The 222048-nt window shown below is 38.7% G+C and overlaps 2 protein-coding genes and 3 long non-coding RNA genes across 58 annotated transcripts; 2 read left to right on the top strand and 3 right to left on the bottom strand.

Moving 5' to 3' along the window:
• The first annotated feature begins 35203 nt into the window (after window positions 1-35203).
• Window positions 35204-36016, top strand: LOC129922408 (uncharacterized). The gene is made up of 2 exons (XR_008774422.1): window positions 35204-35278; window positions 35434-36016. It is a non-coding gene; the product is annotated as an uncharacterized LOC129922408 (long non-coding RNA).
• Window positions 36017-36708: 692 nt separating this feature from the next.
• On the bottom strand, window positions 36709-68651 carry LOC106058195 (Y+L amino acid transporter 2-like). 4 transcript variants are annotated; one of them, XM_056008362.1, is made up of 10 exons: window positions 68263-68651; window positions 65164-66030; window positions 54995-55120; window positions 53916-54060; window positions 53021-53144; window positions 40798-40901; window positions 40252-40348; window positions 39634-39783; window positions 38653-38830; window positions 36709-37520 (listed from the first exon to the last, which is right to left on the bottom strand). In XM_056008362.1, the coding sequence occupies exons 2-10, from the start codon at window positions 65858-65860 to the stop codon at window positions 37465-37467; spliced, it is 1677 nt and encodes a 558-aa protein (XP_055864337.1). In that variant the 5' UTR covers window positions 65861-66030; window positions 68263-68651; the 3' UTR covers window positions 36709-37464. The 4 variants fall into 4 exon arrangements, with proteins under 4 accessions (XP_055864337.1, XP_055864333.1, XP_055864334.1 ...); XM_056008358.1 differs by having other exon boundaries at window positions 68270-68651; XM_056008359.1 differs by lacking the exon at window positions 68263-68651 and adding an exon at window positions 66545-66676.
• An 11273-nt stretch (window positions 68652-79924) lies between these two features.
• LOC129922262 (uncharacterized) lies at window positions 79925-159472 on the top strand. The gene is made up of 2 exons (XR_008774234.1): window positions 79925-80097; window positions 158932-159472. It is a non-coding gene; the product is annotated as an uncharacterized LOC129922262 (long non-coding RNA).
• On the bottom strand, window positions 111429-154504 carry LOC129922261 (trichohyalin-like). Of its 50 annotated transcripts, XM_056007424.1 has the most exons (3): window positions 150069-154504; window positions 113477-146647; window positions 111429-112599 (listed from the first exon to the last, which is right to left on the bottom strand). In XM_056007424.1, exon 2 carries the CDS (start codon window positions 114784-114786, stop codon window positions 113512-113514), a length of 1275 nt encoding a protein of 424 aa, XP_055863399.1. In that variant the 5' UTR covers window positions 114787-146647; window positions 150069-154504; the 3' UTR covers window positions 111429-112599; window positions 113477-113511. The 50 variants fall into 50 exon arrangements, 11 of the variants coding, with proteins under 11 accessions (XP_055863399.1, XP_055863389.1, XP_055863400.1 ...); XR_008774206.1 differs by having other exon boundaries at window positions 111429-111657; window positions 111765-154504; XR_008774195.1 differs by having other exon boundaries at window positions 113477-154504.
• A 25226-nt stretch (window positions 159473-184698) lies between the features above and the next one.
• On the bottom strand, window positions 184699-189028 carry LOC129922520 (uncharacterized). 2 transcript variants are annotated; one of them, XR_008774534.1, is made up of 5 exons: window positions 188368-189028; window positions 187563-187798; window positions 186238-186344; window positions 185818-185886; window positions 184699-185477 (listed from the first exon to the last, which is right to left on the bottom strand). It is a non-coding gene; the product is annotated as an uncharacterized LOC129922520 (long non-coding RNA). The 2 variants fall into 2 exon arrangements; XR_008774533.1 differs by lacking the exon at window positions 188368-189028 and adding an exon at window positions 188112-188184.
• Window positions 189029-222048: the final 33020 nt, after the last annotated feature.

The following is a 222048-nucleotide window of genomic DNA, read 5'->3' as shown; positions in this document are numbered from 1 at the left end:
GTTCGTAAGTGAAAGCAGACCAATTTGAAACAATTAACAGGACAGGGTTCGAACCCAGAGCAATTGTTATGACAGCCAGAGGCCTAAATTTTCAACCAAATCATTAAGTAAAATGAATCATATTGGACTTACTTTAAGGTGAGAACTCTTCTACGAAAAAAAAAAAAAAGAGCATGAGTCTGAAAATTAAACATCACGTCTGTCCATAAATCAATGAAAAGTAATAGCGCATCAACGATTCCCGCCATAAAATTTGCAAACAAGGAATTAGGATAAAAAAAAAAAAGAATTTAACGAAACACCACGCGCTTTAAATATTTGCAGTAAAATGCAACCGAACGATTTTTCTCTTCTAGGCATTATACAAACATGGAATTAGGTTAGCAGAAGTGGAATTTGACGATCCAATGAAACAGGTACACGTAATTTACTCCGGTACTGTTATAGTAAAGACATTTTTTTTAAAAAAAGGGAGGTTTGTAATGTGTATTTCTACTAGACCTATGTATTAAAGTTTAGAGGGAAAAAGAGCGGGAGGGGGGGGTGTGAAGGTGTATTAAAACATTATTATGGGGGAAAAAAAAGTCTTCGCCTGTCATTGATTTAGCAGATGCTTTGAAAGCAGCCCAGTAAACACTCCAGTATTCTCTGTTCAGTGCATAAAACAGTCCGTGTCGCTCAAGTTCACGCAGCGGCCGTGTCTACCCCCGACGTGTGAACGCCATATCTAGAAAGGCAATTGTACCAGGACGAAAGAGACTTCTACACACTTCCCCCCACCCCACCACGCACACACACAGACACTCCCCACACACGCACATACCCAGAATGGCGTACAAAAGGTGAGCAAATGGGGGCTGAATACAGCAGGTAAAGTCCGACTATTATTAACATATATTGTTAGCTCCCACGATAAGAGCCTTAATAGAAGAGTTTGAAGAGACTCCCCCCCCCCTACCGCCCCCCCCCTCTAAACGACCCTGCTCTTATTGTATCTCCAACATTCTCTTGAACCGGAATTGAAAAAGAAACTGAGGGGACTTAAATAGGGGATTTCAAAATTACATTAATTTTTTTTTAAAGCTTCTTTAGCATATAGAATCTACTATCTTTTCAGAGGGTTGAAAAGCGTTAAGAATTCAGTTAAAGGGGCGCCTGGTTAAGCGAGGGTGTCTGGGAAGAGGGTGTTGTAAAGACATGATGTGTATGACAGTGAACAAGGGAGTCTTTTAGTTATTCTGTTATAGAAAGAGGGACGTTAAGTTTTTTTTTCTTTTAGGAGACACATGTGTAGTGTGCAATCTGGGAAACTTTTTTTAAATGGTAGTAATTTGTCTGTCTGGGTGGATTATTTTCAATGTCTTTTATCCAATTTTCCATTGTCGGATCAAGTTAGAATTTCGCTCAATTATTCATAGTCGAAGACAATACACGAAAAGTCACGAATCGATAACAAAAAAAAGTTAGTCAATGAATGATACTTAATTATTTTGTTTCATATAGAAAAAGAGATATATCTTGTAGTATCAAAATATGGCAATGGTTGTGCGGTGCTTTCCTCTACGTAAGCTTTTTTTTTTAAAGTATTCTTTTCAAGTATTTCGCTTGCTTTATCTCTTTTTAATTCACTCTTGTCGTGTGGTATGCGCCCTGGGCTACCGTCTCGATAGTTCCGAGATCAAACCCTGCCCTTTTCTTTGTTTTTCTCTCTCTCTCTTTCTCTCTTTCTTTTTCTTTCTCTCTTTCTCTTTCTTTCTCTCTCTCTCTGTCTAGAGAAAGAAACAAGGTGGACAGAGAGAGAGAGAGAGAGAGAGAGACAACAGTGGCGTAGCTAGGGTGGGTGGAGGAGAGGGAGAATTTGAAAATCATCCCGAGCCCCTACTTGGGAAGGGACACCTTATGAGTGGGTTTTTTTTTTTACATTAAAAATTAAATATTTCGCAAAAATGCAGGGGCCCCCAAAGAGGTTAAGCCCTCCGATGGAAAATTCCTAGCTAAGAGAGAAACGGATAGTATGTGTGATGGTGGACTGAAAGAGTGAGAGAGAGAGAGAGAGAGAAAGAGAGAGAGAAACAGAGTGAATGTGAGGGTGGATTTAGTAAAAGAGAACGAAAGCAGAAAGGAAGAATGGGCTAAGAAAGAGGAAGTGATGCAGATAGAGAGACAGAAAGAGGAGGAGGGAGGGGAAACTAGAGTGACCGGCTGAGATTTTTCCTTCTGTAGCTTTATAAAAATAAACCTTAGTTTAAAAAAATGTATAGTATGGAGCCAGTCTCGCAATGTTATGTTCGTTGCAGGTAGAAACAGATATACAGCGCCATTTTCTGAACGAATTTTTCAAATAATTATTGATTAGTGACATTACTTTGCTGTTAAGCAATACATTGGGCGCAAAAGTTCTAAAAATGGACACTGAAACTTGTTTATTTTTAGGTTACCTTATTTATGCATAATTAATTTGACATCCTCCGCTTGCCCCTTAACCCCCATCCTCTTTCTGTATCTATTTAATCTTAGGTGAGATCTTGTACTAAAGAGACAATCGAGTAAAGATTGACGGATTTTATCTGGAACATAGTCCGACATTTTGTTTACCCATATTTTTTTTTGTGTTTTCCTTGACACCAACGTCTGTCACTGGGGTAATGGCCCTTGTTTCTAGTGGCAACGGTAAGCAATCGGCCCGATTCATTTCCGGCATCGGCAGCTAGGAAAGCTCGATACATTGGCTGAATTTTTCGGGACATTGGGTTAGAAAAGCTCTCAATTCTTTCCATCTCCTTACTTTTTTTTTAGGCTTTTGCTTTAAATTTTTCAAAATTAGTTTTGTTTCATGGAGAGTTTTAGGGCTTATAATAATAATAATTACAACAATAATAATTACAAATAGAGACTCAAAGTATCAGTAAAGGGCAAATTTACTGTCACTTATTATTTTCACTTTCTTTTCTCTTTACTTCATCATATTTTCTCTCTCTGTCTCTTTGTCTCTGTCTCTGTCTGTTTGTCTCTCTATCTCTCTCTCTCTTTCTCTCTCTCTCTCTCTCTCTTTTTCTCTCTCTTTCTCTCTCTCTCTGGTGCGCTTTGCATTATTTACACCATACTAAACTACTATTTGTTCAACTTATACCACCACATCTGTCCACTACAATTTATTTCCTTTATTCGATAGCAAACAAAATAATTAATTTATTGATTCTTGCGTTGTTAGTTAAAAGAAACAATTGTGCATATTTTCAGCTTGATCCGATATTGGGTGTGGCAACGTGTACAAACATTTTACCAGACAGACAGACAGATTTGTAAATATCATTAATCACACATATTTATTGGTGTTGGTCTAGACTTATTTCACATTTAAGTACAAGTCTGATCCAAACTAATTGATACAATTACACTTTGTTTTGCTTTTAGCGGCCCCCGAAAGGGGAAAAGACGCTATTAGTTTTGTGTGAAATATCTGTCAGTCCGTCTGTCCGTCCGTCCCGTGTAGATCTCGTAGACTAGAAAAGTTATTGGAAATCCGACATCATAATATTTTAGCTCTTTCAAAGTTCTGATGCAACGGCTACTTTTTTCTTTTCTAAAAGCGAAAAATCTAATTTTTTAAATCACTTATGCAAGTTTTTTTTTTCATAAAAAATTAAAAATACACCACTTTTACAACTATTCACTATTAATAGTAACATACACAGGAGGCTCTTTAGAAGGGGAAATGACAATTAGCCACATTTTTAACTTTTTTATGCAAATAGTTTTAGATTTTTTGTCCAAAAAATATTTTTTTTACATTTGCATTGCTACTTTATGTAAGTTCTGTCATACTAACTACAACATTTACCCAAAAATAATGTTTTCTTTTTTTTTAAAGAAAAAATCTATTTAGTATACATATAAGTTGGACATAATTTAAAACAAGAATTAATATGTAGTTTTTCATATTATCGCGTGAACTGCATCGATACCCATAATGCATGAAACACTTAGCTAAAGGAATGTTCTTTTTTTAACTAAATGTTTTTATTAATAGGATTTGAATAAGAGATTGGCCCTATACAAAACAATTAGATCAATTAGATATTCATTATAAGACATCAGTTAGGCCAGGTTCATATTTAACTTCACATTCACTTTCACCTATCCTTTTTGTCTGCTGGACCGCTGGGGCACCACACAAGATCTGTCAACCTTCTTCTCCATTCTTCTCTATCATTTGTCTTTGATGTAATTTAATTCTGATGTTCTTTCTGAAAATATTGATACCTGTCTTTTTACCTGCCTGTGTGGACCACTTCGGGGGCCGATTTTGAGTTTGTGTTTCCACACAAACTGTCTTTGTAGCCTTGTTTTTTAAAGTATTTCTTTCTTGTTTATTTCTTTTATTTTCCATTTTCTTTATTTTCTTCCTTTCTTTGTTTCTTTCTCTCATTCTTTCTTACTTCGTAACTTGTTTTCTTTCTTACTCTCTTTCTTTTCTTTCTTAATATCTTGGAAAATATTTAGCTCTAAATTGTGTTCGCTTCTTTCTGTTTATATAGTGTGCGAGTATTTTTTTTTTCAACACAATGATCTACAGAATACTTAAAAGCGTCGAATATCAATAGTAGTTAAACATGCATCACTTGCCGAAACAGAATCAAACGAGCCAGCACAAGTTCTAGAAGAAAAGGTAAAACTATTGACATACCCGGATGTGCAAAGAACGACATCCGGTTTCCAAGGGCTCTAGTACAAATACCGATGTTTGTGTTTCTAGCGAGTCATTGGCAACGATGTCCATTGTTTCTGGAATGTTTTGGATGCGTTTCAATTGAAACGGAGTTGTTGAAAAAAGTACAACAGAAAATGGATGGGTGGGTTTGGTCTTTGAACTTTGGAAACAAAGGTTGCGAAATGTATTGATGAGTAGGAGGGTTGTGAGCCTAGGGTCATTTTATTTTATAGGTACCTATTCCCGTTGAGATCTGGAAACTCGGGAACTCTTTTTTTTTTTAATTGAAAGAAAGAGAAAAGGGTGAGAAGGAGATATCTTATCTTCTTATATTATTAAATATAGACGTTAGTTCAACAAAGAAGATGATAACGTCCTAGGTCAATCTAGTCAATGACCGGGCTAATATTATTTTATTTAGCACATGTTGGTTTTATACCTAATATACAAAGCACAAAGTAAGGAGTATGTATGTGTATATACTATATAGGCTATGTAGCTTATAGAAATCGAAACCGTCTGACCAATCTTGATAATATTTGGCATGAATGTTCCCTAGAACACGCGCAGACAGTAGTGTATGTTTAATGTCCCTCTCACGGCATGTAAAATGAGGGTATGTAATAATAATAGCAATTATCTATTGAAGTACAAAACATTATATTAAAACATTTTCATAGTATTTTATATTGGTTTGATATAGGTCGGCTAAACGGGTAAATCCTATTTTCATAGTCACTTTTCCTGTAATAATTCAAAAGTGTTAAATGGAACATCTCATTATGTTTGTCATAGATCTAAATCCAATAAATCAAATGCACTACATTAATGATAAACAAATATTAAAGTAAGGTTCCCTTTTCAGACTTTGTGGTCAGTCAATAGGGCAGATGATGTAAAGGTCATCTGATTCTGTGGCCTACGGTTAACGAGGGTATCATGTGGCCAGAACAACGACCAACCGCCTTTACTTTTCCCCAACTTATGCCATGTTCCCATTAGAGCTGGGTGGCTCAAAGGCGCCCAAGGATCCCGAAAATAAAAATCCAAGTCTTCACCAGGATTCGAACCCGGGACACCCGGTTCAGAAGCCAAGCGCTTTACCGCTCAGCCACCGCGCCTCCTATATATATAGGGTACATATAAGAAGAATACATGGAGAATAACTTAAGCAACAATAACAAAAAAAAAAGTACAGACTTACTTTCATCAACAAATGTCTGAGAAATATCTTAAAAATACACTGGTATGACAAAAATAGAAAACACCAAACTGTAGGAGATGGACGGACTGAGAAATATAGAAGTGCAGATACTAGAGAGAAAGTGGAGATGGATTGGTCACACCAAATGAAAAGATATCAACAACAGAGCTAGACAGGCCTTAGGGTGGACCCCTTAAGGGTACAGGACGCAGAGGAAGACCAAAAAGAACGTGGATTGTGGCGGGTTTTTACTGAGACCCTATGTTCTACGAGGAAACGCAAAGGAAACATGAGATGTTACGGTCCTTACAAAATCGTAGCGTGCATTTAAAGACTATCGACGCCTATTTATAGCTACCAAAAATGCACGGGAGGTAACTCTTACCTTAAAAAGTTGAATGGAAATCAAATAATTTTTTTTTTCAAACTCCTTCTAATGATGATCTAACTGCCAATAGACACATCATGGTTAGATTTGGTAGTCACATTGTCTCGACTAAGTCTGTGAAGTAACAAAACGGTCAAACTTTACCCGTATTTTAAAAAGTCCAATTTATTTCTTTGCATTTGTAAACAGAAACAGGTTTAATTACTCATTTTTACAATTTATCTATCCTGAACCACACAATGGCCAGGTCACGCAACTCAGTAAACTTGGTTTGTTGATGTGCTCCTTAATATAGACAATAGGATTCCCAGTTCTCAGATTCTGTGAAACATGAACTACACATGCTTACATGTATTTGAGTCCCCCGTGAAATGGGGGCGGCGGTGATGAGCGGAAGTCGGGATTTATTTGAGTAATTATATAAGTGTTGATGGAATATAACACGTTGTATTGGGGTGGGGAAAGGGTGTGGGCCGGAGAAAAAGGGGGAAACTAGGGGTGTGGGGATCATCTGCCAATGATAAATAGATATAAATATTATGTTGATTATAAACTTTATCACCGCAAGTGTTCAATCAATATTTAGGAGGAGGAGCATCATGGGAAGAGAACTGGGCGTGAATTTCTCAACTCAGGCGCGTGCACAAAGGAAGGTTTGTCGTCTGCTAAGCGAACCGTGTCGTCTGCTGAGCTAGTTGATGTCAGCTATCTTGTGCCCTTTTTTCTTATAATGTCGGAAGCGTGGTCGAGAGGCTAAGTGCGCTTGAACTTGGCTACCTATGAAGGGGGTTCGAGGTTCGACACCCGACTCTGGCAGACTTGTGTTAACGACAAACCTTCTCCCAGATACCCCCACCCCCACAGGTCTACAAATGGGAATAGACAATAGCGCTCTGAGCATGAAAGTAGCGCTATATAAAAGCTATAAATATTAATGTGTGTTTGTGTTTTATTTTTTTTAAATTTACGATAATTAATGAATTAAGAACGGTAACTCGATAAAATATTTTTTGTTTATTTTTCACTAATACTATACAATAAAATATAAAAAATAATTTTTAAAACTTATATTAAGCATAGTTGTATAGTTGTAGTTATAATTGATTTAGACTAACAATAAAAAAGTATTTATAAAAATTTAAAAAAAAAAGGGGAACGACCCGAATTCGAACTCATGGCTCAAGACTTCTCAGCTTATGAACAAGGAAGATGAAGTACTATTTCTAGTTTTATCCTATTTTCCATGATCTTTCTACAGTAAGACTTAGACGACGGCTTTAAACGGAACTAATTCAGCTTTTACCACCACTTCAGTCAAGTACAATTTCTTTCCTTTGTTTGAAATACCAAACAAAATAACTAATTACCCATAGATAATTAACTGGTAAATTGGTATGTCTGAGACCTTTAACCACCTATACCAAAAAAGCTGAGAGTTTCGTTTGCGTAGTTTCGTAAATTGTAATGGAAATGAAAAACAAACAACAACACAACACCAAAATTAAAACAGACAAATAAACACTAAAAGCAATTAATTTGTTAAAGGCCACAGTCCCCGGAAACGAGACATTCAGAAAACAATGGGCATTAGTCACTATTGGAAATTTTCAAGTCAAGGACTCTAAATTAAACTTCCCTGTTGCCAACTAAATCAAAACCATTCGAACTATAATTATAACAATATCCCAAAAGCGTAGCAAATGATCTTCGTATCAAATCTCCTATATTGTCACTTATATATATATAATTGTCTATGCGCTAGTTAGTTGCCAATTTGGTTTTAAAGAAATTTGAAGTCACAGAATGAAAATTCATTTCTTCCATTATATTATAATTAATGTATGTCATACACGGAAGAGGCTGGTAAATTTTAATTCTGCACTGCTAAAAAGGGCAAAACAAATTATCAACAACCTTTAAAATACTTAGTTTATCAACATCTCCCCCCCCCTTTTTTTTTTTTACATCGTATCACCCAAACAAACGTATAGTTCATCCGTTATGCATGAGTAACTCCGATTAGAACGAATAATTTAATTAACATAGTTCAGATGCAACTTGCTAATTTGTAGTTCAGATTTAGACTTTGTATAATTTGGCTGGGATGTTCTAAAACTAAGCAAAGGATTACGCTCCCATCTCCCTGGAGGTGGTAATTAGTGAGTAAATAAGAGACTTGCATGACGTAGATAAGTAGTAAGTGACACATTGATACCAGGACTGTGTCATTAGCAGCTTATTAGACAGTCCATTCCATTGATTTGGTTGAGTAGAAGAGTAATTAAAGAACAGAATAAATATGAGTGAAATGAAGAAATTAGAAAGAGATTAAAAAAAAAAGTAATATAAAAACAATCCATTCCTACCTTATGTTTAAATAATAAAGTAAACTAAACGGGGAAAAAATATGTCACACCTTTGTATGGGGGCGACCATATGCTAATGGGATATAACTGATTGACAGTACAACACAATTTAAATGTAAGTTTCCAACTAGTCTCATAGAAGAAACAACGATATATACAAAAATACTTTTTTTTAAACAAAGCTTATTTGAGGAAAAGAACAGCTAATTACTGCCATTTATCTCAAAATTATAGGGTTTAGATCCTTTTCTACTGAATAAAAACGATTAATTAGTACTAAATGATTTACTAATTGGCTTTTTTTTTTATTGATTCGTATATTGTTATCGACTATGAATAACTAGTCAAAATTTAAACTTGATCCAAGAATGGGAAGTGGGAGAAAAAAACGTGCCAAAACGTCATAAGAGGATTAAATCTACATATACATCCACAGGAGCTGGCGACCCTAAGGCAGTTTGCAGCACCCAGTGCTACACCCTGGCAAAACCTTCGACGCCGCTGAGTCCAAACTGTATTGGCACTTGCCGTTCCTTTGGATACATAAGCTGCGTGGAGAGGGGGGAACTGATGTGTGGGCGACATCGTTCCGACCACAGCTAATGCCCAAGACTTTATCATATTTCCATGTGATGATCCATAGTCACTTTGCGTCTGAAGGAGGCCATAGATATACCCACATCTCTCATTAAGTAGCATTTATTCACTTTATTTGAAAAATCAAACAAAATAATTAATCACCAATATTTAATTAACTAAATGTCAAATTTTTTTTGATTGATCTTTTGTCTTGTCAAGTTCAATGAATAATTGTTCAAAGTTTTTATTTGATCCAACAATCGAAAATAGGTGGAAAAAAATGTTTCAATTTTTTTACCACACAGACAGACAGACAGACAGAGTGAGTTGCTATAAGCTATGTTTTAAAAATATATGTTTTTATTAATTCAATGCACGACCAGTTCATTTGCAAAATTTCCGCTCCATACAATCATGAATTTTTTTTTTTCATTTTTTTGTTACCCTTGTAAAAAATGTTTAGTTGTAAAATGTTTACTTCCTAGTCCAAACCTCCCGCAGGACGACGGGGGATGAGAGCGGGCAGGATTTGAACCCTCCCTGCGGGAGGTTTGGACTAGGAAGTAAACTATCTTCAACTCTGAAGGAACATGTAAAACATTTTACAAACATTTTTTTACAAACATTTTCCCAAAGATATACATAAACTATCAAATTTGTAAGAAAATCGTTACAGCCGTTTTCGTGTACCGTGAACCCACGCAGGTTTTTGTTTTTACCTATTAAGAATTTTTAAGCTCAATCAGAAAAAAAGTATAGAATGCAGCGCATAACAACGGCGTTTTCTGTTTAACATAATAGTAACCAACAAAACAATAAATCAATTTAGTCTTGTATTTCTTTCCACTAACATATATTTCAATATTTAGTTTTGTACTACACCCCCCCCCTCCCCCATTTTGTCTTCTTTCTTTAAAAAATTTTCAAAGCAAAGTTTAAGTCTACAAACCGGTTGGGTGTTTGTAAGGGCGGTTGGAAGGGGGGCGTTTTTTAATTTAACCATACTCTTCCCTCCCTCTATTTAAGATGACGTTATTGGTGAACACGCTTGCCGCCTCGTGGAGTGATGGCCGCGGGCTAGTCGTGTACAAAGTAGTTGTTGTACAGGCATGTGTAACCTTTAACCTCTTGCCTCCAAACACTCCACTTCCACCCCCCCCCAACCATTAGCAACGACGCCGCTATTGTCCTAGCACCTTGTCACCCTATAGGCTTTACGCGTTTCTCCCCCTCCCCCCCCTCCCTTAACCCTCGCCTTTACTCACAACGACCTGGCAACCTTATCGACTCGTCGATCTCCCTGAGCGCTATCGATCTCCCCAACTCTCTCGGTTCACCTGCAAAAAGTTCTGAGCCCTCGGGGTATAGCAGTTGTTGTTTTTTTTTCTTTTCAGCGGCAACCATGAAAGGAAGAGAAGTGATTGGCGTTGAAGGGGAGGATGCTGCAGTGGTGGAAGGCACAATTTAGCACCTTTATTCTTTACGCACCATTTAACTATTACCAGAAGAACATTTTTATTCATATCTCAAGTCGATACTTCTAAATGCCAGCGTTAGTGTTCGTCATACATAATGGCAATGTCTTCGATTCCGAAGATCAAGTTTTTTGCTTGACTATGCAAACCCAGTAGCGACTATCATATTTTTCAATATCTTTGACCTACACAAAGCCGTTGTCCGCCGGGGGTCTTCTTGAGTTTTCTATAACTCTTCCGCGACAGTCTTCTACAAGAATTGTTCTTTGGGTCTCAAATTTAGGTCCCAACTGTCAGCATACATAAGCGTTACGTAGAAAGGTCATACAAAATAGTTGAACGTACCACTTTTCTAGACTTTATCACTGTATAATACTAAGTTTTATGATGATGATTTAATTGTGCTAAAAGTACAGCTAATTCGTTTTAAAATACATAACACTTCCTATTTTTAGCTATTCACCATGCATAAAAATCTCCCATGTCTTGTTGTCGATTTCCTAGATATTTATTTTATGGACATTTTTGCAGAGGAGTTAATACACGAGATATAAGTCACTCTCAAAAGCTTCATCAGAGAACGCAGTATCGACTTGATACCAAAAGATATAAAGACACTCTCAAGAGCCCAATCGAAGAATACAGTATCGACTTGATACCAAGAGATATAAAGACACTCTCAAGAGCCCAATCGAAGAATACAGTATCGACTTGATACCAAGAGATATGAAGGCACTCTCAAGAGTTCCATAGAAGAACGCAGTATCGACTCGATACCCATGATTGGGAAAAAAAACTAGGCTTTAATCGCTTTAACCGTCAGCACTGACGTCTTACAAGCCTCAGACATGCTAAAAAGCTTGGAACAAAAGAATACAATACTCATTCAGTACTGTAACCCCTTACCCATGCCTGAGTATCCATGCGAAGGTAGGGCTTTATAGGAAACGAGATTGTACTCAGACAGATTAAGAGAATCTTATGATTTCAGACTCTCAACACAGATAGCTCAAAAAGACTTTAACATTGCCAAAGTAAAAAAAAAAAAATTGACAATGAAGATTGAAGCTTTAAAGTCTCAATCACATCCCAATAGTACTGTATCTAACTTTCATTGTAACTTGGTACTCTAGGTCTGGCCTTAAATAAACTTATTGAACATTTCCATCTATGGCGGATAATTAAAAGTAGGTAGCTATTTTAATGTTTCTTGTGTCATTGTTTCTTTCAAATGGGTACTGTGCAGTTCAACAAGGATGTGTCCTGGCCCCAACTTTCTTTGGAATACTATTTTCACTGCTAATCCACCACGCGTTTTACAAATCCACACGAAGGCAACTATCTTGTTAGGCGCTTCCGCGGTGTCTAATGCAGATAGACCAAACAGAGGTAATACTCAACGAAATTCAATAACACCAGCAAAAGGCCGAACAAACAATACAAGCAAGTCGACGCTGATACTGAATGTCGAACAAGAAGTTTAATAGCGACGAAAGGAGCCGTCGAATGTCAGCTAACTCTCTAAGTTCATAACAAGCTTCCTATCTCTAAGGCGTCCTAAAGTAGTCAGTTTACATCGATTGATATTTCGCTCTGCCTAAATCCTATTCTTGTTTTAACCAGTCACGTCATTGCCTCTAAGTCAAAACTTCCCCTATTTCCGAAATAACTAATTCCTAATCGTACCATAACAACCTCTATTCCAGATTCAATGGCAAACTTTTGAATATTACCAGACTGAGGGTCAAAAGAAAATCATAACCAGCCATGTAAGAGTTATGCTAATCACGGATGACGCAGCGGTAGTGGCACACACACACAGCAGGAGCTTCTCTCAGGCCTGCAAAGAGTATGGGCTTTTAGCACGAAGAAAACAAAGCGTTGCTGTGGGCTAATATCAACAGATTTCACTTCTTACTAATTATTACTTCTCATTAGCCTCAGAACATTACAAAATATAAATATACTTAATAACTAGTTTCACTTGTATACAATGGCACTATATTTATCACTGGGAAATCCGTCAAGTCTACCTAAAACGTTGCTATCTCAAAATACTATTTAAAAAAACAGCCTACTTCTATATTAACGCCATGTTGGTCTCTTGTTCGCCTAAGTCTGTCTTACTACGTCACTACTTTTACCGTCGCTAACAACAGTACACGATATATTTGTCTCACAAAACTAACATACTCTCTAATCTAGTACATTGCAGTGTCATGAAGCCACCTGAAATAACACCACCTTCCATCATCATTGATAAACAAAAACTAGAAGCCTTACATGAAGCCTTCAGGACAGAAGACTCAAAGGTAAAGTAGCGATTATAAATAACACACTGAACCATAATCTTCAAATACAAAAACAAAAACAAAATTTAATAAAATAAAGGCACATTCCTCATCCCATATGCTAGGGCAAATTTGTACAAATACTCCTTCCTTTCTAGTGCTATTAGAGCATGGAATGGGTTGCTTGAGCTAGTCTGGAAAACCAGTGACTTGGCTGAATTTAAGTCATTGGTTAATATGCATGACTGAATGCATGAAGTAACGTCTGTATAATATAAGATAAGATAAGATAAGAATTCTGCTACCTGAGATCCACAATTCAAGACGATGTACAGTAGCGTGCTCAGAACGCTTGCTTTGTAGACGTCCATTTTGATCATTGTAGTAAGCTTCCGATTTTCCCAAACTCTAGAGGAGCTTGACTCCGCTTCCAGGGACAGGTCGTATTGTATCGTGGATACTTTAACCTCCATCCGGTGGACATGACCGAGCCAGCGCAGTCGGCGTTGTCTGAGGATTGTAAAGATGCCGGAAAGACCCGTTCGAGCATTTATCTCAGTTGTACACACTCTCTGTGGCCATGTGATTTTCAAATTCCTCCAAAGGCGCGCAAGGGAAATTACTTTAAATTTCTCTCTTGCTTTGCTTAGTTAGTCCGCCGGATGGAGGTTAATCTTATCCAGAAAGTCATCCTTTATGGTCAGCTTGCGACTGGTTCAAGAAAAACTGGTCGTCCTCACCTCCAATATGTGGATGTAATCAAACTGGACCTCAAAGCAGTAGACCACACTATGTGAAGAGAGATGGTGACCAAGAAAGCTATGGATAGAGAAAAAGCATTGATCTCAACTCTGGAAGAAAAGCGTCCCAAAAATGAAAAAAAAAAGCTGGTCTCTAACCTTATCCTGCGATACATGGGAATGTCTCTCAAGAATAGGGCTACACACTACTATAATATATAATATGTAAAAGTGCACTACGAGATGACCAATAGTCGTTCTACAACTGATGGAGGCCAACATAACATAAGATTAATCTTTTAAAGGAATAAAATCATTTTTGTTTTAAATTTTGAAACTCTTTCATTTGTCATTCTAAGCCATTTTGTATTATATAGTCCTGAACAGTACTTAGTAAGTCTTTCTTTCAACATCTCCCCCCCCCCCTAACTTCCTCTTGATTTTATTACGTCTTTCTTTTGGGTACCTTACATGGCCACCATATTTCTCATTATCTCTCTTTTTGTTTTCCTATATGACGTATTCCCTTGATAAAATAATGTTAACCAGATGTTTATAAATGTATGCAAAGGTGAGATTGATCTGTTTACAATATTGTTAAAAGCACCAATAGATCTATCGTGCCCTCTAACTTGGCATCAGATGCTCAACTGTGGCTTACCGTCCAAAGAGTTATTTTTATTTTAGCATTGCAACTTTCACTGACGTTCGTGTATCCCAAACCAAACAATTGACTTTTGTCCGTAGATAAAGGTATTTACCTTTTACCTTTACCTTTACCTATCCCTTAGTCTGTTGGACCGTTGGGGCACCAGGCAAGATTTGTCGACCGTCTTTCTCCATTCCTCCCTTTTTTTTTGCCTTGTTTAGAACCTCTCTCAATGGCAGGCCTGTCCATTCTTTAATGTTGTCCTCCCATCGCTTTTTCTGTCTTCCTCTTCTTCTTTTCCCTGGCACTGTTCCCTGAAGGAAGGTCTTTGCAAGCCCCGTAGATCTTGTATTGTGGTCAAAGGTTTTAAGCTTTCTTCTTTTCACAATAGTTAGCAGGTCGTCATGGGCTCCGATCGCTACAGTAACCCTGTCTCTGATTTCTTGGTTTGTGATGCGGTCTTTGAATGTGATGCCTAGGATCCTTCTGAGATGAGATAAAGGTATAAGGGTGTCATTTGGCCATTACAAGGTCCTACATTTTTTTATGCCTACTTTTCAGGACATACTTCAAGTACGTATTAACATTAGAATTGAGTTGAAATAGGTGGATCTGATTTAAAAATGAACAATAGAAGTTGTAAAGTTGTTAAGAAGTTGTGTAAAGAGTCACATTATCATTTAACCACATGCATTGACCGTTGTTGACATTACAGTGTCCACACATTGATACATCTATGTCCATATTATTTTACTTAACAAGAAAGGAAAGAAAAAAAAAAGCAACCAAACTAAAACAATTCTATTATTGGAATCGCCCCCCTCCCCCCGGAGGACATTTAAATCAGTGAGCGTGAATGACCTTGTTAGTTATGCATACCCTTGAAGACCTGATTGGAAATACTAGAGAAAGCGAGATAGGGAAAGGGGGGGGGGATCGAATCTAATAATAAAGTCCTGGGTTCGTGAGAACAATGTATGAGGCTGGGGAGGGGTTGGGGCAGACTAGAAAGGGATAGCAACACAACCGTAACCCTGGAAACGATATAAACAAATGGGGACAGCACTCTGGGGGAGCAGGGAAGATAAAAAAAAACAACAACTGGAGATAGTGAGGATCTAGAAAAGTAAAATTTAAATTTAAACAATGGTTAAACTTTATTTTAAAAGAGGTGTTATTTTTCTATATAACGGATTTTGGAATTTGGTTACTTAAACAGTCACATCACACCTACGACAGAAATCAAAGACTGATGATGATGGTGATTATGGTCATGAGATACTGACTGGGCGGTGCAAGTTGGAGGAAAATGAACAACGACCAGCGATTTCGACTGGGCGTACGAGTGAGGTGTGATAGGGTACCATAGTTGATACTTTTAGCTCTTGGCGTAATTGACAGAGTAAAGAAGGCAATACAATCTGGTTCGTTTAACTTAGATGCTGGACTAAAATGAAAGAGGGAGACAACTTTAAGCGGGCAAATAGAGAGAATTGTGAAACTGCCGGGCAATTATCCTCATAGAATTGGAACGGAAGAGAGAAAGAAAGAGAGAGAGAGAGACGCTAAATGAGGTGGAAGACAAAGAAAACAAAGAGAGAGAGAGAGAGGGAGTAATAGAGTGCTAATGAAAGAGAGCGTGAAATTGTGTGTGTGAAAGAAAGAATGAATGAAAGAGAGCGAGAAATTAAAAGAGAGTAAGGGAGAGAAAGAGAGTGAAAGAGAATAAGGGAGAGAGTGAAAGAGAATAAGGAAGAGAGTGAAAGAGAATAAGAGAGAGAAAGAGAGTGAAAGAGAATAAGGGAGAGAGTGAAAGAGAGTAAAGTAGAGAAAGAAAGTGAAAGAGAATAAGGGAGAGAAAGAGAAGGAAAGAGAAAAAGGGAGAGAAAGAGAGTGAAAGAGAATACAGAAGAGAAAAAGAGTGAAAGAGAGCAAAGGCTACTACTAGAAAAGAGAGAGAGAGAGAGAGAGAGAGAGAGAGAGAAAGAACAAATATGAAAGTACAAAAAAAAAGCGTACAGAATAGAGACTGAGCAAGAGAAACGATATAAAATGAGACATTGAGTATAATTAGAGTGTAATGGATCTGTGTGTCTATCCAGCTAGCTGAGTAATCTGCAAACTCCATCTTGCAGTAGAACAAATTATCTCGCATGGATTGCCCACTCTCAACCATCCCCCCCCCCCCCCGCCCCATCTTGATTTGATTCCAATCGATCAGGACATTATCTGAGAGCTGCAGTGGTATTGATCCCTATCGTACTCAGTCACCGAGACATTAAAGGACAATTTACTCAGCAACTCCCCCCCCCCCACCCCACCCACCTGTGCATTCTTTTCTCTCCGTCTCCCCCCCCCCCCCCACCCCACCTCGTGACTTGCAAGATTCTGTCACGCCTTGTCTTGTTAGCTCACTCGCCTGTCCTCCCACCACCCCCGCCCTCTTTCTCTCGTTCACTTCCATCTTGTCTTCTTCTAGCCGCCCTCTTTGATCAACTAACTAGACAGGGTTCGATGATCAGGAGAGCGGTGAGGTCATGAGGTTAAAGTTGATGCAAGACTGCCGTAATAGACGAGTCTCTTAAGTCCCCTCTTCATTGGCCTGGAATAGTCGAGTCTCTTAAGTCCCCTCTTCATTGGCCTGGAATAGTCGAGTCTCTTAAGTCCCCTCTTCATTGGCCTGGAATAGTCGAGTCTCTTAAGTCATCTCTTCATTGGCCTGGAATAGTCGAGTCTCTTAAGTCATCTCTTCATTGGCCTGGAATAGTCGAGTCTCTTAAGTCCCCTCTTCATTGGCCTGGAATAGTCGAGTCTCTTAAGTCCCCTCTTCATTGGCCTGGAATAGTCGAGTCTCTTAAGTCCCCTCTTCATTGGCCCGGAATAGTCGAGTCTCTTAAGTCTCCTCTTCATTGGCCTGGAATAGTCGAGTCTCTTAAGTCATCTCTTCATTGGCTTGGAATAGTCGAGTCTCTTAAGTCTCCTCTTCATTGGCCTGGAATAGTCGAGTCTCTTAAGTCATCTCTTCATTGGCCTGGAATAGTCGAGTCTCTTAAGTCATCTCTTCATTGGCCTGGAATAGTCGAGTCTCTTAAGTCCCCTCTTCATTGGCTTGGAATAGTCGAGTCTCTTAAGTCCCCTCTTCATTGGCCTGGAATAGTCGAGTCTCTTAAGTCCCCTCTTCATTGGCCTGGAATAGTCGAGTCTCTTAAGTCATCTCTTCATTGGCTTGGAATAGTCGAGTCTCTTAAGTCATCTCTTCATTGGCCTGGAATAGTCGAGTCTCTTAAGTCCCCTCTTCATTGGCTTGGAATAATCGAGTCTCTTAAGTCCCCTCTTCATTGGCTTGGAATAGTCGAGTCTCTTAAGTCATCTCTTCATTGGCTTGGAATAGTCGAGTCTCTTAAGTCCCCTCTTCATTGGCCTGGAATAGTCGAGTCTCTTAAGTCATCTCTTCATTGGCTTGGAATAGTCGAGTCTCTTAAGTCATCTCTTCATTGGCCTGGAATAGTCGAGTCTCTTAAGTCATCTCTTCATTGGCTTGGAATAGTCGAGTCTCTTAAGTCATCTCTTCATTGGCCTGGAATAGTCGAGTCTCTTAAGTCATCTCTTCATTGGCCTGGAATAGTCGAGTCTCCTAAGTCATCTCTTCATTGGCCTGGAATAGTCGAGTCTCTTAAGTCCCCTCTTCATTGGCCTGGAATAGTCGAGTCTCTTAAGTCCCCTCTTCATTGGCCCGGAAAGCATTCTCTCTGTCTATGAGATTGTTCCAAAAAGATTCAAATGTTACTTGGAACTGGAAAGAGAATCCTGAAGACCATCTACTTCGTTCTTTTAGCCATTAGTAATTTTGCCGAGCGTTATTGAGAAGACGCTCCCCTTGGAGAACGATTTGGTGGGTAGTAATAAAATTGTTGAGGCTTTGTATATTTTCGTTTTCATCAATCGCTGTTAACTGGGTTCTATATTTTCATTGGGCATTGCATTCTTCTTGGTGGACTAAATGTATTTCCATTGGGCATTGCTTTCTTCTTGGTGGACTAAATGTATTTCCATTGGGCATTGCTTTCTTCTTGGTGGACTAAATGTATTTCCATTGGGCATTGCATTCTTCTTGGTGGACTAAATGTATTTCCATTGGGCATTGCTTTCTTCTTGGTGGACTAAATGTATTTCCATTGGGCATTGCATTCTTCTTGGTGGACTAAATGTATTTCCATTGGGCATTGCATTCTTCTTGGTGGACTAAATGTATTTCCATTGGGCATTGCTTTCTTCTTGGTGGACTAAATGTATTTCCATTGGGCATTGCATTCTTCTTGGTGGACTAAATGTATTTCCATTGGGCATTGCTTTCTTCTTGGTGGACTAAATGTATTTCCATTGGGCATTGCATTCTTCTTGGTGGACTAAATATATTTCCATTGGGCATTGCTTTCTTCTTGGTGGACTAAATGTATTTCCATTGGGCATTGCTTTCTTCTTGGTGGACTAAATGTATTTCCATTGGGCATTGCATTCTTCTTGGTGGACTAAATGTATTTCCATTGGGCATTGCTTTCTTCTTGGTGGACTAAATGTATTTCCATTGGGCATTGCTTTCTTCTTGGTGGACTAAATGTATTTCCATTGGGCATTGCTTTCTTCTTGGTGGACTAAATGTATTTCCATTGGGCATTGCATTCTTCTTGGTGGACTAAATGTATTTCCATTGGGCATTGCTTTCTTCTTGGTGGACTAAATGTATTTCCATTGGGCATTGCATTCTTCTTGGTGGACTAAATGTATTTCCATTGGGCATTGCATTCTTCTTGGTGGACTAAATGTATTTCCATTGGGCATTGCATTCTTCTTGGTGGACTAAATGTATTTCCATTGGGCATTGCTTTCTTCTTGGTGGACTAAATGTATTTCCATTGGGCATTGCTTTCTTCTTGGTGGACTAAATGTATTTCCATTGGGCATTGCATTCTTCTTGGTGGACTAAATGTATTTCCATCTCCAACCGTTTCAAACGTTTCCACGCAGACGCCAGTATGAGGCTGCTAGTCGTGTGCAGAGGTTCAAGTAGTTATGTTTGTTATTGCGTCAGGGCCGGCCCTGACAATCGCGGGGCCCTATGCGAAACGGATTGCGCTGGGCCCAATCTGGGTAGTATAATGTCAGAAGATTTTGTATTAGAAAATACATTCGTATTTACAATAATTTTTATTAAATGAAAGCTTATAGTACCGTTTATTTTAGCTAGAGTTGGATTTGCACCCCAAAATAACAATTTTGTCTATTTTTCAGGAGATTTTTAATTTCAGGAGATTTCCAGGACTTTTTCGTATATATTTTGCAATTACAGGAGATTTCCAGGAGGCCCTGGAAAATCAGGAGACCGAGTAAACCTTGTAATTATATATAAGTTATAATATTTTAATTTAATAATTTACACCTAGAATTAGCAGTGGGCCTATGAAAGTGCGAAGCCCACTGCTAACGCATAGGTTGCAGTGGGCTAAGTCCGGCCCTGCTTTTGATTTTCGACTTGACCTCTCTAGCACCCTCAGACTTACTGTCTTTGAAATGGACTTAATGTCTTAGTGTCTGATAGACTTCTGAGGCAGCATAAATAATCTGCTGACCAGCTCCCTTCAATCCTCTGTGTTCTGCCCAATTGGGTGTTTCAATTGGCGTATATAACAGACTCATCCACTCCTTGGCCCTGACCAAATTCTTCTATGCTTGCGAATCTTAGAGAACTAGAACTGCAGAACTCGAGAGGAGGGTCCTGTTAAACTAGGAACGCTACACTTAATAAACAACGCCAACACTATAGCTAACGCCCGATTCATAAGTGAATCTATTTACACACTTTCGTAACACACATGGCACATAACATTATAACATTCACTCCCTTAGTCAAGGGGAATCATTCAAGCTACTCATATAAACAATGTCAACAGATCCTAGCAAAGGAATGATGATGCTATAGAAGGATTTTAGGTATCACATACAAATACCGCAATATAAATGAAGATATAAGAAAGAATCCAAAGGCGTCTGGGCCCCACGATAATCTACCAACTAATGTCAAAAAACAAAACAAAAGAAAAACGCTAAGTAAAACTTTATGGCCATATCACAAGGTCCTCAGGGCTCGCAAAGACCTTCCTTTAGGGAACAGTACCAGGAAAAAAGAAGAAGAGGAAAAGAAAGAATGAGAAGACAACATAGATGAATGGACTGGCCCACCATTGAGAGAGAATGTTTCCAAAGGCCAAAGACAGAGAGGAATGGAGACTGCTCAACAAATTAAGGAATAGATTTTGGTCCGTGAATTAGAACGTCCTGCTTATATCGACCTCCCAAAACACTTACATCTGGCCTGAGATTTCTATTATCATTTTCTCACCCGCCACCGTCAACAGCCCCCCAAAATAAACACTTCCACATACAATCATTGACTTTTCTTCTGCTTCTCAACTCAACATTATAGCATTTCATAAGCTCTAAGCTGCTTTTTGGTCGGAATTGTTTTCTTTATCTGGCATCGAAACACTCTTTCTCTCGCCCAAGAATTCTATTATCTTTTATTTTACCTCCATCACATAAAACATTATAATTATACCAACGTTTCATTTTGTTTTGATACATTTTTCCCTCAAAAACACAAATTAAATCGATGTCTGTTTTATATGACCAAAAAAAAATTATTGTTTTTATTCAACGACTACAAAAGCAAGATTCACGCCAGACAAAAAAGAGTTTCAATAGGGCTTAAAAAGGAGGAAAGAATAATTTTGTACTTTTTTTTCTATGTCGTCTATTAAAAAAATATTGGGTTGACATTGAAAATAAAAATCCTTTTTGATAAATTTAACCGCTGTGGTTTCGATTGTGACAATGGCTCAGTTGTTCTAGGCGCTATGAAAAGTAATAAAAGGTTAAATTTTCGAATTCTTTTTCGTCCACCACAAGTGGGAGAGTTAGTGATAGGTGAGTGGATAAGTTAGGGCCCTTGCCTATATATTATAGATTAATCTGTGATTCTGCTATGTGACAATTAGCCATCGATCTTATTCTAATCAACACTGACCTAGATCTGTTAGAAAAAACATGTTGACGAATTGAACACTTTGACGAAGAGAACACACAGAGAGAGAGAGAGAGAGAGAGAGAGAGAGAGAGAGAGAGAGAGAGGGAGGGAGGGAGAGTTATGCTCATTAATTCGACTCGAACGTGCAATCCGAATGAATATTTGCTCGTCTTTTTACGCATGCTCACTAGCGTCGCATTGCAAGTTTAATTAGCATTGGGTAGTGTGAGTGTGTGCGTCGATGTGCGTTTGTATCACTTGTGTGTGTGTGTGTGTGTGTGTGTGTGTGTGAAGAGACAGATAGGGTGTCTTAGTTATGTCAGCGTGAAAATAAGTCTGGAGTTAACTCTTTCCTCATCATGATATTGGCATTCAAAAAGAATTTCTATATATATATATATATATATATATATATATATATATATATATATATATATATATATATATATTATGGCTTTTATATAGAGCTACTTTCAAGCTTATAGCATGCTCAGAGCGCTTTGGACCAATCTCAGTTGTGGACCAGTGGGGGGGCGGGGGTAGAGGGTATCTAGGAGAAGGTTTTTCCGTGCTGCCTTTAGGCGCTCAGTAAACACAACTCTGCCCGAGTCGGGTGTCGAACCTCGAGCCCCCTTTATAGGTAACCAAGCTAAGCCAAGTTCAGGCGCACTTAGCCTCTCGATTTATTGTATTTAATATTTCTAAAAGTATATTTTGTAACGTGTAGTTTTGAGAGGCCCGTGTTGAAGAAAAACTTCTATATGTTTTATGCAGTTTGTCTGTCCAAGTGTACGTCATGATCTCGAAAGCTGAATGCACTTTTGAAAAGCAGAGTTTACCATCCTTTGCCCAAACATACATTGTCAGTATTGATGTTTATTGATATGAGGTACCACACCGAGACCAATATATGCATCAAAAGACAGAGTGGAGTCAAAGAAAAAGTCAATTTTACGGACTCTATCAACAAAAGAAAACTGGCTGATTGTTGCGACAAGAAGGTCTGAACTCTCTTCTTTCTTGATTATACCACATCGTCCTAGACCAGGGGTTCTCAACCTGTGTGTCGCGACCCCCTTGGGGGTCGATTGACGATTTGCCAGGGGTCACCTAAGACTATCAAAAATATGAATTGTTATTGTCTACTCCTCTATTGCTGTATGTGTGAGTGTGGGGAGGGGGGTCGCGGCAGAGTGGGGGACTGTAAAAAAGGGTCGGCGAGCATAAAATGTTGAGAACCGCTGATTTAGACTATCATGCATTTTACCGTTTTGTATTTTAATGTCACGTATTCTACCATCTTGTATTTTACTATCATGCATTCTACTATCGTGTATTCTGCTATTATGTATACGACCATCTTGCATTCTAATATTTTGCATTCTACTATCATGCATTCTACCAGTTTTATTCAACAATAACAAATTCTACAATCTCGTTTTCTACTAATCTGTATTCTACTGGCTAGTTTGGTACCATCTGCATAATATACTATAATGTTTTATACGATCTTGTATTGAATTGTATTTCATTCACTTCTAATTAAAATATTCGTCAAACATTTCTCAATCATTTTGACGCGTCCACACACACACACGTTCTCACACCTATTCACACATATACTTTGACACAAGCTCACACACACATTCATGTTGTCACCACACCCACACACAGAAAAAGAGAGAGAGAGAGAGAAACAATTAAATATAAATTTATTCCATCGACTAAAAATGACATTTAAAAAAAAACAACATATTTCCGAGACTATTGCTCTCAGTACATTGCTCTCATGAAAAAAATAGGAAGAATAAACCGCTCTGGCACCGGGTGAACCGGCACACTGTTTGCCAACCAGTTAGCTCCAGGTTTTGTCTTGCTTTTACCACTGTTTGCTTGTCAATACACTCTTCTGAGTGTAAAGTGTGTCCTCTGCAAACACTACATCCCCTCTTTAAAGTCTTCAGACGAGGCTCCAGCATCTACTGGCAGACGTGAGCTTCACCGGCCGTACTGTATCAACACTTGCACGAATAGATGAAACAGAAATTCATAAAGTGCCAATGACGTCAGACAAAGAAAGCCGCCTAGGCCATGGCAGGCACTGAGCGTATAATAAATTTGTTCTTTCTAAGAAGGTTCCAGAAATTCTATTGATATGCTCTTTTTGGTTGATGCTACAATGTTTAAATTTCTTTTTCTCTCTTCTACAATGTGGCATAGGCGGCTTAAGGAGGCTCAAAGCAAGCAAGAAAATGAAGCAAATAAAATGGTTTGAAATGCTATGAATAAAAGTCTGTAGATCTGTTTAAAATGGAATTAAGTTGAGAAGAAATAAGGTCTGTACACATTACTCTTTGATCTTTCAAGTTCTTTAAGCTTGCATAGTTTTAGAATTACCAGGAGCGGTTTGCAATCGTGCGTCACCTAGAATGTCGCAATCTTGCTGGTTTTACACTCTAAATTCCCTTGTCCGTCCGATCTATCTTGTTTGGTTTCAAATAAGTATGAGAGATTCTACAAAGCATGAATAGAACCAAAACTATAAAAAAAAGACTGATGCACACCACGATTTAACACTTTATTCATTTCAAAAACTAGGCCAACTAATTTTTACAAAGTTTTTATCCCTTCTGTCTAGTATAAAGTCTTAACATGTAATTTCTACATAAACCATTCTGGGATGAAGTTGAAACTTTGGTCAGTTATTCATTGGCGTAGACAATACATGAATCAATTTAAAACAATTAACCATTTAGTCAATTAATTACTGTAATTATTTTTTTATTACACCACCAAGGGAAATTCATCCCTCAGTGTCACATTTATGTGGCTAAATATATGGGGGTTTTGTCCCCATAGATAATTGTACGTGTTACTTTTTCCACTCCCGTTGTCAGATCAAATAAAAACTTTAAGAATTTTTTTAATGTGTCAAAAATTGATCAATAAAAATTAAGCAATTATAAATTATTTAAGGGTATAATGCTTCAATATAGCAATTTCTAGTTACTTAAACATATATGTCTATTATACATGCTGTGCTCAGAGTAAAAAATGGGAGAATGACTAAAATATTTTAAAAACAGTTTTTCAACGACTTTTGAGTTCATGAATAAAATAAAAATAGTTGTTCTTGCTGGAGAAGAAGGTGGCGGGCTGGGTGGGTAGTGGGGGTTAGAGGTTACCATTTTTTATTTAAAGCTTCATAAACTATGCCGTTTGAGTGGAATCGATGAAGAACAGGTATTGATTGGATCCAGCTCAAGCCGATCCCTGTTCACGGTTGAGTGGAGGCTGGAAGTCGAGGAAATCGCTGATTGGTAGGATGGAAGCTGGAGTTGTGACGGGTGGCCTGTTACCGGGTTGATAAGGGGGAGATAATACATTCTTTTTAAAATCTGGTTAATTGGACTATTACGAAATGTCAGTGGAGTAGGAGGAGTAAACGTATGTTCGCGCTTATAAGTATTAAATGACTGTGATTGTGTCCCACATATATATATATTATTACTATTAGATTATTCTGTTTTTTTTTTGCTAGTTGTTTCTAGCTTTTCTTAATATGAATAATGAAACTGCAATGCTTGACAAAATGATTTGCTCGACCAGACAGCGGGAATGAGAGATAAAAGTAGAAAATCAGAGAGTACTTGATTGAAAGTAAAAAGGGCACATTCCTTGTTCCTTATGCTAAGACAAATGTTTACAAATGCTCCTTCTTTCTTAGTGCTATTAGAACATGGAATGGGTTGCCTGAGTCAGTGGTAAAATTTGTCTTACATTTTGTGCCTCACACCAAACAAAACATACGTATAGAAAATGTCAACATCTTGCTGACTAACAACAATAATAATAATAATAATAATAATGATAATAATATATCGCTTAAATATAGCGCTACTTTCATTATTATAGCATGTTCAGAGCACTTTGGTCCAATCTCATTTGTGCACCAGTCTGTCTGTCTGTCTGTCTGTCTGTCTGTCTGTCTGGTAAAAAGTATGAACTCGTTATTTCTTCCCAACCCGTTTTCGGATCAAGTTGAAACTTTATTCATTGGGGATAACAATACATGAATCTATTAAAAAAAGAACCACCCATTAGTCAAATAGTTACTGCTATTTATATATTTTGTTTGATACCAACAATGGAGATTAATCCTCAAGTATTGACAGATATGGCCAATTATGTAGGGTTTAGACTAATTGTAAACGTTATTTCTCCCATTCTGGGATCCTGTTGAAACGTTGACCAGTCATTTATTGTAGCTATGAAAACATGAATCAATTTAAAAATTAACCGTTTTGTTAATTAATTATTGGTAATTAACTTTTTCTGTTTGATGTCGAATAATGGAAATAACTTCTACATTATTGAAAGATGTAGTTGTAAGTGCATAGTTCTTCTCCTTAGAAAAGCTTTTTTTTCTTTTTTTAAAGTTTTTTTGTAATGTTCTGCTTGTTAAATTATTTGTCTTGGTACATTTTAAAGGTTAATTATTTTCTCCTGAAAGGTTATTTGATCAGATAGAAGTAACCAGAGTCCGTTCGTTCAACTAGATATACCTTGCTGAATACGTACAGACAGGTATGGGTTAAACTGAAACCTTTATTTGCAGATTATTTTTATTTTAGTCCAAGGGAAGTAACATCAAATAAAATTCACAAGAGCTGTTTTAGTTGTTACTTACCTTTACTTGTTTCTCTTTTACTACTTTCTATTTCACTTTAAATTGAGATTTATAGAAAAATGTTAATCCAAGGGACAATACTCAATTATAATTTTGTAGACTTTATTTTTCTTTCTTATGTACCTTGTTTTGAATTCCAGAAACTTAATTTCATTTACACGCACATCTTGCACTTGTAAAATGATCAATGGTTTGCGAAAATGGATTACAAATGAATTAGAAATACATAAATGCATATCTTTTTAAATTCTAGAATTCCCAATCGTTTTTTTTTTACCTTTACCTATCTCTTAGTCTGATGAACCGTTGGGGCGCCACACATGATCCTTTAACCATCTTTCACTATGAAATGAGTCTCTAGTAATGTCACACCCTACATTCTTCAATTATATTCTTCTCATCGCTCTCTCCGTCTCCCTTTTCTTCTTTTTTTCCTGGTACTGTTCCCTTAAGGAAGAACTTTGCAAGCCCCGAGGAACTTGTCATATGGCCATACAGATTGAGTTTTTCGTTTTTGCTTGTGATCAGGTTTTCCTTTTTTTTTCCTGGTACTGTTCCCTTAAGGAAGAACTTTGCAAGCCTCGAGGAACTTGTCATATGGCAATACAGCTTGAGTTTTTCGTTTTTTGCTTGTGATCAGGTTTTCCTTTTTTTTTCCTGGTACTGTTCCCTTAAGGAAGAACTTTGCAAGCCCCGAGGAACTTGTCATATGGCCATACAGCTTGAGTTTTTCGTTTTTTGCTTGTGATCAGCAGGTCAGTTTGGTGGTCAGCAGGTCCGTTTGGTGGTCAGCAGGTCCGCTTGGTGGTCAGCAGGTCCGCTTGGTGGTCAGTAGGTCCGCTTGGTGGTCTTGGAAGAGGAAATAAAATGTAATTTTTGTTATGCCCAGCTCAAAACACATTTATTCGGCAAAAGCTTATTCTTGCTTAAGCGAAGTCCTCCCTAGAACTAGTTTAGAGTGTCTTTCATATTAACAGTTTCAGTAAGTAAAATGCATGGAGCTTCATTCAATGCTGTAGTTCTTAGTCGACCCCCTAAACCAGTGTTTCCCAAAGTGGGGTACGCGTACCCCCCAGGGGTTGCACCTCATTAGCTATGCTGATTTTTTGTTTACGAAATAGTCATTTATTATGTTCATTCTTCTCATAGACGCAAGGCGAGGGTTGGGGTGGGGGGGGGGGGTCCTCAGTGTTTAAAAAAAAATTATAAAAGTGCACACTTTAGTCAAAAGTTTGGGAATCACTGCCCTAAACTGTTGATAGCTGATGCTGTTCCACAACTCCTGCACAGCCGTTGGTACGCCACTGCATTTAGATCAGATCGTGGTGTCCAACAGTTATACGGTGTGTGTGTGTGTGTGTGTGTGTTTCTATGGTGACGGTGAGAATTGGTTGGAGGCTATTCAGTGTGAATGATGCAAGATAAGCGGCACTGTCGTAAGCTGTGTTCACAAAGACACAGAGCTTTTGTAATGACCGCCTTTGTAGCATTTGTACTTTGAGGCAAGCCCCCCCCCCCCTAAGAAAAAAAAGTTAAATTGTTAAATTTTTAAATTATAGTGAGTTAGATTCTGTAGAAAATACCATTTTATATCATTACTTAAGTCTACTGTATTTATTTCATTTCATCTCAAGTTGAATGTATCTATATTGTAATAAAGTTCATATTTACTTTTTGCCCACAAAGAAGTTATTCAAGTTGTTTCAAATAGTATATGTTGAAATATAATATGCCTACTGAGTTTTAGTTTCTTACCAGCAGTCCATCCATCCATCCCAGTGGCGCTACAGCCCATGGAGGGCTCTGGCCTGCTTTAACACATCCTTCCATTCAGATCTCTCCTGGGTCTTTCGTCTTCACGCCCTAACCCCAAGCTGCTTCAGATCTGCTTCCACGTCATCTATCCATCGCATTCGGGGTCTGCCTTTGGGTCGCCTGCCTTTTGGTTTTTGCCTGTATACGATTTTCGCCCCTCTGTTATCTGACATTCTTTCAAGGTGACCTGCCCAACGTAGTCTGTTCTTTTATTTCGTTCACTATTGGTGGGTCTTCATATAATTGATATAACTCATGGTTAGTGCATGTCCTCCACCCTGTTTCATCCTGTATGGCACCATAGATTTTCCTAAGAATTTTTCTTTCCCAAGTGTTAAGTAAATTTTCAGATGTCTTTGTCAGTGTCCAGGTCTCACTTCCATACATTGCTGCTGGTCTTATTATGGTTTTGCATATTATTTTCTTGGTTTTCCTTGAAATCGTTTTGCTCTTAAGTAAATGGTGGGTGCTATAAAATGCCCTGTTGCCTGCTGCTATTCTTTCCTTTATTTCTGTTAGTAGGTCATTTTTGAAATTAATAGTACTTCCTAGATATTTGAAAGTTTGGACGTTTTCAAATTCGTGGTCTTTGATTTTGATATTTTGTCCCTCTGTTTGATTGTCTCTTGTCATTGTGATGTACTTGGTTTTACTGTCATTGACCTCAAGTCCCGCTGGTCGAGATGCTTCTTCTAGTTGTATGAAGGCTCTAGCGATGTCAGAGGTTTCTTTACCCAATAAGGCAATGTCATCGGCATAAGCAAGGTTACAAGTCAACGACCACCCACGACAAACAATGAAATATACTGAGAGATTGTTGAAAGTGAATCACTATACACACAAAACACACACACACACACATACACACACGACGCATTTTGTTGTTTATAATTTCAAACACGGACGGACTTGGTGTCAAAAGTGGCCATGGCATTATCACACTATCTGGCCTAGAATGTGTTTCATCCATTGGTTCTTGTCCTCAAAATCATTCAATAAAGTTTGATAATGTCACTTTATTTCATTAATTGAACACATACATGTGTAATTACGTAAAGTAGGCCATATTTAAACAAATAGTTAGGCTGGTTAGTTCATAAATGATATAGTCATTATTTTGAAATGATCGGGTACCGGCCAACTGGGCAATATACCGAATGCCCATATAGCCAGTACGCCCCTGATCTCAAAGGTACCATGTATATAGTTCGTCCATCGTGGTTCGATAATGACCACTTTGTCATCCAAGGGGCTGAGGGCTTTGCACTGGGGTTTTCTGCCTCCTCATGTGGCTGGTGAGACCTTATTTGAGTCCGGAATGTTCGGCTGCACACTTGGCAGGTTATTCCAGCTGGAGCTAGTGTCGTGGGCCTTGCTTTTCTTTTCTGGCGTTTTTCTTTTGCCAGCGTGGTTCTGTTTTCCTCAGCAACCTGTGCGCCAGTTTTCACGGCGCTACGCCATGATGCTCTGTCATGTGTTGGCGTGGTGGCAATACGTTTCAGTCCCAATGTTAACTCTTTCTCTCCGTAATTATTGATCATATTCTGGTGCAATCAACGATGGTATCGTCAGTTAGGAGAGAAAGAGTTAATGAGAAAAATGGTCCGACACTACACTCAATAATCATCTAATGATCATCTAAATAATGAACAGTGCAAAAATATAAAAATAATAATAAAATAATAATAAAAAGATGACATATCAGTGATTTTCCACGAATTATAGCATAGCCCTCGACACCAAAATCAGACTGATACGCTCCCTGGTCATGGACAACATTCTTATATGTTTGTGAGTCTTGGACGTTGGCTGCAGCGCTAGAGAGGAGGATCCAAGCAATGGAATTGACGTTTTATAGAAAAAACAAAAAAAATATCTAAAATTCCTCTAAGCACGACATAGATTTTTTTAAAGAATCAACTTATGGACCTCATTCACCAATCGTAAACAAACAACATTTAGCCACGTGATAATATTGATAAAACAATGAAAAAAAAAACTGTCACGTGCCAGCCTGTGTGTATAACGTAATTTGCATAGAAGAGATAGAGAACCACGTGGCTAAATGTTGTTTGTTAAAACAACAACAACAACAACATATATAGCGGTATTATGAACAAATATGGTTTGAGACGCAAATAAAACATTGCTAAACTACGCCTAGAGATTTGACTTGGAGGATAGCTGAAAATATTTACAAAAAAAAAGAGACAAGACAATGAGTCGGTGATAAAACTAGCTACAATGTTGCTCACATTTTTAGTAAAAAAAAAGAAGCCACTTTCTGATGTGTAAATTAAGATAAACTTCCAATGTCTCATTAATGAATGTAAGTTTCTAATCAAATAGTTTCAGGTTTAGTTCGTTTCGTTTTTCTACCATTCCGGTCTTGTGGCCCGTCACGCGAGGGCTGGAAATTAAAATGGCCCGCAGGTCGAATTTGGTTAGGCATCACTGGTTTAGTCCATAACATTGAGTTTACAGATTAACAGGTGACCACCTTAAGTTAGGACGAACGTATTGTCAGCATGTTTACAAGAGAAGGTCATATTCTTAGACTTGTAGACTAAAAATAAAATCTACAATTTTTTGAATAATAATAAAAAAAGCCTAAGTGTGTATATATACACATGTATATGCACATTTAAAAAAACAGATAATATAAAGAATTAGTTTAATTGGAGCAATAATTACAATGGAAAAACCCTAAGCAATGGAGACAAATTGACAAAAACAAATGTGACTAAGATGTTAAAATGTTTCAATATCATTTATTTTACACCGTGTATTATTTGATTGTTCTATTCAATTATCTATTGTTAACATTTTCACTGTATATATCCCAAGTACTTTACATTCAAACATTAATTTGTCCTATTATATATAAATAATAAATATAATATATTTATACAACCGCAGCATGAATAACCTGTCCAATTTTCAGAATTCAAGAGGCACTATTAAAGGTAAACATCCTCAAAGGATTAATTGTTCAAATAATTTATCTTTGTTTTGATCTTCTCTTTGTTTAAGCTACGTTTGTTGTTTTACTCAAATCAATTCTACTTAAAGTAATATCATGTATAGTGCAACTAAGAACGAAAAATTGCTATGTCAACCTGAGTGCAATCTCATTCATTCGCATGTTTGAACACATTGTAATTATATAATTTTAAATTGTTACTATTTAAATTGTACCTTTTTAATATATATATATATATATATATATATATATATATATATATATATATATATATATATATATATATATATATATATTTAAGCCCAATAAAGAGGCCAATAGACCCCCAAAATAGGTAGACCCCCCCTTCCCCCCCCCCCCCCCAAAAAAAAAAAAAGAAGCAAAGAAAAGAGGCCCAAAGTTTCTTAGGATGTAAATAGCTCAACGTCAAAAGCTAAATAAAAAAGCTTAGGCAACCTTAAAAAAAAAGAGAGAAAAAAGAAAAAAGACAAAAAAAGAAAAACCTGAAGCTGTGGTGAGGCTTGTGTTCTGCGCCATTATGGAGGTTAGTGTTAATACGATCATCAGCCTAAGAGCTAGGCAGTGGGCCCAATGTTATCCCAAGTCTGCCTGGCAGATCAATCCTTTTTTTTTTTTAAATAGTTAATTCCATCACTTTGAAACTAATTGAATGAAATTTTTCTCATAATTCTGATAGAATCAAAACATATTCAATACATACCTGGACGATAAAAATAATATTCCCCTTTCGGATATTGAGATCTATCGGGCAATTGATGTAAAGGTCATCAGTTCCAGTCGCCCACGAGAGTACCATGTGGCCAGTACAACGAACAACCGGTTTCGCTTTTCCCCAACTTATGTCAGATACCCATTAGATCTGGGAGGACTCAGAGGGGCCTCGAAATAGTAAATCCCATTCTTTAACAGTATTCGAACTCGGAACTTCTTGTTTGAAAGTCAAGCGCTTGACCACTCTGCCACAGCGCCTCCTAATGCCTCGATGAGTTATTCAAAATAGGGTTCAGAATCACAAATCTACTTTTTGACTTATTTAGGTCAATGCAAATAAAAAAAAAAGCAAAGAAGACCGGGAAAAACTGGGACACCATCAAAAAGCTAGCAAGAGACCGTGGAGAGTGGCGTGTTTTTGTCGAGGCCCTATGTTCCATGAGGAACTCAAAGGAGTGATGATGATGATGAAATAAAAAAAAACAAACACTTCCTTCTTTAAATAGAATACTAAAACATGTTTCTCAATATTAAAAAAAATTGTAGCGTTACTATAAAAAAAAAAATCAGAATGGACCTCATTCACCAATCGTAAATAAACAGCATTTAGCCACGTGATAGTATTGATAAAACAAAGATAAAAACGTATCACGTGACAGCCTATGTGTACTACGTAATTTGTATAGAAGAGATAGAGAATCACGTGGTTAAATGTTGTTTGTTTACGATTGGTGAATGAGGTCCATTACAATAGTAACTAAAGAAAGAAAAAAAAAAGAAGAAGAAAGATCTAGAACAGCGATTCTCAACCTTTTAAGCTCGGAGACCCACTTTTACAATCCCCCACTCTGACTCGACCCCCCCCCCCCTCACACACGTAGAGCAATAGAAGAATAGACAATAACAATCCTTTTTTTTTTTGATGGTCTTAGGCGACCCCTGGTAAATCGTCAATCAACCCACAAGGGGTGTCGCGACCCACAGGTTGAGAACCCCTGATCTAGAACGATTAACAAAAAAAAAAATAGGCCTGAGAAGAAAAAAAAAATAGAAACAAGATTCTGTCGGCTTTTGATAAAAATGTATTCTGAAATGGTATGGATTCGCCCATCACTAACAGAACAAATTAAATCAAGAGACATAGCTCCAGACACTTCTTAATTTGGAGACATTCAAACTCAAGTGGACGCCATTGCTGTTACCGGAAGTTAACGTTTGAGCGGGTGAAAAAAAAAGTAACCCAGAGAAAATTAAAAACAAGTCCAGACAACTCACTTGAACTTTACTATAACGAAAAATTGGGCCAGTTAAAAAAAAAACAAAAAAAAATTGGATTTAAACGTCCATGCGTCTGGATCCAGCTTAGAGTGAGGAATAGAATGGATGCATTGTTTTGATAGCTTATTGGTTGTAGAATCAGAGCCGGCCTTAGGCCGATTTGACTGATTTCTCCAAACTGGGCCGCGCTCCTAGCAGGATCCCCGCAATTTATATCAAGCATATTACTATCAGGCATGGCCCTTGTCACAAGCATTTAGAGATGTATGACTTAAAGGTTTAACATATTTAGTGCATCCTACGACGTAACCTTAATTAACCCTTTGACGTCTATTGCTTCCTATGCATGTTGCATAATAAATTTTGATATAATGATCTAACAAATAGTAATAGTTGTTATTGTAGGGAACTCGCAAGTATACATCAAATTGGGCCTCGCAATACGTAAGACCGGCCCTGTGCAGAACCATGCACTTGTCATTTCGCTAGATCGTCATTAAGGTGATTCAGATAAATCATGAAGGTCATCTAGTAAATCATGAAGGTCACCTAGTAAATTATCAAGGCCATGTAATAAATCATCAAGGTCGTATAGTAGAGCATCTATGTCATCTAATAAAATCACCAAGGTCATCTAGTAAATCCTCAGGGTCATCTAGTAATCATCAAAGTTCTCGAGACTAATCATCAACATCTTCATGTTAATTCGTCGAATTTGATTAATATGAAAAAAAAGTAATCCATTGATCTTTGTACTGATTGATTAGAAGCGATGTTGAGATGTCAATCATAATTATTAATATTTTACAGGAAGTAAACAAAATATACGAATGCATTGGCTTCGATTCTTAAGACTTATCTTATCTTATATAATACAGACGTTACTTCAAAAAAGAAGATGATTACGTCCTACGCGTCATGCATTCAGTCATTCATATTAACCAATGACTTAAATTCTGCCAAGTCTAACTAACTTACTTTGACTTAGGTCCTCCCGCGCCGTTCGGCGCATTGGGCGGCAAACTGTCTCCACAAAGATCTGTCACTGGAAATGTCTGAAGCCTCCTCATACCTGGTGTCTACTGTTCTGAGGTCCTTCATGAACGCAAGTTATACGAGGACGTCCCTGTTTGCGCTTTCGTCGTATTGGCCTCCATGTCATCGCAAGTCTTGGTATGCGTAATTCATTTGTCGGAGAACATGTCCCGCAAACCTCATGCGACGCTCTGTCACAACCTCACTAAGTGTAAGACTCCCAGTTCGGCATAGGATTTCATTGTTTGAGACCCGATCACTGTAACTGACTCCCAAAATCCGTCTCAGCCATTTTTGTTGAGCCACATTTAGTCTTTTCTCAATTTGGACAGATGACTTCCACGTCTCACATGCATATGTTGCTGTTCGGATGACGATACTGTTAAGAAGGTGTATTTTTATCTCAAGTCCAAATAGGCTGCAGATCACTGAAAATTTTCTTTCGGGCGAAGTGCTATTTCCCAGAATGCTCAACAACCGTTGTGTTGTGTTTTTTAATTTATGTTATATTTATATTATGTCTTTCAACGTAACTAGCATCGAAAATCTAAATAAACGTATCTACCGTTCTCTATATTTCTACGTCTTCGATCTAGATCTAGTTCTTTCGGCTGAGCAGTACCAACAAGAACAACATTTGAAAAAATACTTAAATAAAAAACAACAAAACTTATATTAACTAGTAGTTGTATGAATACATTTGGATGAATCATGTATTTGAATTTGTAATACATCTAGACTAACAACAATAATTTTTACCAATTGTTTTTGTTTAGAAAAATTTTATGCTTTTAGCTTTCTCGATACGCTATGATCCTATCACTGGTCTGGGGCAGTTGGAAAGGAGTGAGGTGGGGGAAAAGGCGTATCTGGGTGATCACTTTTTAAATGCATTTTAATAGATAGATAGATAGATAGATAGATAGATAGATAGATAGATAGATAGATAGATAGATAGATAAAATTGATAAGATATAGAACAAGTTATTTCAAAATTATTAATAATTATTTTATTGCATTAACAGGGTGAAATCAATCGAAATATTAACATCAACATTAGAATTAAACTACACATGCATTCTGAATAAAATTATCACTAGTTTCCTCAGCCATTTTTTTCTTATATCCGAAGGGATCTTCATACTAAATATACCTCTTTCTAAGGCGATGGTTGACTAAGAAGTCTTGTCGTTAGCTCAACAACCTAGCAAGGTTTAGTTCAATTGCTTAATAGCAGTCTTTAGCTCAGTTAAACTCTAAGGTTTAAGTCTATAGCTCAGTTAAACTCTAAGGTTTAAGTCTTCAGCTCAGTAAAACTCTAAGGTTTAAGTCTTCAGCTCAGTTAAACTCTAAGTTTTAAGTCTTCAGCTCAGTTAAACTCTAAGGTTTAAGTCTTCAGCTCAGTTAAACTCTAAGGTTTAAGTCTTCAGCTGAAGTGACGAGAGAAAAAATACAGTGTCACAATTAAGAATCAAACCCGTGAGCTTCGGGTTGGTGGTCAAGCGTTGAACCATCTTTGGCCGCTTTAATAAATTAATTATCTTATAATCTAGAACACAATTATGTTTTGTAGAATTGCGCCGACACTGGAAATGTACATTTAACAACCGATACTATATTCTCTCTCAGGCTTATTGTACAGACCAGTGGTTCTCAATAAATATTCTTACCATCCGCATTAATGCACATTTTTAAGATCAGTGGTTCTCAATAAACATTCATACCGGCTGCATTTTATATATTAGTGGTTCTCAATAAACATTCTTACAAGCAACATTTTATATATCAGTGGTTCTCAATTTACATTCTTACAAGCTACATTTTTTAGATCAGTGGTCCTCAATAAACATTCTTAGCAACATTTTACAGATTTTACAGTTCTTAAAAAAACATTTTTAATGATCAGTGGTTCTCAATAAACATTCTAACCAGCAGGATTTATGCAAATTTTACACATCAGTACACATCATAAATATAAAATAGACAAAAAAAAGACACATACAAACTTACATATTAATATACATCAAACGCGAATTAATTCGTTTTATCTGATGATATGAACACCTTAGATTCTCAATCATATAACCACAACCAATAGTTGGGTTTAAATAACAAGGAGATTTCAAACCAGTTCCAGATTCACACTGACATATCAAACTAAAAGCAAATGAAAATGCAATGTACATTTAATCATATCTTTTACCAAGTTATATAATGAGAAACAAGTATAGAAAGTGCTATCTCTACACATCTCAAATGTTATCTCATTCTTTTATTTATGCAATTTGAAATCAACGATAAATTCAGCTATAGAAGATTGTTAAGTGGATAAGGACTTGAACGATATAAGAATAATATTTTAGGTCCGTACGAGAAAAGTTATGAAAACTCGTTTTAGAACAAAGATTTATTTCTTCTTCTAGACTCACTCTCTCCACAGATGCCCATATCACCGTTCTCTTCTGCGTTTTAATCTCTTTCTCCCTCTTCTGTGTTTGCATCTCTCTTTCTCTTTTCTATGTTTCAATCTCTCTTTCTCTTTTCTGTATTTCAATCTCTCTTTCTCTTTTCTGTGTTTCAATCTCTCTTTCTCTTTTCTATGTTTCAATCTCTCTTTCTCTTTTCTATGTTTCAATCTCTCTTTCTCTTTTCTGTGTTTCAATCTCTCTTTCTCTTTTCTATGTTTCAATCTCTCTTTCTCTCTTCTGTATTTCAATCTCTCTTTCTCTTTTCTATGTTTCAATCTCTCTTTCTCTTTTCTATGTTTCAATCTCTCTTTCTCTTTTCTATGTTTCAATCACTCTCTTCATTTCTCTCTCTCTCTTTCTCTCAATCTCGTCAATCCTAATAATACAACAACATAACATGTATATAAGGTTCACTTTAAAAAATTGCCATCTAAAACCCTCAAATTGGTTCCCTTCACACAGAAATATCTATGACGATTTATTTATAACAGTTTGTTTCAAAGCGACAAACGTTACTAGTATAGAGGACGAATTAACATATTGTTAAAAAAATCAACCTATATGAATATATGGAGGCAATGGCGTCACAAGAGGTGTGTACCGCACCAAGTGATACTGACTCTAGCGACGCCTCTGTGTGGCCTTATAAAACATGTTTTAACTTATTAATGACTATAGTATATACACAGTATCACAGCTTGTCAATAGGTCTTGGTAATCAGTATACAAGACTTTCAGTATATCGATATAACTATACACAGTTGATTTATTCTTGAAGATATATATGTCATGTCCAGTCACAGTGTCCAGTCACAGAGTCCATGATAAGGAAATATTGTTATTTCTAAAGCCTGGTACACAAGAGCAGACGTTATGTCTTTTAAAGACTCAATATCGTTCTTTAGTGTTAAAGCGATAATGACAGTAATGCTCGTTCGCTGAGATCTTTCATATTAATGATGACTATGGACAGCGTTGACTATTTCTTGACTTTGGTCAGTTGAAAAAGTTTTTGAGCGAAAGCCGTCAGTCCATCTGCAAAGAGAAAAAAAATGATGTGTACATCAAATATCTAGTACATTAAATATTTAGTACATCAAATATCTAGTACATCAAATATCTAGTACATCAAATATCTAGTACATCAAATATCTAGTACATCAAGTATCTAGTACATCAAATATCTAGAACATCAAATATCTAGTAAAGCTTAAATTATTTTAAGCCTAAAAATCGTCCTCTTATTCAGTGGCGTAGCTAGGAATTTGTCATCATTTGGGGGCCCGGGAGGGGGGTTGAACTCCTTGAGGGCCCTTGCATTTTGCGTAATATTCAATATTAAATGTAAAAAAACAATTTCAAACACTCACTTGGGGCCCCCCCTCAAGTGTGAGCCCGGGTGGGATTTTCAAATTGTTTTCCTCCCCCACCCTAGCTACGCCACTGCTATTCTTCATGATTTTAACATTGAACAGAAACATAATCACAAATAAGATATACTATGACTAACAGTTTGAATACATTAAAACGAGTAGCTTTCAAGGAATTCTGTCCTATTTGGGATAATCTTTGAGTATGATATTATTCGCTATCTATCGGCACACAGTCCGTATGCAGTCTCTATTGCTATGGCCTTAGCCGAGACCAACCGTTATAGAAGGCCTATAGCTAACCTTCAACGTCAGACCTGGAACTTGGTTTAACCCACAATAAACTTATGCATTCTCTTGTCTTGTCAAGTGTAAAAAAAACAACAAATAAAACAAATTCTAACAAAAAAAGCTTATCTAAGGTGAATTACTCCGCACATACAACTATATCTTTCAATAATGTAGAATCTATTTCCCTTATTCAATATCAAGCTTATTATTAATTAATTATAATTAATTAATCGGTCTGATAATTTTTAAAACACGTACATATTTTGTTAGGTACAATAAATTATTCTATAAATTTTCCAGTTTATCCGAGAATGGGTGTGGGAGAAATAGCAAGTGCAATTATCTAAGGAGACCAGACCCTGCATATTTAGCCATATATGTGAATACTGTAGGATTAATTTCCCTTCTTGGTATCAAACAGACTATAGAAGTAAAAATGTTTGGCAGTTTTTTACCAGACAGAGTGAGTTGATATAAAATGTGTAAAAAAAAAACAAAGCACTTACCGACAATGTCCGTGAACTCTTTGGGTTTGTTCTTCCACAGAACCCCAAACCAATACACCGGTATACCAGCAAACAGAATGGCCAGCCCAATGCCCATTTTGTTGGGTTTTTGGTAAATGGCCAAAACCAGGACGGCTACATTCACGATCAGCTCGAGTATTGGGATGAACAGCATTGTCTGTGGAGATCAACAGATACAAATAACAATTGTAAAAAATAAATTATTATAAAGGGAAAACGCCTCTCAACTACTCAATACTGCAAGATTTTTTCCCCTTGTTTACAGAACAAATTAATTTATCAATTGGTTTATATATGTGGGCGACATTGTTCCGACCATAGCTAGTGCCAAGTCATCAAGGCATTCTATTCATTTCTATGCATCGTAACTGACGAAGGCTATAGCGTCTCTTATAGATTTTAACTAATCTTAGAAGAAAAAAAAACAATTTGCACTGTAAGGTAATAATAGCTACGAGCTATTTATAAGGCTAGTCTTCGAGTCCGCTATTTAGTGAGAAGATTACTTGTTCTCTCTCTCCCCCTCCCCCCCTTTTTTTTTCTAAGCCGCGCTGTCTGTCACCGCGAAAGTTACGTGGGATAACTCTAGTCCCACATGCAGAAATAAAAGAGTTATCTTTCCATGACTTTTTCATCGAGGGTTAAAGAGTCGGCGTGGTGTCCCGCATGGTTGGGCGATTATTTTAACTGGAAAATGCCACTTAATTACTCAATACTGCAAGATTTTTTCCCCTTGATTTTGTTCCCTTCATTCTCAATTCTCAACCAATATGGCCGTTCTCCCTAGTAAGGGAAGGGTAGTGGATTAAGGTGGCGGAGTTGTCTTTCTTGTAGTGTCAAGTAGTGTGGGAGACAGATACAGGCAAAAGTTTGGTATTAGGAGTATAAGCAGACTAAGCAGAGTAGGTTCATAATTGCAAGAAGAGGATGCCTTTTACAGATAGATGTCGCATTACTCACCTTATAGGGTCGACTTTCTTCCGGTTGTTTCCACCGGAGGTAGAGAAGGGCAGCGATGACCACGATGCCCATGATGGTCGAGAAGAGGGCTATGAAGTCCATCATGTCCGTCACACCCCCTGTGAAGAGCATGACCAGACCCCAGGCAAGCTAAAAATAGACATGAATCATTTTCACTTTAAGAGGTAAAGCCTCTTCTATTTCAAGCATCTTACTCATTCTTTCTCTATTTTTTTCTCCCTCTCTCTTTTCTCTCTTCCTTTGTCTCTCTCTTTCTTTCTCTCCTTTTTTCTCCCTTTTACTCTCTCTCTCTATTTCTATCCCTCTCTCTCTTTCTTTCTCCCTTTCTTTCTCTCCTCTCCTTTTATTTCTCTACCTCTCTTTCTTTTTCTCCCTCTTTCTTACTTTCTTTATCCCCCCCTCTTTCTTTCTATCTCCCGCCGCTTTACAACACGCTACACAGAGGTATATAAAGAGAAATACAGATTGAGACAGAGAGGTAAAGATATACATCAAATAAATAGATAAAAAAAAACAACATAGTGATAAAGATATAAATGATACTTAAAATAAAGATAAAGATAGCATACTACAACATATATGAACGGAAGTACCTACATAAACGAATATAGATGGCCATGGTGTCAAATACTTTGCATGTACCATGCCCAAGATCTGTGGCATATGACCATTTCTTGCTCCAGCGAACAGCAATCTACCAAGTCAAACAACAAGATGCAATAATATAGCCATCATTGAATTATTTATTAATTTCAAAACCCAAAAATGTTGACATTCTATCACCTCTTAGGGCAGGTAATCTGACAAATAAACTAAGCTTAATTGGCGCAAAAAGTGGAATGTTCTTGTAGCCATGATTAATTTTTTTACATTTAAACAAAACTTTTATTTTCTTTAGTTTGTCAGAAAGTGGGTTATTTAGAGAATACTAATTTCTTATCCATTTTCTAGCACGTGACAAAGCTACTTAAAAATAAGTAAAAGTACAACATAAAGTACTTTTTTGGCGTATATGTAACCCCCAGATATAATTCCGGTGTAATTGTAAAATAATAAGCCACTTATACATTAGTAACAGTCCCCACTGGGGTGTTTGTGACTTTAGAAATTCAAAACGTATCACTTAGAAAGTAAAATAATTACCTTGAGTGCCCCATGATAGAGGCGTTGAGGGCGCCAATGGATGTCAGCGCCACGAAAACAGAAACTAGAGGTACCAGGGGACTGTACATCCTGTTGATGAAATCCTGTAGAACAAAAATGTCGATTATGTCCCTTGGTGCTATTGTCTTTGTCTTATTTAAATATGCATAAACTGAACTAAATTGTGCCATAGTAAAAGCCAGGTATCACATATCTCTCGATTATCTGTTGATATTTACCTACGAATACATAATTGTCTTTGAATCTAGCTCAATGGTAACTGTATTCATTCTCAAAGTAGTATTGTTATTATAGCTTTTATATAGCGCTACGTTCATGCATATAGCATGCTGAGAGCGCTTTGGTCCAATCTCATTTGTGGACCTGTGTGTGTGTGTGTGTGGGGGGGTATCTAGGAGTTGGTTTTCCGTGCTGCCTTTAGGCGCTCTGCCCGAGTCGGGTGTCGAACCTCGAGCCCCCTTCTTGTATATATATATATATATATATAATATACTTTGATCTACGCCATTTTATATAATATATATATTCTGAACATGGCTATGCATAACGAGAAACCCTTGAAGTGTCCAGAGGGGCATGCCCCCATTTATATTCATTGACCTAAGAGAATGGCATTTACCCAGAAGACAGGAATGAAGAATCGGATCTTCTCCGATCTTCTGTTTGGAATGGTCCCATAAACTAGACAGGGTTTCTCAACCTGTGGGTCGCGACCCACTTGGGGGTCGATTGACGATTTGCCAGGGGTCGCCTAAGACCATCAAAATTAAGGATTGTTATTGTCTATTCTTCTATTGCTGTATGTGTGTGTATGGGGGGGATGGTCGCGGCAGAGTGGGATATTGTAAAAAGGGGTCGCTGAGCTTAAAAGGTTGAGAACCGCTGAACTAGAGGATCCTTTAATCACATCCGTTTAATGAGACACGGCTCCACTGGGTCTCCTCCCCTACATCCCAGTGAGGCCGGAGGCCGAGAGTACATATTTTAAGGCTATAAATATCACCTTTCTCTTTACATAAATGTTAGTCTATTTGACCTAATATGGGGCACCACACAAGATAAATATAGGAGACACAAAAACACAAACTGGAAGACATTCGACTGAAGTATAATGTTGAAGTTAAAAGCATGAAATTGAGCTCAACAAAAATAATTGGTAAAAATACTTCTAAATGCAGAGTTTTATTATCGTTAGTCACGATCTATTACAAATGTAATCACATGACTGATCCAATCTCGCTGGTACACCTAATATAAGCTTTGTTTTTTAAAAGTATTTTTTTTTCACTTGTTTTGTCTCTTTTCCCTTTCCTTTCTCTCTCTCTCTATTCCTCTCTTTCTTTCCTTCTCTCTCGACCAATTTCCATTTCTCTCTTTCTCACTGCTTTCCTTTTCCTTCTCTTCATTTTTCTCCTTTTCACTCTCTCTCTCTCTCTCTCTCTTTTAGTCTTCTATTTCTTTCTTTGTCAGGACAAGAACAGATCTGAGGGATTTCATTACACTGTGTCTGCTTGCAAACCCAAGCTCAAACCTCTAGAACAGAGGTTCTCAATCTTTTAAGCTCGGCGACCCCTTTTGACAATCCCCCATTCTGCCGCGACCCCCCCCCCCCATACACAAGTACAGTATTGTAGGGTAGACAATAACAATCCATATTTTCTTAGGCGACCCCTGGCAAATGGTCAATCGACCCCCAAAGGGGTCGCGACCCACAGTTGAGAACCCCTGCTCTAGAACGAGTTAATAAAAAGCTTTAAAATTTAAATAAAATCGCTACATACAATAGCAAAGAAAACATGCTGGCACTAACATGACACCGTCTCAAGACTTACAACACTCTACGTTCTTGCGTAAGCTCACTTGTCTATATAAGCTTTCGTAAGCTCAATTGTCATATAACATCTCCTATCATCACTTGTCTATACAATCTCAGCAACCGCCCACTTTTGCAGACCGGAAGTCACGTTTACCTAGAGCTTCGTCGGCCAGTGACGTTTTTACTGACATTCGATACACTGTATTCGAATAATATACGCTTGCGTTTGGCTATTTCCAGGTCAAGGCCAATGGCTAATATGTGAATTATGCATAAGAGATATAAGTTTCTTTCCTAGTAGAAAATCTTGAATTCACTTTTAGTGTAGCTGAAAACGCCACGTGTAAAGTAAAGATTCCGAAAATAGAGTCGAAGTCTTTTTGGACCCTGTACAAAAGGAGAAGATATTTCCCAGCGATGAAGAAAAAGAAGATCAACACTTGAAAGAACTCTCTGTCTGAAGAGCTCCTATTAATAGGAAGCTCATTCAATCACAATAGTTTCCTAGACCCGACTGTTTAAGCCGAACGCCAAGCATCTCGAAGGCAGGGGAATTCATTTTCTTACTATGTACTGCCACTATCCATGTTAAGTAGACATTAAACAATATTATTAGTGCTATTAAAAAAGACATTATTTTTTTTAATAGGCAGCTGCCACCTTGTTCAAATAAAGAAAAAAAGCACTAACGCCCCCCCCCCCCCCCCACCTTTGATCGAATCACTTGCATGTAGCGCTAGTGCATTCAAATATTTACTTTTTATCAGATTTTGTTTTTTTTTTGTACTTTTACAAATATGTAAACTTTTTGAAGTGCAAATAGACAACTATGGGATCCATTGCCATCAAAGATAATCTCAGCTCAACCCATTGATCCTCTATAGTCTATACAAACGAACGTTGTTACAATTACGAATCCTTTTTGTGGACCAAACTGCCACCAGAAATAGCAGCGCTTGATAGGGAATTCCCCAAAGCCCCCCAGGTCAATAATGCAGCTCTAATGTGGGGGCCTGTTGTAATGGTGTGATTGCTATTAAGATCTAATTGTCAATGTCATGTGTGGACAACGTTTTTAGCAGGTGGAAGAAATAAGGGAACATTTAGTTTGGCTTAAAGTGCACTATGTCACTGGTCACAATGATTAAATAATCGGAAGTGATTTCTCATTCTATCTATCTATCTATCTATCTATCTATCTATCTATCTATCTATCTATCTATCTATCTATCTATCTATCTATCTATCTATCTGTCTGTCTGTCTGTCTGTCTGTCTCGGTGTCTGTCCGTCCGTCCGTCCATCCGTCCATCCATCCATTCGTTCGTCCGTCCGTTCGTCTGTCAGTCTGTGTGTGTGTGTGTCTGTCTATCTATCTATCTATCTATCTATCTATCTATCTATCTATCTATCTATCTATCTATCTATCTATCTATCTATCTATCTATCTATCTATCTATCTATCTATCTATCTATCTATTGTCTGTTTATCTACCTAGCTATCTACCTACATACATATTACCTACCTACCTACCTATTTTCTATTTTTATCTATAAATCAGTCTGTCCACACATGTTGTCAACAGTGAGGAATTAATATGGGATAGGGGTGGTAGCTAATTGCTGATTTAATGTTTAAAATTGAAAAGTATAATTTTAGTTGGCATGCTTTGTGGGTGAATGTTTTCATTGAATCGAAGTAAGGTTTGTCACTTGCAAAATAAACTTGTTTTAGCGAGCATCATTTTGATTGCAAACATTCCAATAGTTTGCAGTACAACAACCAAGCCAGTGTTTAGATCCATTGATTAGAACTAGTATTTCGAACAGTGTTTAAAAACAGTGATTATGACCAGGGGGTAGCTAGGAATTTTTCATCTTTTGGGGGCTCGAGGGGGCTTGACCTCTTTTGGGGCCCCTGCATTTTGCGTAATATTTAATTTCTAATGTAAAAAAAATCCCATTTGGCCCCGCCTCGAGTGATGGCCCGGGGAGATTTTCAAATTCTCCCCCTCATCCCCCCACCCTAGCTACGCCACTGATTAGAACCAGTGTTGAGAGTTCTACAATAGGACGATGTACCTTAAGCTGACAGACAAGAGTTCAAAGACTTCTAAAATAAAAATAATCTCAGCTAATATTAACGAGCAATAAAAAACAAATATCAAACTCAAATATCAAAAGCTCATATCATGTAGACAATTTATAGTGCGTCACTGGCCTATGTATTATTTACTTTACGCTTGATATTGTTTACACGTCGCCATAGAAACGGAATCGCTATCATATTCCATTAAAAAAAAACATTTCAAGAGAAATGAAAAGTTGTATTTCTTTATTCGCGTGTTATTAATAGCATATTAAACATTGAATACCTAAAAAACTGTGCGAGATAAAAGTAAGGGAGGGGGGATGGGAGGGGTTGTCTGGAACAATACAAAAAAGGGGGAGGGAGGCGAATGAAGAAACTTTGAAGCAAATTATATTTATATTTTCGTTTGTTAATAAAACCAGACCAACGTCCTTGTACAGTAGAAATGATTAAAATAGAAAACAAAATCTTTTATTTTTAAAACATTTCACTACGTTAGTCGATAGTTTATGTAAGTACAAATTAAAAATACTATTCAAAACAAAAAAGACACGATTATCCCAATCAGCAAAATTTTTTTTTATTTCCGGGTTATACCGAGACCAATCGTTACAGAAGGCCTCAACACTGACCTGCAACGTCACAACCTGTGGGCAGTTTAAACCATCAGCTCCTTGCCATATCGTACAGACCTGTGACGTGGCGACGAGCTGTTGGTCTAAGCCTCCCCACAGGCTGTGACGTTGTAGGTCAGTGTTCAGACCTTACATAAACCATTGGTCTCGGTTACATAGCCTCTTCGCGAGCGCCCAGTTTAAAGGTTTATTATTTGGCAAAACAAAAAAAAGCGGCCGGTCGTTGTGCCGGCAACATGACAGCTTGAAGGTAATGAAAGAAACGCAAATGTTTCCTATTCAAGATTTTCATACATGTTGGCAAATCCATAAATAGCAAGCTTTTTTTGGGGTGTATCCGGTGTAAAGAATAAAGGAAGCGTAGATTTGTCTTTTTTTGTGTATGCGCACTTTCAAGCAGTACAGAATCAAATACTCTCTAAACTAGACTTTTCCGTTTGTAACTTTAATTTAGTTGGCAACAGTGAAGATCTGTTCAGCGTCCTTGACATTGATAAGTGACCCTGAAAATCTCCCACTAAGCTTAGTGTTATGAGGCCGTTTAGTGACCAGGTCGATAACCGACTCTCTAAGTTTATGTTTCGATTGAAAGGATATGGACACGGTGTATTGACCTCTGGTCACGTGGGCGAATTTCAGAGTCGGACCTGATTTATAACAAAAAAAGCCTCCTCTCTCCCTCCGCTGCTGAAATATCAACACTTCACCTCCCCTACACCCCCCACTTTTTTTGTTCTGATTCAATGTAGTGGCAGGTTTTATGGACCGTATTATATGTGTGCCAGGACATCGATAGTTAATTACTTGTCAAACTAAACTCATTAGTATGATTAGATGAGAAGAGAGAGAGAGAGAGAGAGAGAGAGACAGTGAAAGAGAAAAAGAATAAGCGAAAAAGACAGAAAGCCAAAGAGAGAAAGAGAGAGAGAAAGAAAAGAGCGGAAAAGAGAGAGGATAAAAAGAGAAACTAAGCACGAGCGATCGAGACAGAAAGAGACAGAGAGAGACAGAGAGAGACAGAGAGACAGAGAGAATGAAAGAAGGGGAGAGAAAGAACGAGAAAAAATGTGAAAGAAAAGGACTGAAAGAGTTAAAAAGAGAGAAAAGGTGTGTGAGAGAGAGTCAATGAATGAGAGATAGAAAGAGAGAGAGAGAGACAGAAAAGAGTGTGAAAGAAAGCAGGCGAGAGAGTGAAAAAAAGAGAGATATAGTGAAAAAGAGAGAGAGAATGTGTGAAAGAAAGAGTGTTGTAGAGAATTTAAAAAGACCGAGGCAAAGATGGGAAGTGAATAAAAAGAGAGAAAGAAAAAAGACAAAGCGCATAAAGGAAAAAGTAGATAGTTAAAAAGAGAATGAGTGAAACAAAGAGAGAGAGGTAGATATATATATATATATATATAGAGAGAGAGAGAGAGACAGAAAGATTGAGAAAAAGAGAACGTGAGCCTACGAAAGAAAGAGAGAAAATAGAGAGTGAGAGAGTAGGCGAAAGTAGGAGGATGGATACATGCAGCAATTGAAAGAGAGAAAGAGTAAGAGAGAGAGAGAGGGAGGGAGAGTAAGAGAGAGAGAGAGTCGTGTAATGATGTTTGCCCATTAATCGCCAGGCCTCTTTCATCTCCACTAATCCGGGTGCCATTGATAAAGTGTTAATTACGCCTGGCGCTAATGTCAACGCGGATGGGGCGCAGGGCACCCAGTCAGTTAGTGAAGATTTGTGTTCCCAAGAGCGCCCTGCCCTAAATAAAACAAGGAGTATAAAGACCAGATCCACACAGTAGTGATGTCTCTAATTTACATCGATACTAAGTGAACTCTTGCAAGTGATAGTAGATTTAGACCAGTGCTTCTCAAATTCATTCTCTAGAGCAGTGCCGAGTCAGATTAGATGCATAAAATGTGCAAAAGCTATACAAAAGAGCGACTTTTGATAAAGAAACCCCACAAAAACCAAGAAAAAACTTAACACGAAGGAAAAAGGAGCTAGAAAAATATGAACCGATTCTAGTTTGTTTTTTTTTAAACTCAAAAAGACATTTTACAAAACTGCTATAAATTGACTCAGCTGGTACATCTATCTGTCTAATAGGTTGTTTTAAACAAGTTTTTTTCAATTAACTACTAGTAATTAATTATTTTGTTTGATACGAAGAAGGGAAACTAATCCTTCAGTATTCATAAATAAATAAATATATGTATGGCTAAATTTGTTGGGTTTATTCCCCTTAAATAATTGATAATGCCATTTCTCCCCTCATGTGTTCTTGACTTGGTTGATACTTTAAACAATTATTTACTGTAGTTTAATAAAAAATAAAAATTAGAGTTATGGTCCCCGTTTAGTCAATTAATTATTGGTAATTTATTATTTTGTTTGATATCATGATATAGTTTTATGGGCGGAGTTCTTTCCCTTTAGACAAGCTTTGTTTGTTATTTTAAAAAGGATTTTTTATACTTTGCTTGTTAGATATTCAGCTTTCATTCAATGTTGTATGTTTCTATTCCAACAACTGAACGTGTTTCATAGGGCTTTGACTCTTAAATGTCATGTCATTTAGATGACATTTTACAATACACATGAATGTTTTATTTGTGCTTTTACAGTGATCCAGGGTCTCTAGTTTTCTATTTGAATTTAGATCACTTCGAATTCTGGCTTCGTAACTTGTAATATGATTTTCAAAACAAAACTAGAGACCCTGTCAGATGTGTGTCATAATGTATTAACTCTCCCTCACCCGATCGACAAACATCGACTCTATATAACTGGTAACACTGTCGCAAAGCAACCAACTGATATTAAATTGTATTTATAAGCTACAAGCCTTTAATGTAAACTCTACAATCTACATCGATATGTTTCTAATACAATAGACACATGGCTAATACAGGTTATTATAATAATGGAATTGAATGAGATTTCAACCTCTTGCACTGCCAGGGCTAACCTCCGTTAAAAGTAATAAAAAAAAATTCATTGTAGCGCCCCCCCTCCCCTCCTTTAAGAATAATTATTATTGATGATATGTGATATAATGTTGTGTGAGAGTTTGTTGCCTTAGCGGAAGTGTGTGATATGTTCGTTATCTAATTGGGTTGAGTACAGTTTCTGTGCACTTTGTAAATCGATTTGTCGTTTATCTATTTATACTCGTATTTAAGAATATATTAACATGGTGGCAGTGGTGAGGCTTAAGAGTTTATTAACAATTATTATTATTATTATTATTAATGATTCAAATCTAAACAACCAGACACCTTAACAAATAATGCTGATTAGTCATCCAGTCTGTTTAAAGTCTGCAATCTAAACCATTTAAAGAAATGTAGAGTACCCTTTTCAGACTTAGCGATCTACGGGTCACATGATGTAAAGGTCATAGTCATGTAAACAAATGTGTAAGACATGTTGACTATTTCAGTGCATATGAATGGATACGATCAGATAAGCGCAGGAAGTACCGAGCATATTAAATGAACTAGAAAGAGATGATGTAGCTGAACATTATATGCACTCTACACTGCGGCCAGTGATGCATTCAACAACTGTCTCCTGGAGGGAAGTCCTGGAGGTTTAACTCTATAATCAGTGACGTCTCGCTTCATTAGTCACAGAGTCTCAAATAAAAGTGCAACTCTAACATGTTTAAGTAAACAATCCCCCCCCCCCCCCCAGCCTTTCCCAGACACATGTACTGCTTTTTTAAAATCCCAGAAACAAAACAGATAATTTAAAAAAAAAAAAAAGGAGAAAGAAAGAACTGAACTAAGATATAAATAGATGGGCAGTGGCGTTGCTAGAAAGGGGGAGAGGGGAGATAATTTGAAAAATCCCCCAAATGAGTGTTCGATTTATTTTGTTTTTACATTTAATATTAAATATTATTTAAAAGGCGAGCGGCTGGCCAATGGGCTTCGGGCGAGAGGGGCTCGTTGGCCATGGCTGGCTACCCATCTGGGAGAAGGAGGGCTCTAGGTTCAGATCTCTGCTGCCTTGCAGCTGTGCCCGATCATGGGAAAGCAGGAGCTGGCGACCCTAAGGCAGTTTGCAGTACCCAGTGCTACACCCTGGCAGAGCCTGCGACGCCACTGACCCCAAACTGTATCGGCACTGTCGTTCCTTTGGATACATCAGCTGTGTGGAGAGGGGGGAACTGATGTGTGGGCGACATCGTTCCACCACAGCTAATGCCCAGGCATTCATCTCATTTCCATGAAATGATCCATAGTCGCTAAATGGTCAAGCCCCCTTTGCCCCAAAATGATAGCAACTTCCTAGCTACGCTGTTTTTTTTCTGTATCCTCTATCATCAGCCTGAACAAAGGAATAATTTTTTTTTAAATACCACCAAGAGATATTAATCGATTTTGAAGAATGTACCTGGTGATGAAATACAATTAACAAGGGAAATAAAAATGAACATTTAGAACTCTTATCGCCATGTAAAGGTTAACTCCCTTGGCAATACATCCCTTAAGAAAGTACCGCAGTAGAGTTCTCTATACATGGGGAAAGTAAAAGCGGTTGGTGGTTGTGTTAGCTATATTACACTCTCGTTAACAATAGGCCAAAGAAACACGTGACCTCCGTATCATATACGCCACGGATCGCTGGGTAGGAAAAGGAGGTGAAATCTTGTTGCAGTTTGTGTGTGGGAGAGGCACACTTTAACTCTTTCTCTCCGTAATTATTTACAACATTCTGATGGCATCAACGTTTGTATCGTCGGTTAGGAGAGAAAGAGTTAAAAACATACCATATGCTATCCATGTCTAGATGACGATGGGCTGGACATGTAGTCCAGATCGTCTGATAATCTATTTCCTAAACGACCTTCCTGCGGAGGGCTTTGCGCTTGAAGGTGTTCTCAAGAAGGTCAACATAAGAAATACAAGGATACTCCCAAGAGCTCCATAAAGGAGTTTGGAACCAACACCCAAGACTTAGATCATTTGCATTTGATCTTTCTCCGTTGTGCTGACCGTGACTATCAGTTCTTTTAGCCAAGAGGCAAAGAGGATGGCCAGGAGGCAAAGAGGATGGCCAGGAGGCAAAGAGGATGGCCAGGAGGCAAAGAGGATGGCAAAGAGTCAAAGACCATCATCAAGAGGCAAAGAGGATTGCCAAGAGGCAAAGAGGATGGCCAAGAGTCAAAGACCATCATCAAGAGGCAAAGAGGATTGCCAAGAGGCAAAGAGGATGGCCAAGAGGCAAAGACCGTCATCAAGAGGCAAAGAGGATTGCCAAGAGGCAAAGAGGATTGCCAAGAGGCAAAGACCGTCATCAAGAGGCAAAGAGGATTGCCAAGAGGCAAAGAGGATAGTCGACAGCTAAAAAAAATAATAAAGTTCAGCAAAAAATTAATTAGAGCGGGTAAGACTGTAGTAAACTCAATCAACGCTTGTCTAGTGTGTCATCGCCTTCGAAATGAAAATCGCCTTTCACAGTCATCTTCAAGTTCATGGGAGATTAGATTGTGTTCATCTTCAAGTTCATGGGAGATTAGATTGTGTTCATCTTCAAGTTCATGGGAAATTAGATTGTGTTCATCTTCAAGTTCATGGGAGATTAGATTGTGTTCATCTTCAAGTTCATGGGAAATTAGATTGTGTTCATCTTCAAGTTCATGGGAGATTAGATTGTGTTCATCTTCAAGTTCATGGGAAATTAGATTGTGTTCATCTTCAAGTTCATGGGAAATTAGATTGTGTTCATCTTCAAGTTCATGGGAAATTAGATTGTGTTCATCTTCAAGTTCATGGGAAATTAGATTGTGTTCATCTTCAAGTTCATGGGAAATTAGATTGTGTTCATCTTCAAGTTCATGGGAGATTAGATTGTGTTCATCTTCAAGTTCATGGGAAATTAGATCGTGTTCATCTTCAAGTTCATGGGAAATTAGATTGTGTTCATCTTCAAGTTCATGGGAGATTAGATTGTGTTCATCTTCAAGTTCATGGGAAATTAGATTGTGTTCATCTTCAAGTTCATGGGAAATTAGATCGTGTTCATCTTCAAGTTCATGGGAAATTAAATTGTGTTCATCTTCAAGTTCATGGGAAATTAGATCGTGTTCATCTTCAAGTTCATGGGAAATTAGATCGTGTTCATCTTCAAGTTCATGGGAAATTAGATTGTGTTCATCTTCAAGTTCATGGGAGATTAGATTGTGTTCATCTTCAAGTTCATGGGAAATTAGATCGTGTTCATCTTCAACTATGAACGAGATGCTAATTCTTACAGTTTGTCACTACGGACAGATCTATGTTAGATTATAATCCTTTTTAAATTAAAAATGTCAACTTTTTTTGTGGTGTCAAAGATTCAACATATAGCCGTAAAAAAAAATATTGAAAGGTAAGAAATTGAAGAATTCTGATTGAGAAGCACTGTTACAAAGGATTTGAGGGGGTTTTGTTAAGTTGATGTTATACAAGCAGACGAGAAACTAGAGAATACAAGAAGAAATATCAACAAGTCTAGATGTCAAATCTAGACGTCATGTCCAGTCCATTACGCCTTTATATTCTTATAACAAGGAGTGTATTGATTCCCATTGTTATATAAAAAAAATTATATTGAAATATCGAATATCAGTAAGATCTTTAATACATTTCACCTTGACTTGTCCTGAATAGGTTAGCCTCAGGGGATCTGGCAACAATTCTCCAATTTCTTGTGTCTCGCCCTAGTAAGTATCAAAGTAAAGTTTCCCTTTCAGATCTTCTGAGCTATAGGGCTTTGGCCAACGGTTAACGACCATGGTGTCATGTGGCCAGCACATTGACTTTCCCCAACTGAAGTCAGGTACCCGTTCGAATTGGAAGGACCCTTAAAATCACGAAATTCAAAATCCCAGTCTTCTTCGAGATTCGAACCCGGGACAACAGGTTTGAAAGCCGAGCGCTTAACCGCTCAGCCACCGCGCCCTCAGAAACTATCTAAAAATATTTAAATTCTTATTCAGAACTTTGGACGGCTAAAAAGCCCCCAAACTGTGTTTTTATGGTTACGCCAGTGTGAGAGAATCGTAAGTTTCCAACTTTCGTTTTCCATTCCTCTCCGGGGCTTTTCCTTATAGAGAGTTCATGGGAAATGTTTAATTGTATCATTGCGTCTACCACGCTTCTTTAGGTCTGAGTTTATATATACATGTCAGGACGCTTCCTTCGGCTAGCCAAAAAGCCACAAATACGCATGCAATGTGTGATTGGATTAGATCAGTCTGGAGTTACATCCCAGCACAGACTTAACTCTTTCTCTCCTAAATGACGATACCAGCGTTGATTCCAACAGAATGTAGTAAATAATTACGGAGAGAAAGAGTTAACATTCAGCTCCTACAACTTGAAACATCCCAGGACAGACTTAACTCTTTCTCTCCTAAATGACGATACCAGCGTTGATTCCAACAGAATGTGGTAAATAATTACGGAGTGAAAGAGTTAACATTCAGCTCCTACAACTTGAAACATCCCAGGACAGACTTAACTCTTTCTCTCCTAAATGACGATACCAGCGTTGATTCCAACAGAATGTGGTAAATAATCACGGAGTGAAAGAGTTAACATTCACCTCCTACAACTTTCAAAACATGTTACTGTAAACATCTTGAGACAATCTGAAAATACAAAAAAAAAACAACCTTTGACTTACCGAGGCTACTGCTGTCGAGGCAATGACTTCTGCAGGGGTCATTAAGGTCACGTAGGCGACGTTGGCCATGATGTACTTAGAGATGACGATAACGAAAGAGATGTACACTGATCTGGGAGGATCTCTGAGGATCAGACGATGATAATTTTTCAAAACACTGGATTTCCGCCTTCTCATTAGACTAGACTGACCAACATATTTAAAGAAAAAAATTAATTACTTAATAGACCTTGATCTTTATTGGACACTTAATTTATGGGCGAAAGAAAATCACGGTGTCGCGCGTGCTTCGCAATGACCAAATGGTAGGTAATCATTTTGTTGATTGGCGGGCTTTAATGCGTGTAACAAAGGCCCTCCTTGCCGGAAACGCAGATCATGAATCATCTTACCTATAGAGACATAGAGGACTACATGTGACCCCAAAAGGCTTCTGGAAGAGACAGCTGGAGAGCGTGTAAAAAGGCCGCAGAACAAACATTTAAAACTTTAAAGAAATATACCGCCAAAAATAAGAGAGAAAGATGATTTAAATGGACTAAGCAGACAACAACTTTGTCTGCGTTTCTTGTGGAAAAATATGTAGGTCACGGCTGGTTCTGTTTAGCCTAATTAGATGCTTTCCTCTTCCTTAGTCATTGGATTTAAAGAAATGAAATTAAAATGCTTAATGATTTGAATAAAAGAACAAAAAAATGTTCGATCCTTGAACTCACTGTCATCACATCCTGACTAGGCTCTACTTCCGTATAACAAACCAAAACAACGTATAGAATGGAATGACGTCTGCTAAATGTCGTCTGCTGACATAAACAACTTCATAATGACTTGATACCACTCAAATTGAATGTAAGGGCGCAGGGCAGGAACTAGAAAGCTAAGTAATAACATTTACCTTGAAGGATCCTTGACCTCTTCCAACAAGGTGGTCATGACCTGCCAACCACCATACGAGAAGATGGAGTAAAAAATGGCCACGGCAAATTTCCCAGGTTCTGTTGTCGTGTTCTCAAAAGGGGCGTCAAAGTTTTCCGTTTTTCCTAGAAACAACACAAAACGAAAGTAAATAGACTTTTTGTTAAATGAACTCATGGAAACAAATACATTTTCTAAGAAACGAGTCAAATTAGGGGTCTTGTGTTGAAGATTTCAGATAACATTATCTTTCTCTAACCATATATTTGGTCACTAACAAAAGTCATTATTCACGGTACAGTGGATGGAGCACAAAGAAATACTGCATTCCTCACTGATCTTTCGGGCTCGAAGACAAGCCTTAATAGAGATACAAAAAAAGGGGTCGTCTGAAGATAAACTGGATGGACATCGTAAAAGAATGGACCGGCCTCTCTCGTTATGTCCAGCTAAGAACAGCTGCTGACCAAGAAAAGTGGAACGATTTAGTTACGAGAACTGTTACATCACCCTTAAAACGAAATTCAAGTGACAGATGATGAAGATGATGGTGATACGCTGAGACCCACTTAAGTGACTTTTTAAGTCAAGTTTGTACATAGGCATATACTTTACAGACTCACCTATGTTCAGGCTATCAATATTCATATATATTAAATATAGTCTAAAGCCAAGTTAAAAATATTTATTAATAAATTAAAGACAGAGACTCATCATGGCTACTCTATAAATGATGTTATATAAAATACAAACATACATATAAAATACATATAAAATACAAACATACATATAAAATACATATAAATACAAACATACATATAAAATACATATAAAATACAAACATACTTATAAAATACATATAAAATACAAACATACGTTTTCATAGCCAGATAATAAATATTCACATATCAATCACAAGCAGACATACCAATGACCAGGCTACACCCATTTAATTTACAGATAGATACATATATCAGCAAGTTATAAATCATCATTTATAGGTAGACTCACATAAGACCAGGTTTTAAGTAGCTATTTTCACCTGACAGGTAGACTCACCTATAGCCAGATTATAGATACCGGACACAATTATAATCAACAACACCAAGATTTTCGAAGCTGAGAGCAGAGTCTGGACTTTGGTGACATACTTCATGTAGACACAGTTTAGAACGACCAGCGTGACTAGGGAACAAATACAAGCAAAATGTTTTTAAAAATCCTTAAAAAAAAACAACAAAGCATATCTAAAGGGGAAGAACCCAGTCCTTAAAACGATATCTACCAATAATGTACAAGTTATTTCTCGTATTCGATTTCCAACAAAACAATTTAGTACCAATAATTAATTTACTAATTGAGTATTTTTTGTTTACTAATTCATGTTTTTTTTAGGTAAGATAAATAATTGTTGAAATAATCAACTTGATCGGAGAATGCGCGAGGGAGAAATAGCGTTAGCAATTATTTAAAAGAACTAAACCCAACAAATTTAGCCAAATCTGTGGATTATGAAGTTTTAATTTCCCTTGTTGCTATTTAACAAAATAATGAATTACCAGTAATTAATTGTCTGACTGGTTACTTTTTTTATTGATTCATGTCTTTTCTATGTCAAAGAATAATTGTGCAAAGTTTTAGCTTGATCAGAGAATGGGTGTGGGAGAAATAACGTGTACACACTTTTTACCACACAGACAAAGTTGATATAAGCTTTGTAAACAAAGAAAAAACTGAGACCTGCAACACGTGACATTGCGTTCAGTCCGACTAAAAACGGTAAAGGAATGTTTGGTAACCGAGAGGTAAGCTGCTATCATTCTTGTCAAGCCAACGAGCACTGAAGAAGTTGTAATGGGTTTTGTGAGCGAATTTCTGATGTAATTCTGAGAAAAGGGGAGCGGATGTCTTAGGTTGTGTAGGCTGGAGCGTTTCTGATGAAACCACGAGAGGGTCTGTCGTAATGAATAAAGACTGGTGTGAAAGTTGAAGTTGAAAGACTAGCAGGAGATGTTTGACATAAAGACGTGTTTTTGGTGAGTTGTATTCTGTTAAATTTTTCATTTCATTTGTGTTTCTACATATATTTAAGTTGGACCTGTGTCTGTGTAAATTTTAAAGTAAAAGTTGTATTAAGGTTTGTTTTTTCAAGTTCACTTCATAAAGAAATTCATACGCCTACGTCAGTTAGTTGTATTTGCTGTTTGGAGCTACGAACCAACATCAGCTTTGGTGACTATGACATTGAATTTTGTTGAGGTATGAGTAAGATTTATGTCACTAGGTTTTACTAGTCATAATGGCCCCATTTGTTAAATAAAATTTTGCTTCTAGAACAAAAATATTACTTAAGCAGAATACGCAAATCAAAATATACCTAAATCTAGTGAAATATATATAGCGTTAGAATACCTGCTGACAAAGCCCCCCCCCCCCCCCAAAAAAAAAAAAGGAACAAAAAAAAATAATAATAAAATAAACCACGTAAAAAATATTAAATTATAATTTGATGGATATCAAACAATCCTTAAAAGGTATTGAAAATAAGTCGTGTAAATTTCCACCCAAAAACACACACACACTCACACACGGAGTACATAAAGTCTTTTAATGTAATTTTAAAATGTATTCACACACGCACACAATCAATTATGAAATGACCGTTCTGAGACTAACTTTGTCCAACCCCAGTGTGGCCGGGTTACTGCTAGTGGGTCAAAAGTAATACATTGATGGTGTCTTTCATCTTTTCACCAGATGAAGAGTGGGAGTGCGGAGGGAAAGAATACAAAGAATAAAAAATGTAAACAGACAAATTTGGGTAGAAGAAAGATGTGAAGACAGAAAAGAGACTAAGACAAGAGAGAGAGAGAGACGGGAGAGAGGAAAGAAGATAAGAAAGAAAGAAAATGGAGAGGAAAAAGAAGAAGAAGAAGAGAGAGAGAATTCGTTGAATGTATAAAGAGAAGAAAGAAATAGAGAAATAGAAAAGAGAAGAAAGAAATAGAGAAACAGAAAAGTGAAAAAAGAAATAGAGAGAAAAGAAAAGAGAAAAGAGAAGAAAGAAATAGAGAGAAAAGAAAAGAAAAGAAAGAAATAGAGAGAAAAGAAAAATAGAAAAGAGAAGAAAGAAATAGAGAGAAAAGAAACAAGAAAAAAAGAAAGAAAGAAAAAAAAAAGAAAAGAGAAAAAAGAAAAAAGAAAAAGAGAGAAAAGAAACGAGAAAATAGAAGAAAGAAATAGAGAGAAGAGAAAAGAGAAGAAAGAAATAGAGAGAAAAGAATGGGGGAGGGAGACGTAATCCAATGAAAATGATATTGAGAGAGACAAAGAGAGAAAGAAGAATGAGAGTGTAAAGGAGATAGCAAACAAAATGAGTGGTAGCTGTAAAACTTGTCTTAGCTTCAAGTAGCAAAGTGGGAATACACACACGCACACAAAGCCAAGTAGCAAAAAGAACAAAACATTATGATAAATGACTTCAAAAGGAATTTTTTGTTTTTAAATTCATCTATTTGAAACACAAACATTGCTTCTGACGTCACGCTATGAGCATAGTTCAAGTTAACAAAACTCAGATGGCATGATAACGTTACAGGGGCAATGTCCTTTGAAGCACAATCCTACAGAGCAGAATACCAGGAAGAAAAAGTCACGGAAAACATCAGATACAATTGGTGGATACCATCAAAAAATGCTAAGGACAATCTGTTAGTCTACTCACTGAGAGTATAGTCATAAAAGGGCGAAGATTGGGATTTTTAATTCCGGGATCTTTAGGGTGCCTCAGAGTCCGCCCAGCTCTAATGGGTACCTGACATTAGTTGGGGAAAATTAAAGGCAGTTGGTCGTTGTGCTGGCCACATGGCACCCTCTTTAACCATGGGCTAAAAAAAACATGATCTTTACTTCTTCTGGCCTTTAGATCGCATGGTCTGAATGGGGAACTTATTTACAAATAAATCTCCAGAATATTTTTACGTAAAGTACGATCTCTGATTGATCCTTTCCCAGACGACCCTCTGAATTAAAAAAAAAGTCAGTCTTCCTTCTAGTAATCTCTAGTTCAATTTTTTAGTTCTAATAAAATCAATATAAGTTTCTAAATTATTCGCAAGTGTATCATTATCCACGACATACACACAATTATGCGTTATCGATTCGTTAAAAGTAGATCTCAATAATCACAGAGAAAGATTTGATCAGATCAACCGACCCTCAAAGCTAGTTATATAACTAACATTCATGAATAAATAATACAAATCAAGTGAATTGCCTTCCCCTGAAGTCAATGTCGCAAAGTTGTCGCTAAGAGATGCATGTTAGATGATACTCTGTTCTATCACAGCGTCGTAAACAAATGCGACATTGAGACCGTGCTGTGGCCTGGGGAAACGGGAGAGGGGAGGGGGCGGGGCAAGACAAGACAGCAATACCCACAAGACCCGCGATTAAAAAATGTGGAGGGATGATTCTTACGGACAGAAATCATGTCGCCCGGGGCGACCCGCTTGCGAAAGTAATATTGAATTTGTATGAGTAATGAGTATTTAGAGTTCAGATATTTTATTTTATTGCTGTTTAGTGCAATCTCAGGGGGCGGGCGGGGAGGGGGAGGGGGATACAATTTTAACGAGATTTCTGTGATTTCACTTGGAAGAGGTAGATGACCGAATGATGGACCAAGTGACCAGGATATGAAAGATAGATTGACCGAGGAGTATCTTAAGAATGAAAGAACAAAAATTTGGAATGGAAAACTAAAAAAAAAGTTGAAAGAGAGATGAATAGAAAAAAAAAGAATATAAAGAGAAAGAGAGAAGAACATGTATAGAGAGAGAGGTGAAAGAGAGAAAGAGAACTATTTTAAATGCGAAAATTGAAGCAATGGAGAAGGAGTATGATTAGAATAAAAAAGAGAGAAAGAAAGAGAGAGAGAGAGAGGGAGGAAGAACTTAAAATAATGAGAGAGAGAGGGAGGAAGAACTTTAAATAAAGAGAAAGAGAGGAGGAAGAACTTTAAAGAAAGAGAAAGAGAGGGAGGAAGAACTTTAAATAAAGAGAAAAAGAGGGAGAAATACCTTGAAAGAAAAAGAGAGAGAGAGAGAGAGAGAGAGAGAGGTTAAGAAAAAGATAGAGAGGAAAAGAGAGTGAACCAAGTTGAAACTTCAAACAATTATCTAACAAAACATGAATCAATATAAAAATTAGCAAATTAGGTAATTAATTATTTGTTTTGGTATCGAATAAGGGAAATAAATGCTACTAATTTAGAAATGTGCCGGTATATATATGGCGTTAGTCCCCTTATTACGTATTATATACATGTTTTCTCCCATTATCATATAAAGTTGAATACACGAATCAATAAAAAATTAACTAATCAGTTAGTCAATTTGAGGTAACTTCTTAATTTTGTTTTATATAGGAAAAAAAGAAGCTTATTCCTGCAGTACTGAGATATATAGCAGTGATTATGAGGTTCCTCCCCTAATATATATATTTTTTTTCAAAAGAAGATTATCTTTTGCTTGTTTAATGTTCATCGACTTCCCACTTCTGACTCTACCCACTTCTGACTCTACCCACTTTTGACTCTACCCACTTCTGACTCTACCCACTTCTGACTCTCTTTCAAAGACATGTCTTCATCGATGCCGCATCATAAGTTAACCCAAACTTCAGGAAATGTGTATATGTGATAAAGTCTTTGTGGGAGTGTTTGACTGTATAGGTTGGTCACGGTAGTCGCTTCATACTGAAATTAGTCCTAAACGAACCTTATAATTCATAAGATATCACGGAACTCGGTGAGTCAGGAGTCAGTCAGGACATACCAGAAAGTTATGGCCGAGTCACCATGACTTAGCAATTTATCCTCTGTCCTTCCATTAATTTAAGCCATTTGGACCAACGCCTAGGGACAAGATTACAAATAGATTATGAGGAGCTAATTAACATTAGAAGGGATCATTGACCTGCACACTTAAATCTTTAGTAGCAAAATAAAAGCATAGATTTAATTGGGATCAACGGCCTTAGTGACATCATTGTTTTGTGACACTGACATTTTAGTAATTAAATTTTGCTCTAGTTTATATTATTTTTTCACAGATGTTTTTCCCCAGATCAGCTTAATTATTTTTCTGACGACAAAAGTCAATAATTATTAATATTTTATTGTCCTGTAATTAGGAGCCATTAATATTACATGTTTACAATAATATTTCATTAAAAGATGGAAAGTCGAAACGCTCTAATAGTTTTTAGATATCCGATTTTTGGCGTTTATTCCTTTAACAAGATTTAAGGCAGATGAAACAAACCAACGTTTTATTAGCCGACATCGCCGTGGTCTTAATACGGTGCATGGGAAAACCCAAACTCATTAGAGTTTTGTTTTTTTTAAATGGTGTCAGAAGTGAACATAAAGTAGATTAAGAGGCGTATCTAGACTTTAGCCACCTAGGCTCATATGGTGCTCACGATTGGCGTACATACATACAGATAAATTATATTATTAAAACAAACTATTTAGTATGTTTGTAAAATGTTTTACATGTTTCGGATATTCCTTCAGAGTTGAAAATAATTTACTCCCTAGTCCAAACCTCCCGACGGAGGATGCCAGCGGGCAGGGTATGAACCCGGGAACATCTAGAAGTCCGAGCTGTTGACATTGTGTTTATGTGTATGTGTTTGTTATTAGTATGTAGAGTTATTCCCCTTGCTAAGAAACTTCATATGAGAGTGTTGTGTACTGTGAGAGTGTGTAAATAAATAGACTCTTGAATCTGGCGTTATAGTGTTGGCGTTGTTTAAAGTTATTAAGTGTTTAGTTTAACAAGCGACAGTCCAGCGCGCATACCACACGCTCAGGCAGCCATCGTATGTGTATGTGTGTGCATGTGAGTCGAGAAGATTTCTAAAAACACTTGATATGCAAACTATGTCAAGACTGAGGAGGTGTCCATTGTGTATTGTGAACCAGGAAGTATGACTCACTAAGCTACTCACTCATTTAAACTCACAGTCAAGTGTGCACTAATGAGAACAGATGACACTATCCTCGTGGATTTATTTCACTCGACAGGTTGAGAGGTATTTGTGAATGTCTGATTGCAAATATGTTTAAATATGTATATATGAATAGCTTTAAATGTGTGTGCAAATGTTTGTAGACAAATGCGTGCAAATGTGCGTTTAAATGTGTATACATGTGAATAAATTTGTATGTGAATAGATGTGCAAACGTGTGTAAATGTGAGTGCATATGTGTGTGTGTTGTGTACATGTATGTAAATATGATAAATTACTTGTGAATCGGAGTGTAAATGTGTGAGCAATTGTTTGTATACAAGTGTGTGTGTGTGTGTGTGTGAATAACAGTGTATAAATGGCGTTGATATGTGAATGTTTTTTGTGTGTGTGTGTGTGTGAAAGTGTTTGTTGATGACTAGGTCTGTCAGTGTGTTGTTGTGTGAATGTGTGTAAACCTGTGTACGCGTACGTTACGGTACTCGGATGTATATGATCTTGTTTCTATGTTTTCAAAGTGACATATTAACAAATATCTGTAAAAAGCATTCGATCTATTTTAAAACAATATCTTAGAATAAAAAAAAGGATCCATTTTTGGGGGGGTTTTGCAACTTTTAAAAAGAGTCCTTAAATTTTCATAAGACCTTTAATGCTAAAATGTTATGTTAAAATAATGTGTTAAACTTTAAAATTGACACAGCTGGGTATAAGAGGCACTGGATAGATCCACATAGATTGCAAGCATAAAGGGAAGGGTTCTGGCTTGCAAATGGCGTACACAATGAAGTAGATAGAAGGCTGACAATGCAACAGTGCCTGGTACGAAGTAGATAGACGGCTGACAGTGCAACAGTGCTTGGTACGAAGTAGATAGACGGCTGACAGTGCAACAGTGCCTGGTACGAAGTAGATAGACGGCTGACAGTGCAACAGTGCCTGGTACGAAGTAGATAGACGGCTGACAGTGCAACAGTGCCTGGTACGAAGTAGATAGAAGGCTGACAGTGCAACAGTGCCTGGTACGAAGTAAATAGACGGCTGACAGTGCAACAGTGCTTGGTACGAAGTAGATAGACGGCTGACAGTGCAACAGTGCTTGGTACGAAGTAGATAGACGGCTGACAGTGCAACAGTGCCTGGTACGAAGTAGATAGACGGCTGACAGTGCAACAGTGCCTGGTACGAAGTAGATAGACGGCTGACAGTGCAACAGTGCTTGGTACGAAGTAGATAGACGGCTGACAGTGCAACAGTGCCTGGTGATTACAGATACCACAGCTTTGTTGGTCTCTTCAGCCACACGAGAAGTTGCAAAGGGTAATGATCGTCTCTCGGAACATAAAATGCCACAGAAAGAGAGAGATAAAGAGAGCGAGATAAAGAGAGGGAGTAAGATAAAGAGAGAGGGGTAAAGAGAGTGGAAGAGAAATAAGTAGAGAGGGACAGAGATAAAGAGAGATAAATAGAAGGGAGGGATAAAGAGAGAGAGAGAGAAGTAAATAAATAGAGTGGTATAGAGATAAAGAAAGAGAGATAAAGAGAGATATCGAACTAAATAAAGAGAGAAAGAGAGATAAAGAGAGAGAGAGAGATAGAGAGAGGGAGGGAGAGTAGGATAAAAGAGAGGGAGAGACAGAGACTATATATACGGTATCAATCATGTCATATTTTTAAGTCTGCCAAAACAAATAGAGAAATAGAAGTCATAATCTTCAGTGTGTTATGTTTGAAATGCTGGATTAGTTTCGTCCTTTAACACGGATGGATTGCTACCCCCAGACCAGGATGAGGTGCCCAGTAGAAATATAGAAAAACAAACTGAGCAGTATGAAGGTTGGAAATTCTAGCCTGCGTCAGTCGTTCATGGTCTCGGAAAGGTGGGCCAGGTAAGGTTCTGATAGCAAGAAACTGTGCTATATTTAGAAAGCGAGGAATCCCGGATGTAGATTACTGTGACGTGGGGGTAAACAGTAGGATAAGGGGAATCCCCCGCAAGGTTGGATGTATAGGTGAACTGTAACACGGACATAGAGGTACGCCTGAAGGCAGGTGTAAGCGTCACTTAATCCATAGTGAAACAATTATAAGAAAACAATGACTTGCAGATAAGTGTCATGTGTGTGTGTGTGAGTGTGCAGGTGTAAATATGTGCAGCTGTGTGTAATACATGTAAGTGTGTGTGTTGAGTCTTGATTTGTTACATTAGATGTTTAACTACTGTATATTATATGATTGATTATTGGCGATCACGACTGATTAAAGTAACAACAACTGAAGGGAGTACAAAAAAAAAACATTCCATGGCAACACTTCCGTTAAGTGGAATGCTGGGCGGGCTGTAGGAGTATGGGTAGAGACCTAGTTGGCAAGACATTAGTTAATTTATGGAGGGTTTTTTCGTTCCTTTTGTTTTCATTATCATATCTCATAAATTACAGAGAAGATAATTAATGCCCTACGCGTATCCTAGAGTCAATCTAGTCATGCATGTTAATCAGTGCCTTAACCTCAGCTAAGTCGTTGGTTGGGTCTGTTTCATTCAATTAATTTGTAAACGATCTAGAGTAAGAGTAATGAATCTTTGCCATTAGAGCAATTATTACCAATTGCTTTTGTTTAGCTGCGCTACGGTCTAAGTCTAATCACTCGGAGGGGTATTTAGGGCAAGGTTTCCGTGATGGCTTTTTAAAAGCATTTATATAACAAACAAAAGAAAAAAGGAATACTTGAAAAAAGCAAAAACAACAACAAACTAATCTATAGAAAAGAACCGCTCAAGCTTGCAGGTTTTAGCTCTCTTTCTGCTATATAAAACCAAATTAATTCATTTCTGATATTAGAGTAATTAATTGTTAATTTTTGAATTGATTCGTTTATTTTCATTGAATATGAAAAATTATGCCAAAACTTCAACTTGATCGGAAAATGGCAAGTGGGAGGAAACAAAAAAGTGACAAAAAGTAATAAGGGGTATAAATCCATATATACACCCACATCACATTAAGTAGCATTTATTCCCCTTAATTCGATATCAAACAATATAACTATTTACAAACAATTAATAAATAAATAGGTTTATTTTTTTGATTGATTTATGTTTTGTCAGGTACAATGAATAATTGAGCAAAGTTTTAACGTGATCTGAGAATGGAAAGTGGTAGAAATAACGTGTACAAGATTCCAGACAGAGTTGATAAAAGCTTTGTGAGTGGCTATGTGAGCGAACCAACTAACATCGTCCGTAAAATTCCGGACGCTCAAAATCCCAGTCCCCACCAGGTTTTAAAATCGAGACTGTTGGTTAGGACGCTAAGAGCCTCGCTACTCGACCACCATGTCCCTCTAAAGTAAACAACCAGCCAACATGTTATTTCCATGTCAAATATCAATCATTCTTATTGCTTTACGGAGTCGATTCATTTTAATTTAGCATGTCTATCAAGTCCCGACTCCAACTTTGATGTAAATTTATTGTTCTATTTTTTTGTGAGTTGAAGAATAATTTATCACCTATGACTTGTTTTTAAATTTCCAAACACGTTTTAAAAATTTAACCCGTTCGTGAATGGGATTAGGCTTATTACTAGTGGGTATTTGAACTAAGAAAACAAAAATTAATTTTTGGGAAATGCTTTAGCGTCAAGACAGTATTAATGTTTGTGGATTTCATTGTTAATTAATTTTTCTTATTATAGAGGTCTAATAAAGAGAGTCGTAGGTAGTATCGCCTGTTCTATGAGACAGAGAAAATGGGATAGACTATTCTGTATGGTTTTAATATTTTATGTTTTCATTGGATTTATGTTAGATAAAGTAAGGATACTAGATTTTAATTGCAACATTAACAAGAATGTACATTATGGCGTTGTTTAAAGCTGAAAAGTGTCGGGATATATCTTTAATAATTCATTTCTGAAGTTGTTTTTTTGTTGTTGTTTTTTTCTTGTCATTTATCGATTATTCCAGTAGTTCACGGAAAACCGATTAAGGCCACGCGGAACACTAGGGTTCCGCGGAACAGTTTGGGAAATCTAGAGATATAGAAATTCATTTTGTTAATAATTTCTTTTTTTTCTTGTCATTTTAAGTAAAAACTAAAGCCTTTAAAGAATAATTTTTTGTTTTAAAAATTAACCCGGGGAACGCCGGGTCAGTTGGTTAGTAAAGACAAAAATATAACAACTTACTCATGATCCAGCCAGCTAAAAGATTCACCGCTGTCTTAATATCTTCAGTCTGGCAATTGGGGAAGGCCGGTTTTACTATATACAAAGCCGCTGTGTTTGCCAGAAAGGCCCAAAAGGGCCCGGCAATCAGGACTGTGTAACCCCACATGATCAGAAATCCCATCAGAGGTCCGAAGCTTTTCATGGTGTACGAATACGGGCCACCGGCCTTAGGGTACATGGTACCCAGCTCGGCGAAGCAAAGGGCAGTGCCTACGTTGATGAGACCTCCGATTAACCAGACGATCAGAGCCGAGCCAATGGAGCCAGTCTGACCCATGATAGAAGAAGGCGAGACAAATATGGAAGAATGTCCGGTGACGGCCACCATGATGGCCGTGCAGTGCAAGAGGTTGATAGATCGCTTCATCTCCACCGTGGAAATCTGCTTTTGAACCGCTGGAGCTCCCCCATTAGGCGTCGACGATGCGTCTCCGGCCGGATGTATGCCGGATTCCGAGAAAACATCCCCGTTCTTTCCTGCCCCACCGGGCTGAAGGACATAGTCTGAGAGGACAGAGATGCCGTTGCCGACCTTGTCGCTACCATTCACGTCGTTGACGTATCCAGCATTGTCGTTTCCAGCGAAGGAAGTCAGAGAAACATTTGTGGGCTGAGACTTTTGGTCTCCAAACAAACCGTTCTTACGCCTGGACATTCTCAGTGTTTAGTTTAATGTAGACCACAAGTTTAAAAACAAAAAAGACAGCGAGCCTGAGGTGGTAGTCAATGTAGTCAAAGTGTAGCAATACTTTAGACTTCTATGAGTCAAACTTCAACCCTTTTCTTGGGAAATATCGCTCTATCTTGAATTCTAAATCTATTGCACTGAAATATAAACATAAATAATACATAAAAATATATAATTTGAAAAAAAAATGTAATTGCATATAGTAAATTCTAAATGTTATTTTATTGTATAAATTTATTTTATATAATTATAATATGATACTTTATCTATCTATGAAGTATGCATGTATGTATGTGTGTGTGTATGTATGTGTGTGTGTATGTATGTATGTATATATGTATGTATGTATGTATGTATGTATGTATGTATCCATCCATCCATCCATCCATCCATCCATCCATCCATCCATCCATCCATCTATCTATCTATCTATCTATCTATCTATCTATCTATCTATCTATCTATCTATCTATCTATCTATCTATCTATCTATCTATCTATTTCAACATGCTTACCTACCAACTCTCTCTTTTTACAAATATATATATCACATGAAAAAGAACTAATTGCATATAGGCCTACTTACAATCGCTGAATTGGATTTCATGCGAAATGTAAGAACTAAAACTAGGAGATAGACTGTACACTTACATCTTCCTTTGTATCACAACGCCTTGCATCCAGGTCATACAGTCACACACTCTATGCCAACGTTTAACGGATACAGCGCTACTTAAGGATTATCTCACAAACCGGACACGAAATTTGAAATTCGCAAAGTTGTATAGATAAAAGCTGTACCCTCCCCTTCCCCACCACCCTACCCCCCCTTTCTTCTATCCGGCTCCTTGTATAGTCCAGGTAGATAGTGCTTAAGTACAATGTAGGCTTTAGGTCAGACACACCCATTGTATTTTTTTTTCTTTTAAACTCCGGCATCTACTATGTTCTAGATGTGTCTTCGTGCTTCTTTCGTTGACCTCATCGCAAATTAACTGTATTAACTCTTTCTCTCCTAACTGACGATACCAGCGATGAATCCACCAGAATGTTGTAAATAATTACGGAGAGAAAGAGTTAATAATAGCCATTATAGTTTCTAGATCTTCATGTTTCTGGCACATTACTCATTCATGTATTAACAACCAGGCGGTCCAATAGATGAACCTATCTACAGGTCCATTAGTACAGCCAGTCAGCTCCCATCAGGCCACTATTGTCAGACGTCAGAGAGTAAATATATCCGTGTATGTATTATATTTTTTTCCCAAGATAATAACAATGCATCTTATACTCTAACATTCAATAGGCGCAGCAAGATTTAGAAAATGCTTAAAAAGGTGCCAAAATTTAAATCGCTCTACCCTCTCCCTACTTCGCAATCAAGGTACCCCCCCTCCCATATCCTGTTCAGAACTAGTTGACCTAAAGGTCATTATCTTGATACACATTTGAGACCAAAAGAAAATTCGAGGACAGAGGCAGACGGCGAAAAGAAAATCTTAATCGACCACCGGCAGACAATGTTTAAGCTTGCCCTGGATGTGGCAAAATATGTAGGTCACAGCTGGGGCTGCCTAGCCACGGGAAGTACTGCGTTCCTCACTAATCTTCGGACTCGAAGACAAGCCTTATTGTTTGTAAAGTAAAGTTCCCCTTTCAGACCTTGCGATCTATGGGGCAGAGGATGTAATGTCACGTGCCCATTAGAGCTGGCTGGCCAAAGATCACGAAACTAAAAATCACAGTCTTCACCAGGATTCGAACCCAGGACCCCAGCTCGGAAACAAAGCGATTTATCGCTCAGTCACCTCGTCCCCAGGTATATTTGTCGAACCTCTTAATTTTTTGTTCCCTTGCAGAAATAATTACATTTGGTTGAAATAAATACATTTATCAAATCATTTTTTCAAATACCTTTATTAAAGTCAGAACTTAATGGAACCTGGATCCACAAACCTGATCTCATAAACGGTTCTAACGATTTTCCAAGAAATTTAACAGTTGATGTATATCGCTGAGAAATGAATTACTGGCTCGTCGGACACACGGGGAAAACTTTAGTTTGACCTTTATAATAAGAAGATAAATAAATAAATAATTTTGCTTGAGACTATATCTAGGTGTAAAGCCAACATTGCGTAGTCAGCCATATTACCGTAATTATGCCATAGATGATTAATTTATATATTTATTTACTAATTTAAAGACGAATGCACATTTTGTTTCGCTATTTTTGGATCATAAAAAATAAACATTCAACTTTTTCTTTTCTAAAATAATCATAAACATTTAGATTTACATTTAGATTAACTTTTATAATAAAAAAACTTTTATAGAGATCAAAACTTTAAAAAAAATGTGCTTACAACTTACCCCACTGTCAATTTCAACAAAATGGTTGTCTTGGTTAAGCTTAGGTAGGCACTAAATCTTCGTATTGTTTCGTGAGTAGAAATCTGTTTCGTTTTTGTTTTTTTTAAATCTTCGTATTGTTTCGTGAGTAGAATTCTGTTTCTTCTTTTTATTTATCTGTCGAGGGTCTTCCAAAAAAAAGAGACTCTTATTTTAAGAGTTAACAAATAAAGAGTACAGTCTATTAGAGATATGGCTGCCAATAACTAATCTTATTGACTTATGGTGTGTATACTCTGTCATACATTTTAGTTGAACGAATGACGTGCAGGCCTAAAAGCTGAGATCATTAAAAATCCCGCTGGGCGTTTAAAAAAAAAATCTAGCCCTGACACAGATTATGTCCAGAATTGTGTGGTGTCATGGGAGATCCAGGATGTAGCCATACAAGTGGTATTACCAGAAAAGACCCACTCCCATTGAGACACCGCTTTCTATTTTTAGATATGACTCTCCGTACTGGCATTACCTATAGCAGGGGATCTCAAATTTGTATTTTTAGACCTTATTGAGTTCCACGGGTAACTGGTAGTCCGAAATAATCTTTATGTCTGGGTCTTGGATAATTTTGGATATAGTTAAGATGTTTATTCTGGGTTGGTTTGGCAAATTAAAAAAGGGGAGATCACTCAGCGTTAACTCTCAGCAGACGTAAATGGTTGTCTCATAATAAACAGGGTTTGGGTAGCAAATTGATCGATCACTAGAGCTATTGTTATTTGTCAGTTATGTGTACGCAGCTTAGTTGTGATCGTTCATAATAATAATAATAACAATAATAATAATAATAATAACCTTTATTATCTCCGAGGAAATTTGTCTTAAACTTGTGAATAAAAAAAAAACGCACAGCGACAATAGAAATGAAATATACACTTACGCTGGTTCCAACTACCAATCAGACATTATATTTTAAGTATTTACATAATGACTTAGCAGAGTATAACCCTGTAATTAACATGTATGACTGGTCAGCGGCCTTAACTATTCAGTGGTCATTCGTCGAAGGACTTGGAACTTTGTGATAAAAACTGAACTCGTTATGTTAGCTTTAATATGCACCTAGTGACCGGATTAAAGGATGTGGAAGCCTCGGGGCAGAGTTTTTTGGAGTCCCCTACACTTTTTTTTGAAAGCTTCAAACAAAATCCACATTTTAATTAAAAAAAATAATAATATCTAAAAGCATGCCAAATTATAAAAAAGAGAGTACTTGTACATGAAATTAGATTCTCTTCATTTTTATAATAATTATTTTATATGCTTTTTATAGTAACAAAATATGCAAATTTTAAGGGTCTACATAATGTAGTAAATCCGGAGTATATTGTGAACTCACTATAAGCGGACACATTCCCACATCAACAGTGATGCCAACTGTGAGGTTTTAAGCATCGTCGGTAAGAACGCGAAAAAATAACACATTTAACTCTTTTTCTCCTAACTGACGAAACCAACGTTGATTCCACTAGAATGTGGTAAATAATTATGGAGAGAAAGAGTTAAAAAAAACGTAAAGTTGCTGACACGTCGAAATATGTAATTTTTTTTTCTTTTGTGGGGGCCCTTCTTGCTTGTGGAGGCTCCCTGAGCAGTAGTCCCGCCTGCCCTCACCTAAATTTGGCCCTGCATGCACCTGTATCTCGATGACAGATGTATACTTCACGAAGAGCGTCGGCTGTACACCTGGTCGTGCGGTTTGCGCGCTGGACTTTCGTTCGGACTTATCGATGGTCCCGTGTTCAAACCCTGCCTACTCCCATCCCCCGTCGTCCTGCGGGAGGTTTGGACTAGGAAATAGATTGTCTTTAACATTGAAGGAAAATCCGAAACATGTCAAACATTTTACAAACATAACGAAGAAACTTAAAGAAAATGAACAATATAATATTTATCGATAATGTTAACTGCTCGGCCGTATTGTACAGTCTGGACGCGGATCCGCTAACATGTCCGTCGTGTAGATTATTGTAATTGAAATAGAAACTGAATTTAATAAAAAGAAAACGTGATTTAGTAGAGGCAAGTTCTAACCAGGACACGAACAGTGTTAACTATGGTATGAATGTATATTTATTTATTTCTATATTTAACATAAAATTTATTTGGCTATTTAGTAGCAATAGTCAACACAACAAAACATTTTTCCAGATTCCTTTATGGAGCTACGGTGTCCATTACTTCATCCTAGCTGTCTTACCGTCCTTTTCAGGTCACACATTTTTGAAGTCCAAGCGAGACTAATCGTCTTTGAAGGTCTGAACACTGGCCTGCGACGTCACAACCTGTGGGCAGTGTGGACCAATAGCTAGTTGCCACGTCAATTGGTCTGCACGACTAAATTCTTTGTATTTCCTTTATCAGTGTCCACTGAAGAATTTTCTGGTGATGTGGCGGGTCTGCAGCAGTACCGCCCTCTGACTTTTTTCTCAGTTTTTTTTTATATTATTATTATTATTATTACTATTATTAACATCATTTGCCTAATAGACCGCAGGTCTAAAAGGGAAACTTTACTTTTTCTTTTTAACTGTTCAGTGAAAACCTACTATTCGCAGACCAGTGAATGTAATAATACTTTTGTAACACAATGCCTTCCTCGTAGATGCTGTGTCCCAAACTCTAATCCTAACTTTGAACAGGATACAGACTCACTTAACACTGATGACAAAGCAAACATTAAAAAAACAGTTCAGACACAACCAAACGCATTGCCTCCCCCTTCCTTAACTTTTTTCCCATAGAGAAAAAAAATCCGAACAAATGTAGATCTGAATTCGCCATTTCCCTCTCTAGTGCTTACATTGACCCGACAGTTCCAAGAACACCGTTTAGAAAGTGATGTTTCGTTTCGGATTAGTCACGACCTGCAGTGTCTACTTTTCTTTCCCAATCTCTCGCTATAGAACGTAAGACTCATTGAATGGAATAAACAGTCCCGATGACCTACATAAACAATTAAAAAGTGGGATCACTTAAAGTTTAAGGAAACAATTAAACAGATTTATTTGGCGTTGTTGTCATTATGTGGAAGGAGTTATTTCTTTATAAATACAGGAGTCAGACATCAAGTGCTGAATCCAAGAGTTCTATTGGTGTGAATATTAATTTCGATTCTTTGTCGCTCTTGCCTTACATAGAACACACAGTACAACAAATGGATCATATGGATGTATCCACTCTCCTGGTGGGGTGGGGGGGGGGTGTTGGAGGAGGAAAGGGCGTGGTTGCAGCGTTTTAGAGCGTTTGACTTTCAAATCTAGGGGTTTCGGGTTCAAATCTCTGTAAAGAATGTGATTAAGAATTTCGCGATTTCAGAGCGCCTCTAGGGCCACCCAATTCTAATTAGTACATGTCATTATTTGGGAATGTAAAGGCTGTTAGTCCCTGTGCTATCCACTCTACATCCTCGTTAGCCGTTGGCCATAGCAACGGATGACCTTTACATAAACTGCGCTATGGGTCGCAAGGTCTGAAAAGGGTACTTTTTTGTTACTAGCCTTCCAGCCTTAACTTTTGCAATACTTCTAGAAGTCTCAGGCCTCAGGCCTCACATATTCAAGAACCTCTTACTGAATTGAAGGATTGATTTGATTTTGATTTGATTTTTTGATTTGAGGCACATCGGCACAATTTAGGCCATGTCGTGCCTGCAGTCCCTTAAGGACTACTCTCTCTCTAAACAACAAGGGCCAGATTCTATACAGTCATATAATTAAAATCAAGGTTTATTCACAGTTAAAATAGTAAAGGTAGTAAAAATTTAAATATTTGGTAAAAATCTAATGTAAATAGTGCATGTTCACAAATTCAGAAATCACATCTTCGTAGATAGCCCCACTTCCCGAATAAAGCCCAGTACCTTCCCAGGGTCGACATTATTAAATAGTGTTTTTAGATTAGTGGCTCTAAAATATTTCGCCCTGACATCCTGGTATCTGGGGCAATCAACGAGGATATGTTCCACGGTGAGGCGAGAGTCACAGTACTCGCAAAGTGGGGGCTCCTCTCTCTTCAGTACAAAAGAGTGCGTGATGTAGGTGTGGCCAATCCTAAGTCTGGACATGGTTGTGCTACCACGCCTTGTCAGACCCTTAGATGTGGGCCGCCACCTGACATCCGCCACAATCTGCCTGAGTTTACTGTGAGTCTCAGCCTCCCATCGGTTCTGCCACTCTCGATAGGTGGCAGAGGCAATACTTTGTCTCAGGTCCGAGTAGGGAATTTGGGTTCCTGACACCGCATGATTTAGGGCTCTCTTTGCTTCTCTGTCTGCGGCTTCGTTTCCCTCAATGCCAACATGGGAGGGGACCCAGATGAAGGTGACATCCCTACGGTCGGCTGTTATTAGGTCCAACAGCTTCAGGCTCTTATGTACCAATGGGATGTCAGTCTTCATCCGCCCCAAAGCTTGCAATGCAGATTTGGAGTCGGAGCAGATTATAAATTTACTCCTTTCTGATGCTTTTACGGCCATAAGTGCAAGCAATATTGCGTGCAATTCGGCCGTAAAGATGGAGCAGCCATCGGGGAGTCTACGGGAGATTGTTTTGTTCCGAAAGGAGCAGGCACACGCGACCTTTCCCTCCATTTTGGATCCGTCTGTGTAGATGGTGCCACAATCTCCGTAGCTCTCCTGCAGTTCCCTAAAGTGGACTTGTAGTATGCTTGGGTCTGTATTTTCTTTTTTGAAATTAAGGAGGGATAAATTTAATTTGGGTTTATTCATTAGCCAAGGAGGATTCTGAGGGGTTTCTATTTTAGAGATTTGGTCAATGGATGGGGTTAAATTTTGGATGGGTTCTCTCATTCGAAGGCCCAACGGCTGTATGACGTTAGGCCTTCGATTGTATAATTCTACCTCTGTGGGGTTAAATATGGAGTCAAAAGCAGGGTTCGTGGGGTTGGATTTTAGCTTGACTATATACTGCATTGCAAGCTTTTTCATTCTTATATCCATGGGGAGTTCTCCAGCCTCCACATGGAGACTTGGGATAGGTGATGTACGAAACGCGCCGAGACAGAGACGCAGGGCAGCATTTTGTATTGGTACTGAATTGAAGGAACCAATTGAAGTATCCACTCCCACCGATAGTGTCACATGAGCAAGCGGGGTGCTTTGGCTATAACTTTGTTCACTTGCCCATAGTTTATGACAGATGATGGAAGTGATGACTATATACTTGCGCCTGATGGTAGTAGGTGAAGGGCTACGTTTCTGTATGCAAGATTTCAAGATACCAGTGTAGCTTCAGCATACAAAGTCACTTTGTTTTATAACAGAATGTAAAAAAAAATAATATTATTAATATTAAAGCTTATTTAATGGAAAGAAACCGCAAACAATCACTACCATTCATCTCAACAATAAAGGAAAAGCTTCCTTTTACATTTAAAACAAAATTAATTTATAAACACTAATTGTTTAACAAATTGATTAATTTTTTAATTGATTTATGTATTGTCATCTACTATTTATAATTATGCCAAATTTCAAATTGATTCCTAAAATAAAAAGTGGGATTGAAAACGTGCACAAAATGTAAAAATGGGAATAAATCCACCTTATACTGCCATATATCTCAATATTTAGCATCTATTTCCCTTTTTTGATACCAAACAAAATGATTAATTACAATAATTATTGAAATAATGGATTGATTCCTTCTATTGATTCATGTTTTGTTACGGACAGCGTGTAATTGTGTAAATTCAGCTTGTTTCGAAAATGCGTGTAGGAGAAATAACGTGTACAAAGAAATGTACCAGACAGACAGAGAAATAACGTGTACAGAGAAATGTACCAGACAGACATAGAAATAACGTGTACAGAGAAATGTACCAGACAGACAGAGAAATAACGTGTACAGAGAAATGTACAAGACAGACAGAGAAATAACGTGTACAAAGAAATGTACCAGACAGACAGACAGATAAAATGAGTTGGTCTAAGCTTTGTAACATTTCATCACTTTAAGTTTCAACCCTTGAAGGAATTCAATCACCTCTCGCACCCCACTAGCAACGCCCACTGCCAGACACTTATTTAAACCGAGTGCTAACAAAACAAAACATATTTCAACACAGAACATGTTCGTTTTATTGCACCTGGTGGTTAATGGGGCCAGATCGCGTACTTATGTGGTCTGATATCTCTATAATCTATATGAACCCGGAGGTAAAAATAGCACTCTTTTTTCATTTGGATACATTGCTAAATCATGCTAGAGACCTTATTCCAGGAAGTGATCGGGAATATCCGTTGGTCTCACCACTTGACTGCCACTTGTAGACTACTTAGAATGATCCTGCTTATAGATCCTTTCATATAGACGTATAGAATACTATTTAATTCATTGCTATGGGGTTCTGTGCAGTCTACGAGCTAAAAGGTTATGACGGGGCTTGAACAATTTACAGCGTCTGGAAGGTTGAAGACGGATAAGCCTGTCCTCTGGGAACTTTGTCAAAAAAAAAAGTGTGTTGCAAAGTGTAGATCAATCGGAGGATACTACAATAAATTATAGGTTGTCATTGTAATAAAAAACCAACCTAAAAATAATACATTATTTTAAAAAGCCAATATGAAAAATATAAAAAAAAAATAATTAAAAATTCTTCTTGCTCGAGCGGGTATTGAACTCGTACTTTTGTCCCGTCTGTTGAAAGTACCAACGACGTTACCCGTTGGGCCAGAGGACATTGTGTCATTGTTTAATTATTCTTTGGTACTTTCGACAATCTTCCGACCACAGCTAATGCCCAGGCAGGAAATGAGATGATCCATAGTCACCTCGCGACTGAAGGAGGCCATATTGGTACTTTTATTATAGACATCTAGTACTGCATCAAGAGCTAAAACTATATTCCAGAATTCTTAAGATCTAGTCTAGACATAGGTCTGCTCCTCGATCTAGAATCTAGATGTAATCTATATTAGATTTACGTACAATTATAGGACAGTGTTGCATCTTATCTCCCTTCCTCTTCCTCCTAGCCATAAACTACATAATGAGGAGAGCAATGAACCAGACTACCTTTGGTATTCCATGGCGTGAACAAAACCGAATGACGGACTTGGACTTTGCCGATGACGTTGCACTACTCGGGGCTACAAATAAAGGCATACAAGAAATGACGGAGAGCCTAGATAGAGAGGCACCCTAAATTGGCCTCCCATAAACTTGGATAAGACTAAAATTTAGCGAGTGGTATTTAAGGCAAAGGGTGCCCCAGTCAGACTTGGCGAGTCAAAGCTTGAAGAGCTGGACAAGTTCACATACCTTGGCAGCATCATAACAAATGATGGGCATGCCTACCATAATGTAGCGGGCCGAATAGGAAAGGCAGGGAGCATTTTCCAAAGACTGCAGCCTATTTGGACAAGCCAAGCCATTGGACTGGAGACAAAAATACACCTTCTCAACACAATCGTCATACCAACAGCAACATATGCATGTGAGACGTGGAAGTCGTCTGTCCAAATTTAGAAAAGACTTAAATGTGGCTTAACAAAAATGGCTGAGAAGGATTTTGGAAATCAGTTACACAGATCAGGTCTCAAACAAGAAAATCCTTTGCCGATCTGGGAGTCGAACACTTAATTATGTTGTGACAGAGCGTGGCATGAACTACGCACCAAGAATTTCGATGACATGGACGCCATTACAAGGAAAGCGGAAACAGGTACCTCCTCGTATTACTTGACAGACATAATTTTATGGAGGACCTTAGAACAGAGGACACCAGGTGGGAAGAGGCTTCTGACATTGCCAGTTACAGATCTTTGTGGAGACAGCTAGCCGCCCAATGCGCCGAACGGCGCGGTAGGACTTAAGTCTAAGTAAGTAAGTAAAGTTATAAGCAAAGCTTAAATAATCTTTCAATAAACTGAAAGCAACTTTAAATTTAATAAACAACTCATTTATCGGTACACTATGCCATGTTTTTTTTATTGCCAAATTTAAATTTATTTCATTTTTACTTTAAAAAATTCTAATGGTCAAACTAGAGTTTTCCCCGTCTCTTTTTGTTGTCAGCAGCATATATCAATTATTATATATCTAGAAAATCGTTCGAGCCGTTTTTAAGATCCGTGTCCACGTTCGACACACCTGCCTCCTAGCTACTAATTCCATGAAGTTCTCCTTTGAATAGAGGTATTGTAAAAAGGACCAAAAGTGTAAAAGAGGGTGTTAATTAATTAGTTAATTTTCTGACTGGTTCGTGTTTATTAGGGACAATGAATAATTTAGTAAATTTTTAACTGGATCCAAGAATAGGAAGTGGGAGAAACAAAGTGTACGACATAAACGGACAGACAGACAGACAGACAGGCAGAGTGAGATGATATAAGCCTTGTAAAACGACGCTTTCTCAACTAAGCTTAAAACAAGACTGAAATTGTTGTTTGCTAAAAATTCCATACAGTTTGAACATCAATAACAAAAGTTAAAGTTCTGGACATTTCATCAATATTTTAAGATGATGTTTCAGTAAGTTTTTTTTCTTTTTCTTTTTTCTTTGATTTAACAAATGTCAACAAAATATCAATAACAACATTATATCTTGTAAGATTATCTCAATGTCTGTAGGTGAGTCGCAATCAAAATGTTATGGACTCCTATCGTCTGCTTCAAGTGGATTAACATTTCCAGCAGACGATTCTATTTCACTTTTATCAAAGTCTAGGTTTTTTCATTTTAAATTAAGTTTTGTTTTCTCCTTTTAAAAAGATTCGTTATATTTGTATTACTTTTAGTATTTCTAACCTAGATATTTTTAACTACAAAATCGTGTGTGACTTTTCTTTATTCGTTGATTCAGCGATATAACAATGGTATAACAGTTGTCTATTTCTGACACCTCGTTTAATATGGAATTACACATTTGTATATTGTCGTCCGAATTAAGAATACATTTTAAATGCTAGCCTTAGTATAGTTGGTACTAGAGTAACTAGACTAGTACGTATATCATTAGTATTAGAAGTATAAGTATAAACAGCAATAATGAACAAATACTACTTATATTAAAAAGTAAAAGTTCCTTTTTCAGACTTTGTGGTCTATAGGGCAGAAGATGTAAAGGTTTTCCGTTTCTGTGATCTACGGTTAACGAGGGTGTCATGTGGCCAGCACAACGACCAATCGCCTTTACTTTCCCCAACTAATGTCAGGTACCCATCAGAGCTGGGTGGACACAGAGGCGCCCAAAGATCCCGAAATTAACAATCCCGGCCTTTACAAAGGATTCGAACCCGGAACCCCGCTTTACCGCTCAGCCACCGCTCCTGCTGCTACTAATATTACGAGCTGGTAAAGCAAAAGGCTGTCAATGATTAACACTTAGCGGATTTTGTATGTTTTAATAAGCTAGTGCGGCCGAAGATGATGACGACACAACAAGAGGCAATAAGATTCTAATGAATCCATGTTACCTTTTTCGCCAGTGAATTAAATGCTACTTCTATTCCTATTGGTCTTAACAAACGACCTAAATGTTTCTATTTGGTGTAAAGCAGTGATGCCCAAAATACGGCCCGCGGGCCACATCTGGCCCGTGAGGTGGTTCCATCCGGCCCGCCGATATGTCGACACAAATTGTAGAAAATCACCATACAAAAAGAAAAAAAGTTGAAAAATGTATATTTACCTTCGTTAGGGCTTCAATCTTTCTCTGACGAATTGGTACCATGACCTTTAATATTTGTGCATTTATAAAATGGGACCCTGAATGTGGATTCTACCAGGAGAAGTGAACGAATTTTTATCAATGATAATAAACCAACATATTTGATTTGAAAAGAAAGTGTGATGTGGCTGTTTTAAAAACAAACAATATATAAACAGATTATTAAAATAAAAATATGACGGTATTCTTGATTCGTTCAACTACGCCTAGAGATTGGAAGATAGATGGGAATATTCACCAAAAAGAGACAAGAAAATGAGTCAGTGGTGAAGCTAGATACAATATTGCTCACATTTTAAGTAGAGAAATGAAGCCTTTCTCTGAAGCTTAAAACAAGGTTAACTTCAAATATCCCATTAATTAAGTACTAGATTCACAGCCTTTTGTACTTTTTCGTTCATGCGGCCCGCGACACGAGTGTCGGAAATTAAAATTGGCCCGCAGGTCAAATGAGGTTGGGCATCACTGGTGTAAAGCATTTGTTATGGAGAGTTTTGTGTTGATTTCTCACAGATATGATGCAATAGCAAGGACCCTTCTGCTATTTTCAGCAATGATCGAATAGTTTATTTTTAAAATGCCAAGTGGGCGGATCTTAGACAGGAAGAAGCAGAACGGCTGAAAGAGAAGATAGTTCCTGAAACTGAATGGCGGGCGCCAGCAGATCTGAGTAACTTCAAAGTAAAATTAAGAATCCCACACCATCCATGTGATTACAATTGTGTTTTGACTATGATAAACATTTGTCAGTAACAGTGAACTATATTTAGCGTTAAAATGATTTTGAACTTTAAGTTGTTTGTAATTTGACATCATACAATCTCCAGCATGAAATCGGATTGGCTATCTGAAGTTACATCCCCAGGATCCAATTCTCGCAAGGCTGTACAGCCGATCAGGATCTCTCTCTTTAAGGTGGCGTCCACTTTTCAAAAAAATTTTTTTTTTCAAACACACTATTTATATTAAATATAAGAAAATAAAGGTATTAAGATCAAATTTACTATAACTGTGTTTCTTTCTTTTCAATTGTCACATGCTTTTAGATTTATTATTATTGAAGCCTGGTCGAGAGGCCAAGTACGCTTGAACTTGGCTTAGCTTGGCTACCTACACCCGACTCGAGCAGAGTTGTGTTTACCGAGCGCCTAAAGGCTTTAGTTAAACCACTAAATTAAGAAAGCCTTCAGGACAGAAGACGCAAAAGTAAAGTAGCAATTATACATAAAACACTGAACCATAATGTTCAAATACAAAAACAAAATTTAATAAAATACTCAGAAAGACACAAAGATAAAGACACATTCCTCATCCCATATGCTAGGACGAATTTGTACAAATACTCTTTCTTCCCTAGCGCTATTAGAGCATGGAATGGGTTGCCTGAGTTAGCCAGGAAAACCAGTGACTTGGCAGAATTTAAGTCATTAGTTAATATGCATGACTGAATGCATGACGCGTAGGACGTTATCATCTTTTTTTTTAAAGTAACGTCTGTATTATATAAGATAAGATAAGGAAAACCTTCTCCCAGATACCCCTTCCCCCCAGTGAGCATGCTATACGCATGAAAATAGCGCTATATAAAAGCTATAATTTAATTTATTTTATTGAGTTTATTGTAACACAAGGAGGATAAGGGCCTCGACAACAATCCTCACCACTCTAAATCCGGCACGTTGACTACCACAACGTTACAGCAGCAACGCTAAGGCTCATTTTGTATCTGTTCAGAGCGCCCCCTAGGGAGGTAATCAAAACTGTATTAACCATTTCTTTTGTTAGTGTTTTTTTTTTAGGTTAAAAGTAAACCGGATAACAGCAGATGTGAGTTGATATTGGGACTATCACGCGATACAGTGTAGGAACATTCAATATTGACATATCTAAGGTCCTTGTGTTACCTGCGTTATAAATCCTGTATAGGATGTGAGGTAGTCAGCTCGATGATATAACAGATCCGTGAGGAGGAGGTCACCTGCCCTCTCCCCGCTCATTGAACCGTCACAGATCCTTGTAAGAGACTTAACATTTTACACCGGCAGAACATGAAGACGTGACGTACAAGACAGGTGCACTGGACCGGGACTTTGGTAGTTAGTATAGATATATTCATTTCTTTCTGGAAAAATGTCTTGAAACAGGTGGAGTGGCTGAAATATACGTATAGCTGTATCAAATACTTTGGATCGATTAATGTTATTACATTTGTAATAGATCTAGACCAACAGTAATAAATCTGTGCAATTAGAAATATTTTTACCAATTGTTTTTGTTTAGTGCAATTTCATGCTTTTAGTGTCCTCAGTACGGTATGATCCTATCACTTGTCTGGACAAGTTGGGAGAAAAGGGGGGGGGGTCAGAAGAAAGAAGTAAGTATCTCTGTGAATGTTAGCGTGATCGCTTTTTAAATGTTAAAAAAAAAAAGCCCTGAATTCGATCTCGAGGGCTCAAGCCTCCTCCAGCCAACCGACTAACCACTGTGCAGTGAATCGCTTAAAAATTGGGCTAACTCATTTTATACCACCACATCAATTCTCAGGTATCTAAAAATTAGTTGGCAACACTGAGGGTCAACTGAGGGTCAACGTAGCGTCATCGTTTTGTTGGACTTCAAAATCTGCAATAGCAACAATTATTTTTTAAATTGTCTATTAATGGTAATGTTCTCAATTTCGAAGGCTGAGGATGAGGGCAATGTTTCACGTGAGTCCTCAAACACAGCTGAGACCTACATATTTTCCCGCCGGGTGCGGGGCTCTATTTCAGGTTTTTTCTCGTAGTCTGCTCCTGTCTTCGGCAAAGGGCCCTTCTAAAAGTCTCAAATGTGTATCCCAAGACTTAAGTGAGAGCTTTTTTCAACTACCTCTTTCAGAGCAATCTCATAACAGCTGCCAGTGAGGGCAAAATGGCGCCTGATTTGATCTTTATAGCAAGCCACCTCTGTTACGCCGTCCACATTTAATCTCGCCTAAAAAGATCGCCTTTGGTATGCGGTCATCCCCCGTACGAAATAGATGTCCGACTCAGCGGAGCTGTCGAATGGTAAGTAGTGTTTCAATACTGTCCACACAGACCTCCAGATGTTGTTGTTTTTTAATCTCTTTTTCTATTTTATATATACAACTCTTCTTCTTGCTGCTTCTCTCTCTCTCTCTCTCTTTCTCTCTGTCTCTCTCTTAGTCTCTAGTTCCGCCTCTCTTGAATGATCTAAAGCTAACCCGTGTTATGCTGAGGTGAATCTCTGATCAATAGTACTGTTTGATTTGTAGACATGTTGACCAACTCGTTGTCAGCTTCATTTAAATTGGCAATTAGCTTCTTGATAGAGAGGTTCTAATGGATAATGTACCAGCATGATAATGGTCAGTGGGTCAGCAAGTATATATCAAAGGGAAACAATCCCCCCCCCTCTCCAATTTTTTATGTCATCATTTTCGCCCTCATTTTCAAATAAACTAAACTTTTTCATTTTTTTTTTAATTCCATTAAAATTTCTATGATAATCGCACATTTCTTAGTTATTTTACGTTGATTTAATAAAAAGATATTTTTGAGAATTATGAAAATGATTGACTAGAAAGATAAAAAGACTAAAGAAAGGCAATATATGATCCAATTAAAAAAAATAGACACACTATACCATCTCATATATATATCCTACATAGCAGATAACAGCTAAAATACAGCTATAGCGTGGGGAGAACAACATGCACACACTCTTTCAGTAACAACAATATACCCACTAATGCGGAAATAAAACAAGCAAAATAAATAAAAACATAGTTTTCAAAAAAAAAAAAAAAACTTATCTAAGGGAAAGAATTACGCATTTACAGCCATATATCTCAAAATTGTATGATTTATTTCCCTTTTTGATATCAAACACAATAATTTATTACCGTTAAATAGTTCATTAATTGCTTCCTTTTTTGATTATGTATGATTTGTTAGGTACAGTTTCAACTCCATCCGAGAACGGGAATTGGGAGAAATAACATTAATTGTACCAGACAGACAGACAGACAGAAAAAAAATCAGTTGATAAACTCAACACCCTTGAGAAGCTGAGAGTAACTAGTCTCCTTTAAACATCTTTGAATAGACCAAATATAGGTTTACGACGAAAGCGTAAAACCAGACTACAATTAGAGTTTATGTTGTGAGTTACCATGTCTTATCCTATATAATACAGACGTTACTTCAAAAAAGAAGATGATTACGTCCTACGCGTCATGCATTTAGTCATGCATATTAACCAATGACTTAAATTCTGCTAAGTCACTGGTTTTACTGGCTAGCTCAGGCAACCCATTCCATGCTCTAATAGGACTAGAGGCAAGAAGGAGTATTTGTACAAATTTGTCCTAGTATATGGGACGAGGAAGGTGCCTTAAAATGCCAGTATATATATATATAAAGTAATACATCGCTAGAAAATCTAGTGTGTACTGACACTACTACTGACAATGCTCCGGCAACACTACAAACATAATGTGTATCTCTTTGATCACACTTTCTTGTTGGCCATGGACCAGCTCGTGCTAACATTGAATTCTCCTTCACCGTCGCTGCTTTGAACAGGATATTGACTATACGAGGAAGACACGGAACAAGAACTCTCCAGTCTTAGTGGTATTATATTATCCGAAAGATTGTAGTTTTCTTTGCAAAAGAATTAATACTGAAATATGAGAGTGAGAGAGAGAGAGAGAGAGAGAGAGAAAGAGAGAGAGAGAGAGTGTCGCAAAAAAGGATAGCTATTATGAACTATTTAGACTTATGCTGTAGCTAAGATAAATAATTTTTTTTTATCTCGTAAGTCGAGCATAGTACGTAGGACTAAATGATGAAAATCAAGACATACAAGAAAAACAAATAAAATACATTTAAAATAAAGAAACTTATATGAAATGTAATTTTATCAATTAGTTTGGATCAGTCATGTCATTCAATTTGTAATAAATCTAGACTAACAATAATACATCTGTGTGATTAATAATATTTTACCAATTGTTTTTGTTTAAGCGTTATTTCATACATTTATCTTTCTCACTACGCTATGACCCTATCTCTTAATCTGACCAGTTAGGAAATTTGGGGGAGGGGGAGAAAAGACAGAAAGAGATATCTGGGTAGATTTTTAACGTAATTGGTTTTTAAAAAGCATTTGTAAAAAAAAAAGGGGGAAAGATCTCATTTCGAACTTATGGTTCAAGCCTCTTCGGGCCGACTTGCTAACATCTCTGCTAGTTAGGTACCTATAACTAGTGAAGATTATATAGTTATATATTGTTTGAGATATCAAATAAAATAAGTAATTACCAATAGTAAGTTAACTAATGTTTTTTTTATTGATGCTTATGTCAGGTAAAAGAAATGACTATTCACAATTTCAGCTTGATCCGAGATTGGGTGTCGGAGAAATAACGTGTACCAATGTTTTACCAGACAGACAGACAGACAGAGTGAGTTGATAAAAGCTTTGTAAAAAAAAAGTAGCTTTTAATTAGGAGTTTCCGACGTAGGCGTAGACCGGTTTCAATAACAACAAAACAACAACATGAACAACAAAAAACAACAACATGAACAACAAAAAACAACATGAACAGCAAAAAACAACAACATGAACAACAAAACAACAACATGAACAACAAAACAACAACATGAACAACAAAACAACAACATGAACAACAAAAAACAACAACATGAACAACAAAAAACAACATGAACAACAAAACAACAACATGAACAACAAAACAACAACATGAACAACAAAAAACAACATGAACAACAAAACAACAACATGAACAACAAAAAACAACATGAACAACAAAACAACAACATGAACAACAAAACAACAACATGAACAACAAAAAACAACAACATGAACAACAAAAAACAACATGAACAACAAAAAACAACAACATGAACAACAAAACAACAACATGAACAACAAAAAACAACAACATGAACAACAAAAAACAACATGAACAGCAAAAAACAACAACATGAACAACAAAACAACAACATGAACAACAAAAAACAACAACATGAACAGCAAAAAACAACAACATGAACAACAAAAAACAACATGAACAGCAAAAAACAACAACATGAACAACAAAACAACAACATGAACAACAAAAAACAACAACATGAACAGCAAAAAACAACATGAACAACAAAAAACAACAACATGAACAACAAAAAACAACAACATGAACAACAAAAAACAACAACATGAACAACAAAAAACAACAACATGAACAACAAAAAACAACATGAACAACAAAAAACAACATGAACAACAAAAAACAACAACATGAACAGCAAAAAACAACATGAACAACAAAAAACAACATGAACAACAAAAAACAACATGAACAGCAAAAAACAACATGAACAGCAAAAAACAACAACATGAACAGCAAAAAACAACAACATGAACAGCAAAAAACAACAACATGAACAGCAAAAAACAACAACATGAACAGCAAAAAACAACATGAACAGCAAAAAACAACAACATGAACAGCAAAAAACAACATGAACAGCAAAAAACAACATGAACAACAAAAAACAACAACATGAACAACAAAAAACAACAACATGAACAGCAAAAAACAACAACATGAACAGCAAAAAACAACATGAACAACAAAAAACAACAACATGAACAACAAAAAACAACAACATGAACAACAAAAAACAACATGAACAACAAAAAACAACAACATGAACAACAAAAAACAACAACATGAACAACAAAAAACAACAACATGAACAGCAAAAAACAACATGAACAACAAAAAACAACATGAACAGCAAAAAACAACATGAACAACAAAAAACAACATGAACAGCAAAAAACAACATGAACAACAAAAAACAACATGAACAACAAAAAACAACATGAACAGCAAAAAACAACATGAACAGCAAAAAACAACAACATGAACAGCAAAAAACAACAACATGAACAACAAAAAACAACAACATGAACAACAAAAAACAACAACATGAACAACAAAAAACAACAACATGAACAGCAAAAAACAACATGAACAACAAAAAACAACATGAACAACAAAAAACAACATGAACAGCAAAAAACAACATGAACAACAAAAAACAACATGAACAGCAAAAAACAACAACATGAACAACAAAAAACAACAACATGAACAGCAAAAAACAACAACATGAACAGCAAAAAACAACATGAACAACAAAAAACAACAACATGAACAACAAAAAACAACAACATGAACAACAAAAAACAACATGAACAGCAAAAAACAACATGAACAACAAAAAACAACATGAACAACAAAAAACAACATGAACAACAAAAAACAACAACATGAACAACAACCCATGAACAACAACAACAAAAATTTGTATTAATTTCTTAGAAGAAGAAAACACACAATGGTAAAATCACATTTCTGATTCCAACAGCGTGGGACAAATTTTTACAGTGACATTAGAGCATGGAAATAGTTGCCTGATTCAGCCAGGAAAAAACGAATGACTTAGCAGAGTTTCTATTTAATTAGCACGACTAGATGAACACATGGATACGCGAAGAATTTAACTCTTTCTTTCCTAATTAACGATACAATCGTTGATTTGATCTTATGAAATCAAATTAATTTCTGGTTTTATAAACTTTAGTTTGTGTTATATAACAAGAGCATGCATCCTCTTATAACTCTATACCAAAAGCATCGTTTTCTGTTACAAACAAAACTGTTAAAGTTTAATGTTTCCAGTCAGAACGTGGAAAAATAATTACGGAGGTAAAGAGTTGAATATATTCTCTTTTTTTTTTTTTGTTACTGAATATCTATAATTTATATTACAAGATGAAAGATAGTCTATACGTCCTAGATTAAAACAAAGCATAAGAGATAATTTACTATTGTTTTTCGGTCATCACCGAGTTAAAAAAACATTCAAAATAATAAAAAAAAAAAAAAAAGATAAAGCTTATCTTACCGGAAGAGCTCCACACTTGCAACAATATCTCTCAATAATATAGACGATGTTTTCCTTATTCGATATGAAAAAAAACAATATTTAATTCCCAATCAATAATTGACTGTTTTGCTCATCGATTCATGTTTTGTTGGGTACAGTATATAACTTTAGTTTCAACTTGATCCGAGAATGGGTGTTTGAGAAATAAAGTGTAAAATCTTTTTACCAGACAGACCGACAGACAGTCAGAGTGAGTGGTATAAGCTTTGTAAAAAGAAATTGTGATGCTAACATAGGTGGATGCAACTATATTATTCCTTTTTCTTTTTTTTTCTAGGACATCGCATAATTTGATTACGTCATTTCCGGTTTCTGGAGGCGTGGGTGGTGGAGTAGTAAAATGCTTGACTTTCGGGCTGGCGTCCTGGTGAAGACTGGGATTCTTAATTTCGGGAACTTTAGAACAACGTGAGTCCAGCCAGCTCTAATGGGTACCTAACGTTAGTTGGGGAAACGTAAAGACGTTTGGTCGTTGTGGTTGTGCTGGCCACATGACACCCTCGTTAACCGTGCGCCAGAGAAACATCATCATTCCTATAGATTTCAAGGTCTGAAAGCGGAACAAAAATTTTTTTTCCAATTGCTACTAAGATTGTCCAACTTTTGTTTCATATGCAATCAGCAATCAGCATTCCCAAGAAACACTTTTAGGGTCTTACGATTTCAATGTTAGATTGTCGTTTGTTAGTTGTGCTGGCCACATGATGACAACCTCTTTAACCTTGATCCAGAGAAACATCATCATTCCTATAGATTGCAAGGTCTGAAAGCGGAACTTTATTTTTTTTTCCCATTGCTACTAAGATTGTCCAACTTTCGCTTCATATGCAATCAGCAATCAGCATTCCCAAGAAACACTTTTAGGGTCTTACGATTTCATGTCGTTTGTTAGTAAAACGTTTGATTTGTTTCGGATGTTCCTTCAGAATTGAATAATACTAATAATTTACTTCCTAGTCCAAACCTCCCGAAGGACGACTGGGGCAGGTTTGAACCCGGAACTATCGGTAAGTCCGAACGACAGTTCAGCGCGCTAACCGCACAACCAGGCTGCTATTTATCATTTGTGTCCCTAAAAACTAAACACTGCGCAACAATCGAACGAATATTATAATTCTATTCTCAAGGTCGGTCTCTCCAACTAAGTGCCATGGAAAGTGCTTTTAATGCATATGATGAAAAAAGTAATATAAATGACAAATGCGTTTAGTCTTAAGTTTTTTTCCCCCTTGCTCTGAACGCACTTAAAGTTGTCTGCTTTAACTTTTATTCTTTTGTCAATGACTTGTAATCTGATAGTCTGAAAGTCTAGTCCAGGGATTCTCAACTTCATGTAATTAAGGGGTAACACTTATATTATTATTTTTGAGGCCTGTGCATTTAGAAAGTAAAATAAAATAATTTTAAATAAAGTTCTCCCTTTATGAAGCTGATATCCTCTCATAGTATCTACTCAGTTGGCCTCCTTCAGTTCGTAGAGCGACTATGGTTCATCTCGAACACTTTTTCGCGTGGCTGTGGAGCCCTATTTTGGAGAGACACTCCCGTCCACAAATATCGCAGGTTAAGGTGGCTTTCGCTTTGGCGGTTGTGGAGCTGGCCATTTTTCGCATGGTACGTTTTTCTTCCAGAGCAGAGGCCCATGTTTGTTTCGCTGTCCATAGCTTTCTCTCTCCATTTAGTGCGGTCTAGAGCCATGTCTTTCCAATGGTCAGTATCGATGTTCACTGATTTGAGGTCCCGTTTTATTAGTGGGGGGGGGGGGGGGGGGGCGAACAGTTTTTTCTTGAGCCCGACGCGAGTTGTACTAGAGAATGACTTTCGGGATACGGTTGTCCTCCATCCGGCTAAAATGTCCGAGCCAGCCTATAGATCCAGACTTAAAAGAATGTGTGTAAAATATATGTAAATGTATGTAACTCATTGATGTAGACATGCGGGAATACCCGTTGAAGCACTTGTGCTCAAGATGGAGGAATGTCTAGTCCTCTAGAGCAAATGTAATTGTAGATAATAGTCTATTTTGAAAGATCATAAAGGTCAACTAGAGATTTTCTTGTGATGCCCATGGAAGCTCCCCTCTGTCGGCATGTTACAGCGGTTACAAAGAAATGTTTTTTTAATGCATTCCTATTACTTCTATTACCAATATTACCATATTATCAAAACTTTCGTGGTCACGTGACTGAACTCATCTTCAATCTTCGAAATCGAAGACATTGTCGTTCTTGTTTAAACACATTCTGAAAGTAGTCCAGCTTCAACAAGATATTCATCGGATTCATTTTGAAATAGCTCTGAAAATCAGGTAGTAGTTTTCTTTCAAAAATATACATAAACTGTCAAATTTCTAAAAAAAAAAATATATGGGCCGTTTTCGAGTTCCTTGTCTAGGTTCTAGGTTTCGCTCATGATAAGTTTGCAAGCTGAAAAGTTGAATTATAAAAATTAAATAGTATCGATTGCAAAATAAAAATATACGTTACCTGTAATTAATTAGAAATTCATAATATGGTGCTCGAGACATGGTAGGTTGAGAATCACTGGTCTATGCTGTTGTTTAGAATTCGTTTTTTTTTGTGTGTTTCCTTCAGTATACCGATTTCTCCTTTGATGGACATCCAGTGCATGGACGTGGGCAAAACTAAAAAGTCAAATCGCTAAACGAAGCTTAATGACAAAACAAACATAAATCTTTGACTTTCCACGTCACTCTTTTTGTCTCTCATTTCACATAGACTCCTACGTATGATATGATACATTTATAAATTAAACTTTTCAATTCGCAGGTTTTAAATTATACGCTTCAAATCATCGGATCATGTTGAAACTTTGCGCAATCATTCATTGGCATAAAAAAATTAGATATGAATCAATAAAAAAAATAACCAATTAGTCAATTAATTACTGGTAACTAATTATTTTGTTTTATACCAATCAGGGAAATTAATCCTTGAGTATTTCTGTTTCTGTGGCATTTTACGTCTCGAGAGAAGATCTTCTCCCTTTGCAACTTCTTGTGTGACTAAAGAGGCCAATCCTTGATATACAGCTGCGATCGTAGGTTGGGCATATGTAATCACCAGGCGCCGTTGCATTTTCACCCTTCTTTCCGCTTCTGTTGTGGCGATCTAATAGAAGGCAGGAGAGCCGCTGGTCGCCCACTTTTACGTTATACGGATGTATGCAAACGCGACATGAAACTTTTCAAAATCGACACTGGCAACTGGGAAGAGGTGGCACTGGACAGATCCACATGGAGAGAGAGCATAAAGAAAGGGTCACGGATTGCAGATGTCATACACAACAGAAGCAGAAAGAAAGGTGAAAATGCAACGGCGCCTGGTGATTACATATGTCCAACCTGCGTTTCAACCTTACGTTTCAAATCATACTTGTAACTCCAGGCCCATGGAAGTTCCACTGTCGGCTTGTCAAAAAAAAACTGTTCAAAGTAAAATCCGAGTCTATGCTATTTTGACGGCAAAAAGAAAATCTAAATCGACCACCGGCGGACAATGGTCATGCCTGCGCTAGATGTGTCAAAATATGTAGGTCACAGTTGGAGCTGCGTAGCCACGGAAAATATTGCATTCGTCTTTAATCTTCGGACTCGAAGACAGGCCTTATTATTACTATTATTACCGATATTACCATATATCAAAACGCTCGTGGTCACGTGAAATACTGCATTCGTCTTTAATCTTCAAAATCGAAGGGATTGTCTCCCTTGTTCAGCGTTTCAACACATTCTGAAAGCAAGAGTTTATATTGTCCAGCTGCAACAAGATATTCTTCGTATTCATTTTGAAATAGTTCTAAAAATCAACATGTCCTCTAATATCACTGAGCTCCGTAGACCTAAATTGTTATTTAAGCCAGCCACGAATAAATCGGTTTTCATAATAATTTTGATAATAAGATTTTCATTAATCTGAAAATATCCCACGATTTTGGAAATAAAATAAAAGTAAAATGATGTTAAAAATGGAAAAGAATTTCTCATTTTCTTCGTTCTCATTTTACATGTCGGAGAGTTCCGATCAGTAATCCTACACCTGAGATGAACCGCGACGTGGTTTTCAGATCAGGCAGTTCAGATCAGTAATCCTACACCTGAGATGAACCGCGCAGTGGTTTTCAGATCAGTAATCCTACACCTGAGATGAACCGCGCAGTGGTTTTCAGATCAGTAATCCTACACCTGAGATGAACCGCGCAGTGGTTTTCAGATCAGTAATCCTACACCTGAGATGAACCGCGCAGTGGTTTTCAGATCAGTAATCCTACACCTGAGATGAACCGCGCAGTGGTTTTCAGATCAGGCAGTTCAGATCAGCAATCCTACATCTGAGACGAACCGCGCAGTGGTTTTCAGATCAGGCAGTTCTCCGTATAGTATTTCTTCTATAGGAGGGTTTTGGGGAAAACAGTGAAACAAAAGTATAGTAGGCCTACAATTGTTACATTAAAAAAAGAAAAACAAACGTAGGCTATGTTTTCTAAATGTAGGCCAATTCGGGAGCCATTCTCGTCTGCATCTGTAATCTAGATTTGATCTCAATTTTATGCCATATTTTATAATTATTTTTAATGGCTGTCCGGCATTAATTTTAAAGAACAATCACGACAGATTATAATTATAAGAAAACATAAAAAAAAAAACAGCAAAAATTATATAAGGGAAAGAACTTCACACTTATAGCTTAAGGTTATGCTATCTTTCCTTTTGAAAAAGCTTATATCAACTCACTCGGTCTGTCTGTCTGTCTGGTAAAAGTTTTTACATGTTATTTCTCCCAATCTTGGATCAAGCTGAAATTTTGTACAATTAATTCATTTACCGGAAAACACATAATCAAAAAAAAAAATAAAAATTAAAAAAAAATTAGTTAATTAACTATTGATAATTGATTATTTTGTTTCGTATCTCGAACAAGGTAAAGAACTTGTGCTTTACTGAAGTGCTGGTATAAGCTGAATTAGTCCCCTTTATAGGTCGTCGTCTGAGTCCTTGGTAACACAAACATGAAATAGGACAAAACTATAGAAGCAATACAACCAAAAGTTCTTCACCAGCAGAGTGGTTACAGTGTTGGCTTGAGAATCCTGATAAGGCTTTAGCACACAAGCTCGAATTTAGGTCGTCTCCCCATTTTATTTGTTTTTTTATAAATGCTTTTTTTAGTTAGTCTAGATATATTTCATTACATGACTGATTCAAACTAATCGATACTACAATGCTTTATATAATTTTTGTTAGTTATGTTTAGGCAATCAATTCATCCTTTTAAAACTTGAAAAAAGGGAAAAACTAAAGGAGCGGTGTTGTTTTTCACAGTCTTTCACATGCCTTCACATGCCTTCACAGTCCTTCACATGCCTTCACATGCCTTCACAGTCCTTCACATGCCTTCACATCTTCACATGCCTTCACATGCCTTCACATGCCTTCACAGTCCTTCACAGTCCTTCACATGCCTTCACATGCCTTCACAGTCCTTCACAGGCCTTCACATGCCTTCACAGTCCTTCACATGCCTTCACATGCCTTCACATGCCTACGCCATCACATCCATGATCTACATGGTTGGACACATCCAGCGCTGCCGATGTCTGCAGCAGGTCGTTTAGTTGTCTACTAGCAATATTGTACTCGACGTCCACGACTGACCACAACACCAATACATTATATGTTGCCTTTATTTGTAGTTAAGAATTTCTCCACTTGCAGACTAGTACTAAATGTAATCTTTGTATTTTATCTTGACGAAAACCTTCACAGGAACAAGATTAGGAGGAACCAATAAAAGGGGCATAACCACAGCTGGTATTTATAGAGATTACTGGTAGTGATACCTTTTAACATTGTTATATTGTGTTTATATCTTATTTCGAAATTGTATGAAGACTGCATTATACGTTTTGGAATACATATTTTACACAGGAACAAGATTAGGAGAAACCAATAAAAGGGCATAACCACAGCTGGTATTTATAGAGACTACTAGTAGAGATACTTTTTAACATTGTTATATTGTGTTTATATCTTATTTCGATATTGTATGAAGACTGCATTAAACATTGTGGAATACATATTTTTAAAAAAAAGTATTACTTTGTAATGGATGGCTGCCTGGTCGTGCGGTTTGCACGCTGGACTGTCGTTCAGATTTATCGATGGTCCCGGGTTCAAACCCTGCCCTCTCCCATCCCCCGTCGTCCTGCTGGAGGTTTGGACTAGGAAGTAATTATCTTCAACTCTGAAGGAACATCCGAAACATGTAAAACATTTTACAAACATTTTACAATAAAAATTGTTTTGCTAGAAAAAGCTAATTTACAACATAGAAATGTTGTTTATAGATGTATTCAAATAACAATATTTATTGCCGACCATTCACCTTTCCATATTTTGAATTTTAAAAATATTTGCACGCTTTGTCATTAATTATTTCAAACCTATCAAAGATCGTTCATATACTAGTCTTCAACAACGTCTAATTAGTCGGTCTGTCTGTCTCCCAGACCATTAGCTCGATGACAGGTTGTATAAACCTGTATCTTGGCGATGCGCCATCAGTCTTCACAGGTTGCGATGTTGCAAGTCAGTGTGCAGGCCCTCTAAGACGATTGGTCTCTCCCTAACGATTCACTGCGAATTGCGGGACCCCAGAATTATTCGGAAGGCTATCTTAGCATAACAATGAAAAGAAATAATGCCAACGGCATCTATGCTTTTGTTGTGTATGTTAAATATTAACTCCCCTAATAACGTATTACAAATATTGTCAGATATATAGTATGTCTAACTAAAGCAGGGGTTCTCAGCCTGTGGATCGCGACCCCCTTGGGGGTCGATTGACAATTTGCCAGGGGTCGCCTTAGGCCATCGACAATATGGATTGTTGTTGTCTATTCTTCTTTTGCTGTATGTGTGTGTGGGGGGTCGCGGCAGAGTGGGGGATTGTAAAAGGGGTCCCCAAGCATTAAAAGGTTGAGAACCGCTGAACTAAAGGAATATGGTATAACTTAGTTTCCCCTTTCAGACCTTGCGATATACAGGGCAGATAATGTCAAGGTCATCTGTTTCTTAGGCAAACGGTTAACAAGCAGGGTGTCATGTGGTCAGCACAACGACCAACCGCCTTTACTTCCCCCAACTAAAGTCAGGTACCCTTTAGAGATGGGTGGACTCAGGGGCGCCCTAAAAAATAAAATCACGAAATTCAAAATCACAGTCTTCACCGAGATTCGAATCCGGGACCCAAGGTTCGGCATTCAAGTTCTTTACCACTAAGCCACCGCGCCCACTAAAAGTAATGCTCCCGTTTCGGAAGCGCAGATGATGTAAAGGTTATCAGTTTCCGGTTCAAACGGTTATCGATGGTGTAATGTGGCCAGCACAACGACCAACCACCTTAACCTTTCCCCCAACTAATGTCAGGTACCCATAAGAGCTGGCTGTACTCAGAAGCACCCTAAAGATCCCGAAATAAAACAATTCACCAGGATTCAAACCTGGGACCCTATGGTTCGGAAATCAAGCACTTTACCACTCAGCCTCAGCGCCTCCATAATAGGCTATTGTTCTTGACGGTTTTATGGAGACCCTCTCTTTTACATCCTCAAACTATTTGCAGAACAAATTTCTTGAAGCGAGTGATGTTTGTCTATATTAGGCTGTTATAATGAAACATTCAAATCTGTGAGTTTATTCGTAAAACAAGTAATATATATATATATATATATATATATATATATATATATATATATATATATATATATATATATACTTTCAAAAGTTTATATAATGGAAAGAACTGTACAATTACAGTCATGTATCTTCACACTGTTAGTTTTATTTTCATTTTTCTTCATAAAAGAAAATGATTTAATTACCACAAATGTTTTAATTGATTCGTGTTTTTTCAGGGAAAGAAGAATATTTGTCCCAAGTTTCAACTGTATCCGAGAACGGAGAGTGGGAGACATAACGTGTAGAAATTTTGTGACAGACGGACAGACAGATTGAGTAGATAAAATCTTTGTAGAAAAACAACAACGTTTCGCTGATGAATACATAGATCCAGAACAATAGACAGAAGAGAAAATAGAGTCCATTAACTCAAGAGTCAGTGATTCTTCTCAAAAAGTACAATCTAATCAAAATGTCATTCCTTGTCTATTTTTACATCAGCCTATGATATTCTAAGATGTTTTAGAATAAGAGTTTTTAAAAAATATTAATTGGTATCGTAGTAAAGTAAAGCTCCTCTTTCAGACCTTGCGATCTGTAGAGCAGATGATGTTAAGGTCATCCGTTTTTTTTTTTACCAACGGTTAAAAAGCAGGATGTCATGTGGCAAGCACAACGACCAACCGCCTTTACTTTTCCCGAACTAAAGTCAGGTACCCATCAGAGTTGGGTAAACTCAGGGACGCCCTAAAAATCCCAAAACTCAAATTCCCAGTCATCACCGAGATTCGAACCCAGGACCCCAGGTTCAGAAGCCAAGCACTTAACCACTCAGCCACTGCATATTGGAATGAAAGTTTATTTTTTTTTAGTTTTGAGACAATAGATAGATATTCTATCGCTTCCACTTTGTGACAGTAGTTGGTTGGTCTGTTCCTACCACTTTGTGACAGTAGTTGGTTGGTCTGTTCCTACCACTTTGTGACAGTAGTTGGTTGGTCTGTTCCTACCACTTTGTGACAGTAGTTGGTTGGTCTGTTCCTACCACTTTGTGACAGTAGTTGGTTGGTCTGTTCCTACCACTTTGTGAAAGTAGTTGGTTGGTCTGTTCCTACCACTTTGTGACAGTAAATGGGGTTGTCTGTTCCTACCACTTTGTGACAGTAGATGGGGTTGTCTGTTCCTACCACTTTGTGACAGTAGATGGGGTTGTCTGTTCCTATCACTTTGTGACAGTAGATGGGGTTGTCTGTTCCTACCACTTTGTGACAGTAGATGGGGTTGTCTGTTCCTACCACTTTGTGACAGTAGATGGGGTTGTCTGTTCCTACCACTTTGTGACAGTAGATGGGGTTGTCTGTTCCTACCACTTTGTGACAGTAGATGGGGTTGTCTGTTCCTACCACTTTGTGACAGTAGATGGGGTTGTCTGTTCCTATCACTTTGTGACAGTAGATGGGGTTGTCTGTTCCTACCACTTTGTTACAGTAGATGGGGTTGTCTGTTCCTACCACTTTGTTACAGTAAATGGGGTTGTCTGTTCCTACCACTTTGTTACAGTAAATGGGGTTGTCTGTTCCTACCACTTTGTGACAGTAGATGGGGTTGTCTGTTCCTACCACTTTATGACAGTAGATGGGGTTGTCTGTTCCTAACACTTTGTTATAGTAGATGGGTTGTCTGTCCCTTCAGCTTTGTGACAGTAGATGGGTGGTCTGTTCCTACCGCTTTGTGACATTAGATGGGTTGTCTGTTCCTACCACTTTGTGACATTAGATGGGTTGTCTCTTCCTACAGCTTTGTGACAGTAGATGGGTGGTCTGTTCCTACAGCTTTAGGCAGTAGATGAGTGGTCTGTTCCTACCACTTTGTGACATTAGATGGGTTGTCTGTTCCTATAGCTTTGTGACATTAGATGTGTTGTCCGTTCCTACAGCTTTGTTACATTAGATGGGTGGTCTGTTCCTACAGCTTTGTTACAGTAGATGGGTGGTCTGTTCCTACCACTTTGTGACATTAGATGGGTGGTCTACTTAGCTCTCCTTAAGTACTATGCTGGGCCGCAATCTTAACTCACAGCTTTAAAGAACCATAGGTTAGCTGCAGCTCTCTTGTTTCACATCCTAATTGTAACGTAGTGTCAGGCGTCAAGGTCTCAAGAGAAGTGAAAACAGGGAGTTTACCACAATGTATTCTCGAGCATTCAAGTTGCTACACAGAATAATATGTAGAGAAGTTCATTGTATAGGAAAAGATTTTATGTTCTTTCAGCTACGAGAATCATTTTCGATTTGAAAACCTAGATGTAGAGGATACAATCTTGTTTTCAGTGTTCACAAATCAGTCGGTTCATTCAATAAGTTTGAAGTTTCATGTTAAGTTTAGTTTTGTGTATTTATTATCGAATTTGGAATATAATGTGTATTACTGTTTGATATATAGTGTGTGCAGGACCGACCTTAGGTAATTGGAGGCCCTAGGCCAAGGGAATAGGGTGGCCCCAAATGAAATAGAAAAACAAAATAAGAGAATTGAGGATTAAAATTACTTCACTTCGTAAAAAAGTAATTTCGATATTACTTCAAGTAAATAAGTATCTCTTGCATACTTTGGACTTTTTATTTCTTGCAATAACAAAACGTATGAACCATGTACTCCCGTAGCAAACTCTTATCTTTCTTTTTCTTGCGGAAAATATTATTTTATTATTGAACTTATATAATCAACTAATATAATTAGAAGGCTGCCTGGTCGTGCGGTATGCGCTCTGGACTATTGTTTGTTCGTCTCAATGGTCCCGGGTACATTTTCTTTAGTACCCGCTGCCACCCCCCGTCGTCCTGTGGAAGGTTTAGGCTAGGAAGTACATTATCGTTCACTATAAAGGAATATCTGAAACATGTCAAATATTTTAGAACAATAAATATAATTAATGCCAAGTAATCATCAACTAATGTAAACACTTAAAGGACAACTTTCAATTATACACACAATTTATAGGATAGCGATATGTTCATTCCATTTCAGAGAGACACAATCTTCGTTTATTTCTTTTTGTCTATGGTAATACAATCCCATCCAATTAAGTGCGCCCATTCCATTGGCCTCTCCACTTTGACAAACACAATTTCGAGAAAGAATTTGATTGCTCTTTTAATCAGCTGTAATAAATCCACGAACATTTATCTAATTACCACTCACGCTTCGAGGGACACATTCCATGGAATGGCCTATTGGCAATTTAAATGTGAATTTTTTGTGTGATATTTACTCTTTTTTTTTTTGTTTTTGCTTTGTTTTTAGAAGTGGGGGAGCTCAGCTTTTTTATTTTGTTAATGAGGTTAAGAGGACGGGGGGGGGGGGGGTCAATGGAGATACTAAATGTAGCGAAATGTATGTTATCAAATGTACAGCACTTGAAAAAAAAATAGTAGAAAAAAGAAGAAAAAAAAAGTTTTACATCAGATCGTTGACGTGTAGCACCAAACTGCTGGTAGCAACATTTACTTGAAGAGAATTATTTATTTTGTGGTAGAGCTACTAGACGTCCGTCAAAAGAAGGACAAACCTTTCTATTTGGAGTCATGTTTTCCTTTTGTCAGGCTTGGTGGTTGGTCATAAATTGTGAAAATGTCCCGCTTTGTGCACTTTAAATAAAACTACTAAACTGCCTGCACTTAAGCACTCCCTCTTTTTTTTTTTTTTTGTATATGTTACGTTTAATTGGAACGGCCTGCTTTAAATCGTTCGCCCAAACCGAGACCAAGCGTCATAGAAGGCCTGAACACTGACTGGCAACGTTGCAACCTGTGGGCAGTTTAGACCAATACCTGTATGTCGCGACAATGAGTTTTTGGTCTCCACAGCCCACAGGTTGTGACGTCGAAGGTCAATAGCGAGGCCTTCTATGACGATTGGTCCTGCCCAGACACACTCACTTCTGGTCTGTGAACTCTGTTTCACTCCGAGGCCCCCTTTTTATTTCGCCCCGCCGATCAAAACACTTGAAGTTTAGTATCTGTTACGTCTAATTGGCACGGCCCGCTTTATAACCCTATCCCTTTCAACCACGTATTATTTGCTAGAGAGTTATGTTACCAATATCACTGACTTTTCGAAATGGCGGCCTTTAAAAAAAAATGTTGGGTCAAAATTGCGAATAAAAGAGAATATTTTGGGTAAATTTAACCGCTGCGTTTCGATCATTAAAGGTGCTTAGTTCTCCTTGCCTCTCGAAAATAATAGCAGTTAAATTTACATATTTGTTATTCCGCGGCTAGTTGGAAAATTAGTGATGAGTGAATTGATGAGGGTCCTTGTACATATAATGTAGATTAAGAGCGAAACTTTCGCTTTTCAAAAGTTTGGTTGGCTGTACAGAGGAGGAATTTTATTTTTTTAAACGTTTTTTTTTATATTACATGTTTCTTAACAAAATACAATCTCACAAAACGGGTAATCTATATTTTTCGCGAATGCTGAAGTCGTTTTGTTTAAGAAATATGTTATTTTATATAGCAGTTGTCCAGACTTTTACAATTATCTGCACTCACTCAACCTTCGGAATCGAAGACATTTTCTGCAGTCATCATATAAAATCAAATACTGAATAACTTTGTCTAATTTATTTTTTGTCCTCTTTTTTTAAGGGCTAGATGATGTTAAGGTCATCTGTTTCTGTGACCCACGATTTACGAGGGTGTCATGAGGCAAAAAAAAAAAACGACCAACCGCCTTTACTTTTGATGGGACGCACTAAGATTGCAATTCTTTTCTCTAGTCTTAAAAAGGCCAATTTGTATATTATTTAACTCGTTCCAGCCTTGTTCTTTTTTTCTTTTCTATTTAATTTTTTTTTCATTATTACTTAACACATAAAACACACTAATTAGAGTCTTTCAGCGAAATCATCCTTACAGAATGTACACAGCTGGACTGAGGAAGATTCTTTTTATAAATACTGAGAATGTTCTGATCTAGCAAAAGTGACTTTTAAAAAGTTAGCATCGATTTAAAAAGGAATGCCTATGGTTAACAGTAAAAAAGTCTACTTATTTTTAATACTCATTACGTCATTTCCACTTCCTTTTAGACGCGGTCTAAGTAAAATAAAAACAATCCTAATAGTATTAATAGGATAGATCTAGAGTCTTTCGTATTTTTAGAGAGAGAGAGAGAGAGAGAGAGAGAGAGTAAGGATTGGTACTTTGCAACATTGAAAAAAAAAAACAACAACAGCGAAATCCTAATAGCATTGAAAAGATAAATCTAGATCTATTGTCATTTCGCTACATTCAAAGTGGATCAAAATAAACAATTACAATTAATACAATCAAAATGATATTTCTTTTTATTTTGTCAGCACAGAAGACCAAAAATAAATATCGAAAGGGGAACGGGAATGTGTACGAGGGACTCACTTTTTGTTGTCGGCCATAAGGGGGGGGGGTAAAATTAAGGGCTCAAAATATGAGAGAGCGTATGTGTCGGGGCGTATTTTATGAAGTTAAAAGTCTATGTGAGAGAAATTACAAAACGCAGGTAAAAGAACAAAAAAAAAAAATGGGGTTTCTTGAGATCGAAAGAGAGAGCGAGGGAGAGAGAAGTATAGAAGGAGCGGGCTGTGAAATTTCATTGTTACAGATACACTTCACGAAAGGGGGGTGGGAAATTTTCCGGCCCAAATTAGCTTTAAAAAAAGGAGGGAACAACTTAAGTAGAGTAGTGGGTGTAACGCTGGTTAGTCTGCGAGTACTTATTTGGCAGATTGGCAAATAGCATTTTGTTTACTGAATCTGTCTTTACGTCAATTCCGAAAGTGAAACTTTTGGTTATTTTATACACCATTTCAATAGTTTATTTTCAGCTTTGAATAGAATTGAATATTTTTTTAAATAAAAATAGTTATATCTTAAATTCTAAGATGTTGTCCTGTTTTGTTAAGATTAGCCAAATTACTATTTATCTTTATAATATAAAGCACAAAGTAAAGCGTATGTTTGCATGCATGTCTTGAATAGAAATCAAAACCGTTTATCCAATTTTGATAAAACTTGGCATAAATGTTCCTTGGGTACTAACTGGAACAGTAACGTATGTTAAGTAGCCCTAAAACAAGACCCTCAAAAAAAAAGTTGCCCAACTTTATGAAAGTATTACCATTTCAGGAAATCTGAGAAGGATAAGCACGGTTACATAAGACAAGGCAGAAAGGGCACTCATGCGCAGAGATGAAAATCTCTCGAACTTTAGATAATTTACATAAATGATTTACTAAATTGCATTACTTCAGGAACAAAAGTCAGATTATCATCAGACGGTTGCATAATATATAGAACAATAAAAACAACACAAGATACAGAAATTTTACAAAGAGAATTAGATGAATTACAGAAATGGGAATCAAATTGGAGCATGTCTTTTCGCACAGAAAAATGTCAGTTATTAAGAGTAACAAAAAAACTAAAACAAATTAATTCCACTTATCGTATTCATGAAAATTGTAAAACAGACTAAAAACGCAAAATACTTAGGTGTTTATAGAGCAAACGAATATTCACATTTGACTAGACTAACACCTTTATTAAAATCACTAAATTTAGAAAGCCTTCAGGACAGAAGACTCAAAAGTAAAGTAGCAATCATACATAAAACACCGAACCATAATCTTCAAATACAAAAACAAAATCTAATAAAATACTCAAAATGACACAAAGAACAAATGCTAGAACAAATTCTTTCCTAGTGCTATTAGAGCATGGATTGGGTTGCATGATTCCAAACAAAATAATTAATCACCAAGTAATTGATTAATTTTTTGATGGAATTGTGTTTTGTTGGGTACAAAAATAATTGTGTAAAGTTTCAACTTGAGCCGAAAAACGTAAGCGGTAGAAATAACGTTGACTAAGTTGTACCAGACAGACAGACGGACAGACAGAGCGAGTTGAAAAAAACAACTTTATAAAAGTAGAATTACATCTTCTGACACCTGGTCTTCCTAACATTGAGACTTCTTAAAGTGATGATTAAACATCACCGTAACAATAAAATACCTTTTTTTCCCCATCTTTTAAAATAACCACCCCCGCTTCCTACCACCAACGCCCCCTCACGCCCCTATGTCAAAGCTCCCTCATGTTCCCACGCACCAACAATTTAAAATGTACCCGCGTTGCGCCACCCCACCCCAACTCTCTCTCTCTCTCTCTCTCTCTCTCTCTCTCTCTCTCTCTCTCTCTCTCTCTCTCTCTCTCTCTCTCTCTCTCTAGGGACAGACTTATCGCAGTCAGCAAAGTCCAAAAAGACCTGCCCACGCGAGGGAGGCCAGGAGTTCTGGGAATCCTCTTTTCATTCCGGTCAAGCGATTAGAAGGAGGCTAGTTTCATCATCAACACCGCCCCGGCGGCGCACGTGAAATAGCGGTAGGTGATGAGCGAGGTGGCCAGGGAAAGTGAACGGGAAAGCTGAGTGAGGAAAGCGTACTCTTGGGGGAATGAAGGGGAAACAATCACGTTTAGAATTGAAGGATTAACTATCAAATCGTAGAAAAAAAAGTGTCGATGATATATTGGTTACTGCCCCTTAGAATAAAAGCTAAGCAAAATTGCTAGGACTTAAGTTATACACCAATGTTATGTTTTAAACGTTTCGGGCGTTCCTTCAATAACAACAATCACCTCGCCCTAGCCCCAACCACCTGGTGGGCGGCAGAGGGAAGGGTTCGATCCCAGGACCATCGTAATGTATTAAATATGTATATAATAATTATAGCTTTTACCTAGCGCTACTTTCATGTTTATAGCATGCTCAGAGTGCTATGGTCCAATCTTATTTGTGGACCAGTTTGGGGGGGAGGGGAGGAAGGAGGGTATCTCGGAGAAGGTTTTCCGTGCTGCATTTAGTCAAAACTCAAGCCCCCTCCATAGGTGGCCGAAGCCGAGCCAAGTTCACATAACCTCTCGACCACGCTTCCCACTATCAATAGTAACTTATTTCAAAAGTGTTAATATTAGATTTACGTAGGGCTCTGACAATGTGCCCATCTTTCTATGCACATATCATTTCACCTTAATCTTCACTTATACCCTAATCTATTAAACCGTTGGGGCACTCCACCTGATCTGCCCCCTTTAAGCGCTATAAAGATAAACTCGGGCGCCATTTCACCCTTACTGGCATAGAGTAAAGCAGCTGGCCGCAGATGGACAGCAGACAGTTGGAGAGCTCTCCCAACGTCTGCGTGACACACATTTGAGGCCCAAAGAAAAGCCATTATTGAAGACAGGCGCAAAAGACGGAAAGAAAACTTAAACAGACCGCCGGCGGACAACAGCTTTGTCTGCACGAGATGCGGAAGAATATGAAGGTCGCAGCTGGGTTTGCGTTGTCATGTGAAACACTACACTCATCCTTAATCTTTGAAATCGAAGTCGTTGCCACAATTATAGTACATTGTAAAGTATTTTTCTTCAGCTTGTTTTTTTATATGGTGAAATATGTGCTAGTGTTTTCCATAAAATCGGGCAACCTAGCATTAAATTTATGAAGAAGTAAGTTACTGCGCATGCGTATTGTTGCCATAGCGACATATAAACACATTGCAATAAATAAAGACTTGATCTTATGCATCGAAAGTCTCGTGTTCCACCAAGTCACGTGACAAACAGATTATATCCGTCCATCCTTTCTCTTTTATAATGCATGATCTCAAACCCACGATCACCATAGCATTGGACTACTCATCTTTCAGTTGGAATATTCTTACATGGTCTTTCAAGATAGATCTTGTTGGTAAACTTAGCCAAGCGATTTTTCCTTACAGTTGTCAGTACACAGCCAATACATCTTTCATTACAGTTGTCAGTACACAGTCAACCTACCTTTCAGCACCGATGTCAGTACACAGCCAACACATCTTTAATCGAAGTTGTCAGTACACAGCCAACACATCTTTCAGCACCGATGTCAGTACACAGCCAACACATCTTTAATCGAAGTTATCAGTACACAGCCAACACATCTTGCAGCACCGATGTCAGTACACAGCCTACACATTTTCATCACAAATGTCAATACACAGCCAACATATCTTTCAGCACAGATGTCAATACACAGCCAACACATCTTTCTTAAAGTAGTCAGTACACAGCCAACACATCTTTAATCGAAGTTATCAGTACACAGCCAACACATCTTTCAGCACCGATGTCAATACACAGCCAACACATCTTTCAGCACAGATGTCAATACACAGCCAACACATCTTTCATCACAGATGTCAATGCACAGCCAACACATCTATTAGCACAGATGTCAGTACACAGATCAACACATCTTTCTTAAAGTAGTCAGTACACAGCCAACACATCTTTAATCGAAGTTTTCAGTACACAGCTAACACATCTTTCATCACAGATGTCAATACACAGCCAACACATCTTTCAGCACCGATGTCAGTACACAGATCAACACATCTTTCTTACAGTTGTCAGTAAACAGCCAACACATCATGTAGGTACTCGTTCAACACAAATTTCAGAACAGTTGCAAGTTCTCATTAGTTAACTACATTAGTGTGTCCAAATTATTATTATAAATATTACTTTTGAGTATTGCGTCTTCCGTGCCGTTGCTCTTAATAATAATTACTAAAAAAAAGGATGATATTCAACCAACATTTCGTTTTAACAATGATAACAAAAATATATCCTGAAACAACATGCATTGCAATATAATTTCATTGTAAACAAAATGTTTTCAATGCATAAATGACATTGACATGTACAACGAATGGGGCGGGCTTGTTCAAAAAGAAAAAGTTGGTAGAGAGGGGGGGAATAGAACATTGTCACTTATTACTGAGTCCAGTAGAAAACATTCGTCGGAGACTTAAATCCTTCAAGTTCTGAAAACGGAAAGGGGCATCACTCAGTTTTTCTTCTCTTGCAGTACCAGCTTCCGGACTGAGCCTTGGGTCAAGAGGCTTTCCAAGAGGGATCGGGGAAGTGAGGAGCGGGTAGAGGAATTAGAGGGAATATGGGATGTCTCACTTCCGGCAGACGTTTTATTTTGCCATTTGCAGTAAGACAGCGCTGCCGTGGAGAGTTTTTTTTAGAGCGCTGCTGGCAGATGTAAAATTGGTCGGTGAGTCAAGGACTATGATAGAAGTCTCCTGGTACCGTAGTGACTGTATTAAACGTTCTAAGAAACGTCAACCTCATTTGGTCCGATTGTCGGCTGACTTAGTGATTTCCTTCAATCGTGTGATAAATAAACAGAAGCGTAGCTTGAAACTTCACTTGGGACGGACCGCCTTCAAGGGCCAGTCTATATTCTATAAAATTATTGACAAAGGGTTGTGGCTTACAGAGTGTGAAATTGATTTTAAAAAATAAGTTTAAGAAGGCTAATTTGTCTAGTTTGAGTAAATAGAATTTTTGTTACTCTAGTTAAACACACTTATAAAAATATCGATTTTGTTTTTAAACTTAAGTGGTAAAATAATTTTCAGATTTAAAAAATTAATTATTTGTCTTATTATCTCTCCATGTAGAATTCGTCTTTTTCATGTCTCTTTATCAGACAGTTATCTGCTTCTAGCCTTGCAAAAAAAAAATTAGGTCAGCGAACTTTTGAAAGTTATGATGTTAGTGGCTATCATGTGCTTTAGAAATAAAGACAAGGCCTTAGATCACGCTCAATAGCAAGAATTACCAAATGTTTCAATCTATCTAGTTAATTGTTGACCTAAAGTAATTCTTTATTAGTTTGAGGCGCGGGAAGCTTCTTTCACCAGATTCCACAAGCACGGGTATTGCATAATGCCGTTTTTTTTTTATCATGCTTAGGTTTGGCGTTTTCTATATTGAATGACACTCCAAAATGACAATTTTTGTTTATATTTCAAGAGATTTTTATGAGTTTTTAAAAGATTTTAATACTTTCTGGAGATTTCTTGGACTTTTTCGTATATTTTGCAATTTCAGATTTCCAGGAGCTCCTGGTAAATCAAGCGGGAAATCTGTTATAATTAATAAAATGGTTTAATTTAATAATTTACACCTAGCGCGGGTCCTATGAAAGTGTGGGGCCCACTGCGATCGCATAAGTTGCAATGGCCTAATGCCGGCCCTGAAAAATAGCGGCGTATGCTACGCCGTGCGTCGACTATTTATTTTAGTTGTCTTAACACTTTACTTTGTATTATAATTTAGTGGCATTATTGGAGGGGGATGGATTTTGACCGCATCGGGGACACCCATCCTAGAGACGCCACTGTTTTGAGTCCCTGAAGCTTCTTTCTGTATTTCAGTGGCACTCCTCGGTCCGGGTTTGGAAATCAGATTTTAGCCGCCGCTCCCTGTCACAGCATTGTTTGAGAATCACTGTGAATGTGTTCACTAAGAACTCTTGGTTTTCCTATTTCACGTGGAAGTCAAAGTCTCGACCAAGTCTCGTTATAATATCGGTCAACTCTCCTTTTGTATCTCCCCATGTGGTCAGACATCAGCAGTTACTCTGGTCCTAGGAGAGAAAGAACGTATGATTTATATTGTTTAAAGGCATTACTAAATGTTGTCATTAAGTGTACTTGATATATTGATTTTGGAAGTATTGTTTATTGCCTTATGGCTGGATTTGCCAGTGTGTTGTTATTTTATACTTAATAAATATATTGTATGCCGATCAGTGACCCACCATTTACTTAAGAGCAAAACTATTTCAAGGAAAACCAAGAAAATAATATACAAAACCATAATAAGACCAGCAGCAATGTATGGAAATGAGACCTGGACACTGACTAAGACATCTGAAAATTTACTTAATACTTAGGAAAGGAAAATTCTTAGGAAAATCTATGGTGCCATACAGGATGAAACAGGGTGGAGGACACGCACTAAACATGAGATTTATCAATTGTATGAAGACCCTCCAATAGAAACCGAAATAAAAAAGAACAGACTACGATGGGCAGGTCACCTTGAAGGAATATCAGATAACAGAGGAGCGAAAATCATATACAGACAAAAACCAAAAGGCAGACCCCGAATGCGATGGATTGATGATGTAGAGGCAGATCTGAAGCAGCTTGGGGTCAGGGCATGGAGACGAGGGGCCCAGGAGAGATCTGAATGGAAGGATGTGTTGAAGCAGGCCAGAGCCCTCCATGGGCTGTAGCGCCACTGGGATGGATGGATGGATGCCGATCAGTGAGTCAATCAGTGCTTTCTAATATAATAATAATAATAATAATAATTTTATTTATAAAGCGCTGTTAACAAACAAAATGTAGGCTCAAGGCGCTGTGATAACATTACAAACACAAACACGTGAGCTAGATTAACAGTTAATCTAAAAAAGTTTTAAACAAGTAGGTCTTAATGTTCTTCTTGAATGTAGTGTGGCATGTTGTCTGTCTGAGATCAATGGGGAGTGAGTTCCAAACCTTTGGTCCGTGAACTGAAAAAGCACGCAGACCGTAGCTTTTGAGGGAGAAACGTGGCACTACTAAAAGCGTTGAGTCCATTGAGCGCAGGGCTCTCTGGGGGACATACGGAGTAATCAGTTCTCTAAGGTACTACTTGTACTACTTAAGTTATAATATCTATTCGACATCCGCATTAGCAGAAAGTAATACAACATCCAGGAGAAAGGAGAACATTAGTATCTACACCCAAGCTAATAACGCCCAGTAACACACTTAGGCGTTACACCCCCCCCCTCCCGTACGTCGAATGTGACTAAACCCAAATGGATTAAAACTGTACCTAATACTAAGGAGAACTGAGACAATGTCCTGATTGAATGGTTCTTTCATGATTGCTGTCTTTACACCAACTTCTCAGAAGACAAAAAGCGCCAGACTGATTATCCAACTCAGTAGAAAGTCAGTTGTGATCTTCTTTATTTTCTGGAATCTCTAAATAATACGTTGTAATATGCAGAGTCGATGTTCCGAAAATCATACACAAAAATGTGACTGGAGCCTTTTATTGTGAACCATGTAGACATTGATGATGGAAATATAATTTTTTTTAGATTTAGACACTATTAGCGAATGTGCAAAGTTTAAATTACCCATTAATCATTGATGATTAAAAAATTCCTGTCTACTCATAGCATTAATTCATGAAACTTTTCAAGTTGATATGTACAATAATATTAAACATAGGAAAAAAAAAGACAAAAGAGTCAGATTGATTATCCAACTCAGTGGAAAGTCGTTATCATAGCTATTGTCTGGAATTTCTAAATAATACTTTGTAATATAGAGTCAATGTTCCCGAAAATCAGGCATAAAAATGTGGGTGAGGCCTTTTAATGGGAACTATGTAAGTATTGATGATAGACAAAAAAGAATATTATTTTAATTTTTAGATTTAAACACAATTTGTTTTTAAAATTTGTTTAGGTATCTATATCTTTTGTTTACCTCTATATAGAGATAAAGGATATATTTATTTATAGTGTTTAAATGTGGTTTATTCAGATTATGCTTTCACTTACAATAACACACAATGATCAGGCTGTAAGCTTTCATCAAGCCCTGGCTATAATACAAAAAACAGAAATGGAAAAGTGGTTTGAGTGCTGGGACAAGTCCCAAAAATCCCGTGGAGTCTGGGAGCGCATGAGGCGCCCTGACCGCACTTCCCCGTGGTGGAGGCTGTCCAGGCCTGAGCAAGCTATTATAGCACAGTGCAGGACAGGCCACTGTCCTGTTGGCTCATATTTCTCGCGGCTATGGCCAAATTTTGATTCACGGTGCCCCGCTGCGGGGAAGAAGAGGAAACCGTGCCTCATATTCTGTTTGACTGCCCCAGACTTGCTGATCTCCGTCTCGACAGGTCTGGGAAACCCAAAATTCTCGACCTGTATGGCGACATTTATGCACTACGCAAGACAGCAGGGTTTCTGTCCAGGGTTTTTGCAAGAGAGGATTTGAGCCTCTCAAGCCCTCACTCTAATGGAGTTTGATGATGATGATGATGACACTAACACACAAGACAAACAGGTTAACGCATCCACGTCCAGACCATATAATACTTTTGAGCAGTCGAGGTGATTGAGAAGTTGTATATAGTTTATGATCACTTACACTAATCAGCAATTATTAAAGTCATGGTCGCAGATAAAGGAGCATAAGCGAGTGGTCAAAACAAAGTTCACTGTTCTAGTGATGCTCTAATGAAAACAATAATTTTGGTCTACGCATAGTATTATGTCATGAAACTTTCCAAGTTGATATGTACAATAATATTAAACATAGGGGAAAAAAATTAACAACAAAAAAAAACAAACATATAATTTCATCAAGGTTACATCCACACGCTCTGTCTGTCTCGCTAGAGTTATACACACGGTATTTCCTCGACAACCAATCTCCGGATCTCGGGTTATGTTGAAATTTTGCACAATTATTTCTAGTTACTGACAAAACAAGAACTAATAAAAAAAAATAGTCAACCAATTGGTAATTATTTTGTTTGAATGTCAAACAAGGGAAATAAATCGTACTTCGCAGATGTGGTGGTATAGGTTGAATTAGTCCCCATGAGGAGGCCTGAGACCATAGTTCGAATTCAACTCGTTCCGATCACGGTAATATTCACCTGAATACCCCCCCCCCTCCCCCCAGACCCTACACAGATATGCCTGCACCCTGCTCAAAGCCTCCGCGCACTCATGTTTCCAGTGCACCTTAACAGACCAACTCCGACATAGTAAATTGGTAAAAGGAAACAACTCCGCGTACCCAGGCGTACCTACTGTACAAACCCGCCAACGCGATTAATAGGTATGATTAATAATTACAGGTATTAATTTTTACAACCCTCCAGACCACTTTAAGCCTTAAACCTTCCTTTAACTTAGATATCTTTAAGAAAAACAGTTGAACAAGATAATGCTACTATTATACCACCCGCGGTACAATTAAGCATGTCATTAATGATCTTCATCCTATACGACAGAAAATGCAACTAGATTCATAACCCAGATCCAATTGCTAAATTCAAACAGGATAAGATTGTACTTTTATGCTAGTATATGCTCTATTACCTGAGCTTCATCATGTACATTTTACTCTACTACCAATTACTCAACCAACTAGTAACGCAATACTTTCATGTGTGTGCTAGCCTATCAAACCACGCCCGCAAAATTTACCGATGCGACCAAATTACTAACTTAATCATCACGTCAACCTCTCGAGCTCACGCGATGAGGGACTACCACAATACTTCTACTACCAAATTTCGACCTGTCCAAATATCTAACGGCCTTAGCAACGTCTGCTAAGTTCTTAAACCTTACATGTCCAACACCCATGGACTTCCCGTTTGCCTCTAAAACCTCCACAAACCCAAACAAACCAAACTCCCTAAACCTATCCTTAAGCTTTTGCCAGTTAACATTGAATGGCAAATTCCTAATAGTAACTGTATAACGATCCGGCATTAACTTATACCTACGGCGACCTTCCGAATCGCGACGACCCTCTAGTCATCTATGTCTAGATCGCTGGTCTTGGTCCTTTACAATATCATTGGGATTTACATTCTCAACACCAGTCTCATTATTTTGGGCAACAAATTCATTAGAGCACTCAGCTGATTTATGACCTTGCTCGCCACACCTGAAACAAACAATTACCTTTCTTTTAACCACTGGACTCTGCTTAATCACAGGCTCACAACATGCTGCTGCCACATACACAGTTTCTTCTTTACTAATTGAAACATTCGAATCAGCTACCTTAAAACCTTCGATTACCTCCAGCATGTTCTCTACCGTACTCTGTTTGTTTAAGACAAGCTGCCTGTACACTTCACTTGATACACTTTCAAGTATCCCGTCTTTAATCAAGAGATCTTTGATCTCATCTACCGTCTTTCCTACCTCGGCCATTTTGCACCAGTTGTCCAGCGCGGCCCTCCGCTCAGTCACATACCCACGGAAGTCATTCTGCCGTGGTTTGACCCGGTGGAACCTTTTGCGGCATGTCTCCGCATTAATGTCTGCGTGGCGGAGAAGTGCCGTTTTGACATCCTCATACTTGTCGCTAAGGAACAGACTGTCCCTCAACATAAAGTTTTTGAGAGATGTCGTCAGTTTGTAGGACAACAGTAGGGCCCACTCTTTACTCTCAATCTTACACCTTGCTGCTACGGCCTCGAAGTGCGTCAGGTACGCCAGAAGATCGTCCTCTTCCTTCATGCCTTGGAAGTTCTTGTCTAGCCTGTCCAAGACACTCTTTTGTCGCACCTCAACTGCCTGACCTACCACTGCACCTGCCTCTGGCGCCGACTTCTCTTTAAGCCGTGCCAACTCCAGTTCATCTTTTCTCTTGAGCTCCTCTCTAGCATCTCTCTCCTTCCACCTCTCGTGTTCCTCACGCCTGGCCCTCTCCTCTCGTTCATGTCTGGCGGCCTCATCTGCCTTCGCCTCTCTTCTCAACCTCTCTTCCTCCGCCTTCGCCTCTTTTCTCAACCTCTCTTCCTCCGCCTTCGCCTCTCTTCTCAACCTCTCTTCACGCTCAAGTCTGGCTTTCTCCTCAGCCTGCGCCTCTTTCCTTAATCTCTCCTCTTCTGCCTTCGCCTCTTTCTTCAATCTCTCCTCTCGCTCAAGCCTAGCCGTCTCTCGTTCAAACTCCTCCTTCTTGGCTCTCTCGTATTCAACCTTCTGCTCTGCCACATACCTCTCCAACCTCTCACCATCATACCCGAGAGCACGGCCGTCACTGATGAACTGGGCGGTTAGAGTCAACCTCGTCTCCATCACACAGACTATTAAATAATACTTACAGTCTAACTATCGCTAACAAAAACCAAAGTTAGATCATAGAGATAAAAAGGAAAAAAATATATATATTATTTCTTAATTACAACGGGCTAACTGAAATCAAGGGCGCATCGACAAAAACAGGGCCAAGGACTTATCTGCTCAGTATCCCGCGTCGGAAGAAAATCGCCTCACTCCAGGCTCCGCAGGAGATAGAAGCCACAGACAACCAAGGCCACTGGAGCAGACAAACGGTTCTAACTTCAGGACGGTTCCGGTACACCAGCCAGCAAGACACACAGTTTCAGGTCGATCCCGTCGACAGGCACTCGATCCACTCACACGTTGCCGCTCAGAGTCAGAGGATTCAGGCGTTGGTGACAATAAATAAAAGAACAGGTTACAATAGTTTCAAAGAGTAACTACACACTCTAAGTTTCTCGATCCATATTGTGAACCAATCCCATTACGCAAAATACACCGAATGCTCGTCTAATCTATTTAGTGCTGCACAACAGCAGACCGCTTTAACATCATAAATGTATTTACTGATCACTTTAAAATATACAAAACATATCCATTATGTATCTGCATTTTATACTGGCCCTAGCGGTCAAATCAAGGACACAGAGGTCACAAAGTTGACATTTACATATTGTTTCCCAGAGCCCCCATTTCTGTCAGGTGGGCTTTGTCCTCGCGCTCATCTAGGGTATGATGTACTCCGCCGGGCTCCCCACCTGAGCAGTGTTTATTAGCTTTATGCCGGGGTTATAATTTAGCCTTGGCTCGTCTGCCTGGGCACCCCTAACAGTCTAGTAATCAATTTATGCAATACATATCTAGGAACGAATAAACCAACTATTAACGTATACTATTGAATAACAATATTGCATATAACAACAAAGGTTTAATGAGTTAATGATATATATGATATTATGAGGCATACATTATGAATAAATATCAATGGCAATTACAGATTACATTCAACGGGCTATAGCACACCTTAATCTCAGTGCCATAGTCAATCCGGCCTCACAACGCCAACCCAACGCCACGGGCAATAGTCAACTACCAAGCCTACAACTCAGACTTGACTCCAGCAGAGTCCCAAGCCTGCGTCCCTAAATAAGAAAAATACACACTCCTTTGATACCGCCATTCTCACGATTATTAAAGAAATGATTGTAAAGCTACGACATGTAGAAGATAGTAAAATAAACTAACTTACCCAATACTGGGGAATAACACCACACAGATAACTCAATCTCAAGGCACACAAAGAGAACATAAAGAGACTCATCTCAAGGCACAACAAGAGAACAATGACACCAATATAGCGCATCCTTAGAAACAGAACTAATAAGACCTTATGGTGCTCAAACGAAAATACCCTACCAGATGCGCACGACATCCCCCCTCTCCCTCTAACTGGATCTTGCGAAAACAAGTCCAGTCTTCAAAAAAAATTGAAAACTGAAGTATAGAGACAGCAAAAGAATTAGGAAACATTGCCAACATTGACGCCGAAGAATACAACCTTCATAAAGTCAAAATTACATAATTATTCACATAGATGATGTCGCAAAGAACAACATCCATCATAAAACTATTATAACATTACAATGCATAATAAAAACAAGCAGTACATATTACATACATATTCATACATATCAAGCAATAGCTATAATAAAATAGTCTTTTTGTGCGAATCACACCAGTCTTGAGCACAAGTCTGCAAGTATATTGTCCTCTCCTTTTATGTGACACACGTCGAAATTGTAGTCCTGGAGCATCAGAGCCCACCTCGTAACACGGTGGTTCGTAAAGTTCGTGCTCCGGAGGTAAGCCAAGGCCTTGTGGTCTGTCTGAAGGTGAAACGTCGTTCCCCTAAGGTATCTGTCCAGTTTTCTAATGGCAGATACAATAGCCAAGCCTTCTCTCTCGATGATGGAATATCTCTGCTCCCGAGGCAACAACTTGCGACTCACATACTTGACGGGATGCAGAACACCTTTCACGCACTGACTCAGTATACCGGAGATTCCTTTGTCCGAAGCATCGGTCTGAAGAAAAAATGGCAATGAAGGATCAGGCAAACGAAGAATGGGGTACCTACACAGATATGCCTGCACCCTGCTCAAAGCCTCCGCGCACTCATGTTTCCAGTGCACCTTAACAGACCAACTCCGACATAGTAAATTGGTAAAAGGAAACAACTCCGCGTACCCAGGCGTACCTACTGTACAAACCCGCCAACGCGATTAATAGGTATGATTAATAATTACAGGTATTAATTTTTACAACCCTCCAGACCACTTTAAGCCTTAAACCTTCCTTTAACTTAGATATCTTTAAGAAAAACAGTTGAACAAGATAATGCTACTATTATACCACCCGCGGTACAATTAAGCATGTCATTAATGATCTTCATCCTATACGACAGAAAATGCAACTAGATTCATAACCCAGATCCAATTGCTAAATTCAAACAGGATAAGATTGTACTTTTATGCTAGTATATGCTCTATTACCTGAGCTTCATCATGTACATTTTACTCTACTACCAATTACTCAACCAACTAGTAACGCAATACTTTCATGTGTGTGCTAGCCTATCAAACCACGCCCGCAAAATTTACCGATGCGACCAAATTACTAACTTAATCATCACGTCAACCTCTCGAGCTCACGCGATGAGGGACTACCACAATACTTCTACTACCAAATTTCGACCTGTCCAAATATCTAACGGCCTTAGCAACGTCTGCTAAGTTCTTAAACCTTACATGTCCAACACCCATGGACTTCCCGTTTGCCTCTAAAACCTCCACAAACCCAAACAAACCAAACTCCCTAAACCTATCCTTAAGCTTTTGCCAGTTAACATTGAATGGCAAATTCCTAATAGTAACTGTATAACGATCCGGCATTAACTTATACCTACGGCGACCTTCCGAATCGCGACGACCCTCTAGTCATCTATGTCTAGATCGCTGGTCTTGGTCCTTTACAATATCATTGGGATTTACATTCTCAACACCAGTCTCATTATTTTGGGCAACAAATTCATTAGAGCACTCAGCTGATTTATGACCTTGCTCGCCACACCTGAAACAAACAATTACCTTTCTTTTAACCACTGGACTCTGCTTAATCACAGGCTCACAACATGCTGCTGCCACATACACAGTTTCTTCTTTACTAATTGAAACATTCGAATCAGCTACCTTAAAACCTTCGATTACCTCCAGCATGTTCTCTACCGTACTCTGTTTGTTTAAGACAAGCTGCCTGTACACTTCACTTGATACACTTTCAAGTATCCCGTCTTTAATCAAGAGATCTTTGATCTCATCTACCGTCTTTCCTACCTCGGCCATTTTGCACCAGTTGTCCAGCGCGGCCCTCCGCTCAGTCACATACCCACGGAAGTCATTCTGCCGTGGTTTGACCCGGTGGAACCTTTTGCGGCATGTCTCCGCATTAATGTCTGCGTGGCGGAGAAGTGCCGTTTTGACATCCTCATACTTGTCGCTAAGGAACAGACTGTCCCTCAACATAAAGTTTTTGAGAGATGTCGTCAGTTTGTAGGACAACAGTAGGGCCCACTCTTTACTCTCAATCTTACACCTTGCTGCTACGGCCTCGAAGTGCGTCAGGTACGCCAGAAGATCGTCCTCTTCCTTCATGCCTTGGAAGTTCTTGTCTAGCCTGTCCAAGACACTCTTTTGTCGCACCTCAACTGCCTGACCTACCACTGCACCTGCCTCTGGCGCCGACTTCTCTTTAAGCCGTGCCAACTCCAGTTCATCTTTTCTCTTGAGCTCCTCTCTAGCATCTCTCTCCTTCCACCTCTCGTGTTCCTCACGCCTGGCCCTCTCCTCTCGTTCATGTCTGGCGGCCTCATCTGCCTTCGCCTCTCTTCTCAACCTCTCTTCCTCCGCCTTCGCCTCTTTTCTCAACCTCTCTTCCTCCGCCTTCGCCTCTCTTCTCAACCTCTCTTCACGCTCAAGTCTGGCTTTCTCCTCAGCCTGCGCCTCTTTCCTTAATCTCTCCTCTTCTGCCTTCGCCTCTTTCTTCAATCTCTCCTCTCGCTCAAGCCTAGCCGTCTCTCGTTCAAACTCCTCCTTCTTGGCTCTCTCGTATTCAACCTTCTGCTCTGCCACATACCTCTCCAACCTCTCACCATCATACCCGAGAGCACGGCCGTCACTGATGAACTGGGCGGTTAGAGTCAACCTCGTCTCCATCACACAGACTATTAAATAATACTTACAGTCTAACTATCGCTAACAAAAACCAAAGTTAGATCATAGAGATAAAAAGGAAAAAAATATATATATTATTTCTTAATTACAACGGGCTAACTGAAATCAAGGGCGCATCGACAAAAACAGGGCCAAGGACTTATCTGCTCAGTATCCCGCGTCGGAAGAAAATCGCCTCACTCCAGGCTCCGCAGGAGATAGAAGCCACAGACAACCAAGGCCACTGGAGCAGACAAACGGTTCTAACTTCAGGACGGTTCCGGTACACCAGCCAGCAAGACACACAGTTTCAGGTCGATCCCGTCGACAGGCACTCGATCCACTCACACGTTGCCGCTCAGAGTCAGAGGATTCAGGCGTTGGTGACAATAAATAAAAGAACAGGTTACAATAGTTTCAAAGAGTAACTACACACTCTAAGTTTCTCGATCCATATTGTGAACCAATCCCATTACGCAAAATACACCGAATGCTCGTCTAATCTATTTAGTGCTGCACAACAGCAGACCGCTTTAACATCATAAATGTATTTACTGATCACTTTAAAATATACAAAACATATCCATTATGTATCTGCATTTTATACTGGCCCTAGCGGTCAAATCAAGGACACAGAGGTCACAAAGTTGACATTTACATATTGTTTCCCAGAGCCCCCATTTCTGTCAGGTGGGCTTTGTCCTCGCGCTCATCTAGGGTATGATGTACTCCGCCGGGCTCCCCACCTGAGCAGTGTTTATTAGCTTTATGCCGGGGTTATAATTTAGCCTTGGCTCGTCTGCCTGGGCACCCCTAACAGTCTAGTAATCAATTTATGCAATACATATCTAGGAACGAATAAACCAACTATTAACGTATACTATTGAATAACAATATTGCATATAACAACAAAGGTTTAATGAGTTAATGATATATATGATATTATGAGGCATACATTATGAATAAATATCAATGGCAATTACAGATTACATTCAACGGGCTATAGCACACCTTAATCTCAGTGCCATAGTCAATCCGGCCTCACAACGCCAACCCAACGCCACGGGCAATAGTCAACTACCAAGCCTACAACTCAGACTTGACTCCAGCAGAGTCCCAAGCCTGCGTCCCTAAATAAGAAAAATACACACTCCTTTGATACCGCCATTCTCACGATTATTAAAGAAATGATTGTAAAGCTACGACATGTAGAAGATAGTAAAATAAACTAACTTACCCAATACTGGGGAATAACACCACACAGATAACTCAATCTCAAGGCACACAAAGAGAACATAAAGAGACTCATCTCAAGGCACAACAAGAGAACAATGACACCAATATAGCGCATCCTTAGAAACAGAACTAATAAGACCTTATGGTGCTCAAACGAAAATACCCTACCAGATGCGCACGACATCCCCCCTCTCCCTCTAACTGGATCTTGCGAAAACAAGTCCAGTCTTCAAAAAAAATTGAAAACTGAAGTATAGAGACAGCAAAAGAATTAGGAAACATTGCCAACATTGACGCCGAAGAATACAACCTTCATAAAGTCAAAATTACATAATTATTCACATAGATGATGTCGCAAAGAACAACATCCATCATAAAACTATTATAACATTACAATGCATAATAAAAACAAGCAGTACATATTACATACATATTCATACATATCAAGCAATAGCTATAATAAAATAGTCTTTTTGTGCGAATCACACCAGTCTTGAGCACAAGTCTGCAAGTATATTGTCCTCTCCTTTTATGTGACACACGTCGAAATTGTAGTCCTGGAGCATCAGCGCCCACCTCGTAACACGGTGGTTCGTAAAGTTCGTGCTCCGGAGGTAAGCCAAGGCCTTGTGGTCTGTCTGAAGGTGAAACGTCGTTCCCCTAAGGTATCTGTCCAGTTTTCTAATGGCAGATACAATAGCCAAGCCTTCTCTCTCGATGATGGAATATCTCTGCTCCCGAGGCAACAACTTGCGACTCACATACTTGACGGGATGCAGAACACCTTTCACGCACTGACTCAGTATACCGGAGATTCCTTTGTCCGAAGCATCGGTCTGAAGAAAAAATGGCAATGAAGGATCAGGCAAACGAAGAATGGGGTACCTACACAGATATGCCTGCACCCTGCTCAAAGCCTCCGCGCACTCATGTTTCCAGTGCACCTTAACAGACCAACTCCGACATAGTAAATTGGTAAAAGGAAACAACTCCGCGTACCCAGGCGTACCTACTGTACAAACCCGCCAACGCGATTAATAGGTATGATTAATAATTACAGGTATTAATTTTTACAACCCTCCAGACCACTTTAAGCCTTAAACCTTCCTTTAACTTAGATATCTTTAAGAAAAACAGTTGAACAAGATAATGCTACTATTATACCACCCGCGGTACAATTAAGCATGTCATTAATGATCTTCATCCTATACGACAGAAAATGCAACTAGATTCATAACCCAGATCCAATTGCTAAATTCAAACAGGATAAGATTGTACTTTTATGCTAGTATATGCTCTATTACCTGAGCTTCATCATGTACATTTTACTCTACTACCAATTACTCAACCAACTAGTAACGCAATACTTTCATGTGTGTGCTAGCCTATCAAACCACGCCCGCAAAATTTACCGATGCGACCAAATTACTAACTTAATCATCACGTCAACCTCTCGAGCTCACGCGATGAGGGACTACCACAATACTTCTACTACCAAATTTCGACCTGTCCAAATATCTAACGGCCTTAGCAACGTCTGCTAAGTTCTTAAACCTTACATGTCCAACACCCATGGACTTCCCGTTTGCCTCTAAAACCTCCACAAACCCAAACAAACCAAACTCCCTAAACCTATCCTTAAGCTTTTGCCAGTTAACATTGAATGGCAAATTCCTAATAGTAACTGTATAACGATCCGGCATTAACTTATACCTACGGCGACCTTCCGAATCGCGACGACCCTCTAGTCATCTATGTCTAGATCGCTGGTCTTGGTCCTTTACAATATCATTGGGATTTACATTCTCAACACCAGTCTCATTATTTTGGGCAACAAATTCATTAGAGCACTCAGCTGATTTATGACCTTGCTCGCCACACCTGAAACAAACAATTACCTTTCTTTTAACCACTGGACTCTGCTTAATCACAGGCTCACAACATGCTGCTGCCACATACACAGTTTCTTCTTTACTAATTGAAACATTCGAATCAGCTACCTTAAAACCTTCGATTACCTCCAGCATGTTCTCTACCGTACTCTGTTTGTTTAAGACAAGCTGCCTGTACACTTCACTTGATACACTTTCAAGTATCCCGTCTTTAATCAAGAGATCTTTGATCTCATCTACCGTCTTTCCTACCTCGGCCATTTTGCACCAGTTGTCCAGCGCGGCCCTCCGCTCAGTCACATACCCACGGAAGTCATTCTGCCGTGGTTTGACCCGGTGGAACCTTTTGCGGCATGTCTCCGCATTAATGTCTGCGTGGCGGAGAAGTGCCGTTTTGACATCCTCATACTTGTCGCTAAGGAACAGACTGTCCCTCAACATAAAGTTTTTGAGAGATGTCGTCAGTTTGTAGGACAACAGTAGGGCCCACTCTTTACTCTCAATCTTACACCTTGCTGCTACGGCCTCGAAGTGCGTCAGGTACGCCAGAAGATCGTCCTCTTCCTTCATGCCTTGGAAGTTCTTGTCTAGCCTGTCCAAGACACTCTTTTGTCGCACCTCAACTGCCTGACCTACCACTGCACCTGCCTCTGGCGCCGACTTCTCTTTAAGCCGTGCCAACTCCAGTTCATCTTTTCTCTTGAGCTCCTCTCTAGCATCTCTCTCCTTCCACCTCTCGTGTTCCTCACGCCTGGCCCTCTCCTCTCGTTCATGTCTGGCGGCCTCATCTGCCTTCGCCTCTCTTCTCAACCTCTCTTCCTCCGCCTTCGCCTCTTTTCTCAACCTCTCTTCCTCCGCCTTCGCCTCTCTTCTCAACCTCTCTTCACGCTCAAGTCTGGCTTTCTCCTCAGCCTGCGCCTCTTTCCTTAATCTCTCCTCTTCTGCCTTCGCCTCTTTCTTCAATCTCTCCTCTCGCTCAAGCCTAGCCGTCTCTCGTTCAAACTCCTCCTTCTTGGCTCTCTCGTATTCAACCTTCTGCTCTGCCACATACCTCTCCAACCTCTCACCATCATACCCGAGAGCACGGCCGTCACTGATGAACTGGGCGGTTAGAGTCAACCTCGTCTCCATCACACAGACTATTAAATAATACTTACAGTCTAACTATCGCTAACAAAAACCAAAGTTAGATCATAGAGATAAAAAGGAAAAAAATATATATATTATTTCTTAATTACAACGGGCTAACTGAAATCAAGGGCGCATCGACAAAAACAGGGCCAAGGACTTATCTGCTCAGTATCCCGCGTCGGAAGAAAATCGCCTCACTCCAGGCTCCGCAGGAGATAGAAGCCACAGACAACCAAGGCCACTGGAGCAGACAAACGGTTCTAACTTCAGGACGGTTCCGGTACACCAGCCAGCAAGACACACAGTTTCAGGTCGATCCCGTCGACAGGCACTCGATCCACTCACACGTTGCCGCTCAGAGTCAGAGGATTCAGGCGTTGGTGACAATAAATAAAAGAACAGGTTACAATAGTTTCAAAGAGTAACTACACACTCTAAGTTTCTCGATCCATATTGTGAACCAATCCCATTACGCAAAATACACCGAATGCTCGTCTAATCTATTTAGTGCTGCACAACAGCAGACCGCTTTAACATCATAAATGTATTTACTGATCACTTTAAAATATACAAAACATATCCATTATGTATCTGCATTTTATACTGGCCCTAGCGGTCAAATCAAGGACACAGAGGTCACAAAGTTGACATTTACATATTGTTTCCCAGAGCCCCCATTTCTGTCAGGTGGGCTTTGTCCTCGCGCTCATCTAGGGTATGATGTACTCCGCCGGGCTCCCCACCTGAGCAGTGTTTATTAGCTTTATGCCGGGGTTATAATTTAGCCTTGGCTCGTCTGCCTGGGCACCCCTAACAGTCTAGTAATCAATTTATGCAATACATATCTAGGAACGAATAAACCAACTATTAACGTATACTATTGAATAACAATATTGCATATAACAACAAAGGTTTAATGAGTTAATGATATATATGATATTATGAGGCATACATTATGAATAAATATCAATGGCAATTACAGATTACATTCAACGGGCTATAGCACACCTTAATCTCAGTGCCATAGTCAATCCGGCCTCACAACGCCAACCCAACGCCACGGGCAATAGTCAACTACCAAGCCTACAACTCAGACTTGACTCCAGCAGAGTCCCAAGCCTGCGTCCCTAAATAAGAAAAATACACACTCCTTTGATACCGCCATTCTCACGATTATTAAAGAAATGATTGTAAAGCTACGACATGTAGAAGATAGTAAAATAAACTAACTTACCCAATACTGGGGAATAACACCACACAGATAACTCAATCTCAAGGCACACAAAGAGAACATAAAGAGACTCATCTCAAGGCACAACAAGAGAACAATGACACCAATATAGCGCATCCTTAGAAACAGAACTAATAAGACCTTATGGTGCTCAAACGAAAATACCCTACCAGATGCGCACGACATCCCCCCTCTCCCTCTAACTGGATCTTGCGAAAACAAGTCCAGTCTTCAAAAAAAATTGAAAACTGAAGTATAGAGACAGCAAAAGAATTAGGAAACATTGCCAACATTGACGCCGAAGAATACAACCTTCATAAAGTCAAAATTACATAATTATTCACATAGATGATGTCGCAAAGAACAACATCCATCATAAAACTATTATAACATTACAATGCATAATAAAAACAAGCAGTACATATTACATACATATTCATACATATCAAGCAATAGCTATAATAAAATAGTCTTTTTGTGCGAATCACACCAGTCTTGAGCACAAGTCTGCAAGTATATTGTCCTCTCCTTTTATGTGACACACGTCGAAATTGTAGTCCTGGAGCATCAGCGCCCACCTCGTAACACGGTGGTTCGTAAAGTTCGTGCTCCGGAGGTAAGCCAAGGCCTTGTGGTCTGTCTGAAGGTGAAACGTCGTTCCCCTAAGGTATCTGTCCAGTTTTCTAATGGCAGATACAATAGCCAAGCCTTCTCTCTCGATGATGGAATATCTCTGCTCCCGAGGCAACAACTTGCGACTCACATACTTGACGGGATGCAGAACACCTTTCACGCACTGACTCAGTATACCGGAGATTCCTTTGTCCGAAGCATCGGTCTGAAGAAAAAATGGCAATGAAGGATCAGGCAAACGAAGAATGGGGTACCTACACAGATATGCCTGCACCCTGCTCAAAGCCTCCGCGCACTCATGTTTCCAGTGCACCTTAACAGACCAACTCCGACATAGTAAATTGGTAAAAGGAAACAACTCCGCGTACCCAGGCGTACCTACTGTACAAACCCGCCAACGCGATTAATAGGTATGATTAATAATTACAGGTATTAATTTTTACAACCCTCCAGACCACTTTAAGCCTTAAACCTTCCTTTAACTTAGATATCTTTAAGAAAAACAGTTGAACAAGATAATGCTACTATTATACCACCCGCGGTACAATTAAGCATGTCATTAATGATCTTCATCCTATACGACAGAAAATGCAACTAGATTCATAACCCAGATCCAATTGCTAAATTCAAACAGGATAAGATTGTACTTTTATGCTAGTATATGCTCTATTACCTGAGCTTCATCATGTACATTTTACTCTACTACCAATTACTCAACCAACTAGTAACGCAATACTTTCATGTGTGTGCTAGCCTATCAAACCACGCCCGCAAAATTTACCGATGCGACCAAATTACTAACTTAATCATCACGTCAACCTCTCGAGCTCACGCGATGAGGGACTACCACAATACTTCTACTACCAAATTTCGACCTGTCCAAATATCTAACGGCCTTAGCAACGTCTGCTAAGTTCTTAAACCTTACATGTCCAACACCCATGGACTTCCCGTTTGCCTCTAAAACCTCCACAAACCCAAACAAACCAAACTCCCTAAACCTATCCTTAAGCTTTTGCCAGTTAACATTGAATGGCAAATTCCTAATAGTAACTGTATAACGATCCGGCATTAACTTATACCTACGGCGACCTTCCGAATCGCGACGACCCTCTAGTCATCTATGTCTAGATCGCTGGTCTTGGTCCTTTACAATATCATTGGGATTTACATTCTCAACACCAGTCTCATTATTTTGGGCAACAAATTCATTAGAGCACTCAGCTGATTTATGACCTTGCTCGCCACACCTGAAACAAACAATTACCTTTCTTTTAACCACTGGACTCTGCTTAATCACAGGCTCACAACATGCTGCTGCCACATACACAGTTTCTTCTTTACTAATTGAAACATTCGAATCAGCTACCTTAAAACCTTCGATTACCTCCAGCATGTTCTCTACCGTACTCTGTTTGTTTAAGACAAGCTGCCTGTACACTTCACTTGATACACTTTCAAGTATCCCGTCTTTAATCAAGAGATCTTTGATCTCATCTACCGTCTTTCCTACCTCGGCCATTTTGCACCAGTTGTCCAGCGCGGCCCTCCGCTCAGTCACATACCCACGGAAGTCATTCTGCCGTGGTTTGACCCGGTGGAACCTTTTGCGGCATGTCTCCGCATTAATGTCTGCGTGGCGGAGAAGTGCCGTTTTGACATCCTCATACTTGTCGCTAAGGAACAGACTGTCCCTCAACATAAAGTTTTTGAGAGATGTCGTCAGTTTGTAGGACAACAGTAGGGCCCACTCTTTACTCTCAATCTTACACCTTGCTGCTACGGCCTCGAAGTGCGTCAGGTACGCCAGAAGATCGTCCTCTTCCTTCATGCCTTGGAAGTTCTTGTCTAGCCTGTCCAAGACACTCTTTTGTCGCACCTCAACTGCCTGACCTACCACTGCACCTGCCTCTGGCGCCGACTTCTCTTTAAGCCGTGCCAACTCCAGTTCATCTTTTCTCTTGAGCTCCTCTCTAGCATCTCTCTCCTTCCACCTCTCGTGTTCCTCACGCCTGGCCCTCTCCTCTCGTTCATGTCTGGCGGCCTCATCTGCCTTCGCCTCTCTTCTCAACCTCTCTTCCTCCGCCTTCGCCTCTTTTCTCAACCTCTCTTCCTCCGCCTTCGCCTCTCTTCTCAACCTCTCTTCACGCTCAAGTCTGGCTTTCTCCTCAGCCTGCGCCTCTTTCCTTAATCTCTCCTCTTCTGCCTTCGCCTCTTTCTTCAATCTCTCCTCTCGCTCAAGCCTAGCCGTCTCTCGTTCAAACTCCTCCTTCTTGGCTCTCTCGTATTCAACCTTCTGCTCTGCCACATACCTCTCCAACCTCTCACCATCATACCCGAGAGCACGGCCGTCACTGATGAACTGGGCGGTTAGAGTCAACCTCGTCTCCATCACACAGACTATTAAATAATACTTACAGTCTAACTATCGCTAACAAAAACCAAAGTTAGATCATAGAGATAAAAAGGAAAAAAATATATATATTATTTCTTAATTACAACGGGCTAACTGAAATCAAGGGCGCATCGACAAAAACAGGGCCAAGGACTTATCTGCTCAGTATCCCGCGTCGGAAGAAAATCGCCTCACTCCAGGCTCCGCAGGAGATAGAAGCCACAGACAACCAAGGCCACTGGAGCAGACAAACGGTTCTAACTTCAGGACGGTTCCGGTACACCAGCCAGCAAGACACACAGTTTCAGGTCGATCCCGTCGACAGGCACTCGATCCACTCACACGTTGCCGCTCAGAGTCAGAGGATTCAGGCGTTGGTGACAATAAATAAAAGAACAGGTTACAATAGTTTCAAAGAGTAACTACACACTCTAAGTTTCTCGATCCATATTGTGAACCAATCCCATTACGCAAAATACACCGAATGCTCGTCTAATCTATTTAGTGCTGCACAACAGCAGACCGCTTTAACATCATAAATGTATTTACTGATCACTTTAAAATATACAAAACATATCCATTATGTATCTGCATTTTATACTGGCCCTAGCGGTCAAATCAAGGACACAGAGGTCACAAAGTTGACATTTACATATTGTTTCCCAGAGCCCCCATTTCTGTCAGGTGGGCTTTGTCCTCGCGCTCATCTAGGGTATGATGTACTCCGCCGGGCTCCCCACCTGAGCAGTGTTTATTAGCTTTATGCCGGGGTTATAATTTAGCCTTGGCTCGTCTGCCTGGGCACCCCTAACAGTCTAGTAATCAATTTATGCAATACATATCTAGGAACGAATAAACCAACTATTAACGTATACTATTGAATAACAATATTGCATATAACAACAAAGGTTTAATGAGTTAATGATATATATGATATTATGAGGCATACATTATGAATAAATATCAATGGCAATTACAGATTACATTCAACGGGCTATAGCACACCTTAATCTCAGTGCCATAGTCAATCCGGCCTCACAACGCCAACCCAACGCCACGGGCAATAGTCAACTACCAAGCCTACAACTCAGACTTGACTCCAGCAGAGTCCCAAGCCTGCGTCCCTAAATAAGAAAAATACACACTCCTTTGATACCGCCATTCTCACGATTATTAAAGAAATGATTGTAAAGCTACGACATGTAGAAGATAGTAAAATAAACTAACTTACCCAATACTGGGGAATAACACCACACAGATAACTCAATCTCAAGGCACACAAAGAGAACATAAAGAGACTCATCTCAAGGCACAACAAGAGAACAATGACACCAATATAGCGCATCCTTAGAAACAGAACTAATAAGACCTTATGGTGCTCAAACGAAAATACCCTACCAGATGCGCACGACATCCCCCCTCTCCCTCTAACTGGATCTTGCGAAAACAAGTCCAGTCTTCAAAAAAAATTGAAAACTGAAGTATAGAGACAGCAAAAGAATTAGGAAACATTGCCAACATTGACGCCGAAGAATACAACCTTCATAAAGTCAAAATTACATAATTATTCACATAGATGATGTCGCAAAGAACAACATCCATCATAAAACTATTATAACATTACAATGCATAATAAAAACAAGCAGTACATATTACATACATATTCATACATATCAAGCAATAGCTATAATAAAATAGTCTTTTTGTGCGAATCACACCAGTCTTGAGCACAAGTCTGCAAGTATATTGTCCTCTCCTTTTATGTGACACACGTCGAAATTGTAGTCCTGGAGCATCAGCGCCCACCTCGTAACACGGTGGTTCGTAAAGTTCGTGCTCCGGAGGTAAGCCAAGGCCTTGTGGTCTGTCTGAAGGTGAAACGTCGTTCCCCTAAGGTATCTGTCCAGTTTTCTAATGGCAGATACAATAGCCAAGCCTTCTCTCTCGATGATGGAATATCTCTGCTCCCGAGGCAACAACTTGCGACTCACATACTTGACGGGATGCAGAACACCTTTCACGCACTGACTCAGTATACCGGAGATTCCTTTGTCCGAAGCATCGGTCTGAAGAAAAAATGGCAATGAAGGATCAGGCAAACGAAGAATGGGGTACCTACACAGATATGCCTGCACCCTGCTCAAAGCCTCCGCGCACTCATGTTTCCAGTGCACCTTAACAGACCAACTCCGACATAGTAAATTGGTAAAAGGAAACAACTCCGCGTACCCAGGCGTACCTACTGTACAAACCCGCCAACGCGATTAATAGGTATGATTAATAATTACAGGTATTAATTTTTACAACCCTCCAGACCACTTTAAGCCTTAAACCTTCCTTTAACTTAGATATCTTTAAGAAAAACAGTTGAACAAGATAATGCTACTATTATACCACCCGCGGTACAATTAAGCATGTCATTAATGATCTTCATCCTATACGACAGAAAATGCAACTAGATTCATAACCCAGATCCAATTGCTAAATTCAAACAGGATAAGATTGTACTTTTATGCTAGTATATGCTCTATTACCTGAGCTTCATCATGTACATTTTACTCTACTACCAATTACTCAACCAACTAGTAACGCAATACTTTCATGTGTGTGCTAGCCTATCAAACCACGCCCGCAAAATTTACCGATGCGACCAAATTACTAACTTAATCATCACGTCAACCTCTCGAGCTCACGCGATGAGGGACTACCACAATACTTCTACTACCAAATTTCGACCTGTCCAAATATCTAACGGCCTTAGCAACGTCTGCTAAGTTCTTAAACCTTACATGTCCAACACCCATGGACTTCCCGTTTGCCTCTAAAACCTCCACAAACCCAAACAAACCAAACTCCCTAAACCTATCCTTAAGCTTTTGCCAGTTAACATTGAATGGCAAATTCCTAATAGTAACTGTATAACGATCCGGCATTAACTTATACCTACGGCGACCTTCCGAATCGCGACGACCCTCTAGTCATCTATGTCTAGATCGCTGGTCTTGGTCCTTTACAATATCATTGGGATTTACATTCTCAACACCAGTCTCATTATTTTGGGCAACAAATTCATTAGAGCACTCAGCTGATTTATGACCTTGCTCGCCACACCTGAAACAAACAATTACCTTTCTTTTAACCACTGGACTCTGCTTAATCACAGGCTCACAACATGCTGCTGCCACATACACAGTTTCTTCTTTACTAATTGAAACATTCGAATCAGCTACCTTAAAACCTTCGATTACCTCCAGCATGTTCTCTACCGTACTCTGTTTGTTTAAGACAAGCTGCCTGTACACTTCACTTGATACACTTTCAAGTATCCCGTCTTTAATCAAGAGATCTTTGATCTCATCTACCGTCTTTCCTACCTCGGCCATTTTGCACCAGTTGTCCAGCGCGGCCCTCCGCTCAGTCACATACCCACGGAAGTCATTCTGCCGTGGTTTGACCCGGTGGAACCTTTTGCGGCATGTCTCCGCATTAATGTCTGCGTGGCGGAGAAGTGCCGTTTTGACATCCTCATACTTGTCGCTAAGGAACAGACTGTCCCTCAACATAAAGTTTTTGAGAGATGTCGTCAGTTTGTAGGACAACAGTAGGGCCCACTCTTTACTCTCAATCTTACACCTTGCTGCTACGGCCTCGAAGTGCGTCAGGTACGCCAGAAGATCGTCCTCTTCCTTCATGCCTTGGAAGTTCTTGTCTAGCCTGTCCAAGACACTCTTTTGTCGCACCTCAACTGCCTGACCTACCACTGCACCTGCCTCTGGCGCCGACTTCTCTTTAAGCCGTGCCAACTCCAGTTCATCTTTTCTCTTGAGCTCCTCTCTAGCATCTCTCTCCTTCCACCTCTCGTGTTCCTCACGCCTGGCCCTCTCCTCTCGTTCATGTCTGGCGGCCTCATCTGCCTTCGCCTCTCTTCTCAACCTCTCTTCCTCCGCCTTCGCCTCTTTTCTCAACCTCTCTTCCTCCGCCTTCGCCTCTCTTCTCAACCTCTCTTCACGCTCAAGTCTGGCTTTCTCCTCAGCCTGCGCCTCTTTCCTTAATCTCTCCTCTTCTGCCTTCGCCTCTTTCTTCAATCTCTCCTCTCGCTCAAGCCTAGCCGTCTCTCGTTCAAACTCCTCCTTCTTGGCTCTCTCGTATTCAACCTTCTGCTCTGCCACATACCTCTCCAACCTCTCACCATCATACCCGAGAGCACGGCCGTCACTGATGAACTGGGCGGTTAGAGTCAACCTCGTCTCCATCACACAGACTATTAAATAATACTTACAGTCTAACTATCGCTAACAAAAACCAAAGTTAGATCATAGAGATAAAAAGGAAAAAAATATATATATTATTTCTTAATTACAACGGGCTAACTGAAATCAAGGGCGCATCGACAAAAACAGGGCCAAGGACTTATCTGCTCAGTATCCCGCGTCGGAAGAAAATCGCCTCACTCCAGGCTCCGCAGGAGATAGAAGCCACAGACAACCAAGGCCACTGGAGCAGACAAACGGTTCTAACTTCAGGACGGTTCCGGTACACCAGCCAGCAAGACACACAGTTTCAGGTCGATCCCGTCGACAGGCACTCGATCCACTCACACGTTGCCGCTCAGAGTCAGAGGATTCAGGCGTTGGTGACAATAAATAAAAGAACAGGTTACAATAGTTTCAAAGAGTAACTACACACTCTAAGTTTCTCGATCCATATTGTGAACCAATCCCATTACGCAAAATACACCGAATGCTCGTCTAATCTATTTAGTGCTGCACAACAGCAGACCGCTTTAACATCATAAATGTATTTACTGATCACTTTAAAATATACAAAACATATCCATTATGTATCTGCATTTTATACTGGCCCTAGCGGTCAAATCAAGGACACAGAGGTCACAAAGTTGACATTTACATATTGTTTCCCAGAGCCCCCATTTCTGTCAGGTGGGCTTTGTCCTCGCGCTCATCTAGGGTATGATGTACTCCGCCGGGCTCCCCACCTGAGCAGTGTTTATTAGCTTTATGCCGGGGTTATAATTTAGCCTTGGCTCGTCTGCCTGGGCACCCCTAACAGTCTAGTAATCAATTTATGCAATACATATCTAGGAACGAATAAACCAACTATTAACGTATACTATTGAATAACAATATTGCATATAACAACAAAGGTTTAATGAGTTAATGATATATATGATATTATGAGGCATACATTATGAATAAATATCAATGGCAATTACAGATTACATTCAACGGGCTATAGCACACCTTAATCTCAGTGCCATAGTCAATCCGGCCTCACAACGCCAACCCAACGCCACGGGCAATAGTCAACTACCAAGCCTACAACTCAGACTTGACTCCAGCAGAGTCCCAAGCCTGCGTCCCTAAATAAGAAAAATACACACTCCTTTGATACCGCCATTCTCACGATTATTAAAGAAATGATTGTAAAGCTACGACATGTAGAAGATAGTAAAATAAACTAACTTACCCAATACTGGGGAATAACACCACACAGATAACTCAATCTCAAGGCACACAAAGAGAACATAAAGAGACTCATCTCAAGGCACAACAAGAGAACAATGACACCAATATAGCGCATCCTTAGAAACAGAACTAATAAGACCTTATGGTGCTCAAACGAAAATACCCTACCAGATGCGCACGACATCCCCCCTCTCCCTCTAACTGGATCTTGCGAAAACAAGTCCAGTCTTCAAAAAAAATTGAAAACTGAAGTATAGAGACAGCAAAAGAATTAGGAAACATTGCCAACATTGACGCCGAAGAATACAACCTTCATAAAGTCAAAATTACATAATTATTCACATAGATGATGTCGCAAAGAACAACATCCATCATAAAACTATTATAACATTACAATGCATAATAAAAACAAGCAGTACATATTACATACATATTCATACATATCAAGCAATAGCTATAATAAAATAGTCTTTTTGTGCGAATCACACCAGTCTTGAGCACAAGTCTGCAAGTATATTGTCCTCTCCTTTTATGTGACACACGTCGAAATTGTAGTCCTGGAGCATCAGCGCCCACCTCGTAACACGGTGGTTCGTAAAGTTCGTGCTCCGGAGGTAAGCCAAGGCCTTGTGGTCTGTCTGAAGGTGAAACGTCGTTCCCCTAAGGTATCTGTCCAGTTTTCTAATGGCAGATACAATAGCCAAGCCTTCTCTCTCGATGATGGAATATCTCTGCTCCCGAGGCAACAACTTGCGACTCACATACTTGACGGGATGCAGAACACCTTTCACGCACTGACTCAGTATACCGGAGATTCCTTTGTCCGAAGCATCGGTCTGAAGAAAAAATGGCAATGAAGGATCAGGCAAACGAAGAATGGGGTACCTACACAGATATGCCTGCACCCTGCTCAAAGCCTCCGCGCACTCATGTTTCCAGTGCACCTTAACAGACCAACTCCGACATAGTAAATTGGTAAAAGGAAACAACTCCGCGTACCCAGGCGTACCTACTGTACAAACCCGCCAACGCGATTAATAGGTATGATTAATAATTACAGGTATTAATTTTTACAACCCTCCAGACCACTTTAAGCCTTAAACCTTCCTTTAACTTAGATATCTTTAAGAAAAACAGTTGAACAAGATAATGCTACTATTATACCACCCGCGGTACAATTAAGCATGTCATTAATGATCTTCATCCTATACGACAGAAAATGCAACTAGATTCATAACCCAGATCCAATTGCTAAATTCAAACAGGATAAGATTGTACTTTTATGCTAGTATATGCTCTATTACCTGAGCTTCATCATGTACATTTTACTCTACTACCAATTACTCAACCAACTAGTAACGCAATACTTTCATGTGTGTGCTAGCCTATCAAACCACGCCCGCAAAATTTACCGATGCGACCAAATTACTAACTTAATCATCACGTCAACCTCTCGAGCTCACGCGATGAGGGACTACCACAATACTTCTACTACCAAATTTCGACCTGTCCAAATATCTAACGGCCTTAGCAACGTCTGCTAAGTTCTTAAACCTTACATGTCCAACACCCATGGACTTCCCGTTTGCCTCTAAAACCTCCACAAACCCAAACAAACCAAACTCCCTAAACCTATCCTTAAGCTTTTGCCAGTTAACATTGAATGGCAAATTCCTAATAGTAACTGTATAACGATCCGGCATTAACTTATACCTACGGCGACCTTCCGAATCGCGACGACCCTCTAGTCATCTATGTCTAGATCGCTGGTCTTGGTCCTTTACAATATCATTGGGATTTACATTCTCAACACCAGTCTCATTATTTTGGGCAACAAATTCATTAGAGCACTCAGCTGATTTATGACCTTGCTCGCCACACCTGAAACAAACAATTACCTTTCTTTTAACCACTGGACTCTGCTTAATCACAGGCTCACAACATGCTGCTGCCACATACACAGTTTCTTCTTTACTAATTGAAACATTCGAATCAGCTACCTTAAAACCTTCGATTACCTCCAGCATGTTCTCTACCGTACTCTGTTTGTTTAAGACAAGCTGCCTGTACACTTCACTTGATACACTTTCAAGTATCCCGTCTTTAATCAAGAGATCTTTGATCTCATCTACCGTCTTTCCTACCTCGGCCATTTTGCACCAGTTGTCCAGCGCGGCCCTCCGCTCAGTCACATACCCACGGAAGTCATTCTGCCGTGGTTTGACCCGGTGGAACCTTTTGCGGCATGTCTCCGCATTAATGTCTGCGTGGCGGAGAAGTGCCGTTTTGACATCCTCATACTTGTCGCTAAGGAACAGACTGTCCCTCAACATAAAGTTTTTGAGAGATGTCGTCAGTTTGTAGGACAACAGTAGGGCCCACTCTTTACTCTCAATCTTACACCTTGCTGCTACGGCCTCGAAGTGCGTCAGGTACGCCAGAAGATCGTCCTCTTCCTTCATGCCTTGGAAGTTCTTGTCTAGCCTGTCCAAGACACTCTTTTGTCGCACCTCAACTGCCTGACCTACCACTGCACCTGCCTCTGGCGCCGACTTCTCTTTAAGCCGTGCCAACTCCAGTTCATCTTTTCTCTTGAGCTCCTCTCTAGCATCTCTCTCCTTCCACCTCTCGTGTTCCTCACGCCTGGCCCTCTCCTCTCGTTCATGTCTGGCGGCCTCATCTGCCTTCGCCTCTCTTCTCAACCTCTCTTCCTCCGCCTTCGCCTCTTTTCTCAACCTCTCTTCCTCCGCCTTCGCCTCTCTTCTCAACCTCTCTTCACGCTCAAGTCTGGCTTTCTCCTCAGCCTGCGCCTCTTTCCTTAATCTCTCCTCTTCTGCCTTCGCCTCTTTCTTCAATCTCTCCTCTCGCTCAAGCCTAGCCGTCTCTCGTTCAAACTCCTCCTTCTTGGCTCTCTCGTATTCAACCTTCTGCTCTGCCACATACCTCTCCAACCTCTCACCATCATACCCGAGAGCACGGCCGTCACTGATGAACTGGGCGGTTAGAGTCAACCTCGTCTCCATCACACAGACTATTAAATAATACTTACAGTCTAACTATCGCTAACAAAAACCAAAGTTAGATCATAGAGATAAAAAGGAAAAAAATATATATATTATTTCTTAATTACAACGGGCTAACTGAAATCAAGGGCGCATCGACAAAAACAGGGCCAAGGACTTATCTGCTCAGTATCCCGCGTCGGAAGAAAATCGCCTCACTCCAGGCTCCGCAGGAGATAGAAGCCACAGACAACCAAGGCCACTGGAGCAGACAAACGGTTCTAACTTCAGGACGGTTCCGGTACACCAGCCAGCAAGACACACAGTTTCAGGTCGATCCCGTCGACAGGCACTCGATCCACTCACACGTTGCCGCTCAGAGTCAGAGGATTCAGGCGTTGGTGACAATAAATAAAAGAACAGGTTACAATAGTTTCAAAGAGTAACTACACACTCTAAGTTTCTCGATCCATATTGTGAACCAATCCCATTACGCAAAATACACCGAATGCTCGTCTAATCTATTTAGTGCTGCACAACAGCAGACCGCTTTAACATCATAAATGTATTTACTGATCACTTTAAAATATACAAAACATATCCATTATGTATCTGCATTTTATACTGGCCCTAGCGGTCAAATCAAGGACACAGAGGTCACAAAGTTGACATTTACATATTGTTTCCCAGAGCCCCCATTTCTGTCAGGTGGGCTTTGTCCTCGCGCTCATCTAGGGTATGATGTACTCCGCCGGGCTCCCCACCTGAGCAGTGTTTATTAGCTTTATGCCGGGGTTATAATTTAGCCTTGGCTCGTCTGCCTGGGCACCCCTAACAGTCTAGTAATCAATTTATGCAATACATATCTAGGAACGAATAAACCAACTATTAACGTATACTATTGAATAACAATATTGCATATAACAACAAAGGTTTAATGAGTTAATGATATATATGATATTATGAGGCATACATTATGAATAAATATCAATGGCAATTACAGATTACATTCAACGGGCTATAGCACACCTTAATCTCAGTGCCATAGTCAATCCGGCCTCACAACGCCAACCCAACGCCACGGGCAATAGTCAACTACCAAGCCTACAACTCAGACTTGACTCCAGCAGAGTCCCAAGCCTGCGTCCCTAAATAAGAAAAATACACACTCCTTTGATACCGCCATTCTCACGATTATTAAAGAAATGATTGTAAAGCTACGACATGTAGAAGATAGTAAAATAAACTAACTTACCCAATACTGGGGAATAACACCACACAGATAACTCAATCTCAAGGCACACAAAGAGAACATAAAGAGACTCATCTCAAGGCACAACAAGAGAACAATGACACCAATATAGCGCATCCTTAGAAACAGAACTAATAAGACCTTATGGTGCTCAAACGAAAATACCCTACCAGATGCGCACGACATCCCCCCTCTCCCTCTAACTGGATCTTGCGAAAACAAGTCCAGTCTTCAAAAAAAATTGAAAACTGAAGTATAGAGACAGCAAAAGAATTAGGAAACATTGCCAACATTGACGCCGAAGAATACAACCTTCATAAAGTCAAAATTACATAATTATTCACATAGATGATGTCGCAAAGAACAACATCCATCATAAAACTATTATAACATTACAATGCATAATAAAAACAAGCAGTACATATTACATACATATTCATACATATCAAGCAATAGCTATAATAAAATAGTCTTTTTGTGCGAATCACACCAGTCTTGAGCACAAGTCTGCAAGTATATTGTCCTCTCCTTTTATGTGACACACGTCGAAATTGTAGTCCTGGAGCATCAGCGCCCACCTCGTAACACGGTGGTTCGTAAAGTTCGTGCTCCGGAGGTAAGCCAAGGCCTTGTGGTCTGTCTGAAGGTGAAACGTCGTTCCCCTAAGGTATCTGTCCAGTTTTCTAATGGCAGATACAATAGCCAAGCCTTCTCTCTCGATGATGGAATATCTCTGCTCCCGAGGCAACAACTTGCGACTCACATACTTGACGGGATGCAGAACACCTTTCACGCACTGACTCAGTATACCGGAGATTCCTTTGTCCGAAGCATCGGTCTGAAGAAAAAATGGCAATGAAGGATCAGGCAAACGAAGAATGGGGTACCTACACAGATATGCCTGCACCCTGCTCAAAGCCTCCGCGCACTCATGTTTCCAGTGCACCTTAACAGACCAACTCCGACATAGTAAATTGGTAAAAGGAAACAACTCCGCGTACCCAGGCGTACCTACTGTACAAACCCGCCAACGCGATTAATAGGTATGATTAATAATTACAGGTATTAATTTTTACAACCCTCCAGACCACTTTAAGCCTTAAACCTTCCTTTAACTTAGATATCTTTAAGAAAAACAGTTGAACAAGATAATGCTACTATTATACCACCCGCGGTACAATTAAGCATGTCATTAATGATCTTCATCCTATACGACAGAAAATGCAACTAGATTCATAACCCAGATCCAATTGCTAAATTCAAACAGGATAAGATTGTACTTTTATGCTAGTATATGCTCTATTACCTGAGCTTCATCATGTACATTTTACTCTACTACCAATTACTCAACCAACTAGTAACGCAATACTTTCATGTGTGTGCTAGCCTATCAAACCACGCCCGCAAAATTTACCGATGCGACCAAATTACTAACTTAATCATCACGTCAACCTCTCGAGCTCACGCGATGAGGGACTACCACAATACTTCTACTACCAAATTTCGACCTGTCCAAATATCTAACGGCCTTAGCAACGTCTGCTAAGTTCTTAAACCTTACATGTCCAACACCCATGGACTTCCCGTTTGCCTCTAAAACCTCCACAAACCCAAACAAACCAAACTCCCTAAACCTATCCTTAAGCTTTTGCCAGTTAACATTGAATGGCAAATTCCTAATAGTAACTGTATAACGATCCGGCATTAACTTATACCTACGGCGACCTTCCGAATCGCGACGACCCTCTAGTCATCTATGTCTAGATCGCTGGTCTTGGTCCTTTACAATATCATTGGGATTTACATTCTCAACACCAGTCTCATTATTTTGGGCAACAAATTCATTAGAGCACTCAGCTGATTTATGACCTTGCTCGCCACACCTGAAACAAACAATTACCTTTCTTTTAACCACTGGACTCTGCTTAATCACAGGCTCACAACATGCTGCTGCCACATACACAGTTTCTTCTTTACTAATTGAAACATTCGAATCAGCTACCTTAAAACCTTCGATTACCTCCAGCATGTTCTCTACCGTACTCTGTTTGTTTAAGACAAGCTGCCTGTACACTTCACTTGATACACTTTCAAGTATCCCGTCTTTAATCAAGAGATCTTTGATCTCATCTACCGTCTTTCCTACCTCGGCCATTTTGCACCAGTTGTCCAGCGCGGCCCTCCGCTCAGTCACATACCCACGGAAGTCATTCTGCCGTGGTTTGACCCGGTGGAACCTTTTGCGGCATGTCTCCGCATTAATGTCTGCGTGGCGGAGAAGTGCCGTTTTGACATCCTCATACTTGTCGCTAAGGAACAGACTGTCCCTCAACATAAAGTTTTTGAGAGATGTCGTCAGTTTGTAGGACAACAGTAGGGCCCACTCTTTACTCTCAATCTTACACCTTGCTGCTACGGCCTCGAAGTGCGTCAGGTACGCCAGAAGATCGTCCTCTTCCTTCATGCCTTGGAAGTTCTTGTCTAGCCTGTCCAAGACACTCTTTTGTCGCACCTCAACTGCCTGACCTACCACTGCACCTGCCTCTGGCGCCGACTTCTCTTTAAGCCGTGCCAACTCCAGTTCATCTTTTCTCTTGAGCTCCTCTCTAGCATCTCTCTCCTTCCACCTCTCGTGTTCCTCACGCCTGGCCCTCTCCTCTCGTTCATGTCTGGCGGCCTCATCTGCCTTCGCCTCTCTTCTCAACCTCTCTTCCTCCGCCTTCGCCTCTTTTCTCAACCTCTCTTCCTCCGCCTTCGCCTCTCTTCTCAACCTCTCTTCACGCTCAAGTCTGGCTTTCTCCTCAGCCTGCGCCTCTTTCCTTAATCTCTCCTCTTCTGCCTTCGCCTCTTTCTTCAATCTCTCCTCTCGCTCAAGCCTAGCCGTCTCTCGTTCAAACTCCTCCTTCTTGGCTCTCTCGTATTCAACCTTCTGCTCTGCCACATACCTCTCCAACCTCTCACCATCATACCCGAGAGCACGGCCGTCACTGATGAACTGGGCGGTTAGAGTCAACCTCGTCTCCATCACACAGACTATTAAATAATACTTACAGTCTAACTATCGCTAACAAAAACCAAAGTTAGATCATAGAGATAAAAAGGAAAAAAATATATATATTATTTCTTAATTACAACGGGCTAACTGAAATCAAGGGCGCATCGACAAAAACAGGGCCAAGGACTTATCTGCTCAGTATCCCGCGTCGGAAGAAAATCGCCTCACTCCAGGCTCCGCAGGAGATAGAAGCCACAGACAACCAAGGCCACTGGAGCAGACAAACGGTTCTAACTTCAGGACGGTTCCGGTACACCAGCCAGCAAGACACACAGTTTCAGGTCGATCCCGTCGACAGGCACTCGATCCACTCACACGTTGCCGCTCAGAGTCAGAGGATTCAGGCGTTGGTGACAATAAATAAAAGAACAGGTTACAATAGTTTCAAAGAGTAACTACACACTCTAAGTTTCTCGATCCATATTGTGAACCAATCCCATTACGCAAAATACACCGAATGCTCGTCTAATCTATTTAGTGCTGCACAACAGCAGACCGCTTTAACATCATAAATGTATTTACTGATCACTTTAAAATATACAAAACATATCCATTATGTATCTGCATTTTATACTGGCCCTAGCGGTCAAATCAAGGACACAGAGGTCACAAAGTTGACATTTACATATTGTTTCCCAGAGCCCCCATTTCTGTCAGGTGGGCTTTGTCCTCGCGCTCATCTAGGGTATGATGTACTCCGCCGGGCTCCCCACCTGAGCAGTGTTTATTAGCTTTATGCCGGGGTTATAATTTAGCCTTGGCTCGTCTGCCTGGGCACCCCTAACAGTCTAGTAATCAATTTATGCAATACATATCTAGGAACGAATAAACCAACTATTAACGTATACTATTGAATAACAATATTGCATATAACAACAAAGGTTTAATGAGTTAATGATATATATGATATTATGAGGCATACATTATGAATAAATATCAATGGCAATTACAGATTACATTCAACGGGCTATAGCACACCTTAATCTCAGTGCCATAGTCAATCCGGCCTCACAACGCCAACCCAACGCCACGGGCAATAGTCAACTACCAAGCCTACAACTCAGACTTGACTCCAGCAGAGTCCCAAGCCTGCGTCCCTAAATAAGAAAAATACACACTCCTTTGATACCGCCATTCTCACGATTATTAAAGAAATGATTGTAAAGCTACGACATGTAGAAGATAGTAAAATAAACTAACTTACCCAATACTGGGGAATAACACCACACAGATAACTCAATCTCAAGGCACACAAAGAGAACATAAAGAGACTCATCTCAAGGCACAACAAGAGAACAATGACACCAATATAGCGCATCCTTAGAAACAGAACTAATAAGACCTTATGGTGCTCAAACGAAAATACCCTACCAGATGCGCACGACATCCCCCCTCTCCCTCTAACTGGATCTTGCGAAAACAAGTCCAGTCTTCAAAAAAAATTGAAAACTGAAGTATAGAGACAGCAAAAGAATTAGGAAACATTGCCAACATTGACGCCGAAGAATACAACCTTCATAAAGTCAAAATTACATAATTATTCACATAGATGATGTCGCAAAGAACAACATCCATCATAAAACTATTATAACATTACAATGCATAATAAAAACAAGCAGTACATATTACATACATATTCATACATATCAAGCAATAGCTATAATAAAATAGTCTTTTTGTGCGAATCACACCAGTCTTGAGCACAAGTCTGCAAGTATATTGTCCTCTCCTTTTATGTGACACACGTCGAAATTGTAGTCCTGGAGCATCAGCGCCCACCTCGTAACACGGTGGTTCGTAAAGTTCGTGCTCCGGAGGTAAGCCAAGGCCTTGTGGTCTGTCTGAAGGTGAAACGTCGTTCCCCTAAGGTATCTGTCCAGTTTTCTAATGGCAGATACAATAGCCAAGCCTTCTCTCTCGATGATGGAATATCTCTGCTCCCGAGGCAACAACTTGCGACTCACATACTTGACGGGATGCAGAACACCTTTCACGCACTGACTCAGTATACCGGAGATTCCTTTGTCCGAAGCATCGGTCTGAAGAAAAAATGGCAATGAAGGATCAGGCAAACGAAGAATGGGGTACCTACACAGATATGCCTGCACCCTGCTCAAAGCCTCCGCGCACTCATGTTTCCAGTGCACCTTAACAGACCAACTCCGACATAGTAAATTGGTAAAAGGAAACAACTCCGCGTACCCAGGCGTACCTACTGTACAAACCCGCCAACGCGATTAATAGGTATGATTAATAATTACAGGTATTAATTTTTACAACCCTCCAGACCACTTTAAGCCTTAAACCTTCCTTTAACTTAGATATCTTTAAGAAAAACAGTTGAACAAGATAATGCTACTATTATACCACCCGCGGTACAATTAAGCATGTCATTAATGATCTTCATCCTATACGACAGAAAATGCAACTAGATTCATAACCCAGATCCAATTGCTAAATTCAAACAGGATAAGATTGTACTTTTATGCTAGTATATGCTCTATTACCTGAGCTTCATCATGTACATTTTACTCTACTACCAATTACTCAACCAACTAGTAACGCAATACTTTCATGTGTGTGCTAGCCTATCAAACCACGCCCGCAAAATTTACCGATGCGACCAAATTACTAACTTAATCATCACGTCAACCTCTCGAGCTCACGCGATGAGGGACTACCACAATACTTCTACTACCAAATTTCGACCTGTCCAAATATCTAACGGCCTTAGCAACGTCTGCTAAGTTCTTAAACCTTACATGTCCAACACCCATGGACTTCCCGTTTGCCTCTAAAACCTCCACAAACCCAAACAAACCAAACTCCCTAAACCTATCCTTAAGCTTTTGCCAGTTAACATTGAATGGCAAATTCCTAATAGTAACTGTATAACGATCCGGCATTAACTTATACCTACGGCGACCTTCCGAATCGCGACGACCCTCTAGTCATCTATGTCTAGATCGCTGGTCTTGGTCCTTTACAATATCATTGGGATTTACATTCTCAACACCAGTCTCATTATTTTGGGCAACAAATTCATTAGAGCACTCAGCTGATTTATGACCTTGCTCGCCACACCTGAAACAAACAATTACCTTTCTTTTAACCACTGGACTCTGCTTAATCACAGGCTCACAACATGCTGCTGCCACATACACAGTTTCTTCTTTACTAATTGAAACATTCGAATCAGCTACCTTAAAACCTTCGATTACCTCCAGCATGTTCTCTACCGTACTCTGTTTGTTTAAGACAAGCTGCCTGTACACTTCACTTGATACACTTTCAAGTATCCCGTCTTTAATCAAGAGATCTTTGATCTCATCTACCGTCTTTCCTACCTCGGCCATTTTGCACCAGTTGTCCAGCGCGGCCCTCCGCTCAGTCACATACCCACGGAAGTCATTCTGCCGTGGTTTGACCCGGTGGAACCTTTTGCGGCATGTCTCCGCATTAATGTCTGCGTGGCGGAGAAGTGCCGTTTTGACATCCTCATACTTGTCGCTAAGGAACAGACTGTCCCTCAACATAAAGTTTTTGAGAGATGTCGTCAGTTTGTAGGACAACAGTAGGGCCCACTCTTTACTCTCAATCTTACACCTTGCTGCTACGGCCTCGAAGTGCGTCAGGTACGCCAGAAGATCGTCCTCTTCCTTCATGCCTTGGAAGTTCTTGTCTAGCCTGTCCAAGACACTCTTTTGTCGCACCTCAACTGCCTGACCTACCACTGCACCTGCCTCTGGCGCCGACTTCTCTTTAAGCCGTGCCAACTCCAGTTCATCTTTTCTCTTGAGCTCCTCTCTAGCATCTCTCTCCTTCCACCTCTCGTGTTCCTCACGCCTGGCCCTCTCCTCTCGTTCATGTCTGGCGGCCTCATCTGCCTTCGCCTCTCTTCTCAACCTCTCTTCCTCCGCCTTCGCCTCTTTTCTCAACCTCTCTTCCTCCGCCTTCGCCTCTCTTCTCAACCTCTCTTCACGCTCAAGTCTGGCTTTCTCCTCAGCCTGCGCCTCTTTCCTTAATCTCTCCTCTTCTGCCTTCGCCTCTTTCTTCAATCTCTCCTCTCGCTCAAGCCTAGCCGTCTCTCGTTCAAACTCCTCCTTCTTGGCTCTCTCGTATTCAACCTTCTGCTCTGCCACATACCTCTCCAACCTCTCACCATCATACCCGAGAGCACGGCCGTCACTGATGAACTGGGCGGTTAGAGTCAACCTCGTCTCCATCACACAGACTATTAAATAATACTTACAGTCTAACTATCGCTAACAAAAACCAAAGTTAGATCATAGAGATAAAAAGGAAAAAAATATATATATTATTTCTTAATTACAACGGGCTAACTGAAATCAAGGGCGCATCGACAAAAACAGGGCCAAGGACTTATCTGCTCAGTATCCCGCGTCGGAAGAAAATCGCCTCACTCCAGGCTCCGCAGGAGATAGAAGCCACAGACAACCAAGGCCACTGGAGCAGACAAACGGTTCTAACTTCAGGACGGTTCCGGTACACCAGCCAGCAAGACACACAGTTTCAGGTCGATCCCGTCGACAGGCACTCGATCCACTCACACGTTGCCGCTCAGAGTCAGAGGATTCAGGCGTTGGTGACAATAAATAAAAGAACAGGTTACAATAGTTTCAAAGAGTAACTACACACTCTAAGTTTCTCGATCCATATTGTGAACCAATCCCATTACGCAAAATACACCGAATGCTCGTCTAATCTATTTAGTGCTGCACAACAGCAGACCGCTTTAACATCATAAATGTATTTACTGATCACTTTAAAATATACAAAACATATCCATTATGTATCTGCATTTTATACTGGCCCTAGCGGTCAAATCAAGGACACAGAGGTCACAAAGTTGACATTTACATATTGTTTCCCAGAGCCCCCATTTCTGTCAGGTGGGCTTTGTCCTCGCGCTCATCTAGGGTATGATGTACTCCGCCGGGCTCCCCACCTGAGCAGTGTTTATTAGCTTTATGCCGGGGTTATAATTTAGCCTTGGCTCGTCTGCCTGGGCACCCCTAACAGTCTAGTAATCAATTTATGCAATACATATCTAGGAACGAATAAACCAACTATTAACGTATACTATTGAATAACAATATTGCATATAACAACAAAGGTTTAATGAGTTAATGATATATATGATATTATGAGGCATACATTATGAATAAATATCAATGGCAATTACAGATTACATTCAACGGGCTATAGCACACCTTAATCTCAGTGCCATAGTCAATCCGGCCTCACAACGCCAACCCAACGCCACGGGCAATAGTCAACTACCAAGCCTACAACTCAGACTTGACTCCAGCAGAGTCCCAAGCCTGCGTCCCTAAATAAGAAAAATACACACTCCTTTGATACCGCCATTCTCACGATTATTAAAGAAATGATTGTAAAGCTACGACATGTAGAAGATAGTAAAATAAACTAACTTACCCAATACTGGGGAATAACACCACACAGATAACTCAATCTCAAGGCACACAAAGAGAACATAAAGAGACTCATCTCAAGGCACAACAAGAGAACAATGACACCAATATAGCGCATCCTTAGAAACAGAACTAATAAGACCTTATGGTGCTCAAACGAAAATACCCTACCAGATGCGCACGACATCCCCCCTCTCCCTCTAACTGGATCTTGCGAAAACAAGTCCAGTCTTCAAAAAAAATTGAAAACTGAAGTATAGAGACAGCAAAAGAATTAGGAAACATTGCCAACATTGACGCCGAAGAATACAACCTTCATAAAGTCAAAATTACATAATTATTCACATAGATGATGTCGCAAAGAACAACATCCATCATAAAACTATTATAACATTACAATGCATAATAAAAACAAGCAGTACATATTACATACATATTCATACATATCAAGCAATAGCTATAATAAAATAGTCTTTTTGTGCGAATCACACCAGTCTTGAGCACAAGTCTGCAAGTATATTGTCCTCTCCTTTTATGTGACACACGTCGAAATTGTAGTCCTGGAGCATCAGCGCCCACCTCGTAACACGGTGGTTCGTAAAGTTCGTGCTCCGGAGGTAAGCCAAGGCCTTGTGGTCTGTCTGAAGGTGAAACGTCGTTCCCCTAAGGTATCTGTCCAGTTTTCTAATGGCAGATACAATAGCCAAGCCTTCTCTCTCGATGATGGAATATCTCTGCTCCCGAGGCAACAACTTGCGACTCACATACTTGACGGGATGCAGAACACCTTTCACGCACTGACTCAGTATACCGGAGATTCCTTTGTCCGAAGCATCGGTCTGAAGAAAAAATGGCAATGAAGGATCAGGCAAACGAAGAATGGGGTACCTACACAGATATGCCTGCACCCTGCTCAAAGCCTCCGCGCACTCATGTTTCCAGTGCACCTTAACAGACCAACTCCGACATAGTAAATTGGTAAAAGGAAACAACTCCGCGTACCCAGGCGTACCTACTGTACAAACCCGCCAACGCGATTAATAGGTATGATTAATAATTACAGGTATTAATTTTTACAACCCTCCAGACCACTTTAAGCCTTAAACCTTCCTTTAACTTAGATATCTTTAAGAAAAACAGTTGAACAAGATAATGCTACTATTATACCACCCGCGGTACAATTAAGCATGTCATTAATGATCTTCATCCTATACGACAGAAAATGCAACTAGATTCATAACCCAGATCCAATTGCTAAATTCAAACAGGATAAGATTGTACTTTTATGCTAGTATATGCTCTATTACCTGAGCTTCATCATGTACATTTTACTCTACTACCAATTACTCAACCAACTAGTAACGCAATACTTTCATGTGTGTGCTAGCCTATCAAACCACGCCCGCAAAATTTACCGATGCGACCAAATTACTAACTTAATCATCACGTCAACCTCTCGAGCTCACGCGATGAGGGACTACCACAATACTTCTACTACCAAATTTCGACCTGTCCAAATATCTAACGGCCTTAGCAACGTCTGCTAAGTTCTTAAACCTTACATGTCCAACACCCATGGACTTCCCGTTTGCCTCTAAAACCTCCACAAACCCAAACAAACCAAACTCCCTAAACCTATCCTTAAGCTTTTGCCAGTTAACATTGAATGGCAAATTCCTAATAGTAACTGTATAACGATCCGGCATTAACTTATACCTACGGCGACCTTCCGAATCGCGACGACCCTCTAGTCATCTATGTCTAGATCGCTGGTCTTGGTCCTTTACAATATCATTGGGATTTACATTCTCAACACCAGTCTCATTATTTTGGGCAACAAATTCATTAGAGCACTCAGCTGATTTATGACCTTGCTCGCCACACCTGAAACAAACAATTACCTTTCTTTTAACCACTGGACTCTGCTTAATCACAGGCTCACAACATGCTGCTGCCACATACACAGTTTCTTCTTTACTAATTGAAACATTCGAATCAGCTACCTTAAAACCTTCGATTACCTCCAGCATGTTCTCTACCGTACTCTGTTTGTTTAAGACAAGCTGCCTGTACACTTCACTTGATACACTTTCAAGTATCCCGTCTTTAATCAAGAGATCTTTGATCTCATCTACCGTCTTTCCTACCTCGGCCATTTTGCACCAGTTGTCCAGCGCGGCCCTCCGCTCAGTCACATACCCACGGAAGTCATTCTGCCGTGGTTTGACCCGGTGGAACCTTTTGCGGCATGTCTCCGCATTAATGTCTGCGTGGCGGAGAAGTGCCGTTTTGACATCCTCATACTTGTCGCTAAGGAACAGACTGTCCCTCAACATAAAGTTTTTGAGAGATGTCGTCAGTTTGTAGGACAACAGTAGGGCCCACTCTTTACTCTCAATCTTACACCTTGCTGCTACGGCCTCGAAGTGCGTCAGGTACGCCAGAAGATCGTCCTCTTCCTTCATGCCTTGGAAGTTCTTGTCTAGCCTGTCCAAGACACTCTTTTGTCGCACCTCAACTGCCTGACCTACCACTGCACCTGCCTCTGGCGCCGACTTCTCTTTAAGCCGTGCCAACTCCAGTTCATCTTTTCTCTTGAGCTCCTCTCTAGCATCTCTCTCCTTCCACCTCTCGTGTTCCTCACGCCTGGCCCTCTCCTCTCGTTCATGTCTGGCGGCCTCATCTGCCTTCGCCTCTCTTCTCAACCTCTCTTCCTCCGCCTTCGCCTCTTTTCTCAACCTCTCTTCCTCCGCCTTCGCCTCTCTTCTCAACCTCTCTTCACGCTCAAGTCTGGCTTTCTCCTCAGCCTGCGCCTCTTTCCTTAATCTCTCCTCTTCTGCCTTCGCCTCTTTCTTCAATCTCTCCTCTCGCTCAAGCCTAGCCGTCTCTCGTTCAAACTCCTCCTTCTTGGCTCTCTCGTATTCAACCTTCTGCTCTGCCACATACCTCTCCAACCTCTCACCATCATACCCGAGAGCACGGCCGTCACTGATGAACTGGGCGGTTAGAGTCAACCTCGTCTCCATCACACAGACTATTAAATAATACTTACAGTCTAACTATCGCTAACAAAAACCAAAGTTAGATCATAGAGATAAAAAGGAAAAAAATATATATATTATTTCTTAATTACAACGGGCTAACTGAAATCAAGGGCGCATCGACAAAAACAGGGCCAAGGACTTATCTGCTCAGTATCCCGCGTCGGAAGAAAATCGCCTCACTCCAGGCTCCGCAGGAGATAGAAGCCACAGACAACCAAGGCCACTGGAGCAGACAAACGGTTCTAACTTCAGGACGGTTCCGGTACACCAGCCAGCAAGACACACAGTTTCAGGTCGATCCCGTCGACAGGCACTCGATCCACTCACACGTTGCCGCTCAGAGTCAGAGGATTCAGGCGTTGGTGACAATAAATAAAAGAACAGGTTACAATAGTTTCAAAGAGTAACTACACACTCTAAGTTTCTCGATCCATATTGTGAACCAATCCCATTACGCAAAATACACCGAATGCTCGTCTAATCTATTTAGTGCTGCACAACAGCAGACCGCTTTAACATCATAAATGTATTTACTGATCACTTTAAAATATACAAAACATATCCATTATGTATCTGCATTTTATACTGGCCCTAGCGGTCAAATCAAGGACACAGAGGTCACAAAGTTGACATTTACATATTGTTTCCCAGAGCCCCCATTTCTGTCAGGTGGGCTTTGTCCTCGCGCTCATCTAGGGTATGATGTACTCCGCCGGGCTCCCCACCTGAGCAGTGTTTATTAGCTTTATGCCGGGGTTATAATTTAGCCTTGGCTCGTCTGCCTGGGCACCCCTAACAGTCTAGTAATCAATTTATGCAATACATATCTAGGAACGAATAAACCAACTATTAACGTATACTATTGAATAACAATATTGCATATAACAACAAAGGTTTAATGAGTTAATGATATATATGATATTATGAGGCATACATTATGAATAAATATCAATGGCAATTACAGATTACATTCAACGGGCTATAGCACACCTTAATCTCAGTGCCATAGTCAATCCGGCCTCACAACGCCAACCCAACGCCACGGGCAATAGTCAACTACCAAGCCTACAACTCAGACTTGACTCCAGCAGAGTCCCAAGCCTGCGTCCCTAAATAAGAAAAATACACACTCCTTTGATACCGCCATTCTCACGATTATTAAAGAAATGATTGTAAAGCTACGACATGTAGAAGATAGTAAAATAAACTAACTTACCCAATACTGGGGAATAACACCACACAGATAACTCAATCTCAAGGCACACAAAGAGAACATAAAGAGACTCATCTCAAGGCACAACAAGAGAACAATGACACCAATATAGCGCATCCTTAGAAACAGAACTAATAAGACCTTATGGTGCTCAAACGAAAATACCCTACCAGATGCGCACGACATCCCCCCTCTCCCTCTAACTGGATCTTGCGAAAACAAGTCCAGTCTTCAAAAAAAATTGAAAACTGAAGTATAGAGACAGCAAAAGAATTAGGAAACATTGCCAACATTGACGCCGAAGAATACAACCTTCATAAAGTCAAAATTACATAATTATTCACATAGATGATGTCGCAAAGAACAACATCCATCATAAAACTATTATAACATTACAATGCATAATAAAAACAAGCAGTACATATTACATACATATTCATACATATCAAGCAATAGCTATAATAAAATAGTCTTTTTGTGCGAATCACACCAGTCTTGAGCACAAGTCTGCAAGTATATTGTCCTCTCCTTTTATGTGACACACGTCGAAATTGTAGTCCTGGAGCATCAGCGCCCACCTCGTAACACGGTGGTTCGTAAAGTTCGTGCTCCGGAGGTAAGCCAAGGCCTTGTGGTCTGTCTGAAGGTGAAACGTCGTTCCCCTAAGGTATCTGTCCAGTTTTCTAATGGCAGATACAATAGCCAAGCCTTCTCTCTCGATGATGGAATATCTCTGCTCCCGAGGCAACAACTTGCGACTCACATACTTGACGGGATGCAGAACACCTTTCACGCACTGACTCAGTATACCGGAGATTCCTTTGTCCGAAGCATCGGTCTGAAGAAAAAATGGCAATGAAGGATCAGGCAAACGAAGAATGGGGTACCTACACAGATATGCCTGCACCCTGCTCAAAGCCTCCGCGCACTCATGTTTCCAGTGCACCTTAACAGACCAACTCCGACATAGTAAATTGGTAAAAGGAAACAACTCCGCGTACCCAGGCGTACCTACTGTACAAACCCGCCAACGCGATTAATAGGTATGATTAATAATTACAGGTATTAATTTTTACAACCCTCCAGACCACTTTAAGCCTTAAACCTTCCTTTAACTTAGATATCTTTAAGAAAAACAGTTGAACAAGATAATGCTACTATTATACCACCCGCGGTACAATTAAGCATGTCATTAATGATCTTCATCCTATACGACAGAAAATGCAACTAGATTCATAACCCAGATCCAATTGCTAAATTCAAACAGGATAAGATTGTACTTTTATGCTAGTATATGCTCTATTACCTGAGCTTCATCATGTACATTTTACTCTACTACCAATTACTCAACCAACTAGTAACGCAATACTTTCATGTGTGTGCTAGCCTATCAAACCACGCCCGCAAAATTTACCGATGCGACCAAATTACTAACTTAATCATCACGTCAACCTCTCGAGCTCACGCGATGAGGGACTACCACAATACTTCTACTACCAAATTTCGACCTGTCCAAATATCTAACGGCCTTAGCAACGTCTGCTAAGTTCTTAAACCTTACATGTCCAACACCCATGGACTTCCCGTTTGCCTCTAAAACCTCCACAAACCCAAACAAACCAAACTCCCTAAACCTATCCTTAAGCTTTTGCCAGTTAACATTGAATGGCAAATTCCTAATAGTAACTGTATAACGATCCGGCATTAACTTATACCTACGGCGACCTTCCGAATCGCGACGACCCTCTAGTCATCTATGTCTAGATCGCTGGTCTTGGTCCTTTACAATATCATTGGGATTTACATTCTCAACACCAGTCTCATTATTTTGGGCAACAAATTCATTAGAGCACTCAGCTGATTTATGACCTTGCTCGCCACACCTGAAACAAACAATTACCTTTCTTTTAACCACTGGACTCTGCTTAATCACAGGCTCACAACATGCTGCTGCCACATACACAGTTTCTTCTTTACTAATTGAAACATTCGAATCAGCTACCTTAAAACCTTCGATTACCTCCAGCATGTTCTCTACCGTACTCTGTTTGTTTAAGACAAGCTGCCTGTACACTTCACTTGATACACTTTCAAGTATCCCGTCTTTAATCAAGAGATCTTTGATCTCATCTACCGTCTTTCCTACCTCGGCCATTTTGCACCAGTTGTCCAGCGCGGCCCTCCGCTCAGTCACATACCCACGGAAGTCATTCTGCCGTGGTTTGACCCGGTGGAACCTTTTGCGGCATGTCTCCGCATTAATGTCTGCGTGGCGGAGAAGTGCCGTTTTGACATCCTCATACTTGTCGCTAAGGAACAGACTGTCCCTCAACATAAAGTTTTTGAGAGATGTCGTCAGTTTGTAGGACAACAGTAGGGCCCACTCTTTACTCTCAATCTTACACCTTGCTGCTACGGCCTCGAAGTGCGTCAGGTACGCCAGAAGATCGTCCTCTTCCTTCATGCCTTGGAAGTTCTTGTCTAGCCTGTCCAAGACACTCTTTTGTCGCACCTCAACTGCCTGACCTACCACTGCACCTGCCTCTGGCGCCGACTTCTCTTTAAGCCGTGCCAACTCCAGTTCATCTTTTCTCTTGAGCTCCTCTCTAGCATCTCTCTCCTTCCACCTCTCGTGTTCCTCACGCCTGGCCCTCTCCTCTCGTTCATGTCTGGCGGCCTCATCTGCCTTCGCCTCTCTTCTCAACCTCTCTTCCTCCGCCTTCGCCTCTTTTCTCAACCTCTCTTCCTCCGCCTTCGCCTCTCTTCTCAACCTCTCTTCACGCTCAAGTCTGGCTTTCTCCTCAGCCTGCGCCTCTTTCCTTAATCTCTCCTCTTCTGCCTTCGCCTCTTTCTTCAATCTCTCCTCTCGCTCAAGCCTAGCCGTCTCTCGTTCAAACTCCTCCTTCTTGGCTCTCTCGTATTCAACCTTCTGCTCTGCCACATACCTCTCCAACCTCTCACCATCATACCCGAGAGCACGGCCGTCACTGATGAACTGGGCGGTTAGAGTCAACCTCGTCTCCATCACACAGACTATTAAATAATACTTACAGTCTAACTATCGCTAACAAAAACCAAAGTTAGATCATAGAGATAAAAAGGAAAAAAATATATATATTATTTCTTAATTACAACGGGCTAACTGAAATCAAGGGCGCATCGACAAAAACAGGGCCAAGGACTTATCTGCTCAGTATCCCGCGTCGGAAGAAAATCGCCTCACTCCAGGCTCCGCAGGAGATAGAAGCCACAGACAACCAAGGCCACTGGAGCAGACAAACGGTTCTAACTTCAGGACGGTTCCGGTACACCAGCCAGCAAGACACACAGTTTCAGGTCGATCCCGTCGACAGGCACTCGATCCACTCACACGTTGCCGCTCAGAGTCAGAGGATTCAGGCGTTGGTGACAATAAATAAAAGAACAGGTTACAATAGTTTCAAAGAGTAACTACACACTCTAAGTTTCTCGATCCATATTGTGAACCAATCCCATTACGCAAAATACACCGAATGCTCTTCTAATCTATTTAGTGCTGCACAACAGCAGACCGCTTTAACATCATAAATGTATTTACTGATCACTTTAAAATATACAAAACATATCCATTATGTATCTGCATTTTATACTGGCCCTAGCGGTCAAATCAAGGACACAGAGGTCACAAAGTTGACATTTACATATTGTTTCCCAGAGCCCCCATTTCTGTCAGGTGGGCTTTGTCCTCGCGCTCATCTAGGGTATGATGTACTCCGCCGGGCTCCCCACCTGAGCAGTGTTTATTAGCTTTATGCCGGGGTTATAATTTAGCCTTGGCTCGTCTGCCTGGGCACCCCTAACAGTCTAGTAATCAATTTATGCAATACATATCTAGGAACGAATAAACCAACTATTAACGTATACTATTGAATAACAATATTGCATATAACAACAAAGGTTTAATGAGTTAATGATATATATGATATTATGAGGCATACATTATGAATAAATATCAATGGCAATTACAGATTACATTCAACGGGCTATAGCACACCTTAATCTCAGTGCCATAGTCAATCCGGCCTCACAACGCCAACCCAACGCCACGGGCAATAGTCAACTACCAAGCCTACAACTCAGACTTGACTCCAGCAGAGTCCCAAGCCTGCGTCCCTAAATAAGAAAAATACACACTCCTTTGATACCGCCATTCTCACGATTATTAAAGAAATGATTGTAAAGCTACGACATGTAGAAGATAGTAAAATAAACTAACTTACCCAATACTGGGGAATAACACCACACAGATAACTCAATCTCAAGGCACACAAAGAGAACATAAAGAGACTCATCTCAAGGCACAACAAGAGAACAATGACACCAATATAGCGCATCCTTAGAAACAGAACTAATAAGACCTTATGGTGCTCAAACGAAAATACCCTACCAGATGCGCACGACATCCCCCCTCTCCCTCTAACTGGATCTTGCGAAAACAAGTCCAGTCTTCAAAAAAAATTGAAAACTGAAGTATAGAGACAGCAAAAGAATTAGGAAACATTGCCAACATTGACGCCGAAGAATACAACCTTCATAAAGTCAAAATTACATAATTATTCACATAGATGATGTCGCAAAGAACAACATCCATCATAAAACTATTATAACATTACAATGCATAATAAAAACAAGCAGTACATATTACATACATATTCATACATATCAAGCAATAGCTATAATAAAATAGTCTTTTTGTGCGAATCACACCAGTCTTGAGCACAAGTCTGCAAGTATATTGTCCTCTCCTTTTATGTGACACACGTCGAAATTGTAGTCCTGGAGCATCAGCGCCCACCTCGTAACACGGTGGTTCGTAAAGTTCGTGCTCCGGAGGTAAGCCAAGGCCTTGTGGTCTGTCTGAAGGTGAAACGTCGTTCCCCTAAGGTATCTGTCCAGTTTTCTAATGGCAGATACAATAGCCAAGCCTTCTCTCTCGATGATGGAATATCTCTGCTCCCGAGGCAACAACTTGCGACTCACATACTTGACGGGATGCAGAACACCTTTCACGCACTGACTCAGTATACCGGAGATTCCTTTGTCCGAAGCATCGGTCTGAAGAAAAAATGGCAATGAAGGATCAGGCAAACGAAGAATGGGGTACCTACACAGATATGCCTGCACCCTGCTCAAAGCCTCCGCGCACTCATGTTTCCAGTGCACCTTAACAGACCAACTCCGACATAGTAAATTGGTAAAAGGAAACAACTCCGCGTACCCAGGCGTACCTACTGTACAAACCCGCCAACGCGATTAATAGGTATGATTAATAATTACAGGTATTAATTTTTACAACCCTCCAGACCACTTTAAGCCTTAAACCTTCCTTTAACTTAGATATCTTTAAGAAAAACAGTTGAACAAGATAATGCTACTATTATACCACCCGCGGTACAATTAAGCATGTCATTAATGATCTTCATCCTATACGACAGAAAATGCAACTAGATTCATAACCCAGATCCAATTGCTAAATTCAAACAGGATAAGATTGTACTTTTATGCTAGTATATGCTCTATTACCTGAGCTTCATCATGTACATTTTACTCTACTACCAATTACTCAACCAACTAGTAACGCAATACTTTCATGTGTGTGCTAGCCTATCAAACCACGCCCGCAAAATTTACCGATGCGACCAAATTACTAACTTAATCATCACGTCAACCTCTCGAGCTCACGCGATGAGGGACTACCACAATACTTCTACTACCAAATTTCGACCTGTCCAAATATCTAACGGCCTTAGCAACGTCTGCTAAGTTCTTAAACCTTACATGTCCAACACCCATGGACTTCCCGTTTGCCTCTAAAACCTCCACAAACCCAAACAAACCAAACTCCCTAAACCTATCCTTAAGCTTTTGCCAGTTAACATTGAATGGCAAATTCCTAATAGTAACTGTATAACGATCCGGCATTAACTTATACCTACGGCGACCTTCCGAATCGCGACGACCCTCTAGTCATCTATGTCTAGATCGCTGGTCTTGGTCCTTTACAATATCATTGGGATTTACATTCTCAACACCAGTCTCATTATTTTGGGCAACAAATTCATTAGAGCACTCAGCTGATTTATGACCTTGCTCGCCACACCTGAAACAAACAATTACCTTTCTTTTAACCACTGGACTCTGCTTAATCACAGGCTCACAACATGCTGCTGCCACATACACAGTTTCTTCTTTACTAATTGAAACATTCGAATCAGCTACCTTAAAACCTTCGATTACCTCCAGCATGTTCTCTACCGTACTCTGTTTGTTTAAGACAAGCTGCCTGTACACTTCACTTGATACACTTTCAAGTATCCCGTCTTTAATCAAGAGATCTTTGATCTCATCTACCGTCTTTCCTACCTCGGCCATTTTGCACCAGTTGTCCAGCGCGGCCCTCCGCTCAGTCACATACCCACGGAAGTCATTCTGCCGTGGTTTGACCCGGTGGAACCTTTTGCGGCATGTCTCCGCATTAATGTCTGCGTGGCGGAGAAGTGCCGTTTTGACATCCTCATACTTGTCGCTAAGGAACAGACTGTCCCTCAACATAAAGTTTTTGAGAGATGTCGTCAGTTTGTAGGACAACAGTAGGGCCCACTCTTTACTCTCAATCTTATCTTACACCTTGCTGCTACGGCCTCGAAGTGCGTCAGGTACGCCAGAAGATCGTCCTCTTCCTTCATGCCTTGGAAGTTCTTGTCTAGCCTGTCCAAGACACTCTTTTGTCGCACCTCAACTGCCTGACCTACCACTGCACCTGCCTCTGGCGCCGACTTCTCTTTAAGCCGTGCCAACTCCAGTTCATCTTTTCTCTTGAGCTCCTCTCTAGCATCTCTCTCCTTCCACCTCTCGTGTTCCTCACGCCTGGCCCTCTCCTCTCGTTCATGTCTGGCGGCCTCATCTGCCTTCGCCTCTCTTCTCAACCTCTCTTCCTCCGCCTTCGCCTCTTTTCTCAACCTCTCTTCCTCCGCCTTCGCCTCTCTTCTCAACCTCTCTTCACGCTCAAGTCTGGCTTTCTCCTCAGCCTGCGCCTCTTTCCTTAATCTCTCCTCTTCTGCCTTCGCCTCTTTCTTCAATCTCTCCTCTCGCTCAAGCCTAGCCGTCTCTCGTTCAAACTCCTCCTTCTTGGCTCTCTCGTATTCAACCTTCTGCTCTGCCACATACCTCTCCAACCTCTCACCATCATACCCGAGAGCACGGCCGTCACTGATGAACTGGGCGGTTAGAGTCAACCTCGTCTCCATCACACAGACTATTAAATAATACTTACAGTCTAACTATCGCTAACAAAAACCAAAGTTAGATCATAGAGATAAAAAGGAAAAAAATATATATATTATTTCTTAATTACAACGGGCTAACTGAAATCAAGGGCGCATCGACAAAAACAGGGCCAAGGACTTATCTGCTCAGTATCCCGCGTCGGAAGAAAATCGCCTCACTCCAGGCTCCGCAGGAGATAGAAGCCACAGACAACCAAGGCCACTGGAGCAGACAAACGGTTCTAACTTCAGGACGGTTCCGGTACACCAGCCAGCAAGACACACAGTTTCAGGTCGATCCCGTCGACAGGCACTCGATCCACTCACACGTTGCCGCTCAGAGTCAGAGGATTCAGGCGTTGGTGACAATAAATAAAAGAACAGGTTACAATAGTTTCAAAGAGTAACTACACACTCTAAGTTTCTCGATACACATTGTGAACCAATCCCATTACGCAAAATACACCGAATGCTCGTCTAATCTATTTAGTGCTGCACAACAGCAGACCGCTTTAACATCATAAATGTATTTACTGATCACTTTAAAATATACAAAACATATCCATTATGTATCTGCATTTTATACTGGCCCTAGCGGTCAAATCAAGGACACAGAGGTCACAAAGTTGACATTTACATATTGTTTCCCAGAGCCCCCATTTCTGTCAGGTGGGTTTTGTCCTCGCGCTCATCTAGGGTATGATGTACTCCGCCGGGCTCCCCACCTGAGCAGTGTTTATTAGCTTTATGCCGGGGTTATAATTTAGCCTTGGCTCGTCTGCCTGGGCACCCCTAACAGTCTAGTAATCAATTTATGCAATACATATCTAGGAACGAATAAACCAACTATTAACGTATACTATTGAATAACAATATTGCATATAACAACAAAGGTTTAATGAGTTAATGATATATATGATATTATGAGGCATACATTATGAATAAATATCAATGGCAATTACAGATTACATTCAACGGGCTATAGCACACCTTAATCTCAGTGCCATAGTCAATCCGGCCTCACAACGCCAACCCAACGCCACGGGCAATAGTCAACTACCAAGCCTACAACTCAGACTTGACTCCAGCAGAGTCCCAAGCCTGCGTCCCTAAATAAGAAAAATACACACTCCTTTGATACCGCCATTCTCACGATTATTAAAGAAATGATTGTAAAGCTACGACATGTAGAAGATAGTAAAATAAACTAACTTACCCAATACTGGGGAATAACACCACACAGATAACTCAATCTCAAGGCACACAAAGAGAACATAAAGAGACTCATCTCAAGGCACAACAAGAGAACAATGACACCAATATAGCGCATCCTTAGAAACAGAACTAATAAGACCTTATGGTGCTCAAACGAAAATACCCTACCAGATGCGCACGACACGCTCCTTGATTGGTCTCCAGGCTTTTATTGCTTATCAAGGCCGGCACAGCCCCTATTATATTTTTTATCATTTTAATAAACGGACCTCATTTTAACGATCACTCTCTCTTTCTCTCTCTCTCTCTCTTTCTCTCTCTTTCTCTCTCTTTCTCTCTAAGGGACCCACATTTTTTATTACCTGCGCATCGTCATTGCACCCACATAAACATTTGACTTGATTTAGAAAGACCCGCTTCATAATGCGCCCCTGACAGATACACGCTCTCATACTTTGGGCCCGATAATTCTAGTAGCAGTATACTTACCCTCTCTCCGTTGTTGTTTTTTTTTTACCCTATTACCTTCTCAGTGCACCAGATACGATCTCTTTATGACAAGTGCATCAACAATGCTTGTGCTATAGATTGTGTACCTTCTAGGAACCAACATAAAAAAAAAAACAGGTAATCATCAATACCTGTGACGTAAAAAATACTTATGATCCGCTGGCCAGACACGTTCTCGAGTGAGGAACTATGGCGAACAACAAAGCAGCAGCCCATTGTGGTAGATATCCTTCAGAGACGCTGGAGATGGAAAGGCTACACCCTTAGCAAGCCAGCATTAAAAAAAAAAAAACGCAAACCCTCACCTTGAACCTCCAACGCAAGAGGAAGAGGTGACTTCCCAGATATACATGACGCCACGATTTCGAGGCAGATGCCAATCGGCTGGATAGAACAAGAGGACTGTTCGAGTGAGTAACCCTGAGCAGAAGAAGCTGATTGATAGCCTATGCCCCAGACAGGCAGAGATTACATGACCTTCTACAACCTTTGTGTATGTTTTTCGCCATCTTTTAGCTTATTACATCATTTGTGCACCAGACACGATCTTGTTACATCATTTGTGCACCAGATACGATCTTGTTACATCATTTGTGCACCAGATACGAACTTGTTACATCATTTGTGCACCAGATACGATCTTGTTACATCATTTGTGCACCAGATACGATCTTGTTACATCATTTGTGCACCAGATACGATCTTGTTACATCATTTGTGCACCAGATACGATCTTGTTGCATCAGGTGCACCAGTCACCACCTTGTTAAATCTTGTGCATTATCTATATAACTTTGTTATATTTTGTGACGGCTACAAAGTTATATCTATTGAACCAGCTACGTTCCTACATGAATCATTAACTTTTAAATAATTATTTTCCACATTCCGTTGGGTTTATTCATTTCATACTGTTATGATTAAACTTCAATAACTTTTGTTGTATGTAATCAGGAATAATGTATGCTCTTTTTTATGTACAACAAATTAAAATTTATAAAACCAAAAATCAATTTAATTTATTGGGTGAAATAAACTTTGGTATCGTCAGTTAGAAGAGAAGGAGAGATCGAGACTGAGAGAGAGTTAAGACTGGTCAGTCTGAGTAAATTGTTTAGCTCCACATTTGTTCTCATGTTTATGTTGGTTAACAAAGAGAAGGGATGGTACAGGGGTCAAGCTAACACCACTGGTCAGACACTATTTAAGGACTAACGCTGTTTAAACGAAGCGACCAGTGTTAGTACAGGTAGCTATGGAGACTGGTCACGCCATTGGCCCATTACTTGGGATTATATTGAGCGCGTGTTGGCGCATTTAGACAGGAAATCTCCAGACTGTCAACAGGGTATCAACCCGGTTCAGCTGCTCCGACGTCATAATCATGGGCCGCTGGTTGACTTTTAGTTAAGTCATATGACATCAAGGTCAGTTTTTGAAAACAAAAAAATATTGGGAGTGTACATCCGTGGTTTGCGTTGACTATATTTACACAGTCTTCGATCAGAGATGAAGTAGTGACCGCTGTATTTGTCGTTCTGTTTCTTAGATTCAGTTTTGATTTCGTGTTAATTAATGCTCCTTGTTTTACTATGCATTTACGGGTGTTGTGGAGTGTGTGTGAGTGTGTTTCTATGGTGACGGTGAGAAGAAGTTAACTATTCTGAATGACGCAAGTTAGGCGGCGTTGTCGTCAGCGGTCTTAGTTTGAACAGACTTTGCCAGATTGCCAGATTGAAAAGAAGTGTTTTTGTAGTGAGTTAGATTTTGTTCAGAATGCCTTTTTATACTATTACTAAAAAAAAAAAAAAGAAAAGTTCACCTTTCAGACCTTGTGATCTATAGGGCAGATGATGTAAAGGTCATCTGTTTCTGTGGCCTACTGTTAACAAGGGTGTCATGTGGCCAGCACAACGACCAACCGCCTTTACATTTCCCTAACTAATGTCAGGTACCCATTAGAGCTGGGTGGACTAGGAGGCGCCCGATGATCCCGAAATTAAAAATCCCATTCTTCACCAGGATTCGAAGCCCGGTACCCGGTTCGGAAGCCAAGCGCTTTACCGCTCAGCCACCGCGCCTCCATACTATTACTAAAGTCTACTATATAAATTTCATTTTATCTGAAGTTGACTTTGTCTAAATTATAATAAAAGTTCTATTTAGTCTTGTTTGCGAAAAAAAAGTTATTCAAGTTATCTCATGTTTTATAAGTTAAGATATAATACGCCTGCAGTGGTTTAGTTGTCTACCAGCAGTTTGGTGCTACAGGTCAACGACCGTCAACAGCAATGAGTTTTTAGCGTATGATGGTTTTATTTCTATGTTACATTTCTAATTCTGTTCAAGTATTCGGCCTATAGTTCGTATTTAGTGTCTATGTCCGTTTAAGTTTCATCATCATCATCATCATTCCTTTGGGTTCCTCGTGGAACATAGGGCCTCTACAAAAATACGCCACTCTCCACGGTCTCTTGCTAGTTTTTTGATGGCTTCCGAGTCCTCTCGGCTTCATCTAGTACACTGCGTCGCCATGTTCTTTTTGGTCTTCCTCTGCGTCTTGTTCCCTGAGCCTCTGAGGGTTCCACTCTAAGGCCTGTCTAGCTCTGTTGCTGGTATCTTTTCTAAGGGTGTGACCAATCCATCTCCACTTCCTCTCTAAGATCTGCACTTCTATTTTTCTGTCCACTCATCTCCCACAGTTTGGTGTTTTCTACTTTGTCATACCAGTGTATTTTTAGAATATTTCTCAGACATCTGTTGATGAAGGTCTGTATTTTTTTGTTGTTGTTTCAGTTGCTCTCAATGTTTCAGAACCCTACAGTAGGACAGCCTTGACATTAGAGTTAAAGATTCTTAGTTTAGTTTTGTTTGAGATGTGAGGAGATTTCCAGGTTGGCTTTAGCTTTAGTTTAGTGCCTCTAAATGCCACACATTAATATTAATTTTTAAGTAATCTTTTAGATTATCTTGTCATTTTAGCTCTTGCGTTTTATGTCTTTTGTGTTATTATAGCACCCTTAAGCTTACCTTAAGTCTGTTAACAGCGCTTTATAAAAAAACATTATTTCGGCTGTTAATTTTCATGTAATTCGCCGCTCTAGGCGCACCCACTTCTATATTGCTAAAAATACATGTCTGCAACGCTTGTCAAAGAGTAGAGGTTACTGTTTGCCTTTTACCTTTCAGAATGTATGCTCTAACCTCCATTTGGAGTGACTCTAGTAGTTGTGCAGCTAATGACCTACTAAGGTTTTAAGCACTTTATAATGCAGCATACTGGAGATTTTCATACATGGCGAAAAAAACTATAAATATGAACCTTTTTGGTGTATCAGGTGTACAAACTAAATTAAGTGTTGATAAGCTATGTTTTTCTTTTAAAAAGGTGGATTTACTTTTAAGTACTTCAGAATCAATGTTCTAAACTTTTCCGTTCGCAGAACTATGTAACTTCAATACGCAGCAAGCATTAAACCTTCACTCTATGGGTTAAAACTTTTTTGAAAAGACAAAGAAAAACATTAAAAAATACTTTTGAAAAAATAAAGCTTATACGAAGTGTAATTGTATCAATCAGTCATGTAATTAAATTTGTAATAGATCTAGACCAGCAACAATAAATCTGTGCGACTAGAAATATTTTTACCAAGTGTTTTTTGTTTAGCGCAATTTCATGCTTTAAGCTTTCTCAATAAGCTATGCTCTTAACATTTATCCTGACCCATTGGGAAAATGGGGGAGGCCGAATGAATTTCTTTTCTTGACCCTTGTACTGCAAGCAGGGGGTTCTGGGTTCGAATCCTGGTGAAGACTAGGATTTTTAATTTTGGGATCTTTTGGACGCCTCTGAGTCCACCTAGCTCTGATGGGTACCTGACATTAGTTGGTGAAAAGTAAAGGCGGTTGGTCCTTGTGCTTGCCACATGACACCCTCGTTTACCGTAGGCCACAGAAAATGGATGAACTTTACATCATCTGCCCTATAGACCACAAGGTCTGAAAAAAGGAACTTTACTTTTATATATAGGCAGTGAGTTGGGCAGCACTGCTATGAACAAAAAGTCTTTCATGTTTTCAATTCTCTTTTCAGACTTTGAAATCTGTAGGTCATCTGTTTCTATGGCCTGCAATAAGCAAGTGTGTCTTGTATCCAGCACAACGACTAACAGCTTATACTATGACCCACTAATGTCAGGTAGCAATTAGAGCTGTCAGGTAGCACTGGGTGGACTCAGGAGACGTCTTAAACAATATTCTGAAGGATGATTGAACCATAGCCCCTCAGTTCGAACGCCAAGCACTTTATCACTCTGACACCAAGACTTAATATGTCTAATGCTGTCTTCTCATTAACATATGAATTTGATACCTCAGTTCAAGGCCGGCCCATTCTTTCGTGGGTTTTCCCGATTTTTTTTTACTTTTCGTTTCCATTTCTCAACAAAGTATCCTGTGTGCTCAGGTGCTAATTGTAACGCAACTAGGAATGAAAAATATGACAGTCTGGCAATGTGTCTGGATCCCTCAGAAGCAGTCTCAACCTGAGTGTCTGTTGAGCTATCTATATATTAAGCATAACCGACATATTTATATACAACCTACTTTATAATAAAGTGTAACGCTAAGCACAATTTATCTTTGTGTTAAATTAATAAATCTGTCTGGAAGAAAAAAAAATGTCTTCGCTGCTTTAGCGCTAAAAAAAAAGTTGGTTACTGTTAAGCGCGGTGATTGATTGGGGCATGAGACAGACTGGCCTAGACAACAAAAGCGGCATACAATAGACCCTAACACAACATAACAACTAAATCCCTCCGCTTTAACCGGTCAGCAGCTGTTTTTAGTAGGATATCAAGAGAGGGCGGTCCATTCTTTTATGTTATCCAGCCAGCCTTTCTTTTGACGACCAATTTTTCATGCTCCCTTCACTGTACCTGGTTAGTGAGTAATGTACTACAATATGACCGAACCAGCTCAGCAGATTTATACGACAGAACCAACTCAGCAGATTTATACGACAGAACCAGCTCAGCAGGTTCATACGACAGAACCAGCTCAGCAGATTTATACGACAGAACCAGCTCAGCAGGTTTCTACGACAGAACCAGCTCAGCAGGTTTATACGACAGAACCAGCTCAGCAGGTTTATACGACAGAACCAGCTCAGCAGGTTCATACGACAGAACCAGCTCAGCAGATTTATACGACAGAACCAGCTCAGCAGGTTTATACGACAGAACCAGCTCAGCAGATTTATACGACAGAACCAGCTCAGCAGATTTATACGACAGAACCAGCTCAGCAGATTTATACGACAGAACCAGCTCAGCAGGTTCATACGACAGAACCAGCTCAGCAGATTTATACGACAGAACCAGCTCAGCAGGTTCATACGACAGAACCAGCTCAGCAGATTTATACGACAGAACCAGCTGAACAGATTTATACGACAGAACCAGCTCAGCAGATTTTTACGACAGAACCAGCTCAGTAGGTTCATACGACAGAACCAGCTCAGCAGATTTATACGACAGAACCAGCTCAGCAGATTTTTACGACAGAACCAGCTCAGCAGATTTTTACGACAGAACCAGCTCAGCAGACTTATACGACAGAACCAGCTCAGCAGATTTATACGACAGAACCAGCTCAGCAGATTTATACGACAGAACCAGCTCAGCAGATTTATACGACAGAACCAGCTCAGCAGATTTTTACGACAGAACCAGCTCAGCAGATTTATACGACAGAACCAGCTCAGCAGATTTATACGACAGAACCAGCTCAGCAGATTTATACGACAGAACCAGCTCAGCAGGTTCATACGACAGAACCAGCTCAGCAGGTTCATACGACAGAACCAGCTCAGCAGGTTCATACGACAGAACCAGCTCAGCAGGTTCATACGACAGAACCAGCTCAGCAGGTTCATACGGCAGAACCAGCTCAGCAGGTTCATACGGCAGAACCAGCTCAGCAGGTTCATACGGCAGAACCAGCTCAGCAGGTTCATACGGCAGAACCAGCTCAGCAGGTTCATACGGCAGAACCAGCTCAGCAGGTTCATACGGCAGAACCAGCTCAGCAGGTTCATACGACAGAACCAGCTCAGCAGGTTCATACGACAGAACCAGCTCAGCAGGTTCATACGACAGAACCAGCTCAGCAGGTTCATACGACAGAACCAGCTCAGCAGGTTCATACGACAGAACCAGCTCAGCAGGTTCATACGACAGAACCAGCTCAGCAGGTTCATACGACAGAACCAGCTCAGCAGGTTCATACGACAGAACCAGCTCAGCAGGTTCATACGACAGAACCAGCTCAGCAGGTTCATACGACAGAACCAGCTCAGCAGGTTCATACGACAGAACCAGCTCAGCAGGTTCATACGACAGAACCAGCTCAGCAGGTTCATACGGCAGAACCAGCTCAGCAGGTTTATACGACAGAACCAGCTCAGCAGGTTTATACGTGGTGTAAACAGGATTTTGTTTTTGGGTGGATACCCCTAATGGGTCTGAGTCCAAGAGTTTCCATTTCCTATTTAATTATGCATTAATTAGATTCAAGGTATTCGCCCCTGCAGTATCAAAAAGAAGAAATCGTTTTTTTTTTAACTTTTTGTATGTTAATGTAAGTTAATGTGCACAGGGGCACTAACTCACAAGGACAGTTTGTGGTGAGTCATTCCCCTTTCCTGCTTACAGACATATATATGATCCTGCGACAATTATGTCTTTACTATGATAAACGACTCAACCTTATTGTGTTTATGTGTTTCTATTATGCATACGTTCGTGACAGTATTTGTCTCGACTGAAACGATTAGTACAATTTCGATGTCGCGTTAACAACATACATAACTAGGGTTAAACAAAGTAGTCATCAAATGCAACGTCCATTGTGAATGATTTAGTTGTCTCATAATTACTTTGACAATCAGACTATCGACGGCCAGCTTTTTTTTTGTGGTGCGCTTTTGTTGTGCGCTTTTGTAGTGCGATTTTGTTGTGCGATTTTGTTGTGCGCTTTTGTGGTGCAGTTTTGTGTCGTCGCTGATTAATTCTTAAGTAAAATTTTGCATTGGATTGATTCCGTTTTGTGGAAAATAAACAGTGAACAGCTAGAGGTGAAGCTAGAGGCGAGAGTCAGGAGTACGGCGTGTCGTATGGTGTAATCAGAAGTGAGCTAAAGGATATTGCTTAAATCTTTCGGCATCTTTGTATATCATTTGACGTTTGTGCATATATCTACATTTGAATTGAAACTTGTGATTAATGGCAATGTCTTTGAATCCGAGGATTATTATTATTATTAATACAGCTTTTATATAGCGCTACTTTCGTGCTTATAGCATGCTCAGAGCGCTTTTGGTCCAATCTCATATGTGGACCCTTTGGGGGGGGGGGAGGGGGTATCTAGGAGCTGGTTTTCCGTGCTGCCTTTAGGCGCTCAGTAAACACAACTCTGTGTCGAACCTCGAGCCCCCTTCTAGGTAGCCAAGCCAAGCCAAGTTCAAGCGCACTTGGCCTCTCGACCACGCTTTCCGCGTCCGCATTGTTCTGTTTATTGAACATTTATTTTTGGGATTTATATATTTAATAATTTGAATCTTACGGTTGGTAGCACTGTTCATGTTTACTTGAATCCTTATCTGCATTAAGTAAAAGCATAAATCCAAAGTCTAGGCGAAGACATTGAATATGATTCTTCTTTTTTGGATCCACACTTGCATTTTTACTATGAATATTTTAACCTCAATCTCTTCTTACAAACATTTTCTAATTAATAATTCTTATCATGCTACGCACCAAATCTTATTTTGTTTTAAATCCTCCAAGTTTTTATTTTATTTTATTTCTTAGCTTATCTCCCCTGCCCCCCCCCCCACCCCTCAAAAAAAATATTGGGGGTGGTGGGAGGGCAGAGGGGAAATCGATCGACTCCTATTTTATTTTGTTTCTAATAACAAATAAAAAAAAAAAAGGTGGACATTGTTATTGAGAAATGTTAGCAGCGGATTTAAATCAAGTTTTCTTGCTTCCGATTGGATACGTCTGCTCTAAGCCCAAACGGAAATATAAAGTTTCGATGGCTTGAAATGTAGTGCTTGATCTTATTAGCAGCCATCAGACATTTTAATGAATAGACTGGGCAAATATTAAGTCAACTAAATTGAAATCTGCCGCTTTATATCATTATTTAGTCGAATGAAAGCTGATTAAAAAGAAAATGTAAGATTCATACAAGATATCGGCTTGATAACATAGCAATATAATTTCCAGTCGTCGAATTAATATATGCAAGGTCATCAATGCTGTTGCATTACTGATACGTGGTCATCATGAGTTAGATCCTCCCGCACCGTTCGGCGCATTGGGCGGCAAGATGTCTCCACAAACATCTGTCATTGGCAATGCCTGAATCAATAATAAATAAATGCTTGAAACCTCTTCTCACTTGGTGTCCGCTGTTCTGAGGTCCTTCCATGAAGGTGTGGTGCCAAATTCTACGAGGACGTCCCTGTTTGCGCTTTCCACGTATTGGCCTCCATGTCATCGCAACTCCTGGTATGCGTAGTTCTTTTTTTTTTTTGGAGAACATGTCTCGCAAACTTCTTGCCGAACGATCTGTCACAACCTCACTAAGTGGTGAGTGAAAGAGTTTGAGAAAAAGAGAGATGGAGAGAGAGAGAGAGAGAGAGAGAGAGAAAGAGTACTTGAGAAAAAAAAGATAGATAGGCCATATCGCTTAACTTTTTAGACTAAGCTTATTGTCGCAATGTCTAAACGTATGACCACATTGCTTAATCTTATAACCACATTTGGTAACCTTATGGTCATATTGCCTAAGCTTATATCCACACTACCTTAGCGTATGGTCATATTGCCTAAACTTATAACCACATTTCTTATACATTTCATAAACTTATGGCCTCATTACCAAAACGTATAGTCACATTGACTAAAATTATGGCAGAATCGCTTAAACTTGTGGTCACTTTACTTACTTACTTATTACCTAAAATTATGGCCGCATTGTTTAAATGTATTGCCACATTGCCTAAATATATTGCTAGAGAAGTGGACACCTTTAGCAATGTTCCCCATTTTCCGGATGCAAATCTTTTATCTTAAAAGGGAACTTTGTTTAAATTACAAAACGAAATCACAACTAAAACTTAAGACAAAGCTTGAGTTTAGTAAGCATCGTATTCTGTCAATCTTCTAGCTACTTGAGGTCACAATAGATTCTGAATGTCTTTAGTGTATCATAGTCAACCCTCAACAATCATTGTATCGTGCAAGTTGACACTGAAGTCATTTTTTTTTTGTTCGTCAATACACCAGTTTAAAACGTAACTCATTTCTGACACCAATGTAATGATCCTTGTTTGGCATCCAACTTTCACTGACGTCACACGACTGTTGTCGGTGATAAGGTAACGAAAAATGAGTGTCATGTTGACCCAACTAATGGAAGCCAAACAGAAGTGAAGGACACACACAAACATACAACAGCGGTGACCGTCAATGTCCACCAACAAATGGGGCTTTTGGTGATAGGATACTGGTGGGTGGTATCGTTGAATCAAAAAATCCTTGATATCATTTAGATTTTCTATTGTTTTAGGTAATTTGAAAACATTCCTATCGATTAGAGCGTGTTAGCAGAATTTCGTTTTTTTTTTGTTAAAAAAAAAAACCCAACTATAAACATCGTTAGAGAAGTATTTAAATCACGACATCAGTGTTTACCTACGTATGACTAACAACTAACCATTTCAAGAGCATAATGTTCCTATTAGCAATGGAGCCGTATAGGGGAGATAATAACAATTACAAATTTAGTAGATGTTAATATTAAACGTTCTACGTCAAAATGAATTACGCACACCAAGAGTTGCGATAACATGGAAGCCAAAACGAGGAAAGCGCAAACAGGGACGTCCTCGTATTACCTGGCGACACACCTTCATGGAGGACCTCAGAACAGTGGACACCAGGTGGGAGGAGGCTTCAGACATTGCCAGTGACAGATCATTATGGAGACAGCTTGCCGCCCAATGCGCCGAACGGCGCGGGAGGACCTAAGTCTAAGTTAATATTAAATGTACATTTAAAAAAAAATTACAAAATACTTTAAAAGAAAAAAAGAAGATACCTTCTTCACACAACTTGCAGAGCGATTATTTCAATCTAAATAAATAACAAATGTTAATTTGAAAAAAAATGGAACACTGTTTAGTCCCCTCCTTCCCCTCCCAATCCGAAGTAAAAATCTTTAAGAAGCGAAGGTATAAATATACTATCAGTGGTGCATCATATAGGACCGGTGTATGACCCAGTGATCGTCAAGTTTGGACAGTTCATGAACAATTTTAACGTGAACTGTTGTGTAAACCGTAAACTTACGTTAGTATTTTATGTGTTGTTGGCAAGGTAATCTCTTCAGTACTGAATAAAAAAACAACTAGTAACCAAAGAAATAGAAACGAAATTGTTGGAGTTTTAAGAAACAATTTACCTGTATAACTATTTTATAATGTAAAATACATGCTTAAATAAACATTAAAAAAAAAAATAAACGAAAACATAGAAGACATACGAAATGCTCCTGACGTCACGACATGTGACGTGGCAACGAGCTATTGGTCTAAATTGCCCAAAAGTTGCGACATCTCTCAGGTCAGTTGTCAGATCCACTCTAACGACTGGTCTCGCTTGAGTAGAGTTCCTCTAACAAGAAAATAAAAACAAAAATATTTGTTTAAAAAATGCTTTTACAGAAAATTAACAAAACATTTAATATAACAGTATCGAGAATAAGTACTTTTAGAAGTGCATTAGCAAGGCTTACATTAAATACTAACGGCCTCTCTCTCTCTTTTTTTTTCTCCCTCTCTTGCTCTACTTCACTCCCTATCTCTTTTACTCACTTTCGACTCCTCTCATTTAGGATAGATTGGTTGATTTCCGCCACGTGTAGGCCGATATTTGATCTGACTTCAAAGCCCCCGCCTAGGAAAAAAAAAAGTCTTTTAATTTCCGGACCAATAAATGTTTGAATCTGTCGTCTGTTTGATACGTAGGTCCTGCTCCCACAGGCAGACGACGTCAAAACAACGACCAATGAGCTGTTTGGTCTCGTCATCTTCAGAGTGCAGTGACTCTCAGAAGGTCCCTAGCGGAGCCGGCAGTCAAAAACATTTTGTCACTCCGAATACTTCGATGGTGTAATTTAAATTGATATGAGCCGACGTGGTCGTTCATTGTTTTCGAAAGCAATGTCATGTTTTCAAGTTGTTGAAGTTTGATCTTTTGGCATATTAAGTACGTTATTAGGGCATCGTGAGGAAAGTGGGTCTCGTGATTTCGATCATATATGACGGGGGGCCCTTAAACTGGTTTTATTTTTACAAAATGTATATCAACTGTCTGTCGGTCTCACTGTATGATAAAAAGTTCGTACACGTTATTTCTCCCACACCCAATCTCGGATTAAGCTGACATTTTGTACAATTTTATCTTGTAACTCACAACAGAAGAAGTAAAAAAAAAAATTGCCAATTAATTAATTAACTGTTGATAATCAATTATTTTGTTTGTTTTCCTGAACAAGGGAAATAAATCGTACTAGACAGATGTAGTAGTATGAGTTGAATTAGTCCATTTGTAGACTCTTGAGCCTATGTCAACATTTTTTATGCATTTCAAAAACGCTCTTGTAAACATTGACCAAGATACTTTCTTCTTCCCTCCCCTTTCTCAACTGGCCCACACAAGTGAGAAGATCACAGGGAACTAAAATAAAAGCTAAACTCTAAACATGAACAGTTGATAATAATATTTCTAATCGCACAGATATGTTTAGGTCAATCATACATATAATTACATGACTGATCCAAACTAATTGATACAATTAAATTTAATATAAACCTTGATTTTTTTTTAAATTATTTTTTTATGTTATTCTTGTTACATCCTTTACGTTGTATGTAGATCTTTGAATGAATGCATGAGGATAGCAGACGTGACTTAACTACAAACAGTTTTGAGCGAATTAGATGAAACACCCTCTGTAAAGGAACTGAGCACAGCCATTGACATGCTTGCACACGGGAAAGCAGCCGGAGGAGATGGTATTCCTGCAGATGCCATTCAGGCTGGAAAGCATGCCCTAAACAAGCCACTCCATGAACTTCTAAGTTTGTGCTGGGAGCAAGGAATAGTCCCCCAGAAATGGAAGGATGTCAACATAGTAACAATTTATAAAAATAAAGGTGACCGCTCCAGTTGTAACAGTTATAGAGGCAATTCACTTCTTAGCGGTAGGTTCATTTACAAGAAGGATTGCAGAGGCTTGTGAATGCTCTGGCAGCTGCCTGTCTAGAGTTTAGCCATACATTAAGCCTCTCCAAGACTGAAATCCTGACAGAAATACCAGTGATACATATTGGAAATCACACACAGTGGTGCAGGAATTCACATACTTGGGAACAACAATAGCCAGCAATCTAGATTTAGACACTGAGCTGACAAAAAGAATAGGAAAGGCTTCTGCAGCAATGGCAAAATTCTTCAAGCGCGTCTGGGAAAATACCAAATTGACTACGGCAACAAAAATCCTGGTCTACAACGCCTGCGTTCTGAGCACACTTCTTTATTTTTAAATTATCTCCCCCTTTATCCATTTTACTTCGACGAGAGTCGCGCCCCTCGGACGGCCACTCTCTGCATTTATGTTCAGTCCATTGTTCATGGCCGACGGCCACATGTAAACAATGGCGTCACGGTCTTTGACCATCATCAATTTCCTCTCCTCCTCTTTCAACTTATGTTAAATTGAGTTGGTTATCTCTCTTACTTTGTACGTTTTATATTGCTACTAGCAGACATCTATTTTTCCAAGTTCCATTAGTCATCATCTACCCATCGTATTCAAAAGAAACTTCACCAATATAACGAATGCACCTCAGTCGATGGCATCGATAAGATGCACCCTTATTTATCCCCAGCGTAGCTCAGGTGTCTGTCTATTTAAGACTAAGACTAAGACTAAGACTGCTTTATTGATCCTTACGGAAATTTGTTGTGATTACAAGGACTCGTTTCTCATATAAAGACAACACAACAGAAAAATACACATAAATACAACAGACAACATAAAGAGTTGACTGCCTATTTGACTGTCCACTTGTCAACCTAACTGACTACCTGTTTGTCAACCTACTTGGCGCTATCTGCCTATCTATCATTACGTGCCTTCAGGATACCACATACCTATTAGATACTACGTTCCTGAGACCGCGCGTCTATACAAGACTTTATAACCTCGCCTACTCATCGCAACTTATTGGATCTATCCTGGTGACAACGCTGCCCATGGTAGAATCAGCTCTGCCCGCAGCACACCTCGTGCCCAGGATGGCCGGCCACCCGCCCTACTGTTCCCACAACAGACGACAGGACTTTGGATTGAGACTTCACAAGTACTTAGTCACCGGCGACTCTCTACCCGCTAGACCTCCACCTCCAGCTGCAAGACCTCCAAACAGGAGCATAGACATCTACTGCCTCGATAGGACAATCAGATAAGCTCAGAGGACAAAAGTGACATATACTCTCTCATAAAGTGCGAAGAATGATGATATGATATTACTAAGAGATAGATGCACCCCCCACCACCACCTTTTATACTTCCATGTATATTATTATGTAAATAACTATTTTTATTATTATAGCTTTTATATAGCGCTACTTTCATGCTTATAGCATGCTCAGAGCGCTTTTGGTCCAATCTCATTTGTGGACCGGTGGGGGGGGGGAGGGGGTATCTAGGAGTTGGTTTTCCGTGCTGCCTTTAGGCGCTCAGTAAACACAACTCTGCCCGAGTCGGGTGTCGAACCTCGAGCCCCCTTCTAGGTAGCCAAGCCAAGCCAAGTTCAAGCACTTGGCCTCTCGACCACGCTTCCCACTATCCATTAATTCTTTAAAGTTTGTTTTGTTGCATGCCTGCTCCCGATATATCTCTGATAGCCCAGTGTGTGGCAAACTCAAACATAATCATCCTCTAGACACCCAACAAGCCACTCATTTACACAATACACGAGAACCGTCACACTGACTATATTTGTAGACAATGTAGAAAAGAGTAAGAAAGAGTAATAAAGAGTAAGAAAAAATAAAAAAGTAAAGTTCCCCCTTCAGACCTTGTCTCTAGGGCAGATGATGTAAAGATCTGTGCCCACGGTTATCGAGGGTGTTATGCGGACAGCACAATGACCAACCGCCTTTATTTTTCCCCACCTAAAGTCAGGTACCCATTAGAGCTGGGTGGACTCGAGGCGCCCTAAAGTTGCTGAAAGTTAATATCCTAGTCTTCACCAGGATTCAAGCACGGGACCTCCGGTTAGGAAGCCAAGCGCTTTACCACTCAGCCAACGCGCCTCATAATACTTAAGAGTATTAGAGCTAAAATTGTTATTTTAATATCTGAAAATCAGTTATTATTTCAACGATAAGCCAAACAAAAACTTTGTCTTTTTAGAAAATAGCCTTTTGTTTCCTTCAGAAAAGTAGATTTTTACGCCATTGTCTGGACCTTCTGCGGGACATCACAGGTTTACAGAGGTGAAGGTTCGTTCTAGGGAACATCGAAGTGATAGTCCGGAACGTTTGTATAAAGTAAGCTCATGGTAATCCGAGGGAACTTATAATACAATTGTGAGCCTCCTCGTATGACTGACCTATATACCATCGCTTCACTCTGGGTAAACTATACCAACTAGAGCCCTCCTTTTCCCAGATGGTGGGAACGTATACCACACCACCATCTATTTCATTCATCTATCTAAATTTAAAATTAATTATGTAATATATTCTCTCTTGCTAATCAATGCTTCTTGACAGCGAGATTTGTGTACGTAACATTGTGTTGAAACCAAAGCAATATCTCTGAGTGCAGTCCAATACTACTAATAACCACGTCTCTGGTTTTAAACTCGAAGAAGGACTGTGTACTTAGAGAGATGGGATTACCTCCGATGACCGGGGCGGCCCGTAATTTCAAGTCCAACACCAAACAACTTCGACTCTTGAAACAGATTAATTACTAATATGGCGGAGTCGCGCGCCCTGTCTGTGTGTTATTGACCAGCTTCCGGCTTCCGTTTGCTATGTCTCTTTGATGCAAGTTTTTTTTAAAGCTTGAAGTTTTCTAATGCCGGCATAATATCACGTATGGCTGATACTAAAGTCAACAGTCGGGCTGAGTCAGTGGAGTTTAGTTTGTAAGCAGAAGCACCGGCTTGTGCCTGTCTTTTTCTGTCAATCTCTGTCTTTTTCTGTCTCTGTCTTTTTCTGTCTATCTCTGTCTCTTTCTGTCTCTGTCTTTTTCTGTCTATCTCTGTCTCTTTCTGTCTCTGTCTTTTTCTGTCTCTGTCTTTTTCTGTCAATCTTATTTTCCCTCCCTCTCTCACCTCCTTACGGTCGTTCTGTCTCTTTGTCTCTCTCTGTCTCTGTCTTTCTGCCTCTTTTGTCATTCACTCTCAGCATCTTTCTCTCCAGTTTTCCTCCTAATTCTTATTTTCTTTCTCTCTCTCTCTCTCTCATTCTCTCCCTATGTAGCATGCGCTCTATCTACACTTTCTCACTTTCCTTTTCTTCCCTTCTCTTTCTCTTTCTATCTCTTTCTATCTTTTTCTTTCTTTTCTTATCTGCATTTTTCTATTTCGTTTTCTGGTTACCCATATTCTCTTTCTTTCTTTCTTTTTGGAATTATTTTCTTCATTCGCGTACTTTTTCTTCTTCTTCTTCTTCTCTATCTCTCTCCCTCTCTCTTTCTCTCTCTCTCTCTCTTTCTTTCACTTAGGCCACTTAGTAAAGTTGTGACAGAGAGTCGCATGAGGTTTGCGGGACATGTTCTCCGACAAAAATAAACTACGCTTTCCAAGAGTTGCGATGATATGGAGGATATCACGAGGAAAGCGCAAACAGGGACGTCCTCGTAGAACTTGGCGCCACACCTTCATGGAGGGCCTCAGAGCAGTGATGACCAGGTGGGAAGAGGCTTCAGACACGGTCAGTGACAGATTTCTGTGGGGACAGACTACCTCCCATAGCGCCAAACGGCGCGGTAAGATCTAAGTCTAAGTTAGAAACTAAAGTTTGCTAAACACTTTCCATCTTAATTCTTATCTTTGTTTTTATAATCTTGACTTCTAGATTTCTTTGTTCTCGTATCTATCTTAATATTCTTTCAAATATACACAATGAAATGAGATAAACCAAAAAAAAAAAAATTCTAATGAGTTCAAAACGAGCCAGTAAAAACCTAGAGAAGAAGATAAAACAAGACAGAAAGTCGCGCCACTATTTTACGACAAAGCACTCAGTAACATTGGTGCTAACAACATGCGTATATTTTCAAACGTAAATAAAGCTGATTGACTATTGGATGTTACAAGACCACGTGACCTGCTTCGCGTGCCCATGTATAATTACCATTGATCGTATTATATAGGCCAGGGGACAAGCATCATTAGTGACCGAATGTTATCGCATACATTAAACTTTGACCTTTTTAAACACTCAAAGTCGCTCTCTTTTGTAATGAAAAAAAAAAGAAATACAGTATTTTAAAACAGTGCTTATATTCGCGGGTAATTTCCGGTCATCCGGTCCATGATGCAGTGCTATTTGATCTTTGAAGCATCTTCTCACTTGGCATCCTGAAACTTAAGACACCCTTCGCACTTGATGATTTTTCTTCCACATCCCAGAGACATCCCGGAGACATCCCAGAGACACGCATGTCAGAAAAGCGAGATGGCCATCACTGCTCTAAAATATAAAATATTTATCTCTGGTCTACATCCTCACAAACACTGAAAATGCGTCCTCCATTTCTGTCCTCATTTTCCTCCTACGTCCTCTCGTCTCCGTTTACAATTTTAAACTCTATACTCTTTTAACTTCGTTTTCCCCTCCTTCTCTGCCTCTCTTAACAGAGGCGTCTCTAGGAGTGCGGGCCGCACTAGCGTAACCCATTATGGTGTGACCGGGGGGGGGGGATAAAACAGACTGTTGGTTTAAGAGAAACGACTTTTGTTCGATACCGAATCAATCTTTTGCAGGTTAAATAAAACTACAGCTTTGATTGAAGTCTATTCTCGAAAGAATGATGGGCGTAGATCAAATCGACTAACAGCACGATATTTTGGGTTTGTAGCTCCTGACAGCTTGTCCAAAAAAAAAACAACTTTTACACAAATCTTGAATATAGTTTGAATACTTCTTCTCTAAAACAAAACAAACCTGACTTTTATTTACATCTGTCAATTAATGGCATTGGCAATGTCTTCGATTCAGAGAATTAAGGACGCGTGCGGTGATTCACGTGACTATGCGTACCCAATTGCGACCTGCATAACGCAACTATGGATCATCTCATAGAAATAAGATGAATGCCAGGGCATTAGCTGTGATCGGAACGATGTCGCCCACACAGCAGTTCCACCCTCTCGGCGTATCTGATGTCTCCAAATGAAAAGTGCCGATAGAGTTTGTGGTTTGAAGTTACTCCTCTTCGTGGACTCGGTCTCCGGCCTCGCATGGAATAAGGGTTCCCATTGCATTGGCTGAAAAGAACCGTGACCCATGAACATTGGATGTGATTAAAAGATCATCTAGTTGATGAGGGCCGCCAGACAGAGGGGTCGGTGAAGAGCCAATCCTTCATCCTGGCCACGTGATAAATTCTTACCCGGGTCAAAGGTTCATAAAAGGGATTTATCTCCAACATATTGGACGACTCAAAGGGGTCAGCGGTGTCGCAGACTCTGCAAGGGCGTAGCATATTATTCATGCAAACTATTTAGAGGTCGCAGGGTACACAAGGATCCTAGGTATCACATTCAAAGACCGCATCACAAACCAAGAGATCAGAGACAGGGTTACTGTAGCGATCGGAGCCCATGACGACCTGCTAACTATTCTGAAAAGACGAAAACTTAAAACCTTTGGCCACATTACAAGATCTACGGGGCTCGCAAAGACCTTCCTTCAGGGAACAGTGCCAGGGAAAGAAGAAGAGGCAGACAGAAAAAGCGATGGGAGGACAACATTAAAGAATGGACGGGCCTGCCATTGAGAGAGGTTCTAAACAAGGCAAAAAAAAAAAAAGGGAGGAATGGAGAAAGACGGTCGACAAATCTTGCCTGGTGCCCCAACGGTCCAACAGACTAAGGGATAGGTAAAGGTAAAGGTAAGGGTACACACCGGCTCCAGGCATTGTTTAACATGGCCGACCCCCCCCCCCCCCACTTTTTCTATTTTAATGGACTGGCTACATTTTAATGATCCACTTAACATACTTTTATGTCTGTGAATGAGTGCATCCGTTACAACAAAATTTCAGGGCCCGCTCTTACTTTCATTCTCTCTCTCTCTGTCTCTCTCTCTCTCTCACTCTCTGTCTCGCTATATGGAACCCCCGTATTGTTTTTAACCTGCGCCAGGTAATGTGTCCGACACAGGATTTTGTCTTAACTTGAAACGACCCCATAACCCGCCCTCGACATATACACGCACACATAATTTGGGCCCCGTGAATTCTAGTATCACTTTTACTTACTGTTACGTTTTCATATTGGATGAGACTCTTTAGACATGTAAACGACAAAATCACAGTTTATAAATACTTTAATCTTTATTAACACTGAAAACACTTTCTTGTTCATAGTCCTCCATTTCGGTTCTTCTTTCCTTTCAACACGCAATCGCACCATTTCACATTCACACTAAGATGCGCACGTAACACCCCCCCTGTTTAACAAGTTCGATGCACATCGAACGTCCAAAATACACATCACTGAATATATTATCAGACTATTCCAAGTTAAAACAAATCAGTAACATATAAAACCATAATGTAATAACTACACAAAATCAAACACAATGTCATGTTAATACCAATACAATTCCACCGTGGAATAACAATTATATTCATCACAATAATAACTGTTATTATGAGCAATTGAAACCACTTCTGTTAACATATATCTATAAGTAATCATATTTCTATTAATACAACTCCCCACTCATAATCGTATGCCTGTACAAAACACCATCATTCCAGTCGCAATCAAATAGTTAACAAACAAAGTCTATCTTGCTCCATGCATATTGTAACAACAATATTCAATTCATTACACATATATTTATTCATTGTAGAATAGAATAATAATTAATGTCCATCATTCCCACCTTTTCTAATCCTATCTATATAATTCTAACATTATTGACATGCCATCCTTTCCGCTTCCCTCCTTTGCAATGATGTCCCATTGTGATCCTACTACCTAATGATCTAGCTGTACTGTTTTCTAGGCTGCTAATATCCCTCTCTTTTCTCGTATACGCCTCTTCACTATTGTACCTTGAATCCTTAATTCTAATTAATTGTTGACACTGTCTTCTAATATGCCCCCTTCTCCCACAATTAAAGCATAAGATGTATGAACTTGTACGTCTATATGTGGGTTTAAATCGCTTTCCCTGTACCACTGATTGCCTTACTTTACTTTGATTTGGACCCATTCCTATTGCATTGCTTTCTACCTTATCTGTTAATTCTTTCTTCTCGTGCTCTCTGCTACCCATGTCATCTGATGTATGAGATCTTATGTCTTCTTCCACATCCCCATTTCTACCTCGCGTAGACTTTATCCCATAATATTTCTTCCAATTCTCAATCTCCCTTACTGAACATATTTTCACCCCATGGATATTTCCAATAATTAAATCTATCTCACCCTGATCTACAACACAAGCTTCCACTGTCCCCTTAACATACGGTGTGTCTATACTAACTTTAGCAATCGGTAATTGTACAATATTCCCATTAAACATAACACACTTCCTAGATTCGCCTGTATATTCATGGTCTTCCACTAAATTCTTATTCACTCCAATAATAGTGCTCCCAGTATCCCTGATGGTCTTGGCTGCCTTGTTCCCTACGAATGTATGAAAAATCTCCAATGTTCCAGTATCAGATGACAATGATAAGCCTTGCTCTATTCTACCTTTCTCCCAGTCCTTTCTTTCCTGTCTGTTTCCTTGATATCTTCCGTTGCGGCTATCATTTTGTCTTTCATATGTACCACTTCTATACTGTCTCTCCTGTGTCTCCCTTGTTCTGTGAGAGTTATTCTGTGTCTCACATGTTCTGTTAAAGGCAACTATTTCTTCTATATCACTGCCTCTAGATAATTTCTTCTCGGGATGTGCCACTTTATAAGCCCTTATCAGTCTTACTATGTCTTCTATGGATTTCGGTTTCCTCTCCAACAGAAATATTTTTAATTCCTCCTGACACTCGTACATCACTTTGTCCAGCATGAGAAATGTCTTAAGACTGTCAAAGGTTTTTTCTACCTCAGCGGTTTCTATCCAGTTATCGAAATGGCTGCTCATTTTGTCCAAGAAGGTCTGCGGGTCATCCTCTGGTTCTATCTCACAATTAACAAACTGTTGGCGATAGAAAGCTTCTGTTTTCCCGAAAGTTCGAAGTAGTTGTTCTTTCACAATGCTGTAGTTACTCTGGTTCATACATATTTTTGAAGGCACCTCCGCTGTAAATGATCTTGACAATAAGAATGTCCATTTGTCTTCAGGGTACTCCAGTTCTCTCATTTCTATTTCGAACTTCTTCAAAAAAATGTCTATGTCCATTTTGTCTTCGTTGAATATCAAACCTTTATATTTTGCCAGTTTATTCCCTGTAGATTCACTCTTTCTTTTATCATTCTCTTTTCCTTGGTCTGTTTTTAACTTTTTCTCTGCTGTCTCTTTTTCAAATGCTAATCTTTCTCTTTCAATGGCGACCAATTCATTTTTCTTTTCCCTTTCAATTGATACTATCTCCTTATCCTTTTCTCTTTCTCTTTTGTCCTCCTTATCTAATCTCTTCTTTTCTTTGTCTCTTTCCATCGCTAATCTCTCCTTTTCTTTGTCTCTTTCCATCGCTAATCTCTCCTTTTCTTTTTCCCTTTCTCTTTTGTCCTCCTTATCTAATCTCTCCTTTTCTTTGTCTCTTTCCATCGCTAATCATTCCTTTTCTTTTTCTCTTTCCATCGCTAATCTCTCCCTCTCCATCAACCTTTCTTGTACGTATTTTCTTAGTTCTGCCCCTTCAAGCTCCAACAACCTTCCCTCTTCCTTCAACGCTGCTACCTCAGCCCTGTCCGCCATAGTCTATTTCTAATAATATCGAATCGAATGTTCTCCTGTCTCTAGATCTAGATTTTACTATCTCTACTGTCTGCTGACAGGAGATCCCCTGTGAATAGAGGGATACGTGGGTTACCTTTGCGTTGGGCGCCACTTGTTACGTTTTCATATTGGATGAGACTCTTTAGACATGTAAACGACAAAATCACAGTTTATAAATACTTTAATCTTTATTAACACTGAAAACACTTTCTTGTTCATAGTCCTCCATTTCGGTTCTTCTTTCCTTTCAACACGCAATCGCACCATTTCACATTCACACTAAGATGCGCACGTAACACTTACCCACTCTCCCGCCACCGCCATCAACAAAAAAAGTTAGTCTTTCGTACACTGTGACTTTTCTTCGGTTTCTCGATTTAATCTATACGAGCCACCCGCGGCGTAGCATACGCCCTCGCCCCCCCCCCCTTCTTTTTTTTCTGAGCCTCGTTCTCTGTCACCGCGAAAGTTACGTGGGGTAACTCTAGTCCAACTTGCAGAATTAAGAGATATCTTTCCATGATTTTTTCATCGTTGTGACCCGCATGGTTGGGCCACGAAGAGAATTATATATATATTGATTTTGTTTCAACCGTGATAACTCCCCCGCACAAACACTAAGTAAGACATACACAACCGCGTTCACACTATTCGTCTCATTTCTATTACAATGTGTTGTTTGGTTAATATGCATGACTGAATGCATGACGCGTAGGACTTAATCATCTTCTTTTTTGAAGTAACGTCTGTGTTATATAAGATAAGAAGAGAGTAACACCAAACTGCTGGTAGACAACTAAACTGCTTTAGGCGTATTATATTTTAACTTGTAAAACTTGAAATAACATAAATAACTTCTTTTGTGGACAAAAGTAAACATAACGTTTATTATAGTAGAGACAAAATCAGCTTCTGATGAATTGCAATGAATATAGCAGACTTAAGAAATCCTTTTAAAACAATGGTATTTTGAAGCAAAAATTAACTGACTACAATAACATTTCTTTTCAGTCTCACGTTCTGGTGTCGTCTGTCCTAACACCTCTGACGACAATGTCACCTATCCTGTATCATTCAGAACCAATCGATAACCTCTTCCCACCATCACCGTAGAAACACACACACATACGCTTCATAACACAATGACAGCATTCAACATTTTAAGCATCCTCCGGTTGATTGACTAACACTTTTCAGCTTTCGAATTCTATATGTAGCACCTTTATTTTTTTTTTACTTTTTTTACGAAGGCCCCAATTGAAAGCCACATTCCCCTTCCCCCCCCCCCCCCCCGATCTACACTTATTTTGGATTTCGTGTCTTCTAAAAAAAAGGAAATTGCGGTGGTCAGGTTGCGAATATATCTAAACTGGTTCTTAGCAAGCGCCTAGGCGGTACAAGATTTCATGCGCATGTTTACGATGTCTCCCGGCAGTCGACTTTTCTTTTTTGCTTTCTACGTCTGTCCTCGCAGGGCCGGCCTTAGGCCACTGCAACCTATGCGGTCGCAGTGGGCCCCGCGCTTTCATAGTCCTCACGCAAATTCTAAGTGTAAATTGATAGGGTTTCCGCGGCCTCCTGATTTTCAAGGGTCTCCAGGAAATCTCCTGAAAAGGCAAAATATACAAAAAAGTCCTTGAAATTTCCTGAAAAATGGACAAGATTGTAATTTTTGGGGTGCCGATAAATAAAAAACAGCATTATGAGCTTTCATTTAATAAAAAATTTATTGAATAGACGAAAGTATTTTCTAATTTAAAAAATCTTAATTTGGACATTATGCTAGACCTATCCCTACCCAGACTTGGCCCTGCGCAATCCGTTTCGCATAGGACCCCGCAATTGCTAAGACCGGCCCTGTGTCCTCGGTAGTGGATTTGAACTTTGGCCTTAAATGTGTATCCCGCAAAACTCGTGCAAAGATCTTTCCTGCTACTGACATAAGTGTAATGCCTCGATAGCTGGAGCAGTTAGATAGACTTGTCACTTTTTTTTTTTTATAGGGATATGATTACAGTATCTCGAAGTTCAGGTGGAACAACGCGCTTCTCCCAGCATTGAGCGAACAAGTCTTTTAGCCTCTCAGTTAGAGCAAAGCTTCCAATTTTAAATATTACAGCCTGGAGGCTAATAGAGTCAGGTGCCTTGTGTGTGTGTGTTTTTTTTAGTAGCAATTTTGAACTTTTTCAAATAAAATATAAAATGGTCGAATGATTTAAACAACATTCTCCAAATACTGCTATCTATCTATCTATCTATCTATCTATCTCTCTCTCTCTCTCTCTCTCTCTATATATATATATATATATATATATATATATATATATATATATATATATATATATATAGATATAGATATATATATATATATATGGTCAACTTTCCTTAGCTGACATAGAAGAAAGCACCTGGTTGCATGTGGCCTCAGAACGAGACAGCTGGAGGTCACTCACGAAGGCCGCGGGATACACATTTGAGACCAAAAGAAAATCTGTCGCCGAGGACAAACGCAGACGGCTAAAAAAAATCTAAATCGACCACCTACGGACAATAGTTATGCTTGCCCCGGATGTGGCAAAATATGTAGGTCCCAGCTGGGACTGCGCAGCTACGAGAAATACTGCATTCTTCACTGATCTTCGGACTCGAAGACTGGAGAAGAGAGATCGACAAATAGTTTGTGATGCCTCATCGGTTCAACAGACTTACGGATAGATGAAGGTGGAGGAGTATACAGTTTATATATACCAATTAAAAAGAATGATATATTAAGGATTATCCTCCATATAAATAATGAATACAATATAGAAAAAGGAATGTAACTTTTTGTAGTATTTTGTGTACTATAGTATACCTACATGATTGGCAAACATTAGATAGTATTCTTTTTATATAAGACAATGGACCTCATTCACCAACCGTAAACAAACAACAGTTAGCCACGTGATTCTCTATCTCTTCTATACAAATTGCGTAATCCATAAAGGCTGTCACGTGATACGTTTTTTTCATTGTTTTATCAATATTGTCACGTGGTTAAATGTTGTTTGTATAGGATTGGCGTATGACGTCATAATCATGGATCAGTGGTGTTATATATTAAATGGCATGCTGTTTGCAATAATAAGCATTAATGCTTCCTCTTTATTATAGACATATGATTATGTTAGTGTTGAGCTTTTAATAAATCTGCATAAAACGTCAGACATTGATAAAAACTTTACTCTTGACCAAATACATCGCTAAAAATTTTAAAGAAGTTTCTAAAATATCATTTAGAATTTTAATTATGAGAAATATTCAACATATCCTTTAGAATTCGAACTAATGATATTCTTGAAATATGCAGCGCTTCTCAGCCTTTTTATCTCGCCGACCCCTTTTTACAAGTTTCGCTATACCCCACAATGAGGCGAACCCCCAAACGTAAAATTATTTTCGTTCATGAGGATAATTAGGTCCAAGGGTTGTTTTGGATTTGTTATAACGTCATAATCTTAATGTAAATATCTGATATCTTGATGTAAATATCTGATATCTTGATGTAAATATATATCTTAATGTACATATCTGATATCTTAATGTAAATATCTGATATCTTGATGTAAATATATATCTTAATGTACATATCTGATATCTTAATGTACATATCTGATATCTTAATGTAAATATCTGATATCTTGATGTAAATATATATCTTAATGTACATATCTGATATCTTAATGTAAATATCTGATATCTTGATGTAAATATATATCTTAATGTAAATATCTGATATCTCAATGTACATATCTGATATCTTAATGTACATATCTGATATCTTAATGTAAATATCTGATATCTTGATGTAAATATATATCTTAATGTAAATATCTGATATCTTAATGTACATATCTGATATCTTAATGTAAATATATGATATTTTAATGTAAATATATGATATCTTAATGTAAATATATGATATCTTAATGTAAATATCTGATATCTTAATGTAAATATCTGATATCTTAATGTAAATATCTGATATCTTAATGTACATATCTGATATCTTAATGTAAATATATGATATCTTAATGTAAATATGTGATTTCTTAATGTAAATATCTGATATCTTAATGTAAATATCTGATATCTTAATGTAAATATCTGATATCTTAATGTACATATCTGATATCTTAATGTAAATATATGATATCTTAATGTAAATATGTGATTTCTTAATGTAAATATCTGATATCTTAATGTAAATATGTGATATCTTAATGTAAATATGTGATATCTTAATGTAAATATGTGATATCTTAATGTAAATATCTGATATCTTAATGTAAATATATGATATCTTAATGTAAATATCTGATATCTTAATGTACATATCTGATATCTTAATGTAAATATATGATATCTTAATGTAAATATCTGATATCTTAATGTAAATATCTGATATCTTAATGTAAATATATGATATCTTAATGTAAATATTTGATATCTTAATGTAATAATCTGATATCTTAATGTAAATATCTGATATCTGGTGCAAAAGGCGACGAGGCGTGGTGGCCGAACGGTAAAGCTCTTGGCTTCTGAACCGGTGGTCCCGGGTTCGAATCTTTTGAAGATTGGAATTTTAATTTCGGGATCTTTGGGCGCCTTTGAGTCCACCCAGCTCTAATATGTACCTGACGGGGAAAAATTAAAGGCGGTTGGTCGTTGTGCTGGCCACATGCACCCTCGTTAACCGTAGGCCACAGAAACAGATGGCCTTTACATCGTCTGCCCTATAGATAAGTAGGTTTTAAAGGGGGAACTTTACTTTCTTTTCTGGAGGGCGTGTGGCCTGTGTTTAATCACGAAACAAAATACGTATTTATCATTTGTCTAATATAACATTTTCTGGTCAATGAGATTACGAATAGATGAAACTATATCTTACTGACTTTATATATATATATATATATATATATATATATATATATATATATATATATATATATATATATGGCTCTTTTTGTCTCGAAAGGCAATGGATGCGCCCAAATGAGTCACTGGTTTTGGCTTAATCTTGAGACGGGGCAGAATCTGGTGTGGCTAATCAAGCCAATTCTAGAACGGCAGACTTTGCCACAATTCGTACATGTGTATGCCTCTGATTTAGGGCTAGCAGACAGGGCAGCTTTCTTTTTTTCCCTCTTGATTAAAGCCGCTTCAATTCTTTTGTTCTCAGCAAGGTTTGTCCCAGCACGCACAGTCTGTCTCCATGCACTCCGGTCTTTGGCTATGTTTTCCCACATACTTTCGCTGATGCCTGACATCTCTATATGTTAGTCTTGGGCTGACCATGGAACTATACTAATGGAACACCAGCTTCGAGTTTTTTACAAAGACAAAGAGAGTCGAAGTGCCGTCGCGCATCTTTTTTCGCGCACCATACCAATTTGAAAAATCGATGAGGATGCCAAAGAAGAAATTTACTCCGAGAGCCACTTGGATTGACCTTCATTGAGAGTAAAACTTCCCCACACTATATTTTATTAGATCTGTAAAAACTTTATCCATTTTCTGACTATCTGATAAAATAGATACAATTTCCCTGAATAAGAGATCGTCACAAAAGTTATTTTTTTCGATCACCCTATAAAATGCCACTTATTTTCCAAAAAATAGAATCTAAATTCCGAAAATACAATCTTTCAGTGTTTCTGTGTTTGGTTTATTTACACTAAATCTGGATGAAGACCTGTCTACCGTTCCGCTAAATGCGTATTTGTTACGATATACTAAATTGCACGAAATAAAAATAGGAGGCCTAATACAGTTTTGACACTCCAAGCTACGCATTTCTAATCGTTTTTTTATTATTATCGAAAGGACTAGGCTATAGGCATACACGTCTCGTGGGAAACAAAGAAAAAGTTAATCTTGATAATATTGTAGCCTAAATAAAATGACCAAAAAAAAAAAAAAAACAACAACTATAGCCCAATCTAAAATGAAATAGATCTAGAGCTAGATTTTCTTGGACGAATGATATAAAATAAGTATAAATAATAAGTCATATGAATCTGATAGATCTAAAACAAATACTGATAGAGTCATTCATTAATTAATTATTAGAATTACTTGACTACCAACTTGGTATTTTTATTGCCAAAATACAATGTATTTTATGTGCATTTATTAAAAACAACAACCAAAAATTAAGCGTTTGACGCAACTAGATCTAGATGTCTAGACCAGTAGATCTAAATCTAGCCAGGGTTTTTGTCATGGAATATATTTATAAAACTTCAGCCACCTACTGATCACGATATGACAGATAGGGCCTAAGCCTACTCTCTCTACTACTAGACTCTACATCTAGATCTAGTACTAGTAGATCACTACATTTGACTAGATGATTACTAGATCACAGTAAAATTCAATGTGTACTTCCGACTTTAGCTCAACAAACAAGTCTACTCCAAAGTATAGATCTACTAGTAAAGTCACAAAGTGTAAAGGATCATTATATATTCACATAAAAAAAATTATAAGCCTAAAGGCCTAAATGAATCGAATAATCAGTCACTAATTTGACTAATCAGTAATCTAAATTGTTTTTTTTAAATGGCAAGTGTTATTGATGACTTCTGACTTGTAAACCAGTTGCAGAGATTCTAGTTTTTATTTTGATGACATGTTACGATATATCAATGATATTTAGATAAACGCAAGTACCTAGTGGAACAGACAGAAGGACCATTTAATACAAAAATGATAGGCTTGTCTTTGATTCCGAAGACTTATGAGGAATGCTATGTTTCCAGTGGCTACTCAGCCCCAGCTGTGACCTACATATTATGCCACACTGAGCACAGGCATAACCATTGTCCACCTGTGGTAGAATCAGTTGTTTTTTTCTTTTTGCCGTCTACCCTCGGCAATTAATTTTTATTGGTGTATACCACACCTTTGTAAGTGACCTCCAGCTGTCTCATTCTGAAGCTGTATGCAACCAGGTGCTCTCTTATTCTATGTCAGTTAAAGCAAGTTGGCGCCTTAGCTTGTCTTTAAAGCATTTCTGTGGTACCTCTTTATGTGCATATGACATGTTAGGCAAATAGGTTTTGCCTATCAGAAGGCCATTTCGGAATATATAGGTGTTTAAAATGAAACTCCAAACCTCTGGACTTCCATTAACCAAGAAAATAAGCTTAGGATTCAAAGAGACGACACTGGCATTTCAGCTAAGACAATCAGTAAAATTAATAGCAACTTTAATTGCAGTCCACCAAACAAGATAAAAAGAAACAAGTGTGGCTTCAATAGCATTGATGATATTTAGTTTACTTTTATCTCATTTACTAGTATTACTATTTCATTGACTAAGGTTTTTTATTGTCAAATATGCATAAGTACATGTACTAGTTCCTGCAATTTGATGAAAAATAATAATTAAATTGTGTGTAGTCTATATACAAATGTTTATAAGAGATCACAGCTTCTAAAACTTAATTTACTTAATTTCAAAACTATGATTTTGTGTTCTGACTCTACTCTAAATAAATTATATTTTATTTTAAGAATGCAAAGTTGGAAATTCTGTTCTGATGAAAAAAAATTATTAAAATAAAGTAGATGTTTATGGTTTCTTTGTATTTATTTTTAAATTATTTATTCATTAAAAATTAATTGTTCATTAACATTTACTTGAAGTAAAGATCAAAAACACAAATTCAATACATGATTAGCTCTCAATTCATGCAGATCACAGCCCATCACTTAAATGTATTTACTGTCAATTCTACACACTATTTATTTCAAAATGTTGCTTTAAATTGTTATATGACACAATCAAAGTACTGGTACCTCACATTGATGTAGGCCTAAAGCAGCTGAAATAATGACAAATTTTCATTCAATAACTTGTACTGTCATTTATTATCAGACGTGTTAAAACTAATGACCTGTATCGTCATCTTTGGCCTCCTTCAGTCGTAGAAAGACTAAGGTTTCATCTCAGAGCACACTTGCTCATGTGGCTGTGGAGCCCTATTTTGGAGACACTCCCGTCCACAGATAGCACAGGTTAAGGTGGCTTTTGCTTCGGTGGTAGAGGAACTGGCCGTTTTTCAGACTGTACGTTTTTCTTCCTGAGCTGAGACCTATGTACTTTCACTGTCCATAGCTTTCTTGGTCACTGTCTCTCCATCTGTTGCGGTCTAACGCTATGTCTTCCCAATTGTCAGTATTGATGTTCACTGATTTGAGGTCACGTTTTATTACATCTATGTAATGGAAGTGGGGGCGACCAGTTTTTCTTGTGTCAGTAGTGTGTTAAAACTAATGACCTGTATATATAATTTATTAAGCAGGAGCATCAACAAATCTTGAACAATAATTGTCTACAGAAAAACTACAGAAATTCTTATCCAAACAATATACATTTACAATGTATTTAAGCAAGTTAATTTATATTTATACAAATCTATATGGCCTAAAGATTATAGCGTATTTTGATGTGTGAATACCAAGTTACATTATTACATGAAAATAGTGTACTCATTTTTAAAATATTCTGGGTAATAAAAATAAAAAACTAATGATACAATAAAATTGAAGCATTAGTCAAAAAAAGAAAAATTTCACTCAAGATCTATGTGAACTCTGCTTGAAAAAAATCATTTTGAAATTAATTTTAAAAAAAATTATGGTTCTTTAGTCAATGGAATGATAGCAGCAATTATTTAACGATTTCATGATTATCCATTCATTTCAATATACTTATAACTGAAAAATAATTCATAAGGTTTAGATAAAACCATTTGAAAAAATGATTATAAATTTTTTCTTAATTTGCTTAATTCAAATCTAATATAAACAAGATTTCCTCTGTCAAGAAACTTATGAGGGAACAACATGCATGTTCTTCTCAGTAAGTTTTGCAAAGGGAATTAAGAATATTTAATTGATGTTGCTTTTTTTTTTGCCAACATTTTAAATCTTTGCACCAGGTTTTAGTTTTAAGGAGAATGCACCATATTTTATATGTTAACTTTTGTTAGATTCTTATTTTAATTTTAAAAAAGTAAAATTTCCCTTACCACTCATCTACTGCACTCCCTCTTGTTTTAATGGGGCTCAGATTAATAGTTTTCAAGTACAATATCAAACAGATTTAAAGATATACTAAATCCAAACCTGTTGGCTGAATGACAGGATATACATAAATATGTATACAGCTTACAGTATAATATATATATCTTAAATTAAAATTGGTCCAAGACTTTTATTTTGCAACATGATGGGATTTTCCTTTCTGGTGGTGCTATGCAGGAGTCCAAGAATCTCATCTTTTCTCATAACAGAAAGTTATCTAGTTATAAAAATAAATAAAAGGATTTAAAAAAAAATATGTGTGACATATGTGTTGACCATGCTAAACGTATATATGTTATTAATTATAGTTATATAATTTTGCCATTCTAAAAATAGTCTGTACCTAAAAGGAGCTACTGCGTTAATGTGACCTTAATAGTTATGAATTATTACTATAGGTGAAGGCAGATGTTCAGTTAATTAGATGCACACTGAACTAATCTAAAAGCAACTATAACATATATTATGATTTACATTTTCATGGAAAACTAGTTTTTCAAAAATACAAGTACTTCAGCTTATGAGAAAAGTACATGGGAAAAATTGCAGTACCTTACCTTTAAGAGATGCAACCAATCATTGACTTTTCAGGAATGCATGCCTTTTTCTTGCATTTCCAAACATAACTGTAATTATACAATTAGGCATATTGGTTAATTTCTTTTGAAAACATTAAAATTAAAAAATAATATTATTAAATTGAAAACGTTGTTGTATCAAACATACAAATTATCAGACAATTTTGCCTAATTTCATCAAACAGTTTATTGTAAAGAAATGGCCTGCACAACAGCCAAGGTATATTAGGCATTCATGAAAGATGAATGTGCTTAAGAGTGTTATAAATTAAAAAAAAAAACTAGAGAAAAATGTTAAATTCCATCCCAGATATTTGGATGTTGCTTGACCATGAAAATCACACAATTCATAAAACATCTATTAGATAACTAAAATAAAAATTGTATAGTAGTACTTACATTAAATATTGAATGGATGCCCAGAGAGTATAAATAGTATAAGTATGATCCTTGAGCCATTCTGGTACATCATCAGAACTGGTTGCCATGGTTCTACTTGTTAATAACTGAAACATTACAAACATTTTTTTTTATTTATAATTTATCACAGACTAGAATAGAAATGTTGCCAGGAAAAATACCAATGGTTAGAATACACCTGATGCTACTTTTGTAGCCTTATTACTGGTTAAAATGCACCAAAACTTCATTAATTAAATCTGATAAGAAACATATATGTATCACACAAGTTCAAGTTTATCAGAGTGTCATAGCAAATAATTAACTAGATATGTGAGTTTTATATTAAAGTACTGAATTTCAGGGGATAGATCCAACTTGACACCACATCATTTATTATTTCATGAACTCATGGGTCTGGGTATGGCATGGAATGGAAACTATTATTTAATATATATGGGGTGTAGGCAAGGCATGGATTATAAATTGTCTTGTATAGATTAGATTGGGTAAAACTGCCAATCGAAGGTAACTTTTACTGATATATCTGGATCAGTTATAAATTTATGGGACCTAGGCCTGCATAAATTTTATCTTTTATTTATATATTTTATGTACATATATAACTAGTCTAGAATCTATTATAATTATATCTTAATAATAATTTTTGTAGATGTCATATAATATCTAACATATTAAGTATAGATCAGTAGATTTAGAATTTTAGCTAGTGGAATATTTTTATATCCTAATCTGAACTGGATCTATATATCTAGAATTTAGATCAGTAGATTTAGTATTTTAAGGTAGTAAAAACTTTTATATTCTAAATCTAAACTGGATCTAGATCTAATTATTCTAGAAGCTTAGATCTAGAAGACTAGTTGTCAAGATTTGACTACACTATGGCTAATGCACTAGCTTAGTAGGCCTACTAGATAGATCAAGAGACATAGTACTAATAGACTCGTCTTGCCTCGTTGGGCCTCTCAAATCAGCTACATACTTTAGAGACAATTTAGGAAGGTGAATATCGATCCAATTCAAAGATCTACAATCTACATGTTAGAGTCTAGCTAGAGATGCTAGATCTAGACAATCTAGTCTAGAAGGCTTATCAATAAAAATCAATCATTTCTAAAGTTTGTAAAATTATATGTAGATCTAATCTATCTATTTATAATATAATAAAAATCTATGTCTACTTTTTAAATATTTAAAATGATATGGCTGATGATATTAATTATTTTAATTGAGACATTGACATACTGTCACATACAAAGTAACAAAATAATTAGATCTTATACTAACTCATAGACTCATACCGTATTGTATTAAACCTTCGAGTTTACATTCCACTATCTTGACTTGACTATATTGACTAAATAAAGGGCACTATGATTATAGATGTAGATTATTATCTATGATGATGATGTTTATCAACTGGTAGATCTATAAGTAGTATCGTCACTTTAAGTATAATCAGTATAACCACTGCATTCGTTTCATTCACTGTCTCAGCTGTATCAATAATCGTGTGAATGTGATGTGAAAGTGAAGTCTAGATATTGATAGATTATAGATCTACTATTAAAAAGTATTAACTATACTAACTATAGTGTCTATACTATAGTATAGCCAGTATGACTCGTATGAGTATACTCATATACTGTAAAAGTGTATAATAGTAAGTAAGTATAGCTATACAGACTAGATGATAGATAGATCTAGACTCGATCTATTCTATAATAAATATTCATATTGACAATTATTGATCTCATGTATGGTCTAGATCTAGATAAAATAGAGTGGATCTCATGACAGTCTACATTAGATCTATTGATTTTTTTTTAAAACGTTAAATAAATCTAGACCTTAGTCTTTAACTTTAGTCTAGGTGTTGTAGATCTATATTATTCTAGATATTATACAAGAGATCTAGATCAATATAAGTTTCGGTTTTCAAAAAATTCGCATTCGAAATTTTAAATACCCAGATTTAAGTATTTATATACCCATATTGGTAGGTCCGAGTTAATCATTTATTAGATCTATTAAAGCATGTCTATATAAAAGATTATTATTTTAAAAATATATTATTATATAAAAGATATAGTTATGAATATTTACTTTAAAAAATTAAACAAAATGAATTTTTCACTTTTGCCAATTAACACTCTGGCTAGCAAAAAGGATGACTCCTCAATACTGTGAAAAGACGATAACTGCATGAGTTGGTTTGGAATTGTATTTTGTAAGACTAATTTTCAAACATATCCTTCATGAGAGAGAACGAAAAAAGGTTGTCAAAAAAAAAAAGCTGGCTGGACTACGCAAATAATGGACCAGCCTCTCTCTCTCTTGATATCTTGTTAAGAACATTGGTGACCGGGAAAAGTGGATGGTTTGGTTGCGCGGGACAGATGATAAAAATGACATGTACATAAAAAAAATTCCAGATTTTGTGTAAAATACCCAAATGAGGAAGTACTGGAAACACCTATTTTAACGAAGTGGCCTTAAAAAAAAATCTTTTGTGACGATCCATTATTCAGGGAAATTGTATCTATTTTATCAGATAGTCAGAAAATGGATAAAGTTTTTACAGATCTAATAAAATATAGTGTGGGGAAGTTTTACTCTCAATGAAGGTCAATCCAAGTGGCTCTCGGAGTAAATTTCTTCTTTGGCATCCTCATCGATTTTTCAAATTGGTATGGTGCGCGAAAAAAGATGCGCGACGGCACTCTGATCATAAAATCTCGAAGCTGGTGTTCCATTAGTATAGTTCCATGGGCTGACTCCTTCCACAAGCTCAGCATATAAGATATCTTTCAGGATTCTACCATCTGGCATGCGGGTGACATGTCCGAGCCAGCGTAATCTTCTTTGTGTCAGGAGAGCATACATGCTGTTCATATTGGCCAATCTCAAAACTTCCTGATTGGAGACATGGTCCCTCCAAGAGATGCCCATTATGCGTCTCAGGCAGCGCAAGTGGAAACTATTCAATCTGTGCTCTTGGTACATGTATTTTGACCAGCTTTCACTGCCATAAAGGAGAGTGCTCACAACACAGGCGTTGTAGACTAGGATTTTGGTCGCTGTGGTCAATTTACCATTTTCCCAGACGCGCTTGGAGAGTTTTGCCAATGCTGTGGTAGCTTTTCCTATCCTTTTTGTCAGCTCGATGTCTAAGTCTAGGTTACTGACAATTTTTGAACCCAAGTAGGTAAATTTCTGCACCACTGAAAGGGTGTGGTTCCCAATTTGTATTATAGGTATTTCTGCGACGTCTTGTGCCAGGATTTCGGTCTTGGAGAGACTTATAGTAAGGTTAAACTCTTGACAAGCAGCTGCTAAGGCGTTCACTAGCTTCTGTAGACCTCCTTGTGAGTGAGATACGAGTGCCGCGTCATCGGCAAACAGCAGCTCCCTTATCAAGATACGACGCCTTTTCGTTTTGGCTTTAAGACGTGCCAGGTTAAAGAGCCTTCCATCGGATCTGCTATGGATGTATATTCCGTCTTCCAGGGATTTAAAAGCACTGGATAGTACGACTGAGAAGAAGATGCCAAATAGTGTAGGGGCCAGTACACATCCTTGTTTTACACCGCTCTTAATGGAGAATGGCCTGGAGGAAGAACTTTCAAACTGAACGGTGCCCTGCATATTTTCGTGAAAAGCTGACACTAGTTTTCTTAACTTATTTGGGCAGCCGATTCTCTCTAGTACAGCAAACAGACCGCTTGTGCTAACAAGGTTTTATAAATATATATATATATATATATATATATATATATATATATATATATATATATATGTTACTTTTGAGAGATGATAAGATAGATAAGATAATTTTTATTGATCCAATCAAATGGAAATTCAATTTGACTACAATTGACAACCTCAGCTTTACTACTGTAACAATAACATTATAGATGCAAATACGAACAACATTCACTCACGAAACACATACACACTCATAACAAGCGCTTTATGAATTAGATTTCTGTGTACTTCTCGATGATGACAGATGATCTTGTAACACTCTGACCGACAGTGGGATGAAACTGTTTTTAAATCCTCCTATTGCTTATTTAAATTCAGTTTCCATACTTAATGGACTATTTGAAAGAGTATGATTCAGCTGAGACCAATCTCCATAGAAGGCCTGTGTACACTGACCTGCTGTTATAGTGTGTGTGTATTTGTGTGTGTGTGTGTGTGTTTCTATGGTGATGGTAGAACGATGTTTGCGATTGGTTGTGAATGAGACAAAATAGATGCCATTGTCGTCACTTGGTCTTAGTAAGGACAGACTAATCCAGAATGTGAAACTGAAGGTTGTGTTATTGTAGTGAGTTTGATTTTGTTTAAAAAGAGTATTACTAAACTCTAGTACAGATATTTATATCACATATCAACTTCACGTTGCAGGGTAGAGTTCAAGCTTTCTCTGACGGTTGATCTCGATTAAGATCGGATATACGGTGTAACTATAGTAAACTAAATTGCTACAATAGTGTTGCGACAGTCATTATCTATCTATCTATCTATCTATCTATCTATCTATCTATCTATCTATCTATCTATCTATCTATCTATCTATCTATCTATCTATCTATCTATCTATCTATCTATCTCTATCTATCTATCTATCTATCTATCCATCCATCCACCCACCCACCCTCCTACCTACCTACCTACTAACCTACCTACCTACCAATCAATCATTCAATCAATCAATCAATCAATCAATCAATCTATCTATCTATCTATCATTCTATCTATCTATCTATCATCTAACTTTCTTAAATAAGCACAAAGTAATTGCAAAACAAAACAACTAATTATTACAACATTACTGTTGTCAAACCCCCCCCCCCCCCCCCCCAATATTTCCATTGCATGACTCCACAACCTTTTTGTTGTGGCCTGTTGTAGATTACAGAGAAGGAATATTATTGGATTTGTTAGTGTTTCTTTTACTATTCTCTATTACACACTGTAAACTGAGTATTGGGAATTTCCGTTATGTCACAAAAAGGGGGTTACAAAGGGAAATCCCAAATGAATCGCCACCCAACAACAAACGGTATCCCGTGTTTAGAAAAAAAAACAACACTTTGTAATCATCACTATAGCAACCATCACACACACGCATGTGAAGCACCTCAATGGATGTGCCAAAGAATTAACCAGCCGTACAGAGCCACTGGCCCAAGTGGTCATTCATGGGGAACTTATTAATCCAGCTGAAATCTAGCGGGAGGAGAAATTGTGGCCATTTCTTGACGAGTGTCCCACTGCTGTTGGTTCATGAACAGTTTCCATCTCACTTGAACACACGGGACGTGTTCACTTGAACACACGGGACGGGTTCAAGTCAATATATCCATGCCAGATTTCCATCTGAAAGTTGCCTGAGCTTCAAACAATATAATAATAATAATAACATGGCTCAAAGCAAGTCATCTCTACCCTGAAACAGAAGGCTTTGTTACAGCAATACAGGACAGAGTAATTAGAATTAAAAAATTACTAGCATATCCTAAAACTCAATGTCGTTGATAAATGCCGAACATGTGGAAATGTGAGTGAGTCAATTGAACACATAATGGGAGGATGGTCAGCCTTGTCATAATCTGTCTACCTATGTCGCCGTAACCAAGTTGCAAAATTAATACACCAAAACTTAACTTTGACACATAATTTGATAAATAAGGATACTCCTCCTTATCACAGATACTCTCCACAAGATGCTCTTGAGTCTACGGATCACTTATTATACTGGGTTAGGACTATTTTGACCGACAAAACGATAGATTTTAATCGCCCTGATATGATGTTCATTGATAAAAAAGAAAAAGAAAAAGCCGCTACCATTATTAACATCGTTGTACCACTATCCCATAATTTGAGAAAAACTGAGTTGGAAAAAACAACGAAAATATGGGAACCTTGGCTTGGAGATAAAGCGTTTATGGAAATTATCTAAAACAACAATATACCTCATTGTCATATCAACCGAGGGGATAATGACAACTGACCTCACAGATACCTTCACGACCCTTAACATTCCTAGGAACATCCTCGTTGCCTGTCAGAGGGCGGTACTACTGCAGACCTGCCACATCATCAGAAAATTCCTAAGTGGACACTGATAAAGGGACTAAGATGAATTTTGTTTCTCTTTAACGAAACTCATCACTGACAATGCCAGAGAATAATAATAACGCGTTATAATTACATGGTCGCCCCCACCTCCGTTACATAGATGTAATAAAACGTGACCTCAAATCAGTGAACATCAATACTTACAATTGGGAAGACATAGCTCTAGACCGCAACAGATGGAGAGAGACAGTGACCAAGAAAGCTATGGACAGTGAAAGTACATGGGTCTCAGCTCAGGAAGAGAAACGTACAATCTGAAAAACGGCTAGCTCCTCTACCACCGAAGCAAAAGCCACCTTAACCTGCGATATCTGTGGACGGGAGTGTCTCTCCAAAATAGGTATCCACAGCCACATGAGGAAGTGTGCTCTGAGATGAACCATAGTCGTTCTACGACTGAAGGAGGCCAATGAATGAATGAATGATAATTACATGGCTTCGCTTCAAATCCGTAGATTAAGAAGGATTAGAATTAAGATTTTACCTCGATACGTAGTCCTAGCTGTGATGTACACTTTTTGACAACTAGCGCAGACATAGTTGTAGGTGCGTGAGTTTGTTTTTTTTTATTCAAGGACCAATTATTGTTATTTGCTCACTTTTTGAATGCACCTTTGTTGTTTCATTGATTTTTGTTTGTGGAGCCTGTTGCAAAATGCTGATGTTGATTTTGGGTTGAGAATATCACCCTTTCTTTGTTCTCAAACAAATCATTTAACCGATCGAGGAATCGAGGTACTTTTATGAATGAAATCGTTCCGAATTACGTCATATGGCATAGGAAAGTAGAAAAGTTCCCTATTCAGACACTGCGGGCAGATGATAAGGTCATCTGTTTCTTTGGCCAACGGTTAACGAGCAGAGTGTCATGTGGCCAGCACAACGACTAACCGCTTTTACTTTTCCTAACTAAAGAGTTGGGTAGACTCAGGACGCCCTAAAAATCCGGAAATTCTAATTTCCAGTCTTTTCCGAGATTCGAACCCAGAACCCCAGGTTCAGAAGCTTAGCGTTTAACCACTCAGACATCGCGCCCAGTAACATGGCTTAGTTAGACTAAAACATTTCCTTGTAAACGTGAGGGAGTTTTATAGCACTTGCACCAATGTCTCCATCAGCTACTTCTGAAAATACATCTAGCATGATTCTCTAACAAACCATTAACCGAGGAATCGAGGTATTTTTATACATGAAATTCTTCCGAATGACGTCAAAAAAATATCTTTATATTCAGGCCTACGTCAGATGGCTTAGTTTGACAAGGACATTTCTTAGTTAACACGAGAGAGTTTGAATGAATCACGAGGGCTTAAAATATATGCTGTCAAACTTTTAAAGCAATTGCACCAATGTCTTCAACAGCAACTCATGAGAATACCTCTAGCATGCTTGTAGACAAATCATTATCCGAACGACGAATCGAGGTAAATTTATACATTGAAACCGTTCTAGCCGACATTTCATGCATTGGAATCATAGCCATTAAATGAAAAAATATTGTGTTGTAATATGATAATGAATATAGTTTTACCAAGCGTATATTAACTCTCTCTGGTAAAAAGTTTTTACACATCATTTCTCCCACGCCCAATTAAGCTGAAATTTCCCACAATTATTTTTTTTTTACCTGACAACACAAGAATCAATTTAAAAATAATAATTTATTTAGTTAATTAACCATTGGTAATTAATTATTTTAATTGTTATCTCGAACATGAGAAAGAATGTGTACTTGTCTGAAGTGGTGGTATAAGCTGAATTAGTCCCCTTTATAGGTCTTCTTATGAGGCTTAGTGGACACAACCAGGAAATAGAAACAATATATAACTATACTATCTCCCTTGTGTATAAGCTATTGGTAGCAGAGTTGCTACCGTGTTGGCCTGAGAAGGCTTTAGCTCTCGAGTTCGAATTTCGGTTGCTCTCTTTTTTTTAATAAATACATTTAAATACGATCACCCATATACCCCGTTCTTTCTTCCCCCCCCCACCAGGGGCGTAGCTAGGAATTTTCCATTATTTGGGGGCCCGGGGGGGGGGGGCTTAACCTCATTGGGTTCCCTGCATTTTGCGTAATCTTTAATATTAAATGTAAAAAACACTCATTTTGGGGCCCAACTCATGTGTGGGCCCGGAGGGGATTTTCATATTCTCCCACCCCTCCTCCCCCACCCTAGCTACGCCACTGTCCCCCACTCCCTTTCCAACAGGTCCAGACAAGTGATAGGATCATAGCGTACTGAGAAAGCTAAAAGCATGAAATTGCGCTAAACAAAAACAATTGGTCAAAATATTTCTAATCACACAGATTTATTATTGTTAGTCTAGATCTATAAATAACTTTTCCGTCTTGTCTTACATTGAATACCCATTCGTGAAATCATGCGCTTCTTGTATTTGACACTACCGAAAGGTTACGCATGCGCAAACGCAACATTATTACATTCACGCAATCGCTTCATGTATAGCACTATTATTTTTGTTTAATTATTTCTAATACACTATATCAGTGACTATATCAGTGATACATAAATTAAGACCCGCGGGCCGCGGTTAATATATGGATGGCTGCAAATATAATTACATGACTGATCCAAACTAATTGATACTCTTAATATAAGCTTTGTTGTTTTTTTAAAAGTACTTTGCGCTTTGCTTGTTTGTTTGTTTACCAGACAAGAAGAGAAAAAAATATTCCATTGTTTTTAATCTAATAAAGTAAAGTTTCCCTTCCAGGCCATGCGATCTAAGGGGAAGATAATGTGAACTTCATCTGTTTCTGTGGCCCAAGGTTAACAAGGGTGTCATGTGACCAGCACAACGACCAACCGCCTTTACGTTTCTCCAACTAATATCAAGTACCCGTTGGAGCTTGGTAGAATTAGGGTCACCTTAAGATCTAGAAATTCAAAATCACAGTCTTCACCGTGAATTCGAACCCGGAATCATCGGTTCGGAAGCCGGGCGCCCTACCCATCAACCACCGCGCCTCTTTCTTGGACATTTAACCAAAATCTCCATTATTTATGAAGAGAAAATAATGTCATAGTCGAAGTTGTAGAAGGGAGGTAATAAGCATTGTCTTGTTTGAAAGTATTTCTTTAAGTGTTATACTTGTTTATATGTAAATTTATGTAAATTTTTAAATGTTTTGTTGTTGTTTCTTGTTTCCCCTTTCTCTACAGTGAGCCCCTGGGTGTCTGCACTGTTTGCACTGCTGTAAAATGCGGCCATGGAAAAACCCTTGGATTTAAAAAAATCGTGTAAAAAAAAATTGCAAAGAGAAGAAAAAAAAAAGCATCTTAACCGAATTTTTAACAAATAAAAAAAAGCACAAATAGAAGGAAACGAATATAGCTCGCATGTAGGGCAGATGAAAGGCCGTTATGATAATTAATTAATTATCCGCATCATATCGTTAACTATAATAACAGAAGAACTATGTTACACTGGAAAACACGTTTGATAGTTTAAATTATTTTTAAGTGGGAGAACAAATTTACATCCATATATCTCAATACTGTAAGATTAATCTCCTGTTGTTAAATATCAATCAACATTCATTATTCATTATTATTCACATGTAAATTATGAGTGCGTCTGGTGTGAATGTACACTTTGGTTTCTTATAGTTATAATGTTTTTTGTTTGGTGTAATGCACAAATTGTAAGACAAATTTCCTTACGGATAATAAAGATTATTATTATTATTATTATTATTATTATTATTACATTAATTAATTACCTCTATTTAATTAACCAACTGGTGAACTTTTTTTTTATTGGTGTTTGGTTAGGAACGATGAATGATTGTGCAAAGCTGCAACTTGATCCAAGAATGGGATATACAGTATGGGGATCTAATAGAGAGAATAAGAGGTGAATTTCGCCCACTCCTAAGAGAGACTCGGATGCATGTGAGCTGGTCAGCAGGACAGGAAGCTCTTCAATATGAAGTGTGAAATAAAGCACAGGATCATAAGCATGATGGAGGGGTCATGGATCGCAGATGATAAACACAACAGAAGTAGGAATAATGCTGAAAACGCTTCAGGGTCTTGTAATCACATGACCCGGGACTGCAGATGCGCATCAAAGATTGGTCTCTGTAGTCACGTGAGAAGCTGCAAGGGGAAACGATCTCCCGAGACCAAAGCACGTGACCAGCTTGTGTTGTTTGTGTGTTTGTATGTGGGGGGTATTGTGTGTGAAATAAATGATTTGAGTGAGTCCAAATAGCGGTAAAAGGTTGAACACTGGTGTTATGCTGACTGGTTTGACCTTGATCAACTTTAAATGACATGGTTGGTGAAATAGTGTGGCTGTTGACAGGCGAAGGAACTCTTTTGTCGGCCTCACCTCGGCACCATTATGGAAGCGTCTACATTAGGGAATGAAAGGGCGAACGGGGATGAGGGATTGCAGCCTCCATTGAGCCTTATCGTTGAATTGTGCATTCCCCGTGGTTTCATCTGGGAAAATATCATGCTTTGTGTATCAAAGGGGCATGGTGGCTGAGTGGTAAAGCCTGCGTACCAAGTGGTCTCGAGTTTAAATCCCTGCGAAGACTGGACTCTTGAACTTCTGGATTTTTCAACGCCTATTAGCCAACACAGCTCTAATAGGTACGCGATTTACGTGGGGGAAGTGAGTGCAGTTGGTCGTTGTGCTGGCCACTTGACACCCTCGCTTATAGAATAGATGAGATTTACATCTTCTGCCCACGTAGAGCGCAAGATCTGAAATAGCAACCTTTTTTGTTACAACTTTCTTTCTAATCTCTTATCTACATGTCGTCATCAATTTCTGTGTAAACCTAACTACCTTGGTATCATCTGATAGAAATGAGATGAATGCCTGGACATTAGCTGTGGTCGGTACTATTTCGATCACACAGAAGTTCTTTCAACTCAGCGAATGTACCTAAAAGAACGGCAAGTGCAGATACTTTGGGATTAGAGGCGTCGCAGGCTCTGCCAGGGTGTAGCACTGCTTAAGTAATACTGACTCCTGATTTTTCCTCAGAGTTGGCTCACGAAGTCTTTCCCAAGTTTGGGCTGCAAGGCATCAGAGATTAGAATTTTTCAGAGTTTTCCTTTCCTTAGATGGGTAGCCAAGGCTAACGAGTCCCTCCATCCAGAAACTTGATAATTTGGGCGCCAAGTATTTCTCGTGTTTGCCCCTTCTGTTAGAGAAAACAGTTCCACATGACCTAATATCTGATACGCATGTAAAGACCAAGGGTTGGACTACATGGCAATAAAATCTTACCCAAAATTTTTACCTTACATTTACATATCCCTTAGTCTGTTGGACTGTTGGTACACCATGCAAGATCTGTCAACCGTCTTTCTCCATGCCTCTCTGTCTTTTGCCTTAGTTAGAACCTCATTCAGTGGCAGGCCCGTCCATTCTTTTATGTTATCTTCTCATCACTTTGTCAGTCTGCCTCTTCTTCATTTTCCTGGTGCTGTTCCCTGAAGGAAGGTCTTTGCGAGCCCCGAAGACCTTGTTATATGGCCATAGATTTTTTATTGCTTTTTTTTATTTACGATAGTTAGCAGGTCAATCGCTGCAGTAACCCTGTCTCTAATCTATTGGTTTGTGATGCGGTCTTTAAAGACTTACACTAAATACCCAATACATAAGTCCGAATCCTACTAAAAATGTACAAAGTACCTAGCCAAGTCCCAGAAATAAATACTGTTAAGAGATGAACCACAGTCGTATAGCAATTGTAGTATTACTAATACAATCCGGTGTTATTTTTTTTCTTACACAGAGGTTATAATCGTATGTACCATCATTGAAAAGAACCAGAGAATAGAACTAATAATTAAAATGTCACTTTGGGGTCACAATGCCCCAGACAATTTAATTCCTTGCAAAAAATTTTTTTAAGTGTCGTAAAAAAAAGAATAATTAAAAAAATAAATCCGTTTATGAGAATTAAAATATCGCCTTCGTCGTTACACTTAAAGTATTCAGTAGCATTGGCTTTGATGTTTTTTTGGTGCAGCGTCAACTTAACGAGGTCCATGTTGTAGTGATCAACAGAGTATTAATGAAATGCTCAATGGCTATTAGTGCATTTAGTTTAATTAGTAAAGGTATTTTTCTTTCTTTATGGAATCAACTTTAAAAACGTTTAGAAGTTTCAGCTGGACACACTGCTTTCAGGAATTATAGAAGAAATAGTTGTCCTAAAGCCAGAGCAAAATATAAAAGAGACTTTAACCATTTCTTCTGAAGAATTTCATAAAGATTTGACTTCAAACCATAAAGATTAACACTTGAATCCAGAAAATTTTTAATCTGAAGCAGAAAGATTTTACTGCAAACCAGAAAGAATTTACCGCGAACTCGAAAAATACTACTTTAAACCAGAAAATTTTGTTTTCTTCAAACCAATATGATTTTTACTGCAAACCTAAACTTACATCAAACAAAAATTATTACTTCGAACAAAAAGAAAAATATTAGTTCAAATATACGATTTTAATGTAAAGCTGAAAATTATTAATTTAAACCAGTAGATATGACTGCAAACCCAGAGTTTAATAGGCCCCTCAAGGACCTTTATTTTATCATCACATCATTCGGGCTCACGTTTAACCTTAACAGTTATACTCTGCGTCAGTATATGCTTTCCATTGCTGAACAATTCAATGGAGTTTTGAAGTGGTGTTCTATAGTGTCGTTGACTTGTGGCACCAAACTGCTGGTAGACAACTAAATCGCTGTAGGCGTATTACCAGGGCCGGACCTTGCGATTGCGGGGCCCTATGCGAAACTCATTGCGCGGGGCCTAGTCTGGGTGGGAATAAGGATAATAAGTGAAAATTAAGATTTTATATTAGAAAATAAATTCGGCTTTGCATTGTATTCATTTTTTTCTAAGTAATGGTCGCGATCAAGTTAAATTTACTTTACCAATCTTGCAATCTATGGCATATTTATATGCCAGTGACTATAAAAGTAAATAAGGTAATGGAACTTCCGGTTATGGGGAAAATTCGTCCGATTATTACATTTTATTGCATGAAAGCTGACACTGTCTTTTTTTTTTATCGCGCTTAGGAATGGCGTTTTCCATAATGAATGACACACAAATGATAATTTTGTCTATTTTTTTGTGAGTTTTCAGGAAATTTTAATAAGTGCAGGTTATTTCCAGGAATTTTTTTATGAAAGCTCGGGGCCCACTGCGATCGCATAGGTTGCAGTGGCCTAAGACCGGCCCTGCGTATTACATCTTAACTTATAAAACTTGCAAGAACTTGAATAACTTTTTTTGTGAACAGTATTAACTATAATGTTTATTACAATATTAAAAACGTTAACTGAAATGAAATAAATTTAGTGGACTTTTGTAATAATATACATGGTTACAAAGACAGTTTGTGTAAAAACACAAACTCAAAGTGGTCCCACCAGGCAGGTAAAAAGGCAGGTTTCAATATTTTCGGAAAGAATATCAGAATGAAATTCTAGCAAAGGCAAATGACACAGAAGAATGGAGAAAGAAGGTTGACAGATCCTGTGTGGTGCCCCAAAGGTCCTGCTGACAAGGCATAGGTGAAAGTGAATGTGAAGTTAGTTGTGAACCTGGCCTAACTGATATCTTATAATGAGTATGTAATTGATCTAATTGTTATGTAAAGGGTCAATCTTTTAGTCAAAACCTCTTGAAAACAAAATTTTCGTAAAAAAAATGTTATGCCCTGTTCATGAGGCCGATACAAAATTCCTAAAGTTCACGTGATGATATGAAAAACTACTTATAAAATGTCCCACTTACATGCATACTAAAAAGATTTTTTCTCTTAAAAAAAAACTGTAACTGTAGTAGTCAATATGACAGAACTTACATAACTTAGCAATACAATTGTAAAAAAAATATTTTTTTACCAAAAATCTAAAACCGTTTGCATAAATGTGTTAAAAATATGGTAAATATAATCTCCCTTACTAAAAACCCTCCAATGTTTGTTAATAATCATATTAAATAGTTGTAAAATATGGTGTACTTTTATGAAATAACTGCTTGCATAATAGTTTATAAATTAGATTTTTTGCTTTCAGAAAAGAAAAAAGTAGCCGTTGCATCAGAACTTTGAATGGTCTAAAATATTATGATGTCGGATTTTCACTACCTTTTCTAGTTTACAAGATCTAAACGGGACGGACGGACGGACGGACACAAAACTAATCCCCTTTCGGGGGGCGCTAAATATGGTATTATAAATAAAAAATGTTCTCACTACAAAAATACATCCTTTTAATCTGGCATTCTAGAGTCATCCGGTCTAACCCAAGACAGCTTACTACAGTGCCGCTTATCTTGCATATTGTACACTGCATAGCCACCAACCAATCGCTTGCTTCTCACCGTCACCATGGAAACATACACACACACCTACACTCTAATCACACACCATAGAAACATACACACACCTACACGCTAATCACACACCATAGAAACATACACACACCTACACTCTAATCACCAGCTTCAAGAACAAAAGAAGACTAACAAAACTTGCACTTGTGAAGCATCACCAAAAAATGCTGAACCATGTTCTTCAAAGCTGCATGCGGTATCAAGAGGCCCGGACAAGACTTTGGCCCCGAAACCTTCCTATAGATAGAAGAAAAAACTATACGGAGAACTGCCTGATCTGGAAACCACTGCGAAGTTCATCTCAGATATAGGATTACAGATCTGAACCTTCCGACATTAGAACGAAGAAGAGGAATAATGGCTGAGTAGAAGTAAAGCCGACAAGCTGTTTTAAAGTAAAACCTGGCTTTACTACACAGGGGTGCATTGTTTCAATTTAATCTTTCACAAGAATACGCTGTCCAAACACCAGTCGGTTAATAAATTGATTCTTTTTTTTTTTTTTTAACAGGGCGCTACTTTGACATGAAAACCATATAAATTATGAATGCATTTCGTTGTAAAGCATATTAAAATTATAATATACTTTTTTCACTTCCGGTTGACAACTCTGTTGCTATGATAGGTGGATCAAATAACCAATCAATAATTAGTACAAAAAAGGACGATAACTGAGAAACCAAGGGCAATAATCTCTGCGTAGGCGATTAGTAACTGTTAGTAATGTATAATTTATTACTTTTTTGCTTAACTCAAGTTTATTATGTTGATTAAAAATGAAAACTTCAAGACACTTTATACTTTATAAATAAAAAAAATATTTTTTAAACCATTTGATAACTTCTATAGAAATAGTAGATGTCTGAATTTTTGTTTTCTTTTGGTATTTATATTTGAGATTTGAGAATTTTGGATATTGGATCAGTTATAATAGTCAAATTTTTTTTTTTACTTTTGAAACTAAAACATTCTGATTTTCGAAATTAAACCCATAGAAATGTTATTTGTAAAATGAAATCCATTAATTCTGTGTTCTACTTTCCAGTCTATATTACATTTAATTTTCATTAGATGGAGAAAAAATTAGATGTTTGAAATTATTTAGCGTTCTCAAAAATTCATTTGGCTTTGCTTTCAGAAATACATATAATTAGATGAATGGCATACATTGTAGCTAACAAGGTTACAAAGATAGTTTGTGTGATAACAAACTCGAAATCAACGTCTCAAGGAAGAAACTCTTCCCATTTGGTTAAATGTTAAATAGGATGCCCGGTGGCTGAGTGGTAAAGCGGTTGGCTTCGGAAACCTTCAGTGAAGTCCAGTGGGGAATCGGCGCCTACATGGGCGTCATTATCCCGTTGATAGTTAGAAAGGCTTTTATCCAACAACCAGGCCTGGACAAGGGATTCCCCATCCCGTGTCCTGTCTGAGGGCTCCAAGCGGTGGACAGCCATATTGGTTGAATGGGCCAAACCGGGCCGTGCCGCGTACACAGAGCACCGGGACCCTTTGTTTCAGAAGCTTCGGAAACAGAGGGTCCCGGTTTGAATCCAGTTAAAAAAGAATGAATTTTACTCCAGGATCTTTTTGGGCGCCTCTGAGTCCACCCAGCTCTAATGGGTACCTGACATTAGCTGGTAAAAGTAAAGGCGGATGGTCGTTCTATGAAGACAGCTTGCAGCCCAAAGGGCCGAACGCGTGGGGAGATCTTGGTCTGTGTCTTAGCAAATGCTAAACAAGTTAGTCCCAGAAAACAGTTTAATTTGATCAATTCCGTTTTAATTATAACGGTATCTACCAATTGGCAAATCAAAGTTTCTTTGTTTTATCGTTGGTTTTCAGATCCACTTCACTTCACGCCCTTCACGTGAGAAATACAAAGAAGAGCAAGCGATAAAGAGAACTGTTGTGGAGATAAAATGTAATCCCCCAAGAAAGTTACAACATGAAAACAGTAATATTGAGAGAGATATTGAAAGAAATTGTAAGGTATAACAAAAAAAAAGTGAAGGACGCCATATTAAAAGATCACTTTTGTCAACTAAATAGTATAACATTCTCTAAGCTACAAGCGAAAACGCTTTGACATTTGACTCAACACTTCTGAAAGTACTTGTTCTTGTTTCAATGTTTGATGTCTCAATGCGTAATGTGCCATTGTGTGATGTGTCAATGTGTGATGTGTCAATGTGTGATGTGTCAATGTGTGATGTGTCAATGTGTGATGTGGCAATGTGTGATGTGCCTTTGTGTGATGTGGCAATGTGTGATGTGGCAATGTGTGATGTGTCAATGTGTGATGTGTCAATGTGTGATGTGTCAATGTGTGATGTGCCTTTGTGTGATGTGGCAATGTGTGATGTGTCAATGTGTGATGTGGCAATGTAATTTGTGATGTGACGATGTGTGAGGTGTTGATGAATTCTGTGGTAATGTGTGCTATGTCAATATGTGATGGAGTAGTGTGGGATGTGGTTATGCTTAACGTCTCATTGTGTTGTGTGTCAGTGTGTGGTGTGCCCATGTATGACGTGTCAAAGTGTCATGTTTCTTTGGGAGTTATTTCTATGAAAGTGTGTGATGTCTCACATTTGACCTTCCAATGTCTTTCAACAACAACATATTAAAAACAAAATTGTGTATTCGTTTTAGTTGTTGTTGTTGTTTCAGTTGTCTCCACGTGTGTCATGACATGTCCAACGTGACATTTAGTAATAGATTGTTATTGATGTATATAAACTTAACAAGAGAAACATATAAAATACTTTTTCAAAAAAGCAAAGCTTATATTATTTGTAATTGTTACTTTGGATCAGTCATTTAATTACACCGCCAATATGGGGATAATAAATCTCTGCAATTAGAAATATTTTACCTATTGTTATTGTTTAGCTTTCAGCGTTCTCAATGCGCTATGATCTTATCACTTGTCTGGACCAGTTGAGAAAGGGGGAGGGAAGAAGGGGGGGTAACTTGGTGAATTTTCGCATGATCATTTTTAAATGCTTAAAACAATGTTCACTAAGGATTAGTTCTCAAGTGGACTAATTCAACATACAACCATCCCTGCAAAGTGCGATTTCTTTCCCTTGTTCAAGATACCAAACAAAATAATTAAATATCAATTGTTAATAAAATAATTGGTAAATTTTTTTATCGATTCTTGTTCTCATGCAAAAGAAATAATTGTGCAAAATTTCAGCCTAATCCGAAATGGAATGTCAGAGAAAAAAATGTGTACAAACTTTTTGCTATCCAGACAGACAGACAGACAGAGTGAGTTGATATAAACTTTGTACAAAAAAACTTACACTTAAATTATTTATTCTCTCTCTATAGTCTATGGCCCCCTTCAGTCGCGATGTTCTTTTACGATGATTACACTCCCGAAACGTCTAGAAAACTGGGCGGGTTTAAGGGAGGGAAGGCGAGGCAACTGTGTCGAGGTCCTCCACAAGAGAGGGGCCCCCAAACATGGGCACCTGCAGGAATTTTAGCAGGGTTGTGCAAGTTCCCATCCATGGCTCAAAGTCGAAGATTCAATTTTTTTCTTACAGAGGATATTAAAGAAAAGAACTGGTGCCCCCCTCCCCCTATAGCTTTGCGATATTAAGTTCACTGTAAATACTTGTTACATGATATTACAAAAAAAAAAAACAACTAATATATATATATAAACTATTTACTGTACACGTTGGTAAGTTTAACCGTGGGGCTCATGCATTCCAACGGTCAATCAAACAAAAAATGCAAACACTGTCAAAACTGCCAATAACTTTACTACTGAAATCCTTCTCATCGCGATGGACAAGCCGGCGATGAACGCGTATCTGGCAGTTTTGATATTCTTCTTTACGTTGCAGTTCTTGCATTGTTTTAGGATGAAGACAAAACAGGTTGAACTGAGCATTATTATTGCTTGAAAAGTGAGATGTTATTGAAGAAACTAACCAATCAAGATACGGAATGTAAAGTCGTGTTCTGTATTAATCCGAAAATTCAAACAGTTGGTTTTTGCTCGGCGTGTCTGTCGACTGCAAATTCTCGGCAGAACAAACTGAATACAAAGTTTGTCTGCCCGCAGTCTCGCCTTCCTCGAGATGCCATCCCTGAAGTCTTCCTCAGCATGGTCAACTTGGTTTTTGATTATGTCATTAATGTGACTGCTGATGTGCTGTTGAGCGCCACTTATGCTAAAAAGGACAGACTGCAACATCACGGAAACTGGTTCAAGAACAAATTAATAATTGACGCCAATTAAAAGACAAATAAAAAAACATATGAGAAGCAGGCACCAATTACACATATGCAGTTTATCTGGTCTCACTTACAGCCGTTATTTTAAAATACGCCAAACAGTCAGAGATCTTCTCAAAGTTGTGACTTAAAGCGCGACTGAATTCGTATTTTTCAGTCCATCGTGTCTCACACAAAAGAGGTAAATTAAGCGCTTATGCTCTCGCTTGGGACTGTTACGGAAGAAATAGATAATCTTTTTGATGACATCAACAGCATGTCGTATATCTGAAACTCATTCAGGTCAATGATAACAAGTTTAAGTCTGTGGAACGCGCAACGGTCAAGATCTGCTTTTAGATATACTTAACAGATCTTGCCTGAGGAAAGTTCTGAATGCTAGCCACCACGGAGCAGCTATCGTAGCCTTGGCCGAGCAGTTTGTCCATGTCCTTCTTCTTCTTCCTCCTTCTCATTGTTATGTTGGAGCGTTCAGATGACTAGACCAATACATGAGATGAACTGCGCAGTGGTTTTCAAATCAGGGAGTTCTCCATATAGTTTTCTTTCTATTGGTACGTTTTGGGGCCAGTGTCTTATACGGGCCTCTTGATAAAGAGTGCAGTTTTGGAGGACGTGGTCGGCATTCTCTGGTGACACTCCACATGTGCATATTTCACTGGTTCCAATTTTGTCCATGTCCAAAATGTCCATAATGTACTTGCTGACAATGACGTTAGACACAGACAGTGCGTCTCTTTCAAAAGTAGTGACAAAACTAATGAATTCTTCTCGAGTACCATTGCCATCAACGCTTAAACACAACTATTCAGTACCAGAGGGATCTGTCTTTTCATTACAGAAATACTTAGAAAATGCAGTTAATTCATGCTGTCGCTGCTCGTAGATTTTGTTTTTTTTGTCTGCTGCCAGTGCTCCGTCCATACAAATCAACGTTTTGACTGGGAAGAAGCATGTGAAGAACTTTAGTAAATCTCTTCTATCGTAAACTGATGGATGTGTTTAACCTGATTTTTTATCAAGCGCTAACACTGACCGCAGCTCCGCAAGACGTAAATACATTTACCAAGATGACTGCCCTCTTCAATCTTGTTCAAATAAACTTTCACATATATCAAATTGAATGACAGGTGAGAAAGATTTTTCCTCCAAGACAAAAAAACAACAACAACAAAATCAAAGACAAATTTTATCATGTTCTAGGCCTTTACTGAACATATAAACCATAAATATGTGCAATGAAGACCGTTCGTCACTACTAACGTGCAATAGAATATTGAATTGCAAGCCTATAATAAAGCGCACATGGCCGGATTTGAACTGCAGATGAGCCTTTTCTAGTTTACTACAATAATAGCTTATCTTTATTGACTTTATTTCTGTGGAAGCACTACATGTTAAGTTGCTTCCTAGCAGAAGTGAATTGATTTGAAGGTGTAAAAAAAACTGGCTAAAATGTGACTATTCAGAATTCAGAGGGGTGCACGTACATGGTCAGCCATCAATTCCTGATAAGCCTAGGCTAGTCTACTACAACTGTACTCCAGTCACCAGTGGAAGCACTATTTGTTCAGTTACTACTTAGATTGATCTGATGGTGCAAAAAAAAAAAGTTAGAGAATCCATTGGGGTGCAAGTGCACCACCTTGCACTGGGGTGCAAGTGCACCACCTTGCACCCCCTTGCGTTCGCCCGTGCCCCCAAAAGAGAGACACAAAAAATATCTGAATTTCAACTTATCGGATATGTACGCTATTATTTCGCATTTTAAACGACAATACTTTAAAACCTACGGTTGGCAACACTCTCTTGGCCAGCTAGCAATATATAAATACAGTTGGGGATTTCCCAAGTGTGTCAACTCAGGGCCTTACTCGCCACAAATCAAAATATGCATTTTTTTAAAACTATATAATGCATATTCCATATTTCGCTAAAAGAAGGAAAAGGTAATTAATTTTACAAGTACTACATTTATTTCTTCTAAAGTATGCCATGCTTTTAGATCAAAGTATTATATATATATCAAATCATTCTCCTGGTACAATTCTGCACACGTTGAATACAGGTACAGAAGATGGAAAGAAAATAGACCGCTAGGAGACAACGGCTTTGTCTGCACCAGGTTCGGTAAATTATGTAGGTCGCAACAGGGTCTGCATAGTCATGTGAATCACTGCACGCATCTTTAATCTTCGGAATCGAAGACATTGTCATTGTCATTAATTTCTCCCACTTCCCATTCTCGGACCATGTTGTAACTTAGCGCAATTATTCAATGGCATAGTCAAGACATAAAATACTAAAAGAAATTAACCAATTAGTCACTATTGGCAGTAATTTTTTTATTTTGCATCTCAAACATGAGGAAATGTTGTAATTGAGAGAATTGGTGGTAGGCCTATAAGCTGAATTAGTACCATTTAGTCTGAATCTTGGTGAACACATACCTGAATAATCTGTGGAAACTATAGCAACAATTCATAATTATACAATGTTCCATGTTTATAAGCTCTCCACTAGCAGAGTAGATACAGTGTTAGCTTGCGAAGCTAGAGAAGGCTAGAGCCATGAGTTCCAATTGAGGTCGTATCCCCCACTACTAAATTTCTTTTCTTTTCTTTTTTTTTATAAATGCTTTTTTATTGTTGGAAGCACGGTGGGTGAGCTGTAAAGCGCTAGGTGGTCAAACAGGGGGTCGAATCCTGGTCAAGATTGGGAGTTTTAATTTAGGGATGTTTGGGCGTCTCTGAGTTCGCCCAAGCTATAACGAGTATCTGACATAAGTTGGGGAAACGTAAAGGCGGTTGGTCGTTGTGCTGGCTACATAACACCATCGTAACCGTGGACCTCAGAAACAGATGATTTAACATCATCTGCCCCATAGATCGCAAAGGTCTGAAAGGGGAAACTAGATCTCAAATTTTTAAAATTGTTTCTCTAGATGTATTATAAATGTAATTACATGACTGATTCAAACTAATTGATTCAAGTACATTTAAGATTTGTTTTTTTGTTAATGTATTTTTTTGGTTATGTTCTTGTTTATTCTTGTTTTCTATTACTTTTTCTCTACTTGTGTGTTTCCTTATTTTCTCTCTTTCTCTTCTCTCTCTCTATTTCTCTTATTTTATCTCTCACCGTTTTTTTCTTTACTTGTCTCTTTATGATTCCTATTTCTATTTTCCCCCCTCTTTTTCTTTCTTTCTCTCTCCCCCCCCCCCATCTCCTCTCTGCCCCCCTAAGAAAGAACTACACTATAATGAGCTGACAATGACATCTGAGACCTATCACTTCCTGCTATAGATACGCCAGTGTAATGACATCAACAGAAAATTTAAATGTCAAAGAATAATTTTATAAAGAAAAAAAAAGAATGTTTTGTTTTGTTTTTTAAAATAAAATATTCATTTGCTATAAGATGCATTCTATTTGTGTCTGGTCGGCAAAGAATTTTGAAAGACTTTTCATTGGAGACTTGGGGAATTTCGCCATACTTTTGTCCAAGTCCAAACAGAATGTGACATTATTAGAGGTATCAACATAGAACAAAATATAGAGGATAGAATAAAATACAATTTATAAATGATGTGTATGAGGGGAACTCATTCAGTTTTACATTCTTCTCTCTCTCATCTCTCTTTCTCTCTCATCTCTCTTTCTCTCTCTTCTCTCTTTCTCTCTCATCTCTTTTCTCTCTCTTCTCTCTTTCTCTCTCATCTCTTTTCTCTCTCCTCTCTCTTTCTCTCTCTCATCTCCCTTTCTCTCTCTTCTCTCTCTCTATCATCTCTCTTTTTCTCTCTCATCTCTCTTTCTCTCTCTTCTCTTTTTCTCTCTCTCCTCTCTTTCTTTTCTCTCTCTCTCATCTCTTTCTCTCTCTTCTCTCTTTCTCTCAATCATTTCTCTTTCTCTCTCTTCTCTCTCTCTCTCTCATCTCTCTCATCTCTCTTTCTCTCATCACTCTTTCTCTCCTCTCTTTCTCTCTCTTCTCTCTTTCTCTCTCATCTCTCTTCTCTCTTTCTCTCTCTTATCTCTCTTATCTCTCTTTCTCTCTCTCATCTCTCTTTCTCTCTCTTCTCTCTCTCTCATCTCTCTTTCTCTCTCTCATCTCTCTTTCTCTCTCTTCTCTCTTTCTCATCTCTCTTTCGCTCTCTCATCTCTCTTTCTCTCTCATCTCTCTTTCTCTCTCTCATCTCTCTCTTCTTTCTTCTCTCTCTTCTCTCTTTCTTTCTCTCATCTCTCTTTCTCTCTCTCATCTCTCTTTCTCTCTCATCTCTCTTTCTCTATCTTCTCTCTCTCATCTCTCTTTCTCTCTCTCATCTCTCTTTCTCTCTCTTCTCTCTTTCTCTCTCATCTCTCTTTCTCTCTCTCATCTCTCTTTCTCTCTCTCATCACTCTTTCTCTCATCTCTCTTTCCCTCCTTTCTCTCTTTCTCTCTCTCATCTCTCTTTGTCTCTCTCATCTCTCTTTGTCTCTCTCATCTCTCTTTGTCTCTCTCATCTCTCTTTCTCTCTCTCAACTCTCTTTCTCTCTCTCATCTCTCTCTCAATTCTCTTTCTCTCTCTCATCTCTCTTTCTCTCTCTCTTTCTCTCTCTTTCTCTCTGTCATCTCTATGTCTCATGTTTCTCTCTTGTCTCTTTCATTTCTAACTATTCTTTCTAAATTTTTCTCTCTTTCTTTGGTTTCTCTAATTTATCTTTTTCTCCTTTCCCTATCAATTCTTACTCTACCATCACATTCTATTCTCTCTACCGTCTCATCCTCTTCTGTTGGTCTAGATCTATTACAAATGTAATTACATGAGTGATCCGAACTAATTGATAAACGCTTTCCTTTTTTTTTTTTTTAAGTTTTTTTTTTTTTTGGGGTGGAGGGGATTCGCAACAAAAAATTTAAAGGGATATATTTTACTAGAACCCATATTTTTTGCCCTCATAAATAATATAAAGTAGGATCGCTAATGTATTTGGCCAGTCAGCCAGGACTGTTGTCCAAGATGTGTCCTCCCAGAGGCCAAACAGGAGATAGAGTAGTGATAACTTTGTTATTTTAATGTTTTATAAATATGGTTTGCATTAATTTCTTTCGCAACTGCACGGGTATATAAACTCTTGCCATTGTGGTAAGAATTTTATTTTTATTCACTTTCCAAAAGATACATTGCACTTTAAAAAACAACAAACAAACAACTAATTTTATGGTATCACAACAACAAATGTAAGAAATGACGCGTGAACGCATTGATTATCTCCCTTTTGTTCTCCGTGAAGTTTCCCTTATTGTCAATTATCTTAGTCTATTAATCTATTCCTTTGTACGTTTTGCTCGATGGATAGGAATATTTTATTGGGACCTTCATTTACATCAGTGGTTCCCAAACTATATAGACCACTTTGGGAATCACTGATTTACATTATAGTTTTTTTTTACAGCGGACTTCAGCTCCCTTATAAATAGAGTTGTTTAATCTCTCCAACTCTAGAGGTATGTTGGTTCTAAGGACCTCATCCTCTGTGCTCGAGAGAGTACGTTTTTTAAGTCTCTTCCTGTTCCTACTTTCTGCCTGTCTGTATCAGTGTAGTTAACGTCTGGCTTTGTTGCTTGACAGATGCCTTGAGTAGTGTCCATGGTTTGTTGCTCGACAGATGCCTTGAGTAGTGTCCATGGTTTGTTGCTTGACAGATGCCTTGAGTAGTGTCCATGGTTTGTTGCTAGACAGATGCCTTGAGTAGTGTCCATGGTTTGTTGCTCGACAGATGCCTTGAGTAGTGTCCATGGTTTGTTGCTCGACAGATGCCTTGAGTAGTGTCCATGGTTTGTTGCTTGACAGATGCCTTGAGTAGTGTCCATGGTTTGTTGCTTGACAGATGCCTTGAGTAGTGTCCATGGTTTGTTGCTTGACAGATGCCTTGAGTAGTGTCCATGGTTCAGACATTTTGGCATTTAGTACATTCATGTCCTGCGCGCAAGCGCTGATTAAAGCAGAGATAGATTTTGTATGATGGGCATCTCCAGGAGAGAGTTATTAAACTTCCAAAAGGCTGTTCTCCTTCTTGGTTTAGTTAACCCTTGAGTTAGCTCCACTAGAATGGCTTTATGGTCTGTGAGGTTCATTGTCTCCTCTAAGTGACTCACCCGGCCTAGTGTACTCTCGGCTGGTACATATGATCTATCCAGCCGGGATTCAACTGGATAGATTTTAGATATCATAGTGGCCTCAAGACCGGTGGGGTACTATATATGCGACAACAGGACGGAAGCTGATCACGTCGTCTAAATAATTTGCTGTTGTTACTACGCGCCCGGGGCTGTGCATCGTTTATCTAGATTAGATGTTTTAAAATGAAAGTCAGCCCTACAACTTAGTTCCACTACTGTGCATAGTAAGTAGTGTCTCATTTAAGAAGTTTTGATAAGAAATATCCGTTATGTCTTAAACAAAAGGTATGTTAAATTTTATCTCATTTTTAATGATCGGATCATGTTTTCTGTCAGGTGAAAAGTGTACTGCCTAAAACTCGTTTCTTAAGCAAAAAAATCTTAAAACAAAAGGTCAAAGAAATAAACATAATTTAGAAATCAGTCAAGTAGTAGTATTATACTGATAATCTCCCTTTTCCTAGCATAAATTTTATTTCTTTTAAATCTAAAAGTATAAAACAATTGGATTCATTCTCTTTCTCCCAAGTCTAAGTCTAGGCTGCATACTTAGTCGTCCTAGTCGGTGAAGTAGCAGATTATAACTACAAGTTGTTCTTTTTCTTTTCACGTAAAACAATTCTATTGTTTATAAAGTTCATGTATCGGAGATTTTCACGATAGACCATACAATGTTAATGACGCTAGATTAAATTCCAATGTTGCCAATTAATAAAAAGGAAACGACCGAGTCATAATTTTAACAAGATCTCGATGCTTGGCAGTTGATCTTCTTATTAAATCTTCTTTATTACCGCTAGATAGTTCATCATTGGTTGTTGTTGTCTTTTTATAAAGTACTTTCATAGATTAAAAGTATAATATTGTTACGATCTTCTCTATCAGGCCTTCTGCAAACACTGCTAAACACAACAGCACATCTAATACAAGAACTTAACAACAAGAGCTTCAATAAACAATGTGGCGGTTTAATGACAAATACATGAAAAGCCAATACAACACAATTAGCTACATCAAATTCAAAAGCTTTCTTGTGCTTAACATTACTAGTCTCTCTAGCTAGTACAGCTACAGTCTCGAGGACTCACAAGGTACCACTGTCCTTGCAGTCCTGGACTCAACTGTCCTTTTAAAACACACTGTCTCTCGACCTTGAAGGCTTTCGGTCACATGACCATACTGGTCATATTTGCGTGTACTAGCAGTAATGTCTATTGTTCAACAGCCGTTGACCCGTTGACCCGTGTGATTGGCCTGAGTCGTGTGGTATCAGTAGGCCGCACATACATTAACCCTTTCGGTCCGCCACTGGAGTCACTACAATTTCACCATTATATTACAATTATTTGAACGTTGTCCTATAAAAAAGAAGAGATTGGAAAATTTGATTCTGCTAAAAAGGTATCAACCGGATACACCAAAGTTAACTATTTCTAGCTTTCCGCCATCCATGAAAATCTCCATAATAATGCAGACTAAATATCAACTAATCTAATCTTCCTTTTGTATGTATCAGGCAATATTTGTCACAAAAGTAAATGCGTACGGTATATGTAGAGTATGACGTCCAATATTTTAAATCTGTGTAGTGTGTTTTTTAAGAATGTACACTAAAACAGCGGTTCTCAACCTATTTAGTTACTCGACCCCCTAAAAGAATTTACCCCCAATCGTAAATTCGTTTTTCGTTTATAGATAAAAGAAATATCTGCTCAAAAAAAAAGTTTATTATTGAGACTTGCATTTATTTACTTTTCTTTTGCCTATTCACAATATACACGTATTATACTTAAGGGACAATTTGACAAAAAATTGCGAAGTATGGATAACAATCTTTGACGCAGTAAATTATATTGTTACAGAAATAGTGTTTCGACAGTATCTACAAGCAGGCCAAAGGTAGTGCGACGGTTGAGTTTGTTTCTGTTCCACCAGATAAGGAATTTAGTAGCACAACGAATGTCCACTTCTGCTTCTGAATTTGGACTTAATCATTAAAAGCCCAAAATAAAACATAGGTTTGCAAAAGATTTGTTCTTGGAAATGAAAGGGGAAGGCGCAACACAATCTCAAACAGAGCAGGATATGAAAAAGTTTGAATACTATTTTATCTCATCTCTGCCTGTGGTTCTTTCTGGGGCATAGGACACTAACCAGCTTCCTCCAGGCATCTCGGTTCTGGGCGAGTCTCTCCAACTGTCCCCACGTCTTGCCCATCTGCTTTGCATCTGCTTCCAAATCGCGGCGTCATGTATTCCGGGACCGTCCCCTCTTCCTCTTTCCTTGTGGGATTTCGTGTTAGGGCTTGCCTTGTTATATTGGATGCAGGCTTGCGAAAGGTGTGACCTATCCATCTCCAGCATCTCTGAAGGATATCTACTTCAATGGGCTGCTGCTTTGTTCTTTGCAAGTATTTCTCACTCTCATTAGAATACTAAGTTCGGTTCAAATCTACTTGTTACAGAATGGGCAAAAACAATTTGACACTTTCAATGAAGAATAGACAAAATAAATGTCCTGGGGTTTTAGGCAATCGCTGGCAATTTGTCATTCGACCTCAAGGGGGCCGCGAACCACAGGCTACTATAACAGAACCCCTGAACTAAAATAAGAATAATAAGTTCAAATCAAATTGATTCAACGTCTATTCCACAATTCGCTAGTAAATGAAGTACGCATTAAAAAGTTTTTAGTGATCAATTATTCGTAGTTTGTGTGTGTGTATTCAAAACTTAATACTTCTGCTAAACCAGTGGAGAGATTGTACTTAACGACTTTGACTAGAATATAAAATATAACTTATACTAGAATAAATAGATCATTGACTTTGAGCCAATTCTCTCCAGGGAAGGTATGATGGCTTGAATTTATTTTATAGTGAATAGAATCGTGTTGGGTTACTGAGAGAGAGAGAGAGAGAGAGAGAGAGAGAATGATAGTAAGAGAGAAGTTAGTAGGTGGATAGGTAGATATAATTGAGAAGTAGAAGATTTATAAGTAGAAGGGATAGATATAACAGAGAGGCAGAGAGACAGAGAGGAGAGAGGAGAGACAGAGAGAAAGAGAGAGTCTAAAAGGTGAACAGTGAGATAATTGGTCTTTGGGACTTTGGGTACGTACATAGAACAGAGAGAGAGAGAGAGAGAGAGAAAGAGGAAGAAAGAGAAAGAGGGAGAGCGAGACCAATCGTTTATAGAAGGCCTGAACACTGACCTGCAACGTCACATCCTGTAGGCAGTTTAGACCAATAGCTCCTTGCCACATCACTGGTCTGTACGACGAGGCAACGAGATATTGGTCTCTACTGCCCACAGGCAGTGACGGCGCAGGTCAGCGATGAGGCCTTTTGTAACGACTGGTCTCAGAGAGAGTCTGAGAGGTGGATAGAGAGATAGAACAGAAGGAGAGAGAGAGAGGGGGGGGGAGGTTTTCGAATATCTAGGGTAAATATAACAGAAAGAGATTGAAATAGTGGAGCTTTGGGTGTAATAAAGAGAGAAAGACAGAGAGAGAGAGAGAGAGAGAGAGAGAGAGAGAAAGAAAGAATTTGAGAGTTAGTGAGATAGAGATAATTAGTTAGATATGCGGGCAGGTTAAAAGATTTCCTAATTACACTCGGTAAACCTGAATCCACTTGTTTACAAATAGAATCGTTTCTTTACCCTGGTCTTGTTTTTGTTTTCACATCTTACACTCCCCTTCCCCCATCCCATCCGCTCCTACTGTCCGAGTCAAAGTGTCAAGAGCTTCAGACAGTTTAAGAGCTGTTTCTGATCAAATATAGATGGGCATCAGGACTGCTTCTTTTATCTCCATCACAAGCCCGCCTGCCTCTCTCGGTGACCGCCACAAAGGCTGGGAGTCACAATACCAATTCAGTACACAAGGTCTCTAGTGTTACTGGGTATCGAGTAACCATTTCCGGTACAAAGCGTTTTTGTAGTACCACAAGTCAAAATACGAGACAAAGCGATTACAATGAATTTTAAATACAGAAAAAAAAGAGAGCTAACATTGTCCTGCAATCCTAAAACAGCATAGTTACAGTATAGGTTGTATTCCACAATTATAATTAACGCATAGGCTAACTACACAACTATAGTTACATTAATAGCTAAATACACAAATATTGTTACAATGAGGACTAAATACAGAGATGTAGTTACATTAAAGGCTAAATACACAACTGTTGTAACAGTAAAGACTATATGGACAACTAAAGTAATATTAAAGGCTTAATACACAACTATTATTAAAGTAAAGTTTAAATACAGAAGAATATTTACAGTGCTGGCTAACTACACAACTATAGTTACATTAATAGCTAAATACACAAATATTGTTACAATGAGGACTAAATACAGAGATGTAGTTACATTAAAGGCTAAATACACAACTGTTGTAACAGTAAAGACTATATGGACAACTAAAGTAATATTAAAGGCTTAATACACAACTATTATCCAAGTAAAGACTAAATACACAACTGTTGTTACAGCAAAGATTATATGGACAAAGTAATATTAAAGGCTTAATACACAACTATTATGAATGTAAAGGTTAAACACAGAAGAATATTTACAGTGCTGGCTAAATACACAACTATAGCTAAATACACAACTATGTTTACTTCTTCTTCTTTCTAATTGTCCTAAGAGCTGAGTCTATGACTCTTACAACTCTAGGCCTATAGAAGCTTGTCTCCATCTGCCTGTCTGAACAAACTTCTGTCTGGGAAAGAGACAAGCAGATGTAGATTCTTCAATCCCTATAACCGATGGCTCCTATCCCAAGTGGCTCGGATTAGAAGCGAGGCCAATGGCCGTGCACACCGGGGAGACCACCCCATATTCCTTCTCTATACATCAGCCGTGCTATGTCAGCCATAAAAACGGTACTTTGAGGAATAGTGACATGTTTCTTCCATCACCGCCAATGCAATAGACTCGACCTTTAGGCACCCCAACTGGGGTTTTTTTTTTTTTGCCTACCTATTTGTCGTCTTCTCTAACAAGTTTCCACCCGAGCGCCACGACGTCCCGTTTAGATCTTTGAAACTAGAAGAGAAAATGAAAATCGGACATCATGATATTTTAGACCATTCAAAGTTCTGATGTAACGGCTACTTTTTTTCTTTTACGAAAGCGAAAAAATAATCTAATTTTTTTTATCAATTTTGCAAGCAGTTTTTTTTTTCATAAAAAGTTTACAAATACTCTACACGACTATTTCAAATGGAGGGAGCAACGGGAATGCTAGTAGTCATTTTAGATTTTTTTTTACTACTCTTTTACTACTCTTTGAGTTAACGTTAGTGATCTTAAGTGATTAAGTAAAGTTCCCCTTTCAGACCTTGTGGTCTATGGGGCAGATGATGTAAAGGTCATCTGTTTCTGTGCTCTACGGTTAACAAGGGTGTCATATGTCCAGCACAACGACCAACCGCCTTACTTTTGCTCAACTAATGTCAAGAACCCATTAGAGCTGGGTGGGCTCATGGGCGCCCTGAAATAGCGAAATTCAAAGTCCCAGTCTTCACCAAGATTCGAACACAGGACCCTAGGTTCAGAAGCCAAGCGATTAACCACTCATCCACAGCGTCCCCATTATTTCGACTACTAAGATCCCGATATTAAATATCCCAGTCTACACCAAGATTCGAATAGATAGATATAGATAGATAGATAGATAGATAGATAGATAGATAGATAGATAGATAGATAGATAGATAGATCAAATGTGGGTGCAAGCCATGACTACCATGCAGGCCTCTAAAACCCCCCGGTTCGGAAGCCAAGCGCTTTACCGCTCAGCCACTGTGATGCCCACACATTCCTCTTGTTATACGTTGACCTACAGATGAACTAAACATCCGACGGACTATGATATGCAAGGTCACGCGCACGGGAATTCCCCAATTTTAAAAATATCAATTTTGTAGATATACTTTGTCATTTCATGGTTCATCCATCAGATTTCTAATCTCGCCTGCTTCAAGAAATATTGTTATTAGATCGATAACAAACCATCGGGCTAGAATACTCAAGCTGGGATGTGCTTGGTACCAGGCGTCTTACAGTAGCGGTAATATTCACACACACGCGAACCTGTCTGTACGAGACGCCGAGAGATTAAAGGAATCGCTTTGATGTGATAACCTTAATGGCTTCTAGTGCTGGCAGGACATTCAATACGGACAAATGAAAAAGTCTAGTAAAATAATATTGACAAACATTGTAAATTAGTGGACGATTTAACGATTTCATAAAGATGTAATAATAACGATACGAACAAAGCAAAGTCAAGGAAAGCGATCTTCACCTTTACTTTCACATATCACCGTTGGGGCATCACACCAGATCAGTTGATCGTCTATCTCCATTCCTCTCTTTCGCCTTGGATAGAATCTTTTTCAATGACAGGCCTAGCCATTCTTTTATGTTGTCTTCCCATCGCTTTCTCTGTCTGTTTTTTTCCTGGTACTGTTCCCTGAAGGAAGGTCTTTAAGAGCCTTGCGATATGGTCATACAGATTTATTTTGTTTTTTTTAGACAGTAGTAGTGTTAATCCTGTCTATAATCTCTTCGATTGTGATGCGGTCATACGTAGGATTTTTCTGTAGCATGTTAATTCCATTGCTAGGATCCTCCTCTCTAGTTCTGTAGAGTCAGAGTCCAAGCTTCGGATGCATACAAAAATATAAGATCTTTACCTATTAAGCTAATTTTCAGTATCTTGATTTCACCTTGAGAGGAAACCGCTATCAGCCAAAATAGTTATATCCTTGCTCAGTCTAAGAAAGTGCTCAATATAATGCAAACCTCTGGCACTAAGCACGCTTAGATAGATAGATAGATAGATAGATAGAGATAGATAGATAGATAGATAGATAGATAGATAGATAGATAGATAGATAGATAGATAGATAGATAGATAGAAGATAGATAGATAGATAGATAGATAGATAGATAGATAGATAGATAGATAGATAGATAGATAAAAAATGACATCAAAGAAATACATTCAAACCACATTCTTTTGTCTAGATTTTTATACTTACTAATTACATTTTTAATATATTTGGTAATATTAACTTCCATATTATCAATCAGTACGGCTATCACGACAACCTTTCCGACTCATGATGTTTTGTTTTCAATTATCTCCCAATCCTGGCTAAGAAATTAGCATACTAATTAGCAAACGGTTTGTCTGACCTACTTTTTATGATGATTATTGTATTAATTATGACGTAATCACCTTAGGTCTACGACCTACTTTCAGGTCATATAAACCCGACTAAGATTCTTTCAAATCTTGAAAACTGGCTTATCTTTTGGTCTTTTTCGATTGGAGTTTTCATGGAGTGAACTAGAAAGATAAATAATTGATTAAATGGATGTGCTAACTTGTAACCATAGTAACTGAATTTGAATTGAAGTATAAAGGAATAAATATAGTTTAAAAACAAAAACAAATTTACAAGCGCATATGATATTACGAAACGTCACGAGTTGTACAGGGCGTCTCTCAAACTAAGAGTATCTTCCCGTCACCACCATTGTTTAAAGAAATATACTTATATTACAGCTCTTCTATTTTTGAAGTTACATTCGTTATTTCAATACATCATACACAATGTAGCTGAGTTATTCTAAGCTTCTTAAGACTCAGATAGGGGAGATTTTTTATAAAAGAGGTAAATCCATGAAGCAATATGTCCGTCTGTCTGGTAAAAAGTTTGTACATGTTAATTCTCCCACACCTAATCTTGGATTAAGCTGAAATTTTACACAATCATTTCTTTTACCAGACAACACAAGTATCAATTTAAAAAAATTACCAATTAGCTAATTAACTAACGGTAATGAATTATTTTGTTTTGGTATCTCGAACAAGAGAATGAAATTGTACTGAAGTAGTGGTATGAGCTGAATTAGTCCCCTTTATGGATCGTTGTCAGTGTCTTGGTGAACACAAACCTGAATACTAAGTCGAGACTATAGAAACAATAGATAACTTTACAGTCATAAGCTCTCCACTAGCTGAGTGGTTATTTGAGAAGTCTGAGAAGGCTCGAGCCATAAGCTCGAATTCAAGTCGATTCCCACCTTTTTTATGTTTATAAATATTTTTTTTTATTGTTAGTCTAGATCTATTACAAATTTCACCATCTCAATGATCCAAATTAAGAAATACATTTTGAAAAAAAAAATAAAAAAATTTAAGTTTTTTTTGTTTTTTGTTTTTTTTGTTTTTGGTGTATGCGTGGAACGTAAAAATTAAAAGTGTAGAATGTAGATAAACTATACATTTTACAAACTAAATACTATTTATTACCACTGTAGAATCAAATGTCTAAGATCACAAAGTAACTAGCATTAATAAGTTGGCAACGTTGGTCTTCCATATGGCTTCATTAACATTGTCTACTTTAGGTATTACCTTCCCTATCGTACTTCTACTATAGTGTGTCTTTCTTGAGGTACCGCTATATCGATCCCCACACCACGTTACTACATATATATATATATATATATATATATATATATATATATATATATATATATATATATATATATATCGCTTTCTCTTCTTTTTCTATTTTATTACCTGTTATTGCTTATAGAAAAACAAAACTATTTAATAAGTATTAAATGATTAACTAATTGGTTAATCTTTGTATTGATCTGTGTATTGTTATCGACTATAAATAATTGTTCGAAATTTCAACTTGATCCAAGAATGTGAAGTGATAGAAAAAAACGTGTCAAAACGTAACAAGGGGACTAAATTCATATATTATTCAGTAGCATTTATTGCCCTTATTTCCAAATTAAACACAATAATTGATCACCAACAATTAATCCACTAAATGTTCGTATTTTTTTTTATTGATTCATGACATTAAATGTCTCTGTGATTTCAGTATAAAAGAGTAGGACCGATTCGGACAAAGCAATGGGAAGGTCATCGTCCTCAGCACACTTATATGAACAGATTAAGAAAAAGGGCAATGTCCTACCAACTTTTTTCAGCTAAAATGGCAATGACATAGAAGAACAGAGCGAAATTGATTACTAGTAAATTTAAAATTCGGTAATTTGTCATGTATGTGTAAATAACTATTGACAATTATCGAAGCCTTATTCGGTAATATCTCTGTATCAAAATAGGTCACAAAGTAAAAGCATGGAAATGATTTACAAATCTTGCAAACGCCAATGAGATCTGATCAAAAATCAAAGTGACATCTTCAGAAAAAAAAAAGATCCTTATTATCTTGTCGTTCTGAAGTTTTCTGTGTAAGATTTACTAAGATGTAAACAGAGGAGGTAGAATATTTCCGCCACATGTAGAGCAGATCTAAAATTAGAACCATCAAAAATCTAATTGTAATGGCGGATTACTTGCTGAGTTAATTGTTTAATAGCGAGGATCTCGTCATTTAATTAATGTTACATTATTTACGCTGCATTTAGCATGAAGGGCCTTAATGAACAGAGGTCAAGTTCGAAAGGTTAAGAAATATTTAAAGGCAAGAAATGGTATAAACAAAAAGGAGCGGATATAAAAGTGGACTGAGAGTAAGTCGAAGCATTGAAACTTTCCGAGATCGCTCTTTCAGCGAAGACCTAAATTTTGGGGGATCATTTATTTACTTAGGTTTAGACAAGACAGATGACAGCCGACACAGCTTACTGCCTCTGCAACATGCAACAAAAACTAAATATTGTCAACACAGCATAGTGCCATCACAGCGTACCGTTAACAAAGACTACTATCAACAAAGCATACTGTCAACAAAGCATACTGTCAACAAAGCATACTGTCAACAAAGCATACTATCAACAAAGCATACTGTCAACAAAGCATACTGTCAACAAAGCATACTGTCAACAAAGCATACTGCTAGCATAAAATACCTTCAACAAAGCGCACTGTTAGATAGTATACCGTCAACAAAGCATACTGTCAACAAAGCATACTGCTAGCATAAAATACCTTCAACAAAGCGCACTGTTAGATAGTATACCGTCAACAAAGCATACTGCTAACATAAAATACCGTCAACAAAGCGTTCTGTTAGTACATGTTACCATAGTATACCGTCAACAAAGCATACTGCTAGCATAAAATACCGTCTAAAAAGCGTTCTGTTACCATAGTATACCGTCAACAAAGCGTACTTCTAGCACATTATACCGTCAACAAAGCATACTGGTAGCATAGCATATCGTCAACACAACATACTGATGGCATAGAATACATGCAACAAAGAATACTATTAGCATAGCATACTTCAACATAGTGTCAGTGGCTGTCAGGGGGAGGTATGGCGAGAGTGAGTATGTTACTTTGATATTTTGGTATGATAATTATATCCCCTTGTTTAAGTACTCCCAGGTTATGAATCTGAATAGTCTTGCACGTGTTATGAACTGAATGGTTTAGTCTTCGTTGAATGTGTTAGTCAGTGAGGTATTGTTCCCGGTCCAGGAAGGTTGGACAGTCACTTCCTGGACTGGTGTTTGCATTATTTCTTGAGCGTGATATAATTGTGTGCTTTATTAAATATTAAAGTATTATCGTTATTCTATACAGCTGGAGCTAGAGTTGAAGCATTTTGAGTATTAATTGTTCTTACTTAAGTAACCCTTAATGAGCTAAGCAAGTATTAATTAATTGGAATTGAGTAATTGTGTAACCTCTAATGAGCCAAGTCAAGCAAAGCAAGGATAGAACCCTGACACATAGCATACTGTCAACACACTATACACAATACATTGCTACAAAACAGCCTGCT

This window comes from Biomphalaria glabrata, chromosome 13 (assembly GCF_947242115.1).
Source record: "Biomphalaria glabrata chromosome 13, xgBioGlab47.1, whole genome shotgun sequence".
Lineage (NCBI taxonomy): Eukaryota > Metazoa > Mollusca > Gastropoda > Planorbidae > Biomphalaria > Biomphalaria glabrata.
This window is presented reverse-complemented; position numbering and strand designations above follow the sequence as displayed.

What these genes read in the sequence shown, in the direction of transcription:
- LOC106058195 (XM_056008362.1), bottom strand. Translation starts at nt 65,860, where the DNA reads ATGTCCAGGCGTAAGAACGGTTTGTTTGGAGACCAAAAGTCTCAGCCC. An exon ending in TTTAGCTGGCTGGATCATGA is followed by an intron (nt 55,121 to 65,163) that starts GTAAGTTGTTAT and finishes TTTGTTCCCTAG; the next exon opens with TCACGCTGGTCGTTCTAAAC. An exon ending in GGCCATCTATATTCGTTTAT is followed by an intron (nt 39,784 to 40,251) that starts GTAGGTACTTCC and finishes GTCTATTTTTAG; the next exon opens with CTTGCCTGGGGTCTGGTCAT.
- LOC129922261 (XM_056007414.1), bottom strand. Translation starts at nt 148,834, where the DNA reads ATGGAGACGAGGTTGACTCTAACCGCCCAGTTCATCAGTGACGGCCGT.